The following is a 288,358-nucleotide window of genomic DNA, read 5'->3' as shown; positions in this document are numbered from 1 at the left end:
TTGGGTCTTTCGTAAGTTCTTTTTTTTTCAATCTTCTTTTTAGTCAATTTGAATTGTTTTGGGGGAATTTAAAGTTTATATCAAAAAAAAGAAACTTAAAAAAGATTTTGAAATGTAATTGCAACATTTTTATGAAGAAACTACAAAGTAAGTAAGAATAAAAAATAATTATTTCCAATTCCAATTAATTGCATTACATCGTCGAAAGAAAAGAGAGAAAACAATTAAACATTTTTATTTTGCGCTGCAATTGCAAATACAATATTCGCAATAATGTTTGAATTAATGAATTTTTTTCTCTCTCATTTTCATTTAAATTGATGTTTTAACAATTAATTCTGACATTCTATGTGAAATTTGAAATGATTTGTATCAAGTTTTGTATGAAAATTCAGTTTGAATATTAAATCGAGTTCGCTGCTCAACTCTTTTGTTTAGATTTTTTGTTTTCTTATTTTTGTTATTTTTTCGTAACAGGGCTATGGAGTGATTTGTTTATATGATGATGAGTTGGGAGGGAAGATTGATTGCTCGTTGATGTTACTAGATGACAGATATATTTGAAAAAATATTTGTCTAGCATTCAAAATAGGCTTGACTTGATATATTTCATGTTTCTGTACTTTTTTTTAGTAAAAATTGACAATGTGTCATTCTTTTAAGACAAATGTATATAGAATATACATATGAATCATTTGATTGAAATCTCGAAAGATTGCTAAACTTTTTTTCCTCTTTACTTGCAAATGTATACAAAAAAAAACCGCAACAAGGTAAATTGTATGTGACTCAATTTAGTTTAAACAGCAAAATGTGATTTTTTTACTTCTACTTTTAATGTCGTCACTTTAAGTGAACATAATGTTTACCTTGTTAAGAACTCTCTATAATAACACTTATTGAGACATTTCACAATAATGTTTTTTTTTTTTTTTTTAGCTTTAACTAAACTTTGTTTCTTTATATATCAAGGAAATAGAAATAAATGTTCTGTGTTGACTTGGAGTTAAGTATTCAGTGCATTAAGCTTTAAGTATTTTATAGATTTTTAATGTCGTAGATAGATTTCTTTGTGTCTGAAGTAATAAAATTACACTTTATAGTTGTACTTTTGTTTCTCAATTAAACATGCAAGTAAAGTATGAGTTCTCTGAAATGTAGAGTGGTAACACCTGGCTAATGGAAAAGTGATGCATTATTGTGACCAATATAGGTTTTTTTTTACAGAATAATTGGTTATAAGTTTTAATGTGGCATGTGGCAAACTCGTAAAATGTTTATTTTTGGGTAACATTTTAAGTCTTTTTTTAGTAAGACACGCTTTTAAGTACTAAAGTACTAAAAACTTTTAAGTCTTTGCAAAAACAATATTTTTTCTCTCTAAATATATTAATCAGTATAAATTTTATAACTTCTTTCAAAAGAAATACAAAGTATATGACCTAAAGTATGGCAACAACAGCAAAACTGCTAGAAAGTAGGTAATGAAAAGGACTCTCAAAAAAGAACTATAGTCATTTCTATAAAAATTTTAATACTAAAAAGGGAACTTTTTTGCCTTTTACTACACTCTCTTCCTTCGAATGATTCTTAAATTATTCTTATCATTCAATTCTAAACAAATTTATGTGACTCAAAATCGCAGATGAGCAGATTAGATAGAGATTAGATAAATTCTTTATTTCATCAACAATATTTACAAAGTTTTTTCCTAAGAATAAGGACATGGCAATCTTGCCGTCTGCCTGATTTAACATTTCGTTTGAGTTAAAGAAATAAATAGAAGGTATAAAATATAAATAAGTATAAAATTATATCAACGAAAATTATAAATAAGAATTAATTTCAAAAATGGTCTTTGTAAATTTAAAGAAGCTAAACATAATTCTAACTTAATAACAAATTTGCTAATTTGCAGTAAGAAAAAATTTAATTTTATTATTGATTTGAAAAACAAATGAAAGAGAAAAATAAAGTTTAAAATAAAATAATATGAAATTCGAAAATTTAATGACTTTAAATACCATTGTACATTTGATGTAGATTTGCAACATTTAATAAAATAATTTTAAACCACAATAACTATAGGATTTAGTGTTAAAAACTGTTACGGTACGTTAGAGCATGTTGGCAATATTTATAAAGATTAAGCCAACCAGCTTCACCATTTAAAATTTCATAAAGTTGTTGAAGCGATAAAAAACTTTCTTGGAAATATAACCGGCGTATTTCCTGTAAAATTGGACATACCGCCAAGAAGTGATTAATATCTTCTGTGTCTCTTCTATTACATAAATTACAAACCTGCGACAGATCGTTACGGTGCGGTATAAAATTTAAGTTTAAGATTTCAACTCTGGTTCTAAAAATTACACTAATAATTTCTGCAGTAAACTCACTTCTAAAATAATTGGAATCTGAAACGAGACTGTGATTTAAATGTCTGTAGATATTTCTTGCAGTAGAAGACGTGGCTCTTGATAGATTTGCTATTCTAAATCGCAGATGAGCAATGAAATGTGAAACTCAATAGGAAAACAAATTAGGAGGAGTGCCACATGGCTCTAACTCTTAGACCACTTTTGTTTTCACTTTGTCAAAATGGTCTGAAAAGTCCATAGGTACTTTCAATAATAATAGGTAATTTCAATAATTTTTGCGGAGTGATTCTTGTTTCAGGGAAGTTTGCCAAATATTGCTGAACGATCGTCAATTTTAAGTGAAATAGATTCCAAAAACGGCTACAAATATAATGCAAAGAACTTGTAGCGCACATATCAAACATCTTATAATCTCTCGATCTTGTTGTTTGCCGAAAACATCTACCAATTATTACACTGGTTAACAAAATTAAACTTTTTTTTTGTTGCCGGAACAAAAAAATACCTTTCTGAAGGTTTTCGGTGTGCTGAACTCGAATCCGTAGTCAGAAAAAATAAATCACCTCCCGTTTTTGAAATATTACCGTTTGAAAATCCTACTTCAGACTACTTCGGACATTATTCTTTAATATAAGGAAAATTGTAAGAAGATATTTAATAACGGTTTCTATAAGAACTATTTTCCTTCTTTCAAGAACTTTTTAAATCTTTCCGATATCTTTGTTATTGCCCGAGATATCTTCAGTTGTTTGGCATATTATATCTACCATAGAAATTATAACGTCATTATCTCCTTTATGATATATGCAGCCAAAGCCACTTACTTCATTTTAAGATATCTCGGCCAATAACAAAGATATCGGAAAGATTTAAAATGTTCTTGAAAGAAGGAAAAAAGTTCTTATATAATATTTCAAAAACGGGAGCTGATCAATTTTTTCTGACTTCGGATTCAATTTCAGCACACCTAAAACCTTCACAAAAGTATATTTTGGTTTCGGCAACAGAACCCTTGTTATCCAGTCTTATTAATACTGATGATATTGCTACAAAACACTTTTTTTTCGAAATCATATTTGTCCTTTTTTTAATTTTGGAAATTTGCAAACATTAGAAAAAACAAACAACAAACAAGCAACAAAAAAAAAAAAAAAAAAAAAAAAACAAACAAAACAAGCACTTATAAAAATGGAAATTTAAAAAAATATAAAATCTTAAAAATTTTTTCTGAATATCTCAAATAAATCGATTAAATGAGATATTCTAACACGTGTATGTACTATGACTGGGAACGAAGATATAAAATGATTGTTATAGAGAATCATCCTAATTTATATGCATACAAAATAAGATTAATAAAACTTAATCTTAATCAAACACGCACACATGTTTAATTTATAAAAAGTTTTGTGTTCATTTGTTTTAACTGTTTTTCGTAATTTTTTTTTTTTTTTTTGAAACATTGATTAAGTTGATACAAACGAAACCGAATTAAAGTAACATAATTCGAATTTGTTTTTCTTCATCTGCACAAAGTTATGTTTCTATAAATAAACTATTTCTAATCTGTTGTAAACTCCATTTTCTATTTAATTTATGTTGATTGGAATTTTATGAATTAGACCTCAATTGAATATGCATAAAACATAATATAAATGTTTACTCTATCACAGAGGGGAGCGTTAATGGTTTTATCTAAAAAAAAAATTAAAATCGATAAAATAGTAGGTAAAGGCATTACGTTAGTGAAACAAAGTTAAGCAAACAACATTAAAACACTACTCGTATGAGGTAAGCAAATAAATTTAAAGTTTTATAAAAGATTGTAACTGCTACTACACAATTTTTCTTTGTGTATGGTAAGTTTTTGAACAAAAAAATTAGTTTTGGATGAAAAGAATGTTGAAAAAATGGGCCCTACCATCTGACTTTATTACAGTGCTCAAAAACTTTTTTTTTCATAATTTTAACACTTTTCTGATCTAATGAGAATAACTTCGGTATTTAAAGATTTTTCCCATATACCTTTCTTTATTAAGAATTAAATAATTTTGTTTAAAATTGGTATAATCGATCTTTCCCTGCTTTGTTTAATTATAAACAATCTTTCAAACCGTTTAATACAGCTGATACATATAAGGGTGTGCCTTCAGTTCAAAATGTTCTAAAAATGATCAATGCAAAAATCAAAAGCAAACCTCAACGTTTTTGAACTTTTTTTTTACATAAGAACCCTCTAATACTCATCACTTCAATCGGAACCTAAAGGCTAAAAAGTGATTTTAAAAAAGGGGGGAAATTATGTCAATATGGCAGGTCAATTTAATTCTCTCAGTGCGAAACCGGATGAAAATAAAGGTCAACTGTTATTATCGATCTCTGAGGCAATGTTAAATTTTTTTCAATGCCGTCAAATTAAAAAAACAGCTTCTTCAGCACGTAACACAAAATTATTCGAAACTTAAGTTTTTAGGCCCCATACAATATGCGTAAACGAATTCACCAGTAACCACTCCTTAAAGTTAACAGAACCGAAAAAAAATTGCACAAATTTTTTCTTTATTACTCAGAACAGAATTTTAAGAATTGCCCCATAAAATTTTTAAAATCGTACAGAAAATCTAAAATCTTTTTTTTTTTTTTTGTGGAATGGAAACAAAATTGCCAAATTGTATTGAATTTTGAGCTTAACAAACCTCACACCCGTCCAAAGTTTTCAATAAATATGAGTTTTATTTTTCCAAAAATTCTCTATCGTACATATGAAAAAATAAAACTTATATTTTTTATAAGGCTTAAAATATTTCATAAAATATTTCATTGAAAACAATTTTTTCAAGACCATTCAACTTAGTTTCTTCCAATTTATTCATATCTTGGAACCGATCTTGCTTACTTCACCGTATTTAAGTTTATTGTCAAAAAATTGTAAGAACACTTCCATAATTTCTATCTGGAGTACAATGTAGAGCCAAAAGTAATCCGGTTTTAATCATCAAAGACCCTGAAAGAATATTTACTTATTATACTTAAAAATCTATGTTTAACGACATGAAATCCTTATCATCTGAAGATTACTCCTGCAAGCTGATCTAAATAGCTTCTTTAGATGATGAAAGAGAAATATTTCAAGAGATAAAGATTTACAAATTTTAAGCTAAACGTTATCCTAATTAAACTTTTAAACGGTTTCGAACCTTAAAGATCAAGAAATTTTAACAAAATAATAAAAAAAAACTATCCATTTATATTGTAATTCAATCTGGTATGTTTCTTGGGTAATTTTAATTCAATTTAACGCGTTTATCTTCAGATCAAATATTTTCGTTGTGAATCTGATCTCCTGACACTTTTATGCAACAATATTGTTTTGAGTTTTATTTGCTAATAGTGAAGTTGAATTAATTCCTTTTTTTCAACACGAACTATGATTTCACTGATCATGTCAATAGAAACAATGTAAGGCTCTAATAATTCACTTCCTTGTCTACAAATCTTTGCCACTTAATTTTGATTGCATTGGCTGTTTATACATTGCACCACACACACTTATTATCGATCTCACTTTAATTGATAAAATCCCCTTCTTTTACCCAAACAATATTATTGGCAACATTGTATTCACCTAATAATAGCCCTAATAGCTCAATCATGGAGAGAAAATTCCCAATAAAATGACGAAGTCGTGCTTAATGGGTGAAAATTTTGATTTAAAAATTGTTATTTTTTTTTTTCGTTTTTTTATTTTTTTATATTTACTTACAATGTGAAGATTGTGGAGTTTATTTGTTAATTTTTTTTTGTCGTTAGTTTGTTTTTTTATTTGTCTGTTTTGCACTGTCGAATTTGTGTATGATTGCAAATTCGCACGAAACCAAAAGTATTATAACCAAAACCGCTTGAATAATTGATCACGACTTTGATGTATTGTGTGAGTTTTTTTTGTTAGGTTTTTTTTTTATGTTACCATATGTGGCTTTGCAAAACAAATCTGTATATAAGAGTGAAGAAAAAAAATTTGACGAATGAACAAAACAGACAAAAAATCGACACAATAAACAAAACAAAAAACATTTTCTCACTCATCGAGACTTTGACTTTTAAAGCTTATTATTAACTTCTCTCAATTCTCAAAGCCATCATGGCCATCATCATTCTCATGTGAGTCCATTTTATTTTCTAAGAAAAAGAACACATTTGACATTTGGCCAACAGACAATAGAATCTCATTTGTTTAAACAAAAATTAAGTTCTTTGTTTGGACCAATGTGAACTATGGCATTCGTGTCATTCTAAGCTAATATCTAGGTTGTGAGTAGTGTTGCCACAAGTTTAAGTTTGCTTTTGCATCGTTTGAGTTTTTTTTTAGTTTGTTTTCAATAAGTTTTTGCTTTACTCAGCAACATAAGATGTGACTTATTCAAAATGCTTACAAAGACAAATTCATGGATCAATCAGATGATTCCAAGAAAAATAATAACAATTTCTATATATAAGAATAAAAGTTAAAATGATATGAGAGTTTCTTGCAGCACTTGATGCTAGATGAATTACAAAGCAAACTGAACTTTGTTTCACTGATCTAATTTTCAAAGTAAGATGACACTATGAAGAATGGAGTAACCTAAATGAATTTTAAAAAGAAAACAATCTGAATATTGCTGAATGATTCTAAAACCTTTTAAACTGTCACTTATAACAATTCCTTAATTGTAGTGAGGTCTTTTATGATCTTTCGGATCGTAAGTTTAACTTAAGGGGTTATATCTAGTTGTAGGTACGAAAACTCATGCTTTTTCGTGAATTTTTTTGTGAAGAGGCTTTTTATTGAATAAATACATAAAATAAATTTACATATAGCGAATTGAATGTATTTTAAGAATTCGCGATATATTTACAAAAATATTCAGTTCCGCTATTTTTGTAGAAGATTTCCTAGAGGAATTCCACACAAAATTAGAAAAACTAAAAGATTCGTTACAGGTAATGAATGAAGGAATAGCCAAAATTTTGATTTTTTACAAAATGGCGGCTTCCCAAAGAAAAAAATCGTATTTGCCATTAAAATTTTCACTTTAAAGTGGCTTACAAATCGAATTATTGTCAGAAAATTATACCTTCGTTCATGACCTGGCAAAGGTATCTAAGAAGATTGTTGAAAATTTCAAGCCGATCGGACTTGCCGTGTAGGAGAAATTTTCCTCACCGACTTTGAAAACATCATTTCGAGAAAAACGCGTTTAAACATTTTGGGAACCATGTAAACTAAGTTAAAAAGTCTACACAAAAACGCTTATTTCTCCGAAACTAATGTGAAATTTTCGGACAATTATCTTATATGTATATATGTGCATTTCAGAATATGCAAAAAAATTATTTGATTTTTTTTTTTAATTATGTACAACTGGATATAACCCCTTAAGTATGGTAGGAATAGTAGCGCTGCTTTGACGATACAAAAAAAAACTTGAAAACAGATTTTAAAACAACTCTTGAATACTAAAAAATTAAGAGGTAGGTATATGAAACACTGACCAAAAGTCGTTTTCAAATAAAAAGCTGATACCAGCGTGTAAACTAAAGAAAAGTATTCAAATTGAACTAACTCAAAAAGAACAATAAAATGCAAAACGCAATTTGGGGTTGGGAGAAAATTAAGAATCTTTTGGATTGCTCTAAAATGCTTTTTATACAAATTTGACTGATTTGTTAAGCAAAGTCTTTACAAAAGTAAACTTGCCGTGTCGATAAAAACTAATAATGCTTCAAGATTTTCATGAAATTCCTATAGATTGTATCAAAAAAAGTGGTTTAAGCACTATAGACTTTATAATACGAAGTCTGGTAAAATATAAGTTACTTGAAAGGAAATAACGTTTTTAATCATAAAGTCCATAGTCATTCATCAATCTGTTTAAAAAAAAAAAGATACAAACAAAAAATTTGGGCCAGAAAAACTAGTTTTTCCCGTTATTTGGTTAAAAATTATTTTAGAAATTCAATTTATTGTAATGCGCATTAGGGTGTGTTAAATTGCTCGACTGTGGAAATTTCAAAATAGCTTTTAAAAGTTGCATTGCTTATCAAAATAAAATTCTGCGTTTACAATTTTCATTTTTATTAATATCTTTGGCCAAGAAATTTGGATTTTTAGACATTTTTGAAATATATGTTATTTTTAAGAAATATATTAAATATTTTAAGGCTTTCAAAGCTTATATTTTTTTTTATTGAAGAATTTTTTGCCCAACATTTTTTGACTGTTTTCAACAGTTTTTTATTAATATCTTTTTTATTTTGATAGATAGATAAATTAAATTAATACAGATAAAAGGCAGGACTATATTTTTAAAATAATTTTAAATATTTTCACATTCAAAATTCAGAGATATCGGTAAAAAATGTAATTTTTTTTTTTTTTTTTGAATATTAATTTTTTTTTCAGCTTCAACTGATTTGAGCGAACCAAAGACGAACGATATTATAATATGTTTTTAAATATTCTAAAACCTTCTAATACAACTTTTGACCACCATTACATTTCCAAAATAGGGTACTTTTCTTCTGCCATACAAAAGTGACACACAAATGGTCAATACCATGAGCACTTAAACACTTAGAAAAATTCCTAAAAATAAAAATAAAACATTTAAGAAAAACCTAAAAATCTAAAAATTTATATTTTAAAACGCAGCGTAGTACGTTTTTTATTAACTTTCCATTGGTATGACACAAATTTCTATACAAAATTGACAAAAATAATGATTCACAACCTTTAAGCTTATCAATTAGAGCCAAAATTCGTCAATATTTGTCGATGTCGACATTTTTTTTATCAATAATGTTTTTAACACAAGTAGGTCAGCCAGTGGATTATTTTGCTCTTCAAAAGGTTACTATATTAAATAAGTCAGATTTTTTGAACACCATATTATACTTATTGTGTATATGGAGTCGGGTTCACAGTAGGTATTATGAACTTATTTCCTGCAAAGTTAACTACGTTACAGAGCCATTACTAAATGTTATTTTTTATTCAAATCTCAGTTTTACTTTTTTTTTGACATTGATAACTTGCATTACACTACCAATTCTGCATTTCAAAATCTTCATATGGCAATGCTGCAGTTAACTCTCATCAACAAAATTATCATTCAGCCAACTTGACCTTTCATGGCCATAAAACACCGTGAGTCTGTGAAGGCATGTGTCCTGTTACATATAAAACCACTCTAATGCACGTTGTTTTTGTTATACTCGCTCACATACAGCATGCCTCATGAATCATTAAAATATTTAAAAAAAAATCTCTGAAGAAGAAAACGAAACTAAATATACACAACACAATATTATGAGTACTTGCACTTTCGTTCGTTAGTCGTTAGTTGTTGTATAGTAGCGGGTCTTAGGTCTTAATAGTGTATCTCTCGGGGAGTCGTCTTCTTGATCTGCATGTTAAGTATTTAAATTCAAGCTTGGCGATGATGATGATCATTGCCGCATATATATACATTTCCAATTCTCAATTAAATGAAGAATGAAAAAAAAAAAACAAACCAAACCAAACAATAAAAAAAAGAACAATCAACTCTAAACTTCAAACATTAGAGATACTAAAGTAGTTTACACACGTTTTTTTTTTTAACTTTGGTTGGCAGGTTTTGGCGTGTTTTGGCTTTGGGTATTGAGTTTTTTAGTCTTTTTCTTCCTATACAACAACTACCTCTTACTGACGGTATTTGTGTTGTGATGTTTTTGTTGTGCTTACTCAAGACTGACTTCAAGAGGAGACATGACGAAGCCAACTTTGACTTTGATGATGTTTGGCTTTTATACCATTTTTTTTTCCTTCTTCTTCTTTTGTTTTATGGAGTTTTTTTTTTCTTACCTCAAACTCTCAAGTTATTTGTTATTCTTCTTCAGTATTGTGCTGCTGAGGAACGTGAAGAGCTTCACTTTTTTTTCGGTGGAATTCTGTTAAAAAAAAAACCATGGTTATGGTGCCCCCTCATGCCCAATGCCCATGGTGGTTATTGAGCACATGTTTCTATCGTTTTTTGTATTTATTTTATTTTTTTCTTTTGATGGTGTTTGTGTGAAGTAATAAAAAAAAATTCATTCCCAAGTGGCATACAGCCCCAACGAAGCGTGATTCATTTTTGTTTTAAAATTCAATGGGCTTATAGTTAGTTTGAAAAGATGCGCGGGAAAGATCTTCTTCTTCTTCGTCCTCTTTTTCTTATGTTTATGGATATTCCTTAAATTATTGGTTAAGATCTTTATAAACACACACACACTCTGTGTTCTTATGCACACAAATACTAAGGAACAAATTTATTACTTTCATTTTGGGGGCTTAATTCAATATGGGGCCCCTAAAGATAATGGCTGATAGAATGAATTTTGACGGTTGAGAAGAAAATTTATTTTTATTTCCTTGCGGCTTAAAGTGTGTCTGTGTGTTTTTGTATCTGTTTGGTAAGGACAAATACGATGATGATAATGTTTTTTTTTGGTATTTTGTCGATTATTACCACTAATGATGGTTTCTTATAAGAAGTCTATTATGGGTATAGATATTTACTGATGGGAAGGTATTGATTGGACTTTGGGCAGCTGGGATTAGAGTTAAGAGATATTGAATTGAATTGGTAATTTGATTTTATTTAAGATACTTTATTTTTAAGTGTTTGGGGCATTTTATTGCATGGAGATATGAATATTTTTTTAAAGGAAATTTTCAAGTTTGCTTATCAGCTCTTTTGTTTTATGGAAAAACATGAATAAAGAATCGTTTTCCATTTTATTATTTACTTATTCATCTTCAAATTTTGTTTCCTTGCTACGTTATTAATTTATGATGATCCACTAATGTCTTTTGTACTTATTCTGTCCAGAAATTTTGATTTAAAAATACCATGATATAAAGTTTTCTAAACCGATAGTAACAGAAATAAGTTTTCAAGTCATTTAAAAAGTTAAACTCGAAAAAAATGTGTCGAAAACTTATTAAATGTATGAAAATAGAGTCAAAAGCTTGTTTTGCATAGAATTTAACACCAACTTCGTTAAGTGAACGTGTTCACAGTTACCTTAGAAAACAATAAAAACATAGAAACTACGTTCGAACAGAGTGAATATATTTTTCACATGACAAAAATTTGGCATGGACTTATTTCCTACTCAATTAAGACCAGTCTCAGTTAAAAAAAAAAAAATCAAAGTAAAAGTTCAAACCTGCCCCGATTAACCAATTTATAATGTAAGTGCAGGCTCATTTGGTTTTGTTCAAAGAGCAATGTATTTTGACTTAAGTTTCGGAAAAAAACAAACAAATTGCATGAAATTTCCATTGGAAGGTTTTGTTCTATCTTTTACCTGACTACCCGACTAACAATTTTGCTTCTGTAAAGCTTTATACATGCTTCTTTTGCTTCTATAAAGCTTTATAGAAGCAAAATTGTTAGTTGGGAAGGGCTAAGCCAAAAGAGGGTTATGTGTTTGATTGGTATGTTTGTTCATCTGTGTCATCATAACTTCTAAACTACTTACCTATCGTAATTTGACATATAAGCCATCGTTGGAAGCGTTTTGCCTTTCCACTGGTTAAAAGCTATAAAGCGTTTTAGAAAAAATGATAATGGCACCTTCTGGAAGCAAACGTCATGAAGTACTTTTAATTTTTTTTTTATGAAAAGAAAGTACCCCAAAATAATTTAAATAAAAAAAAATAAATTCAAAAACAACAACCTGACGATCTAACTTGACCATAACAAGAAAAAGTATTAGGCGATGTTTATTAAATAGCCGTAGTTAATTTGGTAGGACATAAGTTTATGGTCAAACTGTGGGCTTCTGTTCTGTGAAACAATATTCTTTAGTTTTTTTACAAAACCAATTTATTTACTTACCACGTTTTTCTTGAATTGAGAACATTTTAAAGCCTTAAGAGCTAATATTTAATTTTATATACATATGTTTTGTCTACAGCTCAGTAGATACTAATCTTTTTTTTTTTTTGAAGAACAAAAAAATTGAAAGTAAATTTTTTTCCCTGTCAAACAAAAGTTCCAAGATTTCTTTATAGAAGTTTTCAAAAACAAGCAGAATTGTAATGTTCTCAAATATTTTTTATTTCAAATTGGTGACCAAAGCATAAGAAGGTATTTCTTACTTTCATATACATTTACATCCTGAGGTGTAAAAAGTAATATGAGTAACCTCCTTCTGAGCTCAATTTAATGGCGTATTGTTACAATAAAGTAAATACCAACATATAAATGTTCATGAATCAATACATTATTAGTGCCAATTTATTCAACTATCAATCTATTATCGTTTTATTTGTATTTATGTACGTACCATAGATATAAATATAGGTTAATGAATCAATTTTACCTCTTAAAGTAAAATAAAGTTCGAACCTCAACTCTTTTGTTTTCATACAAAATCCTAACTTTGCACAGGTAATCCACTAATCTGCTGCCTATTATCAATCTATTTCAATCTCTTATATCTAATCTCATTTATACATACATCTATACCTCCATTCCGATGTCAATCGAATGCAAAATAAAGTCAATACAAAGCCTGATATCGATCTGTGTATAATGTATATGGAATAAAATACCCATTCTTCATAAAGTGAAAGGAGTAATAAAAGAGAAAAGAAGAAGAAGAAGAAAAAAAAAAACAAAACGTAAGCCTTAAGCCTTAAAGACATAAAAGTGAATCAAAAAAACCTTATTCAAACCGCGACCACTTTCCCAGAATTCCCTGGGGGCAATAATATACCAAACCAAAGCTAAATCTCATTAACACTATACCAACCAACCATTTATTGCGCAAACAGTTATAAAAGACTCAAATCAAATATAATGAGTCATTATTATATAGCCCTACCTTCCCTCTGTCATACACTTTTTCAATGAATTTTATTCGTTGTGTGATTCAGAGAAATAAGAAAAAATACAGTTTGTCACTTAAGAAATAAAAAGTACCGTCTCTTTCTCTCTGTCTTTGATGTGGTTGCATGGCATAATCTATTAAATTTCCCATACAATTCATTATAATCGGGCAGACAATTAATAAAGATAATTTTTTTTTTTTCCAACAAAGTCCATGACATGTGGCACGACAGCCTTCGCTGATTAAGAGAAAAAACAAAGCCAATAAATGTCACTGGATCAATAAATCATATTACATCGATCGATACCGGAGCTATATTGCTTTATATTATGATTTCTCTCTCTCAGAAATGGACAAGGTCACGATTGGCTTTGAAAAAGTATCAGGCAATGGTACGAAACCGATCGGAACTCGTTAGGAGAGGTAAAGGAACCAATGACCTCACCCACAATCTCGCGCAAACTCGACTCTGATGGAGTTGGAGTAAAGGAACAAGTTTTGGTTCAAATACCAAAAATCAAGACGACATTTTTTTTTGTACTCGTTATAACCACCATGTGCTTTGAAGATGAAGACATCCAGTCTCCGGTAGTCTCATATCTTTGTGAACTGTGAGAAAGACCAGGTCAGGGTTGTTATGGATCTCAGATTTTTTCCTAATAACACGAATCACAACAAGAAGAAGCACACAAAAAAAAAATATAAACAAACCATCTCTTTGCAGCGGTAACAAGCAGCATCACAAAAATAGACACTTGCCGCCGTGTTGGGAAAAAAAATCAAACTGGATTATGAGCTTAAGCGCCACCATATAACAACAAAACAGCCTAAACAGGCTTTTTGCTGGTGCTGCTCCTCCAGAGGTAGCGCAAGCAAGGTAAGTAGGTAGAGGTACCTAACCTACACTTCCAACTTCCATTCTGGCTCACAATTCATTCATAAGGCACCAGAAGTGCTACCAAACCACCGGCACACATAACTGGATTGGTAGGTTCAGTTTTTTTTTTTTTTTTTGTTATTTATTTTGGTCTTCATCGAGTTTTGCATTTGAAGATCATGTCTTGTCGTATTGGCGCCTCTTGATCTGTTTTCAAGAAGTTTTACAAGAGCTTTGAGTTGAAAAAAAAAAAAAAATGAATCATCATTCCTGGAGTGGTGCGTGATTTCCAGAAATAAAAAAACAACAAAATACATCAGGAGACACAACCATATCAAAAAAGGTATCCCCCAGACTTTCAAAGATGGACGAAAATAAAATAACATAAAAAAAGTCTTTCCGAAGAGGAGTCAAACTTGTTGGTCAACCATGTGGCCTTTCCTTGTAGCCATGTTGCAGAGGGGTGGAGAGGTTTTTGTTATCCTGTTTCGAAGAGTTGTATACTGCGGTGACGCGATAGACGGATAGCAAAACAGATGTGGCTTTCGACAAGTTTTTTTTTTCATCTTCCACCCAAGAATGCCAGACATCAAGTGCGATATCCTTTCAGATTGTTTTGTTGTTTAAAAACGAGTTAACTCCTTTTTACTCCTTCATCTTTTGAATTGAGGTTTTTTTTTTGGAATGACGTGTATCCTCGTGAGTAGATTTTGTTTTGATTTTATTGAATCCGGTGTGACAAGGTTATCCTTGCTTGAGACAAAAACACACAGTTCAAAGACATTTAAGATAATCGTATAGGAAAAAATAAAAGAACTTGATATTCATGATTGCTTAAGTAATTCTTGTATTCTTCAGAATGTTGTGGTTGAAGTAGTTTAGTACGAATGTAGGTGGATTTTAGTGATTTCACACCACATCGTTTGGTTTGCAAACCAATTACATAATAATTGATTTATTTTAACTTAAATATTCTGAAAGTAGGTATGTGTTTTTTATAGGTATTAATTTTCTTTTAAAATTAAATTTTTTTTTTTTGTTTGAGAAAACTTGCGACTTGGATCATTTTCTTCCCATTGAAATTAAATTAATTGAATTGAAGAGAGACTGACCTATTAAAAAAAAAATCAGGTGTGAAACCTTAAAAAACATTTTTAAAAAATCGAAAAAATATAACTTTTTTTTATTCCATCACTTTTTTTATATGACAAACGACAATAAATTTTATACCATCTGAAAGCTTATTGTTTCAGATCAAAATATTTATATCGACCATGTCTACACAACATCTACAAAAAGAGCTAGAATTTTTTTTAACAAAATTAGTTTTCATAAAAAAAGCAAAACAATCACTCTATTTTGTCTTCTAACGCCATTAAATCCATTTTTTAAAAGACAACCTATAATAAATTTTATATCATTATTATTTCACCTTTTATATGACGCTTCAATCATATTTTTACCATGCCTACAAAAAAAAGTAAGAATTTTTTAAAGCCAACCATTTCGAAATTTCAAACTGAGATTACGGTACTTCCTCTAAAATCTCCACAGGTGTTTTGAGGTATTTTTCAAGTTTTTCAATAAAAGATTATACTTGTAGAACACGTACCGTTATGTGTGATATATTAAATGAAATCTTATATTATCAGCATGCGTATTAAAGTTAAATAAATTTGTTATGTGCTCTAGATCAAAAGATATAACGTGTTTAGAAAAAGAACATCTTTTCACCGTTATCTCAGAATTTTGAATATGAAATTAATTGAAATCTTGCAAAATCATAATTTATTTAATTACATATCTACTGTATAAATTTCATTCATCTATCTATCTATTAAAACAAAAAAGTTATGATCAATTGATTTTTCGTGTCGCTTTTTCGTTTCATCTTGTTTCAAATCACTAAAGAAGTTTTCACTTAAAAAAAAAAAAAAAAAAAAAAACAGTTGAAAAGGTCTCGCAATAGTCCTTATCTTTAAAAAAAAAATGCACTACTGGGTCACACGCACTTGCTCTTTTCAAAGAACCTACTAATATAATAAAAACTCATTGCATTGCTTGATTTGAAATACTTTGTAGACATTTTGGAAAAATAAATCTATCTTTCAAAATAAAAAATATAGAAATGAAAAACTGTTGAAAGCGACCAAAAAAAAGTAGGCCACAAAATATAGTTTTCCGAGTTTTTTCTGTAAAATATAATTTTAGAAATGCAATAAATCAATCTCACTTTAAAAGTCCTGAAAGTTTCGGACATTTTCAGAATTCCGATAAAGAAAAAAAAAGTCAGAAATGTCCCTAAAAAAAATAGTTGTTTTTTAAAAACTTATATTTCAAACATCAGGGCCATAGAAGAACATCCGTACATTAGTGTCATGGTATAGGAAAAGAAGGTAGTATGACGCGAAGAGTGTCTGTATCGAGAACTGTCAGATGAAAGAAAAAAGTTGGCTTCCTAAGTTTTTGACAGCTATCCTATTAAAATTGTTGTTGTTAAAAAATGTGTTTTGGAAATTGTTGTTGCTTTTGACTTTGACAAATTAAACGTCAAAAACTTATGACTCCATTTTGCGAAAAGGGCGACTAATGATATTACCTTCTTTTCTTATACCATGCTAGGTATCTACTTTGTTGAAGATCTGAAATGTTGAAATTTTCTAGATTATTCTTAAGCATGGAATACACGATACAATCATCGCACACGATTTGCGTCGTACCGATATCGTTACCAATATCGAAAGAAAGCACATAAATCATGCGATTCACTAACGATTTCATTAACTGTCAAACAATTTTTCTCATTTTTATCCATTATTTGGCTGTTTGTTAAAAAAAAAATTATATAATATCAAAAACTAAATCAATGGTGAGTTGACAGCTCACACACGGTACCACCCCAATCTAATCAATCGCATACTACCTCTTGTTTTCCATCCTCAGCATTCGACCGTGCGATATGGGTACAGCGGCTACCTCGGTGCACACATACGATGCAATTATCGAATGCGATTCAAATTTTGTACGATAATCGGTACGATAATTGCACCGTGTATTCCATGCTTTACAATATCATCGAACAGATAAAAAAAAATCAACTTTCTACGACTTAACCGTTAAGAATATAAACTTTTATAAAACGTCATTTTACCCTAGTGTACCCTACTTAATGATTGATTATTTTTTTAGCATAAGTCATGCTTCTTCGTTTTTGTAGCCGGGGTTTATCGATTACTAAGATTTTTTTTTTAGAAAAACTGACAACTAAGTTTTTTGAAAATTAAAACCATTAGGTACACCAAATTAAATACAAATCTTTAGACCATTTAAGCGAATCCATCCATCTCTTATGAACCTAGTTCGATGTACAGATGGACGCAAAAACCGACGACGCGACGGATGGCATGATGAAAACCACATTTTTTTAACTTCTCCATCATTGTAATGTTACAAGTTAATTAGTAACCTAAAAATATGAGTATTCAAAAAAGAGGTATTAAAAATTTGATTAAAAGTCGGAATCAAATCTGGTTATTTTGTAACCGAAAAACAATTTGTGCAAACAAAAAAGAGTTATTTTAAAACTTTCATCAAATTTGGGATAAATTTGGTATATTTTTAGGCAATTAATTAATTTTTAAGTATGGATGCAACCAATGAATTTAAAAAGGTGAAAAACTACCGAAATGCAGTTGGGTAGGGTAAATAAACATTCAAAATTAACCTTTAGAATTTAATTTTTTTTTTACCAATTTGTGACTAAAAAGTTGTTAGTTAAGAAAAGTTTACTCAATACCAATTTCAAATTACTTATTATTTTTGAAAAAAAAAATTAATAATTTTTAACTAAAATTGTCTATATTAAAATAAAACTTAACATATTCGGCTCACCCTAATATATATTTTGCAGAAATTATATCTTTTTATCAAAATTGTGTAACATTTCCTCAGTTACACATATTTTTTGTCTTATTTTTAGTAGATCATTTACTTTTATTCTGAAGTTTGATTGAAATATCAGAATTTTTGCATACGAATCTGGAAATCTACTATACCATTTCAGCTTATCTATAAAGTTACAAAATGAATACATTCTGTGGTGCTGTTGTTTGGCTGCTACCAGATAATTTCTCTCTGTCGCATGTTTTGATCCCAGCGATAATTTAGCCATTCAAAGAACAAAATGGAGGAAAGCCCGTATCGTATAGTCTCCAGCGCAGACAAGCGACGGAATATAGAGATGGAGTAGGTACAATTGACTAGTCGGAGTTTTTTTTGTGACCAGCGCCCAGCAAATGATGCCCGGGGATTTGCGTAGGATGACGTTTGGATGTTTTTCTGATCTCACAGTTGGTAAATCCGACATTTTTTTTTTGTGTCGGACTTTTCTATATCAGCTTTGTTGTTGTTAAAGGTTTTTTGTTTGTTTTTTATTTTTTTTTCATTGCACCTTAAATCAAGCTGTCCGTCCGCCTTGCGCGCGCGTAGTATTCAAACATCTTGCCGCTCGCTGTTGCCCTCTGTGATGCTGTGACATTTTAATCTTGACATTTCTGTGAATGGTGTACTCGCAGAGCAGACCCAGAGCTATTCATTCGTCCTCCATCTCATCTGCATCCTTTTTCGTTGTCGTCGGTCGCATCAGTCGCTGTTCGTTTGGTTGGATAACTTTTTTTTTTTTTTTTTTAATTAGATTAATTGATCGGATTACATCTCTCTTCTCTCGAGTTGAGAGAAGAACACCGAATCAGATGGATGAATGGACGAGTTGAAAGGACGGACTCGACTCTTGACAGCGAGTGATCGGTTCATTGTTATACTTACCAATTGTACTGGACCATTGGTTTTTTTTTTTCTTAACTTACTTCACTATGTGATGTAAAATAATTGGGCGATTCTTCCGGTGGACACTAATTTAAGAGGACAGTTTGAGGATTTGCGTACGCATGCCATCAGCCGAGGGAATTTATACAACTTCATTATGTGAGCCAGTAAAAATGCCAGAGAGAAATTTCGAAAGGAACTCCAAGCTCTCCAAGCTCATTAAAGTAAGATCGATGTGGAGTGCAGTGAGAGAACAATAAAAGCCGACAATGTCTGATGTATACACGAGTAAATGTATTATACCGATGGAATAAATTGATCAGGCGGAAAAGTTATTTATATAGGATTGTTGATTGAGCTGTTGTTTTTTTGGAGATGGTAATATTTTTTGGGATCAAGCTTTGATGTAATACGATACAGAGGTTGAAAAGACAATAATTCAGTGACCTCGTTTTAATGTTGACATATACGGAACTACTTTAATTGATTATGCAAACATTTTTTTGGAAAAAAGAAAAATTTTGATTTTTCGAAAGTATTCTAGGCAAATCTTTCCTTGAGATTAAGACGGTTTTCATTTCTAGTAGATGAAGATATTTCAGGAGTTATCTATCTACAGTACTTTTTCTTAAATCGGGAACACGTTTTTTGAATATCGATGTGACTTAAAGAATGAATACACAACAAATTTTTTATATAACTATGAATTGAATTTGCATTTTAAATATACATGCTATGCCTATTTGTAATTAAAAATGTTAGTTTTTTAAATTTTTGGCATTAAACGGGTAAAAAGCGATTTTTGAAAAAGTCTGAAAAAATGACTTTATTTACCAAGCTAAATCTCTAAAATTATAGTAATTAAAAATCTTAAAAATTTTCACATGATAGCTACACTTATTAAATTTGAGTCTGTAAAGTTTCAAATTTTTTGAACGAATGGTTTGGCTAAAATTTAAAATTGATGGAACAAGGTCCAAGAAACCCCATGTTATTCCCATAAGAAACTTAAACAGCTTGGCTACACAAATTAGAATTAAGTTAGAGACTTGAAACTTGGGGAATACTTTTTTTAGTTTATTTCCAACCATATAAGATCCTAGGAGCATAGAAATTCTTATTATTTTAAAATAACGAGCACCCTATTGTGCACCTTGCAATTCACATCATGAAAAGCCACATTTTCTATTTACGAAAAAATAGCATAGATTCCGCAGTTTTGGTCAAATTCAATAAAAAAATACGCCAATTTGTGCCTAAATGTATATTCTTTCAGAATATAAAGTTACTTTATTTTTTGTTTGTTTTATTTTGCGAAAAAAATTGAGTAAAGTTGAAAAAATTGGGAAAAAAATCACTTTTTCAAGATTTGTGGGATAAAAACCTACACTTAATTTGTTTCAACAATAGACTTCTATACATCAATCAAAAGGTCTGGAAATCCTCTTTCCAAAAACATATAACATATTGAGAGTTGTTAGAAAAATGACTGAAATATTGATAGATTACATCGTAAGGTCTGTAAAAATGGTTTTTTGTAAATAAAAAAAAAATGGAGGGTTCCAAAAATATAACAAAAATATTTTTATGCATTATTCGACCATACGAACAGCCTGCACTATGTTATTTCTCGGGTGTATTTTCAGTGTCGCACCGTGTTATAATAGTACAGGTAAAATAGGCATTTAAAAAAAAAAATTGTAACACGCATGAAACTTTGCAAAAAGTTTGCTTTTGGGATAAGAACCAAGTACAAAAAAAGTATATAATAAAAAGTTGGGTGGAAGGGTGTTTTTTCGCGGACAAGAGGGGGTGAAGTTCAATAATAGGTATACCTACTGAAAAAAATTGTTTGTTGAATATCATCATATGACACATGTTTTCAAGGTATTTTTTGATGCTGCATCTAATGACATAAAAATAAAGTCAATACGATTGCTCTAAGAAAAGTTATTGCGGATTAAAAACAAGGGTGCTTGTTTTTTGACTTCAACAAGTAAAATATAACCGAAACCCATGTGAAAAACATGCTACACTGATAAAATTCTGGATAAAGCAGGGACAAAGGATTCATAAAGTTCTTAAAATTATGTGAAAGGGTGTTTTTTGATGGGTTAAGTTGTGTGTGAGGAAGGTATCATAACAGCTGACTTAAATTTTATTAATTTTTAAAACTTGGTGTAAATGTTTTGGTTGGTATATAAGAATTAAGAATCTATAAAGTGTACAAAATTATCTTGATTGAAAGGGTGTTTTTTTTATGAAATGATGAAATTCGGAATTAGTACCACAAAAACTAGGAAAAAATTGGTAAAAATGTTTCATTTATAACAGAAACCAAGAACCCGAACAAATATTTTAGGTTAAAGGGTGTTTTTTTTTTTTTGTGAAATAGGGAAAAATCCGCGATAAGTCCGATAAAATCAATGGTATAAATGGTACCCTTACAAAATTCATTAAATATGTTAAATAAGTTTTCTTTTCCATAGAAATTACGAATAATGTAAGTCTATACATTTTTTTTATGTGAAAGGGTGTTTTTTTTAGAAATAAAGAAAATATGTATATATTTGATAAAGTGTGTAATAGAAGAGTAATATTATTGGTACATTATTGAAATTTAGTAATTATGTTACTTTTAACCCTAGTTTACCGCACGCAAAATAATGCAATAACCAAACTTGGGGGTTCGCGCGAACCCCAAAGCTTTTATGCACCTCTAATTGTTCATTATCAACAATTTGATGCATTGTCTCTTTCTGTTATTGATTAAGGTGACAGTTGCTGTGTCTTTTTATGATAACACGTATAAATATATAACAGGTATATTTTTGCCAAAATATACCTTATAAAAATTGTTGAAAATAGTCCATTTAAAGTCTTGGGGTTCGCATGAACCCCAAGTTTGGTTTGTGACTTTTTTTCAAAAAAAAATTCCAGAAAATTATATAAAACCGCTTTTATGGAAAAAAGACAAAAAACGTAAACAAAAATGAATTTCGTCCACTGAGTTTTCATCCCAGGTCGAAAAAACGATTTAGAAAAAAGTTAAGCATGCGTTGGGGTTCGCACGAACCCCAAGTTTGGTTTGTGACTTTTTTTCAGAAAAAAATTCCAAAAAATAATATAAAACCGCTTTTATGGAAAAAAGACAAAAAACGTAAACAAAAATGAATTTCGTTCACTGAGTTTTCATCCCAAGTCGAAAAAACGATTTAGAAAAAAGTTATAACCATTTAAACATGCGTTGGGGTTCGCACGAACCCGAATTTGTAAACTAGGGTTAAGATAAGAAACAAGAATCTAAAGTGTCTATGAAAATATCATGGTTCAAAGGGTGTTTTTTTGATTGAAAACAAAAATGATGGGTCACCCTAATGATATTTTGGTAAAAACATTGATTTTGGGATAGAAAGCAAGAATAAAGAGTTTTCATAAAAAAAAATTTGGTGAAAGGGTGTTTTTTTTTTTGAAGAGACAGTAAAATCTGCAATTGGTCCCAAAAAGCCAATGATTCGCGTAAAACGTGTAAGAACTTATTTATAAATGTTTAATTTGTCATCAAAACCATAAATAAAATCAATCATTCTGCTTCCATTTTGTACTTAACCTTGAACTAGATGAGTTACTCTAGTGCTTGTTCAAGACAAGCTTAAAAACTTAATTCATCGCCACATTCCATACTGTCATAATAAAATTTATTTTTAACTGATGGGAACGCTTTCTAAAACAGAAATTCTAAATTCATAAGATCACTATTAAAAAATTCACTTGTACGAGTACCTCCTCATAAAATAATTATTCTCCTTCGGTATTTTTTCAACCCTGAGGCAGTCTCATTATAATAGTTATTAATTTTTTTTTCAATTCTATTAATTGGCCAGTAATATGTCGTTTCCTTGCAATTAACTGATGTCATATAAACAAATTAAACTGTTTATTAAACATTTTTACCGCCTACCTTTTAACTACAATATCACCGTTCTTATAATTATCTACATAATCTCAAGGAAGTGAATCTTTTAGAAAAAAAAACTTATATTTTTCCCAGAATTATGTACAATATGTCTGTTAAATGTCAGTTCTCTGTCAGATGTGTAAATCAGTTTTTTTTCTTTGCTATATATTCGTTATATCATAAAACCCGCAAAGCATCTGTTTTATTACCCGCACTTAACATTTTCTAACAAACAAATGGGAGTGCCAACCTATCCGTCTGCCGCCATTAAAAGAAAAAAGCCTTCAAGATAAAATATAAAAGTGTCTAAGCTATTTATAACCCTACTCGCTCTCAAAATGACGAAATCCACAATCTTCCCTCGACCCACTTTACTAACCTCATTCCCACGATTTCAAAACAGGATCTGTTTGTTTTTATTATTTTCTGTTCTTCCATTTGTTTCTTAACAGGAAATACCAAAATAAACTCTTCTACTTCCACCAAACTAAAATCAAAATAAAATGAAGACGAACAGGACCTACATACAACTGCTCGGTGCTCTTCTACACTTGTTTTTCAATGTCAATTTGATCCTCTTATCCTCAACAACAACCACAACAAAAACAGGATTACCCTCCAACAACTTTGGTAAATCCTGTTTTTATTTTTTTTTTTTTATTATTTTGGCGGGATTCCCTTACTTCTTCCTCTAATCGATATGGAAGAAGAGATTCATATTTCTTCAATTCCTGTCTTCACATTGTTGTGGGGGTATATCTCTTCTATACCTGAAGGCCACCATCGCTAAAAAAAAACTTTGTTTTTATTTGAAGACGACTCGCTTCGTGTAAACAAACAAAACCAACAACTAGATTATCCACCACCACCGCCAACAACAACAACAACAAACTTCACATTCACACAGAGTAGAGTTGGTTTAGTTGATTGAACTTCTGAACCTGATTGACAACAATGTGCGTTCTACTCTGCTGCTGAGACAAGAGCATAGTATTTTTGTAGAGAGATGAAAAACCCGAACTCGACCCAACTAAACAACAACAACAACAACAATTTTTTCTGTTTGTATATATTTATCTTGCCTCTGTGTATCTTGATAGTTTTTTTTTTTTTATAATTTTTTACCGCCAATTTGACAGAAGAAGAAGCAGAAAAAAAAAACTGTGATTATTAGACGTCATAAAGATGTAAAGTCACACGAGCTACCAAGTTAGTAGTTATGCCATCCACCACCGACGATAACGACACCAAGTTGATGTGAAACCTGATCGAATGCGGGTGAGAGAACCTTTTGGCGCCTCGGTCGGTAGTCGTTGAAGGTACTTTTTGGTCTCTCAATTTGAAAAGTGACAGTTGTTGCTGGTGTGAAGGTGGCAATGATACGATATGACAGTAGGTATAGTGGTGGCGCTACTGTTGTTACGTGTGCCATCTTGAATATCAATCGTGTCGGTGTCATCGTGACAGCTGCTACTTCTACTTCCTTAATTGAATTTGACACTTTTTTTTTCATAAAACTGGGTCAACTTTCAAAATGTCAAAATATTATGTCATGTTGACAGGTGTCATCTGCCATTTTGTTTTTCACCTCAAATCCTAATTTGGTGAATTTCATATGTTCCACAGTAAATCTAGTTTGTTTGATCTAGATCAAAACTTTATCTGTCATTTCTAGGTTGATTAACACCGTTTTGACAGTTTGTATTTTTTTCGTGTGGCAGGTGCCACAACATCACACAAATCACCGTTAGTTGCGACTTTATGATGATGAAGATGTTTTAAGATGATGATTGAAGAGGTGCGAGATGGGATTTAATAGATGAAGTGGATGGTGCAAAATTCGGTACCGTACTTTTGCTGTTATTTTGTATGAAAGATCGCTCGATATATAAACAAAAATGGACGATCGACAGTAAAGACGAGAGACGTTTGGTATAGAGAGCTCTCGATATATAGAAAAAAAATAATGACAGAAGAGAAAACCTGCTTTTGTTAAATACGGGAAAAAGGTGGAAACTGGTTGTCGGTTGTCGTCCGTCGCGTCGTAGTCAGCATGTGGATGATGTTTAGTTTTACGACCGGTCCCCGGAATGTTGGCTATTTTTGTGTTATTTACCTGTAGCCTGGCTTCGCTTTTGCCAAGATGGTGCGCTGCACATCTGATTTCGCATTGAGATAGGTTATGATTTATTAGTTTTAAATACCCGTTGCTGCCATCTTCGGTTATAGGTTTGTCTACTACCAACAACAACAATGTTATCTATCTTTTGTGAGTGTGTGTGTGTTCATTGTTAGATATTGACAGCCAGCTACATCAGAGACGGACTTGCCGGGTTTTTTTTTTTTTTGTTAGATAGTTGTAGTAGCGTTCGCATGACTTTTTCTATGGGTGCAATGAACCGAAAGTTGGATAGTTTTGTCTGGGGCGGTCGTCAGTTAGTCTGTCATCATATTTTTCTATTGACGGTAGCCCTGATTGGGGCAAGACTTTTACCATCATCACGCATAGTACCACGCACCAGCTAGCTAATAAATATAATTGACAAAGAAGTTGTGTTTTGCGGTGTCAGATGTTGTGTGGTGATTCTTTGTGACCGAAAATGGTTGTTGTTGAAACACGACTTTTGCAGACTATGGCGAGTAGTTGTTGAAGATTAGTCTTTTGACATTTTGATATTGGGAGCAGTAGTTGGATGTTGTGATGTAGACATGTTGGCGAAGTTCAGATTAGGGATGAGAGAGTTATATAGTTGATTGATTTGGAAGCGACATTTTGTACAAGAGTGGTACCTACTCGGTTCTCTGTATGTGTTCAATGTGTCATTATAGATGATGAGGGTTGGCCATGTTTGGGAGTATAATGGCGGTGCAATATGGACATTTTATTTGAAGTTAATTGGGTGAAATTAGTTTGGGTATATGAGAAACAAGCTATTTGTGGGTTATTAACAAGCTACAGTTGGGGATTTGTAATTTGATATCATAACATGGAAGAATTTTTTCTTGTAGTCACAAAGGAATTGATGTGCATTTTTTTGGTCATAAAATAATGTTTTTTCTCTTCACTGTCTATTTTTGCAGAGAGAGGACCGTCAAAAAACTAGTACAAACGATTTATATTTTTGTTTGTAAAGAAGGGCGCTTTCATAAATGCATGGTTGCGCAAGTCTGACGAATGCTAAGCTTTCATTAATGCAAATGACAAATGTCAGGTGTTCATAAATGTAAAACGCAAATATTTCCAACGCAAATGTGCAAATGAAAAAATTCTAATTCAATGAATTTAAACTTAAAAAAGAATGAACATGACGTAAGAGACGATACAGCTTTTCTTTGTTTCTCAATTCTGTCAAAATATTAATTGAAAATTCAAAATTCAAGTCCAAATAACAAAAATAGCCGCGAATTTCTTGGATATAATAAATTTGTAAATATTGACAGAAATGTTTAAAAAAAAGTTTTCTTTCTTAAAGGATGGAATTAAGATAATATATTGTTAATTTTGGAGAAGAGGCTGAATTGCAACTTAAAAATTTTGACAAATGATGCAAATCAGAAAAAGTGTTCATAAATTCAAAGTAAAATACATGCGCAAATAGTTTTTCTGACATTTGTCTGATCGCAAATGACCGCATGTTAACAAAGCAACCATGCAAATATGAAAACACCCTAGTTCTTGTGTAGTTCTTGTTTTCAAAAATTGTAAATAAGTTTGTACCACCCCCAATTTTTTGGTCTCGTACGATAATGCGAACTTGGTATTCACTTCTTAGGCGCCATCATGAATATTATTTGCTTGTCAATCCTAGAAAAAACCGCAAAACAATAAATGTAGTAAATTTGGAAAAATTTATAGAACATCTGGAACAATTTATTAGAACGGACAAACGATAAAGTTGCTTGATTTCTGAAAAAAAAACTTTTTTGACGTAAAAAAGTTCAAATATATATGCTCTCTAATAAATGTTTTATACAATAATACCTATCATTATATAGAGTTTTCGAATAAGTATTATAAAAACCTATTTATCCTTTAGTTTACTTACATTCATGTTTTATCAGATTTATTTCATTTTCTTTTTGACGTGATATAACGTATTTATAAATCGATGAACCATGGCAGCCACCACAAAAAAGTGACGCCATTTTCTCCCGTTCCAAAAAATTCCATTTTTTAATAGGGTAAATGGGGGTAAAAGAAAATTGAAAAAAATTGGCTATTTTCTAAACGCGACAATGTAAAGAGTTGAATTTTTTTTTAATTGATAGATATATTTATTGCAAGACTGACGATGGTATCAAAAAAATTCTAAAAAATTTCAAAACCAATTAATAAATGGTTTTCTAAAACTAAAACATGACGTAGAGCTTTGACGAAGTAGTTATTTAGGTAGGGGACATTTTTTTGACAATTTGAAAAACGTCATTCGAAAGATAATAAAAAAAAGTTAGGGGTCTGATACCTACGGATTTTTTTTTTTAAGTCTCTGCGTTTCGAAATACGAATTTTTGAAAAACACCTACTTTATTTTGGGTGAGTTTTAATTTTTTTTAATTTTTTGTAGCGTTAAAAAAATCTCAAACTTATAGAATGAATGAAGTTTATATTGTAAATAGATAATAGACAGGACTATATCTGTGCAAAATTTTAATTAATTTTGTATTCATAATTTTGAGATAACGGTAAACTAAAATTTTATTTTTCAACAGATAATATCTTTTGATCTAGATCAGATACGAATTTGATTTAACTTTATTGAACATCCTGATGATATTATCTTTCATTTGATATATCACACATAACTAAACATTCACTACAAGCTTCACAATGTTAAATTAAAAAACTTCAGAAATACCTCAAAACACCTGTGGAGCCACCAGTGTGGGAGGTACCGTAATCTCAGTTTGGAATTTCGATATGGTTGGCTTTAAAAAATTCTTACTCTTTTTCTAGCCATCGCAGAAATAAGATTGAAACCTCATTTGAAAATTGAAATAATGGGCTTTCACAAGATATAAAATTATTTATAGGTTGTCTTTGAAAAAATTGATTCAATAGCGTGAGAAGATAAAATTATATGTTTTTTTTTTGCTTTTTTTGATGAAAATTGATCGAGTTCAAAAAATTAATTTATTTCATAAGAAACGATTGTTTTTAATAAATTATTTTAATACTTTTTGCGCATTGCAAAAATTTAAAAATGGTTTTGTTTTAAAAAAAAAATATTTGGCTTTTTAATGGTATGATGGTTATTTTAAACAAAAGCACACAACCTGTTTTCTAACTACGTTATCACGTAAAATCATCGTCCGTAAACCGGCTTTACAGACAACCTCTTTTTTTTTGCTTAAGATGGTCTTGAACCTTTGACCGGTAGTGTATACTGAGCATTTTCCTCAATTTTTTGGCAAGACAGAAAAAATGTCTATCAGTAAGATATTTTTAAATCAATAGTTTTGTAGTCCCTATTCGTTTCTGGGATTTTAAAATAAAAAAAAAATTAGTAGGTACTTAATAAAATTAGAGAAAAATAAGTTTACTTTAAATAACATCTTTAAGCGAAAGCCATGTGCTATTTATGTAAGTTTTCTTAAAAATAACAGGATTTTAGGAAAAAAAAAATTCTTATTTGAAATATAATTTTCTAATATATTTTCTTATTTTAAGTTAAAAATTAAATTATTTTGTGAGAAAACCTTCGGATAGATCGAGTTATTGCACCCTGTTTTTTTTTTTTTTCAATAATTCAATAATTTTTCTTTTAATTATCGATTTTTAAAGTTATTTCAAAAATTGCCAAGTAAACAATCAAAATTTTATTGATACAAATTTGAAACCAAACTTTAGAACTTGGTACACTTTTATATCTCAGTACTTTTTGTGCCAGCATAATTTCAACATAGGAGAACTTGGCTCTTATTTTAACAGTAATGTTTTTGTTGTGATTTCACTACTTTTTGAAAGGTATTACTGTAGAACTTAAAATCTCTAAATTTGATGAAAATTCAGCGAAAATGGGTTACCACGCCCCCTTTCTAAAATTCTTAGATTTAAATTTTTTTCTTTTGTATAAGCTACCAGCTCCACCATTCTACCAAATTTCAAGATTCTACGATAATTAGAAGTGCTCTATAATAATTGATGCTAATTCGGCAAAAATGGGCGGTTACCACGCCCCCTGAATTGAAAATCTCAAATTTTCGATTTTTTCTTTTGTATACACCACAATTTCCATCACCGTGTAAAATTTCAATTTTCTACGATAGCTGGAAGTGCTCCATAATTTTTATGATCTGTCAGTGAGTCAGTTACGGTTTTTGCGATTTTTGAAGAACTATATCTCAGAAACTACTCATAGTAAGAAGCTGAAATTTTGTGAGGAGTGTGGGTTTGACCAGTTCGACAAATGTAGCGAGTTTGAAATTTCTAACATCTTTGGTGTGGAAGTTAGAGGGGGGTCGAAAATGGCTTGAGTTGTTTCCTGTAAATAAGGGTGTAGTGCCAAAGTTGCTAGAGAACTTGGCTGGGCACTACCGTGCCTCTTGATTGATAAATCTATTCGATTGTAACGAAATTGACCTCAATATTTAAAAAACCGTGCCTAAAATTTTTAGACTAAGTTTTTGGGTTGGGGTCAAAATTCTGCCGGGGTCAAAATTCTTTTGTCAAAATTCTGCTTTCAAAATTCTGCTTTACAAAATTCTGCTTTCAAAATTCTGCTTTTCAAAATTCTGTTTTTCAAAATTCTGCAAAAAATTAAAAAAGGGTTTGGAAAATGTTAAAAAGCGCGCGCTTTTTAACATTTTCCAAACCCTTTTTTAATTTTTTGCAAAAATTTGTAAAATCATCTTCTTGAAAAATTTTCTGCTTATTTGATTACTTACCTTCATAATTTGTCATTCTTTGAAAGAAAACTAATTTTTGTTTTATAAATAAATAAATTTGAAAATATTAAGAAAAGGTTTTTAATACATTTCCGAAAATAATTAAAATTTTTTTAATTTATCAAATAAAGATGAATATTCAAAAATTTGAATAAGAAAAGGAATATTTTGTATCAAACAACATCGGTTCCAATAAGTTAAACATAGATTTTATTTGAAAGAAAGTCAGTCTATGCATTTTAAAAAATATTTGCGACACTTAAACAAAAAAATTTAGGAAAGTACTAATGTTGAATTACATTAATGAGGTGTATTTTTCTTTAGTCAGCGCATATGCTTTAAAAAAAAAAAACAGAATTGGCAGAATTTTTTTGTTCAATTATAATGCTGGCAGAATTTTGAAAAGCAGAATTTTAAAAAGCAGAATTTTGAAAAACAGAATTTTCGTTAAAAAAGCAGAATTATGAAAAGCAGAATTTTGAAGCCAGAATTTTGACCCGATCCCTAAGTTTTTATGTCGTGATATATGGCTTTTAACAATAATTAGTCTTTAAAAGTAAAAAAAAAAAATTAAAAATTTATTACCCAATGCCATATTTTTCATTTTTGGCAATGTTGCGTTCGACACTCGTGTTCCACAATATAGAATATTCGTTGGATCATAACTATAAAACAATGTGCCAAAAATAAGGAGTAAAAGATTTGACACATGGTCATTGAATCGACAATGTTAGAAGGTAAAAAAAAAACAAAAGAGCTGAGCATAAAACTTGATTAAAAAATTGTATGCAAATATTATGTAAATACACATCTGTAACTAATATTCGTATTTACACATTAATATTTTCAATGTGTTTTCTTAAGAATTATCAAATTTCGTTTCGTATTTTTAAAGATTAGGATCTTTACTTGATCTCAAAGGAAGCCTATTCTTGCTTGTTAAATTGCATAAAATCCACATTCGTTCTTATTAACCTATTACAAATTACAATTAGGGTTGAAAAACCTTAATTTTCCCTTTTTTTGTTAAGTTTCATAAGATGTTTCAGTTTATTTGCCATCTTCTTATTCAAGACGATAACAAAACAACTTTAAATAAAAATAATTATTTCTTCAAATATTTTATATAAAAATATTCTTTAACAGTGGTTGGTCTTCCTTTCCCTAACAATAACTTTTGTTCTTTATTAAACTATAAAAAAACAACTGTTAGATAATGAGACTCTAAAATACTACAAAATATGGCCCATAACCTAAATTATAGAGATCGAAACAGTTTGATTCCGTATCTCTGTATAACCAAAGCCATGAGCCTCTTTTACCATTCGCACTCCAAAGAAGGAGTCTCTCTCGCTTTATTCTCATTTACTTTCCATATCAATAAATAAACTAATTGAGTGCAGATATTATAAAAATATTAAATAAACTGCGTGCTCTCGCAAACGCTTGCAAAAACGCGCACCTCCCATCGGCACAGCATGTGCACCAAGTTGATTAAATTCGATTGCACTAGCATCGTTTAATGTTAACAACATAATCATTTTTACCTTAGCGAAAGCAATGCGAGCAATCAAAAATGAAAAGAAGAAAAAAAAAATACAACAACAACAACAACAACGAAAAAAAAAAAATACTCAAGACCGTTTGGTTGATGCTGATGTTGGTTCGATTAAACGATTATTACGGCCGCCGACATTCCTCCAAAATTACATCCTGCCATTAAAAATAGAAAGGGAGGTGGCTGTTGCTGCACCAGCTACCTACTTCTGCAGCACTTCTGTTTTGGTATGATGCAGTGCGCGGTGGTCTTATCAAAATATTGAAATCGTTACATAAATTAAGGACTTTTTTTTAACGCTCGTTGTTTCATTTAATTTCTGGAAAATAAGCGAGGTGTCTTCACTTTGTGTAAACGAAAAGAAGAAGAAGAAGGTATATTCTCTTTTTAAAGACATCTTCATTAAAAGATATCGCTCTCGCCATACATGGAATCTCTTGGGCCATCATTCTCCTATCTCAAGGAGATAAATAAATTTTATCTGAATTCGTATCGCTTGACCAATCTCTCGTATCGCTGTGCTCTGGCCGAAGATACTTCTTTAAGATACAAAGATACATAACGTGCGTGCGAGTACAGTGTTTGTACTTTTGACATTTTCATGCAGTTTTTCCAAGACACACCAACACACTAACAAAATCAAGAAAAAAAAATAAACATTAAAAGTAAGTTTTAACTATAAAAATATCTTTGCAACAACGTGCGAGGCACACAACAGCAGCCATTTTTAACTGCAGCGATGCAGCAATGCAATCCAAATTGGTTTATTGCACTTTATCTACACAATTTTGCAATTTTTATATATTTTTTGGCCTCAGTTAACAATTCTTTAGCTTTAACTGGAGGTGCTGTTGTGCGCAGTTGAATGCTATGCGCACACAAAAGTGTAGGGTCTTAAGTTCGGTTTCGAATGTTATTGTTGGGTTTTTTGTTTTTGTTTTGTATGAAGTACCTACATATTCTACTTATAAAGTTAGGCTTGATCTCTCGGCGCAGTGTGTGCGGGCAATTCCAATAAAGTCTGGTTTAAATGTGGCAATTAGTTTGAATTGACTTTATGCATGATCACTTTATATTATTGGTTACACAGGGAATAGCTTATACATACTCCTTTCTTGTAGAATTTAAAATTCTTATTATTTTTTTTTTTTTTTTGTTTGTTCGTTTTGTTTAATTTTATTGTTTGTTTCAATTTATGGAGCAACATAAATTAGAGGCAAAAAAAAAAGTTTTAGATTATTTATTAATATTTTTTTTATTTATATTTTTTTTTTGTTACAAAATTGACCATTTTGTCAAAAATTAACCTGTTTACAAAAATAAGCTTGAGGGCATAAAATATATTTGACTGTTAACCCTTTGTAGGCACACCTCTTTTTTTGCGAATTTGGTGTATACTTTTCCATGTCGCTAGAACTTTTTTCTGTCTCACTATTTTATAGAGAATCATATATGAAATTGATGTAGAATTTTTCGAGGAATTCCAATATTGTATTCAAAATTTCAAAAAAAGGTATTTTCACCCTTATAAAGACACTTTTTTGTGAACACCTTTTATTTTTGTCCTGCCAAATTCGCACCCTTCTGCCGACAAAGGGTTAAGCATTCTGTAGAGCACATTGCAGCTTTTCTTCCCCGGATCGTGTGCACTCATCTCTTTATTTTAAATTGTTACCCAAACTACAGAAAGATGAAAAGTCATACAAACATTTCCATTCGACATATAATTTCGGGAAAGAGTGAATGTGAATTGTAAAAACGAGGTGCAAATTTGTTTGTTTTACTCCTATTCCTTGTCAAAACCTATGACCAAAGCGAAAAGGGTGGCCTTAATACACGTGTGGAATACTAGTATCTAAAACAGTATAGTAGAGAAGAACAACATTTTGGTGATCAGTAACAAGCGGAAATGCTATGATACCATATGAAAAACTGGGACTGTAGAACCTCCTCCCAAAACCTATCTTCTTCTTCTTTTACCTTACGTTCTTATCAAAAAGGCCTTCGGTAGAAATAGTACCTACATATTTTCACACACTAATTTTTGATAAGTTTTGAGGACAATCATCTTTTAGGAATTAATCGTCTCCAATATTAATGTGTATTAAGATTTTAGTGCCAACTGATTTTTTTCTTTTCCGGTCATCTTTCCTTTGCGCAGTACCTGACTTATTTAATCATCAGTAAAAAAAATATTGGTACCAGTATACAACCTTGGCTGACCCCAGGATAGGTTTTCTTTAGTATACGATGAAGGTAAATGTCCCTTTCTGTGCGTTGGATTGAAAATATCAATTAATTTTGTTGAAAAAACTGGATACAGAATGTTAGTACTTACTAAATTACAACTACAATAATATTAACAGCGTATACTCAAATTCCATTGACGAGTAAGTAGACTTATAATTTGGCTAGTCCCTAGTGCTATTGCTCAATCTTGTAAACTTCGTGTTACCCTACTCAAGCAATTTTTTATTCGATCTAAACTATTCCAACCGTGAGAACTTTTTTGCTATTTTCCATTTTACGATCAACTTTGACCTTAAAAAAGTTCCCCATAGAATTTGCAATTAATGAATTAAATCGATTCAACAAACTAACTAACTCTCGATAGCCCCGCATAGTCATAAATTGAAACCTCATTTGATCTTTCAGGTCATTTGTTGTAAAAAAAAGTATTCAACAAATGTTTCGCGTTGTAAAAAAAAAACATAAACTTTTCAATGTTACAACAATGTTGACGTCCTTCGTTCTAGCTAGCTCATCAATAAATTAAGAAAAAAAGAAATAAAACTTTGCTGAATAGCTTACATCTTCATTTCATCAAGTTTGTTAATAAAAAAATATATAAAACATCTCTTTTCTGTGTTTTTATCTTGTGGCGGCTTATAAACCTAACAAACTAACAAGTAACGAGTATGTTAATACATTAATCAAATGCCGTTAGCGTTCTATGTCTGTATACGATGCAGTTAGTTGCGGCAGCAGTGGGTATCTATCTTAGTGTAGGCGGCACTTAGCTAATTTTTCTATTCGATAATTAAAATTCATTTTCGTGCAATAGACACGGTTCTCTAGAAAAGATATTGAATTCCTCCCCCACAGAAAAAATAAAAAAAAAACTGCATAATTACGATGTTTATAGAAGCCCATAAGTCGAGATACATTTAGTCTTTATACGAAAATGGTTAGGATTTAAAATTTTATTCGCAAAATTGTGGATAAAAATACCCCCAGGTAATCACGGACTAATTACATTGGCCAACTTTGTAGATATTTCTATACGTTTGCAATGTTACCGGCAAAAGACAACAACAAAAAAAAAGCAGAAGCAGCAACTACTACCTACCTACTGTGAATCAAAAGGAAACAAAGTTAAAACCAATTTTAATAAATTTTTATTCCGCAGCCAGCGTGCATTATTAAGGTAACGTTTGTTGCTTTTGAGCGCGCAATAATCGTCAAACCGAATGTTTACATCACCTACTCACTTGGAGCGCTCTGCGCAGCAAAATTCACTCACGTTCGCAAACTAATTGTTTATAGTTTATTTTTTGTTGTTGTTCGGGGTTTAAAATGGGTTTTATTTTCTGTATTTTCTGTGTGCCAAGTTAAATTCGTGTTATGGCCTATGGAGGCCTTAACTGTGCGCGGACTAACTCTTTTTCTTTTTATTTTGGTCATAAATTTTAATGTTTTTGGTCAGAGTTGCACCACGTCACGGCTACAGAAGTCTAGATTGGTTGAAAGATAGGAGGTTTATTGGTGATTGGTTTGTTTTAAAATTGGTATTGTGTCCTGCAGCGGAATTTCTATAGAGGGAGTTTTAAGCCTTTATGTGGACTTTGGAAGGAAGTTTTTTTTGTTGGAGGAGTCTCTTAGTGTTAGAAAGGGTTCAGTGATACCAACATTGTAAGAAAAATTATTTAGACGAAACTTAAATAACTTTTTGATCAAATATTGATTTTCTGTTAAAAGGCATTTCTGAACGCTCTTCCGAGCTCGATCCTTTACCCACATTGTCGTTTCTTTAAAGAAATAACCAATAGATTCTAGTTGCTGCGGTTTTTAGCTGAATTTATCCTAAATGAACTATCACTGATTTTTAATGAACTTAGTGAAAACTTAGCGAAACTTAGAAAGAAACTTATTTGGAGGATTCCGTGAGCTTTACAATTTTTAGATGGAGGCTTTTCAGAAAAGGCTTTGAACTGACGGTAAGGATTCTTAAATGTTAAAAAATTATTTCAGAAAACGTGTAAGTTAAAATATTCTTACACTAGACACCACGCGTTTGCTTATAGGTGACCTTAACAATGCCCTCCTTATAGTAGGCCAAACTATGTTCTTTGACATTGTCTACGTTTGACCTTTTTAACTAATGTTCTATGTTTTGTTATTTCGATGTTCAGGGCAGTTTCGCTGAATCCATATAAAATTAGCGAAAGATTCAAAACACAAAATTTGAAGAGGCACCCTGTAAAACTTAATATAAATAATTGGGAATAAATAAAATCAAAAAAAAATATTTTCAGAATATTTCACTAACTTTGTTTAAGCTTGGCGAAATATTCTATTTCACAAAAAAATAAAGCTATTTTAGAAAGTAAATAGGTATTTAAATCCCTCATTTTATATACCAACCAACCAGTTCTATGAGAGTAGTTCGCTAACTTCATGCGAACTTAGCGAAAAATCAAACAAATCCGCCCAAACTAAGTTTTCAGTAATCGACTTCGTTTGGCCTTGTAAACAAAAAATACTTTTAATCATGATCAGGGCTGTTTCGCTGAGTTCATATAAAATTAGCGAAACACTCAAAAATTAAAAACTGAAGAGGGACACTATCAAACTTAATGTTCATAGTAATAAATGTTACCAACAAATTAAAGCCCTCAATTTAATTACAGACGCTCCACTTCTATGAGAGTAACTTATTCGCTTACTTCATACGACCTTAGCGAAAAATCAAACAAAAAATAAGGAGAATAACGAAAAGTGGTAAAACTGATTCGCAATGTTTGGCCGTTTCTTCGTTTCGATGATCAGAGGTCAGAGCTGTTTCAGTGAAAACTTGGCGAAACACTCAAAAACCAAACATTGAAGAGCAACACTATCAAACTTGATGTAAATGATCATTAACATAATTATCAAAAAGAAAAAAAAAAAAAAAAAACAAATTGAACCGAATATTTCGTTACTTTGTTTAAACTTAGGGAAATTCCCTTACGAACATATACAAATATGATCTTGTCAACAAATTAGAATCTTTACTTCAATTTATCATCGATTCAACTTAATGTTTCTTTTTCGCTTAGTTAATATGAACTTAGCGAAAAACTAAAAAGAAAGGAGGAGCAATAACAAAATAGGCATTTTTGATTAGTATTTAATAAAAAAAAACAAAAAACAAAAATTGGAATTGCCATTCTTGGACCTTATGCAATCAACTCTTAACTAATATAATCCTCACTTGGTCACCGCATTTACTTGGAAAATTTCTCAGAACACCTTCGAGTGCGCCGTTTTAATGAAAGACTCACATCTAAAAATATATTTCCTAATACCTTATACTTAGTCACCATTTTCATTAACATCAGCAGTCTACGACCTCAACTTAAAATACATCACAGTACCTACAGTTATTTAAAATATTTCTATCAAATCAGTGAAAAGTCTTTTTTTTTCTCATTGCCAAGACACGCGAATGACATCCCTGACCTAACTCAACAATTTATTTGGTACTGACCTCCAAATGCAAATGATACCGCTGTGCGCTGTCTATAAACAAATCCGCCATACATAAGCTCTGCGCTGAACCCTCTCCTGTGATGCAGTTTAACTTAAACTTCCTTTTGGCTTATAGCCAAGCATCGCACACATGACTCTTCAATGCCATTCCTTAAGTCACAATCACAATTTACCTCTGGTGCAAGTTACAATCACATGGACCGCCGCCAACAATGACTTTGTGACGGGCATATATGTATGAATTGTGCAAGGCGCGTCTTTTAACCTTTTGACTTGAATTGTCCGCTTAGTCGTCGTCGTCATAGGCATACAGTCATCTACCCCAGGGTCGGGTCCGGATGGACTCTATCATCGGTTTTTGCGCACGAACAAAAATACATACCTACTCTCATGGCGAAAGTTGCCATTTTAGCATTTGTCTTCGACGACGACGATTCCGCCGCCACCACCGCCGAACCGTAAATTTCTGTCTCGCTCTTCCGTTTTGATACATTGCAGTTTAGCGTGGTATGATGCAGCATCACACGCCGACTTCTTCTCATTACGGACGATTAGAGAAACTTAATTAAAAACATTGCTTCCCTGTCACCGCTACCCGCCCCGTTTGTCGTCATCAATGTCGTTTAATCTCGCACACCGCGAGCAAAAGAGAGACAGGGACAGAGAGATAGAGAGACAAATTATCACAGTGTAGCCATTAGAAATGGCCAGTCCTTTGCCAATGGCAATTTCAAACTCAACATGACGTCCATTTGGCGTTCCAAAGAGTATTTTTTTGTTACTTAGTTTTTTTTTTTTGTTATTTCTTTTCCCGACTGTTGTGTTGCATATTTTGTGACAGCCAAGATGAATGCCTTCGCACACTGCGCGCAAACCCTCTCTCGCTGTCACGTGAGGTGGATTTCTCCTTGCATGCAGCCAAATAGCACTCAAATGCGCAAGTCATATGTGCAACGCATCCATAACACTAAAGTCGCTGAATTTATGCAATCGCATGGGTCCCAGCTGCGAGCTTCGCGTCACCCCGTCACCGGTCAAAGCGAACCCGCACTATGGCCTCTCTTTTTGATTCCTTTAGGAAACCAACCATAAGTAGACCCCATTGCGACCCATTGAAATATTAATTATTGCAGAATTTAATTGCCACTCTAAACAAGGAGCTGAGTGTATTAATGTCGCAAATTATTGCCGCTCGCAATAAAATGCGCGCGCGAAGCAAGGAATGTATTTTAAAGAATTGCGACTTGCGAAGAGGGTTGCCAACTAGATTTGGACAAAAAATTAGGGAGATTAGAAAACTTCTGTAGAATTTTTTTTTTGTACATGAATTTGGTAGCATTCATGTTGTGCGGTTCCTGAAAAAATATCTTTAGTTGAATGGCTTTCAACTTCAGATTCAGTGCGTGGTAACCTCTAGTAACTTTGTGTGAAATGATAATCAGAAAGTTTCATGCATACAGACAGGAATCTGCTATTATTGTTGTGGAACCTAAGTTTAAGATCAAATTTTCTCAAATTAAAGGAATGATTCCTAGCATGTTAATGAAAAATTTTGAAATGATCAAATATTGAGAAAAACCAAAAATTACAAGATGTGGAACGTATTCTATGTTCATTTATCACACATGTTCTTAGATAATAGATTTTTATGTTCCCCTTTTCAGTGGAAATTTGTATTAAGTAGACTTACCTAACAAAAAATGTTCAAATTTTTGTCATTTCTTGAATAAGTTTATTTCGTTTCAAAACAAAATTGGTCATTAAGTTACGTTCCACAACATGTAATATATTGAAATGTTCATTTTTATCAATCCTTAAAAGTTTATTTCTACGTTATAAGCTGAGCGTTAATATTTTAGATAGTACAAAGAACGATCACGTTCCAAAATCCACATTTTACAGCCCACATTCTAAGTAATTAATTTATTGGTGAAGTTTCAAATTTTCGGAATAAACTTAAGTTGTGACAAGTATTAGTTCGCGAGTTCCGTTCCACAAAAGAGTTTAGGATTATTTATTACATGTTGTGGAATGTGTTCATAACTCATTTTTCGGACGTCTGCTGTAAAACTTAAGCTCATAAATAATATCCTTAAAATAGAAGTTTATGTTTTTTAAGCAGTTGTTAAGTGGCAATGAATAGTTTTCAGCGAAATGAATCTGTGGAACGTATTCGGTAAATCACTTAGTCCAAAGTGTCAAATCTGCATGTGAATCACTCAATCAAACTACAGCTTAGATCTTCTTCACAATTCTATGCAATCAAAAAAAATTATAACGTTCCACATTTTACATTTTTATTCCAAATCTCAGATTGTTTAATGGAAACGATTGAGATTTTATGACTAACTTATCCTTTAACAAAATAGAAATCATGAAATATATGATCTGTTATTATATTGTGGAACCCATTTCAAAAGAACTTTACGGAATAATTTTATCTCAGAACTATTTTCTTTGTAATTGAAAAATATTTTATTAACTTAGACATGTTCAGATGTTCCTACTCAAAAGGTACAGTTGAACTTATTGAACATCATGATAAGTTGAATTTTTGATGTAGATTGTGTCCGTAAAGGCTATAGTTTAAACATTTTCCACGTATTATTTTCAGCACTTCTCCCCGTTCATTGAGTAAAAAATGTTTATGTTCCACATTCTGGATTTTACAATCCACAAATTTAATGTGTTTTATAAGATAATGTGATTTTTGCGATACAAAACTAAGGCCATGAAACGTAGTGCGAAATCCTTAATTCGATAAGTTACGTTCCACAAAGTGTTATAAGACCTGCCTTATGCTGTGGATTGTGTTTTTCGTGTTACTGCAGCTCAGTTCTACAGTATAAGCTAAGTTTTGTTTTTAATTGACAAATAAGCAAGTTCTACATTCTCTTATCGTCCTTTTTTTTTTAGAAAATTTTGATATTTATGTAAAAATGTGTGGAAGGTGCCTATAACACATTATTCGTGCTAATTTTCCATACTAAAATATTTCAAACATATCACTGAGCTTTTGTAAAGCAAAAAATGTGATCCACAGCATAATACGATTCATATTACATGTTGTGGAACGTAACTTATTGATTTATATCGATTACGTTTAATGAGATTATTTTAAGATAACAAGAAGTTTTCCTACATTACTGGCCTGAAATATTTGAACTAATACAACACCAAAAGTATAACGAATGTTGGCAATCTTGGTTGTGACCTAAGTCGGGTGGAATTTCAACTTCAAGTGACAAGCTTTGCTCTTAATTCCTTTTCAAAAAAACTGTGCCTCAGGTGTCAGCGTCAGCGTGTATATGCACGGAAATGCTCTAAAAAATAAACTATACCACACCATACCACTGTTGCACATGCATCGACATCACACTATCACGCCGCCAATGCGACAAATGATCTAGTCCATTTGCGAACCCGTTCAATAATAAATCCATTAAAAGCGGACTGCGGCGAATTGAGCCATTTTGCGGAAATATTTATCTACTTGGCGTGGTTTTGCAACATTTCGGCTATATGCTGATTGTGTGCGGTGCATAAACTATATACCGTTATTTATATGGGTTGGCAAATGGCGCCTATGGTAAAACTTATATTCGGAATAAGAAAGAGAGCTCCCACGTGCCTCTTGATGATGCATATAGAAAAATAGAACCCTGTGGCATAGAACAAAGGCAATTATGGACATGGAACCTCGACAACTTCAACTCTATATGAGAAAGGAGGCGCAATTTGCATAATGCAATTACGGCCAATGTATATCGATATTATTTATTTTGTAGATTTTTTTTTTTGTATTTTATTGTTTAAGCCTCTTTCACGTTGTTAACCCGCTTGCCACTTCTATACAATATTTTTGTACGTATCGCGTTCGAATTTGAATTTGATTCGTGTTGTGTAGCGCCCCGGAACACAATATTCGTTTTCAAAAGAATTTATGCTTTATTGGATTCAATTGTTTTGATCGTTGTTGGTGGTTTGCGTTTATGGTTGGTCGTGGCTATAAGAGTAGTTTGCGGCAGTGGCAATATGGCATGGCAGTTGGTAGCAGCTCGATCCGACCCGAACCCGAGTTAGAGTATGTTTGTATGGCATAAAGACAATACGACATGACGTTAACAACTTCAAGCTTCGTTGAGTGCTAGTAATTTGAATTATTTCTTACGCACATAAACTAAAGGTAGAGGGGAGAAGGAGGGGCAAGAGGGAAGAAGTTTTTGTTTGAAAGTTTTTTGTGGCAATAATACATTGTTATGAAAAAAAAAAAATACCAAAACAATGACGGACTTACACCATAATAGTTAGAAAGGTGAAACTTTGAATTTTTGTTATTTTTATCAGCAATTAGTTTCTTTTGTATAGATAAATTTATGTTAAACTGGATAAAGAGAATCTAGGATTTATAAAAAAAATTATTGAAATATTTCAGACAACATTTTTGAAACATGCTTTGTACCAGTTTTTGATTGACTTGAGTTTTCACTTTAACAGTCAGGGCTCAAAAATAAAATATATTAGTCTTTGTCTCTTAAGTTTAGGTGTTGGTGTGAAATTTATTTTTATGTCAGGTATTACTTTCGTGGGTGAAACAGAAACCAAAATACACTTCACTTTTCTTAAGATTTTTGGTGTGTTTGGTGTATCCTATATGAAAAATTTAATGTTCATTTGCGTTTCATGGCTAATCTCGGACAGTTCCTTATCGATTGCACTAATCCATTTTGACTGTCACTAGCTATAGATCTAATGTTAATCGACAAGAACATACATTAATGTATGTGTACATCACAAATTGAAACATTTTTGAAATTTTATTTTTCCTATGACCAAAATGGAAAAAAGCAGTTTTTCTCAAAAACGGTTCTAAAGATTTTCATACATTTTTAAGTGGCAAAAAAGGTTGTGCTCTTAAAATAAAAAAAAAAATTTTTGCACCGTTAGTAACGTTCCTTGTCATAGAACCGTTTTCTTGATGTCTGACGGCACAACTGATTTCATTAAAAATGTTTGAGTAACATTATTTTAAAACTAAGAAAAATTTTCAAAATTTCTTTTTTCAAAAATCATTTTTTTGAAAACAGATAAATAAATTTCACTGAAACTTTATTTTTTTTATGAAAATTTTTTGAAAATTTATAGGTATATTGTAAAAACTATTACCTAAAAAAAACCGCTCTAACGATTTTCATAAAGTTTTTAATAACAACTCAAAAAGTTTTACATCGAGTTTCTTACTGGGTTTTTTACATGTAGAAAACTCGATGTAAAAAACTTGAAAATTACATGTAAAAAAAACTACTGATATTAAAATGGTAAAAAAAAATGAAATTTCTTTAGAAAACAAACAAGAAGAACAAACTACAATAAATTTTGCATTAGATTTGAGAAGCACAGAATTCAACTCTTCGAAGTTTATTTATTGTGCAACTAGGGGCCAAATGAGATAATTTCACAAACTATCTCACTTCCAATGTCAAATATGTAAAAGAATGTTTTTTTTTTTTCCAAATGAGATAATTTGCGAAATTATTTCATTTGGGCTCTAAAGAAAACAGGCTATTAATGACTGTGGAAATATTTTTGAATTAATTATAACCGTTTATTAGAATTCTATGCCGCAAAATGAAGTTTTTTTTGGCAAATAGCAAGCTGTCAAAATTAATGCGTATTTTAAGCTTTTAATCATTTTTTAACCGTTTTATACCATTTTTACATTGTTTTACATTTTTTACACGTTATTTACCATATTTTACAGTTTTTTACACACAAAATGTAAAGCAAATAGTTTTTTACACGAAATCGCCCATCAGTTGCCAATAAGGCCGAATGTGAGAATTCGGGCTTAACTTAATTTTGTGTGCAAAAAGCATGGACTACTTGCTGTGTGTGATTTTCAAAATCATATTTTCTTTACGAAGAAGATCCCTTGGTTTATTCAACCTGCTATGGGTTCGTTCTTGTCTTCCTGAAAAATTTCTTATATTTCTTTGGTAGTCTTCTTATAAGCTTTTTTGCGCTTTAGATGATCTCTTTTATCCAGGACACTCGATTGTGTTGTGGAAATTCATGGGTCGATATTTTTCTAGGGGATTACGAAAAACCTAACTATGTCATCTTTTTACGAAAAAACTAACTATGTCATCTTTTTTAAGGGAGTATCATTCTTCTAAAATTATAGTAAAGTTAAAAAAAAAAACATTCATTCGAGCCACAGTTGGACTGGCATAAATGCTGATCGTCATTAATTGCCCTTTTTTCTCTGTCTGGCCTTTTTTTACCCTATAGACATTAACCATTCCTTAATTTTGACTTAGGGGCCAAAACCTTCCTGTTTTCCAAATCCGAGCTCAATTTTGGATATCGTCTCCCATCTACGCCATCAATTAAGTGCCCTCAATTCTTAAGTCTTCCACGTCGTATCTTCCATGTTTTTTATAAAATTTTACAGACTGGTCCCTGTATAATGGTCTACCCGAGTAAAAATAGGAATTGAATTTTTAAACAAAAAAAATCTTAACCGTTTGGCGGAAAATTTTGGTGCACCATCGCACAGTGGGGCACCTTGTATGGGAGACCGGAAAAAACTCAATTAAGACTAAACTACTGAACCAATTTTCATGAAATTTGCAGGAAAGGTAGCTCATAGCAAGACAAACCTACATCAATGACCACCCATTGCCACGTTTATTCAGAAAAAAATTATATTAAAAAATCTGAAATCACTTTTTTGCAGCTGTAAATGACTTACTTCCAATCACTTTTTTACTAGAAAAATCAAATTCTTTTGAGTTTATTTGAACATTTTATTAATAAATACCGTTTAAATTTAATTTAAACTACTTGTATTTGTATCAGTTTTCACTATTTTTCAACTTTGAGCGATAATCTCCAGGCCCACAATTTTTTTTTTTTGAAAAACAGTTTTCTGATTCTTCTACTTATTTACTGTTTGCCGCACCATGATACATAATTTTGAATAATTGATAAATACAAAAAAAAACTACCGACGAGAAGGAGATTCGATCTCTAGTATCCAGAGGACTTTCAATTAGAAGTCCAACGCTTTAACCACTCGACCACAAAATCATGCTCGTACTAACTGGCAATTTGTTACTAAAGTCAAAATAACTTTGAAGAGGACTTAAACATTTGTATAAGTACGAGAATAGAATTTTTGATTATGGTGCAGACGTGGTGCAGCGGTGGTGCGGCGGTCAAAGAGTTCTGCGGACGTGGTGCAGCGGTGGTGCGGCGACATTCATCTTAACAACTCTTGAATTGTTACAGTTTATTCGAGAAACTTTAAAGTTTTCTGAAAATTCTGACACTTATGTTTCATCATCTTGAAAAAATCGTTTTGTTCATAGTTCTATCTCAAATCACTTCGCCACATCACTTTTTCCCCCCCAGCATTGTCAAATTATATGAATAAATCGAAATAGAGAACACATCATACTCATTTAATAGTTCAATCCACCAGCATGTAGGTATCAATGTTCGACCATCATCATTCCGCAAAAAATATATCAGCATCAGTGATTACACACCTGGAAGCCATCTACTTACCACACACAACAGCAAACCGAAGCAACATCCTTTTTTTTCTATCTATAAGTGCCCCAACGTTCATTTGGTTATATTGTCTCGGAGGCGGCGGCAAAAGTCTAATATGGCTATGGCCGTACTTTTCCTATTTAATTTAACAAAATTGCCCGCTTTTCTATATCCATTGCACCGGAACATTCGTTGATAGGATTTTTGAGATGTAGCAACATACCTACACAAAGTATATATAAACTGAAACATGCGGCATGCTCGCTTCTAACTGATGCTGGCAAGGTTGATGGTATAGAAGACAAAAAGATTTGCATCCGGTCGAATGCAATGCACAGAGAATAAAAGAGAAAAATGTTGAAATTGCTTGTTAAGTGGCGCTTTGGGGCAATCAACCGCGCGTTCCTAGTAGTTGATTCAGTGATTCTACACTGGCTTTTTTCGTTCCGGCTATGTGTGTCCAATAAGGGAAAATAGCAAAAAAGTCAACTCAGGTGGATTTCAGCAAAGAAGTGTGATGGTTAGGAAAAAATAAGAAAAAAAACCTAGAACCCTTTCAACTTGATGATTTGTGACTAACGTTGCAAGCTCGTCTTCATTTTGTCAAGATCCAACATTAAACGTCCTGGAGAAATCGACCTTCTCTTCGGAACAGAAGACGACACGACGGCGACGACCGACGTAGACGATGACGACGGTGGTATGGTAATGAAAGCCTATCCATTTTCTAATTCCCAAACAGTGGCGGTGGAGCTGCCTGATGGTAGCCAGCAGTAGTTACAGCAGCTCCATCAGCTACAACATGAGCAACTCTTCATTATACCGTGCGACATTCCGAAAATGACTAAATGACAGTGCAGGCTATTTGGATTGCTGCCTCTTCTTCGTCTTCTTCTGTGACTTCGTCGCGTCGTCTTCCTCGTCGAGGCTGACACTGAATCAAAGCCAATCCTTGATTAATCAAGCTATTACGGTGTTTCAGAGTCTTCCTCTGGTTCGCTCGAACACAGTGATGGTGCCCTCATTTGGTTTTTACAGATCGCGAGTTGGAAAGATGGGGGAAAACTTTTGATATGTTTCCCAACGCGACGACTCAGAGTGCAACAGCCACAGCGCATTCCTTTTGGAAGATTTATGCCAACATTTCGTGTGCTGCTGCGGCTGCCATCGGAAGCAACACTGGAGGTCGATGGGGGATACGCTTACGCAGTTCATCATCTTGCTGGAGGGTCTGGGCTCTGACTTTGGCATTGGTTCTCTCTCTCTCTCTGTGCGCACTCTAAATCATTCCAGATGCTTTCCCGAGATAATAATGGATTGCGAATGCTGGCAATTTGCACCAATTGGTGATCGGTTGTGGGGCACACACGTTACACACCAACACCACCAGCAACAGTTACCAGGGATAAAATTGATCCCACTACTTAAAGAATGGCGGCCATGATTAAGGCCAATAAATTATGAAATTTTCTTTTTTGCGCATTTTATTTTTTGTTTTATTCGATTTTCGATTCCGAAGGAGAAGAAAAAGACGAAGTGTGTGTTCTTTTGGGTGTGAATGTGAATGGATAGTCCTTTTTTTCTCAGGATGTAAGTGCATCAGATGATGGTTGCACATTGCACACTTGGGACGTTTTTTTTTTTTTGCTGTTGTTGCAGGCACAGCGGCATAAATATTTTCAACTTTTTTTATGTGAAACGCCCCCCACATTAATAGTTAAATTGCTGTTGTTTGGGTTCTTATAATTTTTTTTTTGCCAGCACGGGCCTGGCCGGACAGTATATCATGTGAATGTGGGGGGCTGTTCAATTTTTAAGTGCATGATGGTTACATGGTTATACGTGTGATGTTATGTCCAATATATAGCTTATTGTCGTAATGATTAACGATTAAAAGAGGCCGGGAGATTAAACACAAAAGGTCTATAAGGGGTCTTTGCAATGGTTGTTTTGTCTTGAGCAAACTTTTTAATAATTTTTTTTCGACATTTCTTACTGTACATTTTCAAAAACTGAATCATACTTTATTTTGGTATGCAACTAAAAAAATTGTAACTCCAATTATATTTGTCAGCCCATACTGCAACTTTTACTCTATTGTATTGAATTTTCCATCATCAGTAATGTTTGCCCTTATAAGGAATGAATAACATGAGCTTACGACCGTCTCCCTTTTAATGATGGATTGTGTAAATATCAAACTATTCGGAATTTTTATAGGGATCAAAGAATTTAATAGGGAACAAAGAATTTAATAAACCTGTGAATTTATTTTTTTTTTGTAAATACAGAGTTATAAAATTCAAAATTTCAAAATTTCAAAATTTCAAAATACAAAATTATTAATTTGCAGAATTTTTGATTTATAAGAATTTTTGAATTTATGGATTTCAGAATTCTGGTAGTTAAATTTTTTGAACTTACAGAATAATGATCCTAATCAAACCAACTTTTGAAAAACTATAAAAGGGAACAAGTCATTTTTCTGTATTCAAAAATTCTTTACTTAAACAAACATCTGTGTGGGCATAATTCAGTATTACATTATGAATAACTTTTCCTTATTTTTTTGTTTTTGTAACTCAAAATTCTGTAAATCGCAAAATTCTGTAGTTCAAAATTCAAATCAAAATCCTTAAGAACGTTTGAATTTGAAATTAAGAATTAAAACTTTTCTCGAATTCAAAATTCGGTATTTTAAAATTCTGTAAATAAAAGAAGAAAATTGTTAAGATAGTGAAAAAATGAGCATTTTTCACATTTCTTTCAATCATCAGGGTTGTTAAGAAGAAATTAAAAAAAAATATTGCAAATAAAAAAATTGCTTTAAAAAAAATATTTATTGCAACTGAAAAATATTTGCATAAAAAAATTTTTTTTTTGCAACTGAAAAATATTTAGGTAGGTATTGCAACTTAAAATGTTCTGCATTAAGAAAAAATATAAAATTTATTGCAAATAAAAAAAAATTGCATTGAAAATAAAATTTTTGTTGCAAATAAAAATATAAATATTTTGCATTGAAAAAAAAAAATTTGGCATCGAAAAAAAAAATTCAATGCAAAATATTTTTTTTTTATTTTCGCCGAATTTCTTACAATTTTTACTATTTGACCATATATTAGATATATTAGCAGTTATAACATTAAACCTAATGTATGTTCAAATATTTAAAACTGTAGGAAATTCGACGTATATTAAAAAAAAAAACAATTAATGCAGTTGAATTGTTGAGTTTTTAAACAAGGAAATTTTGGATTGTAGAAATTTACATTTCGAATTTTGGCTCATAATTATGGCTCTAACGCCCTATAACAACTTTTATGATGTCATACTCTAAAATGGCAAACAAAGAAGTTTGAACTTATGAACAAAAATTTAAATGAATTTTGTCGGTACATGACGGTGGAAAACCATTGTCACACTGGGTCAAAATCGCCCGATTTTCTTGTTTAAAAAGTAGTGAAAAAAGTTTACATGCATAACATGGGAGACGGACAGAATCCCGAAATCCAAAATCCAGAAAACCCTAAATCCCGAAAACCCCAAATCCCGAAAACCCAAAATCCCGAAAACCCAAAATCCCGAAAACTCAAAATCCCGAAAACCCAGAATCCCGAAAACCCAAAATCCCGAAAACCCAGAATCCCGAAAAACCAAAATCCCGAAAACCCAAAATCCAGAAAGGCCAAAATCCCGAAAAAAAAAACAGAAAAAATAAAAAACTCTTCAAAACTGTGTTTCACCGAAATTTTAACTTAAACATAAAATTAAAACCAATTAAAAACAATTATTATAAGTTAAATATTAAAACTCATAATTCTTTTGATTTTAGTTCAACGATTTTCCAACTTAACTCAATCATTACAAAACACTGCTGAAATCACAATACCTAAGAACTTGAAATCATGTAAAAAAGAGATATTAACGGAATCATAAACTTATATTGTTTTTTACGTAATAACACCTTAATTTCACACTTAGTATTGTTTTGGAAACCGAAATCCCGAAAAATTATATAAAATGAAAAATTTGCGCAAATTTTTCATTTTATATCATTTTTCGGGATTTCGGGATCCCATTCGGGATTTTGGGTTTTCGGGATTCTGGGTTTTCGGGATTTTGGGTTTTCGGGATTTTGGGTTTTCGGGATTTGGGGTTTTCGGGATTTTGGGTTTTCGGGATTTGGGGTTTTCGGGATTTTGGGTTTTCGGGATTTCGGTTTTCGGGATTTTGTCCCCAATCCGCATAACATACCTTAACAAAAAGTCAATATCCTGTTAAAAATTTAATAGTTAAGGTTTCTTCTAAATATCGTCGGTTCAAAGGAAAAACTCACTAACTGCTATTGAAATTCTATGAAGTTAGTGAGTTTTTTCTTTGGACCGACGATATTTAAATTTGAAGTTTGAAACTTAGTAACGTTTTAGGTTGTAAATAATTTTTTCATCAAGATATATGCTTTGTCATTTTTTTCTAAAATTTTTTTCGGAACCTTAAATAAGCACTATACATTTTTTCGAAATAGTTATGCAGTTATTTTTTTCTTAAAAACATAATTCAGAAAACCAAAGGCCTATTGACAAGCATTGAAATCTATTTGCTTGAAGTTAGTATATTGGTAGAAATAAATGTTTTGACTATTATTAACGTCACCTGCCGACGATTTCAAATTTTTATACAAAAAACGTACAAAGTTTGTTATACAAAAATTGTAATTTTGAAAAATTAACTATTTTATGAATTTATTTTTATAGAATTATATATTTTTTCATGACATACCAATTATTTTTGTATAAAAAACAATTTTTTTTCATACTTTATTCTAAAAATTCCTTGATGTTTAAAAAATTAAATGACATTCTTTCTTTGTTTGGAGATGAAAAATATTTAAAGAGATGTTTTTGTTACTTAAAACAAATTTTTATGGTTTTACTAATTTTTTATATAATAACCTAAATTAAAAATATTCTCTTATGATTTTTTAAGCTTATCGTATTTAAAAAAATTGCTATTCTAAATGTAGAAAGAGTTTTAATTTTTTATTATAATATTATTTTAATTTTTCGATTTCACAAACTGAATATTAAAGATATGATTTTTCTTCTCTTTCCAGATAAAAACAAAACACACAACAGTAATGTGACCCACAAAGAAAACCGCGTCCATCCATATGTAAATAATATAATATTTTTTATAACTAATTCAAAAAAGGAATCAAATTTGTCCAAAATACTCGATTCCAGAGTGCCATAAATGTTTAAGCCCTAAGACAGAGCATCTAAGACCTCAAAATAAAAACAAAACAAATTCCGTCCAATATATATTCAAATTTGCTGAGATTCAAGTGCCTTCACTATAAAAAAAAAAAAAAACAAAAAAACATATATAAAAACCAACAACAAAAGCCATAATATTCCATTTTGTTGTAAACATACATAAAATAAGCTAAGAGCACCATTATAGTATTTACGCAGTAAAACAAAAATTGTTTAAGAACACAAATAAAGAAGAAAGACAAAAACCTATAAGGATACTCTCTCTCTCTCTTACTCTCTCTAAGACAACAAAAGTCGTGCAATCAAAACAAAAACAGCTTTAATCATCTAACACAGACAGATTCCAAGAATCAACAACAACAACAACAACAAAAAACATGTCATCACCACTTACATCACAAGATTTATCCATGTCGGCTGCCATTCATCAGCAACAACAACAACAACAACAGAACCAACAACGTGGTCACATCAACCAACAACAAACATCACCATCGCCACCACATGCCACCGCGGCCTCACCCAATTCCGTTCATTCCAACGGCTTGCCATTGATTTCGCCAAATGCCATACATCGATCTCCAGAATCGCCACAGCCCGAATTAGCCACCATGACAAATGTAAACGTCCTCGATCTCCACACAGATTCGTCCAAGCTCTACGACAAAGATGCAGTCTTCATCTACGAGCCGCCAAAAGTCGAAGATCAAGTGATCGACGCCCGCATGGTGGCCCAACTCCAACAACCAACCATTCCCCAACCATTAGCCAAGATCGAATTCGATGAGAATCAGATCATCCGCGTGATCGGTCCAAACGGGGAGCAACAACAGATCATCAGCCGTGAGATCATCAACGGCGAACACCACATTTTGTCCCGCAACGAAGCCGGCGAACACATTCTTACCCGAATTGTAAGTGATCCGTCGAAATTATTGCCCAATGACAGTGCCGTTGCCGCAGCCATGTTCCAAGCTCAAGCTCAGAAAATGGCCAACGATCATGGAGTCTATCAGACATCTCCAATGGACGCTTCCGTCCTGCAGCAATATGATCCCGTCAAGACCGAGGACGACTTGTACGAGGACTCGAAGAAGGGTGGCCAGATCTTGTACACCACCCATGACGATCAGAAGCCAATGTCGGGGCAAATGCCTCACAAGCTCGAAGGGGATCTGTATCAGGATGACAAGCACATCGACTTGATCTACAATGACGGAAACAAAACTGTCATTTATACAACTACGGATCAGAAGGGCCTCGAGATCTATTCTGGTGGTGACTTGAGCGGATTGGTAGCTTCGGCTGATGGTCAGGTCGTGGTTCAGGGAGGCTTGCAGTATACCACAGCTGGGACAGCTGGTGGACAGCCGGTGTATATTGTGGCTGATGGTAATTTGCCACCAGGAGTTGAAGGCCATTTGCAAAGGTAAGTGGGTTGGTTGTTGTTTATACTAAAACTTTATAAATAGAATCGCAGAAGGAGGCGAGTTGATCTAGAACCGTGATTGCGAATTTATGAACCATAACCGCCATCAAGTCCGCTTTTCTTAAGACTTTTTTTGTTTTGTTTCTGAGTTTTGAAGAGGGCGTGGGTACATTTTTAGAGTTTCTCTCATGTGATTTCCCTGTGATTGTGCGCAGCTATAGTCGATAAAGTAGGCCATGACGCTTTACGACTTTACGGAGAGTTAAGAGCTATGAAAGTGTGGTGGGTTATGTTTACGAGCTGGTCATAAAATTTGTTTGTGCTTTGGCAAAAGATTGCGTAAGACAAGTCGGTTAGTCGGTATAGTGTGGCAACGTCCTTGGGTGCTATGGGGTACCATATTGGAGATAAACAAAATTCATTGTGTTTTTATGCTTAAAGCCAGGAAGCTTGATTTTATTTTTTAGGGTTAAGTGGTTTGGGCAATTATAGGTGTTAATGCTAAATTATATTTAATTGATGTTTGTGTTGGGGATGGCGGGGAATAATGGACGTCAACTTGGGCCAAGTGGGAGGTAGAGTAAATGCACTAGGAGGAAGTTAGCAGACAATGTTTGACTTAAAAATTGGTTAGGTTTTGTTGGACTTTAAATAACAGATCGTTTTCATTTCAAAAATGATCATTCCCCTTAGGTTTTGAGGTTTGAAAATAACACCTCAAAAGGTAATTTATGGTTGAGTAAACGAACGTTGGTATTTGTAAGCGTTCCAAGTCTGTGATCTTATCAGTATAAGAGTAAGTACCTCTTGAGTTTTTTAAGACAATCTTTAATTTGAAAGCACTGGATGTACTTTGGTGCCAACCAAAATTTTCCAAATGCGAATATCCTGCACTAGCTAGCAGTCTATGGTCTTTTCACAAAAAAATTTTCAAAGTGCTGAATAGTTCTTAATCTTAAGTTACTCCAGTTTTAAGGTTAAGTATTGTTTAAGGGTTTTTAACTGCAAATAAAGTTCTTTTTTTGAATACGAACTGTACAAAAATCCACCTTACAATAAATACTGTAGACATAAATATGTATGTTGCAGAATTTCCTTAGCTTTTTGAGTAGGTACCATTTCTTTGAAAGTTTTTTTTTGGTTCCCAAGAAATTTGCATATTTCTTAAATTTTCATTAGGAAATTTACGTTTCGATCGAAAATTAATCAAGATCGAAGATTTTAGTTTTTAATAAAATTCTTTTATTTTGTGGGTTGTGATTTTATGCTTTCATTTGAACAGTAGATTGCCCCTGTTTTGTAACATGTCGAAGTATGATTCTGAAATTTTTGAGAAAAGCTTGCTGTGGTGTTGAGCTGTTGAAGCCAGGTAAAACCATTACAGAGTATCGGTATCAAACGCAACTAATACGTTTTAACAGAGCATCGAAGGAGAAATGGATACATTAACAAGTTATCCCTTGATTCATAAATAGGTTTTCATTTTTCTGAAATAAATCCCTTAACATTTTGAGAAAAAGCAGTGAAAGCTAAGTTTCGTGCCTTAAAAAATTTCTTAAGATGATCGCAAACAATCAAATGAGATTGGAAACCATTAAAAATTTACTTCGAATTTTTTAAGTTTTTTGAACACTTCTTTTTACTGAAGATTAACAGTTTCGAGTCAGTTCATTAACAGTTTCCGTCACTCTTAATAGATTCCTTTAATTGAATCCTAGTTTTGCAAAGAACGGTTCCAGGCACTGCTGAATAGTATCTTAGCTTCAACCAAAAACGTTAAGACTGCAAGTAGGCTTCAATAACTGATGTGTAGGTTGCATTTTTGCTCCAACCATTTCCTTCAAGTTCGAAATCAAGGAACAATTGTACCACCTGAACCTGAACTGTTGATTTAAAAAAAAAAATATATGGGAGTTAGGGACAATCTTCCATAGTTCAAGCGATAGATGCAATTTTCTTATTAATTGACTTCAAACACAAAAAAAAATATTTGAACACAACGGCAACACCTACAATATTCAAATATACATTTTTTCATATATGTAAAATTAAAATTAAGTTAATTGAATGAACGGCTTTTGAAAGAATGGTAATTGAACTCAGATTTTTGAAAAAAAAAAAAAATTATTGAAAAAATTTTAACATGTCGTTTTTAAACTTGGTCGTAATATAAAATGCATTTATTTTCAAATTTTTTTGGCCGCATTTATTATGATTTCAAATTATAAAAGGAAATGTCAATATGTATTACGGTTTATGAAAAAAATTAAAAAGTATTTCATTTTCGAAGAACTTTTTTTAATAAAAGTTTTGAAAAAAAATGTAACTTATTTGTTTTTTTAAAGTTCAACATCTAAACATAAAATTATTTTTTATTCATTTAATAACCCTTACTGTTGAAAGTTAAATAGCAAAAATTTAAAGTTCCTATTTACCACAGTCTTTGAGAAAATTAATTATTTCAATGCAAAAATTCAGTTTTAATTAAAAAAAACCATTGACATTGAAGTAATTTTTCATTTTTTTTTTTTTTCAAAAGTGTGATATATTTTACCTTTTTTGCTTCGAAATTCAACTGATAATATTTATGGCCAAAAATTTTTTTAAAATAAATTCATATTTTATTAGAAAAAGTTTAAAAAAAAAGTCATTTTAAATTTTTCTAATAACATTTTTTTTTTTTAATTCTGAGTTTGAGGGCCATTTTTTCAAAAAGTCTTGATTAAATTTAGTGGATTTAAATTTAAGAGATAAGAATGAGCTTCTGGCTTTTTAAAAATGTATATTAAAATATTGTAGGTGTTGCCGTTGTTTTCAAAATATTTTTTTTGTGTTTTAGGTCAGAATGTTAGAAAATTGCATTTATCGCTTAAACGATGGAAGATTGTCCCTTACTGCCTTTTATATATTTTCCTTAAATTACCTAGAGAATCTTTTGCTATTTGTTTTATGAAATTTAAGCAAAAAAAATTGGTTTTGTTAAAAACAATTTAATTTTAATTTTAAAAAACAATACGGCAACACCGGCAATTTTTAATCTATAGACTTTAAAGTATTTTTAATTACCTACGTTTGAAAAAAAAAAAATCGTCAAAATCAGAGCTGTTCGGCCGGGTTCCCTAATAATTTGCTTTAGTTACTCTACTAAATAGCAAAAAATTATTTTCCAAAATAATAAATAGCAAAACTAATGTGTTTTTCTCATGTTGCATGTAAGCAACAAGCACTGCCTATGACCACCAAAAAAAGCTGGAGAACTGAGATAATAACTTTTTATGAAACTATTATGTATGCTACTTCTTCTAATCAAAAAAACAAAACACTTTCTGCATTAACATTTTTTATATCTTTTTTTCAAAATTATGACCATATATAAAAAAATTTTTTTTTGCAAAAAAAAAATGTGAATTTTAGTCCCTTTCTCTTCTTCTTTCTTCTTCTTCTTTTTTCTCGGCGCTGTTATGATATGATCTCGATGTCGAGGGGATCATAACTATCCCACGTATCTGCTTCACACTAGTGAAGCCGGGTTCGATTTTAGTCCCTTTCTCGATAAAAAAAAATTAAAGGTATGATATTTGACTTACTTTTTGTAATTATCCAGTAACTAGGCATTATTATCTTTCGATGAAGCCATCGTAACCTAAAAAATTGTTTAATTTAATATTTTTTACGAATTTTTAAAAAAATGTTACATGAGAGTAACGCTGGGTCCGAAAGGGTTAACAGGGACCGAAAAGGGTATCTCATTAAGAAGTCGCAAAAGAACAGTTTTACGCATAGATCAACGAGAAATTACCTTAGCTGAAAAACTTTAAACTTGCACAAAAATTTCAGAATCTTTTTGAAAAGCTTAATATTTTAATACCACAATCTAGTTCATGGAGCGATCACTTCGTTGAAATAATTTCCATTCTACATTAATTTGACCTCAAGACTTCTTTCAGACACTTCAATCTTTCAAGCTGTTTGCTTTTATCTAAAATCTCTTCTTAAATAATATTGTGTGTCTTAAAAGTTTTCTCTTATCATATAAATTTATCATCAATGTTCCTTCTATCCCTCTAATTTAGTATATTCTTTCGACCAACAACGCGATCGTATAACTTAAAACATGTCACCTAATATTACCATAATTAGTCAAGATCACCTTTAACGAACGTGCTCTGCATACGAAACATGTGATACAAAAACATACACACAATCCAAACAAACAACAGCAATACCCTTTAACAAAAAAAAAATAAAGTTAAGAAGTGATGAAGAACCAATGGCGCAATGCTAAATGTCCATCTTTAACTCTCTTTTGCTATCTGCATCTCTCAGAGTATAGGTATTTCAGAGGAACACAACAGCCATTATGTTAGTCCGCGAGTCTTGGTCAAAATGCTCACGCAGCATGAAGTATAGTGACGGTAGAATGCTGAACGCGGCGGGTGGATCGTTTCGTTTAGTAATAGCCAAGTTACCCCCTCCGGTCAAACGTATTAGCCATGGGACAAATAACAATCAGATCAGTGTGGATATCCTTTTAACCACTGTGTTCGAGCTCAGAGCAAATGGTGGAAATTATTTTCCCTTGCTTTTGAGCAATCTAATAGATTGACGATAGTTTCTCGAAAGAAGGTAGGTATCTTGGGAATGGCATCGCTTGGTTTCGTTTGGTTGGTGGTCCTTCGTCTAAACGCGCCAGCCGTTACAGATGCTCGCCCATTCGAAAGCCAATTGCTCTGAGGTTGAAGTTGAATGGGATTTTCTCTTATTCATCTTTTTTAACTGACCGCGAGATCGAAGGCGTTCGAATACAATTCGAAGTTGGCCAAAGAAGAAGTTAAAGATATAGCGCAGCCATTACAAATGGCTTAGATAAAGAATTCAAGGACCTAAGGGACAATTTATCACCTGGCCACAATAGATTACTTTAACTTTTGTGATCGATTTGTTTTGGATCCTTTGGTTATAGAGTTGCATTACCATGTTCAAATCGAAGGCCTTTGGGTGCCAAATTATATCAATGATTCCAGAGCTTGAAGCTTCAAGCTTCAACCTTACAGTGTATGATGAGATGATTATTATTGAGTATAATTTTTGATTGTCCGTGTTGGTCTGGAAATGATGTTTATCTAGGTGAATGGATTTATGGCTAACGGAAGTTGAAGTTTTTTGTGTTTAAAAGGCTTAGAAGTTAGAAAGTGGGCAGTTTACTTAGGAACTTTAAAGTCAAAGGTTCAAAACATCAAAACCTTATCAGAAGTTTTAAGGTTTACCGATTTTGAACAAGAGTTATTGTTTATTGTTTTTGACGTGATAACATCTTATAAATCGATGAACCATTTAAGCATTCACGAAAAACTGACAAAATTGCAAAAAAGTGGTTATATTCTAAACGCACGTTGTAGAAAGTAGAATTTTTTTTAATCGATATATAAATTTATTGCTAGGCTAACAAAGGTAATGAAAAATTACTAAAAAATTTAAAATTTTTTTTTTTTTTAACTAAAACATAAGGTAGACCTTTGACAAAGTAGTGATTATAGGTAGGGGAAATTCAAAAGATAATAAAAAAAATTATGTGTCTGATACCGAATTTTTTTGTTAAGTCTCTGCGTTTCGAAATATAAATTTTTTAAAAACATCTACTTCTTTCGGGTGGAATTTTTCTTAGAAATTTTTGGAGCTTTCAAAAAATATAAAAGTTTTAGGACATTATAGATTATGGACATGGTGTTCTAATTTCTGATTTTTGACCGAATAATGTAAAAAAAAGTTTTTTTTGTCCCAAGTTTTTTGACCGTTTTTTATTTTCACCTTTTTTTTCAAAATATAAACAAATGAAATTTATACTGTAGATAGACTATATTTGTACTAGATTTCAATTAATTTTGTGTTGACAATTTTGAGATAACGCTAAAATAAAGTTCTATTTTTCAACACGTTCTTTCTTTTGATCTAGATCAGATAAAAACTTTAACTTTATTGAGCATGCTGATAACAGTACCTTTCATTTGATATATCACACATAACGGTATATTTACTACAATCTACACAATGTTAAATAAATAATCTTCAGAAATATCTCAAAACACCTGTGGCGATCTATTGAGATCTATTTTGTAGGCATTGTAGAAATATGATTGAAGCGTCATATGAAAGGTGAAATAATAAGCTCTCAGATGATATAAAATTAGTTATAGGCTGTCATATAAAAAAATGGAGTTAATGGTGTTAGAAGAAAAAAAGTTCGATTTTTTCATAAAACATGATTGTTTTTAATAAATTATTTTTATACCTTCTACGTATTGTATTTAAGTATGGCTTTATTCTTTAGAAGAAATATTAAACTTTTTATTGGTGTAATTTTTCTGTAAGCTTTTTATATACAATAAATTGATATTATGAGAAAGGAAAAAAATGTATTTTTTTTAGATTTTTCTTGTAAATTATGATTCAAAAAGTTATTCCTTTTTTCTACAAAACATAATTATGTCAGATTTTAATCCTTAGCTTAAGTACTTTACTATAAGAATTATTATCTTATAATTTTTATTACAAGGAAGTTGAAAAATAAATAAATTTTAGATAATTTTTTTTTTTAACAAAAGTCGTGCTTTTGTTTTCTTATGACGTTATCACGTAAAATCATCGTCCGTAAGCCGAATTTACAGACAACTTTCAGGCTTGTAGCTTTTTTCTTTACTATCCCAACCTTCAATCAAAGTCGTAAATATTCTCACGCAATTATTTCAATTGAAAAAGGGTTAAAAAGTTGACGACTTGTGAATTACTTCAATCCATTTATATCGAAACCAGAAGCCGTGATGGAATGTTAATTTTTTGAGTTTCTTGTTGAAGTTTTTCTATATTAATTCCCTTTTGATTAATTCGATTAGGACATTCTTGTCTGTATAAGTCCCCTTTCATTATTGATAGAAGGGGTACTTCTATAAACGTCGAAGAACCCTCATTTTATTAAATCAACTCAACTACTCGTCGAATGTACTCCCTCTATACCTACACAGAGAAAAATTCTGCTGCGCGTGCCTGACACCTGATGCACGTTCGTCCATTAATTTGCATATTAAGTGGCTTCTCTCTCATCAAAAGCCCTCACCCTCGCCCTATTAACAATTCATAAAAATGCAACAACTACTTACTGAGCTGACATGGACGATACGACCGACTGATTCTTGACTCGGTTCGACTCAACTTCGACTAGATACATATTACATAAAAGACGGAAGGAATTCTTTGGTGAAGTGTTTATTATTGGCAAGTTCACCACTACCACGCCTTGCAAATTGTCAGAAAGAAGAATTGCGCGCCGCACATGCACAATTGTCTGAGAAACAATTACTTGCTTGAATGCATCGTGTGAATTTTTTATTTATACGTTTGTTTTTTTTTTTTGTTTAACCTTTTTTATTACAAAACGCTTGACAAACTACGTTGTTGATTGTAATTGAGTGTGTTTTTTGGTGAATTAATTGACCACAAAAAGGGTGAATTTGTTGTGGGGAATTATGGGTTCGATTGTATGACAGGTGGAATTAAGTTCGTTTTAGGATGAAAAATGTTGCGTGACTTTGAGTCACGTAAAGTTGATAAGAATACGTAAAAGTATTTTAAGTTTGAGATTGTTAATATGACAGGTGGTAAGTGTAAATAAGCAGTTCCAAGATTATCAATGACAAGTTATGAATGAAGATGGTAAAACCGGGAATTTCAATTAATGAAGACCGCTAATGATTTGAGATTTAAATCATGTTATTTCTGCAATGTTTAATGCCGTTAAAAATTAAAAAAAAAAAGTACTGCCAATGGCCATTTAGGTATCAATAAGCTTTCAAACTCAAATACTTATTTGTAGAATTCGTTCTATTTCTCTTGGTATTTTAAAAATTTAGGTTTAAATCTGAGAAGAAGTGAGAATTTTTTAGTATTTTCCGGTACACAAAAGTACTCTAAATAACTGATTTGAAATTCCTATTCGGTAAAGTTTGTATCAAAAACACATCAATGTTTTGAAAAATCTTGAGTAGCTCTAGTAAGAAGCAAACAATTAGCTATTTTAAAATTAATAAAATTGATATTTACAGACATTTTTAAAATTCTTTGATGAAGTTAAAAGACATTATTTATTTTTGTTCGAAAACATAAACAATGTATTTTTAACTGCATGCAAAAAAAAAAAAAAAAAAAACAAAGAAATCCTTGACAAATTTAAAAATTCTCAAAATAATTCACTACGCGTAACTCGTAACATGTCAAACTGAATCGATATGTCATGTTTACACAGAACGTGTTCTAAATACAACAAAGTTGACACAAATTTACTTCGAACTCTAAATGTCACTTTGCTAATTGCTATAAAACAATGCCAACAAAGTCCCGCGTAAGACCCAAGACCCCAACCACTACCACCATTTATATAACATTACTCTGTAGTCCTACACTTTTCTGTTATAGATATAACTTTCAATGCCTCTCTCCTAACCTTAAAAAGTGTCAACTCGAGTGTTTTAATTTATCTTTTGTTTCGCCTCTGCTCTGCGGCACTTATATCTCGCTACACAAAAATGTCCTCATAGTCATTTGTAATCTTGTTAACACAAGACACAAATTATTTCTACGGAACGGAACACTTCGCCCGCATTGCACTTGCTATCTTAACAAAAATAAAAAAAAAAAAGAAATCAAAATAGATCCAAAAGCTTCATACATCAACATCGGGCGTGTGCCACTCCCTTCACCAAATGCACTTTGACAAAGAAAACCCCCCTTTTTCAATCACCTCCACCCGCCATATTGCCACTGAAGGTGGCTGTCCAGGTTTTGAATTTCGAATCCAAGTCAAAGTCTTCGTCCTCGTCGCCACTCTTAGATCAATCAAATTCTATAAAACAGTAACAAAACCTAAAAAAAAGAAAAAACTTTGCAAACACACTCGGTGTGTGCACTCAACTCACTTGCGACACTTTGTCGATAAATCACTTAGCTTAGGCTTCCCCATGGGGGACATTAATGCACGAAAAGCTTTCAATCGTTGTTGTCGTCGACCGACACACAAACCAAATTGTGTGCTTGTGCAGCATTGTGCGCCTTTGTAGTTTTTTGAACAACCTTTTTTCTGTTGCGGGAACGTTATGCGCTCTCTGTGCGAATTCCTTAAACAGACGAAAACACCTCCAGCGTTGGCCGCCCACTTGCCACAGAAAGCGTTTGCCAAGCGTCTTTGTCGCCATCAGTCATGTTGTTGGCGGTACACAAAGGAACTAGATCTGGGTCATAAATCTGCCAATCGGGCGATTTGGGGGTATCAAATTTTTTGAAAACTTCATTGGGCGCGCGGAGCGCGCGCGAGAAAGCGTTGAACGGACATTTTCATCATGAAGTTTTTAATACGCTGTGCGGGTGGTTGAGTTATATATAGGAGGCTGCTCCTGGGACAAAGTCTTCGTCAATACTGCAGACAGTTTGGCTTGCAACAAGATTTCTTAAGACCCAATGAATTTGTATTCTTGTCTATAACAATGATTTCGGAATTTGAAATATGGGGCAGCTACATGACATGCCTTGTGTCAAGTGCTTTGTTATGGTATTTGGTTAAAGGGCTTGAAATTCTTAAGTTTTGTTAGCCTTATATGAATAAGCTTCTAAAGCTCGATTTCCCAATAAAAGTTATGCAGCAATAATGTAGAAGTCAAAATTTTATAACAGTCACATAACTCTGTCAAAAATATAGAAATTTAAACAGTTTAATCAACATATTTGATCCTTATTTATTTGATCCTTACAGATGCAGCTGTTGCTTCTAAGAAGCTCAATAGAAGCAATATTTTTAGTTTGGTATGTCAATACACTGCAGTTTTCTAGATTATTGTGTGAAGGAAGATAGAGCAATAAACAATTTCAAATCCCACTTTCATTAGGTTCCTATAAATCTTAAATACTTCCTTATAGAAGTCATAACTTCGATAACTATTCATTGAAACTCATTCAAAAGAATCAAAGAGTTGCACTCCTATTTTTAAATCGTTTTTAAATGAATATTTGTTTTTGTTATAGAAGTTTTACCGAAGCTCATCCACCGAAGGTTAATGTAAGAACGAACGCCTATTTCTTATATCGTTTTCATTCTTATTTTTGTTTTAAACATCTATTAAAAAAAAATATTTCTTTACCTACGATACCTTTAAAGAAACTTTATGGAAGCTCCACTCAAATGTAATCAAAACACACTTTTCGATCAGTTAAACATCTTTTAAATCATTTATGGAAAGTTTTTAGGAAATTAATGGCACTTTTTGTAGAAATCTCACCAAAGAAGTTATCAAATTATCATTACATTAAGAGGTTTATTCTAAAATTAACGCTTCCTCCGAAAAGCCTGTGTTTTTTTTTTTTTTTAAGGAAATCAACTTTTTTTTTTAGTAAACATGCACCTATTGAGTTGATAACACCTAATAAAAGTTTTATAGCGGCTTTGTGAAAGTTTCTCGACTGTTACTCAATAAATTTTTTTTTTTAAGCAAACACTATCTTTTTTTAAAGCGCCAACTAGCAAGTTGCAATTAGCTTTGGAGTTCACATTTTCTATTAGAAGTTTTATAGAGACTTAACCGAAGTCAATTGTAAGAAAACTCTTTTGATATATAGAATAAGTGTTAACAACTTGCAAGTAGTTATCGAGTAAGTTAGAATAATGGTTTAAAAACCATGCTAACAATTATCGCGCTTATAATTCATGATAGAAGCTTTATTGAACCCTTACCGAAGTTTATCTGGTACAATACTGATATTTAGAGTCCGGAAGAAGGCTGTTTCTAAGAAAAACTCATTTCTTAAGCAAACACAATTAACATTTAAGCGATCTAGTTCAAAATTTTATCATTTTAATAGCAGTTTTATAGAAACCTTATCGAAGTCTATTCGAAAAAAATAAGAAAATCATCTTTTTTAAGACAAGCTCTTGACTTAAATCTTCATAACTTCTAATAGAAGCTTCATAGAAACCTTATTGAAAACATGATAGTTTGTGTTGGATGTATTTAAATTAGTGGAACAATTTTTTTTTATGTTTTTTCTGACTGAAAATGATTTTCATTTTATTCAAACACCAAACAACGCATAAATAAAGTATCTTTCTATTTCTTGACATCCACTCAATTACAAATCCATTAAATTTTCCAAACAATCTTACAAGAAAAGAAAAAATAGAAAAAAAAATAAAAATCTCTACAATTAAAACGACGATCAATTTCGCCTGATATACCTTTTGCATCAGCTTCAGCAGGCAACCTACTTTGTATGCAAATCCAATCTTTTATAGAAAAAAAAAAAAAAAAACAAAGTCCATTGGACAACATTCGTTTGGAATTCTTGAAATCAAGAAAGCACTTTTCTACATAAAACATAATTCAATCCCAAACGAATTGCATGTCCACAGATACAACACCCAAACACGAGATAGATACACCAATGCCATTTCTTTGTGTAGCACAAATGAAATTAAAAAAAAAAAAACTAGGATTGCCTTACACACCACAACCCAAGACCCAACTGAAAAGTGTGTCTTCCTTAACTCTCAAGACTCTTTGAAAAAAAGAAGAAAAACTTTCTGCTATGCAACTTTTTATCAAAATATCCCCCCCCCCCCCCGTTTCTCCACTGCACCCCCCTCATTTTCTTTTAGTTTGGCCAAAATGCGGAAATGCAATGCCGCCATTATTTATGGACCCCAATCCAATGGAGTCACCGCATCACCATTGCACCCAATGAGACCAAAGAGGCGCACATTTGTCCCACTCGTCGTTCGTCCACCGCTCACATACAACCAAACACTATTTAGTATTTAGCTCCGTTTTTTCGGTTAACGGTTCAGCATTAGATTAATTTCTTGAGAAATTATTAAAAGGTTCCATCTCTTAGCACCCAGAGACGTCTCGGCTGCTTCTCTTAGGACTAAAACGGTGTAGCGCGACGAGAGGTCTACCGACACTCTACACACATGGATCATGTGACACTGTTAAATAATTAACATGCAAATCCTGGAATAATTACAAAAAAGAAACGGCTTAGGTACATTGAAATTAGTTATAAGACTGGACCGAGAGGTGAAGTGAAGGGGCTCATTGGTATAAGTTACCAAATATAAAAAATAAACCCCACAGGAGACGACATAACACACGATATCTTAGTGAGGGTTGCAGAAATTGGGCAGAAAAACTGATTTATAGACTCGGAGGGTAGCTATCGCGATTCTCTTGGGGGGAAAATTAACACCATATTTGGTGTGACAAATGTGCCTGCCTTATAGCACACACACAAATTAAATGACAGGTCGTAAAGTTGATAGTTTATGAGCCAGTGTTCAGAGTTTGGTCAAGAAAAACCCACACGCTATATGCCGGTCATAAGATATCCCCTTTTTTTTTGATCCGGATCAGTGTTAATCGAATTTTTTTATAGCATGCGATCTTATCGCCATCTACAATACTCATGTTTTGTGTTGGTGGTGGTTATCTAAATGTATCGCTGATTGTATTACAACATAAACTGACAATTTTTTAGCGCCCTTTGGTGAGGGCGAATAGACACCTGATCTAGAATAATCTTGCTGATCAAACAAACAGCTTGCTTCTATCCATGAACTTTGAGGTCTCTCGAATGTTGAAAAATGTATCTTTTGTAATGGAATATTAAATACTGAAACTCAATTTAAAATTTTTATAGAATTTTATGAAAATTTCTTTCGGAAACAAAATTTTGTTTATTAGTTTGGTAAGATAGGCAAGTTGTGAAATAGAAAAGAGCTTCGACCGATTGCCAAGTGCCAAGTGCAGCTTAAAATTTGTACCCAAAGAGAGTTTATATCTGCACACTTTTAAAAAAATCATTAAACGTTAGCGAATTTTTTGTTGTTCATGGTGCAGAAACGGAGTCTGTTTGAGAGGTTCATATTTTGACGTGATAGCGTCTTATAAATCGATGAACCATGGCAGCCACCACAAAAAAGTGACGCCATTTTCTAATGTTACACTCTCGCACTTTCGCAGTGCGGCAAAAAATTTCAATTCAAAATTAAAAATAAACTATTAGAGATACAAAAATCTTCTATAGCTTATTTGAAAGATAACAACCTAAAGCTTAATCCGAATGAAGGATTTTTAAAAATTCCGTCATTTAATAGGGTAAACAGGGGTAAAACGGAAAGATGAAATTTGGGCTAAAATCCAAACGCGTAATCGTAGAGAATTGATAGATGAGATTAATATAAGAATAACTGCATTTAAGAAAAAAATTCTAAAAAATTTTGAAATTAAGCTATAACGTTTTGTTTGAACGTTGTACACGTGTTGGGGCTATGACAAATTGATGATTTTGGGTAAAGGAATTTTTTTTTTGACAATGCTAAAGATTCCAGGTGAAAGATGAGAGAAAAAAAATTAGGCGTCTGATACGGATTTTTTTCCAACACTCTGCGTTTCGAAATATGAATTTTTGAAAAACACCTTGTTTCTTAGGGGTATTTTTGGGTAATTTTTGATTTTTAGCGTTCAAAAAATCTCAAACTTATACTACATGTAGGTTTTGGCCTTATGCATACATGTGCATAGTTTGAATCGTTTAGTGAGTTTTGACTGAATAACGGAAGAAACAAGTTTTAAAAAAACACGTTTTTTGACCGTTTTTAACCGATTTTCATCGTTTTTTATTTTTATCTTTTTTTCTTTAATAGATACAGGAATAAAGTATATGGAGTAATAATAGACCATGCGCGAAGTTTCAATCATTTTCATAAACACAATTTTGAGATAATGGTAAACTAAAATTTTAGAATTCAACAGGTTATAACTTTTGACCAAGAGCAGATAGAAATTGTATTAAACTTTTAAGAGCATCCTGATACAATTACCTTTCATTTGGTATATCACACATAACAGTACACTAACTACAAGCTACACAATGTTAAATCAAGAAACTTGCGAAAAACCTCAAAACACCAGTGGAAATCTGTTGCCCCCCGAACAGTCACCAATGTGGGAAGTACCGTAATCTCAGTCTGGAAATTCGACATGATTGACTTTAAAAAATTCTAACTTCTCTTGTAGGCACCTTTGAAATGAGATTGATACGTCATATGAAAGGTGAAATAATAAGGTTTCACATGGTATATATTTTTTATAGGTTGTCAAACAAAAAAATTGATTCCATAGCCTGAGAACATAAAAATAAATGTTTTTTTTTTTGCTTTTTTTAATGAAATTTGATCGAGTTCAAAAAATTCTAGCTCTTTTTGTAGATGTCTCATAGACCTGATCGATGTTTATATTTCGAGCTGAAGCAATAAGATTTCAGGTGGTATAAAATTTATTATAGGTTGTTATATCAAATAAATTGCACGACTGGGGCTTAAAGTAACTATAATGTTAAAGCTTTTTATACAAGAAATTTAAAATTTGATATTTTGAAGAAATTTCATAAGTAGTATAAAAAAATTAAATCTGTTTTATTAATTAATAAAACTCCGTTTTAAATTATCTTAAAAAAAAAATAAATATGCCATTTTATTTCTTGTATAAAAAGGTATTTTTAGAAAAAAAATTTTCGAAAATTGTAGGAGCCGTTTTTTAAAAAAATAATTTTTTATGTATAAAAATTTTTAACATTTTTCAAAAAAAAAGTTGGTATGCCATTTTGAAGAAATAATTAATTTACACATAAAAACTAAATTTCAAAATTTTTCATTGATCCGTTTTCAAAAAATTGATTTTTCAAAAAAAAATTTTGAAATATTTTTTAAAAAACCAAAAATGCGTTTTTTGAAAATTTTCTAAAATTTTAATATTATCTTTACTTACACACTTTTGTATAAAAATTTTCATTTAAATCGGGTTAATGTTGTACGAGATATTCAGAAACGAAAAAAACCGTTCTATGACAGGTACCGTTAATAACGGTACAAAAAATATTTTTTTTATTTCAAAAGTTGGCTCTTATGTGTAGTACTACACACAAAAATTTTAATCAAAATCGTTACAGGCGTTTTTGAAAAAAATTAACTTTTCTATTTCCGTTATATGGCAGGTACCGTTAGTTTTGGTCATAAAAAAAAATTTCAATTTCCCCTCTAGGGAATCACCAAAAACTGCTAACTACCAAGTTTGAAGAAAATCACTTCACTCGTTTAGGCTGCAGCTCCAGATAGAGACAGACACACAGACAGACAGACAGACAGACAGAATTGCCGGACCCACTTTTTTGGCATTCTCTATCATCGTAATGTCATGTAAAATTGTTATCTCGAGTTCGATTTTTTTTACGAATCCTAAACTTGCCCTATAGTACCTATATCGCAAGTAAAAAATTAATTTTTGGGAGATGGAAATGATTTTTTCACTTTTTTTATAAGAAATGATTGTTTTTAATAAATTATTTTAAAACTTTTTGTGCATTGTAATAATTTAAAAATGGTTTTATTATTTAGAAGAAATATATGGCTTTTTATAATAATTTTTTTGTAAGCTTTTAAATTAAAAGAATTAATATAATGAGAAAAGAAAAAAGGTCGTTTTTTTTTAGCTTTTTCTTGTAAATTATGACTGTTTGAAATAAATAAACGCTTCAATTGACTCATTTTAAAAGCACACAATATGTTTTCTTACGACGTTATCACGTAAAATCATCGTCCGTAAACCGGCTTTACAGACAACCTCTTTTTTTTTATATAACTTCTTATTCAGCTCGCCGAATTGCATATAGATGGATGGGCCCGGTCAGAAGTAGATACAGACCACTTATTTTTTGTGGGCCAGTGTAGTTGGTAAGAAATGGCACACCAACTTAATATTAATTTTTTGTTTCTCAAAATTTGAAAACTACTCCAACGGTTCTAAAATTTTCATTTTTCGAAAAAAATGCGTCTCTTGAAGCTCAAACTTATTTAACAATTTTTTATTTTTTGACATTTACGTCTTTGTTATATGGATGTAGGGGAGTTCCCACAGTAGCCAGTAAAAGACCTGATCTCATACTTTAATTTTACTTCAATATATGCATGCATTTTGACTGTTAAAATAAATTTTCTACTAAACAAAAGAGCTGAATAGCAAACTTTATTTTGTTTATACATCATTTTAAAAACTAAAAAACAAAACATTTTTTATTTAAATGGCATATTAACTTCAATATTATATTCTCAGACAAAATTGATAAAATTGATAAAGTTCTTGGATTTTAGTTTTAGAGTTCAAAAAATTTGATATAGCCTCTAAAACTGTTGTTCGAGTTAAATCGTTTCCTTTTATCAACTCTATCGTCTGTATTGAAATAACCGCTATCAAATATAATAATAATAACTTTGTGCATTGTTTTTGTCTTCAAGGTTATTTTTAATGACTTTAGGTTAAAGACATAATTGCAATAGTCAGTAGGCGATCAAAATTTATTTCCCCAAGTCTACTGATCAAAGGCATTCTGGCGGTTTTGGTATAAGGTTCGTTTTGTTTTTCAACGAATCCCATCAGGTCCATTTCCAAAGTTAAAACACTTAATAATAATTTAATCTATAAAATTATTATCTTTACGAGCTTTCAGTGGCGCGATGGAAAAGCAAAAGAAGAAGGACTCTCTTAGCCAGTTTTGATTGCATCTCTGAATCAGAATCAGTTTTTTAGAGTTGACCATCGCATCGTCGATCGGAGGATCTCATCCCGATCCCAAAACAGAGAGCAACAGAAACTAGCAAAAAGATGCTTTAAATAAATTTTATGGTCTTTGGCGAAAGGTCAGCGATAAGAATTCCATAAATCCAATGACTTTACAGTCTCCCATGGGTCTTAGTTATGTTTTGAGCGAGGAAGGAACGAACGGAGATATCCGTTTGTCCGTGTCCAAGGATTTCTTGTGTCTCTCTATTTCATTGTAATCCATGAGAGAGTCCATGACCATGATCTTCATCAGCAGCCACGCGGCTGTCGTCATCATTTCCATGGATTAACGATGACGGACGACTGTTTTAGTCGGTTTCTTTAGTATAAGTTTGTTGATGATGTTGTGGTCGAAGGTAGAGGGCGGGTACAGAGTCGGCAGAAGGGTTGGTAGTGATTAGATTTTTTTTATTGGTTCTTGCCAATCGTTTGATAGAAATTTTATTGGCTTTTATGGTGATCATTTTTTCGCAGGTGGAAAGCTTCTGAGGAAATCTACGCGCACGCCTCCGGATAAATCTGCACTAGCGCGATAGAACCTTCTTAGCTATTTTATTGCATGCATGAAACTCACTACAATACGCGTGACGTTTTGTGCGTGAGTGTTTTTTTTTTAAAGAATAAATGGAGACGAAGGATAGGGGGAATAAGGTTGGGAGAACAGCTTGATTGTGAGGTTGTTTTAAATTTTGTAATTTAATTGGACATTTTATTGGACATGCTACTAATGTATGTATTCCAATCAATGAAGGCCAAATCGGTGTTGTACTTATCTCGACAGAAGGTCTTGATCTGCGTTCATAAATTTTACATCTTACAGACTGTTGACATTCGTGGAAGATATCCCTATGTCAATTAATTAAAGTATGAATAGGTTTTTTTTTTGCTTGCTTAGAAATATTCTTTGTTTGTGTAAAATTATTTCTTGTTCTTTGGTGTTGTTATTTGAGTTTTTTTTAAGGCAATGTCAATTACCTAGTAATATATTATGTTTTTAAGAACATTTTAAGATAATCGCGAAGAAGATGAAGTAGTTAGAACTTTTGAAACAAGCAATACAAAAGTTCCGGTAGCAATTTGGATTTGTTTTTGCAATTTTGGGGGTTTTAACTATGGCTTATCAGGTTTTGATTGATATTTGTTTATTTTTTGCTGCCATTTATTAGTTTTCGGTTACGATTTATAAAGTTTGCTGCGATTTCGGCTGCGATTTGCTATTTGAATCTGTGATTTATAAGTTAAAGCTGTGATTCCCAAAATTTTAGGCCTTAATTAGTTAACTGCTGAATCTATTAGTTTCGGCTTTAATTTTGCATTTTTCGTCTGCGATTTGTCCGGTTTCTACACCGATTTGCAAGTTCCAGCTTGGATTTGGCAGATTCGGCTGCGATTTCCTAGTTTTCGCGTAGCGATTTACATGTTTTCACTGTGATTTTCCAATTTTCGACTCCCATTTGCATGTTTCATCTCAGATTTATCAATATCGGCTGCGATTTTCTAGTTTTCGGCTGCGATTTACCTGTTTTAACAGTTTCACCCAAAAATTTATCAGTCTTTGGCTGCGATTAACCTGTTTCAATTAGAATCTATTCGTTTCGGGTTCCAGCACAGGTTTTTCCAGTTTTCGGCAGCGATTTACTTGTTTTAACTATGATTTACCACATTTAGACTGCGATTTGCTAGTTTAAGCTCAGATTTATCAATATCGGCTGCGATTTTCTAGTTTTTGGCTGCGATTTACCTGTTTGAACTGTTGTCTTTCAGTTTTTTTGCACCGATTTACTAGTTCAAACTCAGATTAATTAGTTTTGGCTCTAACTTTTCAGTTTTCGGCTGGTTTAAGATAGTTTCAGGTCTGATTTATCTATTTCGCTTGCGATTTTTCAGTTTTCAGCTGCGATTCGACTGTTTTGACTGTGTTTTGCCAATTTAAACTCTGATTTATCGTTTAAGCTTCGATTTTTCGGATTTCAGGTGCAATTTAAATGCATTTTAACGCATTGTTCCAGTTTTATTCCGTAATTTCCAAGTTTTAGTTCTGATTTGCTAGTTTCAGGTGTAATTAAACGATTTTGGCTGCGATTTATCAGTTTTCGGGTGCGCTTGATTTAATTATTTCTTTTGAGATCTTCTCTTAAGATCTTTCGGAAGAAGTAGATTATCTCCTAATATTTTTACCAAGAAGAAGCCTTAAAGAAAGTCTATAGAAGCAAAATCATGTCAGCGCAGCATTTCCTTTATTCAATCCAGCTCCATAAAGAATTTCATAAAGATTATTCAAAAAAATACAGAACACAATTCTAAATTCCTACACAATTGTAAAGATGATGGAAAATGCCTTTGGCTATACAAAAGATCGACTAAAGAACAAAACAAAAAAAAAAAAAACGCACGTCCTTGAATTAGCCTCACCTTGTTGTAACGAGAGTTACAAATGCCAATTAAATTGGTTCACAGCAATTTGACCCCTGGGACATGACAAAGATACAACCAAATAACTATATACAATTCGAAACTAACAATCACGCGAGCTCTATTAATAATAACTCCATCATAAAAGCTAAACAAAAAAATAAAAGCTTAATAGAAAAAAAAACTGCCAAGCAGCAGCAGCAAACAACAGAAACAGCAGTATAACCAGCGTGTAACCAGCTGTGTGCCGCATATTCATGCAGCTACTAGAACGCCACCTATAACTCTATTCTATATGCTCACAAAAGCACTCTTGGGCCTCGGCACGATACCATGTTGGTGCCTAATTAATCACAAAACAATGAATTTTCGAGAGCGCTTCGAGAGACATAAATAGCTTGGCTATAGACCAGGCCAGACCAGGCCATTCGCCAAATCAGGGTCATCGTCGTTCGTTGTCGCTCTGTCGTCGTTGTTGTTGTTGCCGTCATCATCCAGCATCCCATCAACATCAACATCGCACAGCAAATTCTGCCATCTGACACTTTGAGATGCCGATGATAATCATAATCGAATATATTCGCATAACGTTAGTCCCGTCGCCGTCGTCGTCGATTTTGCCGAATGAACGTGCGAACGTATCACCCACGAACTGTGTTCATTTGTAACTTATAAATGGCGGCGCTGCGCTGAGCCTATAAGCTCATATACATATCTACAATTGTTTAGATTCAAAGATACTTTATCTGCATAATACTCGACTCGTACTTCTATACGCGACTTGGAATGTTTATTGAAAAAACGTTATGACAATGACGCTGAAAACTACGCTAAAAAACTATACGCTGACGTTTGATGTTGATTGTGATTGTGATGGCGTGCAACAATTTGCGTATCTAAAAGTCTATGGAAGTCAGAAAATTCCCACGGCTTAACACGCGGTGGAATCTGATCTTGAGTTTGTTCGTGAATAGGGTGACCATTTGGCATTTTTTTTTTTTAAGAATAAACCAATATTAAAATTTTTACAATGCGTAAAATGTATACAGATAATTTATTGAAAACAATTATTTTTCATGAAAAAAGTGGAAAAAAATCAAACTTTTTTTCCTCTAACACCATTGAATCCATTTTTTATATCACAACCTTTAATAAATTTTATACCATCTGAAAGCCTGTTGTTTCAGCTCAAAATATTCATATCAACCATGTCTGTACGAAATCTACAAAAAGAGCTAGATTTTCATCAAAAAAACCACTTTGGTAAAAAAATTTGATTTAAAAATTTTATGTCCCTAAATTTCTTTGAAAATATGGTCACCCTATTTATTAATAGCACATTTAAATTTTTGCATGATGTCCATTTGCTCCATCATCGCAAAAGTTACTGCCAAGAAATAACAGCAGCATCGATTTTTGTATATACAAAGAGAGGTGGAAATAGTCATATTGTGCAACACCCACAATCTTTAGTTAGATACAAGAAGAACTTTCTAGAGGATTTAACAACAATACCTCGAACCGGGACCGCACACATCGTGCAATTTTTTTATGATGGAAGACTGCGCGGACTGTCTTCAATGTGAGTTATGTCCGAAGAATGTTTACGTTTTATATGCAAAGTGAAAAGCGTATAGAAATTCAAATGTCAAACTATCTGATGAGGTTTTTTATATTTTGAATTAAGCTTATTGCAAAAGAAAAATAAGGTGGATGGATGGGATGGATGATGGGTATAAGCAGGGGGTGTTGCCAATTGGTTTCAGTGAAACTGTGTGATGAAACTTTTTATGGTTGGCGATGCAGGTAGATTTCATCAAATTGTAAAGAGTGAAGAGCCCCCAAAGCTAAAGTGAATTAATCAGAAAAACATAAATTCTCAGGCAATGTGACGATAGATGGAATTATGGAAGAAGACTGGACATTTATTAAAAAAAAAATTGTTATGACAAAGGAATGGCCACTAAAGTTTCTCTTGCTTTTATAGCGATTTTTTTCTCTCCAAGAAAAAACAAAATTTAAGTTAGTATTAAAAACAATACATTTTAAAAATACCAAAAAATAAATCTGGGATACGGAAAAAGTCCAACTATTTTTTACAAAATATTCAACTCCTTCTAATTTTCTTACACTAGGCCGGTTCTTATTGGTTTTGTTTTGTTTTTTTTTTTTTTTTTAATGAAAGACATCCACTCAATCTAAATAAATAAGAAAAAAATTTTATAATTTTTTTCGGGTTTCTATCTATAAACCTTACTCGCCCTGTATCAAAGTGAAATTCTTGTACTTGGACTTTGCATCTGATTTTTTTATTATTCCCATTTATGTATTTCCTTAACGGCTTGATCGATTTTGCTCTAATGTTGCACAGTTATACTTAAAATTGTCCTAAGTAATATAACATTTTAAGATACTATTATATGTTCTTGAATCACAAAAAAATTGAAAAGGAAATCCATTCCCTTTAAACTTACGTTTATTAAACTTTTTTATGGATTTCTCAAAAACGGTTAACCAATGTTTTTCAAATTAAGTCAACACGTTTATATGCAATGTTTTAATAATTTTACATTCTAAATTTTGTCATAAGTGTTGAAATTTTTGTATAAGGAAATTAAAACTTTTATGAACAAAACACGTATACGCCATGGTGACCAATTTGTTAGTTTTTCTAAATCTAAATTTTCACAATCATTAAAAAGGCTACGCGGTTAAAAATATTTTTTTTAAATAATACTTTTTTTATTACATTTTTAGTATAATACAAAATTTATTGAAATCTAAGACGTTTTCCTGAATTTAAAGTTTCAATTTCTTATAATGATATTTGTTTCTTTTTCGTTTTTATTATTCTTTATTATTTTAAATATTTTCTTTCTTACTTCTTTAAAATGAAACAAAAATTTTCTGCAAGTGATTACTCATCATAAATATAATGTTATTTCCTCTGAAAATCTGTTATTTGCTCTGAAAATCTCTGTTTTTTTTTGCATTCAAATTGTAATATCTATCGTTATAATTTCAACTTTGGAAAATTTTATACATTTTTGGAAACTGCAAACGAAATGTTTTCAAAATAATAAACCAGTGTCACACCATACAAAGTTTTTCAGGGTGTTGCTATGAAATAAAAGTAAGAAATTGAGTTTTTATAAAACTTAAATAATTTGCGAAAATGGCGAATGAAATAAAAAATATTTTGATTAACTAATTATTTCTTGTTATTAGCCAATATTTTAGTGAAAGAATTGTAAATAACAAAAATCAATTATGAGCGGAGGAAGCAAAATACTTTTGAAAAGTCGGGATTTTTCGAAATTTCACAAAAACTGCATTAAATCGAAAACCGTAAGGATTTGGGATGAACAAGTTACTAAATTCTGAGAGCTCTAAAGTTGGCCTATCAGCATATTTCGTTTGATGCATTACTTTTGGGACACCCTGTATGTATTTCAATACTTTTGATTACATTTTAATTTTTTGTTGTATTTGAATTTAGTAAAATAATGGTTAAAAAACGGTGTAATAAAATCGTAATATAAAAACTAATAATTTTTTTTTGAAAAATGCCTAATTTCAAAGGTTGTATTAAAAACTACGACAGAATGTTTAACCGTGTAGCGTTACACTCGTTATCTACATCTAATTTTAAGCAATTGAGATGTTAAAAGACAGTTTAAAAAAATGTAATTTTAAAATGATATTAACAACTGAATACCTACATTAATTCTTGAAGTTACAATGGAAATACCATTTTTTAGACCTTTGTTGGTACCAGATAAAAATACACTTCATGAAAGAAGGCCAAATACTATGTCTCGTTAGAGGTAAAGGTTTAATTTTTAAAATAGGTTAAATATTTGAATACTACTTTCAAGCCTATTGTATCAAAATAAAATAAAACATGATATCACATAATAAATTAGTTATTCATTGTTTATTGTTAATATTGTTTAATTTTCAAACTGATGCCCATCTTGACCTTTAAATTAAATTTCCCATTCCAAGTTCAACAAAAAACTAAAACCACAGAAATAACGAAGCACCCCAAAACTATTCATCTTGGCTTCCTATCTTTAAGATTTATGTACTTCCCGCTGCCAAACATAAGAACACTCTGACTTAACCCAAAAAGACTTAAAAGATAGTTCGCGTTAAAAGGTAGAGATAGTTGCACCAAAAAAATATACCGCTTACCAATTGTATCCTTTACTCTGGTGGCTAACTCTGGGGACCATTCTTGTTAGGTGTCATTTTGTTGCAATGCCACAACACTTCGTTTTGATGTACAACAGCAGTCCCATGGTGACAACAACGCCGAGGACATGCCTTCTTGTTGTTGTTGTTATTTATTTGTTGAAGCAACAATGTGTGGTGAGTGCTGCTTATCTTTGCAAAAACATCAAAAAGACAGGAGGAAATTATTTTTCTGTTAACTTTTATTTCTCTTTATTTTGTTTAATTTCCTCAACATCGATATCTTTTTCTTTAAAGCTTAAGAAAGAGGAAAGAAGATCCTCTTTGAGATTTCGAAACAAGCTTGATGAACAATTAAAAAATGTACCTAATCCATTCATAAACTGACAACGACAACCATCAAGCTGTTTGTGCCTTGGCTTGCTGGCAAAGTTGACCGGCACTTTTATGTGTGAATATGTCTTGAACCCTGATTAGCATTACTACCATAAAATAAACGCCATAGTCGTAAAGGCGATTTTTTTTAGAAAGTTATATTGCCACGCAAATGCGACGTAATGATGCGCGCTGTTGTGATGCTGCATCAAGGAAAGAAGGAGAGAGGACTCGAGAAGATGCGACGGACGCATGCGGGTCGGGCATATGTACCAACCAACTTGTCTCGTATAACTTTGGGAACATTAAAGTGGTGATTGCGCACATTGAAGACGATGGTCTTATGATTGGGAAAGGATTCATAAATCTCCCCAACGAGACACTTATTATTATTTCCCTCCCCCTTTTTGGTTATATTCCCCTCTCTCTCTGATTTTTTACGACACACTCTTGTCGACGACGACGACGCACTTTGGGGAAGACATCACGCAGATATGACCATCAAGGAGTAAGAAGAGAGAAGGGAATAAATATAATATTTAAACTAACATCATCATCAAGAGGCGAGGATACCTGGTCCTGGTCCCGCTCCTCCATCATCATCATCACCACCACCTAAATTGGCCAGGCCACCACCAACAACAACCACACCACAAGTTTATGAGGTGAAATTTTACATAAACATCTTGGCCACATTCACCATAATGGGCTCGCGTTTGGCCATAAATGTAAGAGCCAGCCGCTGCGCTGTGGGGCCTTTAATCCTCTTGGTCATCAAAAAGGAGTTAATTTAGCAATTTCCGGGATCTCTAGTCTCGCATTGTAATGACACCTTCATTGGCAAATTTACACATCAAAACGATAAGCTCATCAGGGATTTGGAATATAAGATTGCGTCGACTAATGGAAGACAAGAAAAATTGAAAGGCTCAATTTAGGTTTTCTGCTGATATCCGTTCACTTTGAAAAAAATTTAGTTCTTGTAGGCTATTTATGAAGAAGTTACATATGAAAGCATTCTCTATTACGGATTCAATTCGCCAGCGATACCAATTTCAGAAGTCGGAAATGGACACATTTTAACGACATTTGACTATTGTTAACGGCAAAAGATTGGTTTCTATTAGAATGTGAGAACGTTAATTCGAAACGTCTTTCTTGTGCGCTGGTTATAGATTATGTAAAATTTTCTAATATGGTGCTATCCAATGGAAAAAGTCAGGAACATAAATACTTTATCGAAAATCCCAAAATAATTCAAGTAAAAATCAAGTATAAAAACAAAAAGCCTTATAGTTCTATATTTTTTCCTCTAGTGGGCTTTATATCATTGAACTTTACATAGCCTATAACCACCGGATAAACAAGACGGTTCTAATGATAAATCAATTGTCAAAATGTGAAATGTAGCTTAGAAGTTATGCGGAAACATACATACGAGAGAAATCTACAAATGAATGTATGTTTCCTCATAGCTCCTAAACTAATTCTCATAATTTGACAAATGAGATATCGTTAGAAGCGCTCTACTTGTCCGCTAGTTATAGGTTATTCAAAGTCTTTTTGTTATGACGCCATCTAAAGGCAAAAGTCATGAACTAATAACACTGGTCGGCAACGGAAATAGAGCTAGAACCAAACCATACTTTTCTAAAGGACTTTTTTATGCTGAGTCCGAATCCGAAGTCAAAATTTCACTGGCACGTCACGTTTTTGAAAAACTTGAATGTAAACAGGTCAAAAACGCGTTTTTTGGGTACACTTGACGTCAAATTACACCGCTGTAAAATATTTTTTTGCAAATCTTCTTTTGCAATTTCAAAACGCAATATTTTATTGTCCTAAATATATTTTACATTTTTTCAAAATTATTTTTTTTCTCAAAGATATTGCAAAAAATGTATGATATCTCAAAACCTAAGTACAAATCATAATGAATGGTTTTTTTTTTATCCAAATTCTAGTTTGCTACTTCTGATTTGGATTTTAAAAAGCAACATTTTTAGGAAAAATGTATTTTTTCGATTACACATCAAAAAGAACTTCATTGAAAATTAGTTTATGAGACTTAATAGTGAAAATAGAGATTAGTATAACTCAAAAACCAGACGTGATAGAACAAAACTGTAAACAGTTTTGAATTCAGCACACTAAAGTCAATTACAATCACCTTACAAAGTTCTCGCTCTCGACTTTTTTTTTATTTTTGCCGACCAGTGTAATTTACAATTTACAGATAATTTTTTTTACAGATAATCTGCATTTTTTAATTTACAGATAATCTACAAATACTTTTTACAAAAACTCAAAAAAAAAAAAAAATTTTAATAATGTTAAACCCAAGTTCAAAAATTTAAGCTTGCATAGCTCAGGCTTTTTGCTCCAGAGGGCGTCATATTAGAAAAAGTTACATAGCCTATAATCAGCAGACAAACATGATAAGTCTTACGACATATCACTTGTCAAACTACGAAAAGTAGTTCAGAAACAATAAGGAAACAAATATGCGTTTTTTAAACAAACCAAAAAAAAAAACATACTCTTCTTGATCATTATCACATCTTCTGGGAAAATATTCAATCTTTCCATACGCACCTTTTTTTAACCGTTTGAAAAAGTTCTAACCAAATCAATCATAACACAAAAACAATTTCCAAAAAATTAAAAGCCTTTTTACCTCTGCTATACCAAATTGAATTCACACACTTCTTCTCTCGTTGAACTCACATTTTACCTTACACTGGTCACGACCCAATCACCAAAAGACTTAACCCTCCGACAACAACATCATTTCTTCTCCGTTTCCATCAGCCAAATTCATAATCTTCCGCATTTGTTATCTGGTCTTGAAAATCTCACCTCATCAAGAGCTTATCTCTTTTTTCTTGCCATAGAAATGGTGTTTGAGTATATAAAAGACTGATACTCTGAGAATGGGAATTGCGCACACAGTTACTTTAGGAAACAACACACATCACTACTTTTTTTTGAAAGAGAGACTCTTTGACGGGATGGCAGATCAACCAACCGCGCGCAGGACCAAACCTGGACCGACCAATTAATCAAGAAATTGCAAAGCGCCCTGCTGCGTAAGATTACCCGAGTCTTTTTTAAGGCTCTCGCTCAATAATAATGCACAAATGCAAGTTCCATTTGCTTAGACAACGCAGGCAAATGGAAAAGCGCCCCGAGACACACGTGGTCCTTGAGGTCAAATTCAAAATGGATGGCAATATTCGGAGTCATCATATTGGCAGCATTTCTTCTCGAAAATGAAGAGAGTGCGAGTGAGATGAACGATACGGATAATGGGTTCGCCATTCTCCCATCGTCGCTAGAGATGATAACAATGTGCGATGACTCACTAACGCCGATCAATCAATCATTCAATTATTACCTCCACGGTCAAGCTGAGCTCTAGCACTTGACCTCTTCCGCGTCGCGTCGTCATCATCTATGTTCTACGTTCAAGTTGTTATCCATTATTATGGTGATGGCTAATGAATTCCTCGTTTTGATTTTGAGAGGAGGATGTGAGTGAGCGCGAACACCTGGCCATCATCAACTCTGCGAGTGTGTGTGTGTTCCCTGGCCGATGTCCCACATGAACTATAACACCTCTCTCTCTCTCTGGAGTGGAAAGGTGACACTGATTTATTCCGTGCGACCAACCAGCTTTGGTGTTGACAGCCCAGCTCTTAGCTGCAACACGAACAATGTGACGCTAGGAAAGCTTCTTGGTGATGAATGGTTATCCGCTCGCTCGGGACGGGACTTGTGTGTCGGTCGTCTAGAAAAATGGACTGTCGAGTGTCATTGATCTGCGTGGTCCCCGATAGAGATGTCTCCATACGCACAACCCTCTGGCAAGACTCCCGAAGCGGGACAAGCGAATTTGCAGTTGACAATGGACGGCGGAGTTCTTTCTGTGTGATGGACCCCGCATGTACAATGGGGGCACCATCACTTCCTTCTCCTGGCGGCAATAATCTGCACCTTACAACACAAGTTTGGTATATCAGCCATCAACTCTAAAGATGGAGGATGAGAGAGAGAAGGTGCGATTAAGCGGGAAAGTAAAAATTCAAAAGAAGATCATGGCCCCGAGACTGGCGGCGGAGAGTGTATTGATTTATTGTGCAGTTATTGTTCGGATTTTGTGTGTTGTAAGTGCAGAGGCCGCATGCCGCCGTCCAGGCACCTAGTTTGCAGGAGGAAAAAAAGTGGCCAAAATACAATATAAGAAGCTGCTGCAGAGGCAGCAAACTACTCCAACTGCAGGTCTGGAACCCCCATCAACACAATTCGTGACCAAGTGTTTTTTTTTTCGGTTGTTTTTTGTCTCCGTTCACATCGTCATCATCGTCGTTCTTGTCCTCATCATCGCCTTGGAAGACGATGAAGGGGTTGGTTGGTTAACCCAAGGGAGCTCCAACCAGCCAGCGTGCATTGTTGAAGATTCTTATCTCTTCCACAAGCCGCCATCAGGATGGGAGCACACCAATGGTGAAGAAATTACAATAATTTTTGTAATTTTTTTAGTCTTCTTTTTCTTTTCCAACTTTACATTGTTACCGTTGAGCTTCTAAAAAAAAAAAAAAAACAAGACTTATGCACTTAGTGCACTGCAGTCGCAGCAGAAGCGAATTCACTTCGAAATCGAGGTCAAAATTCAACCGAAAATGTCGATTCAAGTGATTTATGTTGATGGTTGGTGTAAATTAGGCCTCAATTGTTTTGTTGCAGCATCCAAAGGCTGTGGGAGTTTTTTCAACTTTTTCAGTTTTGAATCGATTTCATTTGAGGTAAAGTTGATTGAAGTGCAGGTTGTATTTTTTAAGGCATGCCCTTATAACTGATCATCAAGTGTAATTCTGAAAATCGGTTATAATTTACACTTTTTGGTGAGTTATTGCTTTTGGTGGAATTTATTATAGGTAATGGAGCAATGTAAACCCTTAGAACCTTTAAGACAAAAACAGGACTTTTTGAGAGAAAAATCCCTTTAAGGACTTGTAGTAGGTAGGTATATAAGAAACATGGTTTCAGTAAAATTTAATGAAATGTTAGTATACTAAATCGAAAGTTTGTATAAACTCAAATTGTACCAAAAACCTATGGTTAATTACTTGCAAAAATGTAACATGTATTTAAGCAGTTTTTTTCAAACTTTGACTATGTTTGTTCCCTTATAACTTCTAAACTACTGATTATAATTGTACAAATAAGGCATTGATTGAATCGCCTTGTTTGTCTGCTAGTTATAGGCTATGTACAAAATTTGTTTATATGACGCCACCTGGAGGCGAAAATCATGAACTAAAAATTTAGTTTTTAATATTTAGTCGATCTGCATAGACTTTGTCAAATTATAAATTTAAAATATTAATTTAAATAAAAAAAATATCAGTTTAAATATTAAACCAGGATAGTTTATGATTTTTCCCTCTGCCAGGGTTTCATATTATAAAACACTGCATAGCCTATAACTAGCTGACAAATAAGACGTTTCGAATGATATCTCATTTGTGAAATTGTGATAAATAGTTTAGAAGTTATAGGGGAACATATATGCTAAATAATATTAAGATACTGTAAAATTTCATAAAATAAGTCACTTCAAGAAAATATTGGAAAAAAAAAATTTTTTCGTCCTTGATTAAAATTGAAAGGACTCGAAGGAATATTTGAATGTGGATCGCGTTTATTTGACAAAGTATTTTTGTTACTAATTAGAAAAAAAAAAAAATACAACAAAAATGTATGAAAACCATCCCGTTAATACATAAATTGCCCATGCAAACCATTGATTATGATATTGCCAATCGAAGATGATTTAAAGCAAACAAGTTTCCTTCGAAATGATTAATATTTATGTTTCCACTGATTCTGATCATCCAACTGTGCGGCGTGTGTAAAATCCATTGAATAACTTCCTGCCTCGGAGGATTTTCTCTTAAAGTAGGTAACTATCTTTCTTGCTTTAATCACAATCATAGAGAAAATTGCAACATTGTTGCATCGCTGCTCTGCAATCATAATCTTTAAACATGGGTCTATTTTAATTCTTCTGATGTTTTCTGTCAATAAAACTGATAAATGCGTTACTCAAATCAACTGATATCTTCCCATTTCATTTTGATACCCTATAAATTCTATACTATTTTGCAGCTTGACTTTATACACAAATTTTTCTCTCACGAATCCAGTCAGCCTCACAGAAACATTGGCATATTTTATATATAAAAAATTAATCTCTAAGACACGTTTTTTATTGAAACAATGTCCTTATACATCTCAAAGCTGTCAACATCTTTAAGCCTCTTGACTTACACTCTCTCAACACTCTTATAAACAACAATATAACATCAACAACAACTTCTCTATAAGACAACAAACTGGCAACTTTTTGCCGATTGCAAGCAATTGCGAATTGCAAACTATTTTTTAATCACAAAAGCATGTCCCGCTCAACGCACTTAACGTCAGTTCAAAATGATGTATGTTTCACACTATCTACACCTGGCGTCGTCGTCGTCGTCGCGTTAGTCCTCGATTGTCGTTAAGTTAAAGTTGTTGTCGTCGGTTTGTCGGTCGTACGGTTCGGTAGGTTTTAGGCTAGTTGGTTGGTTTTAGTTCTGTCGTCTTTGCTGAAATATTCACTTGTTGACACATGTAACCAATTCTCTAAAAATTCAAATCAATAAGCCTTTTTTTTTTCAAAACAGCACCGCCTTTCGACCGTCCCCACCCCTCTTGATAGTGACGGATTATTTTTATACAAATTACTTTATAGTCTGGGTGATTATGTTGAATTCTGAGAAGTTTGAAAAAAAGAAAAATAGATTCATCTAAAAACTGAAAAAAAGATATTATTTTCGATGAGAAACTGAACATCTCAATCACACAAATTTTTTTTGAAAGCTCTATGGCTTATATCCAACCTCTTTCTTTACTAATCTCACTAATGTCTGATGAATTGCACTCTCAAAATCATTAAAATTGACCTGTTTTTATAGTTTGGAACGCATTTGGTTCACTTACGTTCCACACACTGTTATAGACAAGACTTTAGCCTCAAACACATCTAACCACTACAGAATACTGTTGAGAAAAAGTCAAAGATCATGATAAGTCTATAAAATTGGCTTACCACTTAACCTAACTTAGAAATAGAAGCTGTGGATTGTAAAGTTTTAAAATGAGATTTACAAAAAGTAGCTATTTCACTCAAAAAACGATTGAAAAGTTAGTCATTCTGACATAATGTTTAAAAAATGCAACTCTAACATCTTAACCATATAAATTTATTGCTTAGACTTTAGTTGCATGATGCATTGCAGATGTTTGTCTTATTGAAAGAAAAGAAGTAAAACTAAAAAATATGAACAGAATTTGTTTATTTTTTTTTTTCTATTTTGCGCAAAAAAATTGCGACATCTTATACAGATTTATCATTTACATGATTAATGAAGCAATGTTGCAAAATAATTGGAAAAACATTTTTGTGCTCACCGCTGCATGACATCGACACCAGGTTGTACATAAATCCCAAACAGATAGAGATAGATAGGCGTGCGCGTCTTTCTGATGTTAGTTTGTAAAAATAGAAGAAAAAAATACACCCCAAAGGATTCTGCAATCTTAATCAAGATTCTAAAGTTTTTTTCTATGAGCAGGCATCATGAGACATGATGCACTAGCAAAATAGAATGTTGGTTTTTTATGAGGATTCATTAGAAGGAAAGTATGATTTGAGTGGGTGTGTTTGGAGGCGTTTCGTCGATTTGATTTTTATTTTTAAAATACATTTATACATATGGAACGTAAGTGAACTTGTGCATGAAAGCCTGTAGGTGGTGGATACTTAACTTACAAAAATGGAATTCAATGAAACCACCACCGCAGCACCGCCTAACGTCATTTTTAGAGCACCATGGCCACACCATGATCAAACATTTCTATTGCGCCGTACCACCACCGCCGAACTACAGCCGCACCATGATCAAAATCTTTTTATTCCACCGCACCACAGCCGCACCATATTCAAAAATTACTATTACAAATAACTTCACCACGGCAGCACCGCCTAACGCCTCTTTGAGAGCCGAAACCACGCCGCACCACAGCCGCACCATTATCAAAAATTTCTATTCCACCGAAACACAGCCGCACCATCTTCAAAAGTTACTATTCTGCCGCACTACCTCCGTACAACAGCCGCACCATGATCAAATTTTTTTTACTTCCACCGCACCACCGCCGCCTCACTGCCGCACCATCTTCAATAATTTCTTTTCCTATATATTTCTATATAAAAAACCGATTTCTATTTTTCCTCGGGATGGCAATTGCAATGATTAATTTTACGATAGTTTGAAAAAAATATGTCACCATATCACAATCGAAACAGTAGAAGATTCATCTTCCTGATATAACCATTGCCATGGCGTCCCTGGCTCATATCCATGTTTTTTTTAAATGTCCTCCTTGAATTCACAATTGAATACCAATTCGTTACACCAAAAGAAGTACCAGCTTCTGTTAACGAAGAAGTCTCAGCCAGCTTCCAACAACAAAATCTTCATGTTGCACCACCTCATGCTGAGTTAACAATACCACCAATCTCCCCATAAAGAACCACCTTACTTACCCAAAATCTCCATCTTAATCTTATAGTAATTTTTTTTTTTTTTTAACAAAACAATGAAAGTTGGGATCCACTCTTCGAGCTCTATTCGAATCAGTACAGAAACCAAAAAAATTTAACAAAAAAAAATTGTCTTTCACCAAAAATGTTTTTTTTTTTTTTGGTCGATTGGACATTTTCACCTGACCTTCTTCCTCATCTTCCCATTGCAAGACCATGCGTTGTCTTTGTTTGATCCAAGAAAAAATAACCAACAACAACAACAACAACAAAAAAAAAAAAAGAAGCCTGGTGTAGTGATGTCCATCTCGAAAGATAGATATATTCAACGATGAATCTGCGCGCCGGCAGGCAATTGTATACAGCGCCATCATCCATTATAACTGCGCATAAAAATGGAAAACGACCGAAAGACGATTTATCCATCCGTTAAGCAATTTTTGTACCGTTGGTTGGTAGCACGGCGAAGAGATCGCTACCTCTCGCCTTCTACCTCCTCCTCCACCTGCATTATCATGCATTGCGTATGGATAAACTAACCAACATATAAGTTTAGTTCATTGATGATCGTTTGTTGCTGGCCCGTTGGCCAATAACCAATTTCACAATGAGAGAGTGAGAGAGAGAGAGAAGTGCAGGAATAGTCGGTCTCAAGATCTATAGAAGCCTCATGGCACCCGACTTCTATGTGCCTCCTCGGATTCAGAGTCGGAGTCGAAGTCGGAGAGAATGTGTGTGAAGATGGAGATTATGATGCAGATGATGACGCGCTGTGGAGGTGCATTGTAGATACATCGGATGCAGGTGTGTCTCAGGGTTTATTGAATCTATGTAGGAAGTCCTCTCATCTCACACTCGCTATAGTGCTTTTCTCTCTAACAAGCTTACAGAAGGGGCCATCATATATGTTAACTATTCTACGACCAACGACCAAGACCAAGTCCAAGATCGACCTGCTTTTTTTTTTTGTTGTTGTTCCTTCTCTATTGTGGACACAGCTCTTTATCATTCCGTTTGCAAAGTGTTCCTCTCTGCCTACTCCTGGTGTTCAAGCAAGCCGGGATCGGGTTATTATAAATTAAAATGTTGCACTAGATATGCATGCGCACCAGCAAAACCTCTCCTTCTTTCACTTCATATGCATACCTTACTTCTATCACCATGCAGCTACTCGTACCTTTAAACAAAGCTGCAGGGGAAAAAAAGCCCCCAAAATGAATATATACTATGAACTGCTGGACAGCAGCAGCTTCCAAGTGAATGAGTCTGATTTATCTTCCTAGCTGCATCCACGGAAGTTATGCGGCTGTGTAATAGAGCGTCCGCCAGAGTACCGCCTTCGAAATGAAACCATGTTGGTGGCATCACCCAGGCAAACAACCATACAGCTTATACCTCTACTCTACCATCTCTGCCATTGGGATGAGGTGTTTACTAATGAGCCTTGTTAGGTAATTTTTGCGGTCTGCTCTCTTTCCGCATGCCGTGGAGGTTTTTTTACTTTTTTTTCGTTCCACTGATGGTATTTTGGTATATCTTGGTTCATCTTGGCCTGGTTTTAAGTTCTCTCTCCCTTGTGTATACTGATCAGGAGCCGATTAGGCATGGCAACACAAAAAATTCCAAGAAGATCAGTGCTTCTTTCGCTGGCACTCTCTCCGAGAAGGTATTTGCATATTGTTTGTATGGCCTAAAGACGATTAAGGATTTATATCCCCATACGAATTACTCAAGTTATTTTTTGCGAGTTTAAATATGCAAACACTTGAAGAATTTTATGGCAATTTTGGTAAATGGATTGACTTAAATATTTTTCGGATGAAGTTTGAAAAAAAAAAAAATCGAAATCCATCATGTACGACAAAATTTCATTAATAGCGAGTTTTTTCTTTTGTGAAACTTATGTCCTTAATTTTTTTTTAGTTCTTAGAACTTAAACAAGGTTATTAAAAAAGAAACTTAAATCCACAGATATATGCCAATTTTTCTACCATTTTTCAATTTTGTTCCTTTGTGGAACGTAAATATTCAGTTCTCTAAGCTACTTGCTTGGTTCATGAGTAAAGTGAATTGCATTCCACAATTTTTATTTACCATACAATTGAAGACAAATATGAAAATATCCATAAGCGTTTAGTTTTTTATTTCATTATAAACACCAAACTTTTTTTCCTACAGTTTCCTAATTTTTTTCTTTGTGGAACGTGTTCAATAAAATCAATTTAGACTTTTTATATGATTAAAAAAATATCACTTAGTGAAACGTGGATTCCACATTTCTTTTTTCTTTTTTTTCTAATTTCTAACCATTTCCTAATTTTTTTCTTTGTGGAACGTATTCAATACAATAAATATAGATTTTTTATATGATTAGAAAAACATAAATTTTTTAATAAAAATTGGATTCCACATTTCTTAAGCGAAATGTATTTCAGATTTGTTTTCTTTTTTTTTTCACAATGCATCTGCTTTTTTCGTCTGTGGAACTTACTTTAAATTTACATTTTTTTAATCAAAAATATTTAATATTTAACCTACATTTTTGTAGAGAAGAAAAATTTAAATTCAAAAGCTTTCAAATATTGAAAATTTGCAAAAATTTTCATTTGTTTCGTTTTGTGGAACTTATTTCTAAATAAACTAAATAAAAAGGAATAGAACAAAATTCTGTTGGCCTTTCTTATGAGAAAAAAAAATTGTAGAAAAATATCAATTTGTTCATAATACGTAAGTTATTCTTTTACTTCTTTGAAAAATAAATTAATTTTCCACGATGCCGCAGTTACTTTTGGCTTGTGGATCATAAGTTTTGGTTTCCTTTTGACTATTTTCCAAACCAAAATTAAGTAATAGTTCTTGGCGTAGTATAATTATTTTTCAAAATACATATTTCTGTTTGGAAATTCTTCACTTTGTTTTAAACTTCACTAATTGCTGGGAGTCTAGTGGAGTAAAGAGAATACCTTGATAGGCACATGCCAAAAATGAAAGCATTTTTCACTCCCCTTCGACATTTCTTTGGATATTTGTGTTTTATAAAGTATTAATCGTACCACATTCATTGTGGACATCGTGAAAGCGAAATTTACAACGAAAATTTTGTTCAAAAGTGTACAGTTAATTTGCCAGTTCTCAGTGACGAGGACTTTGCTTTGCAATATTCGAAGGAAATTGTAGGCTATGATCTTTTAAAACAAATTATTTCTGTGTTTTTACACGGGGCTACACTTCTTGTTCTTTATTTTTCCAACTTGATTCCCATAATCGGGGTATCAACACTGCAAATGCCACACTGTTGTTGCATTTTGTTGAGCATCTCATTTTGGACGAGTTTGCTGAGATGAGTTACTTGGGATGGGTTGTCGGAGATGGGTTGTCGGGGAATGAGTTGTCTCATTCAATATTTCGACTTATACCTACAAAATTCAAGAATCTAAGTAATTCTTATATCGGACTCCTGCTAATTCACTACATCTATTGATTGCCGCATTATACTTCTTCAGTAATAAAAACATTTATCATTGATTTGTCACCAAAAATATAGTTTTTTTTTTGACATTCCACCTTCCGGGCAGTGTTGCCAGAGAATTTTAGAGGCAAGGAGCCGAATTTTAGAAGTCTTGGAGCCAAAAATCGCCAATTTCAAAAATTGTTCATAAAAACTCATAATAATGTATTTTGTACAATATTTTTATTTTTTTCATCATTTGGGCAGGTTCAGAAACGTTAGGGACTTAATATTTAGGTAATTTCGCGGTCTCTGATTAGTCAACTGTCAAAAAAAAATCCTTCCAATTTAGGTAATTTTATTGGAAAGCTAACTGGAAAGTCAGGCAGGCAATTTTTCCCTAAACATTTAGGAAAGTTTTTTTTTATCAACATGACAGCTGATTGTTTTTAATTATAGAACTTCGTTAACAGAATTAAATTTATTTGTGTGAAAAGCGAGTAAAATGTAAAATGTTATCGGTTATAATTAATGTTATTTATTTATTAAAATGAAGTGAAATTTGGTGTCTGCCCCATGCGATCTATAAATTGTTAAGTAGATTTCGAAATTTGACAATAGCTGCGTTCCTTTAAAATATTTATCTACTTTTTAGTACTTAAAGCTGCTTTGAACTACTTTTTCAATATAGCAAGAGTATTTCAAAGTAGTTTTAAGTACTAAAAAGTAGATAAATATTTCCAAAGGAACGCAGCTAATAACATCACATCCAAACTAATTTAGCGAATTTAGTCAAATTTACGTTCAGAAAATGACGTTGCCTAAATATCTAGTCCCTAATATTTCCTGAACGTGCATATTGTGGAAAAGTGGAAACAAAATATGAGGCGTTCAGAATAATAATGGGTCAAGTCAATTTGAAATTTGTGCATTATTCTGAACTTAGAGAAGCTTTTTCTCAGAAACTAAAGGAACTTTTGAAATAAATGTTTCACAGATAGATAGCTCCAAAATGTCTTTCTTTTATTTTATTTGACATAAAACGAAACCCTTAATTTTTAACACCTTAAAACATCCAACCTAAAGAGAAGTGGACTCGACCCATTATAATTCTGAACGCCTCATACCTATATGAATGAAAATGGAAGTAGGTTAGGTACCTTTTCATAAGTCACAATTGCGCTTTTCAGCAAGACGTCAGATTCTACTTCGCGTGATCATAATAAACAAGTTCTTTTATTATAAAAGTTTTTAATTTTGAAGGAGCCAAAAATCGCCAAATTGAAAACTTAAGGAGCCAAATTTTGATAAATCGGAAATCAGAATTTAAAGGAGCCGGAGAAAACTTGAAGGAGCCGGCTTGGCTATAAATAGCCGGTCCTGGCAACACTGCTTCCGGAATACATAAAATCAACACCATCTTTCATTAAAATATCCAGCAACATACAATAACTCATTAATAAGATTATTTTCAATTTTTCCAACACCATCAAGGCACCCAGAACCACCGTCAAAATGATATTCATCTTTTGTTCTATTGTTTTGCAAAAAAAAAAGTGTTGCTTCCCAAACCATTAGAATGGATCCCACAGTATCACATCACAACCAACTAACTCCACACATTTTTTTTTTATATCTACATAATGTCCATTGTTCTAAGCCACTTAGTGTGTAGAGTTAGGGCGTGCGCCAATTGACTTCATTTTTACTCTAATCATATGCATAAATGCGAATAAAAGTGTGCACGCGTGCGCACTCATCGAAACGTTTTGTATTTTGTGTTGCACTGTGCGCGCACATGAGAGATGTTAATCTAGTGTCTGATGTGGTTTGGTATAATACGATCTGCTCACACGCATGGGAATTGTAAATGCTATATAATAGAACTTACTACATTAGAACAAGTAGAAGAGTACTCGTACTCCTCCTCATTGAAATATATTCAACAATCAGCCCTTTTTTTCTACATCGGATAACGAATATCTTTAAGAGAGATCTATCTTTCTATGAAACAACAACAAAAAGAACAGGGATGTTATACCAAAAAATATGCTTTTTTTAATATGCTTCTGAATCTGAGTTTTCAAGTTTGGCTTTTTATTTGGAGCTCGAAAAATTAGTTGAAATACATAATTAACAAATTTACTCCTATAATCATCCCATAACAATTCTTATCGTTATAAGCCAAATTATGTATATGATTTGTATAACACTCCTTAAAGTTACAACTAACATTAAGTTTGTATTGAGTGACTGCTCCTATAAATGTTCCTTTAATTCTATTATAGAAAGCTTATAGGAGTAAACATTTATAATTCAAAAAAAAAAAAAAAAAAAATCTTTATAACATCCCTGTCTTAATCGAGTCTCGTTTACCGTCAATGAAGTTCCCCAACTATTCCCCCCCCGTATTTCTATGCTCACATCATCGTCGCACGTTCACGCGCTAACAGGAAGGCATTTAAATATCTGCGATGGGTTTGGCAGCAGCTCAGCAGCAGCGGCATGAATTCCATTGAAAGCTGGCTGCCATACTTTGAGAAGTTTGAGAGACCCGTAAGTGGGAATAAAAGGGTGATTAGGCATCACAAAATGGGTAATTGGTCAGTGAGTGCGTCTGGGCAGTTAGTATATGCTCGAATCTATAGTGTGTGTTGTCTTATGGTTTTGAATTTGACATGAGCGATGCATTAGAGACCGATGCGGTGTCGATATACAAAAAACATGGTAATCGTATAGGTTTTTTTTTTTGCTCTCCATCAGCACTATACCACCGCTGCCGAATCAAAAGAAAAAAGAGTGTGTGTTGAGAAAAATTTGAATGGCATTTTGGGATTTGTGTCGAGTCATTTGCGCCATTAACGTCGAAGTTGTTGTGCATTTGAGTTTGGGAGTAATATGGCAATAAGACGATGATGGCGATGGCGGAATTGTGGGTGCATTAAGTGATGCAGAACTTTTTATGTTGTTGTTTTTTTTTTTTTATGTTACTATGGAGCGTGCGAGAGTCTATGGTATTTTAACAATGTAACTTTGAAGGCGTAAAGAGGTTTGGAAGTTTTTTGTTTTTGGTTTTATTTGAATTTATGAGTTGGGTTCGTGTTTTTTTTTTTTTTTTGTTAAGCGTGGGAAGACTAACTGTGATCACAAATTGATGATATGCCATTATTGATGGATGTTTCTTTTTTTGACAGAGAGAGGTTAAAACGGTACAAGTTTAAATTGAAATCAATGATATTCATAGGGAAATAGTGAACGTACCTATATTTTTCGTGAATTTGCAAAAGCTGGTTTCTAGTTACTCGTTTCTTTTATGAGTTAATCCGGTTCAGAAGTCTTAGGTCTCCTTGTAGGCTATTTGTTTCAATGTTCTCTCTATCTTTGTATCATATTTTTTTTAATTTGTTAACATTTTTTTTCAAAATAAAAAAAAATTCAAAGAAATCTAAGAGGTAACTTCAAAACGAAAGATTTGAGGTTAGAACTTTATTTTTGAATTCAAGCAATTTGTTCTTGTCATAATGTAATGTATTTGACCTTTCATTAACCAATAAAAGTATTCCCAAACACTAAAAAAAATTAACATTCAATAGGCCAATAACAAAACAAAAGAGCTGAGGTTCGAACTTTTTTTTAAATTTATTTTATTTTCTTGTAAATTCTTATTAAATATTTTTTTTTTCTTGTTGTTTCTTTTCAGGTAAGTGACAATATGCTGGTAATTTTTGTTTAAAAAAATATTGAGTTCATTACACTTATTATTCTTATTTGGTAAGTCTCATTATTTTTTTTGTAAAAATTCGCCATCATGAAAATATGATTTTATGTATACGCATATGCAGACAATTATTATTAGAGATGATGCCCTCTCTCTCAGCAGTCTCTAAATTATATATCTTTATTTGCATAAATATTTTTTTTTTGTGTTCGTTATTTGTATAAACTCAAATCATACCATATAGCCAGAGAGTCTTTCAATTACAGTCACATTTCTACCCTCAGGTTGGTGAAGCCAAAACATTTTATGGACACTGATTGGTATGGTGTATAATATTCCACTATAGTATACGGTGGAATATACACAACAACATGTGAATATGAGTGCGCGCGTCATAATTGTCCAATTTAATGTTAGTATCCTGCTGCATATCGCAATATTTTGTCGGATGAAAAACAAAATTTTCAATTTCCTTATGTTTACATTGGCACTCGGCTGATGCTGATGTTGATGTGATGTTGAAATTTTTGTCTTCATAGCAATTGCATTGTAATTTGGTAGGGAGATTGTTTTTTTTTTTTTTTGTGTATTAAAATCTTACTTGAGGCTTTTTATGATTCATAAATTTAAGAAGTTTATATTATTTTTCTTGAAATTTCCTTGAATAAAGAATTTCTTAATGATGGTTTTGACATAATTTTAAAATTCAACTTGGTTATTAACAACAACTATATCAATTTGTTAAAATAAAGATTACAAATTGGATATATTGTTTACTAACAGTGGAGCTCCTAAGGGAATTGTCCTCTGACCGATATTTTTTCTTTTTTTTTTTTTGAGTCTTTACTTTAACAACGTTTTACATTAACACCAAAAGCTTTATAAAGGTTGAAGTCTAAGGCCTCGTCTTATTTATTTTATTTAATCTGTAGCCCTTAAATTAATAATTTCCTATGCTAAATATTGTAGTTGTTTAAAACAATCCAAAAATGTCAAAAAAAATGTTAAAAGCCACACAAATATATTTTTTTTCCTCATCTTTTATCTTTGAATTTATCCTTTTACAGCGAAATTGTGGCTCCAATAGTATCGAATCGAGTTGATAGTCAGATTAACTAATACGTAAAGTATCAATTTTCTTCTTCAGCAAATATTACGAAATATCAATAAATATAATCAAACATTGTCATGATGATTCATTCCACAATGACGTTAAAACTATGTCTTGTTATAACTTCCTCATCCCAGTTATGTCTATCGAATCAGATAAATACCAGTTCCAACCGGTAGTTACCACTTTGTCATATTTTTTTTTCCTAACAAAAAATTCCATAATATCTCAACTAACAATGAAACTTACCACATCACGTAAAAGTGATGTCAGTGTAAATATAAACAAAACAAAGCTTCTGACCCCGAGAGGTCATTTTATTTCACCTCCATAGGTCACCAAAACACAAACATATCTCGCCACATATCTATATAAAAAATAATCCAACCAGAGTTCTCAACTTTCTCCTCTAGCCTGCCAACTTATAATCCCGCATCAAAAAAAAAATATAAAAAAATATTAATAAACATCAGTATGATTCAGCACCGATCATTTCATAAGTCTCAGGTGTGAAGCAGCAAAGTTATGTTGATTACAAGTTGCCAACTATTTCCTCGGCGCTGGCTGCTTCTACAGAAGATTAATAAATAATAATTCCTAACAAATATAATTAACCTGCACTCGCCGGCCGCTGTGCTTCGCTCCGCATGAATATGCGAACGTGCGGGTCTTCGCATATTTTTACTTTTCAGAGGTCTTTTGTTTTATTTTTCAATTAGTATTGTAATCACGCCTTCGAGAGAGCAAAAGAAGCTCTCGATGATCTTCCCTGTGCTGTGCTCATCCTTTAACCTTTTCCATATGTGTGATGGAAACCGTTTAATTTTCCTTCCATACCAACTTTTTAATTAAATTCCTGCTGGAATTTTTTCGTTAGCCGACCGACCCAAGCCGACTTTTTAAGACACAGGGCGACTCAGCGACGGTATCATGTCGACTGATAATGAATTTTACGCGCGCAGCTGAATAACGCCCCATTTGCCACTTTGAAGGTGGCTCGGTTATAACTTGCCGCCGTCATATCGCCATCGCTCCATAGCCGCCGAACACATGTTACAGGGTTTTGTAATTATTTGATTTGGCAAGACCTCCATTAACCCGTCTTGAATAACCAAGTCCAAGCATTCGAAGAGGTCAAAAACAAAAATCAAACAATGTGCCCGCACTTTAAACAGTGAGAAGTTGGTTTTTGTAAGCCCCAGAGGGTCGGTCAGTCTCTCTTGAGACAGTGGGCAGTGGTTAGGCTAGAGCCATTGTAGTTAAATTCCGACAAGCCACATTTGTTACGATTAAAATAATTCCCTGACAATTGTCCCGTTTGTCTGTAGGTGTTAGACACACACGGTTTTTATCTAACAGCTTCGACGAACTTAAAGCGCACTCTCCAGAACCATAATGGTCTCCTAATTATTATTTATTGCTAGCCGTGCTATCGTTTTTCGTTGTTGTTCATTTGCGGCACAATCCCCATAAGTAACTTGGTATCTCTATCTCGTTGAGCCGCTGCGCCGTTCAATTGTCCGCGACCAATTTTCCCGTAATAACATGGCCGCGAAATCGATTAACAATATCTATACGCTCAGTACGAGGCGCGCATAAATCGCCACTGTGCAACGCGGTTTACTTGTAAAAATATGGCGTCTCGGTATAGGTATAGAAAAATAGTGCTGCTGGGGAGGAATGTTGCGCATGCGCGCACACCGCACATAGCGACACCTGTGTGAATATAGCGCAAAAGCGCACCTGAATATGATTTTTTCGAGGGTTGTTCAAGCTGCATATAAATGATGTCTGCATCCAAGCCGAATAAGCTACGAAAAATTGATTTATTAAGGTCGCCGCATTAAGCTATGGTTGCACTCATTTAAGTTAAGAGTTAAGACACTCCGCTATCCGTTCGTTGTCGTCGATTGCACTGATTTTAGCTGCTCTCGTTTGTATGTGTGTTTTTACGAGTAACCATAGGAGTATAAAGAGTGACTTTATCATAATCAGGATCAGTGCAGTGTGCGCACATGTGAAACAAAGCACAGCACTGAACCCACTTTTGCCCAACGTCACACTGTTCTTTCATAGCCCCATAGACACTCTCAAGAGAGACGAAATTGAGGAGGGGGCTATAAGGTTTAATTATAATTAATTTGAGCTACATATCGCGCGCTACTTTTTGTGCTCTGTGCTCGATGGCAGGCTAATTGCATGCACTGTATACGATTTGTAGCTTAGGTGTGGCCACTTTGGAGCTAAAATAGAGGTTTAACACCTTCAAAAGAGCCAACGCGAAAATGGCATAAGATTAGAAGAGATATACTATATACAACAACAGGGGCGGTTTGGAGAATATTGAGTTGGTTGAGTGTTTTATGAGCGCCTGAGACAGGTTGAGATTAGATGAGATTTTTTCTGTTATTTTTTAACACTTCCTGGGGTACAATAGAGTGGAGAGTTAGATTGTACGTATAGGTACTTTATATAGGAAAGTCAAAAAAATGCAACAGCACTTAAAGGTACAATTGAACGATATAGTTTATATTTTTGGCACTTGGATTTAGCACTATTTAATGAGATTACACAATTAACCTCTTTTGTCTTACGATTTGGTTTCTTTCTTGGAAAAAGATACAATTTCTAGATTTCTACTTTTAAACAACAAGCTCTACAAAGCATGTTTATTAAAAACCCTAAGTATTTGCATAATGCAATGTTTAATAATAGTATCGTCGAAATTGTTTACTATATTTTTATTTAATTATTTTCATTTTAAATAAATGATGGGATTAGCACCATTGATAGATAGGTCTGAATCTGCGAGATTCATAGAAAACTTAGTATAGGCTTCTGTATAGTAAAACTTTACAAGTTTCTGTTCTTCGATTATGCTTCTACGAGTATTAAACATTTGAAAACTCTTTTAAAAATTTTATATAGTTTACACAAATCCTTTTTGTAGCTAAATAAAAGCTGGAGAATCAAGCTATTTATATAGTTTAATATTTAATTTCTCAAAAACGTGAAATTCAAAAATCTATTTTCTTAGCAAAAAGTGAATTTAGTAAAGCTGCATGCTTTCATTGAGATCTACTCCTAAAATCTGGATTAATGGAAACAAAAAAAAAACGGTTTTTTAGAACTTGAGAGAGACTTAACTCACAAGTTGAATGTTTTAAACTTTATCAATTGACATATAGAAACCATAATTTGAAATGAGTTTGAAATGGAGAGGGCCTTTCGAACTTCAGATTTCATTAAAAACTCTACTTTTTTTTTGCAGATTATACATCGCACATGTAGTACAAAAGTGTCAACTCAAAAAACACATTTTTTTAGTTTTTGACCAAAAAAAAAATATTTGAAATTTTCCCGGACAAATCTATCTAGTTGCCATTGATATAATTTGAATAGTTTTTATTCCAGAAGGTAAAATGTCGTTTTAGATGTTTCATTTGAAATAAAAAGTCCTTTGACAAAAATGACATATTTTTAGTTGTGACGTGATTCTTGTTGGAAAAAGTTGTTTCATAAGTATTAAAAGTGTCTTAATTTGAATTGTGTCATTTTAGTTGTACCATTTTCAAAAAAATCGAGTGTTGCATTTTGAATTGGAACACTTTTGCTGAATTTTCTGGGGCAAAGCATTTGTTTCATTTTTAATTGTGACATTTTAGTTGATTGAGATTACCGTATCCCCTTTGTATTATTTTAAGTTACAACACTTTAGATAAATGAAAAGTTGTATTTTAGAGTTAAAACAGTTTTGTTGTTTATTTAAAAATATTGCATTTTAAAGCTCAATTAAATCCCAAATGCTTACAATTTTGTATCAATTTTTTTAAGCTAGCTAGGGCAGATATTTTACAAACACTTCAACTCAAAACAAATCCTATTTTCATACATTTTTTGATGTTTTTCGAGTTATGACACTTTAGACGAATAAACTTCTAGCTACAAAAAAAACATGCTGACTTCAAAAAAGTCTGAAATTTTTTAGCACTTCGCCTAAAAATCCAAAATTAAATTTTTTCGTTCGTTGTGTTCTAAACAATATTTTGACATGAGTTAGGTGAATAAAATATTTCAACGGCTTATAGGTTATTAAGCTAGTCTCAAAAAAAATGTTGGTTTCCTAACGTGAGTATCTCAAATCCCTGTTGTGATTCATCTCACCAAAATCTCTTATATAATGTGATTTTGTGCTTCGGTCTTATAGTTTTAGTAAACCTATGTTTTTTTTTTTACGACGGTGTTTATAATGAGATCCATGAGTATTTCAAGATAAACGGTGCTACCAAAGAGAATTTCTGAATAATTTCATATTCCAAATAAAGTTAAAGTTTTCAGTTTAAGATGAGGAAAGGCTCCAAAAGAGGTGTGATGAATAAACGACATTGTATTGAAATAATATTCAATAATTTTTTCTTAACAAAATATGAAAGCGGTAAAAAAACTTGATAATTTTTTAGAATCAAGTACAACATAACTGTCACAACTCAAAAAAAAAATTGTCTAAAGTGGCTGAACTCAAAATAATACATTATATTTTGTGTACAAAGATCACCAAAATTGTCACAACTCTAAAAACGTTGTCTGAATTTGGTTAAAAGTATATTTCCTCTTCTAAAAATTAACTAATTAATAAATATAGGGTAAATTAGGGCATTATGGCATACCTAAGCACAAACTCAAATAACTTTACTACGGACTACAATTTTTACTTCAATCATTTTTTTAAATTAAATTTCATAAATACGTAACATAAATAAATTATTTAAGAATAAAAATTCAAGCTTTTTAACAAAAAATAAATTAAATTAAAAATAGTCCAAAAAAAAACCATATTGCCCTATGTACGGGCAATATGGCGAACCCCATTTACTTCGGAACCCTTTACTTTTTTTACGTATATTCAGCATTTCTGAAATATAATTGTGAATAAGTTTCATAAAATTAACGTTAAATTGAGGTTATTTTCAAATTTAAAAAAATGCAGAGTTACTTTTGAAATTAGTTTTACATAAGGGCATTATGGTGCAGTCGGGTATAATATAGCGCCATAATGCCCTTATTACATCTGCGCCATATTGCAAAATATACACATATTCACAAAACTCCAAAAACTAAACACAATTCTTACTTCAGTTAAAATATAACAAGTGATATAACCAAACCAAAACTGTACTCTGCGTTTCACTCTTTACAACAAACACGTGCACTGTATACTTACCGAGATACACACAAACAAAAACAAAGCGCTATTATATTGGAACCCAGAACCGGTATATTTTTTTTGTTTTCTTTTTTGTTTGGCACAAAAATAATAGCACTGACCTGCGATCGTCACAAGGCTAGTGTTCGACGAAGGCCAAAGTTTCTGCATTGGTTTTATTTAAATGCGAGTATTGGAAGTACCTATGGTAGTTGAGAGGTGCACCATAATGCCCGGTGCGCCATAACGCCCGAAGTTACCCTACTCATTCTATTCTGGGTAAATTGGTTTATCGCCTCTATTGAACAATGAAGATTTTTGAGTTGTGACACTTTTGTACTACATGTGCAACATAATAGCGATTCAGATCAAAGGCTAACATTATTCTTCCAAAAAGAAATTAAGTTGCAAGTTCTTATAAGTTAGCAATTATTATCAACTAAACAAATCGACAGATCACCAGTTAAAATAATTTAATTTAAAAGTACTTCTTTAAAATTTTAAAAGCTCATTTTAGTCAGATCAGTAATTTCGTCACTAATACATTTTTTTTTTAGGCTTTAAAATCCGAAATGAAAACCTAGAAACGTTCTTTATCAAATTAACTAAAATTTTTAGGAACTAATTTCTTCAGGAGTCCTTAATAAAATACATAACCTAAACGAAAAAATAATTGAGCCTATCTCAGTGCGATTTTCCATACCTAAAAAAAAAACTATTAGTGCTTTTAACAGTGAAACCATTTAAGAACTATTCTTGGAACCACCTCCCACTCTCATAAATTAATAATAAGCATTTTGTATCGATTCCTTAACCATTTTTGGAGAGCTAACTATTAAAAAATATTTGAGGCTTTATTATATAGATTGACTTGATTTAAGCTTAGTTTCCTAAAAACAAAAAAAAAATCACCCTCATCAAAGCAACTACCTCCGTCCTTCAATATTTCACACATTAAAATTAAAACACTTAGGTACCCATAACTCCATAAAATGAGTATCAATAAAATGGAATATTCAAGAAATTTGTCCGGAAGTAGATTCCAATCGACTTCAAAACACAACAAAAATTATTTAAATCTTTGTCACCGCCTTTAAGGAGACTTTTTGTGTAACGTTAAACATTGTATTGTAAAATTTGTAGTTTTTTTTGGAAAATTTTTACCTATTTGGAAGATATTATGAAAAATAGTTAAAAAGTTTGAATTTAAAAGAACACTAACCTAAAAAAGACCGTTTTCAGTACTTACTTCGTAATTGTTAGAAATTCTCCATAAGAATCATTTTTACTTGCGATATAGGTACTATACATATGTATATCAAGTTATGCATTCGTACTAAAAAAAAGTTGAGATAACATTTTTCCATGACATTACGATGGTAGAGAATGCCAAAAAAGTGGGTCCCGGAAGTCCGTCTGTCTGTCAGTCTATCTGTCTGTATATGCAGCCACAGCCTAAACGGATTAACCGATTAATGTCAAACTTGGTATGCAGCGTTATTTGGCGACTTTCCAGAGGGGTTTTTGGAATTAATTTTTTTGGACCAAAAATAACGGTACTTGTCATATACCGGTTTTAGTAAAATTGAAATATCTCAAAAACGGCTCCAACGATTTTGCTTAAAAAATTCAAATGTTAGTTTTAAGCTAAGGTCTATCTCCTAATGAAAAACTTTTTTTTTGGAAAATCATTATTAACGGTACCTGCCATAGAACCGTTGTTTTTTTCAAATCCGATTATCTCCGGAATTGCTTATTCGATTTCACGGAAACCTTTTGTGAGGAAGCATTTATACAATTTAAATATAAACCAAAAAACAAATTTCCTAAAAAATAAGTTTTGGATTTTTAAAAAAATTTTTAAATTTTTTTTTTTTTTGAAAAATCAAATTTTCGAAAACGGGACATTGGATTTTTTTGAAATTTTGTTTTTAAATGTTGATTAGAGATTTCTACAAAATGGCATACCAATTTTATTTAAAAACATTTTTTCCAAAAAATTATTTATAAAAAATTAGTGTTTTAAAAAAACGGCACTAACGATTTTGAAAATTTTTTTTCTAAAAATGGATCTTAACATATCAATCAAATCTGCATACTTCTTTTGGAGGGCAATTTGATTTCAGATTTTATTTTATTTTTTTTTTTAAACGAATTTAATTTTTTTTCCAAATTTCTATATAAAAATTCTTAAAATTTTAAGCAACTTTAACTTTAAGAGCAAGTTCTTGCGACCCAGTCGTGCATTTTATTTTAATTCCATTTACTGTATTTCTTCAAATATCAGCGCCCTAATCAAATTTTTTAAACTTCTCAACTCCAGCCATGAATACATTTTAACAATATAGTTAAACAAAATGTTAAAGACACATGCGTACCTACCCCGGTCATCCCATCGCGGAAGAAAAATAACCTCCCAGCCATTTATTGCTGCCAATCCCCCCCCCCCCCCCATTCATCTGTTTTCGTTTAAAAAATTACAAAATGAATATACCCCGAGTTAATTACTACCTTTCGCACAATAAGGGAGTAAAAACACAGGAAGTCTCCATCGAGCGAGAGACCCCAGCATCGCTCATCTTTCAGTTCCACAAGGGAATTATGCAAATAACACAAGCTGGAACCCCACAATCCACAAATTACATAGGCAAAGCACAATGTAATGCTTTGAACTCCTAAGGGCAAAAATTAGGATGTCACCTATTAGGAATAGAGCCCATCCCCACTCTACAAAAAATGACAACAAACTACATGTGTGAGCTTCAGAGAAGACTTATAATAACCAACTCTCTGTCATGCCAGGAATTTCATATGAACCCTGAGTAAAACACAATGTGCCACTCAACTGCACTCTTTGATTTGTTCTTCCTTATAATATCTGTTATGAAGCGAGTATAGGGAAATATAAACCTGCCTCTCCTCGCCCAAAGTATCGTTTCGTATCTCTGTTATCTGCGATAGGTGATCTTTCAGAGCGACATGCATTCATCGAAGAAGGCCTTAAGATAAACTACGACAACGTACGTACACACTTACTCTCTCTGCAAATGGGCCGAACCGTTTTCTGTAAAGGCGCAATCGAGTCATTCCGAAATGACAAAAAAATGTTCACACACGCACACAAACTTGCCATTTGCATAAAAATATGGCCTGACGCTTGGCAGGAGCATTTAAAGTGCGTTTTCCACTTAAGAGCTGCTTCAAAGACGTAACCCAAAACAAAAGGAACAAAGCACAGGTTCATTTTAATGCTTGCGCGCTTCATCGCACACAGCGCAGCGCAGCGCATCGATCGCCCCAGAGGTTCCCAAGTGCGTAGCCCCCCGAATATTTTATACAATGGGAAATCTCCAATTCAAAATCAATCTCTGCGCAGGCTGCATGGCGGGACTAATGGCGGTGGTGGTGGAGGCTTTTTGGCTATATACCTTGTATTTCCATCTTTCTGGCACACATGTTGCCGACGCGACTCGAGATGAGGCGCATACATTGGTTCCGATATAGCAGTACTTTGGCTGTAAATGCAATTACCGTGATAAGCACCAATAAATGACTAATGTTGCCTTTATTGCTTTTATGTGCGCTCTTCTCACCGAGTCCGTGCGGAATGTTTATCCCCTTGGAGCGCGGAAGGCTCTAAAGCAGCTATAAGCTCTGCCATCATGTACGTAATATTACAGAAAAGTCTTCCTTTGCGGTCGGTGTTGCCCCTTGGTCCGGCAGCAGCACTCTTCTCGGCTTGTGTACGTTTTATATGTTTATATCCCCAAGAGCCGGCACGCATAATAAAGAATTACCGTGTATAATGAATCTAACAACGATTAAGTGTAATAGGTTAAGTCAGTGAGTTAACAACTGTAGTGGCGGCGTACAACTCGGTCGCGGTATAATATAATGTCGTGCATCACCAGAAAACTACTACTGTTTTCTTGGGGGAAACAAAACAACTGCAGTAGTTAATAATTAAAACTTTCCTTTTTTGGAGTGAATGCGCGAGCGCAGAAGTTGTTATCATCCCAAAGGAGTATAATCGAAGAGAGAGAGCATAGAATTTATAGATTTAATTGTTTAGATTCACATATTCTAGAGAATTTGTCGCAATAACTTTGGATTCTCAGCGTAACATTCTAAAAGTATGAGGTTTTTCTTTCTAACTTCCTTAATAATATCGGGAGCTACTACTTTTAATGTGAAAGTTGTACATTTGATAACCTTATATGGAAATGATACGAAATAGTATTGTGAATTTTTTTGTAAAGTGATCTTAATACCCTAAGGAATTGATAACAATTTTCTTCCTATTTTTCCTACATTCCAGGTTTACAATAAAAATTTAAGGAAAATTTAATTCTGTACTTATTTTTTCGTTTTTGTGCAAATATTCTTGAGAACAAATTGTACTCACTAGAGCTCTGTTTTTTCTACAACTGAATACACTAGGGGAAAATACATAATAAACATAAAGAAATAAAGCCCTACAAATAATTGTTTAAATCAATTTGGCTTTCTTTTTACATTGTTTTTTTTTTTTTTTTTTGTCGTCAGTTTTTCACTCAGGATAACCACTCATTTTTTTTTTTTAAGTTATTCACGAAACAATTACTTGTGTTAATCAATTTTCGAAAAAAAAAACTCTTCGCAGCTGAAAATAGAAAAAAGAGTGAAAGAGACAGTTATAAAATTGCAGAAAGCAAAGTGGACGAAAATGGATGGCAGAAGTGACAAAGTTGTTACTTTCATTTAATTTTTTTGGAAATTTATCTGACTCCGAAACTTCTGCCTTTTTGTGAGTTTATTCGTGATGATATGTAGTGAGCAAATTCAAAATAGCAATCAAAACCTCATTTAGAAAAAAAAAAAAATAATAAAATACAACGGCAACACCTACAATCTCATATTATAGAAACTTTAAATTATATTATTTTTTTATAATATTAATTAATATTATTTTAGTAAACATTTTTTGAAAAAATCATTTTTAAACACAAGTTTTTTTTTCTAAAACTAATTTTTTCTTCAAAATCTTACTTTACTACACAGAGAAAAATATGACCACCTAGAAACTAACAGATTGCCATATTGTTTTACTGTCCATATGTTTTATGAGGAAATCTTAAAAAGCAACGATTAGTAGAGTAACTAAAGCAAATTATTAGGGAACCCGGCCGAACAGCTCTGATTTTGACGATTTTTTTTTTCAAACGTAGGTAATTAAAAATACTTTAAAGTCTATAGATTAAAAATTGCCGGTGTTGCCGTATTGTTTTTCAAAATTAAAATAAAATTTTTTTTTTAACAAAACCATTTTTTTTTGCTTAAATTTCATAGAACAAATGATAGCAAAAGATTCTCTAGGTAATTTAAGGAAAAAAAATATAAGGGAGTATAGAGAACAATCTTCCATCATTTAAGCGATAAATGCAATTTTCTCACAATCTGACTTCAAACACATAAAAAATATTTTGAAAACAACGGCAACACCTACAATGTTTTAAAATACATTTTTAAAAAGCCAGAAGCTCATTCTTATCTCTTAAATTTAAATCCACTAAATTTAATTAAGACTTTTTGAAAAAATGGTCCTCAAACTCAGAATTAAAAAAAAAAATGTTATTAGAAAAATTTAAAATGACTTTTTTCCAGACTTTTTCTAATAAAATATGAATTTATTTAAAAAAAATTTTTGGCCATAAATATTATCAGTTGAATTTCGAAGCAAAATAGGTAAAATATATCACACTTTGAAAAAAAAAAATGAAAAATTACTTCAATTTCAATGGTTTTTTTTTTTATTAAAACTGAATTTTTGCATTGAAATAATTAATTTTCTCAAAGACTGTGGTAAATAGGAACTTTAAATTTTTGCTATTTAACTTTCAACAGTAAGGGTTATTAAATGAATAAAAAATAATTTCATGTTTAGATGTTGAACTTAAATAAAAAAATAAGTTACATTTTTTTTCAAAACTTTTATTAAAAAAAGTTCTTCGAAAATGAAATACTTTTTAATTTTTTTCATAAACCGTAATACATATTGACATTTTCATTTTATAATTTGAAATCATAATAAATGCGGCCAAAAAAATTTGAAAATAAATGCATTTTATATTACGACCAAGTTTAAAAACGACATGTTAAAATTTTTTCAATAATTTTTTTTTTCAAAAATCTGAGTTCAATTACCATTCTTTCAAAAGCCGTTCATTCAATTAACTTAATTTTAATTTTACAAATATGACTAGGCTTCTAGCTTTCCAAAAATGTATATTTGAATATTGTAGGTGTTGCCGTTGTGTTCAAATATTTTTTTTTTGTGTTTGAAGTCAATTAATAAGAAAATTGCATCTATCGCTTGAACTATGGAAGATTGTCCCTCACTCCCATATATTTTATTTCCTTGAATTTCCTAGACAATCTTTTGGCATCAATTAATTTATGAAATTTAAGAAAAATTTTTGAAAAAAATTTGTTTTTGTTCACAAAAATCTTCAATTAAATTTTAAAAAAATCAAAACGGCAACACCGGCAATTTTTAATCTATAGACTTTTTTTTTTTTTTTTTTTTTTTTTTTTTTTTTTTGACGGGAGGAAATCTTCAAAAGACACTTGGCAGTATTCGACACCAAGTAGTGTGGGACTCTTAACCACTAAAACCACCTCTTTATCAGGACCAATCTTGAGAGATCGACATCAGATTTTTCTTTCTTAACTTTGTAAAATCACTTTGGGGGAAGTTTAAACTTTTAATACTTTCCCATGTTTTTTTAGACCATAAGCTCATGAGGCTTGGTTCTTCTTAATCTCCGAACATGGTTTCTTGTATTCAAGACGGACACCATTTCAGAATTGGTATGACATTGCAGTCTCTGATTATGGGATACAGCGTATTTTTTAACAACTTCTGTAACCGTTTCTATTTGTAAGTCACGATGTAGATCGCTATTTCTTATGTACCAGGGTGCATTAACTATTCCACGAAGGACTTTGTTTTGGAATTTTTGGATGATTTCGGTATTTGTTTTCTTTGTACAGCCCCATAATTGGATACCATAGGTCCAAACAGGCTTTAGTACTTGATTATACAGCATTATTTTGTTTTGGGTTGATAAATCAGAGTTGTTACCAAGTAACCAGTACATTTTTCTATATTTCAAGTTTAGTTCTTCTCTTTTCTTTTTGATGTGCTCTTTCCACTTTAGCTTTGCATCCAAAGTCATTCCAAGGTATTTGGCCGTATTGGCGTAAGGTACAGCTTGATTATTAATGAATATTGGAATATTGTTTATCTTTTTATTTGTAAAGTTTATATGTGAAGATTTTGTTTCATTGAGTTTGATACGCCATTTTTCGGTCCAATCTCTGACTGTGTCGACGGCATATTGCAGCTTTACTGCTCCCCTAGAAACACATTTGTCGGGTACCAAAATTGCGGTATCATCTGCAAAAGTAGCCATTATGGTGTGATTCCCAACTGGGATATCCCTTGTGTATAGTAAATACAGGGTAGGACCTAGGACACTTCCTTGTGGTACACCGGCTTCTATTTTCTTCAATTCCGAATATTCTTGATCGTACCTTACTCTAAACAATCGGTCTGAGATGTACGATTTTAATATTTCATAGTACTGTCTGGGAAGATCCCTTTGCAGTTTGTACTCAAGTCCCTCATGCCAAACCTTGTCAAAGGCTTGAGCAACATCTAAGAAAATAGCTGAACAGACTTGTTTTTCTTCTAATGCTTTTTCTATTACATCCGTTATTCTATGAACTTGGTCTATCGTGGAATGTTTATTTCTAAAGCCAAACTGATGATTTGGGATTAACCTTCTTTCTTCTATAATTTTGCTAAGTCTCTTCAGAAGCAGTTTTTCAAAAACTTTTGCCATAATTGGTATAATAGTAGGAGAGCTAGTGGCACATTTGACTAAGGTAGCTCTTGTAAGGCTGAAAATTCTTACAGTTGTCATTTTTAGCACGCTAAGTAAAAATATTTTGGTCTGGCAGACCTCAGCGGTGCACATCATATATATATATATGACCTTGAAAGTGTAAAAAAAAATTTAAAAAAAAAGTTGCTCTTGTAAGGCTGAAATTTTTATAGAATTTAGTTTACCCATCGAGAAGATCAAAAAAAAAATTGCCAGACTTTTTTGAGGTGCACAAGTGCCTGCCAGACTAACTTAAAGGTGTGCAGTTTACATGCATTAAACGAAACTTTATTCTGTAAAGTCGAAATTTATATATGTGTTTGTCTAAGCGATTTTAAGAGGAACTGTGCAATTACAGTCGGTTCTGACCAGTATAAGTCCTAGTTAGGTGAGTGGAAAGATGCAACTTTCTAAAAAATGACTTAAAATCCAAAAAAAAATATTTAAAAACAACGGTAACACTTACAGTTATAAGTGATACTTTTTTTTAAAGCTTAAATTGTACACTTAATTTTAAATTTTAAATCAAAATATTTAAATTAATCGTTTTTGAAATATCCAATTTTAAAGTTAAAATTAGGAAAAAAAAATTAAAAAAAAACACATTGAATAATAATATTGCCAAGACTGTGAATTGAGAGCAAAATTGAGTGATACAAAACATTGCTCTAATAAATTTCCTATCAAACACTGAAAACTACATGTCTCTACGACTTCTAGTTTTTGAGTAAATTGTAAAATAAGAAAACCATTTTTGTATCAGATTTTTATTTTTTTATTTATATTTTTAATATTTTCTTATTTTTCAATTTACTCAAAAACTAGAAGTCGTAGAGACATGTAGTTTTCAGTGTTTGATAGGAAATTTATTAGAGCAATGTTTTGTATCACTCAATTTTGCTCTCAATTCACAGTCTTGGCAATATTATTATTCAATGTGTTTTTTTTTAATTTTTTTTTCCTAATTTTAACTTTAAAATTGGATATTTCAAAAACGATTAATTTAAATATTTTGATTTAAAATTTAAAATTAAGTGTACAATTTAAGCTTTAAAAAAAAGTATCACTTATAACTGTAAGTGTTACCGTTGTTTTTAAATATTTTTTTTTGGATTTTAAGTCATTTTTTAGAAAGTTGCATCTTTCCACTCACCTAACTAGGACTTATACTGGTCAGAACCGACTGTAATTGCACAGTTCCTCTTAAAATCGCTTAGACAAATACATATATAAATTTCGACTTTACAGAATAAAGTTTCGTTTAATGCATGTAAACTGCACACCTCTAAGTTAGTCTGGCAGGCACTTGTGCACCTCAAAAAAGTCTGGCAATTTTTTTTTTGATCTTCTCGATGGGTAAACTAAATTCTATAAAAATTTCAGCCTTACAAGAGCAACTTTTTTTTTTAATTTTTTTTTTACACTTTCAAGGTCATATATATATATGATGTGCATCGCTGAGGTCTGCCAGACCAAAATATTTTTACTTAGCGTGCTAAAAATGACCACTGTAAGAATTTTCAGCCTTACAAGAGCTACCTTAGTCAAATGTGCCACTAGCTCTTGGACTATAAGCGATATTGGTCTGTAAGACGTCACTTCTGTAGGTGGCTTACCTTGCTTGGGTTTGACAATAACTTCAGCAATTTTCCAATGGTGTGGGACATACCGTTGCTTAAGGCATGCATTTATTATATATTGGAGTTTTATGAAGGCTTTCAAAGGCATTTCTTTCATAACCTGAGCAGTAATAAGATCGTAACCTGGTGATTTTTTATTTGATAGTTGATGTAAACACATACTTTTTACTTCTTTTAATCTTACAATTGGTATTTCACTTTCATCTATCTTATCAACAAGCTGTAAGCTATTTTCAGCCGCGTTTGTTGGGTATGGCTTAAAAACATTCGCAAGATGCTCCGCGAAAAGGTTAGCTTTTTCTTTTGGGTTACCGATCCATTTCCCATCTTGAGATTTCAAGGGAGAGTTTAGTAACTGCGGTCTTTTCAGGCGCTTGGCTGCTTTCCATAGCGAAAAATCGGTTGAAGCATCAGTCGTTAAATTCTTTAGGAATGTACCGAGTGAATCATTTTTGAATTTATAAATTTGTTTTTTAAGATTGTTGCTTATACGGTTAAACGTTGTTTTATCATCTGGAAATCTAGTATTTTGCCATTTTCTTCGAGCTCTTCTTTTCTCTATTATCAACTCTCTTATCTCTAAAGGATATTTTATTTCATTTTGTCTTCTATTAGAAAATGTTGGAGTACTTTCTTCAGCGGCCTGTTGCACATCAGCAATAAATTGTTCCACTTCATGGTAAATTTGCTCGATTGTATCCATAGGAGATCTTAAATTTATAAAACTTAAAAGCCTTTCTCTAAAATCACTCCAGTTTGTTTTCTTATTTACAAGCTTTGGATTACTTTTTTCTATTACTTCCAATTCACTTAGTGATAGAATCACTGGAGTATGATCTGATGACAAGTCATAATTACCTTCGACACTAATGTGATTTCGTTTGATTCCTTTAGCTACGAAAAAGTCAATAAGGTCTGGTATTTTGTTAGTATCGGAAGGCCAGTAAGTAGGCGACCTGGAGGAATAGAATTCGCAATTGTATTTACGGCCTGCTTGGAAAAGTCTTTTGCCTTTAGTTGATATAAGTCTTGAACCCCAATGGGTGTGTTTCGCATTGAAGTCTCCACCAACAAGAAAGTTATGCCCAAGAAGATTTAATAGATCTGTATAGTCATCTTCTGTCGGGGAGCGCCTTGGTGGGCAGTATATAGCTGCTATCTTAAACTCTTTCTTTTTCATACCAATACTAATAGTTGTTACTTGCATATTTTCATTAGTAAGCTTGGTTTCTTCATAATGTTTTAAGCTTTCTTTTATAAGAATCGCCGATCCACCTCTTGCCTTGTCAGCTGGATGTGGAGCGTGGTAACATGAATAGTTTTCTATTACATTATCTAGACTTTGTCCATTGGAGAAGTGAGTTTCGGACACCAGGCAAATATCTATATGTTCTAGATCTAAAAAGATTTTTAATTCGGATAAGTGTTGTAAAAGACCGTTTGCATTCCATGTAGCGATTTTAAGTGTTCTGTCCATCATTGTTTTTTAAGAGCGACTTTTTCGCTTAACTGTTTGATATTCAAATCCTGTTTATCAATTCTTTGAAGAATGAGGTGTAGCATTTCTTTTATGGAAGTCTCTTCATTCTTCCGCACATTTTTTAGAATCTGAGAATAGGCTTTATTTTCATCGCTTTTACTTTGAACAGCTTTTTTAGGCGGTTCATTCTTAGTATTGTTTTCAGCAGTTAAATCGGTATTTACTACGTTTCTGGGTTTGTCTCTAGCAGATGTATTTTTGCTTCTGAACTCTTGGAATTTTTTGGCAACTGGGCAGCCTCTATAGCTTGCCGGGTGATTACCCTGGCAGTTCACACATTTTGCTTTCTGATCTTTGCTCATCGGACAATTTTTAGTTGCATGTTTTCCTTCGCACTTTACACAAGCAAACTCGCGGTTGCAGTATTTTTGGGTATGACCAAAAGCTTGGCAACGTTTGCACTGCGGAACAACTTTAGATTTTCGGAGCGGTTCAATTTTAACAGCTATGCCCAAGATTGATCTTACTTTATAAATCTCCTCGATACTTTGTTTACTGTCAAAAGTTAGCATGAATAAAGGTAGTAACCTCTTACTTGTCGTCGATTCTCCAGAGGAGTTTTTAATTGTCTCGTTCTTAAATAGATTGACTGCATCAAGGGCTTGAAAGCCTTTTTCTACAAGATCATCCACTACTTCCTCGGGAGAGCACGATGAATGAAGACCTCTGGCTACTACTTTTGTTGGCCTTGTAGCTTTGTTCTCGTATGAGTGCCATTGAATTTTGTGTTTGCTCAGTTCTTCAGTGACAGATCTATACTCGTCGGCTTCTTCGACTATGACTTTCCAGTTGTCTTTGTTGTACGATGTGTATTTGCAAGCTTTTTTAGTACATTTTTCTATTATTTTCTTGAGATCTCCAAAAATTGGAAATCCTGAGATCATAATTGGTGGTGGTGTAATTTTTTTGCTGCCTTTAGCGTGAGATTTTGATTTAGCATCAGCTACCGCATTATTCACTTTTTTAGTTTCTGTAATCAACTCTTTATTATTTACAGCTTCAGAGCTTTTCTGATTTCTTAAACAAATCTCGGGACTACCTGTTGCTTTACGTTTCTTTGTGATACGCTTATTTTTCTTTTTCTCAGTTTCGAAAAAGAGTTCTTCTTCATCAGTTTGATATTCAGGTTCCATATATCTTGGACTTAACTGAAGCGTGGACTCTGCATCTTTCTTGCTAATCAAGGAAACTTTCTCTTCGAGTTTTTTCACTTGCAGCTGAAGACTTTGAACTAGAACTTCAAGTTGTTTTCTTGCCGCTATTTCAATTTGCCATTCATCATAGTAGTTTTTTGATTGGTCTTTCTCTTTTTCTTCGATGGAACTCTGTTGATCTGTGATGTCGATCTCTTCATTGATCTTGGTTCCTTTTTCGCTGATGTTTTTAACATCTGTAGTATTGTTTGAGGTTGTCGATGATGTAACCCCTGAAGTTAATTTGTTTGGGGGAGTTCTTTGCATCTTTGAACTCCGTCTCTCAATATTTATAAGCAATAATTGGTCCTCCCCAGAATCCATAGGACCGACCTCTAAAGAGAGTGGATTTACCAGTTTAACTGGATTGCCACCTGGGGTATTTAATCTATTCGTTTTGTTCATTGCCATAATTTTTTTTTTTTTTTTAACTGTGTTTTCGTACCATAAATAGGTCAGTTACTTCTATCCATAGTTTATATTCAGCCGCCCCACAGGGTACAGACGCTGACCAGTGTGCCGCACAATATGTGTCAGACGCTCTTGGATTTAATTGTGAGCTGGTGCATTCAGAGCGATATTTCTGTTCTTTTGCTCCTAGTTCCTGAAAAGATAACTCAGGTGACTCAGCTCGTGGATCGAAAGGATCCAACGCTCGTCGTTAGTTGGATATCCAGCGGGCACCGCGAGGAGGTGACGATGCGATTTTGCCACGCAAATCTATAGACTTTAAAGTATTTTAAATTACCGACGTTTGAAAAAAAAGATTATCAAAATCTAAGCTGTTCGGCCGGGTTCTCTAATATTGCCAATTTTTGAGCTTTAGTTACTCCACTAATTTTAGTTTTCAGTTTTCTTTCTTCTTATATCTTTTAAACGGTTATACGAAAGGTTTTTTATAAGGATTTCTTATTATTTTTATAGAGAAAATCTTATTAAAATTTGAGTGAAAAGTTCATTTTTTTTTTTGCAACTTGGCACTAGAACAAAAATCACAATAAGGAAAACCCGATTTTTTTTAATAAGGTTTCCTTCTTGGATGAAAACCATAGAGAAATTTTATTGTTCTATTTTATGTGGTCTATGTGAGCTTTACTTCTGCTCTTTAAGATTTTTTTCTAGTATCAGTAAAAATTGTTTATTGTTGTGCTGTAAAATCTACATTTTATATTTTTTTTATTTATAAAAGTTGAGAAAAATTTGATTTGAATAATTAAGCACATGGCTGTTTTATTGGATTTTCGATTTTGGAATTTTGGGTTCTTTAGAAAACATTTTTAAAGTAAAAAAACAAAAATTAAAAAAAAAGGATATAAAAATTGGAGAAAAGGGAGAATAATTTGGAACATTGTAACATTGTTTGGAGCGCCTTTGAAAGCCCGAAACAACTTTTGAGGATTATATTTCTTTGCTGCCGGGTACAAAGGAGTTAAATCAAAAAAATCGATTTTCAGATTTTTATTGGACTTTAGTCAGTTTTTTTTTTTTTTTTCTCTTTCGTTTGGTCCTATCGCCATAGCTCTCTAGCGTATCTCCTTCCGTTAGAAATGATTCGGTACAAAGGGTTTAAGTCAAAAGTTTTTAAAATTGTGTGGTACTAAGGGCGTAAGTTGACTTAACTCTTTTGTTTTTGCATTAATTTTTAATTTTTAAATAAAAAAATTGATCATAAGGCGTTAAGTCAAGAGGAAGACAGAAAACGAAACGAAGCCATTTTTTTCTACAGTATTATATTTTTTCAAAAAGAATTCTCACTTTGTTATCAATATAAACAAAGATTTTTCTTGACTTAACACCTTTGGACGAGCAAGTTTATTTAAGAAGACTAAATGGCTTTAAAGTGTTAAGTCAACACAATTTTTTTTTTAAGAACAATCATTTTCTGGTCAATAGCATGTGAATATTAAAAAAGATCTTATAGATGATGTTTCTGCATCATTCAGATTTACAAACAAAAATTGAAACTTCAATTTCATTTTCCTCAAAATTACATTTTTTTACTTAACACCTTTGTACCCGGCGCCAAAGATTTAGAAAAAAAATGTTTTTTTTTTTACTTTCCAAACGACATTTAGAAAATTTAGAAATTTTTTTCGAATATCCTTAAAAATAGTTTTTTGCATAAAAAAATTTCAAAGAGAGAAAATACAAAATACTACACCAATAAATTAGGTATCCCTAAAATCCAAAAGTGGTTGTTATTATGTTTTAAGTTTAATTTTTATGTTGATAAAGTAAAATTTTAAAACCAAATAATTACTTTATATGGTGAAACTGACATTTTAATCAATTTACAAAAAGAAAATATAATTTCACACGCAAGCAAATTTTCATTATTTTGATTGATTTTAAATCGTTGTAATGCCATAATCCAAATTAGTTTACACTTTCCAACTTTATAATAATTTTTATAATGAAAAAATCTTCATCCCCTCCCCCTTCTCACTGATGTTGTGGTGCCAAATCAAAATCAAATTAGTCGCCATCACATTCCGCATCCGTTTCGCCTGACAATCTCCTTCACACCGTGTTCAAAATAAAAGTCCAGAAGCATGACAGGATTGCACTCTCTGTGATGGCAGCAGAGACCGTAAGCTACCATCTTCCAATCCGACATGCAACATGTGACTTGACTTTTAATGCAAAATTTCAATCTTTTTCTCTTCCCTCTCCTCCCTTCTCTGTCTTATGGTCATGGTAAATCTTCTTTTTTATAGAAAACTCAATTTTTCACAGACATGTACCGCACCAACAACTGAAATTGACGTTGTGCGAAACATAATGAATATCATTTTGCACCAAATTCTTCAACACTCTGCAAACCAAATACACCATAGGTGTCCCAGGACTGTCTACTGTCTGTTTTTGTATAATGTTCGTATGTGCGATCGCGTTCATCATCCAGTCTGTCCATTCAGTAAGAAAAAAACCCATTAAAGTTATTTGGCAATTAATTGGACTAAAAATTATGGCAGTTCAGTTAAAAAAAGAAATAAAAAAATAAAAATGAATTTAGGTTGACGGACAGCCACCGCTGCGCAACTTCAAACTCCCCAGATCCCTCTCATCTTGCTAAGAAAATGAAAAAAAAAAGAAGAAGCAAACTCGGATGACTGAATGGAAACTGATATGAAACTTAATTTAAATTTTCACCCTGAACCACTCGCTCTTCTACGGGATGCTTGCAATGGGAAATACATCACGTAAGCGATTTTTGACAGTTCTCACAAAAAAAGTCATAAAATATGATCGAAAAAAAATCCACCAAAAATGGGAACAACCACCAAAAAGTTTCACTACCAAACTGATGGACAAAACTTCGAGCAGCAACACAAAAATTAATATTTTATTTATGGTTATTGATTATGACGGCCAGAGGGACGACGGGAATTCAATATAACTCTTCCTCTTTGACAAGTGACAGTCCAGCATTTTTGACGCGAATCATAAAGTCATATATTTCGACCCGGTTCGAGTTCCTAAATTCGGAAAATTCGATTTCGAAATTTTATTAACGAGTTCGCTGGTAGCTGTCAAGACTTTTTTTTTTTGTTTGTTTGTTTTGGGTGTGTTTGTTGTTATAGTGCATGTCATGGTCTTGAGGTTTGAGGACCAATTTTTTGCTTTGGTTTTGTTTTGTTAAAAGAGTCCAACAAAGCTCAGCACCCGCAGGGTACATAAATACTCAATGTCTTGAAAGTATAGATACACATTCATGCTCGATGCTCGCTGATCGCTGATCGGTGCTCGCGTGGTGCGTTTACAATGCAGGAATGTATTGTAAAATTTAATGACTGGCGCAAGTTGACAGTTTTTAGTTGAGTCTTGTTGTTGTATTTTTGTTTTTTGTCAATTTTTGGTGCGTCTGTTGTCTTCAAAGCAACAACGACGTTGTTTTTTTTTTAGACTGAATGCGTCTGATGGCCCGCTGACCATATTGGGTGAAATAATTAATTGACATTTTTGGTTTTGATTTCCTCTCGCCATTGTTTTATTTTTTTTTGTGTGTGTTTCTCTTCGTCGTGTTGTTCGAGGATAATGGTACATGCTTGTTGAAGCTTCTTTTTGCAGATGTTGTAAGCGAAAACTCTTCTTCGAATTGAGGTCAACTTTTTGATGTTGGTGGTTGTGGTGGTGGCGGCAATGATGACAGGACTTTCTTTTATTCAATTGAATTTACTTAGCATCCACTTAGACAGAGAGACAAAATTTATAAAGACACAAAAACACAAAAAAAATCAACAATTACCATCCCGTTAATTGCAAATGTGTCTGTCTTTCAGTTCGAAGGGAAAGTTGATGCTGCCATATGTCTATCACTTTAGAAGAAAAGCAGTTAAAAAAAAAATTAAGAAAAAAAAAAATCAAGACAGCATCTAAGTGCATTTTGTAGTTCGTCGTCATCATCGTCCGTCGTCGCTTGAGACAAAAAATCCGAAAAAAAAACGAAGGAGTTGCATCCACTTTGGATCAGATTGCATGCTTTTTGCCCAATCTCATACTCAAAGGATGTAACACAACACACTCAAACACACACACACATATTGACATAAAAAATTGAGATTACGAAATGCACTATGGTGGTGCACCAACATGCAAATTGACCAAAGTGTAATAGAGTCGAAGAGAGCAACGAGACGACGAGAAAAAAAAAAGAGACTTCAATTTATTCATAATTTGCATCCCGTGATAAATTTATCGTTGCTACATATCTGACAGGAATTAATTAAACCGATATTGTTGGGCGACACATTTCACGAATCGAATCGAATCGGTGCCGGTGTGCCAAGCGCAAGAGGTCTGGAAATTTGCCAGCTAAAAAAGCTATCAAGCCACCCTATATGTCCAGGCAATGGACTTGGAGGCACACGATATTATGTATATGCATGAGCGAGTGGAGAATTCAAAAATCTCTTTATAGAAAAAAAAAAAAATAAAAAAAACATCAGCATGTGTAAGATCGCTAAACAACAACAAGTACAGAAGAAAAAACTAAAAAAAAAAAAAATTCCTCTGCCTATTGGGATACATTTCCATAAAATTTACATTTTCATTGGAAAATGTATCTTCAAACGAAATAATAAAAAAAAAGAAGAAGAAGAAGATGTATGTTGTTATTGAGAGTCTTTTGAATATCTACTTTAGTTTATTTTTATTTTCAAAGCACAAACTAGAAGAGAAACGAAAAACACACGAAACAAATAAAAAAAATAAAAAAGAGATCGAAGAAGGAAAATTATGTTATTTAGAGTAATTGATCGATTTGGTTGCTAATTTTATGACACTGCACTCTTCTTGCAATTGAATGCATTTTAAAAGTTATTCAATCAGGAATGTCAGAGATGAGATGCGCAGAGGGCAATGTGGAGATTAAGTGAATGAACGAGCAGAAGAATGCAATTAAGCAAGTTCGAACATCAGCTCTTTTGTTTAATGGCGATTTTGTGTTTTTTTGTTAAGATATTTATTTTTTTCTGTAAAGGTATACTAACAGAGGTTGTAAATTAAAAAGAAGTATGTATTTTTAAATTTTTGTGTGCGTTTTATTTTATTTTAAGTTTTAAATTAAAAATAAAAATTTAAGATTTTCGATCGACTTTCTTTTAGAAAGTTAAAAAAAAAAATGTGTAACTTAGTAATTAATTGCTTAGGGAATGCGTTAATTTTAAGTTTGCATTAATTATAAGATAAAATGATGGTGGTAGCCGTTTAATGGGTACTATTTATAAGCTCGTTTTAATTAGGAGAGTTTAATTCATAGTTATATTCCGACGTAACAATTTGTTTAACGCTAAAAATATTTATATATCTATAAACCTAATATCAGAAAAACAAATGTCTTATGTAAGTCGACGACTTAATTAACGGCGTGTAAAAGTGTTAAAAGAATTTCAACCGAATTTTTGAATAAACTTCACATACATATAAATATAACAGCTGAATTTTAATTTTTAAATAAAAAATTAATAATTTTATTTTAGTTTTGTTAATTTTGTATGTATGCACTAAATATAAATATCTTGCTAGTTGTGATTTGTGTTCTTCCTTTTCTTTGTAGATGATACTGTTTGGCTTTTGTTTTGATAGTTTTTTTTTTTTTTAACGAAATTTGAAAGGTGTTTTTTTTTTAGTTAATTCTTACCTACTTCACACTCATAAAAACCACTCACACTCTCTTCTCTTTCTTTAAAAATATGTACGTCGCGTCGTTTATTTTACCAAAGGTTACCCTTAGCTGATAATAATAATTGCCACAAAACATGCAATTAAATTTTATGTATTTTGTAATTTTATTGGAATTTCATCTTCGCAGAATGTTTTCTTGTAATTATCTAATTTTAATTTATGATATTCACAATCTATTTGTTTTTGCGCACGTCTTTATATTTATTTATACTAAAAAAAAAACACAAATAACTGCTACTAACACCAATTAACATCACACAGAAGCATCGATTAAATATTTATTCTTATGCATTTTTCATGCTCGTTCAAATTGATTTTATGGATTTTCCGCAACAATAAAAATAAAAAAAAATAACAACAACAACAACACAACAAATAAAAACAAACAAAATGTGAAATAATTAAAAAAAAAAATGAAGAAGATATAAGGTAAAAATAGCATTTCTTTATAACCTGCGAAAGGCTATAATAAAACTTCCCATTTAATTAGACGCAAAGTTGTAAATTTTTGCCATAAATTCGATTAGTCTCATCCCTGTCGTCGTTCCCCTTTCCTACACTATCGCCCAGGGAGGAACAAACAAAAATAAAATTATTGCTGATTTCTTTGAAGATTCACAATCCCCTTTGCTGTATTATAAACTTATAACGGATGTGTTATTGGTGTTTTGTTAATCCAAAGGAAGTCCAATACAATCCTCATTGCAGATGTCGCTGTGTCTTCGCATTTATACTGCACTGCGCTGCGCACTGTTGCGTAGTAAATTGCAACATTTTGTTAATTTTGCATTCAATTTACAATTGAATAAAAGCTCAATGTACACACTCGATTGGTTTATTATCGAACGTCAAGTCGTTTGTTCTTCTTTTAATTCACAGAAAAATGCGCATATCCTTAAGTTCACATTTATGGCAAAAACGAAAACGAACAAAACGAAGGTAGTAAAATTATAATTAGGCGGTATATTTTCTCTTCTTTTTGCCATCGACTATAGACTCAATACTTTGTTGTTTGGAGAAAAGTACATTTTTATTGCTGTAATTCTGAGCAATTTCATTTCATTTCCTTTCATTTATTTTTTTTTAGCTTTTAATGGAAAAAAATTGACCAACAACGATGATGATGATGATGATGATGTTTGATAACAAGACATTGGAAGAGCAATTCCAACAAACGAGGTCATTCTTCAATATAAACAACAACTTGCAAAAAATGCAAATTTATACCCTTCTCCAATTTTTTTCCAATCAGCAATTTGCCTTTGCGTTTTATTCAAATTGAATGAAAATTTTATCACACAGAGGACCAGTGCAGAAAAAATATAAACAAAAAAACAAATCCGACAAAAGGAGAGAATAATTCAAAATTGATTGGGAAAGTTCGTGCATCAGCTCTTTTGTTTACTCGAATTTATTTCCATCCATTGTTGTCACTGTGAGCCAAAGTGCATAGAAATAGAATTTTCAATCGGTAAATTCTAATCAAAAGTATTCAATTATTCTTTCGTGAGTTTCTTGTTACAACGAGTGACAGAGAGAGAGAGAGAGAGAGAGATTGGAAGAAAGAGCGAGGTGTGTCGATTGTCATTTCTTTGCTCGTTGGCTTTCAGTCACCGAAAAAGAAACTGTTTTCTTTCCATTTGAAGGAGTCTCTGTGAAATTATGCAAGTGGATATATCTAACCTGACAGATTGAGGACATATTCCCTTAATGTTGTAATGTTGACATTTAAGGGCATGCCGCTGCCACTGTCCCCATCAGAGTGTCACCTCTCTTTTCGCCGCACCTTTAAAGAAGTCAACTCGTACATTTCTCTTTGAATTTCGTCAATATCAGTGAAAGAGAGAGAGAGTGTGTGAAATGGTGGTTGTCGGGAAAAAATGACTTATCTCGTGATAGGACGACAATTCGGCGGCGTGGTGTCGTGGTGAAAGACAGAAATCAGACACCGCACTCTCGGGAACATAACTGAATCTTTTTGCAATTTTTGTGTAACCGCTCGCTGCTGCCGGGCAGACAAACAACAGACAAAAACAGTCGACGATGGTATTTTTTTTGTATTGTTTATACCTCAGCGAGAGGAGTGAGTATGAGAATGCTGGCTAGCCCAACCTGGCGCGGTGCTGATGAAGATGATGATTATAATTCGCCTAAATGAAATGCCGCGTGATCGTGGACATCGATAACAAGTAACGGTTCATAGAGTTTTTATTCATCCTGTATTTTTTTTTTTTTCATCCACACATAAGAGTGTGAGTCTACTATGTATTTGTGATGTGTGTATGGAAAATTATTATAGTTATTGATGGTCGATTGGTCTTCAGCACCATGCAGTTTGCTGCTTGCGGGTACAAATGGTATAATAGCATCTCTTCTTGTCCATCTTTCTTTCTCTTTTTATATCTGTTTCTATCTCTGTCTATAGTTATGGCTTTGGCAAGACAAAAATCTCAACATCAAAAGAATGTGCCATAACGTTAACATTATGCGTCGACCTTAAAATTAAATCCGGCAATTCTTTAGGAAGAAAAAGAAGAAAAGTATAAGGAATGGAATTTGTTTGTGTAATTTTTTGTTTTTATTATTTTAATTTTATTTTTTTCTTCAAAATAAAATGCAAAAAGATACATTTTTGAGAGATATGTATTAGGGTGGGTCAAAAAAATCGAAATTCTTTTTTTTGATTTGGTACTCCGAAAAATCGATTGCTAGACCCCTCTAGAATATACACACCAAATATGAGCTCTTTATATTAATGGGAAGGTCCTCCGCTTTGCAATTTTCCATTTTTACATCAAGCTTCTACTAAAAAAAAATAATTTTTTTATTAATTGACTTTTTAGCAAATTTCTTTTCATATTCTTGTAGGAAATTGAACGCTCTACAAAAAAGGCCTTATACACTTTTTTCGTTTATCTAACCGTTGAATAGATATTTGAGGTCCAAAAATCGAGAAAATCCTTAAAAATTCGTTTTTTGTTCTTAATTTTGTAACAAATTGAAAAATTATAATGATCAAACGCGCAAGACATATTCTTGTTGAAAATTGATTGCTCCACAAAAAAAGTCTTTTTAACTTTTTTCATTAATCTAACCATTCTAAAGATATTCGAGGTCAAAGTTAAAAAAAAAATATAAAAACATTTTATATTTTTAAAAAATTTCTAATTCACTGAAACTTCATTATTTTCAAATTAGCAAGATATATTCTTGTAGGGGCTTAAACGTTCTACAAAAAATTCCTTGGAATGAAATTGATTGCTTTAACCGTTTAGAAGATATTCGTATCCAAATCGCAATGCATACGGGTCATAAGAAAACTATTGAAATCAGTGAGCATTGGTTTGGATACGAATATCTTCTAAACGGTTAAAGCAATCAATTTCATTCCAAGGAATTTTTTGTAGAAAGTTTAAGCCCCTACAAGAATATATCTTGATAATTTGAAAATAATGAAGTTTCAGTGAATTAGAAATTTTTTAAAAATATAAAATGTTTTTGTATTTTTTTTTTAACTTTGACCTCGAATATCTTTAGAATGGTTAGATTAATGAAAAAAGTTAATAAGACTTTTTTTGTGGAGCAATCAATTTTCAACAAGAATATGTCTTGCGCGTTTGATCATTATAATTTTTCAATTTGTTACAAAATTAAGAACAAAAAACGAATTTTTAAGGATTTTCTCGATTTTTGGACCTCAAATATCTATTCAACGGTTAGATAAACGAAAAAAGTGTATTTGGCCTTTTTTGTAGAGCGTTCAATTTCCTACATGAATATGAAAAGAAATTAGCTAAAAAGTCAATTAATAAAAAAATTATTTTTTTTTAGTAGAAGCTTGATGTAAAAATGGAAAATTGCAAAGCGGAGGACCTTCCCATTAATATAAAGAGCTCATATTTGGTGTGTATATTCTAGAGGGGTCTAGCAATCGATTTTTCGGAGTACCAAATCAAAAAAAAAAATTTCGATGTTTTTGACCCACCCTAATATGTATGCGCGTATGACTATATTTTTATTGGTTTTTAATGAATTCTTTGTATACTGTTTTGGCAGAAAGGACACCATCATCGTTTGGGTATTTTATCGGATGCAGAAAATCATCATCATTGTGCGTATGATGAAGAAAAAAAAGAGGAAAATACTCATATAGAGTATGGACACCTGACACCTGACATTATTATATACGCAAGATGTGTGTGCTTGACTGTTTTTGGGCATATACTTAATTTTGTATGTATTTTTTTTTTTGTAGTTGTTTATATCTTTCTCTAAATTTCCATTGAATGATGGATATGGAAATGTGAAAAGAGTGTGTGCAAGTATAAACAAACTGTTTTTAGTGCGTTTCTTTTTTTTTTTTGTATTTTAATGGAAGTTCGAATGATTTGAGTTGATGTGTGCTTTTGGGAATTCGACAAGAGGATATAAATTCTCTTGGGACTAACTGTTTATGCAAATTTTTCTTTTTTTTTTTTTACTTTTTCAAGATGATGATGATGATAGTTATTTTGTGTTAAAAGATGGATTGGTGGAGTTTTTTTTTTTTTTCTGAAAATGTCAAAGAGTGAATGTGAGTTAGTGAATTTATGGTTATAGAGATGAACAAGTGTGATGCTGTTTTGTTGTGTCTTCAGAGTTATAGTTATAGTTTAGTAGTAAAAAAAATAAAATGTACGACTGATGTCGCACTTACTTGCCCTTATGGTTAAAGTTACCCAAATGATAAAGCTTTTTATTGAACAAAATTAGGGAAAATTTTATATTTTTAAGGAATTTCGTTAGTCGTTTTTTTAAAAAATAATTTTTTATATTTATATAGGTACCTACAAATTTTGTACCATTTAAAAAAAAAAAGTTGATATGCCATTTTGAAGAAATAATTTACTTACGTAAAAAAACGAAATTTCAAAATTTTTCACAAACCCGTTTTCAAAAAATCAATTTTTCAAAAAAAAAAAAATTTGAAATATTTTTTAAAAATCCAAAAATGTGTTTTTTGAAAAATTCCCACCCACTTTTTTGGCATTCTCCATCGAATCCATTACGAATGGAAAATTTGCCCTATAGTATCTGCAAGTAAAAAAATTTTATTTATATTCACTAAAATTAGGTCCTGCAAAAATTACTTTCTTAATTTTGTGTCTTATTTTTCTATAAAACTAAAATATTTCAAACAAAACTTTTCGATTTAAAAAAATACCTTTTGTTGCCATTTTAACAAAGTACCACTTTGAATTTTTTACTACTACAATGGGATATAAATTTTCAAAAAAATCTAGCTTACCTTAAAAAAATATAATAATTTATTGGAATTTCCATTCAATACAATCTTAATAAATTACATTATGAGTTGTATAGGTCGGTATTCTGTTCGATATTGAGCAATCAAATTTTATGTATTTATTTCTCCCCGCAGCGTCTAACATGTCATTTTGAAAATAAGTAGCATTTTACGAGCATATGTAGACTGTGTTGTGCTACCACACAATAACAATATACTCCCAGATGTATGTTATTCAAATCTTGTATCTTGTCTTGCCATCGATCGATGCTATTGTAAACCACCGACCGGAATCCAATCACATTGTAGAGCAATCCAAGATTAATTGGTATTTCCCCCCCATTTTTTGAGTTTATTTTTTTTTTAATGTTTTGGTGTTTCGGAATGCCAAATGATCGATTGGGTTAGATAATTAAATATATAGCTGACCACTAGAGTTTTATCGCTCTAATGCGTTCAGCTTCTCTCAACTCCCAGAATATAATCTCCATCTCGAATTTATGTCCTGTCTTGCATTTAACTATACACAACAAAAAAAGTTACAAGAATACAATGGAGGAAGGCCTTCTTATATGTTTGCTTCTTGGCTTGCCCCACGATGGCGATGCCTCCCAATGGTTAAATGGAACGCGGAGCAAGCGCGCGAGCTGCTATACACATCACACCGATCGCTAATTAATCAATTCCAATTATCAGCGGCTGCTACCACAGTTAAACCCATTATTACTTTAAATCGCTGTTTGCTACTGCCTTTTGTTGCAAGAGCAAAAGCAGCAAACACACACACTGTAACTATAGCAACAGCAGCAGCAGAAGAAATAACTCATGCCGCTTGGACTTGGTCCATGGTCCAATGTCCGCGCTTGCGTCTATGTGTAGATCGATAGATTTTAGGGGGCTTTTTTTGCGCAAACACAAAATTTATGATTATGAATTATGTGCACTTGGATATATTGGAGCAAAACGGTTCCATAAAGTTTACTGGACTCATGGGTAGCTCACAAAAATATGGCCAGGAGTTCTTCTCGTAATCGTTTTGAACTTTTCACGATTGTCGGTCGGTCGTTTTGGTGTTGGTCCAAAATAAATTGGCTATCATAAGACAGAAGACCTAAAAGGGGCTGAGTGGAGTTATTCAATGGCAGTAAAGTTAACACCCGTCACAAATAATCAAATAAAAAAGAAAATAATATAGACCAATATTGTTGTTGTTTTAGTTTTCTGCTGATCGAAAGAATGCTATAAGGAATTCAATTGGTATTTTTTCGTTCGTGTTGAACTGAGGAGGGCTGCCAGTGAATATGAATGGGCTTTGATTATAAGTTTGGTGTTATTTTTTTTCTAAATAATGTTGTTGTTAAATTTTGCAAAGTTGTACTTAAAAGACTATGAACACATCCGGGAAGTAGCTTATAATTGTTGGAGGTATGGGTATTGTGTATAGTGATTTCACAGAACTAATTGGGTGGTCTTAAAACTTTAATATGTTATTATTTTGCTATGGGTGTAGGATTTTTTGAATAGTATTTTAATTACTCGTAAAGATATACCGCGACCAATTTGGGTATCAAAAAACCGTGTTTAAAAGACATACTTACAAAAATATACTTGACCTGAGGTCACAAAACTGCTGTTATTTTCATGAATTAATCATGTATACTTACAAGCAGTGTTTCACAGAAGACAACAAGGTGGCTCAATATGCGTTTTGCTAATTACTTAATAACATTTAAAGCAAATTTAATGATCCAATTAAAAACCTCCAGCCTTGTTGAAAGATACTTAAGATTATATTTCAGGCCTAAGGAAGAACTTATTTTCTTCTTTCAAAATTTGTTTGAATATTTCGTATATTACTTTGATTTTGTTGATAAATAAGTAACGGTCACAAACTTTTAAAAACCCATTTAATTTAGTAAAGAACTTGTTATTCCGGAGAAATATTGGTTTTGTGTCAAAAAACTTTTCCATTTTCTCCCGTTCCGCCTGAAATTTTTAGCAGTGTGACATGAAAGGCAATTCAATATTAAAAATAAACTAGAATTTTTGGGTAAGAAATATAATATATATATTATATATAATTCATATAAAAAAATAATATAATGAGAAAAAAAAAATTGTTTAGCTTTTTCTTAATTGATTGGATCCAAAAAGTTATTCCGTTTTTTTTTTTAACATCAGATATAAATACATATGTAAGGTCTTAAACTTTAAGTTAAGCACTTTTCTATAAGATAGATTATCTTATAAATTTTTTAACAAGAAAGTAATTTTTAAATCATTTTTTTAACAAGTGCACACAACCTGTTTTCTTATGACGTTTTCACGTAAAATTATCGTATTAACACTGAAAATAATAAATTTCGTAAAATTACGAAAATCGTTTTATACACTACATTTTCGTTGGCCCAACGAAACTTTCGTTGGCTCAACGAAAATATGTAATTTTTCGTAATATGAAAACTTCATCAATTAATTAAAACGTTTCATACACTTTTTCTCCCTTTTTAGTGCCAAAAAATCCAATTCAATGAAAAGATTCATCAATTAACGAAAAATTTCATACTCATTTTAAAGAATAAAAATAAGAATTTTTTCCTTACTTTATCAAAGTTTTAATTAAGTAACGAAAAAATTCATTAACTTATGAAATTCAACATTAACTAACGAAAATCTTCATAAGCTTATGAAAATTCTTCATATACTAATAAAATATTACATTGGTTTATTAAAAAATACATCAGTTAACGAAAAAAATCGTGGCCTTAAAAAAAAAAACCTAGACTTGGGTGCATTTCTGTTTTAATGATTAAAAATTTAATCTTGCTTTGTATAGTTCACATTAGGTTTTTGTTTAAAAATTTATGTAAGTTGAGCTGAATATAAAAAAATATTTGCGTATTGACAAGGTGTCTCACGATAAGTCGGACTCATAAGTTGACTTAAGTGAGCTCAACCTTGTCGAAACGCCAATTTTTGGTTTGGACTGTAAATTAATAATTTAACAAGTCCAATAAATAAATACTTTAATCTACTAAAAAAAAAATAATTAATACAACGAAAAGTTTCGTTTGCTAACGAATATTTTTTCGTAATTTAATTAAAATATTCATAAAATTTACGAAAAATTTCGTTAGCTAACGAAAGTTCTTTCATAAATTAATCAAAAAATACATTAAATTTTACTTTAATCGATGAAAAATTTCGTAAAGTGATGTAAAAATTCATTAACTCTCGATCATAAATTTTTATGAAAAATTTCATTAAAATACTACAGTTTTCGTTGATTGATGAACGTATTTTTCATCGGCTGAAAATTAATTAAATTTTCGTTGGCTCAACGAATTTTTTCGTTGTATTTACGTAAGGATTTGGTTCAGTGAAACCGACTTTACAGACAACCAATTTTTTAATGCAGAATATATTTACTGAAAATAAAATTATTTTGTGTACTTTTTTTTTAATTTGCAATACACTTTCGTACATTTAACAAGTGAGCTTTTTATACTAATATAGAAAAATTAAAAAAAGAAATACTCAGTACCTACTAAAAAATCTTAACGTTAATTTACAACGTTAATTTGCTTATCTCTTTAACACTTGATGTAATTTACTTCTTTTTTTTTGGTAATATATACAATTTTACATAGAAAACCTGTCGAGTGCATGTCATTGCTATCTCCATCCAATATTACATTGTAAAATCAGTCATTTTAAAAGATAAGCTTTTAAACATTTAAATTTTTGCATTAAAACAGCCAAAAACAAAACAAAAAAAAACCCATGCTTAATTGGTTATTAAGTGCATCGTGACAGGTATCATTTTACATGCCAACTTCAATATTTTTCATTTTTATTAAAAAAAATTTTTTTTCTCATTTGAGTGATAGCTTGTCACGGTCACATTATTTTTTACATTATTTTGGTTGTTTTTTTAAATCAGCTTAAAGTTGGATAAAATCCAAAAAAAACACCGCCTTGGATCAATCAATCAAGAAATGTGATTTTTTTTTTTTTGTAATTTATATATTTTTTATTTTTTCGAAAGTCAAGTCGCGCTTTTCCTTTAATCAAAAAAAAAAATTTAAAATCACAAAATCTGATTGTCTAGAATTAAAAACAAGCAAAAAGACCCACAACTCTGATGTGCGATGATGTTGCTGCTCTTAGTACACCAGACAGAGTATCAGAGCCACGACCCAAGAAGAGTCTGTGATGGTGGTTACGTGATATAACTTTCGGTTTTCCTTGTTTTTTTTTTTCAATGTGTTATGCCTTCATTGATCCGGACATGTGCAGTGTGTGCACATATCGCGTATGAAGCAAACGAATAAACGGAATGGCAATGGACGAACATTTAAATTAAACGTCAATCAAGATGGCCAAAAAATCCAGGTTTCTTGTAGTTATTTTTATTTTATTTTTTTTTTGTTTTTGTTTCTGTTTTTCTGATTTCTTATTTAATTTCACTTTAGTGAATTTAAAAGATAAGAACTGAATGTGCATTCATGCAGTAGCAACATCATCAACTGCACTCTAGGTGGTGCTGGATGGTGGTCGGTCATTGGGGGCAGTCAGGTTGGTCTTTTTTGATTGCGTAACAGAAGTATCGGATCACACAACACACAACATAATTTGGGTAGTTAAAAGCCTCCAATGATCTTTGAATCTGCTGCCTTGCATAAGTGGAGGTTTAGCAAAGATCAATACATAATTATAGGGATTTTTACTGGAAGTTAAATAAACATGCCCTAAAGGGGTCTTGATTTTGGTCATGAAGGTTGTAAATGGACTTGATTTTTTCTTTTTTTTTAACTTAAACGGGGAGGTTATCCTTAATATTTAAGTCTAAAAAATAGTGTCGTCTGAAAGGCTTTTGTTAAACTTTCATAACATTCGTTTAATTTAGAAAATAGTTATGAATGTATTGCTCAGCCTTGTGGTATCCCATTTTTTGGTATAATTAGAGTCATTTTGAGCAAATAGATTTTTTTGTATGACCTTTTTGTGGGAAATTAGGACATTTAAATGGCAAAAACTTTGTCACATTTCATTTGAATTTTTTTTTTTTAAATAACTCAGTACTTAGCTCAGTTAAATTTTGCACGGTTTGCAATAAAAAAATTAGGATACGGCAAAGTTTTTTATTTGTTGGGTTACACAGAAAATTTTTTTCTAAACTTATTCATTTTGGACTTTTCATCAAAAAAGTACACTGAGGGGAAAAAAACGCAACGTAAAATGTAATATGTTCAACGTTGATTTAATGTTGAAAAAATTAACATGAAACATCTTTAAATTAAAATTGAAACAACGTAAGGCTTTTTGTTATTTTTGTCGGACTTCAGCTTTTGTTCCATTTTATCACCCTTATTTCCACTGAGATAGCACTTTGGTAAAGCATTCGCCTAGTGATCCAAGGGTTGTAGTTTCGATCCCCAGTGACTGCCAAAGTTTAAGAGTAATAAAGGCTACCTGCTTCCTTGGTTTTAAGTAAGTAAATTACATTTTGGATAGCAACCACGTTTTTTCGTTGCTCTACATACAGTATGTCACTTTTGTATGGCCGAAAAAAAGTACTCTAATTTTTTAATGTAATAGTGGTCAAAAGTTTTATTAGGGTCTACGGTTTAATAATATTTAAAAGAAAAATTATAATATCGTTCGTCTTTGGATCGCTCAAATCGGTTGAAGTTGTTAAGAAAGCTGTTTTAGTTAACAGCGTTGTTAAACTATTGGGGCCTTTAAATATATGTACATCACTTATGGAAACTTTAAATTTAAAACTACATTAAAAATATCTTCGGGATTTTTTATTTGTTTGAAAAATAAAACTGTCAAAAGCTACAATTTTGTCAAATCAAATAGATTTGAATTTGAAGATTTGAAGAATAAACAATATAAAAAACATAAAAACTATGGCCCGTAAGTATTTTACAGTCGTAAAACGCCAGGCGAAAACTCACAGACCATTTACCATCAGTGGTAACCAAAGACTGTTACAATAGAAATGTTTTAAGATAATTATATTATGCAGCATCTGATTAGTTTTACGTCGTGTTTCTTTTGATGTGAAGAAGATACTCTAGTAGATCTATTAATATATGTGTTCTTCTGCGCTCTGCGATTAGATGAAAAATGCATTATTTTTATTTTATTTTTATGTCTATTAAAAATACCTCATACCCATAAATAACAATTTCTGACGATCAGTGGCGTATTGAGGGGGGGGCTCAGGGGGCTCAAGCCCCCCCCCCCCCCCCCCCCCAAGCCTTCCAGATCATGTTATTTTTTACCTAATTTCATTGTAATATATATGCTTGACTGAAACTTGTTCTTAAATCTTATAGATTTAGAGGCAGCTCAGATGCTCGAGCCCCCTCCAAATTCTGAAACGGCTATTTGTGTTTGTTTGAGTAAGAGCCTTACCTGTAGCTGTTGGTTGGGTGGTTTTTTTTCGGATTTAAGTCCAATTCGAAATTCTTCAGATCAGTTTTTAGTATAATACGTACGTCGAATAAAATCACCGTTTAATTTTGCAAAAGTTCTTATGTAATCTCAATAAACACTTTTTTCAAAAATTATATACTTCTCAAAGCTATTGGAAATAGAAATATTTGATATCTCAAAATCTTAGTGGTCATCATATGTAACTAATGGTTTCTTTCAGCAAATGCCAGTTTGGACTTCGAATTCGGATTAAAAAAGCAACATATTACGAAAAAATATATATTTCGAATTAAACATCTAAAATAATTAAATGGAAAATTAGTTTCTAGACTTTCACTTTCTGCATTTTTCACTCATTTAGATTTTCTGATCGAATTCAATTCACATTATTTCGGTTTGTAAATTTGGTGCCTTTTTCAATGAATCTACAGGGTGTCCCACAGTCACCGCCCCAAATGAAAACCATGGATTCCTGAGGCCATTTTAGGTCGAAAAACTTAAGAGGTAATTTTCTCGTTTTCGTCCCGTTTTCGAGTTACCACAATTTTTATGATTTTTTCTCTCTTGTCCTTTAACTGGCATTATCTTTGCCGAACTACGTTTGATTTGAAAGATTTTTTTTGCAACCAATCAAGAATTTATTGCAGTTTTAGTTTGTCTCAAAATTTTTTTTTCTGCGGACAACCGTTTCTCCACAATTTTGCATCAAACACAATTTTCTTCGTTTTTTAAGTTGTTTTTTACACTTTTAAATCATTTAAGTCAAAAAAATACGTTAATGAGTATTAATTTTTTGTGCTTATTATTAAAGCCCAGTTTATTGTCATAAAAAAAATAAGTTTATTTCATAAAAAAGGCTACTGAAAGTAATTAAAAAAAAATTAACAAACTGAGTGAATGAAAAAAAAATAATTTTTAAATAAAAAATTAATTTAAATGAATTAAAAACTTTTTCTGAGCTATTGTGGCTAAGAAAAGAACAAATAGATAAAGCTCAGAAAAAGTTTTAATTCATTTAAATTAATTTTGTATTTAAACATTATTTTTTTTTTTTTCATTCACTCAGTTTGTTAATTTTTTTTTAATTACTTTCAGTAGCCTTTTTTATGAAATTAACGTATTTTTATTAACGTATTTTTTTGACTTAAATGATTTAAAAGTGTAAAAAACAACTTAAAAAACGAAGAAAATTGTGTTTGATGCAAAATTGTGGAGAAACGGTTGTCCGCAGAAAAAAAAATTTTGAGACAAACTAAAACTGCAATAAATTCTTGATTGGTTGCAAAAAAAATCTTTCAAATCAAACGTTGTTCGGCAAAGATAATGCCAGTTAAAGGACAAGAGAGAAAAAATCATAAAAATTGTGGTAACTCGAAAACGGGACGAAAACGAGAAAATTACCTCTTAAGTTTTTCGACTTAAAATGACCTCAGGAATCCATGGTTTTCATTTGGGGCGGTGTCTGTGGGACACCCTGTATAATTTTTGGAAAAAATATTATCATAACTTATTTGTGTCTCTTTATTTTTGCTTTTGAATTCTTCTTTTTTTCCATTAAAATTGCCTCCAGCATCCAGCAGTAATAATTTAACTTCAGAAACAAAATTAAAAATTATGATCCTGCAGCTATGACAGTTCGAAGCAATTTCGAAGTTTTTGAAATTGATCCAAATGAAGAATATGATATTTTATTTCACGTGAAATTTAAAAGTGATTTCAATTCACTTTCGGTCGAATTGCGGAACATGGGCGTTTATATCGAAAATGGTGTTTGTCACACAAGAACTTTGAAAACAGTACGAAGCTGTCGACGTCGATAGCAGTTAAATGCTACTATACCACTTTCAGTACCGCAGCACAGAGCTTCACTCTCGATCAAAGGTGAATATATTAGAGAGAAAAATTTTTCGTACCCCTCTAAAAAATGTTTGAAAAATTTTCTAGCCCCCTCCAAATTTTTTTCTGGATACGCCACTGCTGACAATCCGAAATCACTTTAAATTGTAACTTATTTATGGAATAAATACATACCTACATATTCCATACAAATATGATCTATTCTGGACTATAACTATAAAACCTCTATATTCTCAAAAAATCCCTCTTAAAAGGTCGAAATTGGCGTTTTATCTAAAAGGACTTTTAAATTTAATGGTCAATTAGTTAATGATGTCAAACTTCAAAAAAATCCTTAAAAGGGACTGAATTAAACAAATTTGGTTTTTTAATTTTAAAATTCCCTTTTTTAATGGCGATTTAAGTTTAATGTAGGGTCAATAAATTGGGCCTAATTTATTCACTCTTCATTCAATTTAAAGTCTCCATTAAAAATTAGAAAACTATCAAATCGCATACAAATTTTTAAATTTCACCTTTTTAATGGCGACTTTTAATTTAATGGAGAGTGAATAAATTGGGCCTAAGTGTTCAATTATAACAAATATAAGCTTAAAACATTTTTCTTGGAATTATCTTTCACGTGAAAGCCTTTAAATATTTAATATATTTGTTTTTGTATCCAAACGGAGCAATTCCTATATTGACAGATTTAGTAATATAAATTGCATTTTTAAGAACCAGTCGCTAAGCAGGTGCTTTTTTCTTCGCTTTTCAAACTAATGTTAGTTTCTTGTATCACTAATTCTAAGGTAAAAATTCTCTTTTTGAGAATAAGCCCCACTCTCGCATTTTTTTTTACCCTATCAGAGTTCAGTCACCAAGTAGAGAGACTAAGACTACCGAATTTAAGAATTTAAAAGCTATCTTTTTGGATGCAAAACAGGTATTCAAACTATCTATCAAAGTTTAAAAATATGTACTGCAAGTTGGAAGTCTCGGTATCTTACTTCAACGGTTATAAAGATTTGAAATGTGTTTCTGGCGATTAGTCCTGCACATCACTCAACTTCGTTGTTCGGTTTAACATTTGTTCAGTCGCCAAGGAGCCACCTAGCTTTATCAGTTCTTACAATTAAGGGTTCCGTATTTAGGCCATGCATTTTTTGAACGAAGACTTTTTAAGAAAACTGTTTTTCTTTGTTTGCCTAAATTGTTAATAAAAACACAAAACTTGCAGTGGAAAAAAAAAAATTTAATCCAAGGACTATTTTTTATTAATTGAAAATATCTAACCTCAACCTAACACCTTCTAGCCTGCAAGCGGAAGTGTATCTTAAATACATAGGTACACCACCACCACGAGCCATGTTTTCAACAGGTGTGCCAATAAATCTAATCTTAAACAAAAACAGCACTTTTGTTGGCAGCTTATGATAAAAAACTAACCACAATATAACAGACAAAGTGCCTTTCTGTTTACAATAAATCATAATTACAACCATCAATCATGTCAATTAAGTTCGGAATGTCAGAATATTTGATGCGGCAAAATGACAGACCTCCCAGTTCGCCCTCACCCTTTCACTTTTAAAAAAAAAAGTCAAAGACGGTAGATAAATATGGACAACCAGAGGTATAAGTCATTTGTTTCACCTACAATCTCTGGTTAACTTGAATTTTTATTGCGTCTTCGGGAACTACTGTTTTGAAGTTTTTTCTTTAATTTTTTTAATCAAAATGATTTACGATCTTTGTAATTAATTGGTGTGCTTGTGGAATTTCTAATGACATAAGCGAGCAATTAAAATCTTTATGTATTCTACCTATTGTGGGTATAAAATGCTTTTCAGTTAAAACAACGCTCTTCACAAAAGACGTTACGCAAGTTTAAATGACAAATTCCTACTCGACGAAACAATAAATCCACCATCACTATTTTCTACTGCACACTTGGGAGCACCATTTGAACTGGACATATGGATACTGGACACACCTTTTGTATAATATACTCTCCACACTTGCCACCACCACACCGTTAAAAAAAAAACCTCAACTCAAGCTCAAAGTATATTTGACAATCGTCGATTGGTTGTAAATCAAACCAAAGGCGGCTTGTAAATTTTTTCTTCCGCCCGTCACCTTCGCTCGAGACCGCGAAGTTAAAATTGAAACAACATTTCTTGGAGTTGCAATATTGTTGCAAGGCGACAGATAGAGACATTGTTGCAACTTCTAAATGTTAAAACCCAGAAGTGGTGGCAGGAGTTTTTTTAATTTTTTTATAAATTTGTATATCCACTGCAAGCAACTGGAACAAATTTAATCACTTACGCCCGAACGTGCTTAATCATAATGACGACGACCAAGTGGACATTATATGGAGGCGAAATATGGGAGCTTTGGTATGGTTTGAGGTCGTTCTCGAGCGATGAAGTAGGTATAGAGCAAGCGGATTAGCCACAGATTTACACTATGATCTTGTGGTATGCGCCCCCGCACTTGTGCTCTAGCACAGTGCGATAATTACACCAATAATGGATTGTCATTAATTATGAAATGGAAGTGCTTAATTGAAATCAGCTAGAGGCTTCAAGAGTTATGTTGAGATTGGTATGAGACTTGAATTGTGGGGTTAAATTTTGATAACCATGATGGAGGATTTCCTTGCAAAAGTGGTTTAGATAAAAAATAACTTAATTTTGTTGAAGATTTTGAACAGATGAATTGAAATACTATATCAAAATGAAACTTAAAACACAGAAGGCCATACTGGAGTTTAAAATTATTACTAAGGTTTCTCTCTTTTTCATTTTAAATCGAGCCATCTTTTGACATTATGACATGTCGATCCTCTACTTTTATATTAAACTTCAAATTTTTTATAGTAACTCAATGGCGAACAACAGTCAGATCGTTTTAATATTTATTCATTGATTAAATTAGAGAGAAATTACAGAGTCACTGTGGCGTATGTGGAACATTTTTTTTTTAATTTCTTGAGACGAGTTGACTTACTTATGGCGTTTTCGATTGGCAGTCCGGAAGCGTCCGGAATCATTCTGAAAGCGTTTTATTCGTACAAAACTCACAGTTTTGTGTGAATAAAATTTTTTCAGAATGATTCCGGACGCTTCCGGACTGCCAATCGAAAACGCCATTATATATTGACAATCTGTGACAAATCAAAGTAAAGAAGAAATAAAGTCACTTTAAAAAATTTATTTTGATTTTGAATTTCGTCCTTTCTAGGCATCATAGAAATATGGTTTAGGCGTCATATAAAAGGTGAAATAATGAACTTTCAGATAATATAAAATTTATTTTAGGTTGTCATATAATAAATGGATTTAATGGTGTTAGAAGATAAAAAATATTGAGTTTTTTTTTTTTTGTTAGCTTTTTTTGATGAAAATCGATTTTAGCTCTTTTTGTAGATGTCCTGCAGACATTGTTGATATGAATATTTTGAGCTTAAACAACAGGTTTCAGATGGTGTTATGTAGAAGAAAAAAAGTTTGATTTTTTTCAATTTTTTTTCATGAAAAATGATTCTTTTCAATAAAACTTTTGTATACCTTTTACGCATTGTAAAAATTTAAGTATCGCTTTGTTCTTTAGAAGATATATTTAACTTTTTAGTGGTGTAATTTTTTGTAAGCTTTTCATATAAAAAATTGATATACCTAATGAGAAAAGAAAAGGTATTTTTTTAGCTTTTTCTTGTGAATTGTGATTGGATTCAAAAAGTTATTCCGTTTTTCTACAAAACATACAAATATAAATATGTAAATCTTTATCCTTAGCTTAGGTAATTTACAACAAGATTTATTATTTTATAATTTTTTTTTACAAAAAGTTGACAAATAAATAATTTTTAGATAATATTTTTGAACAAAAGCAAACAACCTGTTTTCTTATGACGTTATCACGTAAAATTATCGTCCGTAGACCGACTTTACAGACAACCACTTTTTTTTTTCAAAAACTCTATTGTACCCTTACAACCACGGGATGTTTCTAATTTAGTAAGAAAATATAAGTTTTTTTAACACACATAGCATTACTTTATAAAAATTGCCATTAAAATAGATTAACTAAAGTTTTTTCTAAATCGAGTTCGAAGCTCAACTCTTTTGTTTGAATGAATTTTTTAGAAAAATGGTGTTTAATTAAAATATTTTCCATACAATTCATATTGTAGCTTCCAATATAGGAGGATAAGTATTTTGATGTTTCATAAAATTTAATTTCATAATACATTCTCTTATTTCTTATCATAATGGGATCATGTGGATTTTTAAATACATTTATTTTAATCCGAAAATTTCTTATAATTTCTGATCTAATGTTTTTTGACCATTTTTTTTTTTTAACTTTATCGCTTCTGGTATAGTTTATTTATATGAAAAACTAAGGATCTTATTTTATAATAACATCGATCGTTATTATTGTGAAAGGAGAAATTTACATTTAAAAAATTTTCTCCAAATTACTTATCTTGAAATATTAATTGCCTCATTCAAAACTAATTAAAACAATAAAAGAACCTAAAATACATTTAATTTTGATATAATTTAAGGTAAACGTTGATGTTATTTTGATTGACCTAAAGCCTTTTATGCACAAAACAAAAAAAAAAATGTTGTCATAAAGAATCCCCAAGGTTTTATGCAAAATTTTCCATTAAAACATTGAGTATACTTATTATATCCTGTGGAGCGTACGCTAATTTGGCATTTTATATCCCAAATTATAACGAGATACACTTCCTTTGACCACAACAAAAATTTTAATAAGCCTCATAATTACTTGTAAAAAAACAGATCTTTATCTGATGCGGTCATCATTAAAAGAACATTTGCCATTTAGCGATAACCCATGACCAGAATTTAATAGCTTTTACCAGGATTATGATTATAGCCATCCATATAGACAATTGCCTTACCATTGCCACTATTAGTGAGCAAGGGTCATATGGATCAAGTAAAAGAAGAAGTGTTCAAAATGCAACAATGTTTCACTTGCACCTCTGATGGATACAAAAGAAAAAAGAGAAAAAATACAAACCATCTGTAAAGTGTAATGGCATCCGGTGCTGTATCCTATCCTATTTCAATGGATTTGAATTCTCGAACAAAAAAAAAAACGAAGAATAAAAGAAAAAACCTTTGGGGTTATCATTAAACGCCTCAGCTGCATTTAAAATTTAAATTTCATTTCAATAAAAAAAAAAAAACTGAAAGAGAAGAACACTTCAACAACAAGTAGTCAACGCTGCCGCTGAGCACATGCAAAGAATGAAAGGCGCGTGTTCATATAAACTGATGGCAAATATGCATTCCTGCAAATGGCGCAAAAATGCATTGCAATTCAGATATGTTGTATATGTAATTCAGTCAGTATTAAAGGATTCGATGAGTGCAGCAAGGCGGCGGCACATCGCTGCTGCATTTTGATGGCGATGTGTGTGATGATGGTCAATCTGCCTCCCGTCCTCTAAGTGCTACGGCTAATCATGCCATTTAGATAATAAACGAATAAAATTGCATGCGGATGCTAGGTCTTTTTGTAGCTTATAGCGGATCGATGATGGTATGGTGTGCTACTACCATCAACCGTTGCTCACAAGAGAGAGCAGTGGATAAAAATGCGAGCGTCAATTTTAAATTGAGCATTAAAGAGGGTGTTGTTGGTACGTCAACACCATACATTGTATGCATCTTTCTGACACCTGGGTGTAATAAACAAAGTTAAAAGTGTTGAGATTTAATGACAGTTATCTAGCTGTTTTGTTCATAGCATATATTCTAAATTCAGGAATTGTTTTTATCTAGCTTTGTTTTATAATAGATTTCAAGGTGATCACAAAAGCAGGACTAAAATCGAACATAATTGTATTCTATTTTAGTCCTACGGGTGCTTTATGTCTCTTTTAAAACTCTAGTATAAAGGTTATGAAGATTATGTTATTTTTTATTATAAAAATTATAAATAAATATTTTTCAAATTTATTTGTTAATTTTTAAAATGCATTATCATCAACAGGATAAAAGTGTTTTTTCTACTTTGTATCTTAAACTAAACATTGAAAGAATTTAACCAAATGAAGAAATACCAAGTACCCGACAAACAATTTTAATTTTATAAAGCTTTACAAATGCAATTGATGCTTCTGTAAAGCATTATAGAAGCAAAATCATTACCATTTCTTCAGAAATTACCAGTGCCACACCTCCATTTCGGAATATTTTCACTTTCGTTTAATTTTTTCATCCCTTTTGTACAACTGTCCATTTCAATAAATAAAATAAAAAATAAAAAAAACACTACCAAGTCACTCGCTTACTAAATTCACTGTCACTCTCTTCTCTGATATTCTTTGTGTTTATTTTCAATTTCCTTAAGTTGCTATAGCTTAGTCCAACAGACAGACAAAAATATTATAATTTAATACAAAAATCTTTCAAAACCAATTATCATTAAAAAGAAATAAGATAATGCCTCGATGTCCTATTAAATGGAATCACAGTTAAATGCATCGTAAATCGAATGATCAAGAGAGAGGATTTAAGTGCTATGTGCCATGAGGATATTTGTCTTGAAATTGTTAAAGGTACTCCATTTTTAGCATCTGATATCATCAATGACAATATTAAATTAAATAAAAAGAAATCCAATGTAAAAAAAAAACAAAACAAAAATCATATAAACGAAAGAGTTGAGCTACGAACTTGGTTTTACTTTTCTTTATCAAACAATTTATATGGGTTGCTTTGAGCTTGAAAATAATAGGCACGCAGCATAAAGAGTTAAAAATACAACAAAGAATAAGGAAATAACAATAACTAAAGGAACAAACTGGACAAAAATGGCTATAAGATCGAATTTATGTCAGTCAATCGAATTGGGTGTGTATTACATCATCCACTAGAGAAGAACAAAAATCACCTAAAGGATCAAAAAGAAGGTACACCAAACATGAATTCCATCACATTGTGTATCTCTTTTACCTGGGATGCGTTACCTGGCGGCTAATAGGCATATTAATTAATTCCTTGGCATATCATTAAAATGTATTTTGTATAGTGTCTGTTGAATTTTTTTTTACTTACCTAACTGAATGTCACACTCATCTTCGTGCGTCCAAACTAAATGTATACCCGCATCACAATTACTACCAACCATCTTATACCATCGTTACTATGGGCTATAATTTCCCATTTAGCCGATGTCAACGCGACTCATTTACGAAATTCATTATCATTGAGAAATATTGTGTATTGCAGTCGGCCGATTTTATTTATGAGTCAGTTTCAAGCATTAGCGTTAAATTTTTTGTTCTTACTGAACATAAATGTGTTTGTCCATTTGGCTTAATTAAATTCTCTTTGAATCAAATGCTCATTTTAATGCAAGAGAAGTTGGTAAAAAAAAAGATAGAACGAGGAGGAGAAGCCATAAGGATTTAATTTCAAATGCAAAATTAATGTGCAATTGACTCGAAGCATTTTTCAAAAAGCAGACAAACTAAAGTGCTGCTACTTGTACCTGAGGAGAGTGTAGTTTCAAATGCTACTGTTAGAATGAAAACTATCATCATTAAGCTTCATAGGATATCAACAACGATCCAACAACAACGAAGCAGAAGACAGGGCTGTTTATTCAGAATATTCCGTGAGTCTCTGCTCGGGCGCCATTTATAGAACATTCAGTGTGCTTGGGCGCCATTTCAGTATTCATTTTTTTTTTTTTTTTTTGATACAAAAGAAAACGAAATTAAAGAAGTTTTTAAGGCGAAATATTAGAAGATTGTTCACTTAAAAATCTAATAGCTTGTTGCGTTATTGAAAAGTGATCTTTTTTGAACAACTCCAAATCCAACCCTGTTTAAACGTTACATCAACAATCACGACAACTTACTGTCTATGCTCTTAGAGTAGTAGTTGAACGCGGACCATATAATAACTTGGCATCCATCCAACAGCAGCAGCACTTCAAACGAAGATTTCAAAGAAGAAGATCTTCTTCTCTGAAGCTGATGCTTCACAATAAACGATTTTCATTAAGTCCACCTGTCTTTTGGGTTAATTTACATTTTCCTTCATGGATGTGACGTGACCATTAAGAATACACATTTGTTGCAAACAAAATAAATAAAAATAAAAACCAATAAAATGTAATTGAACTAGAAAATCCCATTCAAGAGAAGAAGATGAGTGGTTTCTGTTTATTCAATTGAACGTAACTGAGACTATACGACTATAAACCAGCAAGTAGAAAGGAGTCTTCTTTTTTACAACTTCTTAGTCACTTTGCAGACTGAATCTTCTTCTTGGGGGATTGGTACCTGTCACTAATTCATGTGAAGCGAATTGTATCATTTCTTGCGTGAACATTCGGGTGCGGTATTATATTTCATCAAGACATTTCAAGTTGCATGGTAAATTACTTTAAGTTTTATTTTTTTACTGTCTTGAATTAGATTTTGCGTACTTAAATGGATGATGGGTTTGAAAGACGACACGGAGATCGAGATGATGATGGTGATCATGAAAGAAGTTGTAGATTCATTGGGTGAGGTGATAGCTTTTGTGTTTTCTTTTTTTTGATGTATAGCAAACGTGACAAATTTTAACCTAGAAATAGAGGCAAGGCAACAAATATCATAGATTTTATACAGAACATGTGCAGTAGAAAACGGGACTTAAAAAAAGTTTGAAAAACCAAACAAATAACAACCAAATAGATATACTTAAAAAAAAACTTGATCTTGATTTTTTAAACAGTTTTTGTAAAAGTTAAGTGTTAATTTAGTCTGTTATTTGTAAGAAAACAGGATTTCTGGATAATTCAAGTTATTCAGAAAAACTTTATAATCTGTCTAGAAGCTTTACTAGCGAGCTTACTATGAATACAATCCATAAATACCTCTTGCATATAGACTCCTTCCAGAGCTGGGAAAAGCATTTCACATCCGTGTAAAGCGGCTAAAAAAGAATCTCTAAACCTAACAGTACGTCGGAAATTGAGTTCAAATATTAACTTATGAGCATTTCTTGATGCGTATGTTTGAATTATTAAAAAAAAAAAGCAAAACAATTGAATGAATTAGAAATTTTCCGACAATTGTTAAAAAGAGAGTTGGAGACAAAATGGAACCCTGTGGCACATCAGCATATATTTTGTGAGACCCAGACTAGCTGGCCATTTTTATGTGTTATCAAATGGAATGACATTTGAACAGTGTATTAATAACTTTAATGGCTTTTTTGTTTGATATTTGAAGCACATGATAAACAAAAAGCAAAGTATTCTTATTGTAAGCATAATTTCGCCATTCTGAAGAAATGATGAAGCAATCCTCATCTCCGAGTTTAACAATCGAGTTTTTTATTTGGAAATTCCTATTGGATTTTATATTTTTCGATGATGCTATGATTATGTATTATTTTTCAAGAATACAAATTTAAATATGAACAAGAATTAGAATTCAGTGTTTCCCAAAGTGTCAAAAGTTTAAATTGTGTGTCAAAAATCAACTTTACAAAATACTTCATTCAGGACTTGGGGCTTGTTGCCTATTGAAAAAAAATCATATTTTGTTTTTTAATATTACTCTCAAAGTCTGGATTTATGGGCAAAAAAAAAAGAAATAAGTCCATTGTTTTTAGCTTGGCTATTAACGCCAAATATTCGAGTTGGCATGACTTTTATTGTATAGGTATAAACTTGTCTTTGAAAAATTCAATATGTTTATTTACTTAAAGGAAAATAACAAAAATAGAAAAATAATTTCAAGTTTTGGGAAAATTAAAAATTATTTAAGAAAAAGTCATAAAAAAAGTAACTTTTCCACATTATCTTTATGCAACTCTTGAAGTTTGGAAGAAAAGTCTCGCTTTTCGATACGTTAATTTGAATGGAATTTGATAACTTTGACCAATGTAGTTTTTAAATATCCCGAATGAAATTCATTTATATTGTTTCGATCCATGAATATTATTCTTAAAACTGATTTTACATATTAACATTTGGAAATATTTTAATAAATTAATAATATGCACAACTTACTATTCTAGAACTTAATAATATGCACTGCAATAAATGTAAGATTAATCACTTTTTACTTTTCGAAATGTAAAACTATTCCATGACATTCTCACTTCACCCTAGATGCTTTGGTTTTTTTTTTCCTAAAGCCTTAAGGCGTCTTCAATTTTGTTTTAATACCACACATTGCAAGTTAATTTATAAAAATAGTATTTAAAATTCCAAAAACAAGGCTATAATACAATTATATACAACTAACGACATTGTAGGCGTGCTATGATTATGTATTTTTTTAAAAAGCGTGGTGCTTCGATTTATTATTATTTATTGCATTACAACACGATCTAGATGAAATCACATGCAAATTACAGCAATTGAGAGAACAAATTATTTCATACATCTACTTCAATCCAATTATTATTTAAAAAGAAAACACATCAATATCAAATCACATCACAAAAATGTTGAGAGAGAAAAAAAAAAAAAAAGAGCTGACACACGAACTCGATTTTAAAATAAACACTTATTTTCTCCTTTAATTTTTTTTGTTTTTCCAATAAAACTACTTAACAATCAAATAGGTATTCAATTTTATGACTTTGAAAAGAAAAATCGTGGAATAATTCCTAGAATATACGAGTATATTTTAAGTGATCCACATGTTCCTCACAAACTTCTCAATTAATTGTCTGTTTTTCAGTCAAAATAGAAAAAAAAAGAAAAAAAAAATAATCACAAATAGAAAAAACATTTTTCTGCATAATTAATTCGAATAAATTACTATGTACACTCGATATAAAAAAATGATTTTACACACCATGCTCTGAATTTTTTTGCACCTTCACAATTTTTTTTTTTTTGTATTTGTTACTTGTCGATGCTGCTGTTGTTTGTAATCAGAATTTTTGCCCGTGGCATGGTTATCACACACTAAATTCATTTCAGTCATTTTTTCTTGTGTTATGCTGAACCACTTAACTCACAAGATTGAAGTTTTTTTTTGTATATAGTAAGTGCATAGCACAAATGGAAAGCTAAGAAAAAAAAAATAACATCACTACCAAGAGCACACACTACTCAATGGTTAAAAGAAAAAAGAAGCTTGATGCTAGTGGTGGTGGTAATGTAAGCCTACCTACTTATATCCGATGTGATTATGATAACCATAATTTTGCAGCAATTTATGATTTTTTTGGAGGCAAGAGATCGCTGCTTGCATTGACCATAAAAATAAACCATTTCGCAGAATGATGATTAACTTTGGCATCTCTTGGTATATAGTGGCTAGTGGTGATGATGATGATGATGATGGTGTATGCAATGCAATAGCACAACGGAAAACCCATCAGATACATTTGTACTCGCGCGTATCTGGCATTACACTTCATTGCTTTGGCCGATGGAAATTTTTCGCTTTTCTCTTAATGGACTTGATGGTGGCGGCAGAGGCAGTGGCATCGGCATATACTCGGCGATTGCTTAATAATCATTCGATTAACCCCGCGAGGTAAGAGAGGAGAAATCTGTGGCGTTCAATGATTTCACTTATTTCTACAATTGTGCGTTTTTTGTGTTAAGATGCGAATGCGTGAAGGCCAGAAAAGCCAACACCTTTTGGACCATAAATTGATCGTTTTTTTTTTTTTTTTTGTATATTAAGATGTTAGTTGGAATTGTTGATATTTATAACAATTGTCTTCATTGTGCAGTGTGAGAATTTAATCGAAATAAAATGCAAAATTGACAGAACAATAAAGGAAAAAAAGAATTGAGAGGTTTTCCAGGTGTGACAGAGCCTTAATTTTTTCAGAATTTAAAAAAGAGTTGATAACTTAACCTAATAGAGTCAAAAAAGTCGATTTTCAACTTCCAAACAAAAAAAAAACTGATTTTATCAAAGACTCAAAGCAAAAACAAAAGAGTTGAAGTTCGAACCTTAAAATGAAGATCTTTTAATTTACGTTTTCTGAGAACCTTGGCGACTTAAAAATCAAATAAACTCTTATTCTACTAAATTAGAATTGTAGAAAAAAATCAAAAGATGTTCGAACTTCAAAACAGAAAACCTTCATATATTCCCTTTTTAAAACAGATTTTGATAGCCTTTGTTCAAATGTCAATGAATAAAATCTTGGCTGAGCATGAAAGTGCAATGAGAATTTAATCGAAAAAAAATGCGAAATTGACAGAACAGTAAAGTAGAAAAAGAACTCACAGACTTGCCAGATGTTACAGAGCCTTAATTTTTTCAGAAAATATAAAAGAATTAATCACTTAGCTTGATACAGTCTATAAAGTCGATTATTTTTTTGACATTTTAAAAATTCAGCGATGCGTAAGCTCTATACATCACAATTTTCAGCAGTTATTATATTTCTGACTCTGATTTTGTTAAATGTAGAACAATTACTTGTATAGAATTTCTTATCAATTTAAAATACACTCATTATTATTTTTTATGAATGATCTACGCCAAAAAACCAGAATTTAAATTATCATCTCCAGGCCATCTGTTTCATCTAACACACCTTTTTCCACATTCCTTTCTATTAATTCCCCCGTTATCAGAAAATTGTATTCCCTCTAATAAAAAACTTGCGGTTACCTCAGACATCTAGCAATCTTTAACAATCTCTTATAAAAAAATCCAAACTAAGCGCCTCAAAACTAATGTTTACTTTTGTGATTTTCTATAATTCACATATCATCATCAATGGCACACGAAGCAATCAGCTGAAGGATAGCTATCTTTCTCTATATATCGAAACAGCCACTTTACTTTGAACAATAGGCAAACTCCAAAAACAACAAAAAAAAAACACTATATCCTCTTTCTATGCAACTCTTTTGATCCATTTTAAATTATCAATCAATCAAAATCTCCTTCAGTACACATAACCAGAAGCCTTTTTGCCTACTAGTGTAATCCATTTCGTTGATTACCTTTGATTACACTCTGATTTGTGTCTGCCTCCTATGCTCTCGATTGGAATGAAAAACAAGAAGAAGAAGAAGGTGGTGCTCGACTTGATTGTGTAAAAATACAAAAAAAAGTATTGTAGGATACTCTACTACTAGACTTGTGGTACAAAATTATCGCAGCACTTCTTGGAAACAACCCGCGGAGGATTTGCCAGCCAGCGAGTGTAGATGAACAAATGTATAACCATTACAAGACACCACCGGGAACCAATCGATACAACAAAACTTCGCGAGTCTCGCGAAATGAGATCCATTGTGTGCCCGCACTGCTGACAGGCCAACGAGGATGTCAGAGAGGATAGACAGAAAAACGAATACAAAAAAAAAACTATCCACTCTTTTGCTTGCCACAAGCGCCCAACTTAAGTGCCCCGAAGTGATGTAGTTTTTTTTTTTTTGTTTTGTTGTATTTGGTCCTAACCACTCGAGGAGCACTCGCGTTTTAACCACATCGTTAAGCAACGAACATGGAGCACACGCGCAACATCATCCCATCCCATTTCCAGAGCTCCAGATCCCCTTATCGGAATTAGTTTTGTGGTCAAATGGAGAGATGACGTTAAAAGTTACAACAGCAGCAGCAAGGCGCACCAGGCAGGAGTATAACGAGAGGTGGTGACTAGGAAACAATAACACTATCGATGGACGCGCATTCAGGTTAAATTGGTTAACACTGGTCGACAATTTAGACCACGATTTTGTTTCAGAGGTTTTTTTTTTGTTTTTTTGGTTACATTGAATGTTTGCTCAGGATTCGAGCTGAGTAAATTGATTTTTGAACTTTTTTTTAAGGCAAAGACCTCTTCAAGGTCCGTAAGTTAGGAATTTTGTTTGACATCTGAAGAAAGGTTATCAAAAAGTTTCGCCACGCTTAAGGCTCCTTTTAAAGAGGAAATATGAAGGTTTTTCAGTTTTAAAGTTCGAACATAAACTCTTTTGATTTTTGTCTATATTTCTGATAGATTTTAAAATTTAGATTTTCTTTGATTTCAAAGTCGCCAAAGGTCTAAGAAAAAATAAAATAAGAGATTTTCATTTTCAAGTTCGAAAGTCAGCTCTTTCGTTTTTTCTCTAAATTGTTGTGAATGTTCATTTGTTTAAGTTTGAAAGTCTTAAGGGTAAAAAAAATTGACTTTTCTCGACTTTATCAAGTTAAGTGATCAATGTTTTAATACATTCTGAAAGAAATAACGTTGTTTAAGAACTTATAAGGGTTTTATTCCATTTTCTTTTTTATTGTTTTGTCCATTTCGCATTTTATTTCGATTGATTCTCACTTTCAGGCTCAGCCAAGATTTTTCATTGACATTTGAACAAAGGCTATCAGAAACTGTTCATCGGTCTTAAAAGTTTTAAAGAGGGAATATGAAGGTTTTCAGTTTTGAAGTTCGAACATCAGCTCTTTTGATTTTTTTCTACCTTTCTAATTTAGTGAAGCAAGAATTTATTTGATTTATAAGTCGCCAAGGGTCCCAGAAAACATAAATTAAAAGATTTTCATTTTAAGGTTCGAACGTCAACTCTTTTGTTTTTACTTTTACTTTGTTTTGTTAAGTCAATTTTATTTGTTTGGACGTTTTTGGAAGTTTTTATTTTATTAAAAGTCCAAACACGTAGTTTAGAATAACTACCGAAAACATTTCTTGATTAAAAAATGTTATGTTTTTTAATTGGTTTCCGAAATTTGTTCATTTAAATTTGGCTTTAATTTTTTTTTTTTTACTCCTTGCACAATTATTCCCTATGAATATATTTTCCTATGCGTCGTTGTTCAAATTTCTCTTGACTTTGTCATCCCTTAATTTTGATCGTGTTTAAGTACTCTGGTTATTTAAAGTTGTGTTATATTGCGTGACAAATTTAGTAAGTTTAAAGTGTTTAAAACTGAAATTAGTTACATAATAACTTTGAAATCAACGAGTATTTTAATAAGAGTATTTTTGTTTTGCATATAATTCAGAACAGTTAACAATGGATGGCTCCCTCGAGATTCAAAATTGGAGTTTTCATAAAAGGCAACTTCGAAACACGATACCTACAGTAAAATTGGAATTATTAAAAAACATTAGAAATTAAATCACTTAAGAACTCTTTCTCTGAACTATGCCTTTAGAAAACAAAAACCACATTAAGACGTCTTCAATGTAATTTTTACAATATTTTATGACCAGCTTTTCATTACTAATTTAAAAAAATATTTATTGCAAATAATTAAAATTTCATTAACTGAAACAAATTTTGTGTTGCCACCTAAAAAAAATTTTGTTTAAAAAAAAAAATGTTAATGGTAGGTATAGAAAATATTTGCATAAAAAAAGGATTTATTGCAAAAAAAAAAATTTTGCATTGATTTATTTTCAATACAGACATTTATTTTTATTTTCAATAATATTTGTTTAATGTTAAATATTTTCGATTGCAATAATTTTTATTTAATCAAAATTTTGAATACCTAAATACTTTTTTTCTTTAATTTCAAATGCATTATTTCAAATTGATATCTTTAAAACCCTGGCTATGACACAATCCATACACTATCATTCTCCTTCCTGCTTTGTTTCCTTTGAACAGTTTTATTTTTCATTGGAAATTAAATAAAAATACGAAAATTCAAAATTTTCAACTACATAATTGACACACAAAAAACTCACTTATTTAAATATTTCCAACATTAACCAAAATATTTTTTTTTTTCTTTCTTTCCAGGTGAGTGTCTATAAATTTAATATCCGCCCCAAACTACTACACATACGTAAGTACAATCTTCCCTTAATAAAAATTGACATACCAATAAAATACAAATACAAAAAAAAAAAAACCTCATCATCACCAAACTATTCAAAAGAGCCCATTTTACCATTTAATTCTCCATCTAAATGGACACATTAATTGCAAGTTTTAGCCTCCATCGCACACGAAACCAAACCAAACTAAACTAAACTGAAAACGAAAAAAAAAAAACTCAAAACGCCCCTAAATTTCACCTCATTCTTCAAAATCCGAATTACTACCTCCCCGAAAAAAAGATCTGTGTGTTTCCAAAACTCTTTTGTTCTACAGATTACAAATAATTAACACATTCTGCGGCAGCGTATACATCATTGTTGTGTGGACCTGGCTGATGGCCCAACCTCTGATACCCTTCATTTAATACTAGCCTATAATTAAACCCAGCTATGAAAAAAAATCCAAACTTTTGCCGCGCACAAACCAAAAATCGCAATAAAATAAAAATGAAAAAAAAAACTTTTAAAATTGTGTATAAAGTAATTATGGGTGTAGTCCCGTGTGTGAGTTAAAATTATTTATGAAAAACCATATACCGATGGCCGATTGTGTCCCAGCGCAACACAATTTGTACTCTCGTATATCTTTTTGCTGCACTGGAATCGTGCAACAACACTTGACCGATTTTTGTTGAAATTTATTGATTGCATCGATTTATCAAAGACACAAACTGATGCGCTTCATCTTCGTCTTCATCTCGTACTTTTTTTTTTGATGTTGCGTTGTCTCGTTGTCGTCGTGGTCGTTGTTGTAAAGTCGCGTCCAGCATAGGATTTTTTTTTTTTGCGCACAGAAAATTGGCCATCAATGGCGTTTTTCTTCGGTCGGGTCTCTCTCTTTTTTTTTGTTCGTCTGTCTGTCTACTCATGCGCGTTTTTGGTTATCGTCAATCTCTTAATTGGTTTTACGGTACTTTTTCTTTTGGCTAAAAGTTTAAGCCTGGGCAACAAAAAAATAAATTATATATATGAAATAATAAGCACTCTGATGAGATTGTGCAGATAGGGCGCTCTTATGACCCATATCCTTGGGAAAACAGACAGACAGATTCAAATTCATGAATTAACTGCGCCAAGATTTATCGGTCTCGGATGTTTCTGTGTGGTGGGGTGATGAGTTATTTTTTTGATTTTTTTTTTCATTTTTGAATGCTAAATTGTATTTGCAACGTTTCGAATTTCATTGCAATGCATACAGTTCACAGAGACAAGAATAAAAACAAAAAAAATAAATAACAACGCGATTTATGAGGACAAATTAGGTGGTGATGAGTTGCATTCGGGTCTTAAGTTCTCAGATTTCGTGGAATTTGTGCATCGAGAAATGTCATTAGGAGCAGCATCTAGAGATTTCTCTTCAATTCCACGAACCTATAAATTTAAATTACACAGGGTGTTCACTGGCAGTCATAAGTATTGATGGTGATTGATTTTTTTATATTCAGAATGAAGAAGAATCAAAATAAATGCTTGAAAATCAAAATCGAGTTCGTAACTCAGCTCTTTTGTTTTTAAGTATGTTCCCTTTCAATGGTGATTTTTATGAATTTTCTTCGGAACTTCTATCAGATTATAATTATTTCTAGTACTAAATTAAATACTGTAAAAGATGAGAAGAAATATTTTTGAACAAACAGACTCTGAAAAAATAAAACTCAATACGAAACACCAACTTGTTATTCGTAAACAGTTCTAGAGGAATTCAAACAATTCTTTCCCAAGGCTTCGTGGAACTTTTGCATGTCACTTTGCCCCCAATTATAATTTATTGACGTCATTTAAATCAAGTTTTTAGAAATTAAAATACAACAACAAAAAAACACCCTGTATTAACAATTTTTGTCTTGAGAAAGGTTATAAATGACTATGTGCTGTTGTGTTTGCTATACTATTTAATTTTCCAGACCCATAATTATCTATTATATTAGATTAAATTCTAAGTCACGACGCTTACAAGTCTGTTGTTTGAATTCTTTAATCGAATCCGTTATTAAATTGACAGCTTGTTGCTTCTAGAAATTGATTGCATTGTCTTTGGTGGTGGCTGTTAGCTGCTACAGCAGCCAGCAGCACCATACCGTTGTCGTACTTTGAGATCATGTTGTTTGCCTCATTGTTTGGTTATTTGTTTACACTTTGACGGCATAAAAAAAAAATTCAATGTGAAACTTTTATTAAATTTTTTTTTTTTTTTTGTATAATTTTCATTTGGATTTTCATGAGAAGACAACACTGCTTCTTCATTCAATGTTAATAGCTGCCGTTATAGTAGTTATTTTTTTTTTTTTTTTTTTCATTTTTTGTTTAATTTAATATCATTGACTTTAATGTGCACCTCGATTATTTGTAATTTTGCCCCGCGGTAATGTCAAAAATTGTGTTCCACAGCGATCACGAACATCGACACAGTAAAACAAAAACAAAAAAAAATACCACAATTTGGTTAACAAGATGCTTGAATTGCACTTCGGTGTACACTCTTATTATATTGGAATATTGAACGAAATCAATCAATATTGTGACTGCTGCACCAACTACTGTGTTGTACAATGTTGTATATAACGTCGTCTGCTCGAAATGATGGGGCAAATCGATTTTAACAGACTTACACTCTGCCATCGTCTCGTAGAGAAATAAACTATACCCATGGGGTGAAATAATTAAAAATAATCACTTTTAATTATGTACTTCATGCGCGATGGCTGTTAGTTTGATTTCAATTAAAGATATAAATTATGAAGTGCTTTTTTGTGCGAACTTCTACCATGGACAAGAGAACAAACACTTTTAATGAAAAAAAGTAGGTATAGGTATGTTTTATATTTTAGATCAAAACCGAGTTCGTAGCTCAAGTCTTTTGTTTTTTTGATTGCGAGTATTGTTTATTTGAGTAGGAATATTTGTATATATATTTGAGTGATGTAGAAGGTCATGACAGTTAATTATTAGTTCGACAAGTAGCCATTTATTTATGTTTAATCATCATTAAGATATGGGAAAAAGGGGAAAGTAATTGATGAACGATTGACTTAATAACTGATGAATTTAGAAAAGACTTAATCTAAAATAAAGATTAACTGATGGCATTTGAAAGAGATTTCAAGTATACATTTTAACACTGATTAGTGTTAAACACGCTCATTACCAACAATGTGCTTTTTATATCGCTTTTGACTCAATGCCAGGTTAATATTTTACATCCATTTAAGATAGTATAATGGAGCTCCAATCCGCTCTTAAATGCTTCGATAGGCATCGATTTTAGTTGTCGCATCAATTGCAAAAAACCCTTAGCTTTTTTTTTTTCTTTTAATTCTTTCGTAAATACGTGAAAACTGTGATCTTAAGACATGTTCAAACTTCTGTATCACAAAAAATATTAAATATTATTGAAAAAAAAAATGAATTATATTTTTATGCAGTTTTTTGAAAAAAAAAATTGATGACACTAATAAGAAAAATTAAATTGCTCAAAAACCCACTTTACGAGCTGAAGCACAGATGTACTCGTTGTACGATATTTTTAACAGTTGTTGTAGTCATCCTTAAATTAAAATACTAAGATATAAAAAACCTGTTGACTGAAATAAAATTATTTGATTTGCCCATAATGGAAATGGGTAATTAATTTCTAAAAACTGAACAAAAACTAAATTGTTTATTTTATAATTTGGTTTTGTTTTTTTTTCAGCTTATTTTAACCTTTTTAGCTCTTCTCAAAGAATATAACAACAAAATTCGGAAAATTTAGGACATAAGCGAGTGGTTTTTGAACAATATGAGATATAATTACATTTTGGCAGAAAAGGGCATGAATGTATTTTTTATAAACTACCTAAAAAAAGTTTTAGAAGTTTGATTATTTTTCTTAGAGCTTGAAGAAATTCGTTGTACATACTTTAATAAAAATGTTTATACTCAATTTATAAAAAAAAGGACAATGGTAATTTATGTATGGGAGCTGGCCCTGAGACCAATAACGATGAGTCATATGTCATTGAAAAGGTATTTTTGCGTACATCAATTAATTGTATGGCGACAAACTTCAATTCGCTGTGTGAAAAAAGTTATAGACATAAATGTAGAGCTGGGTAAGAATAGGCAATATTCGGAGAAACGGCCGTAGACTTACTAAGCTCACGAGGTTAGGGGTTCAAATTGGTGTCAAATGAAAGATAAGTTGATAGAGAAAATGAAAAAAATAGGGTTACCGCTTTTAAAATTGGAACTTCTAGGTGGCAATCCTATTTAAAAAGAAAAAATGACATGTAACATATCTTTGTAAATAAGAAAATTTTTGAAATGTCACACAAAAGCCTAAATAGTGAAAAAAATCAATAAAATAATATTTGGAATGTAGGCCTACAAATTGGCAACCTTATTTAAATTAAAAACAAAACAAAAAACACATCAAAAAATCTTTTTGATGTTATTGGTCTCAGGGCCAAAATTACCATTGTCCTTTAATAGCCAATATCAATTTTTTTTCAATTTTATCAACTTGTTTTTATCCCCCTTTAGAAATTTCACTCCTCAATTATTTCAAACCCAGAGTCATATAGTTTTTACAAGCCACTTGAAGAAAATGAAGAGATAGTTTGAGAAGAAGACATAACATCAGCAAAACCAGTAGCTTTTAATATTAAATTAAATCTTAAAATAGAAGTAAAATAAATCGTTAACAATATCGGACCATTAACAGAACCTTGAGGCACTTTATCACTTAATTTTTTAAATATGAAAATAGAATTTAAAGAGTTAGTTTAAAGGGTTAAGGTAATAATATTTTTGCAAGATTAAAAATTTTAGTGAATTCCAAATTTAGAGAACTAAGGTTAGAGATCTAAGTTTATTCAAAAATCGAGTTGTCATTCGCTAAACCTACATACATACTTGTTTTTGGGAGAGAAGAATTTCTTTAGAACCAAAAAAATAGTACGAGTTATGCTCCCATTTCAAAAAATCCTATTTTTTTTTTTCTTAAAATCCATTCTATAATTTATTTGCAAATTTGCAGTTTAAGTTTCCTTAAGCAATTTATTTTATCTTTTTTCATACGATTTTTTTTTTTTTTTTTGTGATGAACACCAAATGCACTTTTTTAGTTTTAGTTTATATTATTACATGTTTTTCACCAAACGAGATTAATTACATAGATTATTTGTTTTTCCTCAAGAATCTATTTGAAATAAAAAAAAATTATCAATTCAAAAATAGTAAATAAAAGTAGTTATTTATATACATTTTGCCTCAGGAACGAAACACCGTTACAAGCTTTAATAAGTTTTTCCACAAATTTGTTAAAAGTAGCTTCTTTTACTCTTAAAATATGTTGAAAAACAGTAGCAGCAATCAGTCTAAGGCCCCCCAAAGGATATTCGATCTGGAAAAAACACAATCTTCTCAGAGGTATAGTAGAAGAATATGTACATATTCTTATCGTTAGATCAGTGTGTAATCATAAATCTTTCCAGCAGTTTGCACTTGTACACTCCTTCCGCTTTGCAATTTCCTCTCTAAGAATATATCGTTCCTCCCTATTAGCTCCTGGAATGAACAAAAAAAATAACAAAAAAAACCTAGAACCAACGCACAGTGAGCCTGAACAAGTTTAAGGTTGACCTAAAATGACGACAAAAACTAAAGATGAGGCTTTGTTCCTGAAGGCCTCAGCAATAATAATCCGTTCTTACCAAAATCGGATTAGCTTCCTTTTTCGAGATACCCCCCGTAAACGTGTTTTTTTCGAAAAAAATTCATATCAACGCTAGGCTCGAGTACGATAACTTAGGCGCCGAGAATTGAAAACGGTTTTTAGTAGAGGTGTTTAATACAATCATTTTTTGTTATGGGAGGGAGGGTCTATGTCCCCCCCTTTAGGCGGGAGGGGCAATTTTCTAAAAAATCATACAAAAAATTATTAAAAAACAATGGCAACACTTACAGTTATCAATGATACCTTTTTCAAAAGCTAGAATTGTACACTTAATTATAGTTTTTAAATCAAATTATTTTAATAAGTTGTTTTCGAAATAATCGATTTCAAAGTCAACAATTGTGAAAAAAAAGTTTAAAAAAAAACATTGAAAACTATTTTTGTCAAGACTTTGGATTTCATTACGGGATTAATTGATAATGTAAAGTACCTCAATAAATTCCTTATCAAATACTGAAAACCATATGTTTCTATGCCTTCTAGTTTTTGAGAAAATTGAAAAATAGGAAAACTACTTTTCTTATCAGGCTCACTAATGAGCGTTCTGGTACCACACTGGTACCAAGAAATTTTATTTTTAAGATCCAATTTTTAATGGAAATAAAACCCATTCGTGGAACCGAGGTAGATTAAGCACAGTACTTTTTAATTTTTGATTTTTGATAGTGGCAAAGCAAAATAGCCAAGAAAATAAAAATCTTATAAAGAAAGTAGTTTTCCTATTTTTCAATTTTCTCAAAAACTAGAAGGCATAGAAACATATGGTTTTCAGTATTTGATAAGGAATTTATTGAGGTACTTTACATTATCAATTAATCCCGTAATGAAATCCAAAGTCTTGACAAAAATAGTTTTCAATGTTTTTTTTTCACAATTGTTGACTTTGAAATCGATTATTTCGAAAACAACTAATTAAAATAATTTGATTTAAAAACTATAATTAAGTGTACAATTCTAGCTTTTGAAAAAGGTATCATTGATAACTGTAAGTGTTGCCATTGTTTTTTAATAATTTTTTGTATGATTTTTTAGAAAATTGCCCCTCCCGCCTAAAGGGGGGGACATAGACCCTCCCTCCCATAACAAAAAATGATTGTATTAAACACCTCTACTAAAAACCGTTTTCAATTCTCGGCGCCTAAGTTATCGTACTCGAGCCTAGCGTTGATATGAATTTTTTTCGAAAAAAACACGTTTACGGGGGGTATCTCGAAAAAGGAAGCTAATCCGATTTTGGTAAGAACGGATTATTATTGCTGAGGCCTTCAGGAACAAAGCCTCATCTTTAGTTTTTGTCGTCATTTTAGGTCAACCTTAAACTTGTTCAGGCTCACTGTGAACGGCTAACTATTTTCTATACACTCAGTATGCCAAGGAGCATTTAGGATAATTATTATTCTCCTGGATATAGGCAATTAATTCTGTTCCTGGTCTCTCCATGGACCTCATCTTATTTCATCTTGATTTTTTTGCAACTAAGTTCACTTCTACCCTTTTAACAACGCGCCAGTCGTGCAACAACACAATCGTACGTACTCTCCTATGTGCGCTGTCCATGTTTTGTGTTCTTTTTTTGTTTTTTTTTTTTTTTTTTTTTTTTTTGAGTGCGCGCACCCTAGTCGCGTAATCAATCTTGTTAACAATCTCAACAAAGAACAACAAGAAAAAAGTATAGGTATCTGTATCTAGCTGAGGCTTTTGTTGCAGTCTTGTTACCCGTTGTGAGCAGCTCTGGTGCCAGCCACAGAGAATATAGTAGTGCCAGATCGATTGCTTAGATAGATAGATTTATATATCGCAAAGTGAGCAAAAGGAGTAGAATAAAGTGCAATGAGAAGGTATACGCAACAAGTGCGCCTCTGTGCGCGCGCACACTCTGCTCTGATGAATGAGAAATAGTTGGCCATCGAGAGGTATAACCTCTCTGAGAAAAATGTCCCCTTTGTAGTGCAGTTATATGGTGGCGGCGACGACGACGGCGGCGGCGGCAGTGGTGGCGCACATGTGGCTTAGATGCTATCGTTTGACTTGAGATCGCTCTGATCGATGACTATGCGGCAGCGTTATTATCTATAAGTACGGCCATGGATCGAATTATTATATTAAGTATGCACTAGGCGATCAAAATGGTAGCGATGTAGATCGCCCTATGACACCAGTGCAGTCTATACATAAATAGAGTTGGGACAATCACAGTATACGATATATACAGAAGCAGGGGGCGTAGTTGTGTATAGATTGACTACTTTGGAGGACGTAACGTCAACGACGAGACGCTGCACTACGCTGATGGAACTAGATTTAGAGCTACCATACCAATTAATTCGGGTATGCAACTTGTAATTACTCGCATAGAGATACACAAATGCACAATTATTCAAAAAGGCCTTCATTCTGCATAACAAAAAACAGTGCTGTCGTTGCTCCTTTTTGTTGAGCTGGAAATTTTATTTGTTTTCTAGCGCCATGCGTCGTCGGTTATGCCATTAAGTTTTCTTCTTTCAATCCTCAAAAAAGTGTAAGTCTCCAGCAAGTAAAACTAAATTTACAATAATTTTACTCCTATAGGTATTATATAAGCTTTCTATAACACTTGTATTGCAACTAAATGCGCGAATAACAACTTTTCTTCTTTAATGTTCTGGAGATGCTTCTGCTGCTTCTGTTAAACTTTATAGAAGCAAAAGTACCAATACGCTTTCTTGAACAATTTAAAACAAAAAATCATGTGTGCTATTCACATGTGGTAGAAGTAAAACCTTAAAACTAATTTTTCTTGCAAAAAAAATCGAAAAAATCTACCATTTTTTATTCCAACATCCTTAAATCCATTTTTTTATATCACAGGCTATAATAAATTGTATATCATCTAAAAGCTTATTATTTCACCTTTAATATGACGCTTCAATCATATTTTTACCATGCCTACAAAAAAAGTAAGAATTTTTTAAAGCCAACCATGTCGAAATTTCAAACTAAGATTGCGGCAACGGATTTCCACAGGTGTTTTGAGGTATTTTTCAAGTTTTTCAATTTAAGACTGTGTAACTTGTAGAGCACTTACCGTTATGTGTTATAATATCAAATGAAAGCCAATCTTATCAGCATGCTCAACAAAGTTCAATCAAAAGATATAACGTGTTTAGAAAAATATCATCTTTTCACCTTATCTCAGGATTTTGAATGTAAAATTAATTGAAATTTTGCACAATTATAGTTTATTTGATTACCTATTTACAGTATAATTTTCATTCATCTATCTATTAAAACCAAAAAGTTTTTAATCAATTGTTTTTTCCTGTTGCTTTTTCGTTTCATCGTGTTTTAAATCACTACGATACTAAAGAAGTTTTCACTTTACAGCCAAAAATATTTAGAAAAATCGGATATTTGCTCCTTTAATGCTGGTGTAAGGTACTACAGAGAAAAGGTATCTTAACGAAGTGTTATATAAGCATTCACTCCTATAAAAAATAAATTTTCTTTCAGAAGCGTTATAGGTCTTATATGAGCTTAAACTGATAAGAGAAGCATTAAAGGAGTGTTATAGGTGTGAAAAGCAGTTTAATTTAGATTTTACAACCTTCCATTGATCCAAAAGTATTTCAAACTCTCCAATTTACCGACAGCACTGGTTTATTTAACATTGATCATGCGCACCTCAATGTGGATGAACTTTTGGCCTCCGTTTGAGCAGTGGCCAGTTTTTGGGTGCGCATGCTCAACTCTGTAAAGCAATTTTAAAGCAAATCAAAGAGAAGTGGAGCGGAAGAGAGGTTAAAACGATTTCAGCAGATGTGCATATTTTTCCGAATGTGTGTCACGACCAATTGTTGCACACACATATTCCCACAAAACATGGAAACCGGCCAAGGTTCTGTTGTGTTCCTTCATCTAAAGACAACCTCAAAAACTCAAAAAAAAAAAAAAAAAAAGGGGCGAACGTGTAATTTCACAGAGGAAACGACGACGAAACGGTGCTTCGTTTTATCTGCCCTCGAAAGCAGGACAATTAGCAGTAAATACAAAAATTCATACCTCCAGGGGAAGATTCATTGCTGTTCATTCCCTCGCGCACATCCCCCCCCCTGCTATTTTGGATTTTTGTCTGTTTTTGTTTTGAAAAATCCTTTGTTTTACCAGAAAAGTACGCATATCCTTTCGGTAATTGCAACGCACACAGCGTTCAAAAACAACGAGTGTACAGAAGAAGACTATAGGTTTGGTTGCCTCCTCTTTGTGGTGTATTTAAAGGCAAAACAATGCGCAGCGTTATCTGCGCAGCTAAATCGGCGGCACAGAGAGGAGAGCAGCACTCGCAACTTGCTAATAATTTGTCGAATGTATGAAATAATCATCGTAATCAGAGGGCTTAATAACCAACAGCATATAACAACAACGACGACGAAGATGAAGAGTAGTATCCCTGGGAATTGGTTGCAGCAGGAGCAGCAGCAGTAGAAGAAATTACATGGTACCTTTTTTGCATCAGCTATACACCAGAAGATACCACCAAAGCTATACGCAACATTGTTCATCTTTTAGAGGTGCATTTTGGTGGGCATCTTTGCCACTCTCTTTGTCGATCGATTGATCGGTCGTGGTCGTTCGTGGTCATTTTCGTGGCAATTATGTCAATTTTTCATGTTTGGTTCGAAGGGAAAAGAGAGGAGACTGTTTCTGTTGCATATAATATGCAAATTGCATATTGGTAACATAAATTAAAGGGATCGCTGTTAAAGCTCTCTTTTGATCGCATTCTTGTCTATCTTTTTTTTCTGTTTTCCTTCTCTCGTCCTCTAGGGAAGCAATTAATCGAACAAGTGTCATTTGGTCGATAAATAATAAGAAGAAGCAAAGAGAGAAAGAGGCTTTACGAGGATGAGAGTGCGCAGTCCCAGTAATCATTAAAATTGCTGTGTAATTAACAGTGACAATATTGTGTACAGTAATGGACTTATAAGGATTGGCTGTGGTTTTCCACAACACAAACAAATACACATTCTGCTCTGCAGCTTCTTGGGCTAATATAGGAGTGGTAACAACTTACAATTGGAAACCTGCAGGCACGGCTCGTTTGGTAATAATAAGTATATTTCTTGATAATGAGCTAGCAATTAAGTTTTGTGTTGTCCCAATAAAATGAAAATTAATTGGTTAAGTTTGAGAATTTATTTTATCATCTTCTTCTGCGGTGGTGAATGAAGATGGCAAAATGCATTTTAAGTATAAGCAATGTTTTGTTTTTTTTTTTTTTTATCATGAAATGTCGGGTACAAAGAATTGATTTTTTAAAATTTCAATTACACAGGTCGACAAAAATAAAAATATTTTTTGTGCTTGGGTTTAATTTGCACTTTTCGGGTTCATGGTAAACCAAAACAATAGATAATCACCCTTTCCCCTCCTAAGATTTGCTTTTGTAGTGTTGGAAGCAAAAATACAATTTTCATACCCTGTGAGCCTAAATCCAGTTTTATTAGCTGTAGTGCAAGAACCGTGCATTGTACAAAAAAACTGTAAAGGTATAAAATGTAGATAATTTAAAGTTTTACATTTTTGCTAAAGCACTTTATTCGACTTAAATCATAAGAAAAAAGTTATGATAAATACAAGGGTTTTTTGCTCTGAAAAACCCTGTTTTGTTGAGTTCAAACTGTAATATTTTTTGATCTAACTGCAACTTTGGAAACTTTTATACTTTTTTGAAAACTGCAATGCCGGGACATATTTTAAAAATAATAAACCAGAGTCACACAATACAAATTTTGTTCGTCTTGTTGTTCTGAAATAAAAATAAGAAATTGAGTTTTTATGAAACTTGGAATTAATTTGCAGAAAAAGTGGCGTATGAAATAAAAAATATTTTTATTAATTAATTGTTTCTTATTGTAAGGCAATGTTTCAGTGAAAAAATCGTAAAAAACAAAAACCAATTATGAGCAGGGGAAGCAAAATACTGTTGAAAAGTAGGGATTTTTCGATTTTTATTTTCGTAGGCAATAATTTTTTTATAATAAAAATACCATCGGAGTGAATTACTTTTACCATAAATATTGAAAATAGAAGGTATCATATAATGCATCAAGCTCCCATCTGACAAAAATTCGAATAAAACGAAAATTTTGATTTAATTTTTCTTGTTTCTATTTAAATTTCCTGCTTTTTATTATTTTTTCTGAATACGAATATGAAAACAGCATTAAAATGAAGAAAACAAAACAAAAATCAGCCAAATCGGTTAAGACGTTCTCGAGTTTTTGCCAAAATTAAGCACGACAATTTTTGTAAAAGACAGATTTACTTGAATACTGGAAATTACTCTGCTGACTTCAAAAGCAAATAAAAAAAAAAAAAGTTTTTAAAATGAGAATCAATATATCTATCATAATTTCATAGTCACAACCCAAGCATAAATTTTGTGTTGACCTGTGTTATTCAGAGTTATCAAAATAAAGTACAACCTCAATCACTTTAAATTGTTAACTATTAGCGCGTCAGTGGCAGCGCAGATAATATTAATTTATGCATGCAGACAAACAGACAGACCAACAGAAATTTTGGTATAAATTTATGCAATATTGCAGGCAAAAATATATAAATTTATTTGGTCACTGTGGCGTATACGTATTTTTTTTTGAGAAAAAGCTTTTGTTTTCTCCATTTAAAAAGAATGACATAAGTGACCTCATTTCTATCGAAATCATGAAGTTTTCAGTAAAAGTTCTCAGTAGCTCGTTTGTAAAAATAGCATTGTTTTTGATCTGGTAGCATTTTTTTCTATTACATATTAACATAGGTATCTGAATTTATTTTCAAATATTTTCTGTATATAAAACCCAAATATCATATTCAGCAATGTTAAATTCATCTTTATTTCTCATACTCCAGTAATAAATCCTTCTATGAAAATGTAAAAATATCTTAAAGCGTTAAAAAGACTCACGAGGTCCTTAAATCTTTTCGTTTATGCGAATAAACATAAAACATTTATTTAAAATCTCATTCATCACAGTTCCCCAAAACAACCCAACAAAATGAAGATGATAAAATTCTTCTAAATTATGCCAAACAGTTTTTATGTCTTTTTTCTTCATCAGGCTTTTGTTTTTGCCAATGGAATCTCTCGAATAGAGTTTAAAAATCTAAGAATTTAAACAACTTTATACCTCCCACGTTAATTTCTATAGAAATGCAGTACAACGACTCATTTGAATAATAGTCAATTGATTTTCCAACTGAAAAAAATAGGTTGTGCCTATCAATATTTCCAATCTTCGATTACCAGAAGACCTAAATGTTCATTGTACTGCAAAGCTAAACTCAGCCGTACCGTACCAATTCTTGCGAGACAATTCACAAGCAAACTTAAAATGCAAAAACAAAAAAAAAAACAGAACAAACACAGACTTTTAGACTTCATTATCAGGTGTCAAGTGAAGTAAGTATATAACGACCGACATTGCAGAGGTGGGAGAGACCTTCAAATTATTATTTGAAGATCGATATTGGAATTTTTAGATTGAAAACAAACTTTAAAGGGTGTTCTGACTATGAACTGATTAAATATTTTTTGTAAATACAAAAATTATTGAATAGTTCCACACAAGTTAGAACTACTTCGAAACAAAAAAGCAAAAAAGTACAAAATATAAAAAAAAAATGTTTGGTCCCTACTCGGGCGCCAATTTGTGCCTTATAAAAATTAATAGAACTTTATAATTGGAAAATTGTTTAAGAAAATTTAAAAAAGTTCAAACAGCGAGATAATTTTCCTAGAAGTTAATGCCCTAATTTTTGTTTCATCTGACCCATCTTAGTTTAAATAAAAAAATGAACCTTTGAAAGGTCATGCAGTTTAGAAGAATTTTATTGATTCAATCCAAGACAATAACAAGAATCTAGTTTACAATTGCGGCTTAAATCACCTTAGAACTGAAGCTTGCAAGATTTTTGCATCTCAGCTTGAAACACCCTGTTGGTTTTGATACATTTTTAATATATCTCCCCATTTTTCGCCTTCTCCCTCGCAACAATCTAAATGCAAATGACTGCAATAAATTTCATATTTTAAGTCGACTACTTGGTCTTTCAGAGATTCGAAATCGAATAATAATTGCTGTTGTGCATATATCGACTTACGAGATTGCGGGTGCTCTCTTTCTAATACCCAAACGACTAAAACGATCATGAACTACTATCGTAGTGCGCGTTTTATCAACGTCAATAGAATCTGACGTAGCACATTACATTAAACTATCTCACATTGAAGATAGATCTCTAATGCCGCTCTAAAGTATATAAACAAGAGAGAGATGCAGTAGGAGCTTTGTTTTTTAAAGTGATGAAGTAGAGCATTAAAATGGCAACATTGAAGTCAGAGAGTATAAAGTATAAAATGGGAGACAAGTATTGCGGATCGCATTATTTCATCGTCGATCACGATTTTACTATTTTCCATCCATCGCATCGCCATCGCATTGCGATTATCTTTCGCTCTCAACAAAAAACAAAAAAAAAAACACACAAAAATTCTTATATGAAAAGCTTACCGGCATGCGGCAACCCCCAGATGCAGTCGAATGCGCAATGCGGCGATGATGATGATTGGGATCTGGAATTTGCCTTGACTGGCATCGCCAGAGTGTTGAATATAAGGTGCCAGGACCAGAGAGGACTGTGTTGTGTATAGTGGCTTGACTTCGGTCTCGGTCTCTAGGTCAAATGAATTGGTTGTGGCGGCTTTTTTCTTTCCCTAAAAGTGAGTATATGTGTGCATTTATGCAACATAATGTATCGCGCCACGAAAAACAAAAAAATGAATCCCAATCGAAGTATTTTTGGTGAGTGTTGCGACGACGCCGCAATATAAAATTGCCTTAGCCACCATGCCGCCGCACACCACCGCAGTATTGAGATATTTCCATCACGTGTGAACGATAAAAGCGTTTTGTTGTGCGCATTGTGTCCAAATGGAGAAGAAAGTATATGGACGAGCGCAAAGTGAGATGTGCGATTTGCTAAGACGATAACTCAATTTGGTTTTGAACGTCAAAGATCGCATCGAATTATTTGACCGAGATTTCGTGATGCCGCACGCTGCCGCTGCTGCAAATAATAATCTTAAGCTGTTAATCTTTGTAAGGCCTAGATATTTTTTTATTTCAAATGGAAATGATATCTTTCTTAGGGATATAGATGGAGATGGTATTTTGATAAGATTTTTTTTTCTTCTTCTTAAAGGAAATAATTGAAGACTTTTCTTTGGGTTGTTTTATACCAACTGATTTATTTCCAATTAGAATTTCGCATCCATCGATAGTTTTTCGTTTTGAACAAAAAAAAACATATTTTAAGGAAAGATGTGGCGTCTAAAAATAGGCAGCAGGCAATATCAAAACTATACATATATCTTACCTATTTCTGACTGGTATAAAAATAACATACACTACCATATTACACAAATATTGAAAAAATTTGTTCTTCTACGCACATTATTAGAAAAAAAATTATACCAGTCGATCGAACGCATTGGTATAAACTGGTATAATGAAATAACTTTGTTGTTATTTTAGGTTTTAATAACTTGATTGAGTAGTATATTTCTTTATATCGTAAAATGGAGATCCATAGATGGTATAAAGATTAGACCAACACTGAAACTAGTTTCCTGTGCATTTATTTGAGGATATTTTTTATTTTATTTGAGATGATTTTAAAGCAGAAAGAGCTGCATATTTTTGTAGAATTGACTGGAATAAAGTCGTATAATACGCACAATTAATAGAGGTCACATTTTTTTGAAGTTTTTGCTGATAGTTATTCATTTTCTCTGAACCAAGCATTATTTTGAGACAACCCTTCATTAAAACAAGACTTACAGATTAAACTGGTATAAAATTACAGTGGCATCAAAAATTCTTTTTCTAATTTTTCATGTAATTTTTTTGGAGAATATGATCGTTTTGTGAATGTTTTTTTCTGCTTTTGTATCCCTGTTTAAAAGAACTTTTGAGCTGAATGAATATTAAAATCTATTACAAAATCTTGCCCCTGATTGGTATAAATATAAATTCTTTATCTGCTTTGAACAGTTTAAAATAATTTAAGATACATTGCTAATTTGCGACAGTATTTTTTGATTATGAGTATTGAAATATTTAATATATGGCTTTGATCACATGTGATTGGTATAAAACGGGTCAATGCAGCCTTGATATAAATCATCATCTACACGAGTAGAAAATATTGAATATTTATTTACAGAAAAGACTTAACTAACTGTTATAAAAATGTAAAACATGTTTTTAAATACATTTTTTGATTATATTGTGTAATAATAAGTAAATAGGTTATACATATATGTTTTCTAAACGAATGGTATAAAGATAAAAAATATCATCTGGCTTCAATTTAATATTGTAAATGTAAACATGTAAGCATAACATTTTACTTTAAAATTCGTTTGAAAAAAAATATTAGATGTTTTTTATGTTAGCATAATATTTTACTTTAAAGTTGAATGGTATAATAATAAGAGCAACCTTTTTGTTTATTTCCATTAAAACTATTTTAAGGTTTTAAGCATCTTTTTTCATTTTCTACTCTTTTAATTAATAAAATATAGGCTGTTATAAACAAATAGCGTTCTTACTTCTAGAAGTTTTAATAAACCAAAATTATTTTTTTATTTTGAGAACTTAAACGTATTATCTACTCATTGAGCATATATTTGTGTATAACCTTACGTCTTTCTTTACTGCAAATAGTTCAAGTTAGGTTTTAAGACGTAATTGGTATAAATATATACAAATTAAATAGCTACTTATACTATTTTTTTTTTTTTCTTAAATAAGCCTTGAGCCTAATTTCACAATTGGTTTCAAAAACAGAATTTTTATTAACGTATTTTTGTAATAAACTCCGCAAACTGCTTTAAAAAAGGTTTAAATTCCTCTTCCATTTTTAGTGGCTTACTCGTTTATTGGTATAAACGAAAAATGTAGAGTCTTCCTTTAAAGTTTAAAAATTTCTTTGAATTTGTGTATTTTTTAACACTAAGCTTCGATAATTCTTTGATTAAGTTGACATATGTACATAATTGGTATAAAAAAGTTTATAGAAAGTTCTATACAAGATAAAGCTTCACATGATACTTTCCTTTTCCAACAAAAAAAGTTGGTTCATTAAATTTTTTTATTCAATAACTTTGGTTTTATTTTTTTGTATGACTGGTATACTGAAAAAACTAAGTTTGACTGGTATAAACTGATCTAAATGACGTTATGAATGAATTAAATCTATATTTTAAGGTTTTGTTATTGAAAATACTTTGTCGTTTAGGACTTGAAGGCATAAAAATTGTCAAAAAGACTCTCTTGGTAACAAAGATACAAAGTTTTTTCTTTATACCAATCAAGTGCACATACCAAAAACTCCGTTTTAATTAATTTTAATCCATTGGATATTGTTTTTAATTTTTAATAATTGCTTAACTACACATTCACATAAAACAACAAAGCTTATTAAATAAATTTTTCAAATAAAATGACATCTCGTTGTGTATTATAGGCAACAATTTTTATCTCTCCAATCAAAAAGATTAAATCGAACGATGACGACACAACACGATCGGCCATTCCGACGCGACATGACTATTAAGAAATTTTTAACGACTCAAAATAACATCCTGAATCCGATATTATTTAATTTCATATTGTTTTTTAATGATTCAAATTTAAAACGAAGATATTTTCAATCTTTATAGCTTTTGGCATCAAATTAATTTTTCAAATATCCTTATAATGGTCATAAAATTTTTTAATGATTGTGTTCTATACAATCTGATGTGATTTTTAACAAAAACGGTTACATAAAAAGATATCATAAAATTGCATCAATATCGAAAGTCATATAAATTAAATTCATAGTCTTTTTGTAATTGCAATTCTATACTACAAAAAAACCTAGGTAATCTATCAAAATGTGCTCCCTGCGCTACAGAATACAAAAAAAGGTCACCATAAACACTTTATACAACCGCCGCCACCGATCGCCATTCATGTCTTTCAATCTCAATCGAACACGATTTATCCTCGAAGAGCTGTCAAAATTTTAATGAGAATTTCTATATCAAGTCGCGCAAATCGCAAAATGGCTGACCGTTTGACATTTCATCGTGTATCGTGTATATGAGATACAATTGAACATGGATTAATTAACTTTGCATATTGCTCCTCATTCGATGTCTCTCTATCTAATAGCGCGCCATTTAAAAATTCCAATTTCAATTTCATAAAACGAACAACAAGAGTTCGATATAGAGGAATAGTGGTAGCTGAGATTATAGATCGGTGGGTGGAAGTGGTAGTAGTGACGGCAGCACAGCAATGGCGTCGTTGTTGAACGTCGACAACAACAACAACAAGATATTAATTAATCAACGCGGGGGTAAACAGTTTAAAATGCCTAAGCGATGTTTAACTACTCGCATGCATTTCAATCGACCATTTTATAGATCCATAATTACATGGTCTTGTAGCCGACACAATTAGCACATTACCCACGCTTTCTGTTGGTTGATTTATATTTATATTTTTGTGTAAGGTAGTCGCACACCTCACACACAGGTGTCGCTCCTGCTCGCTCCCCAAACCAACAACCACAAACAATACAATACTGCACTCTGCTGCTGACACGAAATGGGCGTAGATTATCAAAATGTGTTCACTTTGATGGTTATCGTTTGTTTATCTTGTTTGAAATATTTCAAATTCATTGTGGTTTCACCTTTAAGTTTTTTTTTTTTTTTCATAGTCGTGCTGCTGTTGTAAAAAATGTTTGTTGGGCGCCATTTATACTAACTAACTCGGTTGCAAACACAATAGACGATATATACCCGACCATAAAGATGTTAAGTACTTTGGTTGGGCAGCATCGTCGTCTATCTATAAGCACATTGTTTGGCACTAAAAGTTGCAATAAGTTACGAGGCATCACTCAATATTCAAGTGCACACAAAAGGATCGCAACTTTGCACAAGTATAAAACGCGCGTGTTCGTCGACTGACGATGCGACGGAGGTACTGAGCGCGCGCAGACAGCTTAAAGAGCCATTTATCAAATTTATTGACATTCATCCATCCATCCAAACTATCCATTCGGATGTTGTAAGTGAGTCAATGATTTACAGTCGGCATTTGTAAGGTCTTTACGAATTTTTTTTTTTATTTTTTTATTTTTATTGTTTATTGGAAATTTTCTGCCTTATTGTTGGTTATTTACTGTTTTGTGGCGTTTTGTTGTGAAAACATGAGGCGAGGGAGATGGTCTATAGGAGGTGATGGGAGGGAAGATGTTTTGATGTATTTTTTTTTTTTTTTTTGGTTATTGTTATAGCGTGCAGCTAAGCTTTGATTTACAGTGGTAATAAGGTACTTAATTTTCACTTTGGAAGAGGGTTTTGGGATTTTTTTTTCTTTGATTTATGAAATCGAGAGATAAATCAATTGACAAATTGATACAGTATTTTTAGATTTTTTTCTTCCTTTTTTTCTGTGGTTTTGTTTTGGATGTAATAAAAATTCAAGATAAAATAGCCTCAGGTACTACCAATGACGTAAGTTCAACGTCACAATAGCACATTACGAAGGAAGTGCTTTTAAATAGAATTGATATTTCAGATTGATTTTTATTATCAAAAACAAAATATAGAAAACTGATACTTTTCACTTTAATTCAAGAAGTTTAACAAAAAACATATTAAAGTGGACTTAGTAGCCCTCAAAGTAGCTTTAATACTGTTATAAATAGTTACTACTTTTTCAACTGCCAGAAACGATAGTTTTTTGGGCTTATGGAGATGGGAACACTCTCTTCTAACCCTTTTGTGTTAACTATCACTCTGCCACATGTTTTTTCTTAATATTTCCTGACAAAAAGAGCTAAATAGTTTAAAATATTTTTTGTAAAACCACATTGTGGCAGTTCGCTTCTCTATACCGATAAAAAATTGCATACATTTATCACTATTTTGTATAAATACAAAAAAAAGGCAATTTTTTTGTCAACATTTTTTATGAAAATTGTATAATACATGAAAACCATTTCATAGTACCTATGATATTTAAATTCAAGGAAAAAGTGGTATTTATATTTTTACTTTGTGTTAAAAAAAAATAATTTTTTTAAGGCAATTATTTTTTACAAAGAAAGAGGTTGTCTGTAAAGCCGGTTTACGGACGATGATTTTAACGTGATAACGTCGTAAGAAAACAGGTTGTGTGCTTTTAAAATGAGCCATTTGAAGGGTTTATTTATTTCAAACAATCATAATTTACAAGAAAAAGCTAAAAAAAATACCTTTTTTCTTTTCTCATTATATTAGACCATTAAAAGCCCACAAAAAAAATTAGACCATTAAAAGCCAAATATTTTTTCTGAATAATAAAACCATTTTTAAATTTTTACAATGAGCAAAAAGTATTAAAATAATTTATGTAAAACAATCATTTTCATCAAAAAAAAAAGCAAAGAAAACATGTAAATTTATCTTCTCACGCTATTAAATCCATTTTTTTTAACAATCTATAAAAATTTTTACACCATCTGAAAGCTTATTGTCTTAGCTAAAAACATATATATAGATCAAGTCTATGAGACATCTACAAAAAGAGCTAGAATTTTTTAAACTCGATGAAATTTCATCAAAAAAAGCAAAAAAAAACATTTATTTTTATGTTCTCATGCTATTAAATGAATTTTTTCCCTAACAACCTATACAAAATTTTATACCATGTCAAAGCTTATTGTTTCACTTTTCAAATGACGTATCAATCTCATTTCAAAGATGCCTACAAGAGAAGTTAGAATTTTTTAAAGTCAACCATGTGGAATTTCCAGACTGAGATTACGGTACTTCCCACACTGGTGGCTGTTCGGGGGGCAACAGATCTCCACTGGTTTTTTGTAAGGTTTTTCGCAAGTTTCTTGATTTAACATTGTGTGGCTTGTAGTTAGTCTAGCGTTATGTGTGATATACCAATTGAAAGGTAATTGTATCAGGATGCTCATAAATTTTTAATCAAATTTCTATCTGCTCTTGGTAAAAAGTTATAACCTGTTGAATTCTAAAATTTTATTTTACCGTTATCTCAAAATTGTGTGTTACGAAAATGATGGTCTATCATTACTCTATTAATAATATTCCTCTATCTATTAAAGAAAAAAAGATAAAAATAAAAAACGATGAAAATCGGTTAAAAACTGCCAAAAAACCTGTTTTTTAAAAACTTATTTTTCTCCGTATTCAGTCAAAACTCATTTATCAGCCCTACATGTCACATATAACTTGAGATTTTTTGAACCATCCAAAAAAAATTCAATTAAAAAGTTAAAGTGACCTCAACTCCATATGCGTTTCGCCCAGGTATGACAGTGGGCTCATCAGTTAGATGCTGTCATACCTTTACTAAGACGCAAAATTTTGGTCCATGAATACAGACACTTATAAAAATCACAACCTGAATAGATTGTGAATTTTAATATTTTAGGGGAACATGGTTACATTCTTGCACCTAACTTTAACTTTTTAATTGCATTCAATCACTCCGCTTAAAAATAAAAATAATTTTCATTATTTTTTCACTTTGTATGCTCCAAAAAAAACCTAAAAATCAAAAACTACCCCAAAATACCCCTAAAAATATATGTATTTTTCAAAAATTCAGAGTGTTGGAAAAAAATCCGTATGAGAGACCTATGTAATTTTTTTTCCTTCATCTTTCACCTGGCACCTTTAGAATTGTCAAAAAAAATTTCCCCTACAACACAACATTTTGTCATACCCACAACACCTGGTCAACGTTCAAACAAAACGTTATAGCGGAGTTCCAGAATTTTTTCTTAAATGCAGTTATCCTAAAATTAGGCTTTAGATTATTATCTTTCAATTAAGCCTTAGGAAATTTTTGTATCTCTAATAGTTTATTTTTAATTTTGAATTTAAATTTTTTGCCGTAGGTACTGCGAAAGTGCGAGAGTGTAACGCTAAAAAATGGCGTCACTTTTTTGTGGTGGCTGCCATGGTTCATCGATTTATAAGACGTTATCACGTCAAAAAAAAAACCTATTCAAAATTACCTTTTTCTTATTATATATAAAAGTAAAACATCCCTAAGAAAAATAGTTGTTTTAAAAAAATTTATATTTAAAAAATCAGGGCTCTAGAAAAAATATCCGTATTAGACCCCTTATAGTCTTTCTATTGTTATAACTCAAAATTCTGCAAAAAAAAAGCTCCAGAGCCTATTATAACCTCTTTGCCGAAGGTATATAATTTTTTTTAAAAACCGATCATTACTCAGTATTGTTTATCATCATAGACCATTTCTTGAGATGATTCAGTTACCAAACGTAAAAGGCTCAACAAAACGATTATTGCCAATCCTGTATGGCATGATGCTCCGTCTTGTTAAAACTCTATTTCTTCCAAATGATTTGCAGTGGCAGGAAGATCAGTGGACGCACTTCAGCAGATGATCTGTTGACAATGCTATGGATTCCTGTTGTAATCGTAAATCGGAGAACATATATTATAAAACTTTTTCGTTTCATTCTTAAATTTTATTTTAGAGTTTTTATGATTTTGGTTATAACTTTATTACAAGATACAACTATTTTAAAAATTTTTTCTATTATGTTACCAACTGTAAATAAGGATAATTTTGTGTTCAACATTCTTGTGTTCTAACGAATTATAATTTTGTTGTTCATCACTAAAATAAAGGTTCCTGGATAAATCAATGGTTAAGGTTCCCTAAAAGTTGATAACAAATCTTGGCCATTATTAATTTAAATTAGAAACAAAATCAAAAGTATCTGGTGACAAATATTTCAGCAAAATTACTTATTCTTTCAAGAATTTTTTATTTTGTTTATATTATCATGATAGCAGCAACCTTGCTGGAGGCTATTTAAAAAAAAAAAAAATTAACTAAACATTTCTCGATTTATATTTATGGATGAAATTTAAATCCACGAGCTTCTATACTCTGTGTCTGAAACGTTATTTATGAATGACTATTGATATAAAGTTAACAATTTTTTTTTTATTTTGTTTGCCAAAATTGAATAAATTAGCATAAAAACTAAATTTATTTTTTTTAATTTGATATATTCTCATATCCATAATACCCTTCCAAAATAATTAAAAAAAAAAATCTCAGACAACAAAGGTTTTTTTTGCAAACCTTTGATTCTTGTTTAATTAAACAAAAATCTAATTTAATAAATGACCTTATGACCAAACCCCCTCCAACAATAGGTTATTACCATTTAGAAACAAAAAACAAAAACAATAAAAAACCATAACTCTCCAGACTATTTTTTAAAATCAATTTTATTAAATTGATTCTTACATAATTTTTCGATAAAACTTAAATTAAACACAATCAAAGACTTTTTAGTTCCGCTTTTTTTCATCTCGACTTGACATTAAGAAATTCCTTGTCCCAGCTCTCAACACACAATCAAAATAAGCTCATAAAAATGGATATCATCAAAGTGGACAAAAAAAATTGATTAACATAATTCGATATTTATTAGAAATTTTTATAAATAAAAAAAAAAAATCAATCCGCTAATGGCCTTGGGGCGCCTTCCGTGCGTCACAAATAAGCTATTATAATGCGGATTCGATTAACATAAATTGTCAAACAAAAATTTTGATATATTTTCAAAAAAAAAAAAAAATCGAAGAAAAACACATAAAATAATCCGCCAACATATCTCAAACCCAACAAAAGACCAACTTGTGAAGACCGATAGAAGAGTCATAAATTTCCCGCATGTGCCTGGAGCTTGAAAGTTAGTCAATCTCTAGCCAGCAAAGAAAAATGCACTATACCACTATTGACGACTAAGACCATAAGCAAAACATATGAAGATAGGACTAATAGTTTCACGTGCCTCGAGAATGGCCATTTTTGGGGGACAAGGCTCATGCCAGCAACGAATATTTTCTCTATTTGCCAAAGCACGAGGATACTTCCATCATCATCATAGAAGAGTGCCATATTGTGGTGATGCGATGCGACGCACGGTGCGATCCATCTCTAAGTGCAATTTAATTGAAAGATACAAATACAGCGCGCGCTTCTTCTTCACCTTGTTTGAGTGTTGAGTGTTAGATGATGCGGTTTTCTACTGCTTGCAAATGGCTTGGACAGAATGTTTGCGCTGTTTGCTATTTGGTGTTTGTGAGTTGTGAGTTCACTCTGATGGATATTGTTGATGGCATTATAAATGGTTTTGTCTACAAACGAGACGAAGATGGTGCGATCGATTGGCCAGCATCTGGGATGTGGATAAGATGATGGTCTGGCTGACCAAATTAGTTTGCTTCATCGCACCTTATTCGGAAAGTGTCTCATTATTCAAGCATCCGACGAGCAAATTAGGCAGAAGTATGTTTAGATGGACATTCTTTGCACCAGTTGGTCGTCACGTCGTCGTTGTTGTTGTTGTAGTCGTCATTGGTTGAGGAATTGAATGAAGACGCGTTGATTGTGTGTTAGACTGGACACTGATAATGATGCTGTGATCAATGTTGATGGCATAAAGATGACCTCGGTGATCTTCCTTAGATTCGAATGGGTCATCGTCATCATCATCACACATTGACAATTGCTTTGGCGATGATGATGATGATGATGGTGCGAGAGTATTTATTAGGTCCACAAGGAAATCCAAACAAATGTCCAAAATAAGGCAATTTGTGTGAAGTGAAAATTGTTAAGAACTTTAATTGGACAGGATATGGTTTTGAGAGAATCATCTCTTCGTTCTTTCGTCACTCAAATTGGGATTTATTAGGATTCTCAATATGGAGAAGATTCTTTTCACAATAAAGTGATTTGATACATACTCGTTAATACAAAAAAACAAAAAATTGTTTAGCGTGATTGATTGACAACAGGCCTTATATGGCAATATAGATTGTTTGAAATTAAAATAATAAAAAAAAAACTCTAACGGATAGTCGGAAGACATGATTCGAATAACTAACATTCATATAAAACAATTCTTAGAGATAACCTTTCAATAAAGCTAAAACTAAAAAAATACTGATGAATGTTTGATCTCAATCAAGGACTTGAATTCAATCAGATCTCTATATTCACAATTTTTTTTTTCCGGTACCTAATAAGTACGAACTTATATAAAGTCTATATCCATTATTTTAATTGTGAAAAAAATGTCTAGGTTGATATTTCATCAAATACTTAAAATCAAGTTCTGACCTCAACTCTTTCGTTTTATACGAAATTATACATTAAATAGAAAATTAAATTAAAAATTTCTGGAATACATAGGTGATATTCAGAATATGTATAATCTAATGTTATTAAGAAGAATTTACGTTTTATTTAAACCTTGCACAGTGCAGTATTTTGACCTAAAACGTGGTCATAAATCATGTTTCTAAGCGAAAAAAAATACAACTTTTTGGTTCATGTTAATCAATTTTTACAGTTTTTTCGAAATATCTTAAAAAAAAAAAAATGTTTGTCTTATTTGCTTACACTTATCATATAGATACGGATTGACTAAAAAAGAGTTAAAGAATTTATAAATTTTGATAAAAAATAACGTGCAAAAGGGAATAACCTCTAAAAGACGTTTTCTATGGAATTCATGACCGGAGACATTCCAGACCGGTCCAATACTTTAATTTTTGTATCGAGGAATAACGTGACATTTTTAGCTATATGGAAAAAAAAAAACTCAATTATGAACAAATATAGAATTTTTGAGCCTCGAACCTATTCCGAAATCGTAAAATCAAAACGAAAACGTCTTCAAGAGCTTAATCTCTTTTGCACGTTATTTTGTATCGAAATTTTTGAACTGTCTAACTTTTTTTAATTCAATCCGTATGATCCGTACATGATAAGTGAAAATAAGGAGACAAAAAAAATTTAAATATTTCGACAACAAACTTTAAAAATTCATCAACATGATCCAAAAAATTGTATTGTTTTTTTCGCTTGGGCCTAATAATATGGCAAGGTACTGTAAATTAAAAATTAAATCCTGTCATAAGAGGTTTTGCTTTTTCTTTTTTTGTAAAAACTTAGGAAGAATTTAACTAATCAAAAAGTAACCATTTGCATTGTTTCACAAGTCGCATACACTTTTGCAGTAACTTCTCTTAAATATGTCATTTCCTTATAATTATTTGGTTTAATTTTTTCTATTTCCAATAAAGTTTCAATGAATTTCAATCTACAATCATTCGAAAAATTTTATATTTTGTTTTTAAGTAACTAAACAGCAACCATCAGAGAAAATTCTCGTCATTAAATTACAAACTCAATGGATTTTGTTCGAACTTCCTTGGTTTAATTTTTCTTCTCAAGTTAGTTCCACTCAATAGACGTCAAACGACCTTTTACTAAAAAAAAAAGTTCAAAGATCCCATCTTCATTTTTTTTTCTTTTTATAAACGTTCTAGACACATAATCATAATTGTTCAATCTAGTTCAAATGACCAGAAGGCGTATCTCATGAATTACCATATTAATCCATCTCCAACATTTTATATATTCTCAACTCGAGAGAGATCCCAAGTAAGGGCATCTATTAGAGATTTCTAATTAACCATGACAGTGATATTCCCGCGATAATTTTTACCCCATTTAAATTGATGTTGTCTTTCATCGTTTTTTTTTTCCTTAATTAAAAACAATCTTTCAACTTCACTTTTTTCATCTCTTTCTTACTCTTTGGATATTCCCCTCTTTGCCTTTGGGGTAAATTAAGGTGCATCGTCATAAATTTATTTTATTCGAGATCAAAAATTAAAAAAAAAAAAAAAAACCAAAGAAACAACATCTCCACCTCTTTAGGGTATTTGTTGTTGTTTTTGTTTTAATGTACATCCATAAGATACCTACTTTAGCCTGCCGGAGTTATGCTTTTACTGTGTCCACCTGATTTCTTATCACCATTCAAAACAATCTGAACACTGACCATGATCAAAAGGAGGTTTTTTGTTGTTATTCTCTTGCTTTTTAAAGCCTTCCAGCATCAACGGTTTTGTGTTCCAAGAGTACAATGGCGGTAAAGCCGCCTCGTACAACAGTATGTTCGACCGCTTAACCCGATTAACATATTTTCCACTTTTCGGATTTATTTTATTTTTTCTTACGAGATACCTTTTTTGTGATGTTTTTTTTTTTTTTTTTGATAGGGTGTTGTTATCTTGTTTGTAACTTTGGAACACAGAGATGGGACGAGTATTGTTAATAGTTTTTTACTCTTTCAAAATGAATTTATGTCATGTTTAGAAAAATGTTAAAGGAGCAAAGTTAAGACATTTTAAAGTATTTTCCAAGAAAATAAAAATTCATAGGGTACAACATAAATTCAACCAAATAAACTATAGTTTTTTATATATGATTACTTAGGTTGACCCGATATTCAATATCTTAAGGGTGCGGGATAAAATTTATTATAGTATACGTTCTGATCGGGCCCGCATTAAACGGATTTTCGATTGTTTGTCATTCAATAGTGGACTCAAGGCACGAAGGAGTTTTTCAAAAATCTCTTAAAAATGAAAGTGCAGCAATATATTCAAGAAAACATACAAAAAATCCTTGAGCAATCCCTGTGATGACACGGACACTTCGCACGCCCGACTGAGAAAGTGAAAGTCTAGAAATAAAAAAAAAACACATCATCCTCCTTTAGCATATTCAAAAAAAAAAAAAACCAATGGAAAAAGAAGGCTTAAGAGATACGATAAACCTACCGACAAAACTGCGACGAAGGTGATCTCCATTTAAGGTTTTATATTTTTCCATACAGAAATACAAACAAAAAAATATATATATCTTTTTATCCCTCTGTGATATTGCTTTAGTACAAGACACAAAAAAAAGAAATATCAGATTTTTTTTTCGGTTTTTATTCTTTTCAAGACTTTATCCAGCAAAACAGTCAATGCTGCTGTCGCAATTTATCACCTTCTTCTTTTTCTTCTGCGGTATACGATCAGTGATCTTGGTGGTGGTGGTAGGTTTGTATATTATTTTGATGGCACACCGCAGGAGGAGATGATGGGCACTTTGCTAATTGAGATCTTGTTAATAATGCGGTAATGATGTCGTGAATGATTACATTGTATGGTGACTTCAAGGCTGATGATGATGATGACAACAACGAAGATGGTGCATTTTATATAAATTGTGATTCGTTTGATGGAGGTTTTTTTTTCTGTTGTCTCCATTATTTTATTTATTTTATTTTGTTTACCACAAAATCATTGAGTGTAAAATATCAAATTTTTCCATCAGCTTTTCATGTATGCTGAGTTGTTGTCAGTTATTATCAATTATGACATGTTGAAGATTAAAATGAAATATCTCCTTCGAAATATTGAAAGGAATTTTGTCAAAATATATAAATTCGGAGGAGAGGTTTTAAGAGTCGATAAGAAACATTTGACAGCAGTCCTTGTTGAATTCTTGGAGTGAGCCTTCATTTGGAAAAGTAAGCTTTCGGGACTATCGAAATATGCAAATCTAAAGCAAAAATACAAATTATAACTATACCATCAAATAAAAATTTTAATAAAAGTTATCAAATTAAAACTAATCAAAAATAAAATTCTTTTTATTAAAACTTAAAAAAAAAGGAAACTTAAAGAAACATTTTTTATAATGTAACGTAAATATATCCATTCGAATGCCTTCAAAAATCTTACAGTCTTCTCGATATCCAGGGATTTTTTATTTATTTTTTTTTTGTGCTTGTCTGAAAATGTTTGATTACTTCTATGTAAAAATTCTTCTGAGCTTATAAAACAAAAGAGTTGATGTTAAAACTTGATTTTAGTTTTTTATGAAATATCAATTTGGGTATAGAAGTTTCGAAAAGCATAAAAATGGTACAATGTCAATCGGAAAATTTGTTAAGGGTTGACGGTTAATTAGCTTTTGCATTTTTGTATGTGTGCAATTTTTTAGGATTCGACGAATATTAAAATAAAATATTTAATTCACACATTTTGCATTGAATTTTTTTTTTTTTCAATAGAATAGAATATATTTGTAGTTGCAATCAAGTTTTTTTAATGCAAAATATTTTTATTTGCAATAAAAATTTTATTTTCAATGCAAATATTTTTTAGTAGCAATAACATTTTTTTTAATGCAAAGTTTTTTTACTTGCAATGAATATTTTTTTTAATGCAAATATTTTCCAATTGCAATAAAAAAAATTTTATTTAAGCAAATTTTTTTTATTCCAATAAAAATTTGTTTTAATTTACAATGGAAAACAAATGCATTGAAAAAAATGATTGTTTACAACTCTGTTAGTTAGTGCAAATAACATATAAATAGCTGTAGCAGGCAATGCATACAATAAGAAACTATTGAAAATCAGTGGGCATTGGTTTGGATACGAATTTCTTCTAAACGGTTAAAGCAATCAATATGATGCTAAGGAATTATTTGTAGAACGTTTAAGTCCCTACAAGAATATATCTTGATAATTTGAAAATAATGAATTTTTAGTGAATTGGATTAAAAAAAGTAAAAATTGTTTTTATAATTTTTTTTAACTTTGACCTCGAATATCTTTAGAATGGTTAGATTAATGAAAAAATTAATAAGACCTTATTTGTGGAACAATCTATTTCCTACAAGAATATGTCTTGCGCGTTGGATTATTATAATTTTTCATTTTGTTACAAAATTAAGAACAAAAAAAACGAATTTTTAAAGATTTTCTCGATTTTCGGACCTCAAATATCTATTAAACGGTTAGATAAACGAAAAAAAGTCAATTAATAAAAAAATCATTTTTTTTTAGTAGAAGCTTGATGTAAAAATGGAAAAACAAAATCAAAAAAAAAAAAAAAGAATTTCGATTTTTTGACCCATCCTAATGCATAGTATGTACCAACATTATTAAAATCTTTTATGACTTTTGAAAAAGCCTACAAAACAACTTTTAAACAATGTTTTTTTCCGACTTAAAAGATCAGAATCAATGACAAAAATTCTCTTGATTTGTTTCTTATTTTTTCTTATTTTTTAAATGATGGAAAATTCCTTTATCGAATAGGTATAGTTAAAAAATAAAAATAGTTTAAATTATTCGTATCTTCGCAGGATTTAAAATCTAAAAAAAAAACACCTTTAATCCTTCATTCGACAAATTGTGTCATAAGACTTTAGTCCACAAACTAAAGGCCTTAGGATTTAATGACAAATTTTTACTGTGGATGTGGATTTCGTCATATTTAAAGAATAGAAGTTATACTATTACTTTCAGAAATGAGCAATTGGACCAATTTCATGTCAACTCTGGTGTTCCACAAGGTAGCCACTTAGGTCCCCTTTTATTTATTTTGTACATAAATGGCATAACATCCATTATAAAAAACTCGTCTGTTTTAATTTACGCTGATGACACTAAAATTTTCAAAATTATAAACTCAATTAATGACTGCTCACAGCTTCAGGAAGATCTACATAGATTTAGGGAATGGTGCAATATAAACCGACTTTATTTGAATATAGACAAATGTAAAACTATGTGTTTTACACGCAAAAAAAACAATTATAACTTATAATTATATTTTAGATTCTTTTTCTCTCTGTAAGCTTTCCGAGTTCTCTGATTTTGGAGTTATTCTTGACACTAAGTTGACGTTTACTGACCATTATAACTTTATAGTTAAAAAAGCTAATAAGATTCTTGGTTTTATCAAACGATTTTCTCGTGATTTCTGTGATCCCTATGTCCTCAAGCTTCTTTATATTTCTTTTGTTAGACCTGTACTTGAATATGGCTGCGTAATATGGGCTCCTTACTATTCTGTTAATATAAATAGACTCGAAGGTATACAGAGGATAGGTATACCATACACCCACCCTATTCTCACAGACTCTTACTTATAAATCTCCCTTCACTTTTACAACATAGAAAATATATTCAGCTTTGTTTTATTGTCAAATTAATCAATGGTTCAATAATATGTCCATCAACTCTGTGTCGTCTAAATTTCAGCTATAGTCAAACTAGCATAAGAAGACAATTGCCTTTATGTCCGATTTTCAGCAGAACAAACTATGGTGTGAATAGTCCATTAAATCAATTGATTTCAGTCTTCAATAAATATTACTTTTTGCTCTCATCTGTAAACGACAATGTCAAAAGCAAAACATTTAAAGAAAACTTTTTTAACATATCATAGTTATTATTTATTTTTTAGGTAAAATTTCATTATTAAAATTGTATGTACATAAATAGTTTTAAGTTCTAACGTTAGGCAATTAACGGATTAAATAAATAAAAGTGACACAAGATCATTAGTATAATAATTATTTAATTTAAAGTGAAAAAAATTCACATCTTCTTAAAAAAAAAGTGAAAAACTTTATTGAAATAGATCTACCAAAGAAACCATTTTTGCAAATTTTATCTAAATAAAAAAAAAAATCTTTAATATTTCGCTTCACTAAAAGTTATTTTACTAAAAGCAACACAAAGTTTAAAACTAATTCAAATTTAACAAATTCCATAAATGAAGTAAAAAAAAATATTTTTATCAAAAGCTTCCACTTAATGTTTTAAAAAAGTTATATAGTTCTTATCGATGTTTTGTAGCTAATTGTCACAATAGGAAATAATTAAACTCTGAAAGTAGAAAAACTGGCTTCAATTGTGTAGTGTATAAATTGTTTATATTTCAAAAATAAAGACATTATAAAAACAGGCGTATTAGTTGGGACCACCTTTCTTCAAAATCCCCCAATTATCGTAAAACAATTAAACTTGATTAAAATATCGAATACAAATGACATTTTACAAATGCAAAACTTGACTTTTAGTACTACATGTGACGTTTTACGACTCAGAGTACATAGGTAGTTTCTATTTTTTTAATTATCATGGCTTAAACTACTTTTCCATCAACTTTAATATGTGATACTGTCACTTAAACAAAACAAAAACAAATTCATACACCTCCAGTCTATACTATTAGTACTTTCCATGTCAAAATACAAAAATAACTGTCATTATAAAAAAAATCTAATAAATTTCAACCAAAAATGACAAGATACACACCATTTGCCATCTACGCAAATGGTACTATGTAGTATATTCACCTGTTGCACTTGTCAAAACACAATAATACAACAACAACAAAAATGCATTTTACTATATGGCAGAGCAACCGCATATCAACAGCTTTCTTCTCAATCATATTTTTACTCAGCTGAACATGAAATTTCCCTCCATTTCTGTCTTCACTGTAAAAATTGAAAAAAAAACCATCTCCAGCTTCCTCCTCCAACTATGGTCCATCATCTTAACAAAAATAAAGAAAACACTTGTTTAGGTTCCAGTCAAACTCTATCCCACAAACAACATCGAACAAATCCCAATCGAACTCCAGCTTTATTTTTTCTCAAAAATACCTCAAAAAAAAAAAAATAAACAAAAATAGTAATAATAATAAAAATCCAATATCCCAATAGCGCGCTATGCATGCACTTTGCGCAGCAGCACCAACAAATCAAACCACACGTAAAGTAGTGGTTGTTGTAGAGTTGTATGTATCTCTCACCTGTAAAACCGCCATCACACCAAACCCAAACCAAGTTGAAGTCGTTCGCGCAGTCGTGCTTGGCTTTGCTTTTGCTTTGATTCCAAAAGATTCAATATATTTCTCCTCCGCGACGACCACTTCGGTCCTATAGAAATTTTAAAGTTGTTTCCAGTTGATATCGGTTACTCACAAGGCTAACAACCCATCACAGAGTGTTTTGTCTTTTGTGTAAAAGAAATCCACCTGCGTGTATCTTAAAGATATTTTTTTTTTTTTTTCATCTCAATCCACTTGTCTTGAGATACTTTTTGTATCCCTCCGCTTCACCTGTTTAACACTAAGAGGGATAGAAAAAAAATCAGTGCGTGTGCGCGAGGTGCTCAAATTTTAATTGAAAGAAGAAAAAAAAATTGTATCTATAAAATTTTTTTGAGGAGTGCCCTTAAGATACAAATTTTATAAAAAAAAAATTGATCCCGAAAAAGAATTCAATCACTTCGCAATTATCTTCTTTACCACTCAAAACCCCGCATTCTAATAAACCCAAAAAAGTATCTGTCTATCTTTTCGCAGTTAATATTTTAGATCTTTCGGGTTTTTCTTCATTTTGATGAATGAATCTAAAGAATGCGTGTTCGGGGCTTATGTTTAGAAGAATAACATAAACAAATCAACAAAACAAAAAAAAAAAATAAAAATAAAAGAAACAAGTTAATATCACACACTCTGACCGAAATCTCTCGAAAAGCCAGCTAAAAAAAAAGGGTTGACTCCGAAAACTAGTTACGACTCTTAACACACAATCAAGTTTAACAAGAATAACCCGGGAAGAGTTATTTTTTTTTTTTTTATTTGATTCGCGGTGGTGTCTTCGTCGCCTTTGCCTGTTGCGCCGGTTGAGGGTTTTAGAACTAGTTGCTGTCGACATCTACTGGATATTTTGCCCTAGTTTTTTTAGTTTTGTTTTTGTTTTGAAGTGCCGGTGTGTCATTAAAAAAAAAAAAAAAGTGTATAAGGTCAGGTGTGGAGTGTAATAGATACTTTTGTATCTTAAAACATGGAATAAACTCAATTCGTCCCGTTTTTTTCAACAAAAAAAAGGATTTAAATTGTTATTTAATTGTTAGAAAAAATTTGTGAGTCTGAGAAAAGGATACAGCTTCAAACTGGATACAGGGGGAACATTTTCGATAGCCTATTCGGATTGGCTTACCGAACCATCACGGTAAATATTTTTTTTTTGTTTTTTTCTTCGAAATACAAAAAAAAACACGCACAAATTTTCTATTTAATTTTTGGCCAAATTTGATGTTGTAATACTCAATGCCGTCGCCGCACCTTTAAAGCTTCGCCTAAAAAAAATTTATTCAAACGAATCATTTTCCTTCGTCACCAGCTATTAGCAAGCATCTTTCAAAGTTTCTCGGGAAGATCTTGTGTCTATTTTTAATCTCGATGTGTAAATTAGTTTTTTTTTTTTGTTATTTGATGGTTTTTTGGAGAAATCTCACTTTTTTACTGTCATCAAAAAAACTTTGATTAGCACTGTGTCGCCCAGGTAGAAGAAGTGAGAAGAAGCTTTCGTAACCGCCGATACCGAAGATGATCACAGTTTTAACACTTTCTGCAAAAATTAAAAAAAATTCAACAGTTTTTTTTTCTTTATCATTTTGGTGTTTTCTCCTTCTGCCACAAAAAAAAAATGATGATAAATTGTATTTTTGAGATTTTGACACCCTTCTGTGTTATTGTTGAATATATTTTTGTTCTCATAACATTAAAAATAAGACTGTGACACTCTCCGGACTACGGTCAGTTAAATTTGCATAATTTTTCAACCCTTTTCTTTGTCCTTCGTTATGAAAAAAAAAAGAATCCTTGCATTGTTGAAATAAATCAGAGCACAAAACTCACAACGGACGTGATGATGATCTCAACCAAAAAAAAAAAAACAACAACAACAACAAAAACATAGAATCCACTGATGTGAAATTGATGTGGTTTTTGTTCTACCTACCTGTGTCCGTTCAGGTAAGGATTGTGAAAGGATTCTTCTTCACTTTTCATATTACGCAGACCTTCATGAAGATCGTTTGAAAGGATGGGTCATTATCGTCCTTAAGGGATACTCTACTCTGTGCGCTCACGGACGATGCATTAATGCGTAATGAGGCTAGACTATTTTGATGATGGTATATTCTTTCTTTCAATTTTTGTTGTTGTACTTTTTCTTCCATTAACCATCAACTTCTTTTGTAAGGAGGAATATATCTGTGTTGTATGTCCTTTGGACATTGCCATATCATTAATACAATTTACGTGCACATCATGCAAATGATTTTTTAAATGTCAGCTGTATTATTAAATATATTGGTCGGACAGACGGACGGACATTAGGCGCGAAATTATATTTTATCCTTTTTTCGTGGTTCGAAAATTAAGCAACAGAAAAAAAAATAAAGTGTCTTTAAATGAAGGTCAAATGGATGGATAGATGGATGGTTGTTTGGATGGATGGACGGATTAAAGACCGTTAGTGTGGATAATTAGGAGACGGTTCGTTTTTTGGAAAAAAAAGGATTGTGTAATTTTGACGTGGAAGAGGCGTTAATGGTTTTTTTCTTTGCTTGAAAGTACAGAAATATTTGAGGATATTTTTAGTTCCCATGAATTTTGGAACTTTTTTTTGTGATATTTTTGAATTTAGTCCCAGATGTCGTATGATTTATTTTTGAATGTAAATTATTCAAAATAAACAATTTATTTTGATGAAAATAAACTCAAAATTAATAAAGTGGTGACCAATTAGTAAGAAGGAAATGATACAAAAAAAAATATCAAAAAGCCGTCGGTACTTCTGTTGACAATCTTTGTTATTATAGAAATTTTCAAAAAAATTTGTTTTGTTTAAAAAAAAAAATAAAAAAAAATGTGAATTCATTTTAAAAGATTATTATTTGTCTTTAGAAATAAAGGATAAGAAAATTCCTGAATAGTTTCTTCTATTGTAGATATAAAAAAATATTACTAAGCAATTGTTTTAAATAATATTACCAAGTTAAAAGGTTTCAGTGTAAAGTGTATTTAAGACCACTTCCATAAAGATTTTATCACCTTTTTCTTACTTAACCTTATCTTTGCGTTTATACCTTATTTGAGTCTACCTTTTCGGATTTCTGGAGATTTTGTTTTTGAAACTCAATACTTTTGCAAAATTGAGTAATTTGATATAATTTTGTAATGGATTGGTTTTGCTATTGAGTTCTTTTTTTAAGTTGAACCGCAAATAGATACCTGTGCTAAATAGGTATTTATATGAAATGCGATTTTTTTCAAATTTATATATTTTAATCTTAAAAAGTCGGATTTCATTTTCATAATGAAAATTTAAATATTTTTGGAAGAAAAAGAACAGTAACGAAATAAGTAGAACTAAGTAGATTTGACTCATAAAATACTTTTTGATTATACGGACAGTTTTAAGTTTTTGTTGTTTACACTTAAAAAATCCTCAAAAGCAGGTAATTTTTATTTTTTTTTTTTGTTCATTATTTTTTAAATTTAAAATTGTAAAAAAAAGGTGATCTGTAGTAATTGAATTAAGTTACCTTAAATAATCTATTTTTCACTTGTATAGAAAAAAAAATGGCTAATGCCAATTCTGCAAATATTGTTTTTCGAGTTTGTAAGTTTGGCTTGTAAAATAAAAAAACTTTAGATAATTCATAACAAGCTTCAAAAGCATAGAATTATTAGACAATAGGTAAAATTCATGTTTATTTTTCTTAAGTTAAAATATTTAATTATTACATTGCAGACATCTATTTGTTTTCTTAAAAATGAGAATCTTTTATTATCATAGGAACTCATTCAAAACTGAAATATAACACTTTTGAAAACCTTCTGTTTTATTATAAGTTTTCATTTATTCATAAAAATCTTAAAATCGAGGATTGAAGCCAAAATCAATTAAATTCGAGAAAATCAACTGATTTAAAGATTTATCCCTTATTAGAATTTGATAACCAAATTATTCCAATTAATTATAAGTAGTTTTGGTTTGGTTGTAAAATTTTAAAAGCATATAAACGCAAAAATTCTTTTTGTCTGCGAGGAAGTACGATTAGCTTATTCAATTCTAAACATTTAAAAAAATAAATAAAATTATATTGATCAATGCTATTTTCTTATTTTTTCTTAGTTGAAGGGCAGTGTTTTATGATTTTTTGAAAAAAGAATTAAATATTATAAAACTTTTAAGTATTGAGCCTTTCGCTATTTTATAAGAAATTTATTCTTGCCTTCAAACAATCGTTATCCAAAAATGATATAGATAAATAATTTCAATTAAAATTTCTCAAAATGCTCAATATTCCATTAAAAAAAAGAAATTCGTTATAACAAAAATTGTTAATTTATAAAATCTCATTTGACAAACAGATGTCATCTATTTGCAAAATGCCTAACACTCTTCCAAACGTGTCATAAAAATAATTTATTGTTTTATAACCTGTCCTATGAACTTCTTTGTGATTTAGGATATATTCTCAGGTATACGAATTAAGCCAAAAACTTGTGTTGGCGCCATGTTTTGATTATTATTTATGGATTTCTGTATTGTTGCAAGATTAACTTATTTTTAAACAAAAAGATTAGTACTAATTCCTTGAAACTCACAATCTTACCCATAAATAAATAATGTAAACTACACAAATAATGCTGAAAATTACTTGAACAATTTCGAATGAATTTCGAACACCATCGAACTGAATATTAATAATTTTCGTGTCATAGAAAGTACCTTTTCAAAATTTCAAAATCTTTTATATGTTTTATATCTTTCTTAACATTAATCTGAACATAAATATATAAAAAATCGTGAAGTAAAGTAGTTTAAACTTGCATCTTGTGCTCAATGGAAATTCTGAAATATGATTAATATCTTCAAAAAATCCAAATTCAATCATTTTCATGGACAATTATTGAAATACAAAAATATTCTGTCAAAAATGTATCCCAAATGTCATGAATCATTTTAAATTTTTAATATTTTTTTTTTTTTTTTCGTAAGACACCACCTGGCCCACATATCGTATTTGGTATATCTTCATTTAATAAACAAACTGACACAAATTCAGCGTTACAAATCCAAATCCAAATTTGTGAATAATAATTTGTCATTTTAAGCAGAAGCACTTTTGAATATAAAACCTAAAAAAAAAACAACATTTTCTTATCTATTAATCTTAAAAGAAAAATCCCAAAATAGGTTTATCTCTTCACTCTGCATATTGAAAACCATGACCGCCAAAAAAAAAACAGACGATGTTAAAAATATTTAAGTAGGCGTTAGATTATAGGTTTTCTCTTTAAAACTTTTTTTTTTTTATATTTCATCCAAAAGAAGGTTGACATTTTTGTTGACTATAAATTTTGTTAAATTTATTTAAATTCGATTAAGCAATCTCTTTGATTACCGAATTTTTACATGGATCATTTATTATAAATAAAAAAAGAAGACAAAAAAATACTTTCTCAATCTTCAACGCTAACGTGAGAAAAAAAAATAGAAAGAAGAAAATTGTGCATCTTATCTTTTTTTATTTTTTCTTATTTGCATCTGCATCTTTTCGACCGTTAAATCTCAATGACAAGACACATACAAAATCTATCATCATCTTAAAGAAATAAAAAAAATAATACATCTCTGACTATCCTGCGGGCATTTCGCTTCAATAACACACATACAACATTTATTCAAATTTTTGAAGACGGACTTAAGGAACGACAAACAAACGATGTATACAAAAAAAATAATAATAAAATTTTAGTCCTAGAACACCCCTGTTTGCGTCAACCCATTCAGCTCATTTGAATAATGATCCTTTCCAAAGCTGCGTTCCTATTGTGTCGCGCCACTCAGATATGAACGTTAGAAGACCATTCAATTGTTCCCATCTATTGTGCAGCGAGGTTGGACATCTCGCCTATTCCGCTGTCCAAATTAATGCGGTCATAATAGGGATACCCCTTTTCAAATCACAGAACGCACTCAGACACACACAAAAAAAAGTGATAGAAATACGATTGCGCAACGATAAAAAAGGGATTTAATTTGTTTTTCAAACTCCTTTACCTGTCCAATGATCACGATGATGGCCGATCGGACTATTCTACATACAACAACACTTCTATGTGATGATATTATAAAGGGTAGTATAGTGGATGATGTCCGATGGTACATTGTGCGGCGCGCAGGCAGGAAGAACAAAGCCCTACAACACAGCAGAGGGTTAGAAATACTATTTACCCTCTTGTCCGAAAGGATATTTATTTGGCTCTTCTCTGTTTTTTGTTGTTCTTCATCGTCGTCATCATCATCTTCATCTCGAACGAACCCTTACAAATGTACATTTATCCTTTCAAAAGTGCCTTCTTTATCTTCAATGTCCATTTGAAGACACTATACGAACGACGAAGACATGATGATGAATAAAAAAAACAAAAACGTAAAAAAAAACAATATAAGGTCCTACAGGAGATATCCATGTGGAAAAATAAATAAATATTCAGCCAAAGGGTATATTCCACCTTGGATAAGGATTATAATATCTCTCTTCACGACATGGCCAGATGATGGACACGAAACACACATTCACCGTCGGATCTTTGTTTTCTTAGTTTTGATTATTTTTTTTTTTTTGAAATTTATTTCTTCGTCCATCAATATCATAGTGTGAGTGTGCGTTTGTGTTAGATTCGTTTAAAGTGTGAGAAAAGGATTTCTTTTTTAATCAAATGAGTAGGTAGATACTATATTTAGACCTTCAATCTGCCTTAACCATTTGGATTGGGGTCATAAAACTGATGCATTTTTGGTGTTAAAAAAAAATTCCGAAACACTTTGATTAGAGAGAAGTGATGTTGCGTAGTTTGGTTTGGTGGTGGTATCAATAAATAAGCAAACATAAAGAAAAAGAAACGAAAACGAAAACAAAAATACACACGAAAGAGCCCTTATAACAATGCACCTTGCAGCTGAATGTTTGAAAAGACCAAGATGACGATGATGACAACAACGTCTTTTTTTTTTTTTATTTAGTATTGGAGAAGGTAATAAATTTCCGTGACCCTATCATTCGTTAATTAAGAAAATTTGTTGCTTTTTTTATTGAAGTGGAAAGTATAATCTTCCATCGAAGTTGAAAATAAAATGCCAGTAAAAATGTTCAAATCGGCACACTTAACGTGATTAGTATGGAATGTGGGCGAGAACAGACAAGCAGTAATATAATTTGATGCGCTTTTATGTCAAATTTATTTTGATATCACTTCAGAAGCTAAGAGAAAATTTAATTTACAAGAATATTAGATTTGTCTCAGATACTTCGAAAACAAAGAAAATTCAAAATGATTTGAAAGATGTTATTGATTGTTTCGAAAACATTGCTTTAAAAAAAAAATAAGAATGTGTGAGATGAAAGCCTAAAAAAAGCCAATATTTCATGAACACTTTTGGAAACTTAAATTTTTTCAATCAAATTTCATACAGTTTTATATCAAATATTTTTTTCCAATAATTGATGAATTTTATCATGATGCTCTGCCCAATGATGAGATGTCCCATGATGATTTGTGCTATAAACTGTTATATGTTGCGTAATTGTTTTAATTTACTGCAAAACTCAAAATTAATCTTGGCCCTATTCTACAAACTTGACTTTGTGAAACACAATATCTACCTTTTTGGGCAAAAAATTATGCATGATAATTGAATAACAAAACGTCAATTAAAAGTAAATTATTCAGCGCCTCTTAAAACAAAAAATTAAACAAAATCGTCTAGAATATTCCAATTTTATGATCCATCTAACTGTTTTGACATTTTTCATTATCTCTTGTTTTTTTTTTTTTCAAATGCAATATCATTTGCATTTTATTTAATTAAATATTCTTACTCGTGTTTAACTTAAAAACACTTAAAAATAACAATTTTATCACTACGAAAAAAAACCATAAATTAAAAATTAACATCATCACCAATATGCATGTGTTTTTTTCTTCGGTCGTAATAAAACAAAAAGAAAAAAATTAAGTCCTTGCTAATGAAATAAATTTCTTTGGTTATTTATGTTAATTTGTTTCATAAATTTGTTAAAATGTATTATGATAACTTTAATTCAAATATTTGTTTTGGTCCATCATCTATGTCATCATTAAAAGTGACCAAAAAAAAATTCCATAACAGTGTCTGGAATAAAACAATAATGTTTTAATTTTGTTTTTTTTTTTTTTTTCATTTTTTAACAAAATACATTTAAATTAAGAAGAGTATTTTTCAACAAATGAATCATAAATCACTATCAAATGACCTTGAATAAAAAATGATTTTGTTCTCGTCTCTTTGCCTTTTTAACATGTTTTTTTTTTCTGATCTGTCTGTCTACCTTGCAGTTATTTTTGGAAATTTCATCTTGTTTCTTCTTTTGAAATTGATTTGGTGGAAAGAATGCGTTAAAATTTGCCAATGACTAAGCTTGATTAGTCATAATTAATTGAACAGTCACAAGAAATTACAATAACAAACATAAAAAAACAACAAAAAGTTGATAGTACAGAGAATGAGAAATAAAAACAAAAGAGCTGACGTGCAAACTTGATTTTGCGTTTTTTTCCGATTTTTCATTGTTTGCGTGCTCGTATTTTGTTTCTCGTGATTAGTATGACGCACATTCTAACTAGTTAGTGATTATTTATAAACAATATCTGAATTGAAGTATACGTTGCGTAGTTGGAATGATATGACGTTTCAAATTCATAAAAAAAAAAAAACAACAACATCTGTCGACTATTTACTTGATTCTTTTCTTGCATTTTCTTGGTAATTTACATACAACATTGTTGATTACCATTGGACAGTGAACAAAAACAATGTTTTAAAAGGTTAATTTTCTTCTTGCGCACGGAGAAAGAAAAAATTGCGAAATTAATAGAAAAAAAAACAATCTACCAGAAACGTTTAACAATCAATAATACGATCGTGCGACCATGTTTTTTAATGCACCTTCCAGGAGCAACTTCATTTTCAATTCTCCACCAAGCTAGAAAGATGCAGAAAGAGACTTTACCACAGAATAGAGTTATGGTGTACCTAAAGAGTCTGTGTGTGTTGTTGTCAGTCGGTAGTCCGTAGCTGACGGCATGACAAATGTCAAATATTTAACTTCAAACGTGAGGTGCTAAGAATGTAAGCAAATATTGAAAGTGAAAGAGTCGAGATTGTGTGGATTGTATGGAATTGTGTGAGCACAAGCGACAGCTAAGAAGTAGATGGTACAAGTCATCGCCATCGTTGTTGTTGTTGTTAGGCTACCGAAGAGCATTTTGTGTGGTGTCGCTGTCAGGCGTAGGAAGTCAAGTCAAAAGAAGAAGAAGCATTATGCACAGAGCACATTATGGCAGCAGCATCAGTCACATGTGTTTACATAAGCCAGAGTTTTTGTTTGTTTGGTAAATTGTTTGATTAGAGTCATTAAAAAAGCTTTTGCCACCGTATTTTTTAACAAATTGTTTTACATATTTTTTTCTCTCTCGTTTTTTCTCTAATTTTAGTTTATTTAAATAAATATTGAAAAAAATTTATTTGTTATTGTTGAGTTGGTGAAAAATTTCACACTTCAACCCAAATTGCTAATTAAAATTTTCCCATCGATTAGCTGAGAAATATTTATCCGAGTCAAAGCCATGCAAAGATAATTATAGGTTACGCATGCGCAACAAAACTATTTCAATTGAAAAATTCCTTGCAACTAATACAGAAAGCCCACCAATAGTTTTTGGCATTGTTGATGGAAATTGGAAATCGTAATTTTTTGGTTCTTGACCCCTATGATTATTTTATGGTTACACTTCCGTCAACACCCTTATTCAATTCTTATTTTTTTTTTTTTTTTTTTTTTTTTTTGTTTTGTTCTTCCTGATTCTGTTGTTAAATTTTTTGGCACAATACCCTCAATTATTCTTATATGGGACTGTGACTGGAATTGGGATTACTTCTTTGCAACAAGTAGGATAATATTATGCTACTGTATATCGTTGGCACTCATCAAGGGGTTGGAAATTGGTTTTGGTTGGTTAATGCGAAAATTAGTTCGAGTACACTTGAGTGAGTGGCTTTTTTGCTCACGTTCACGTAGAGTGTCAGAAGGATTTTGTTTTGAGGAGAACTGCTTCCGGCTATTACATTTCTTGATCACATGTCGAGTGTGTGTGTGTCATGTGGTGCAGGTTTAGTTCGGTTCGGTTGTTATGAAAGAGTCACACACACTCACTACAGGTCGCTGTGGGATGTTATACATATATTTTTTTAATCTTTTTTCATTGACAGGAAAATAAATGAGTAAAGGAATTTTTTAACGCAGATGCAAAATAAAAAAAAAAAAAAACTAAAATAAAGAAATTTCATGATAAACTTCCATTAATTTTATTTTTTTTTTTATATTTAACACAAATTTATTTATTCATTCAACAGAAAAAAAAAACTTCTCCCGACAACACACAAAACCACAAACACAAAAATATGTTACAAAACTTTCGATTTCTAATTTTTTTTTGTGTGTCGTGTATCTTTTCGCTTTATAGTGTCAACAAATTTTAATAATAAAATAATTCGCTTTTATGATGCAAATTTATAGTGTGTGTTTATATGTGTATATGCTTCACAATATCTATGCTAATTTTATTATTATTATTATTTTTTTTTTCTTTTAAATTTAGTGTTTTTTTTTTTATTTTTTTATTTGATGAGATAACTTGATATACCCGCATAAGAAATAGTAGGTATTCGTATAGGCCTAATTTAATTAGTTGCAAATGACAAACCAAATTGTGATGCTAATCCGTTGTTAGTTGTGACTGTTTTTCTAAAACAAAAAATCATATAGCTAGTATGTTATTGATTTTTAATGAAATTATTTTATTTTAAGCTAAATTTGGAATAGGCAATTATTACTTAAAAAATATATAAAAATTTTCGTTGACATTTTTATCGATTGACGGAAATCAAATATCTTACTCATAACATGAAGTTTGAAGGTTCGAAAATTATTTTTGGTTTTACTTTAATTTATGTTTAAATAATTCTTTGATTTTATTTTTTTTTCTCCTATTGTATTATCTTTCGTAAAATTGTATAACGATATTTAGTATTTCGAAAAGATGGTTCGAACATGCAATTATTGTGAAAAAAATTCAGAAATTTTTACTAAGTCTTGGACAGTTATTTTTTAATTTATTTAATAATTAACATCCTTATGGTTTTAATATTCATGAGGGCTTAGCATGTTAACTTATTGACTAATGCTTTCTGTGGTTTCAATTTAATCCAAATGCCTATTAAAAAAGCATTAAATTTTTTTTTTTTTGTTAAAATCTTGACACTTGTCACAAACCAAAACATTTTAATAATTCTTTGAAAAACCACAATGATGACGACCATTTTTTCCAGAAATAGACACACAAATCAAAAATGGTAAATTAATGCTAAACAACGCCTTTAACCACATTAAAAAAAATTTAAACTAAAATTTTGTCAACCTCAAGTTATTACTAAATTACTTCCATAAATCATCAATCCATTAATGAACCATTTTTGGTATTTTTTTATTTCAAAACAGTCAAAATAAAACCAAAGCAAAATGATTATTTATGGTTATTTTACCGTAAAAAAAGTAAGAAATCATATAAATAAAAGTTACGTACAGGGTGTTTCTGTGATCAAGAGCATTCGAATGCAGTCTTATATACAGGGTGTCCCGGGATGAAATAAGAAGACCTTGAGGGATGATTTTTGGGTATATTCTAAGAAAAAAATTGTTCTACAGTAACTCTCTATCTGCAAAATGGATACCCTTCAGCGATGATTTAAGAAAACGCTTACTTTGGTATGTTTTAAATCATGTTAATGTTAATAACTCCGTTAATACTAATGATCAAAACTTCATTAATGTCTTGATTTTTAGAAGAAATACTATTCTTTGTACCTGCATTTAAAAAACATTAAAATCTTTTTTAGTTACTCAGATATTAATTTTTAAATGGAATTATTTTTTCTTACCCATTATAATTTTTGACTTTGGGGCCGATTTTCTTCAATAAATGTGTTATAAACATAGTGTTTTATAATTTTATTTTTATGAAGAAAACAATAATGAACAAAAATGTTGTTGACAAGTTTACCAGAAAACTCATAGATTTTATGATATTTAGGAAAACCTGCACTAGGTAAAATCCCTAAAAAGGGTATCAACTTTGCAGATAGAGAGTTACTGTAGAACAATTTTTTTCTTAGAATATACCCAAAAATCACACCTCAAAGTCTTCTTATCTCATTCCGGGATACCCTGTATAATAAACTTAATGAAATTTTGTATCAACCAGGATATTTTTGAAATATTTAGAGTGTGTGCCTCACTCCAAACAAGTATGTTGTAAAACACCTTTACTTGACACATCTTGATTAATTTTGTTTTTTGTTTTATTTTTTTTATTATTCACTGTATAGTTTGCACTTGTCTTATCTTCAATAAAAACAATTTTTCTGTTTTGTTATTAATAATGCAAATAATTAAGCCGCTTGTGTTTATAATATTTTTCAAAGTGTCTATATAAAAACAGTCTCGATTAAGATTAAAGCAAAATTAAACAATAATCATAAACCACGAAATAATTGCATTTCACAAAAAAAAAATTACACAAAATGTATAAAATTAAATTCCATTTTAATCGATGACACACTGAATTTTTGTTATTTTAAATTTTATGATTTCTTGAAATTTTGAAATCATTTGAATTTTAAAACATTTTGAGTCATAGTTAGAATTAAATTAAATCAAAATTTCTTATTCAATATAACAATACATATACGCTGATCATAAAAAAGTTTATCTAAGAAATTTGCATTCTTAATCAAAACTCCAATGAAAGGGAAACCACTTAACAAATTATAATTTAAATTTAAAACAAAAAAAAATATTGTCTAAACTATTTTATGCTAAAAAGAATACTTAAAGATTTTAAATCAAAAGAAAAAAACAGAAGAAAAATCTAAAACAATTTTATTTCAGTTGTTGTAGTCATCATTACAGTTTTTTTTTTTTTTTTTTGTTCTTTTTTTGTTATATCTTAACGACTACGATTAATTTGTGAACCACATCAGAGTTGAAGAGACAAGATCTCGGTTAGCATTTAATTTATGCAAATTCTTAAAAAAACACATTCATACGAACAAATAAATTCAAACAAAAAATAAGAAACAAAAAAGAAGACTAGAAAAGGTCAAAGTGAATTTCTGTCACATATTGTCATCATTTTTCTGCTTATAGTAGCAACACGGGACAGTTATAATTATTTTCTTATGAAAACAAAATTAAAAAAAAAAAAAACGACAAGAATAAAAAAAAAATTTATAAGATAAACACGAGACTAAATTATAATAAAAATTGTGTTGATTTAGTCGAAGGACGTGCATTGACTTCGTAAAAATGAATGTGAAGTAGCCAGTGAGAATAGCAGCTGCAGCATCAACATCAGAGCCACATACAGAACTCTACTGAACCCATTCAAACTGTCGATGACTTTTGATATTGAAATTATGTTTACTTCTTTATGTCCCAGTACAGGTACTTAAAATGCGCAATTTTCACGCTTATTGCTGCTTGTTTTTTTAATTTTTTTTTTTATTTTTGTTCACAAAATTAAATCTCATTTTATTGCATTTACATGGATGTTGTTAATAATCGCTATGAAATTGTGTGCTTCCACTTTGATTTTATTACACTTTGACGCGTACAACAAAAAATGAATAAAACTAAATTAAAAAGAAATGCAATCAAAAAGCTATAAAAAATGGCACAAGAACAGTCATATCAACACATCCTCCCGCTCCATCCTCCTTCACCTACCACTTTGACTGTTTCTGACAACGTATGACGCAGTTGTCAAGTGTGAAATACCCTTGAAAATTACTCCTTGTTTATGTATAAACCTATTTCAGGGTCAAATATGATGCCCCAAAGTAATGTTAATTATATTGTGAGAGGATATCATCACTTCTCAAAAATGTCCTTGAATAAGCATATAGTGAATAATTGTTTTGGCATGGAAAATTTCATGACATGATTTTTTTTTTCACTCCCATTATATCTACTTAAAGAAGTTAAAAAATCTCTTCAATGTTAATGTGGTAAACTTACGACAGATTTCTTAAAAAATTGTGATATAATTAATACAATGTGATAGCATTCTTTAATGTATATATTAATTGATGTTGACAGGGATAAGCGTGAAAAAGTGAGAGGATATAATAACATCAACACAGAAAAATTACCTCTACGAACTTTAAAATCAAAACAATATAATTAATTACATTCAAAACAAAACTTTAAAAAAAAATGCACTGATTGCACTTAAAACGAAAGAGCTGAGTAGCAAACTTTAATTTGTCTCTGTTGGCATTTCTTGTGAGCATTATAGTGTGAAAATAAACTTAAAAAACAGATATGAATGAGGTGTCAAAAGGTAAATGTTTGAGTGGCAGTTCAAGGGAGTACCGCTAAAAGTAAAAAACAAAGTTTTAATGTAAGGGATTTCATTTTAGTAGCTTCATTATCTCTATATAGATGCAAGTTATTAATCAAGTGCTGATTGAGAAGTATAAGGAAGTAAATAAATAAATTAAAGTTCACAAGCTAAATGCATGTAACTAGAGTTGAATAGGGATTTTTGTCCATAGCACCAAAATATTGTATAGAAGTTGTTATTGATTAATTTGTCGAGAAAGTTTGATGTTGTTTTCCTTAACATTCTTAAAAACATTTTTTTTTTGTTTATGGAGTTGAAACTTCAAGCGAAAACCTCCATAATAATTTAACAAAATGCGCTTTTGCAAATAAATTTTGTTTTATTTATACAATTTATTCATAGCTGGGATCTGGGAATTCTTGTGAAATATTAAAAAAAAAATTAAACTTTTTTGGTTTTTTGGCTAGTTAAAGATTCCAAAAATCGAAAACTATATTAAATTCAAGAAATTCTTGCAACATTAAATAAGACCAACCCAAACTGATATCGGGTGTTTATTAATTTATAACTTTCTCACTAAATTTTAATAAACAGTCAAACCATTCAAAAAGTTCAACAATAAGAACAAAAATTTAATAATCGTTAGTCTCAAACTCGGAAAATAAAAAATAAAAAAACACCTTTATGAAAAAATGTTTGAAACTCCTAAATTTGTGGGCTTATCCCGTAAATTTTTATACAACATTGAACTAAAGCATGTTAAAGTCGAGTCTTTCATACTCATTTGCCTTGAATTATTGAACTTAGTTTCACATAACACTCACTCTCTTCCGAAAGAAAACACATTTTATTCATTGATATTTTTGTGGATTTTTTTGATTCTTAATTTTCTTCGCAAATGAACAATCATGCCAAATTTTATCTCTGTGACATTATTTTTTAAAAACTTTACAATAAAATTTTCCTTGTTGTTTCAAAAACATTCAGATTATACCTAAAACGTTTATAAATATTTTCATAAAAGTCAATTAAAAAGACTAAGATATGTGTTCTCTATTAAAAAGTAAAGATTGAAATAAGATTTAAATCAAACACGTTGATGATTCCTAAATGACACTATTATCAATAAATTTCGATACAATTTTTAATGTTCATTCGAATAAAACACATAACTTTCCATCAGTTCTATTAAACTAATAATAATAAACGCTAATTACCGAATTTTAAACCATTAAAACTTATTAATTCTTAATTTGTAAGTTCGCTGCTCAGCTCTTTTGTATTTTTTTACTCCTAATCACTGCATCTATTCTATAAAATACCTCAAATCTATTATATTAACTTCTAATAATGTTTATCTCTCCATATGTTCATCTCATAAACTATATCTGCCTTTATTAATCCTCATTTAAAAAAAAAATAGACAATCCCATTCAAGATACATATAACCAAAAAAAAATTAGACCTCCTTTTAAAATTTATGTGAAATTTATGAAAATATTCAAAAGTCAGAGTCAATTATTATAATTTTCTTCACTCTCTTCCGAAGTCTATAATATAATTTATTTCTTTGGCTTCATCGTTTCTGTGGTCTGTTTTTATTCTACTACGTTCAATATTCTCTTCCTTATTTTTTTACTTTCTTTTGAGTTGAAATTATCTTCAGGTGATTAAACAGGAGCCAAAATATTGTAACATGTGCGTTATGTTTCTTTTCTGTTATGTTTTTTTGTATATTCTGTTGACGATAGATGCAACTGAAAAAAAAAAGAATTTCTGCCTGCTGCTGTTGCTATTTTACTCTTCAGATCGGATTTCACCCTTTTTTTTCTGTAGGACTGCATTAGGGGAAGCAAAAGTCTACCTTTTTTTGTTATGTTGGAAGGATACTTCCTCTTCAAAGATATTTTGCATAATATCCAAGACAAAAAGTGCACTTCCCTTTCCTTATTACCTACTCAAATACTTAAAGAAACTATAGTACCTTGAAACATATTCAAGATATATATTTTTATGACACTTTTTTTTTTGATATTCAAATTTGTTGCAAACACACTGGCACATATTCCGAAGCGTGTGAAATAAATATTTCTATACAAAGTCTCTGTTTGAAACTTGAGTGTTGATTGGGATAACAACAACAACGAAAAAAACGGAAGGAAGTTGACACATTTTTTAAATGAAAAACAACATCAGGTGGCAAAAAATTAAAATAGGAAATTTTGTGTGTTTTTAGTTTATAAGAACTTTTTTCTGATTTATTCCTTTTTTTCCCAATAAAAAAAAAATAAAAAGGAGACGAACGGTATTAACAAGCCAAGCTGATTCACCACCACCATCATTGCCATCAGCACCGCAGGCACTGCCAATGTCGCTGGCGACATCTAGCAGTCCTGATCAAGTGATTATTCAAAATCATAGTTACCTTCCCACATCTTCTGCTGCAAGGTACTTTGAGCACCCGCTGAATATATCGCCTGGTCAAACAGTGCCAAATGACGATGATCATCATCAGCAGCAGCAACAACAACAGCATCACCAACAACATCACCAGCAACAACAACAACAACATCAGCAGCAACAACAACAGCATCATCATCATTTAGTTCCATCACCGACTTCGGTGAATTTGGGCGCCCTGTCCAATTCGCACCAGGTTCATCAGGTGCAGAATGCGAATGGCAGCACGTCGTTTGTTTATGAATACTATAAAGTATCAGACAAGGACAATGACGAATTGCATTGGAGGTAAGTTTTCAAAAAAAAAAAACAGAATACAAAAAATTAGTGGGATCCAAAGAATTGCAGTTGTTTTGTTTGGAAACGACCCCCAGGTGGTACTTATAATGGGAAAAAATTTATTTGTTTCCAATTAAGTCTAGCAGCCAGCACCCGTATCGTCCGTCGGCTTCAGTCGTCCGTGTCGGAGGAGAATATTGTTGAGTTATGAAATCCATAGTGACAGGTTTTTTTAATGAACAAGTGCTGTACCGGCGCTGCGTTACGATACAGTGGGAGTCTCTACAGATGGGATGATAAATGTGGTCAAATCTTATGTGGTATGCCAGTGTGCATGCGCAGCATAAGTTTATTGTCTTTTTTTTTTTGTTTCGTATGCAAATATACCGATTGGCATGCAAGTCACATTCATTTGAGAGTGGTGATTGTGTAAGATGACAAGATTTTTAGCTTAAGGGTACAAAAAATTATAATGGAGAACATAGACTGAGAGGGAGGGGGTACCTGTGTAAATGAGTAAAACCACTCAAGATGGAAGCGTGATCATCAAATAACTCAAAGAAAAATTCTTAGGAATTAATGAGAAACATCAATCGAAGATACATTTTTGTACCACGTTCACTTTTGAAACCTTGTACAAATAGCAGTAAAAAAAAATAATTTTTGATGCTTATTGGAATAAAAACACTGATTTTCATAAGTTTTATAAAACTAATAACAATAATAGTTAATTATTAAAATTTCAACCATTTAACTTGGTAATTCTTAATTTATAAGTTCGATACTCAGCTCTTTTGTTTTATTTCTCTTATTCACTGCATCTATTCTCTATAATTTTTTAGTTACGCAAAAAGTACTAATTGGTGAACAAATGTTTCGTATCTTTTGACAACTACTTAAAATTATTTACTTTTCAAGAACTAACAAAAAAGAATCATTAATAAGAAATAAGATATGGAAATTTTTCAAAATTAAAAAAATATTTTTTAAATATTTTTTAGTCACTAACTCAAACCGAGACAGTTTATATCTTAAATAACAAAAAAAAAAACACTGAAATAGACTTTATCTCTAGCCTCATAAGTATGAAATAATTTGTTAATTAAAATTGTTATTTCTATTTTACATGAACAAAATACATGTCCCTTAGAATAATTTAATGGGTGTGGCAAGATCTAGATCAATAAATTTGTAACAAGATCAATTGAATTGAGATCAAACTATGAGATTGTATTTATGGTTGTCATATAGGAATAAAAACTAAGACCACCTACAGGAAACAGAAAAGATCAACACTGGCATTGACACTGAGAGCTAATATAGTTACACATTAGATTAAGGTTGAGGGTGAACTTTGGCACGTGTTTCTATTTACCACCACTTATCTAACAAATCGTTGAATTTATTTTTGAACACATAAAAATACAAAAAAAAAAAATTGTTTCAGTTCGAGGAATTCAACACCTAATGATGCCATAATGCCATGTAAATTCTATGATACACCTTCGCGCATAAATAATGCCACAGATCCATATATATATACACAATGAAGAGCGATCCAATCGATTTGAATTTGAAATTCAAATTCGGACTTCCTACTATGATGTGAGGTGGAGCTATATAGGTTTTTTTTGTGTTTTAGATTCCGATTGTGCCATACTTTTTTCAAGCATGTTCAATATTCGGTATAAATGTATTTTTTATGTATACAGAGAGAGAGCACTATGGTTTAAATATCTTTAAATCGTAATCATTTATGTTTATGAGATCCATTAATTGAAGGTGTATTATAAATAAACGGTTATTTCATTAAAATTTTTTGAAAACCAAAAAAAAAAATAAAAGAAACTAAAACAATACATAAGAGATGTAAATAAGGAAACTAATGCATATTTAGAGTAGATACATAATATTGATTTTTGATATTTTTTGAATTCGGGTAATAGAGAGAATTTTTATAGAAAATGATAATAGTTTTATCTATAGCCTTCAGATTGAACTGAAATTTGCACCATCTGAAATTTTTTTGTTGATATTTTTAACCCTATTTGAATCTAAATATCATAAAACGAATGCTTTCCTTATTTTTAAAAATAAATCCAACTTCTTCATCTTCGATTAATTTTTTTTTTTTTTTTTCTAAAATAAAGATTTTCCTTTAAATCGATTTTCTTATAAATTGATAATCTTCTTAAAATTAACATTAAAACTGTTTATTTTTATCTTGATTTTAATTTAAGAAAAAGGTTTTAAAACTTAATAAAATAAAAAAGAGTCAAAAATTTACCTTGTGACACTAAGCGTTTCATGCTTCCAAGAAATATATTTCTTTGAGTTTCCGAAAATTTATTATCATGGCTATAGCACTTTACCTTTACCCTAAACATCAATTTACATTGCGGAAGTGAAGAATAGTTATACCATTGCCTTCATATACCTTTAATGCATGTGTGTCAAAAGTAATTAAATCTCTTGATGATATTTTGTTTAGGTTTTAAATGTCCACATTTATGACATTAAAAACTGAGTCCGAAAATTTACCTACGTGCTTCTTGTAACAGTGTTATAGTATAATACAATGCGATCGTATAACTTGGAGTGTGAACTTGAAAAAATATACTCTTTACTGTACAGTAACGGATCTATGGCTTCATAGGCCTAGATATATTTAGATTCTCTTTTAGAGAAATGCTTTGTGTAAAAAAGTTGTATAGGGTTTCGAAACGTTGAAAATCAATTGTGTCAATTATTGAAATTTTCCACCAAAAAGGTAGGGGGGATTTTGGTTTACTAGACAACTCTTGTTCAGTAACTTTGTCGGTTCCTCAGAGGCAGATAAGTTCAATGAGCATCCGAACTCGAGTGTTGAAAAATTGTCTAAAATGCAAATTTGCCTTTATCATATAAAATATCGCATAATTTCATAATAAAATTCTTTTTTTGTGAACGCAATAGTCTCCACGATATTTCACTTCAAATACAGACAATTTCTTCAGAGTCGAATAATTTTTTTTTGCAATATAGGTACTTTGGGACAAAATTTAGGATTCGTTAAAAAAATCCTAATCGAGATATCAATCAGACATGATATAGCAATTTTGACAAAGAATGCAAAAGATGTGGGTCCGATCTCTATACTTTTTATATGAAAAATATATATTTTTTCATCCGTCATTAAGCTCTCATTAAATTTTCCTCATTTTTCATTAACTTGCAAATAAATTTAAAAAATATCAATTTATTTCGAAAAATCTTTTTTTTTTTGAAAACCCGTAAGTGAATTTATATGAAGCTTTGTTTTTTAATGTCGATTAATTATTTTATCTGAATGGCATAATATTTTTTTTTTTTAATATACGAATATTTTGTATACAAAAAAAATAAATGGCTCCAACAATTTGAAATGTTTTTTTTTTTTTTTTGTTGTATAGTAAAAATAATGGCGTGATTCACTCAGAGATTAAAACCATTAAAAACAAATTTTATTTTTACATTTCTTATAACATTAAATTAACATTATTTTTCTGTCATTTTTACAAGAAAATCTTTTAGATTCTAAGCAACTTTAACCTTTTAACTTTATTTAAAAGTGTATTTTAAATTTTAAAACAGAATATAATTTAGAAATTTAGTTTAATTTTATTTAGGTATTTAGGTTCGTAGTCAATGAAATCAAAACTTTTGAAAACAAGACTCAAAAAGTACCAAATTAGTTAAACATACTTTCAGAACTTTTGTTATGATACCTATTTCTTTAATTTTTTTTTTTTTGACAACTTAAATATTTAATAGCTATATCGCTGAACCAAAATCTACATTTTTAATTGATTTTAATGTTCCAAATTCGAAACCGGAGTCAAAGACATTTATGACGTCACGTTTTTTGAAACGCAAGCACTTCAAGATGATCTCTTACTTTTGAAACTTGACGACATAGATTTTTAAATTGAGGTTTCATCGCTATGATTCTTTTTACTATTTTCCTTGTTTGTATTCAATATTGGCTTTTTATCAAAAAGTTAAGGGCCTCGAAAACAATTTTCTGTGACTTATAATATTAATCCGACTCTGCTTAAGTGGTAATGAATTTTTATCTTAAAAAAACCTTAATCTACCGTCCAAGAACACATAACAATTATTCTTCTCATCTTATTTATATGAGATGAGACACGAGCATCAACCAATAATATGCGACACAAGAGATACAAAATATAAAAGAATAAAACTTACAAAAAATAAACAAACAATCAAAAAAAAATTTTATATATTACGTAACCTTGAAGTTTTTTTTTTTTCTTCTTCTTGGTATATTTTATTTAACTTCCCGTGGAGGTAATAAAAGTTTTGTTCGTAGAAATTTATATATTTGTCTGCGGATTTAGTGATTTTTTTTTTTTTTTTTTTATTGAATTTTTTTTTGCCACCAAACAAATTGTGATTTTGAGTGCTTTTTCTGAGTGCAGATTGAATATTTTTTTTTACTTCCATTTTATGATGATCATTTTGAGAATTGCCTGAGTGAATCATCGTCATCATAATTTTTTTTTTTTTTTTTACAGTTCAGGGTGAATCGAAATTCAATTCAACCAATCGAAGTCCAATCAAAAGGTGTCGATTCCATTAAAAATAAAAAAAATAACAAAATCTTTGTAAAGAAAAAAGAAGAAGAAGATGTGAAAATCAACTCCAAGAGATTTAACAAAAGGCAATTGGATTGAAAGAAGTGCGAGTGTTTGTATCTTTTCGTATATCTCTCTCGGAGATGAAGCGAGTGTATCTGGGGATTGAAGATCATGTCAATAAATTAAAGACTTACGCATGGATTGGAATTAATACCAATTTTGTGTGTAGTTTTTTTTCTTCGTCTTCTTCGTTGTAATAGAGAGTCTGGCCTTTACCTGTGACCCCCTGTTAAGAAGATCCTTTTTTTTTCGATATCAATGTCACAGGGTTAACTTTAACAACAAAAAAAAGAGATGAACAAAAAAATAGTGGAAAACGAAAATAATAGGATGATAGTTTATACATAATCGAAATTTGAAACGAGTGTCATAATTTGAAAATTTATTGCAATCAAACAAATCGAATTATTGTCCTTAGATTAGAGTGTGGAATATGAAGAAGTTATGATTCTTTTGTATAGGTGTTTTTTTTTTTTTTTTGTCATAAGTGACTGGGAATTTGTTTGGTTTTGTACCTTTTGATTACAACAAATATAAAAATGATAATGGGAAAAAGGTTCATCCGTAATGCAGGTGCAGTTTGAGGTCTAAAAAAATTATTTATTTAATTAAAACTATAGAAAAAAGGAAAAATAACAATTTTAATAATTTCTAAGAAAAAAAAAAGAAAAAAACTAGTTTATTTATAAATAACTTAAATTACAGAAATTTCTTGCAGATGCAAATACAAATCATTTAACTATATGTTTAAATGAATAAAATCAATCTAACGTCAATTTTACTGTTACAAAATCAGCAATCTTTAATAATTAAGCGTATCTAATGATAATAATAAATGAACGTCTATTTACACATATTGAATCTGCACCTGCAGAAGTTTAAACAACAATAAAAACCCTGTGGGCATGTTTAACTCAATTTACAATAAATTACAGAAAATCTATCCGTAATAAATCGATTCGAATGCAAATAACATTTAATTGAAGCTAAGCGCCCATGATGGTTGTTAAAAATTTTTAATAGGAAACAACATTTTGTTATTTATAGTAACTAGTTTGTTGTTGTTTTAAATTTAAGATCTTGCAAGTATTAAAAATCTAATTTTATTGGGAAAAAAACCATCTTAAGTCTTAAATTCGTATATAAATTTGTGCTTAACCTCAGTTTAGTAAAAAATAAGTTCCAACACTAAAATCCGGACAGAACATGAATTTTTCCTCATATTAGAAAATTTTATATAACCTATAACAGGTGGATAAACAAAACGCTTTTAAAGAGTGATCATTTATCAAATTATAATAAGTAACTTAGAAGTTATGAGGGAACATACACACAGTTTGGTAAAAAAAAAAAAGTTTTAAAACTAAGATCCGGACAATTCTTGATTACTGCCGCTAAAATTCTTCATATAACAAAACTTTATGGAACTTATAACAAGCGGACAATTAAAGCGCTTTTAGCGATGCCTCATTCATCAAATTATGATAAGTAGTTTAGAAGTTATGAGGGAACATACATATGTTTGTACATGTTTATGTTTTGTAATTCAACCTAAAAGCACCTGCTTTTAATCAAAAAAAATAAAAATATTTTTTTTAACAACTCCATACAGATTTTTCTACTGTTTAGAGCAAATCGAAAAATATGTCACACCCGAAACAATTTTATATTTCTTGTTTTGTACGAAAAGAAGAAATAGACATAATTCAACAAATCTTAAGCAGATACATTTATGTGAATCAATTTAGTCACATAAATTCATTAAATTTTGAGTGTAACACCCGAAACGATCGTTTTTTGTCAGAAAAAGATTGGTGTCAACAAAAATGTTTAAAAACTATTTTGTCTTAAAATTTAAATTATTCTATAAACAATTTTTTCAAAACTTAGGAAAAAATTCAGTTAAATTTGTGACCTTTTTATGCGCTACAGAAATTTGAACCTCCAAGACATTCATTCAAAAAAATATATTCGTTTATTTGTTATCACACAATAAACACATCCCACTTCATTTTGCTCTCACTATAATAATTCTTCTTCTCACAAACGATATATGCAAAAAAGGTAACAAATTTTCGTATAGATTGCTATCTTAAGGATTCATGTTGACACACAGTATCATCGTTTGCTCAAAAAAAAAAATCCAAAAATAAAAAAAAATAACCTTCTTTATCTGATCTGATCAAGAGGCACAATCTTTTCTTTCTTCTTCTTCTTATTCGGTTCTTTAGCTTTTTTCGATGTTTATCTTGTGACAAATTTGTGTAAGATCCGCAGTAGGTAAGAAATTTGGATCTTTTAATATCATTTTACCTTCTTCTGGTGAGGGTATTTTGCATATAAAATTCTGTAAATTTTCATGTGAAGATTGGTTTTGTGTTAAAGAGAAGAAAAACTTAAGTCGACTCTCTGACGATGTAAGAGGAAAAATCAGAACAAAACAAACAAAATACAAAATTCCAACTCAGAGTCCCGCTTTTTAATCCAAACTGACAGATTTATAATTTATTTCCGAATGGAAGGGGTTGACACCATCATCATATCATTGCTTTTAACACAAATACATACACAAACAATCGAGTATTTTAATGAATCAAGGATCATTTTCAAAGGCAAAAGGCAAGGAAACTCTCAGAGTATTTTTAATTTTTATTTTCAAAATACTATCAACATCATGTCTATGTCATCATGATGATCGGATTTTTATAGTTTTCTCCGCCAGAGAGAAGGCTAGAATCAATTTCATTAATCCGGGATTATTAAAAGGAATGAATGTATACGCACTGATGCAATACTACAGTTGTATTGATACGGTGAATGTTGTTGATTTCTTTTTCTCTTTCTTTTCTTTGAATTTGAAACTTTTGGTTGGCAACAAAGTTGATGACATTCCGTGGGCTTAATGCAACAATGTCTTCACCGTCGTCATCATCAACATCATCATTGCAAATCGCCATCATCGTCGTCGTCTTTGGTCGTCTTGATTATCTTTTTGAAATGAAAATATGTTTGCATGGTGATTGCAATCAAATTGATTTTTAAGTGTAACGTAATGAAGAGAATTCATTACTGCATGAAGACCATTGAAAAGGCGGTGGCGGTGGTAACGGATTTGCAACCTGTGACGACCAACCGACGGCGGCGCTTGGGTGAAAATGAATCACTTGTCTTAATGGCTATGACAGTCGACAAAATGTCTTGTCTCTTATACCAACTTAAAGTATTTGACTTTTGGAATGAAGAAGAACTAATTGAAGTTTCATTTTTAATTTTTTTGAATGGAATGACATTTTATCGGGGATGTTGTTGTTGTTGTTGTTTAAAGGTGGTTTAGACAAAGATGAGGTTTTTAAAATGCCTTATACATAGATTCCGGTTTATAATTGAACGGAAATATTCACAAATTAAAATTTATGAGAATTCCAATGAAATTGGTTTATTTTTAGTCTATTAATAGAAGTGTTGCTCAAGTTAAGTTGTTTAAGCTGACGTTTTTTGTATATTGAAATCTATATACGCAAGCAAATATCAGATTTTCTGATTTTGTGCAACATTATCATTTAGCCTAAAATCCTCAAATTATTTGTCCTCAATACCTATTATAAATATTGTAGATAAAAACGAAGATCCATTTACTGAATACAAATTTAAGTCCAACAGTCTACATACAAAATTTGCTTACTTTACAAGAACAAAAATCTGATATTGCCTTTTGAACTGGGGTGTCCTTTGTAAATGACCATACCAGATTAAATTATTTATTGATCTTACTGTATTTTATCCAAGACGGTATTTTTGACTGAATGCTTCCTCGGATTTTACGATTAAATTTTGTGTATGACAAATAAGCCTATTAAAATTATTCTTTCAGCTTGTTCAAATCTTAGACTCAATGTATTTAAACTTTTTAGCATTTGGTCTCGAAAGTGTAAATCCAGAAAATGGGAAAGTGTAATTTTCCTTCTATTTGTGGTGTTGTCAATTTTTAAAATAAAGAAAAATGAAAAAATTAATTTTATAAAATAAATTTAAATTTTTATTGAATATTTTTATCACAACATTTAATTTAATATTTTTGTATAAAAGCAACGCGTTTCAAAAACTTATTCCATCTAGCAAAAGAAAAAATTTGGACACCAAGTCCTGTTATACTTTTCGTAAAGATTTTAACCCAGGAAACTCAAAAATTAGGTACATTTTAAAAATAGGTTTTTGAGGTATGATTTTTTATAGTTTTTGTCTTTGTTTTTCCAACTAAGAACAGAAGAACCAAACACCTCAGTGAATGAAAACATTTTTAAAAAAATCGATTTTTTTAAGAAAATTTCTGACAAAAAAATTCTTCGGTACTCAAAGAAAAATTAAAAATGTTTCCGTTACTCGATGTTTTAAGTATTTTATGTGTATTCCAATTAATTTATGTATAAATAAGTTAAAAAGATATGAATATTCTCGTAAAATTATAAAATTTTGGCTCTTTTTGTTACTTTTCGAGTTTTTGTCTACTTGAAAAGCAAGCTGAATTTGAAGGAACTTTTTGTAGAAAATTAAATCCTTTACAAAATGTTTTTACTTGCGATAAAGGTACTATTATATCAAGTTATGCATTCGTAAAAAAAAATAGTTGAGATAAAATTTTTCCATGACATTACAATGGTAGAGAATACCAAAAAAGTGGGACCCGGAAGTCCGTCTGTCTGTCTGTCTGTCTGTCTGTATAAGGAGCTAAAGCCTAAACGGATGGACCGATTGACTTCAAACTTGGTAAGTAGCATTTTTTGGAGTCTCTCCAGAGGGGTTTTTGGAATTAATTTTTTTGGACCAAAAATAACGGTATACTATACTTAACATATACCGATTTTGTAAAGTTGAAATTGCTCAAAAATGGCTCCAACGATTTTATTTAAAAAATTCAAATGTAAGTTTTAAAACAAGGTCTATCTTTTAATTAAAATTTTTTTTTGAAAATCATTATTAACGGTACCTGCCATAGAACCGTTTTTTTTTTTTAATCCGATTATTTCTGATACTGCTTATTCGATTTCAACGAAACTTTTTGTGAAGAAGCATTTATGTATATATAATTTTAATATAAGCCAAAAATAAAATTAAAAAAAAAAAAAATTTTGAAAATTTTTTTTTTTGAAAAATCAAATTTTCGAAAACGGGACATTGAATTTTTTTTTTAATTTTGGTTTTAGATGTTGATTAGTGATTTCTACAAAATGACATACCAATTTTATTTTAAAACTTTTTTTCCAAAAAATTATTTATAAAAAATTAGTTTTTTTTTTTAAAAACGGCTCTAAAGACTTTGAATTTTTTTTTCTAAAAATGCATCTTGATATATCAATCAAAAATGCATACTTGTTTTAGAGGGTAATTTGATTTCAGATATTATTTTTTAAACGAATTTAATATTTTTTTTTTTTGTACCTATATAGATAGTATGTACCTACATTTTCCAAATTTCTATATAAAAGTCTTAAAATTTAAGCAACTTTAACTCTAAGAGCAAGTTCGTGCGACCCAGTCGTGCATTTAATTTAACTAAAATTTTATAATAAATTCAAAAAAAACTTTGAAAAATCATACGTCAAAAACGTATCCATTCTAATTTTTTTTTAACGTGATTTCGAAGGCAATATACTCGTACATTAGAAAAAAACCAATGTTATTGAAAATTTATCCTAAAAAAGTGCTCATTTATATGCCTTTTCCTTCACAATATTATCGCCGCTATCCGAAAGAAGTTGTCAAAAAAGGATTATTTGTGTATTTTAAGAATATTGACATTTTGCAAAATATTAAAACTTGGTGGATATTAAGACTTAAAATCGGTTTTTTGCATATTCTTTTAAGTAACGTAGTAATTTTTGTAACTTTAATAAATGTTGGCATCGTTTGTCAAAAAATAAAAGAAAAGCATTTGTATTTTTTGACTGAATAGTTTTACATATGTACTTTTCTCTGTAAAATAAGTTACAATTCTTCTAGCCCTTAGCTATTTAACACCTTAATTAATCTAGTCCATTCGACCTGTTGGCTTACATTATTTCCATTATCTCTATTCAAACAAATCACTTTTCGATGTCAAATGATTTGTCATGGCAAAGTGTAGAGTTAACATAAACCACGTGTGGCACGGCTATATCGCACTATCGTGATCAAAATTAGATTAAAAACTTAATTGAAATTAAAAACCACCTCCTTGCTTTACCGACCTTGATTGGGTTGAGGTTGAGACTGGGAGCTTATGTTCAATTAATCTCAATCAGTATAAATCTAAATAAAATATTTCCCAATGAAAATCCATAATATTATTATATCTATCGAACGAATAAGAAGGTACTTCGATTATGATGTTTATCGCCAAAACCAATTTAAAAATATAAAACAATATAATAGACAGTAGGGCACAACAGGGGGCCAATATAAATACAGTTAAAATACTCAAGTGTACTTCTATAAGACTTTTACATAAACGACAATCGCAGAGGTCTTATTGATACTAGAGCTTATATTTAATTAAATATAAATTCTGCATGCAAAAATGCCAATTTGGTGAATTTAATTCAAACATGCACTATAGCAAGTCTTGAGATAGATAAACCGTTGAATAATAATAAGAAAAAAAACGGTAGTTAGTCGATAAGCAGTTAGTACCTATAGCACCAGCATCCAGTAGCAGCTAATAGTAACAACCACGGTGGTCTTATGTTAATGGCCCAAAAATTCATAAAATAAAAATAGAAATAATAATTTCGCGTGAGATACTGGTCTACGAGATCAGGTGGTGGTGATTTTTTTTTTTTTGTTTCTTCTGTAAATTGAATAACTTCCTGGGGCACTAACCTCCTAACTAAACAATAAACCTAATTTAATACCTTCTACTTTAGGACTTTTGCGCGCCAACCAACAAACTGATAAAAAACTCAAAAAAAAACAATAATAAAAAAAATAGCACAAACTATATGCACAATTGAAAGGTGCTGCCTGCAATATGTTTTATTTCACTTTGGTAAATAATTTTAATTAGCTTTTAGATATTTTGGCTGATATTTTTATTTGGGTATTATAAGCATTTTTGTTTGTTGTTGTTGTTGTTTAGTTTCGATTTGGATTATAAGAGTCAGTGTGTGGTCGATTTAATTGCGAGAGAATAAAGACAGTAACTTTTTGTTATGACTGGTTATGGTTTTTTTTCTGCAAAAAGTTGTTTAGTAAATATTTTTTTTTTAGGGATAATGCAATATAAGTGAATTGTTTTATCTAGATGGAGTTGTAAACCAGTGGGTTTGTGCCAAATGTTTTTTTATTTTTATTTTTTTTTTTTTGAAAAAGATTAAGATAAGTTTGACTTCATTAAAGCCGCCACCTGAGTTGTCATGCAAATTTTGAATGGCTTAGATTTATGTGTGCATTTAGTTGAAGTTAATGGATATGATGCAAACGAAATGGCTTATGGAGGAAGATTATCCGATATACATGAAAATTTTTAAATAAAGAACTAAGTTTTTCTTCTATTAAATTCTTAAAGAATTTGATACAAAGAACTTGATTGTATTTTTCGGTTTCTAAAAAAAATTCTTTGTACCTTCAAGCTTATAAACTTTTGTTTCTTGTAAGAGATTAAGTTAAAAATATGTCATAATCGGATAATAACAAGACAATTCCAGTTATGCACCCAAAGTTCTGGTTATTATTGTAAGACACCTGCATTTAATAAAAAAGGTTTGTAATAAAATTGCTTAACTTATTTCGGGGGACAACTTTCAAAAAAGTTAAATTTTTTATCTATGTGGTGATATAAAATTCCAAAGATTTGCTTGTTCAATAAAATATTTTTAGGTTTGGTAATTTGTTCATTAATATAACATATGACAAAGAGTTTTCTTTTTATTTTGTGTTATATTTTTTTTAAGTATTTTTTAAATGGAAGTCTTGAACTTTTACAACTACTCATTTAGAACTTTAGTAGATTTTTAGTATACCAAGGGTCTGCATGAAATATGTACATTAGGGCGTTCGTAATTTTTGAATCAAGTTTCTAAGTGGAAAAACTGTTTCTAAATAATAAAAAAAAAATTCCTCTAATTTTTTCAGATTTTTATTTTGACACTAGATGGCTCCCCAAGAGGGTTAAAGTTTTTTCTCATTTAAAATAGGTATGTGTTGACCAATGAGGCCATTTTTTTAGATAAAGACTTAAGTCAGTTTTGATGAGTTTCTTGTCTACGCATTAAACAACGTTTTCAAAAAGGTATAAATCATTTTTCTAGAACCAGGGGTTTAGTCAGGGCATGCATGTTTTTTTCAGTTTTTCGAAAAAAAAAACTAGGTAAATAACGAACTCCCTAATGTACATGGATCTATTGATTCTGCTACTATTTTGGTGTCTTATTGAACACTTGTCCTAAAAACCTTCCACATTTGGATTCACAAAACGAAATTTAGGAACTATGAGCTTTAACAATATTTTTGAAAAATATGTATAAAAAAAAGTATGAATTCTTTCCTTCAATTTATAGAGAAACTAGCTTTTCTACGTGGGCGCACCTTGGGTGCATCGTATATCTCAATTTTTCAGACATATTTCTTCTAATTTTAATTAAATTTTAATGAAGTACAGTATTACAATTGTTTAAGATTGGCTATATTGATTTCATTGTGTACTGCTTGAGTTTCAAAAAGTTTGTAAAATGAGTAACTATGTGAGCTTGATTGATAAATTTTGTCAACGTAATTCACTTGAATGGTTGCATTTCAATGCAAGAGATCCTTGTTCTTTCAACCAATTGCTTTTTATAGTTACATAAAGTGTTGGAAAAAACTTATCAAAAGAACTCTTCTTTCGATTCCACAAACTGGAAAAAATTATATAGACATATTAAATCAGTTAACAGTTGAGATTTGTCTAACACCTGTTTCCAACAATTGCTCTGTAAACACATCTACAAATAAAAATGCCCTAAACGAACTTGTATCAAAATTTGATCACTTTGCTAAAAGGCAACTTACCAAAAACAGTTTAATTAACTGGAATTTAATTTTAATATTAATTTTAATAGAACTGGGCCTAAATCATTAAAATTTTGCTTTGCTTTTTTCCGTTTTGTTTTTAAAGGAATGAGGAACTGATAAGGGACAGGGAATTTCGATTTGACTGAGATTTATTTTCTTTTTTTGATAATTTAAATTAACCAGCACTTCTATCTAGAAGCGAAAGCTCAAAAAGTTTTTCAATACAGTCCAACTTTGTTTTTCAAATTTTTTTAAGCTTCATAAAAAAAATTGATTACATGAACCATAAGTTAAAATTTCACTTTAAAATAAACATACCGAAGAAAATCCCATATTTATTAAAGAGTTATGTGTTAACTTTAAATGTCTAAATTTTAATAAAAATGGGTAAAAGTCCACTTGAAACTTTGACAAAATATAAACACTTGAAAATATCTAGTGTTTTATAATAATTATTGGTTGCGTTGGATCGATATAAGAAAAGTGACCAATTACTGAAAACGATCCGATAAGTGTTAACATTTTTTTGATGGACATAATTCCATAGTTTTATTGTGATTTCAATTTCAATCATAAAGATGCCCAAAATTGCATTTCGTTGGAAAACGTGATAGTATAGTTATTTTCAAAAGAAGAATGAAAATAAAACGATAACTTAAAGAAAACTCAATCAAGTAACTTTTTATAATTGTTGTAATAAAAATTTATTTACAATCTAGAGAATATGAAAATCTTCAATTTAACTCACTTGTGTTGGAATTTATTCAATATATGAACTAAAAAAAATTTCTACACTCATTGAACTCTTCCAATGATAATGTTTGTCACTCTGCGTTAGAATGGTAGGGCTCCTACATACAACCCTCCCCTTTATGTCCTACTTCTACACCATTTTAAGAAAAAAATTTGTTTCTATTGGAAAAAATTATAAAACGTTTAAAATTTATGTTTATGTTTTATTAGAAAATTATGTATGTAGTGGCCTGAAAAAATTAAAAAAAAATATCCTTAGGCTGCATTGGAATTCCACAAAATCTAAAATACAATGAATCAATAAAAACTTATTTTAGAATCATAATAATACTTGATTTTCGTTGGTACAAAAAAAAAAACAGAACTCCATCTTTCTTACATTTGTTGCCTCATAAATCATAAATTGACTCAGTATACCGACTGCAAAAAGGCCCATATACAAACTCAAAGCAGCACCCACCGAAGATAATCACTGTGGTTAACCACAAAATCACATCAACACTCAATAACTTCATCTTAATGTCTTACATTTTGTCTTATTTTTTTTTTCGAATTTGAATAGTTTGTTTAACAAAACCAAAACAATTACACCAGAACAATAACAAAATATCAACATGAAAGAGAACAAAAAAATCAATCATCCTAAAGAAAATTGTAAGCACGCGTCAACAATTTAATGCCAGATCTACCTACTACCTTCCTTCTATCACAATTATACTCTCAACATGGTTTCTGTGGTCTATTAACTGTTCCTCCAATTCTCTGCTCGCTGACTTGTGATGTTACTTCTTTTAATATGAATCCTCACATTGTAACCTGTATTATTTTTATTCAAGATTCAATACAATTATTCTCTCCCCATCTGTTACTATATTGGGAGTAAAAATAAACAAAAGAGCTGACATGCAAACTTGAACTTTATTCATTCTTCAATAATTCACTAGAATCGTTTGACTTTTCAAATCAAAAAGTGCATTTCGTGATGTTTTCTCTCTCAATATTATACACCACAAGATAACAAAACAAAAAAAAAGTCAAATTGATTCATTCCACACAGTCGGAATACAAACAACAACAAAAACACCAAAAAAAAAAACAACAACGTCGACGACGACGATCGACCACGACCGTTCCATCCATGTTTGGTGCTACTTGCTAATATAATCATGAAACATAATTGAATTGCCAATTGAATATTTCTATTTTCGATGTGCACAAGTGCACCAAACCATAATAACACAAAACAACAACAACAACAAAAATACCCCCTGACAGTTTTCTATTTACAAAACATTAATAACAATTTTGTTTTTTTTTTTTACTCATTTTGTATTTTTTTTTTTTCATTCACAGTGCCCCCACTACATCAAACAAATTAAACGGACAGACCACACCTCTAGATGTATCTGGCCTATCGCAAAATGAAATACAAGGCCTATTGCTAGGTTCACACCCATCATCAACATCATCGGCGTCAACTACGACAACATCACAATCATCGGTAGCTGGCGCTGCAACAGCTGTTGTTGTAACCACCGATCAACATCGCCAACAACAACAGCAACAACAACAACAACAGCAGCAGCATCAAGCAATTAGCATTAAACGTGAACCCGAAGATCTGCGAAAGGATCCAAAATGTGGTGGCAATAACGGTGCTGGCAATAATAATAACAACAACAACAACAACAGTAGCAATGGCAACAACGGCGCTGGTGGACACAGTCAAAAGGTGAGTTCGATTGATAAAAATTTTTCATTTCAACTTTGCTTGGGAGATGCTTTTACCTTACCTTACCACCTCCTTATTTATGAAGAAATGACATTACACACACACTTGCACACTTTGAAAGAGAGAAAGAGCATTGCCGCAACAACAAAAAAGAAAAAAAATTATCAACAACAACCAACAGCAGCAGCAGAAAAAAATTAAACAAAAATGAACAAAAATATTAATTGTCATATCCGGAGGGTTGTGGCATGTGTTGTCTTTTTTTTCTTCCATCACAAACTGTCTTTTTGTTTCCCTCTAATTAACCACTATCATAAGACTCTCCTAAGACCAGTCCAGTCGTCTTGTCGTCGCTCTTTTGCACAAAAGATAGAAAACTGCATAGAAAGTTAGATGGTATTGCGCTTCCAATATTGCTAATGTGTGAGTTGCACTGTGCTCTTTCTATTGGCTGGCTGGGAAACCATCAAGTGGTTTTAACTGTTATACCAAAGTTATATATGTATTGGCATGCGCAAGCAACTCGGAAATTATATATTTTACCTCATTACTAGAAGCAGCTCTCTGTCTCACTCGCAGGTAATGAGGGTCTCATTACTCGTGTCGTTGTTGGTTGGTGGTGGCTATACACAATGATTGTATCATTATTTTTCTTAACCTTCCCTTGTTACAATATCTGTTTTATGAGTGTATTGGTGGAAGTTTTTGGTTGAGTTCGAGTTGGAAGTTACAATCAAACATGTTGCAAATCGAACTAAAAAACTTGAATGTTCGATTGGTGAATCGAATTGGGTTTCCCCAAGATTTTTGGGTATTTTTGCATTTTCGAAGGAAAGACCATTCTTTTCTTCCCTTAACAGTTAGCTGGTTTGATTGAGAAACTGCGCACTCTCAGTCCACTTAAAGTCTCTTTATTCACCCCAATTTCAAACAGATACAACCACAAAAGTTACCCTCATATCGTTGTCGTGTTGTTGTCGATCTTAAAAGTGGTTGTTGTTGTGCGCTCCCAAAGTGCGCAATCAAGTTCGTTTCGATTATAAGAAAAAAACGACGACAAGACAATAAGAAGAAGTGGTATACACCTCAAGATATAAACATTTCCATACCTGATTTTAGTCTGTCACAAAACGCTGACGGAACAAGGTCGGTCGACTGAATAAGAAAATATCTCAGAAGAACAAGAAAATTAAATTACGAATTACGATCTTGTCAGATTTTCAGAGATTTTATTTTTTTTTTGTAATTTTTTATCGAACTCGATGAGGAAACGTTAAAATTCATGAAAAGCTTTTGATCATTTTTTTTAAATGTGCGGTTAGATTGTTTTAGTTTTATTTTTTTCCTGTCTAACCTTATCAGTCGAATGTGATTTTGGATTACCACAGAGAACACACAAACGACAGAAAATTATTTATTTTTGTTCCAAAGATTTCGTATACTTAGCGCCTATTTACCAAAAAAAGTAAAACAACAAATAATTCAGACCAACACGTGTGTAGATATTTATTTTTATTTTTTCAAATTTAATTTATTTAACAATCCGGTGATCGGTAATTTTTTTTTATATAATTTAAATTGATATTTTGGCGCGTGAATTATTTTTCCAAAAAATAATATCTCGGTTTTTAGTGCAAAGTTCATAGTGATATTAAAATTTATTAATTTATTTAAACAACAACAAAAAAGTTATAAATAACATACCAAGTGTTCAACAATCAACCAATAAAATAAAAAGTGTTATAAAAAAATTTACAACCCAAAATCTCCTGGATTACCTACCATTTTAACACAAAAAATCAAAACCATTCAAAATTAATAGGATATATATGAAAGGTTTGTGAAAAAAAACTTAACATTAGGATTATAAAAAGGTTTGCCGGATCCAAACAAATCTTTTTAAACATCAAAAAAAAAAATATATTAACTCGCGTTTGTGGTGGGTGTGTTTTGCCTCTCATGCTGCCAAGTTCGTTGCTCAACTCTTTTGTTTTCTACAGGAAATTGCCTTTTTTTTTGTTAGTTGTATTTTTTTTCTGTTCTATTGTCGGTTAAATTTTTGATTGATTGATTGTATATATACATATAGACACTATACAACATATAAGCTTACATTGTGATTAAGGAACTGTTTATAGGTAATTGTTAGGTCATTTTGGGATAGAAACATTAAATCAACACAAAAAGAAAAAAAAATATTATGAATGGAATCAGACAAATTATTTTGACTGCTTAACAGATAAATATATACTTGTATGTATATTTAACGGAGAATGAAATATTAACCTTGTGAAGTTCAAATCAATTTTCTTGTTTGAGAGAATTTTAGTCAGAAACTTGTTAAAAATGGGAAAATAAATTATTTTTAAATTCTTCAGTTATTTTCATACTTTTTTTGCAAATATATTGCATATTAATAAATTCTTGAATAAATATTGTGAATTTTTATTAATAAATCAATTTACATTTTCAATCAGTTAATAATAATTATTTGATTAGTAATTTCTTTATAAATGTTGCAGATTTCTAACAATAGAATTTTACAGTTATTTCTTTTTTTTTTACGAATACAAAAAATAACAATAGGATTTTTGAGATTATAAATGACATTTATCATACAGTTTTAAATGTCAAGGAGAGTCAATAACTTGGTTTGGTGACAAACTTTTTTGAAAGGTGTCTGTATAAATGAGTCATTTAAAGTATCTATTAGTCATTAATGGCTCAAATTTTTATTCACCATTAACCAAATATAAAAAATGGTTTTGATGAAATGCCTTGCCTACACAATCATGACATGAAGAAAATGTTAAAACGAACTCTACAATATTTTTTGATAACTTTTTTATCAAAGAATGTTATGTTAATGCCAAGTTGAAATGGCTTTTTTTGTTCATGAGCCTGAAAAAGCTTTTAGAATTTTTTTCTAAGCTTCCTGTAGGTACATTATGATTGCAATGATACATTGTATTGACTTTAATATTATTTAATTTTTATTGTCGTTACCTACTTTAAAAATGTTTTTACTTTACAAATTTTGTTCTTGTTTTTTTTTTTCTTGAAATGTAACTCTCAAACTTTACATTTTAAATTCATTGAAATAACGTTTTTTATCTCAGAATAAAATAATTAAGAAAATTAAAATTCTAAAAGATTTACTTTGTAATGGGCTAGTTACTTTGTAATTGTTTCGTTAGTTAACAAACTCATTTACATTTCGCACTTTAATAACTTGAATAAAAAATTAAAGTTCAAAGTTGTACAAATAAAATGTATTAAACTATGTAGCAAGTATTTATTATTGACACTTGAATATATTCCATTTTTTGTGAATGCCTGTAAAACAATAATAATAACAAAAAATATTTTATTATGCAAAACACAAAGTTCGTTGATGAGATGATTTAATTTGTGACTAGTTTAATACGTATTAGATAATTCTTATTAGAAATTTAGTCATGCACTATAAAGTTAACATCTGTAAATGAATATTTAAAAAAAATTATTTTATGTGTTTTTTTTAATTCATATTTATAAAATAATTTTTGAAATAAAATTAGGTTTTGCTTTATTTCTTTTTATATGAAAAATTGGAACAGAACAAAAATTTAAATTAATTAAATAAATCTATCTTTAAATAAAATCTTAAACACCAGTCATTTTAAACATCCTTTTAGAGAACATTTTAATGTTTGCCAAAGGCCAAGAAAAAGAAATAACAATTCGAGAAAGTTGGCCACAAAAATTGGACATAGAACAACTTCTGTTAGTTCGGCTTGATTTCAATTGCCTGGGTTATACTTTTATCAAAACAAATTTTCTTAAAATATTTCTTTCTTTTTTTAAACTTATTTTATTTTAAAAATCACATAGGTACCCACAAAATGTAAAATTCGTTCCAAAAAATAGTTGATAACCCAACGATTTTTGTTTTATTTTTGTATCCACGCAGAAGAGTTTTTTAATAGGTTTTTTAAGAGTTTAAGATTTAATTGTCACTAAACTTAAAAAAGAATTAAAAAATTTATTTTCAAAATATCTATGATATTATTAAATCTTTTTTGTTGTTGTGGACAAAATTAATGCAAATATGTTGTTAACATCCAGATACGACTAATTCATTCTTTCAATTTTTTGCATAGAAATAAGTATTGGCCTAGGTCAGACAAATAAATAGAAAACGATAAAAAAACACTTGCCTTCAAATTTTATTATTTCAAATAATATATTGTTTAAATTAAAAACTCCATTAAAATCATTTAATTAATTTTCGTTTAAGTCCTTAATTGTTGGGTCTTGATTTTTGAAAAGAATCAGCATTTTGAAAATAACAAACAAATTTTTGCACTTTTTAAGAAATATGTAACTGATAAATTATGTATAAATGATTTTCATTTAATATTTTTGTTATTATTAGGAAAATACAAAATTTAAGTAAACCACCAAACTTAACACTTTATTTGGGTTACCTCCATTTAAAACGTTAAACCAACTTGAAAATACATATTTTCCGACTTTTTATCATGTTTGGTAACTCTGTAAAAAATCAACTCTCAAAAAGGTAGACTACAACTCTCAGCAGATATACATATAGATATAGGTACCCAGATATATGATTTTAACTTTGTAGACTTTTAACTGTTAACTCCAATTTTCGATTATTATGACTTTTGATTGTACTCACATTATAGATTCTGACTTAGTATAACTTGCATTTTTTGTTGAATATAATTATTGTTTATATCTTTATTCGGATTGAACTAAACGAAAGAGCTGATATGCAAACTTAAATTTTATTTAATCTAAAATAATTCATTAGAATTGTTCGACTTTTCAAATCCAAGACTGCATATCATGAAAATTGTTCTTTAATATACACCACAAATCAAACAAAACTTCTTAACCAAATTCAAAACCTTCAATATTAAAATTAAGGAAAAAATCAGAAGTATTGTCATCTTCTTTCCTTTTTAATGTTAAACCCTTATTTCATTTTTCCCGTTGTATAAATTTGAAAATCGCAAATCATTAAATGTTTTGGAAACACTTTTGGTTAAATGCACTTCTGAGCTTTTAAATGCACAAATTCTAGAAACTACGTCGATATATTATTCTTTTTTTTTATAATAAGAGTAAAAAAAAAAAAATTTATGCATGCGAATCATAAAATGTATACACTTTAAATTTCCTTTCATATAATTCATTTTGCATTTTTAGATAAATAAACTAAAAATAATATTTGCGTCATTGCTGACGTCTAAAAACTTAAGGTGTGGTGTGACATTAACTTATTCTACAAATTTTTAATTTATAATCCCATTAATTAGTCACTGTTAAGAAAAAAAAATTATTATAACTTGGCCATAACTGTCAATTATCTCAACTTAAGTAAAATTAATTAAACAAAAATAAAAATGTGTTACTAAGTCACAAACCAAAGAAACCTCAAAAATCCCAATCCAATAAAAAAAAATTCAAAACAAAAATAATTTAAGTATTAAACAATTCTAAATAATTCTTAATAACAACAACAAAAGCAACAAAAAATCAAGTGGGCGAGAGTAAATAATTTAATTTGCATTTATCTTTCAAAAAAAAATTATAAGAAAAAAAAAACAACAAAATAAAGGCAGATCATTAACATTTTAAATATTGAATATGAGGATATTGGAATTGATTTTTGCTTTTTTGCTAAAATAAATGTTTTTGATTTTTTTTGTATAATTATTGATTTAATTTAAAATGTCTCCAAAATTGAATTAATTTGTTTTCAATATAAATGGCAAAAAAAGATTTTAATATAGATTTGTGGTTGCCTCTGTTCGTCGTCGTCGAAGTTAGTGAATATTAATTTATTTAATTTTTTTTTGTGTTTTTCTACGAACTAAGTATAGAAGAAAAATTTAACTTGGAATAAGATAAATTGAAACTTGTGATGACCATTTAAAGACAATGAACATAGATTTTTGCGTAGAAATAAAATATAAATTCATTGCGTAAGGGGAATTCTGAAACAAAAATGCGTTTTACATATTAATTATTTCCTGGTTATATTTATGTTTTTTCTCTTTTATGTTCTTACACATTTTTTGATTCATAAAAATTGTTTATTAATTTATTTAATTATTTATTAAAAAACCGTGAGTCTAAAATGGTGTTAATAAATTTATTCAAATGACCATGTCTACGTAAGATAAAGTTGTTTATTGTTTTTGTTTTTTTTTGTTCTTTTCCTAGAATATGAATTTGAATTTATTAATTAGCGCGTAGAGGGAAATAGTTAACTATTCACAACTAAATCATAAATAATAGAATTTTTGATAATCTTTGAAGGATTAAAATAACAAGGAAGAAAAATGTCATCGATAAGTTCAAGCAACAACATTAGAGTGCCCTCTTCTGCCCTGAGAAATTATATGATTTAAAAAAAAATGGGGACTTCTAACAAATGATACTAAAGTGGAACAACCCACTAACCTCATAAACTAGTTTTCATTTCTATTTTTATACAAACCAGTATTAAGATATATCAAGTAGCCTAAAGTGCCACAAATTACTAACAATTAGATTTTAATGAGTATTCTTCAAATGGTCTGTGTCACATAGAAACAAAAAACCTTCAATTTCAATTATACTCTGATAACTTCGTCAAAAAACTTAAAGAAATCACGCATTTTCACACTTTTGTGTCGTGCTTGTCTCAATGTCTGCACACATTTGAATTATATTTATGCCTCTAAGGCAATCTAAATATAAAATCTATCAACCTGCCGCTGTATACAGGTGAACTTTATTATTTTAAATTTTTTAACAAAAAAATCAAGGTTCTGAAGGTTTTTTTAAAAAAATAAAAATTAAATAAAAACCTGAAAAGAGAGATAGTCAAAATAGTTCAGAAAAATTAACCTCCAATTGTTTCGATTACTAACTATAAAGATATTTACTTTCGATTTCTATATATTTTGTAGTCATTAATGATTTAAACCGGATTTGAATAAAAACCATAATTGATTTGGTGCTATATTTGTATTTAATTTCCTCCTTATTGGGCTAATGTTTCAATAGTCAAAATGTTAATTGAACTTTAATGTTTTTTTTTCTTAAAGAATGTATTCTTTTATCTTCTCACAAAAACAAAAATGTAATAAATATAAAATAACATAAAACATTAGATGAGTCTTAACAAACGCACACGAAATTCCAAGAAACATCAAAAAAACACCAAGGACATTTAAAATCTCCAACATATCTTCTAAATTCAACAGCAAAATCTCTGAATCTGCAAAATTTCCGTAAATTTAGTTAATTAATTTTTAGCCAAAAAAACCATATCTCTCCTCTACGTTGTTGTTCTTCATTGTATTTTATATTTTGTATACAAAAAAAAAATCCCCACTCAAAATAATAAAAAAAATAAAGCTAATTTACACTTTTTGACCATTTTTCGATATATTGATGGTTCGCTGTTGTTTTTAACCAAATAATGAAGAAAACAACAAAAATAGAGACAAGAATAAAATAAATGTTAAACAATAAAACGGCGATGATGGGTTTTTGTGATTTCACTCTCTGTTTCTTGAGAGCCAATAAAAAAATAAAAAACAAAAATCCATATACCTTAAGATGTTATGCACATACACTCAAACAGATGTGGTATAATATAATATGAGAGAGTATGAACATCTTTATTGCACCCACTTGAAGTTTTTATAACATTTTTTTTTTTTTAATATATTTTTTTAATGGTCAGTAAGTTCCAAAATGTCTGACACACAAAATTAGCTGATAATAGTTATTTTTTTTACTATCTGTTTCTACTTGGGTTTTTGTTCTTTTATTCTTTTAAAAACGCCTTTTGACATTTTGAATTTATTATTATTTGCTTTGCTTAGTGGTGAAATGCATTAAGTTTATATTAACCGTTGATGCATTTTTATTCAAATTTGTTTTATAATTTGTCACATTATTATTATTATTGTTGCTACCCTAAAAAAAGAATTTAACATTTGTAGATCATAAAATATCTGCCCACTTTTGGATACAAAATACTGTTTGTTATAATGTTGAAAGCTTATATGATTGCTTAAAATTATACTAATATTAGACCAAAATTAGCATTATTTTGTGTAAATTTTTGTGTAGGCATGTCAATCATCGTACATTTTATGCGCAATATTGTACTTTTTTATAATAAATTTTTAAATTTTAAAACATAGTATTTTTTTTTTTTGAATATGTCTATGGTAATTTTTTTATTATTGTTATTTTTTTTTTCTAAAGGTCAAATTGATTTTGTTTATTCGATTTATTTAGTTTGGAAATTTTATTTAGACGTGATACAAATTTGCATAGTTTTTTTTTTTTTTTTGTGTTGATATTCTTATTTATCACTAATAGAGACGAAATTATGAGCATTTCCTGCATTTGAGAACAAAAAAAAAAAAACACAAAAACAAAAAATATTTTATTTATTAAGTGTTTATACCAAGATTGTGGCTTTAATATGGGTTCAAAAAACGATTAAAAGTTTAAGGTTAAATTTTTGTTAATTTTTATAATTCCTCATATCAGAATATATATTTTTAGTTAAGCTTCTTCGTAGCTGAAAATGTTTTAAAAATGATAATACGTCATGCAACCCGTTAGTAGAACATTTGAAAATAAAGCCTGTTATCGAACAGGGCACTTTTTTATTCGTTGCATGCATTTTTTGATATTGTACTACATATAGATTTCTTATTTTCTGTTCTCTATTAAATAAAGTATTGCAAATATGTCTTTAAAGTGAGCTTATAAAATTAGAAAAATTTATTTCACTGTAAAAAAAGTCAATCATAAAGTTCGGACTTCAGCTCTTTTGTTTTCAGAAATATTTGTCTTATTGTTTACTACATTCCAATAAATTTTTATCTTAAATAAAATTCTTCAATTAGACTTTATTGTTTAACAAACAATCATTGTATGGAGTTTTATTTTTGTCTCCTTAATGAAGTCTGAGTAGGTATTAAAGGTTTATATTTACAACAATTTGTCGATTTTTATTCCTTATCCAAGGCTATACACCTGCAAGTTATAATCTTACCACATATCAAATAAAAAAAAAGAAATAAATAAAATAAATTTTAAACCGCAAAGCTGTATTATGCCAAAAATAATATCAATCAAGTTCGGAGTTCAGTTCTTTTGTTTATTTTTTTTTTGTCATTTTTTTTTTCTTCTCTTTTTTTGAATTTCCAATCACTTGAAATAAAAATGTATGTACATTAAATACCAATTTGTAATAAAAATTTCAACATTCTCTCTAATTTTGGGAGAAACCTCCTATCAATAGTGAAAAAAAGAAAACAAAAAAAATACCAAACAAAGGTCAATTATCGAAATAATGTCTACAATTTGGCACGTGATAATGTATTTGTCCGATCACAATCTAATTGACCCTCGATAACATTAAAACTTTATGACTTTTTTTTTTATTTGGTGGGTAGCTAAGTTATTTCTTCTTTGTTATTTATTTTAATTCAATTAGCTACCTGAATTAACATTCACTCTTGTGGTAAGGTAAGGCGAGGCAAAACCAAAATTATAAAAAAAGAAAACAAACATTTTTGATTGTATACAATTAGTTTAAGAAAATAAATCAAATTGACCATAAATTTTCAACAAAAAATTGTTATTTTATTTTAGGTACTTGTTGTACAATCACCTACGCCATCAATACAAATTAAAGATCCACCACCCAGTCCTGGAAGCCCAACAAACGAAACAATGTACGCTGCCAGCGGCGGCACTCAAATTTACCTACAGGTAAGTCATACAACACATAATACACCATTTTTTTAAATTTAAAAGTCAGCTTAATTGCTCGCAAAAAATTTGCACATACAAAAATTAAGAAGAATTCCAATTTGATGGAACAAAAAACAATAAAATAAATTAAAAAAAAAACCCATTTATATGCGAACAAATAAACATGTAAACAAAAAAAAAAAATTGTGATGATGGTGGTGGAATTTTGTTGACCAATATTTCTCAAAAAAAAAAAAATTTGGTTACCAAAAATTCTCTCAAACATCTCATTAGTAAATCATTTCACTTTTCATATAATAACCAGATTTTTATTTTACTGTCTCTCTTTTTTTTACTTTATTCTTATTTTGTATGTGTTTTTTGTTTTATTTATAATTTTTCTTCAAATTCCTTCCTTTTTTCCACCTCTTCAATAAAAAAAAAAAACAAAAAAAATTCTTCAGGGTCCACATCAGACAGGTTCTTCTGTAACAGGTGGATCAAATGTTAACACACACAGCCCCAGCCCTGGACCATATATCTCACCAGATAGCTATGGAATGTACACAACACGACTTGCCACCGGACCCAATTCCACATTCATCTCAGAGCCATATTATCGTGAATATTTTGCTGCCGATGGACAAGGTGGCTATGCGCCCGCAACACGCACCGTTTATGGTGATAGTGATGGACCACAACCGGGTACAACCTATGAGGGTCGTTTCACAACATCATCACATACTAAAAATGGTACACCTGTCTATGCAAAAACTGTTACAGCAGCCGGCCTCACAGTGGATTTACCAAGTCCTGATTCGGGTATTGGTGCTGATGCTATAACGCCGAGGGATCAAAATAATTTACAACAGGTGCGTTGTTGTCTATAATAGTGAGAAAAAGTAGTATAGTAGATTTTGTTGTCTCCTCTTAGAATTTGTAAATGTAGTTAAAAATTAACCAAAAGTATAAACTAACAAAAAAAAATAAATATTCATTCTAATTGATTTCGTGTTTGAATGTTTAAATAAAAAACTAAAAGAAAAAAAACTCGAAACAAAATTTCACCACTTTGATCGCAATTGAAATAAGAAAATTGTAGTTTGTGTGTGCTTATTTATGTTTTTGCTGAGTAAATTAGAGATTTAAATCATCTAAAACGATCGAAAGACGAAGACCATAACAGCTAACGACGACAGTACAACGAAAGAAAGACAAACGATGACGATGACTATACAACAACCACACCCTCTTCTTTAGAGTAGTTAGCCAATTAGTTAACCTTTCTCCTCTATTTTTTAATACCTTTTAGATTTTGTTTTTTAATTGATTTTCTTTTTTCTATTTTATTATTTATTTGATCAATCTTCTATTAAAACTTCAATTGAATTTTTTTTATTTTACTCCTTTTAACAGTCATTCGATTACACGGAACTATGTCAGCCTGGTACATTATTAGACAGCAGCGGTGCAATACCAGTTTCAGTTAGTAGCATGCAACGTGCTGTTAGCATTCATGGTGGTCAAAATAGTCCAACAACATCGTTGAGTGGTGGTACACCAGGGACACCAGGAACGACACGATCAAGGCCATGGCATGATTTTGGTCGGCAAAGTGATGCCGATAAAATTCAAATACCAAAAATGTAAGTAATTTTTTTCTTTTTGCAATTTCTTTTATTTCTTTTTGAAGAGTTTATAGGTATTAAACATTTATTCATTAATTAATTTTTAAGGAAGAAAAATGTAGTAATTAGTTTATGCAAAAAAAATTGAAAAAAATCAAACGGAAGCAATGAAATTTTCTGTTAGAGCTAAATCGAGTTCGTGCAACAGCTCTTTTGTATTTGTTGAATTATTTAAAAAAATAGGCTAAAATGACAGTTTTTGAATGAGGTGTGAAGTAAAATGACCCTAATTATTTAAAAAAAAAAAATCTTTAAAAATATTTTGTGAGGTTTTAGCATCAACTCTTTTGTTTTAAAGTGTTTTTTCCGTACGTCTTTTCAGAAACTTCTTAAAACTTCATTTTGGTTAGTTTTTAAAGGATGACATTATTGAACCCGGTAATCTAAAATGAAAAAATGTTGAAAAATGTATTATTTAAAGCAACTTATTGCAAGTTCATAAATCAATTAAAAATACTTTATCTGTAGGAGTTGAGACAAATCAACAATTTTTTCAAAGTCACACTCAAATTCCTTATTTAAAAAAACTTTTTCCGGAAGCAACAATTAGCTCGTGCACCAAAGTGTAGGCCTGATTTAACTACAATAAAATGTCGGCAACATTAACATAAATTATTTCATTAGATTTTTACTCTCCAAGGAACATGTACGCAAATTGCTCTTATACATATATCAAAATCCAAACAATATTATATGACTTGTGACACGAAATAATATTGCAAATGCATGCTTCATAGAATTCTACGCACTGTTTATATCGAAAATCTCAAGTAGTTAACCTCGTGTATAGACTACACATAAAGCTAATATACGGTCCCATACATCACACTTCGATTGAAGTTTCATGTTTCAATTCGAATAAAATACACTTTTGAAGCACATACATAAGGTTTTGTGTGTGCCCCCCCTCACGAATCTCCCTTTCCAAATCTACTCAATTCAATATAGTTTTGTCTCGATAAAAATTGATTGACTCTTATATGTAGCAGCACAACTCTGCTGGTGTATTATGCCACAAAAGTGTGTTTTTCATTTTGTTTTGTGTGTCGTGTCGCGCGTGTGCACACCACATCACTCCCATATACAATTTCACAAAAATAAAGAAAAAAATAAAAAAATATAGTTTTTTTTTTGTTGTGTTTGATCGAACTTTTGCTTATAGCCAACACCGTCATCGTTGTTAACGCGTGTCTCTCTCCTCTATCGTTGTCGTGGTTCACATATAGACAGATAGACGAACAGGCAGACATTTTTAGACAAGCAGCGCACATTTCAATTGGTGGGGGAATTTTTTTGTTAAAAAACGCGCATGCGCTTTAGTCTCAAAATGTTATTGGTAATTTATATATCGAGTTTACTATATCGATACAACACACATATACTCGGCTTTGGAATGAGCGCCACACGTGATTAAGTACGACAGTGCAAAATTTCAAGTGGTTAAATGTTTTCTATTTGGAGCCGAAAAAAACACCCTCTTTACAAATCCATTCAACTCTTAGAGTCAAAAGACATTCTTTGGAATTAACTTCGAGACTTCTGTGTAGTATTGGTTATAGCTTGTTTGTTTGAGACCAAAAGAATGTAGATTCCTAGCAAATTGGCCAAAAAAATAACTCACTTGAACAAGATCCGTTTAAATCAAGACCAAGGTTGTAATTGGGGATTTATTACTTTAATCGGTCCGAAAGTCTAAAAAAAATTCCAATGAAAACAAAAGAATTGCATTCTTGAAAATGTCATTTCTTATTTTCAATCTCAAAAGAGAGACTCTTATAACAAAAAAAAAAAACCAATAACTTTAGTGTTAGATTAAATTCCATTACAAGGTGTGGTGTGGCCACCGATTCTTCATTTTTGCTGACAAGTATCAGAGCACACCGCACATTTATATACCACCTCTATGCAAGAGACGATCGACGACCGACCGACGACGACGACGCAAGCCAAAAGCACCTTTCAAAAGAGTTATGAATAAGAAAAACCAGAAATATGCTGGTTTAAAGTTGATTTGGTTTGGGTGGTTGGTTGGTTTGGTTAGTAGTTTGGGATGACGCGCATTATTATTAGAAGGAAATCGAATCATATACATTATTAATATAATGCATGTCACATGTCGTATGGTCGATTTTTATTTTTTTTTATTTTATTTTCGTTGTTATTTTGTTCGACGAACAGAAAAAGAGAGATAACATTTGGCAAAAGGTAGACAGTATACAGTGCATCCAAACCAGCAAGTTGGGATGAAAAGAAGAAGAAAAATTCAATTTATGTGACATGAGTAGGTAGAGAGATGGGAGCACCGACCAGCACTATAATATGTATGTCCCATAACAAGTAGGATGAACGTTATCTACTCAGCCTCAACTTGGCTGTCATTTGTGTCCAGGAAATCAGTTTCAAATTGCAAAAAAAAATACACTCTTTCTGGTGTATAAAAGTCTGATAGATGGAGAGACAAACGTTGTGTTTGCTCTGTATATGTGCAATAACGATTGGAGATCAACAATTCTACCGTTGTGCGCATCTCAGAGTTGAAATAGATTTGTTCAAAAAAAGGGGAATATAGAGATGTGTATTTGCATTCTTAGATCACCGATTGGACTATGGTGTTTTTTTTTTATTTTGATTAACAATCAGTTTGGATAGAAGATCTTTGTCTTTTATTATACACAGGATGTTGGATTTTCTAAATAAATGAGAAATTTCCGGAAGTTTTGTATCACTATTTGTCACTTTTTTACGATTTTATTTAAAACGAAAGAGTTGAGGTGCAAACTTTATTCCAATAAAAACTTTAGTTACTGATTTTTAGCGAGTTTCAGGAACTTATTTTATTTTCGATAAATTTAGAAAAGCTGGGCTGCAAATTAATTTCAAAATTATGATATTTTTCAAAGTTTACTTTTAACGAAGTACCTAACAGTTTGGATGATATGTATATTTCTTTTTCACGCAAAATATTGTGTTTTCAAATAAATTTGTAATGTCGGAATGTTCTGTATCACTATTTGTCACTTTTTTGTGATTTAATTTAAAACGAAAGAGCTGAGGTACGAACTTGATAGAAATAAAAACATTTATTTAATTAATAGCTTACTGGTTTTTGGCAAGTTTTAGCAACTTATTTTTTTTTCGGTAGATTTTCCCATAGATTTATATATTCCTTAAAGTTATCAAACAGAAAAAACAGGGCTGAGGGCTTGATTTCCAAATTATGATATTTTTCAAAGTACCTACTTTTTAAACGATGTGCCAGTTTGGATAGAAAATGTCTTTCTTTTTTACACAAAAAACTATTTTTTTCTAATAAATGAGTAAATTTTCGTAAGTTCTGTATCACTATTTGTTGTTTTTTTTGTGATTTTGGGTAAAATGAAAGAGCTGAGATTCGAACTTTATTTAAAAAGAAACATTTGTTTTATTAATATTTTACTAGTTTTTGGCAGATTTCTGAACTAAATTTACTTTGCGTAGTTTTTCCGTTAAATACGTTATATAATTCGAGTTCCTTAATCAAGACTTAGCACAAACATAATTTTTTGATGAGGACCAGTCTGAAAAGAGATTTTCAGTGAATAATTAGACAGGATAAATTGTATTGTTTTCTATTAAATGATAAATCTGTTTTTATGTGATTTTATAGAAAACGAAAGAGTTGAGGTCCAAAGTAACTTCAATAGTTTATAATGCACAAGAAGCTAAGATCACTTGACATTTAGAGAATGGCAATTTTTTTTTTAGAAAACTTACAGCAATTAATTTTGATACAAAGTGTTTAAGATTTTCCTTGTTCTTAGCAAAATAATTATAGTCTCAGGAAATAACTCCACATCTAGAGGTCTTCTCATAACTTTTTTGTAAGAACACCTGTCTATTGAAGTATGTCCTCTTTTCTAGTCTTCTGGCTTTAAAAACCAAATTATATGTATTTAATTTAGACTGACTGACGTCCAGTAGCATTCAATTAAATATAATTGCATATTTAAATATGAAAATTATTAGTTAGGTTTCAATCTTTATATATTTTTATATATTCAGGATTACAAGTACAAAACACAAGGCTTTATCAAATTAGAAAATCTTGAAATGAACGGATTTATGACACTTAATTCTATAGCAATATGATATGAGTATTAAAAAATAACATTTAAAAATTTAAACTCAAAGCTTAAACTTTAAATTTTAATCCAATCCAATCCTATGGTTAGTAGACTGGTTTTTTGTGTTTTATTTTTATTTAAAACCCACTCATAATAAAATTATGCCACTTTAATTGCAAGATGCAATAACCTCGCCATTTAATTTAATGCAAACTATGTGTCTGTTTATGACTTAAATGATATTAAACACAATTTTATTTATATTTTTTTTAAATTTTTAATTGACTAATAATAAAATTTTATTTTGTAATTTTTATTTTTAGATTCGTAAATGTAGGATTTAGATATCATCTAGAAAGTCCGATTAGTTCGTCACAAAGACGAGAAGACGATCGAATAACATACATTAATAAAGGACAATTTTATGGCATCACATTGGAATATATTCCCGATCAAGATAAACCAATCAAAAATACAACAGTTAAGGTAAGTCTATCTCTAAAAAAATTAAAATCAAAAAGAAATTTGTCATAGGACTCCTTTTCATTCTTTATCCATTTTTTTTTTGTTTGCATTTTCAAATAACTAACTCAACACGAATAAGAAAAAAAAATAAAGAAAAATCTACAAACAATTTGTTACGTACATTCAAATCCTTAAAACTCATCAATCACCTCGTTTCGAGTAAAAATTTGCATACGACCATACGTTACACGAGAGAAATATCTGCTCAAAGATTTTTGCTTCTTCTCCTGCTGTTTTGCCGATCATGATGATGATGATGATGACGATCCTTTTGCGCGCAGATGCTCTAAAACAAACAAAGATTTCGGCCCGAGTATGTAACACGTAACCCTTTTCGCGCAGAAAAAAAAAGGAACTCACTCAAATATACCTTCCTTTTTTTCTTCAAGCCTTTTGCCTATAATCATTCATCATTATTATATTTCGAAAAGATCGCCGAAACAGAAAATATCTGGGAGTTAAGAAAAAAATTGAAAAAAATGTTGAATCATTTTCTTATGGATTTGATGAATCGTTTGCATAATCAAAAAAGACAAAACGCACTTATCATCGTCACAAGATCATCAACGTCATTCTTTTATTTTTTTCTGAATTCAGACGAACGGCGACGAAGATGATCATGATGATGTTGATGATGATTGTCATTGTGTGGTAAGAAGAATGTCTTGTGTGTGTTGTATGGCCCCTCAGGACACTCTTCTTCTTCCTTCCTTCCGGGTATAATACTACCTCTTTTTCTAAACTACAATAAGGACTTAAAGTTGCTCCCGTATATTCTTGTTGTGTGTTCAGTTCCTGTCATGTAATTCGACTCACCCTCAATTTACCATTAGGCAGAGAAAATGACAGTCGTACGTTGTGTTGTTGGATGCAAAAAAAAAAATAAATACGAAGGAATTCAAATAGGATTTATTTTATTTGATTGTTTCTGGATTTGTAGTGCTCCCATTTCAAGAACGAGAACGGGAAACAAGATGAGTGATGATAGATAAGAATGACGAACAAAAAAATAGATGAATGAAAGATCTCTTGTATCAATTTTTTTATTTTTGTTCTTGATGGTTGTTTGGATAACAATCTGTTTCAGTGAGATATTCAAAAGGGGGCTTTTTCTTCTTTTTTTTGTATTGTGTATGAGTTCTGAAAGGCGCCTCAAGGAAAATGTTTGCTTTTATTACTATGCAAATGAATTTCCGATTTTATAATCATTTCAACAAATATGTAACGCGGAATTGTTTACTTTTGCCATTTTCACATGCAATTCTAATGAATAAATTTATTTTTTTGTTTGAAAGATCTTGAAAGATGGATGGGAAATTTTTTTAAAGAGCAAATAATGAATATATGTATACTCAGGAATTTTCTTAAGGCTGTTGAAGAATTCAATTTGTAAGTGTTTACTTTAAACTTCGTCTTGCTTAAAAAAGTTTTTTGTTTTATTCAGCCTTTGTCGAGTAAAATGTCAAGATAGAAATGTTTGAGAAGCTTAAATTCAATATCAAATGAAAAAATTAAAAAATATCAGTCGAAATGCATCAAACAGTTCCTTTGAAATGCATGTGGCTCCTTGCATCGACTTTTTTCCAACTCTAAAATGTGTAATTTTTGATTCTCTATAAGTTGCATTTAGAAAAATACTATAAACTTAAATGGAAATGCTAAAAAAGTGAATTTTGTAAAATCAAGTTCGTAGATCAGCTCTTTTGTTTTCTTGCTTTTTACATGAAATTATTATTTTAAAAAATTGTTCATGAAGTAAAATTGCAAAAAACTAATAAACTTTCTGAAGAAAGAGATATGTGCTGTCCAAAAATAATTTTTAACTGCGAATTTGGTCATAAGAAGCTAAAAAAAAATCGAAATCGTCAAAAAACAATAATACAAAGTAAAACGTGACACACTTGGAATTTATACTACAGGAGGTCTCACATCCAAAATGTTAGTTGATGATGCAAAGAATTCAACTAACAGTATAAATTCAATTAAAAATTCAAAATCCCAATGGAATTGTGTTGTTTGCACAAAATTGTATCATTTTTCTGTCAAATTGACTCTTGTTTTGTCCAAATTCATACTATTTAATGTCTAATTACTAAAAATATTTTGGTGTAAAGTTGTATCAATTACAAAATACCATAAATATCAAAAATACTTAACAAAATCCAAATTAGTCAGTTTAATCAAGCAACATTGTAAAATTTCAAAAGTTTTGCCGCCTTTAATTTTTTTTCCTGTTTTGTTTTTAATATTCATTCCGTCAATTTCAATGACCAAACTTTATACACACAAATCTTCTTCTTCCATCTTACCCCTCTTGTGTTTCTTATACAAATACCATATTTTGTTCCTTTCATACTGAGAGCACATTCCTTAAACCTATATCAAAGTTATTTGTTTTATTATTTTCTCCATGATTGGATTTTGTAGCAGAATGAAAAATATAAAAAAAAAAAATAAACAGCTTCTGTTAGTAATAACCTTTAACGGTAAAGTGTTTGCCATTTTAAGGCGCGAGACATTCAAGCACATAGCCATGATTATTTTTTTCATTTTTTTTTTGTAAGAAGAGAAAAAGACAAAAAAAAATAATAAAAACAAAAGGAATGCTATGCATTTATAATTTCACTGCTTACATAGCTCCCTCTCTGTCTCACTCTTTTTTTTCTATTTATCTTTGCAAACTCTAAAGTAATAGATCAGGTCTACATATATAAAACTCTTTGATCTACCACTCTATAAATATAAATATAGCTTCTGCTATAGGTTGTTGTGCTGAGAGCTGTGTTACGCTTGGCAATTTTAATTAAGATTTATATCGGCATCGGAACACCTTGTTAACATGTTAAACTTTATTTTTCTTGCGTTTTGGTACACATCTTTTCGCATCACTTTTCTTTCGTGTTTGGAAGACGACAAATACAACACAAAAAAAAAATAAAAGATACTCAATAGAAACCAGCTCCAAGTGGTGCTGGCTGCTGCTACTAAGCAAAAGGAACGAAGTCTCAGAGGAGCTCATTTGGTAGTACGCGCAATGGTATCACACTGAGCTTCATATATGAAAAGGAATAACAAAAAAAAAAAAAAAATGATATAAAACTAAGTGTAGCATACGCCTTAAAACAATTCTCTCTCTCTCGGCTCTATGAAATTCCTTTAAAAAAATATAAAATAACTTCAAAGTAGACTTTCTTTTTAGTTTTCTTTGACTTTCAAGATCAGTCTATGCTGCATCCTCTCTCTTCTTTTTTCCCCAGACGACAACGATATAATATTGTTGGTGGTGGATATATATATATTTGTTGCAGCAAAAAAAACCTTGTTAACATAAAAATCTAATTAATTACTCTATGGTCCCGAAACTGTGTCAAGATTAATTTATATTTGTTTTCGAATGCGCCTTCTACACTGCATCGAACAAAAGGATCATCAACCTTGGATATGATCCTTTTTTTTTCCTTCTTCTTTCTTGTATCTCTTATCCTTTCAATGGTTGTGATTTAACGTAGAAGAAGTCATCGTAGAGACCCCTTTTTTCACGGAGACTTTGCATAAATCATTAAATGGTGTATAGAATGTTACAAAAAAAAAAAATGAAGAAGAGTATTTTTATGCAAAAAAAAAAGGACGATGAACGATGATGTACTTAAACAGAAAAAAAAGGATACATCGAAAGATGCTGCGAATCTGTCGTGCTGCAGTTGGCTTTTCTTATATGTCTTCAAGAAAAAAAAAACTATTTTTTATTTTCTTCTCAAAGTCAAGCAAAAGGGCGTTGGACCATAAAACAGTCAAATGCTAAAAGTTATAGTAGGGGAATTGCTACCGTTTTATATTTCATACAAAAAATGGAACAAAAAAAGGATTTAATTTTTTTTTACTCATTTTTCAAGCTCTTTTGTACGTTTTTAATGTTAAAGTAAAAGACCGTACTTTATAGTTTTTGGTAATTAAAACTATTTTTATTGTTAATCACAAAAAAAAATAAGAAAAATGTGTGAAAAAAATATATAGGTACTTCCAAGTCTTCACGGTTTTAGTTTGTTAATTGCTATTCATATGTACATGGCGTAGAGTTTATTATACTGTGTCTTATGATTATAAGTCTGTCATACGTTTTGATGGTTTGTTATAAGTCATCTTCATGAGAACTAGCTGCTGCTGCTGCTTGATGTTGTAATAATTGTAATGCGTTTTGCTGTTTTAATAGTTTATTACGTTTTGGGTTTCTTAATCCATACACACGTTAGGAGGTTTCGAAATGTATGTTTTTTTTTTTGGAGCTTTTATGATTAAAGTGTTCACTACGGTATTTGCGCAGTTGATATAAAAATTTTCTTTTGAGGCATATTTTTGTCATGTAATTAAAGTCTCATTTTGACTTATGATTAGAGTGGTTTAAAATGGAAAATTTGTAAGTTATTTGTTGTGAGAGAAAAACATTTGGATTTCAACTCAGGAAGTGCTTTTGCTTGTAAGTCGTTTAAACTTTTACTTCCGATTCCATATTTTTTATGATATAGTTTTCCTGTAAAAACTTGTTAATGCTTAAAAAAGATGAAATACTATCATTTTCAATTAAAAAATATGAGTTTTTACAGATTTTATATATTTTTTCCCTCAAGGCTTTTCTTTATTCAAGGGAAATTTTTCTTCTCATTCTTTTTCGTGTAAGACTGCATTAAAACGCAAAACAAAACGTTGAAAAATCAACTTTTTATTAAAAAATTTAAATCCATCATTCCCAAGATGCTTTTTTCGAGTCTTTGAGACCTTTAATCTAACCTTTTATCTTTTTATAATATGAATAAATCTGTTATATAACATATTACCTACATCAAAATTTCTATAAACCAATTAATATTTTCTCAACTTAGATGCCCTAGTTGCTCATTATAGAATTAAATAAAAGAGTTGAGGTACAAACTTTATTTAATCATTTTATATATTTTACATAAAAAAAACTATTTTTTCTTAAAGTTCAATCTAGTTATTACAAAATATTGATAATTTGCAAATTATACATCATTAAAATTAAAAGCTCTCTCAATTTAAGCAAGAATTCTACTTTGGCGTACTTCTCTTCATCATGAAGGAAATTGCCATAAAAAAGTACTAAATGTATGTTTATATCGTATTCCTAATCTTTTATTAAGTAGAAGATAATAACATCTGTGTGTGTGTGTACACTACCCACTTTTAAAAATTTCCTCACACTTCAATTAGTTATAACTTAACTGCGACTTCCTGTTCAACTATTCCAATTAAGATGGTCTTTCGTTTCTATGATTATTAGTTTATTTTTTTTTTTCTTTCTTATTTTCTTACTTTACTTTACTTTTTTTCTAACGCCGCCGGTTGCTCTATTACCACAAAGTGGTAATTATTATTAAGATTGTGACCAATAGTTAACAAGTCGGAAAATCGCATCACTTTCCAACTAGGTATGTTTTTTTTTTTTTCTTCTGTTTCTTTCCACTTTATTCGAAATTCTCTGGGCACTTATCCATTTTTTTTTTTCACACACACATTAACTTACACACTAACTATAATACTAATGTGTTATGAATGACTGCTGGACTGCATCAATTGCGGTGCGGATCGTTTGGCGTTACCACACCACTTGCAAAGAGTTCGAAGTAATTTTCTCTCTAAATGACCCTTATCACATGTTTGCAAAATAAAGAAAAAAAAAAGATTTTTTTTTTAAGTGGATGCTATGGATCAAAAAATGATTGGCGTTAGGATGGAACCATCATCAAATAACAGATCGCAAAACTCCAGTAGCTGCACCTGCTTGGTGTTGTAGCTTATATTTTTTTTTATAATTATACCTCTACTTGGATGTGTTGTGCTATTTAAAGTCCAATAATATTACAGAGATATATAGATAAGAATTGCAAAAATATAATCCAAACTACCTACTCAATTTTGTAATGAATATAAGAAATCAAATTAATAACAAAGTGATTGAAATGTAATTTTTTTGTTTTTTACTAATTTACAGAGTGTAATCATGTTAATGTTCCGAGAGGAGAAAAGTCCCGAAGATGAAATTAAAGCCTGGCAATTTTGGCATAGTAGACAACATTCTGTTAAACAGAGAATACTTGATGCTGGTAAGTAAATTATTAATTTTCTTTTATTTAACACACAAATCTTGAAATCTTTCATCCAAAAAAAAAAAACAAATCTCTTTTTAAAATATATTTTTAGACTTTTTATGTATTAAAATTGAATTTTAAGAAAGCCATTGAGCTGTATACCAAATTTAAATTTGCTTTTTTGCCAAATTTCAATTTTTTTAAGCTTACACATTTCTTAAAAATTGATTATTATGATCCATTAGGAGTTGTAGAACACATCTATTTTTGTTTTCATTAAAAATAACTACCTGTCTAAGGGTTGCAAGCATTGAAGTAAATTTAAACTATTCATATCATCGATTAAGCAATCAAACTGATTTAAACAAAAGAGTTGAGTAAAAAACTTGATTTTGTTAAATTTATAAATCTGGATCTTTTAGGGCAACCCTAAAATGTTTTGTCAAGTACAGCGATATATTGCACACTCACCGTGACACTTGATAAGGAAGGTTGACGTATGACACGACCTAAGATGATATAAACAAAAGAGTTGAGATGAAAACTTGTTATTTTGTATACTATCATTTTAAATGATTTTAATTTTTCATTACATAAAACTTTGATACAAAAAGAAAGAATATTTAAGCTTATTTAATTGCAGCTGAGTTGTACAACATTAGACTAAATGTCGTTGATCTTTTCCCTTCGATGTTTGAGTCAACGAAAATCCTTCTTTATTTTGTAAGAAAGATGCTTTTGGAAATAAGATTATCCTATCTTGTTCCGATAATTTTAGTCTATTACACGAATGATTTTTTTGCAAGTGTGTTTTCCTGTTTTTCTATAATATTTAGAAATTTTATCTGCGGAAGTGTCTTCATTGTATGCATTTCTGATAGATTTTGATAAAAAAAAACTTAAAAACACTTTTCATCTAGCTAATGAGACTCTAATGTCAAAGATTTAAATCAATATCTTTTAACAAAGTTTCTTCCTAATTTGTTTAATAAATCGCATCACCTTATCAGTCTCTTTCAATTTTTTAACAACATGCTACTAAATCAAACACCATATCATCGGTTAATTTAATTTCCATTCATTTTCTTTAAGACCGTTGTTTAGAGAATGTTTAAGAATATTTTCTGTCTATTTCTTTTTTTTTTATTGTTATTATTGTTAAAAGAAAAACTCTTCAATGGCTTATTTACATATCGAAAATATCAATGCAATTAAGATTTGATTTTGATTTTCTTTCTTCATCTTCATCTTATTGAACACTTGTTCATTAAGAACTTTAAAAAAAAAAAAACTGTCAAACAACACAACGACACACGATGCACACCTCTCACTCTATCTATTCATTCATTAAAAATAGAAAATATATATAAACTTCTTTCATTATAATCACGCTTTCAAACTTAATGACTAAGCATCGAAATAGTATCATAATTTGAATCTTTTGCCCCATTATCGTGTGGCTATTATACAAAAAAGAGTTAGTTTATCTACCATTTCAATCCAAAAGAAAAACCCTTTTCTAAATAACAAAAGATACACATCTCAATTTTTTAGACACAAATAAAAACGAATAAAAAGACATTTTCACAGGTGAATTGACAGAGTGAATGGAATTTAGGAAAACAAAACAACACAACCACACATAAAATAGAGTCCAGAGAATGACCAAAGCTGTTGTGCAATATTTTAATCGAATGAAAGTCATAATTTTAACAAATAAATTGTTGACAGTTTTTTGTTTTTTTTGAAAGAACAGAAAAAATGGTTTTGATCGTTTTGAAGCAGTAATAACATAAAAGTGTGTTTCTTATTTTATTGTGGTGCTCTTCAACAACACACAACGAAATATGAAACTGTTAGTTTTTGTTACAATATTATTTCTTCAATGACTATTTTTTATGTAATTCTATATTTTCCTCCATCTGTTTTGAATGCATAATAGTAATAAAAACTCACACTGTGTGTAGGTTCAAGGAAACTAGAGCAATTTCCGACTTTGACAAAACCGATGGCGCATAGCACCGTCTGTTGTTTTTGTCTCCTCTCTCTCTCTGTCCGAAGAGTTTGAATTTATCCAACAAAAGTATAATGTGACAGAATGTTGCAAATTGTCCGATAACCATCGTTACATGCACTAGCATTTGCTATTTGCAACTATGCGACAATTTTATCTTTAAAGAAAGAAAAAAATAAACAGCAACTTCACGAAATTGATTTCACCTGTTTAAATTAATGCCTTTGGGTGCACACACTCCTTGGTGATGGCGGTCGGTGGTGGTGGTGGTGATGGTCATCGTTTGGTGTATCTTCCTTTTTTCATGTTGTTTTAGTTTGTATTCTAAACCTCTGAGAGAAGGAAGGAAAAAAATCACCTCGCCAAAGGACATTTAATGTTCAATCTACAGACGAGATACATTCGAAGCGATAAGTAATTAGTTGGATGTCGTGTTTAACGGCAAACGGCACAAAAAGATACACAAGAACCACTATTAACAAAAAACCTAAAAAAAAAAAAAAACCACGCGTTGTTAAGTAGATTTATATATATAAAAATATATATATGCAAATAAACCTTGAGGGGGAGAGAATTCTTTATAGATACAGATAGGACTTGTTTATTTTTTATTTTCAAGTTTATATCAAAAGACAATTTATCTTGTAATTATTGAACGAAATATGCAGGTACCTCTGAAAACATACATAGCATTGCTATGTGCATTGAAAGTAATAAATTTTCTGTTTTTTTTTTATTTTATTCGGTTATATGATACTTTACATATATATTTTTGTATGTAGTTTGCAAGAGTTCAAGATTTATTTTTTTTTTTGTGTTTGAAATCTCAAAATTTATTGGTAGTATTAATTTTCTGATTTATTTATTTTTGATTTATTAATTAAAATATTTGTTATTTTATTTCTGTCAATTTTTTTTTTTTTAGATACGAAAAATTCCGTTGGTCTTGTAGGATGTATTGAAGAAGTTTCACATAATGCTATTGCAGTTTATTGGAATCCATTGGAAAGTTCTGCCAAGGTAAGTTTTTTGCTATTTTTAATTAATTAAATTGTATGAAATTTGAAGAAAACGAAAGAGCTGATAAGAAAACTTGATTTTCTTCTATTTTGAAGAGTATTTGGTAATACATTGATTCCAAATTTGTTTTTTTAGATTTGTTATCTTCAAGGTAACCTCGGCTCTAAGCAGGGGTCAAGAGATCAGTTCAATACAAAAGGCATAAATAGAGAATTGATAACCAAATTTTCTGAGTGGTGACTGAACATATCCTTAATAGAAAATCAAAGTCAAAGAATCGGATGTTGTTCCAAGAAAGAAGTTTATTTTCGATTGTCTGAAAAATTTTTTTTTAAATCAAGTCCGTTCTTTTCTCATCGTTTCTCAAGTAAAAGTGTGCCAAGTAGGTACTTTTGTAAACAGTTTTGATTATGAAAAAAAGCCTCCTTCGTGGTTAGTAAAAATATTTTAATTCGACAAAAAACAAGATTTTTTGATCAAAAAATGTCTTACGTCTGGTTGGCGACTGAACATATTCTATAAGTTGTATTAAAAAATTGTATACGAAAATGATTCAAATGAATTAATCTAAATGCTTTTATGGTGTGAAATAGGGATGCTAATGTACTCCAATCATAAAGAATATTGTTGACCTAAATGTCTGTATGGCGACCAAACATACCCTTTCAAAAAATAGTTCATTTTTGAAATAAGTACATGCCTGAAACAAAATGAAGCAAGATGATTCATTTGATCTAAAAACTATTCAACTTTCGATGATTGGAAAAAATCTCAATTAATCATAACTTCTGTCGTTTGGTGTACGCCTATTTCTCATTAAAAAAAAATCTTGATAAATGTATAAGAAATGCAAAAAATGGTTATGACAAATTGCAAGTCGTGTAAATCATACACCATACTAATTAATGAAAACACCACAGAAAAAACTACTCTTTTGATAAAAAAAAATCAAGTAAAACATTAAAAAAAATTTCCATTATATGCCGAATAGAAATCATTTTAAATGATTTAGTTGTTTATTTGCTATAATAAATGGGATGAAACAAAATTTATATATCGCCTTTAAACAACCAATCAATATGTAAATTACTACATCATACAATATTCTGTGTGTGCATAAGTTAAATTGATTAAAGAAAAAAAAAACATATAAAAAACACCGAACAAATCAATAATAACAAAATAAAAACAAAATAAATAAGTCATTAAGTCCAATCAAAGATAATGAAAATGAAGAAAAAAAAAAAATTAAATGAAAACAGAGAAAAAAAAAACACAAATTAAATTTATATATCTCACAAACAAACACAAGACATTGGATATTTGCATTAAATATTTAAATTGTATAAGAATTTATTTTATTTCAATATGAAAAAAATATATAAATACAAACACTACAAGTCTTGACCACTGTGTAAAGTACTTCGAGGAGAGGTAGTACAGTCATAGTCTGTGGGAAATATAGAGATACACTTTGGCATATGAATGAGGAAAAAAAAGTGTATTTCTCTAAGTAAAATGATTTACAAACTGTTCAAGTTGCTATATCACAGAGAAGTGATTAATAATTTATGCAACACAATTTAATTTTTTTTTTTTTTCATTTTAACTCATATAAATTTAGTGTGCGCCTTTGAGAGTCACACTATAAGCCAGCCAACCAACCAAACTAACCAAACAAAAATATATACAACGAGACGACGAACAACGACGATGATGACGACAACCAAACGACAGAGAGCAACGATGAAATGCAATTATTGACATGAGGTAGCAATTACACAGCTATTCGCGATTAATTTCTGTCCACAATTTATTAATTAATTCACAGACAACAGACATTCATACAAAACACTTCATATGCTAGTGGCAGCGATATGTATATATGCATGTATCAATGTTGTTTATTTTTTTTTTTTATTTAATTTTTTTGCTCAAAGTCTGTGTCTTTGAATATGTCTCTCAGCCTCATTGAACAACCAACTAATGGGTTAATAAGCTAAAATCTGTTCACAGTGTATTTACTTATATATATTTCCGGGCACCGATCATAAAAAAAAACAACAAAACAACCTTAGACTGACACAATCTTTTTATGGATTAAAAAAGCAGAAAAAAAAATTGAAATGGTAATACAAATATAAGCTATAAATGGGTAGCTAACCAATTACCTTCAGGGGTTCAACGTCCTACGAAGTTTGTGGTTTCAATTTTTTTTTATTATTATTTTTAAAACATAAATCTTGACAAAAAAAAAAGAAACATAAATTTTAAATTGATACTTAGCACGAGAGAACAATACAAACTTAATCCCGATCATTTGGTTCGATAATAATAATAGCACAGCACATAAACCATTCTCTATCGTGTAACGCCTCCATCACACCTGGAAGCAGTCTTTATAAAAAATTTCTGAGATACCTACTTTTTGAAAAAAAAAGTAGATACATTTTTTTCAAATGCAAAAATGTTAAATGAGTTTGGTAATTGTAGTAGGACGTAAATGAATACACATAAACTTCCTTAGCTTCAAGCCTATAGAATGGCTAATTATTCATCTAAAAAAGTCTTTTTGGTCCACAAAACTTAAGAACAAAAAAGAATGAAAAAAATTACCCTAAAACGACACAAAACAAAATTGTATATCCTTTTGCCCACCGAAAAAAAATGTTCTACATAAAAATGAAAAATGTGTTTTATAGTCTTTAGGTGCACCACATTGTAGAGCAAAAAAAAAAAAAAAAACAACGATATATACCTTCCAGTTAAAGAGTTATATATTATAAGAGGCTCCCCAGAGTATCTTATATAGAAAACTGTAATTTTTTGTTTTTGTTGGTCGATCTACGTAATTCCAGAAACGGAAATTGAGATATTTTTCATAACTCTTAGGCGCACACACATGTGGGTATGAATAATAAATTTCCATCCAAAACAATTTTTTGTTGTTGTTTTTTTTTTTTTAAGTTACTACTATAGTGCTACCGCCTTGGGGAGGTGTATTCTCTTGAAGTAAACTAAGCGAGAAAGATATATTATACACTATACATTGTACTACTACTGTGCATGTAAAATAGTTGTTGTGTTGCAGTTTTATACGTTATCGTTTTGTGTCCTAGCCAATCGGTTTTTTTTGCAAATTGCAATTAAGCTTGATTAGGTTTAATCGGTTTTTGATATTTATGAGTTTTCATTATCATTAAATTCATTGACTGCAAACTATATACAAGGGGAATACAAAATTAATCTAGTCCAGTGTAAGCGAGCGGCACTGTTTTTATTGAGAAGGTAATTTTTGATGAATGGGGTAAGTTAGTTATTAACTTTTATACAAAAGACAGTGACAGATTTGCATTTGTTTTGTTTTTTTTTTTTTAATGAATACATTTTTTTTATTGGGAGGATTTTTGCAAGATATTTTAATAACACAACAGGATGTAATTAATTAATTAAGCAAATATAAGCTCTTTAAGACATAGAGGTATTACTTTATGAAAAATATTATCAAAATATATCAAAACAAAAGTTTTTACAAAATCGAGTTCGAACTTCAACTCTTTCGTTTTAGTGAATTGTGTGGAGAAATGTCCTTCTATTAACATTTTTTGATGCAGAAATGTTAAATTAAAGGAAAGTTATTTCCTTAACTTCCAAAATAGGTACTTTCCTTTATGAAAAACTAAACTTATTCGGCTGGTTTACCTAAAACGAATAGAATTTTTTACCAAACTTCAGAAATTATTTGTTTTTTTTTTTTTTTCCTTTATTCCTTTTAAATGGTAAAAAGCTGTAATATATTGTCAATGTATCCAAAAACTTTTTCAAAATAAGAAAAAAAGCAGGGCAATTTTGAACCAGTGAATACAAAACAGACCTATTTTGGGAATCTCCAGCTAATTTTTCTTCTCTGTCATCTTGTAGAATACTTTTGCAGCGCCATCCACCTTGCAATGTTTTTTAGTGAATTACTCCCAAATAATGTCAATGACATATTAAGCAATCGATAATGCCAGTTGTAAATCTCTAAAAAAAAGATAATTATCATTTCATAAAAAAATATGAAAGAGCTGAGGTTAAAACTTGATTTTGTAAAAATCATTTTTTTTTTTAATTAATTTAAAGCAAAAATTCACAGAGACGCCATGAGCGGCTTTTAGATACGGTGAATAAAATGATCAAAATACATATATCACCTGACTTAAATGTTACCTTAGCAAGAAACCGTGATTGAAAAAAATCATATCCAATCAAAATTGATGAAATCAAAGATATGATAGATCGATATGCAAATAAGCCAAATAAAAAAAACCTTGCTACAACTATATTTATTGATTTAATCAAATCAAAATCATAACAACGTTAAAAAAAATACATTCATGATGTAAAAACTGATATAAATCATAGATCAAGATATGAAAAATTCCAAAACAAGACCAAACAAAAAAAAATCAATTCTTAAACCCACATGGTTTTTTTGCTGTTTGTTTCAAATCTTATCAAATTACATTCACCTATAATATTTATCACAAAAGTGTATTGCAATAAATAACAAACATTGATTCCATTTCGAGAGCGCGCGCGTTACAAACCAAAATGCAAACAGATGTAAATTGCTATAATAATGTAACACAACCACACCACCTACCAAACACCATCTATAACATCTACCAACCTCTCTTTGCAACCATTAGATGTAATAAAGTATCGATTTTAAATTCACAAATCCACGTGCATTCATTTATTTATTCAATTTTTTTTTTTTTTTAAATACAACAAAAAAAATCTTAAGAAAAGAAAATATTTCAGAAAAAAATAAAAAAAAAAAACAAGAGTGTTGGTGTTAAGATATTTAATTTACCATATCCACCACTCTTAAGCAAAGATAGAAAAAAAATACGAAAAAAAAACCTCTCAGATAGTATCAACATATTTCAACAATCGAATGCGATAAATCTCGAATTATAAGAAAAACTGCTTAACCCCAACGAACAGCAGCCAATATAGAGACCATTATCTAATCTTTAAAGGAGAATATAGTATTATAGTGGTGTATGGTTATTTATATATAATTTTTTGTATTTTTTTTTTTTTTTAATTTTATTAAAGAGAGACCTCAAAAAGTTACGCGCATTTCGACGACCAATATTTCGAAATTTTACAAACACACACAAAATTCCATTAAATGCCAATAAATTTCATATCAAAATATTCAAATATAATCGAACACATGGATATATTTTTTTTTTTGTATCAAAAAAATATACATATATATACACCTGGTAAATGTCATACATTAGCAACAACAAGATGTATTCAAATTAGACACTCAATTCCATGGCGATTTCAATAAATTTATTTTTTGTATTTTTTTTTTTTTTTAGTTTTTTTGTTTGACAAAGAGAAAATGAAACTTCTCAAAAGGGCTAGATAGATAGTTAGATAGATAGATAGACTAACCATACGGTGCGCACCTGAGCATCATCATCAACTTCATCGAAGAGGAGGAAGTGATTTTTATTCAAAAAAAAAATTAAAAAAAAAAAAACTACCTCATCTTTGATTCAGAATTCGGAATCAATATAAATACGAAATAGATGCCAAGAGAGTATCTCTATCTATCTTTTCTCGAATGTGTATCTTTTTTTTTTGTATCTATTGTGGGTTTCTGCGTTAATAGCTACGCACGCACTATGACTATAAGCAATCCCCGATGGTAAACCATCTCAAACGCACAGAGCATCTCAGCCAGCATCTCACTTTTGATAAAAATCTCTTTCTTGGATCTGAAAATTTATACAGCAAGTATGTTTTTTTTTTCTTACTACGTTTGGGTGCTGCTTCCATTTCCATCGATAGTCTGCTAGAATATATTTGCCTAAATACCTACCAAAGGCAACGTTTTGAGAATTGAAAAATCTCTCAATAGATAGAAATCAATTGGCCATTTTCAATGATGCCTGGTATATACCAATAGAAGAGATATCTTTTGCCTTTTGCTCGCTCGACAAAGAAGAAAAAGAATAAAATATTTATCCATACGCAATTGATTACCACAGTGCAACAGCGCGCGATGGTAGCATCATCGATCAGTTGAGTTTTGCAGTACAGTGAGCTTATAGAACACAGCAGGCTGTATATGTTTGTGGTATTTTTGTGTGCAGAAATTGCGCACAAAATGCCTTAAACATTATTCCCATTTGGCGCTGTAAGAGCTCCTGAGGAGAATACAGCAGCAGCAAACGTCCATAGTCTTCGTTTTTGAAATTCCTTTGAGAGTTTTCTTTTATTTTTTTTTTTCTATTTTTTTTTTTTTTTGTATTTTGTCGTTTTTTGTTTGATTTCTTTGTAATCGAATGCAGTTGTAACTGCTGCTTGATGCAATAGCAGCAGCAGCAGAAGTAGCATCAACAATGGCTAGCTACCACCATTAGACATATGTTTCGCATTATTTAAAACAAAAGACTTTTGCCCATCTACAGGTGTGGTATGTTGTGGTTACCGCTGCTGCTGCTTGAGGATTTCCTTCATTGCGAAAGCGGCGCGATGCGTGATTATCATCATCATCCACATGGACTCATTGTCGTCGTCGTCTTCGTCGTCGTCACAATCCACATGACAACGAAGACAATTGTTGAACAACCCAAAGAAACTCCTCCTTGCTTATTCACTATATCACCATCATCTCACTGTTTTGATGATGGTGGAAGAGTGTTCTTCTTGGAATCAACAATTTTTGCGATATGTGTTTCCCTGTTTATTTTGTTTTTTTTTTTTTTTTTTTCAATTTAGTCTTCATTTCACAATTTTCATTGTTGGTCACATGGAATGTAATCGATTGTGAGAAGAATAAAAGATTTGATTTCGTGTTAATTACAGAGATTGCTATTTTATTTACTCTTTTTTTTTTTCTTATTAATTTTATTGTTTAAGGGTAAAATTAAAAGCAAACATTCTTTTATTGGTAAATCATCAAAATGCATTCCACATGTGTTACTGTGGAATAAAATTTTCTATACTAACTTAGTATGTGTATCATGTTTGTAGAGTGCGAAAATTGATGCAAGGAATTTGTGAGATAGGCAACATTTTTATATATCTTTGTAAGGTATTGACAGTGCGATGCCTTTTTTGTTAAGTTTTTATCAATTTTTCAGAATCAACTTTCTGTGTGTGTGTAGATGATAGATTTTAGTAGATTCTTTGTGAGATGGAGGGAAAATATTTGAAATTCTTGTAATTTTCTTTCCTTATATTTCGTATTGTGGATTCCAAGGAAGTTCAGTTTTGAAGTCTAACTGTGTGATATTGTTTTATGCAATTGGCTGCCACTTGTTGGTTGATTTGCAAGTTTTTCGAATTCAAATTCGTCTTTTTTTTAATAAAAAAAATATTTTTTTTTATTAAAAAAAATATTTTTTTTATTAAAAAAATTATTTTATTTTTTTTTTTTTTTTTTTCAAATCAAGTGAAATGTTCTTCTGTTTTCTTTTGTCACCAATCTTAATTGAAAATACAACATCATAAATTAATAAAAAAAAAAATATTTTTTTTATTAAAAAAAATATTTTTTTTATTAAAAAAATTATTTTATTTTTTTTTTTTTTTCAAATCAAGTGAAATGTTCTTCTGTTTTCTTTTGTCTCCAATCTTAATTGAAAATACAACATCAAAAAAAAAAATATTATTTAATTAAAATTTTTTTTATTAAAAAATTATTTTTTTTTTTTCAAATCAAGGAATTTTCTTCTGTTTTCGTTTGTCTCCAATCTTACTTTAAAATAAAACAAAACTAATCGATTACTATTTCTATCTCTTTTTTTTTAGATCAATATTGCCGTTCAGTGCCTGAGTACGGATTTCAGTAGCCAGAAAGGTGTAAAGGTAAGTCAAACAAATAAACAAAAAAAAACTTCTCTCAATTCTTTTGGTGTTTTTTTTTTTTTATAAAAACCAAAAACGCATTACAAATCCAATGCTCAAAAAAAGAAAATTCTATACAATTGGCTATAACCTAGAAGAAAAGAATCAAATTTAATTGTCACTTTTCTATAATTCTCTATTCAATCTATCCACCATATGATTGTATAAAATTTAAAACCTAACAGATAACATAAAGAAAAAAGAATACAAAAAAAGAAGTAACATCCTTCCATTATCCTTTTTTTAAATCAAAAGAATCCACCGTCCTATCTTATTCTACCATATTGTAGATAACTAAGTATCTATGCCTCATATTTAGTGCTATTTGGTGTTTCAATCACCTTTGCGTGTAGATAAAATATCCCCACACGGATCAAATACACAATAAAAAAATAAATACAAAATAACGTAGGTATCTTAATGTGGGAAGAATGAAAATAATAAAAAAAAAAAAAATTCAAACAAACACCCTACTGCACGCATTTATAACTCCTTAGATTGAGATTGAATAAGAAAACAAAACAACAACAAAATGCGCACAGCACCTAAAACACCTGTGTGTGATCTCTACTCACATGGACCATATATACCCAAAGTTGTTTTATATTCTCCCAAATGCAGTTTTACTTTAAATAAGATTTATTACCACACAACAGAATATGTGTGGTAATAAATAAAAAAAGAATTCACGCGGCAGGTCATGATTGAGGTGCCTTGTAGAGAATGCGTGTTTTTTTTTTTATATTTATATATATTTTGGCTATATATGAGCTAAAAGAGGCTGCTAAAAATTCTTGACTTTTGTTTAATTTTTTTTTATCAGTTTTTGTTTAAAATTTCTAACCTTAACTTGCATTAAAGAATGTGGGGTTCTTAAACCTTGCAAACAATATGTCAAAACTAAACCCATAAAGTTATATCTTTTAGAATCTTTGGAGTTAAGCATTAATCTTGAGACCCCTATATTGAGTTAAAATATTAAAAGCCAAACAAACCTCAATAGATCTAATGACAGTTAATCTTAAATTTGTCTATATTAGATTTATTTTTAGTTGAAACAATTGGAACGCAAACTAAAAATTAATTCAGACCCTTATATAGCCAAGTCTTATTGGTTTTTTTTCAACTTAGTCCAAGATTTTTAAACAGTAGATTGTATTAAATTTTTTGAAATTTTTTTTTCCAAAAAATATCTATATCCTATTGGACCTGGTGAAAATCCACATTTTCTTTTTAGGGTCTCAAGGTACTTACAAATTTTTTTCGGTTGTTGTTTTGTTGAAATTATTTTTTTTCATTTGATATTCTGGATCTTAGATAAAAATTATAAATAGATCAGAATTGTGAAGTTATGTTGCAAAATCTAGAGGTCCTAATCTATTTCAAATTGGGTCTTTATTTTGTATTACATTTTATTACAAATACAAATAACGCATATACAAAAAAAAAATCTGTAACTCTTATGAATATTAAAATTTGCATTTTGTTACTTAGGGCCCCAAAACAACAAATACCGATAACTCTATTTTAATTTTTATTCAAATTCTTGCAGGCTATCTTCTTATCTAAACTTGAAATTTTTTAATCAATCAATTAATAGAAGTTGAATTGATTTTAATTTTGTGTAAAGTTCTAGAGGTCCTAAATTATTTATCCATTCTGCATATTAATGCGACTATTTGATTTTATATTTTTTTAAACTTATAGAAACAACATCATAACGCTGCGTTCATTTAATGCTAATTTTGAACCACGGGTCCTAAATTTTCATATAACAAACGGTAACCTTTAAAGAAACAAAGATTTAACTTAAAAAAAACTCATAGTTGCATTCTGTTAATGACCTGATAGTAAAAATAATTTTCAAGTTCATTTATGACCCCTTCTCAACCTTGGGGTCTTAAAACTACTTATCCAATACAACGATATAAAACGATTTCTTTAAGTTTTTGGTTCACAAACTAATATTTTTACTATATACATATTTCCTTAGAATGTTGAAATTTTGACCCTTAGAAGGTCTTAAGTAGTTTAAATATTTGGAGCTTAATTGATTAATGTGCCAAATTGTTTCTTTAGCAAAACTACTAAAGAAAATAATATTAGTGATAGTATTTACCCTTAAAAGACCCGATTTTTACTTTTAACGCTTACAGTGACTTTGTTCTATGCAATTTGTGAAATTTACTCTTTCGCGTGTAAAATTTGATCGTGAAAATTCGGAATGACCAAAACGATCATCCAATTTTAAAACCACACAAAAACCTAATCAACCTTCTGAAACCATGTTTCATCACCACGAAATTGTCACAAAGATACATGATATTATTGCGTTAAATTTAAGGCCATTTATTTTCTTATCTAAATTTCGAATTAAGTGAATTAGTTTTTTTCGAAAAACAAAAATGTATATCACGGTTACGTAAATTTGTATTATAAAAATCATTCATTTCCATTAAATTGCGTCATACTTGAAAACAATAATAGTAAAAAAAATATTCCAAATTCTTGATAAAAAAAATTCAATAAAATAACAAACTCATCACCCATATAGCAATGATGGAACTAATCGTCCATCACACCTGTATCAATTTTTTTTTGTTTTCTGTCTTTTTCATTTTAAACAAAAAGTTAACCATGAAATCGATTCCGCTACTTTCAATTTACATTTCATAGCAATAAAAAAAAAAAAACGTACATATTACTAAAAGCCTTTCAACAGAGATTTTATTTTGATTTTTAATTAGACGATACCATTAATTCCCACCCAAAAAAAAAAAGACCTATTATAATCGAGTGGGTCTGTTACATAGAAGACAAGACAAAGTGACAAAAAGCGAGACACTTTTGTTTCAAACGTTTGTTACCTTTATTTTATAATTAACATATACATGATATGCCTATAGCACCATCGCCACTATCAGAAATACATTAGCTTTGAAGCTGTGGTGCTTCAGCGCCCACATGGAAAAAAGACTTCTGTGTTGTGATGGTTTGTTGCTTATAATCATCTGTACAACACCGACCAACCAACCAACCAAAGTGTCGCCTTCGATACCCACTAGCTATTAATAATAATGAGGGTTTTTTATATTTATTTATTTTTATATTTTTTATTGCGACATGCGAAATTGAATAGGCTTGTAATATATTTTTGTATTCTTATTTGAAACAAAAAAAAAAATAGGAAAAAAACCTCGTCGATAACCTACGAACATCGATCGATTTATACACAACAAAAAAAATATCTATAGACAGTTTAAAGATAGATACTTGGAGACTTAAGAAGAATTTGTTGTCCATTTCCTAGACCACATTATTCATCATAATTTTCTTTTTTTTTTTTTTTGTTTTTCTTTGTACACTTTACGCACACCAATTCTACAATCATACAAAACAGACAAATAAGAAAAAAAAATTAAAAATAAATATAAATCTCAAGATTAATGCACGCAATAGAGTTGACATCTTGTCATGTTATTTTGCGAATAAATTAATTTTCATTTTCGTTTTGCACGCACCTCTTCATCATCATGGTGCTGGTGCACAAAAACCCCAAGATCAACCAACGCAACATATAATACAGATACGATAGCAAAGAGAGATAGAGTCCTGCCAACGCATTAAATTTTGAGAGACACCCGTATCTATGATTGATGGATAGTGATTTAATTAAAAATCTATAATTGTCCACTACCACGGATACAAATACATATATAAACTAATATCTGGCGATGGTCAAATAAATAATTTTCACATCTTATCGATAAAACTAGTAAAATAAATAAAAGATAAAAAAAACTTGTGTATAATATTTAAATTGGCTTAAAAAAAACAAGACAGAAAATTAAAAATAAAAAAAAAAAAACTGTCTCAAGTATGACCGTCTGTCTGCTTGAGTGTTCAATTAATGTTAAATACGCCTAATTTTCAATATAAGAAATTAAAAAAAAAAAATTAAAATAAAAAAATTTACATATAATTGATTTGCATTGATCATGCTGTGTCGAGATTTCTTTGAGAATATTTTTATTTTTATTTTTTTTTATTTTTGTATAATTTTGATTTACGAGTGCAGTTAATTGCTGTGCAATGGCACAGCAGCCCCGCCATACAACAACTTGCGAAATTAATTTCAATCGAATAACGAACGATTTGCGTATTTAGATTGCGCACACTACATTGCTCTTATTTTTTTTTCTGTTTGTTGTATTATATTAGTTGGTGTGTAATTGGTGTTGAGCTTTTAATCTATTAATTGGATTTGTAAGGTTATTTTTTTTTTTTTTTCAGTTTGTCTTTTGAATAAATATATTTATATGATTTTTTTATTTCAGGGTCTACCACTGCATGTACAAATTGACACATTTGAGGATCCACGGGATACACAAGTTTTCCATCGAGGCTACTGCCAAATAAAAGTCTTCTGCGATAAGGTAAGTGGATTTTGTAAAAAAAAAAAAATATTTAAATACACTCCGCGAAATAATTATAAGGACAAATTTATTTGATTCGTCTTAAGATATGTAAAGGATATTATTTTTTATTTCTTTTATGAATAAGGAGACATGTATATGGGGGATTGTTTCCCACCATTTGTTTTTATTTAATTCAGCAGAATACAATAATACAGTTATTTTTTTCGGGTCTGGAGCGAAATAATTATAAGGACACATCTGATTTTTGCACTAAAAGTGAGATTTAGCGAGATGAAATGTAAACAAAAGTAAGCAAAACAGTTAGAAAATGAATTTAAACCTATTATAACCATTTCAAAAGTAAAATTTTTCGGTTATTTTAAAATAAGGCGTGAAAAACCCCTGATCCAGGCAGAAATGGGCAAAATCGAGGCCTACCATGAATAGGGCTTGTGTAAATGGGAAAAACTGGAGGATTAGAAACGTCCGATTGTGTAATTGATAATTTAATTTACAAAGGTGACATGTATAGTTAACTAAAACGATCAGGGAGGAAGCCTTTGGTCGAAGAGAGAGCCAAAAGTCACAAAAAATGAAGTATTTTACGTGAGAATTTGACAGCAAGAGAAATTTTCGAGAAAATGAAATTGGAAGTGAGAGTATGTTGAGTGCACTAAATAATGGAGGTCAACTAAGCCCATTCCTACGAAGGTAAATGGTGAAAACCGGTGGTCTTGCCGAGACATAAACTTGCCCGCCTTCGCACCGGCAAAAAGTATAGGTTCTGGGATGAAAAATGGAAAAACCGTTATGTACACCATCTAGGCTATCCAAATTATACTTTCTCTCATTGATGAACTTAAAAGTTTTTCCATTTTTCATCCCAGAACCTATGATTTTTGCCGAGGCGAAGGCGGGCAAGTTTATGTCTCGGCAAGACCACCGGTTTTCACCATTTACCTTCGTAGGAATGGGCTTAGTTGACCTCCATTATTTAGTGCACTCAACATACTCTCACTTCCAATTTCATTTTCTCGAAAATTTCTCTTGCTGTCAAATTCTCACGTAAAATACTTCATTTTTTGTGACTTTTGGCTCTCTCTTCGACCAAAGGCTTCCTCCCTGATCGTTTTAGTTAACTATACATGTCACCTTTGTAAATTAAATTATCAATTACACAATCGGACGTTTCTAATCCTCCAGTTTTTCCCATTTACACAAGCCCTATTCATGGTAGGCCTCGATTTTGCCCATTTCTGCCTGGATCAGGGGTTTTTCACGCCTTATTTTAAAATAACCGAAAAATTTTACTTTTGAAATGGTTATAATAGGTTTAAATTCATTTTCTAACTGTTTTGCTTACTTTTGTTTACATTTCATCTCGCTAAATCTCACTTTTAGTGCAAAAATCAGATGTGTCCTCATAATTATTTCGCTCCAGACCCGAAAAAAATAACTGTATTATTGTATTCTGCTGAATTAAATAAAAACAAATGGTGGGAAACAATCCCCCATATACATGTCTCCTTATTCATAAAAGAAATTAAAAATAATATCCTTTACATATCTTAAGACGAATCAAATAAATTTGTCCTTATAATTATTTCGCGGAGTGTATAATTTCAATGCAATTAAAAAAAATCATGATTATTACCACTCAAAAAGATAGAGGTAGGCGTCAATCAAATGACAGCCTACTTTAAGAAAGACTCCATCAAACATCACATATATAAGCCAGGTGTATTTTTATTTTCTTCAATTTTTTTCTTTATTTTTTATAATTCGAAAATGTTAGCGAATCCTTAATTAGTAACACCACAAATCGTTGTACTTGTGTGTACAGAAGAAAAAATATGGCAAAGAGAGAGAAAATATATAAATTAAATTGGTTTTAAGCATTGCATTAAAAGTAATACAAAAAAGAAAAAAAAAACATCCAAAAACAGAAATACCAACTTCAATCTTCAAACTGTCAGCTTATAGGGGGGATTACACTCGAGTCGTGTTGAGTATATTCCAATATAAATTCCTTCTCTGTCAGAGACTTTATTTTTTTTTTTTTACTTCTAAATGCAATGGCAATTTGCTTTTAATTTTTCAATTAAAATTTCTGAATATTATATTTGATTTGATTTGATATTTAGTTGCTATTTTTTTTTTTTTTTATTCAAACTTAATCTGAAAATAAAAATCCATAAGTGGTTTTCTTTATATTTTTTTTTTTTTTACCTGACAAATCTATCACTCTTTCTCATTCTTCTTTGTTTTCATAGTGATTTTTTGTATTTATCAAGAAATTTATGAGTAGTTGGCTATTTTTTTTTTTAATTTAAGTAATATTATGGCGCATTCATTGTGACAACCGTTATACAGACTAATTACAAATCTATATTTATGTATTTATTTATTTTTTGTAATTACTTCAATCAGAAGTGTAAACAATTTGTGATGTAATTCCTTGAAATAGGTAGTCAATTTACTAAAAAATAAAAAAAAAAATATATACACATTGAAGCTATGATTGCACTGAAATGAAATTCAATGAGTCAGAATAATAAGTTGGAGAGAGACATTTTTGTTTTTATTTAAACATTTAATCGTGATCTGGGAAAAATAACTTTGTTTATTGCGTGTGAAATGATTTTTAGTTTAGACTTGCACACATAATTTTTAAAATGAAACAAAAGAGTTGAGGTAGGAACTTGTATTTTATTTCTCATACAAAAATTTAATAAATATTACTTAGCTCAGATTTAGGATAGATTAATACATATTTATTGTATAAACTACTTTTTTTAATTTTCTGAGCACAAAATTAACTCAAATAAAATAAAATTTAAATGAGAACTTTTGTTAAAATTGCATCAACAGAACAATCTTGTATATAAATATCCTAAGTAAGAGCAAATTTTGAGTTAATTGATAAAAAGTCTAACAAAAACCCTACAAACTTAGGCAATACGAAAGAGCTGATGTCGAACTCGAATTAATTTCAAATAATCACGGCAATCATAGGACATTTCATCATGCAAATCCAATCACAGTCAATATTTCATCAAAAAAAAAAACAAATTTTTAAAAAAAAGTCTACAAAAATTCATTCTTGAGAATGCCTCCTAAGAAGAGGTTATCCTATAATTTAAATTTATAGCGGGGTTATGACACCCCCTTTCACCCTCTCCCTTCTTTTTTCTATATTACTTCAAAAGAAAACAACTTTTTTTACAGTTTAAAAGTGCATTTTCTTCAGTTTTTGCTCCCTTTTTCATAATTCCCCATATAAACGAAAGAGTTGATCTACGAACTTTTTTTTCATATTACAATCAAATTAATCATTTTCCATGTTTAAAGCACAGATTTTTTTTCCACTCGATCAGCTGCAAACATTTTGTGGACACTTTTAAAATTAATTGTCTATCCTGTGTCTATGTCAAGGATTAACATAACAATCTCTTAAAAACAAAAAAAAAGCAAAAAAAACTTCAAAAGCCACCACGCACTCTCTCTATATCCCAATATGTTCATGTTAAGTTCATGTAGATATTTTTTTTTTTTTTTGTACTTGTTGATTTTGTTTGTCTTTTTTTTTAATGCCGCTAGCACGCTTCAAAATAGATCCAACAACGATCATTCTTTTTTTCCTAAAAAAAAATCTACAACAACAAAACTAAAAAGGCTATACAAAAACAAGCAAAGAAGTTGTAGCCGGCATGTAGCAACATCGTTTCCGATAGTTCCTCTATAGTGTGTCTACACTTTACTTTTTTGTGTACACCCTAGTAAATGTAGTATGGGGCTTACAAGACTTTTCCGTTTAAGATTGTTGTTACTGTTGGTGTTGTTTTTATTTCTTATTTTGTTGTTTTAATGTCGTTGTTGTTGTGTTTTTTTTTTTGTCTAAGTCAATGTTAATCCTTTTTGTTTAATCGCAAATTTATGTGCGACTAGGTCATTGAGCGAACGAGCGCGAATATATACAAAACACCTTCCTCACTGCATTACCTACATATCCAAACATCGTGAAACTTAAAAAAAAAAACAAGAGATAAAGATGACTCTACACCGACACCTCTTAGTTTTGGCGCTAAAGGAATATGAATAATACGACAAAACTTCCTTTTAGAAAGTTTTTCATCATCGCATTTGAAATATATATAATAAATCCATTAGCGACACGAAAAAGAGGTTATATTTTTTCACCGCCGCCGCTGTAACCATCTGGGTCTGTAAGATGGGGTGGACTTAACAGGAGAGTGTGCGACATGAACAAAAAAAAAAACACTATGAATCGAGCGCGATATTGAAAGATCGATAAAGGTCAGAGTGGGTGGCTGGATGATGGTTGTAATGGGTGATGGTAAAAAAAAACAACTAAATGCATCATATTTCGTTTGTTGCATGAAGTGAATTAGATGCAAGCGCAGACACTAAAAACCGTAGCGAGAGTTTAAAAGAAGGATTTTTTTGTGTGTTGTTAGAGATTTACCCTCTATGCTCTCTATGTTTGACTTTGATCTTTGCGCGCGATTAAAGTTGAAATTCTGTTTTGTGGCAATCGTGTTACGTATATAGTTGAAGTTAAATTGAGTATAATATTACTTTCAACACTCACTAAGACTCTGGAGTCATGATGTGTTAAAGTTCAAAGCGAAGAAAATTGCATTAGTTTTGAAGATATACCTCTTTGGTTCCTAAGGATTATTTTAATCATGAAGTGTTTATGACCTTAGACTACTCAAAACTTTATGTTCAAGCAAAAGATTGGCAAAAAAAAAATTAAGTAGATTTTCAACTCAAGCGTAGGGGTCCTAAAAGTACGATGGAAATCATTAAGTTCGTTTTTTTAGACCTTTATGAAGTGATTCTTTTTTCAGAGTCACTAAGCTCACAGAAAATAGTTATGTAATCTGCTCTGTTAAGCTTTATTTTGGGTGAAAAATAAAATAAAATTTAAAAATCTAAAAAAAAAAGTTCGTACCTCAACTCTTTCGTTTCAAAAATCAAAAAAAAATTTCTTATCCATTTTCTCTATTTTTTCTCTTATGTTCACTAAAAAAAACCGACTTTCTAATTAAATTGATAAAAATCTTTTGATCTCATAAAAAAAATCCTCAACATGACACACCACACACACATCTGATAAAAAAAAAACTTTTGACTGGTCCCGCTCGCGCAATCGTAATTCGATGCGCTCCAAAAAATTCATCTCGATAAATTTCTCTTGATTGGATTCATTGCACTCAAAAAGAAAAAAAAAATTAATGAAACAAGACAAGAGATTGCTAACGATACAGATCTGAAAAACATTTAAAATAAAAAAAAAAAAATTGACCAAAAGCTCGGGTATCGCGCTCGGGCAAAGAACAAATTTGTGATTAAGATCAAAAACTTGTACACAACACTCGAATATATATTTTTTTTTTCCTTGGTGTATCTGTTTAAATTTTAACATTCGCATCACTTTACTGATCGATTTATCAACAGAAACCAAAAAAAAAAATGTATAATCAAAGATAGGAAGAGGACAAGGTTGATGGAAAACCAACAGTTTTATACTTAAAATTCTCAAACTTCTACCAAAAAATTAAGTTGGCAAGAAAAAAATCCTTAATGATATAAAATGCCCACAAAATAATTTATTAAACACGGTTTTAAATTTTCTCAAAAAACTAAAATAAAAAAAAATCCCTTCGATAAGGAACGACAAACGGGCACCGGAGTAAAATCAAAAAAAAAAAAAAAAAAAAAAAAACAAGGCGATCCATTGAGAATGAAAAAGTGAGTGTAAAAGTGAAGGGCAGTGATGCATGTGATGCCAATTTACAAAATAACAAGGGCATAAGGGTGTAGGCTTTTATTTTGCACAAACACACACACACACAAAAACAGTGCGTAAAATAAAATTATGACCAAAACACAAATATCGCTATCATTTTACATAAGATCAATGAGGTTCTGAATTTTTATTTTTTTATTTGTATCTTGTCGTTGTAATGCAACTTATACAATGCACAAGAGTAAGACATCGTGTAGTGGTTGAAGAATATGGTCACTTTGGGAATTGAAAAAGGGCGGCAGCAAAGGAAGGTACAACAAAAAAAAAAAAAAAACACAACCCAACAAGTGCGCATGGCTTTTTGATGCAATCGAAACTTTTTCGCAAAGTAATATGTCTTAAATTATGCTACGGTGGATTGGTTTTCTTATTTCCAAGAGTAGGCATCAACATGAATATACAACAGCAGCTACAACCAACAACAACAACAACAAGTACTACTGATGCCTACTCTTTATCTTGACAGTTTTTATTATTATTTTTTATTTTTTCGATTCATGCTGTTTTTTGTCCCTTAAAGAGAAGATCATGATGACGAAGAAGAAATGATAGTGTGTATTACCACAGGGGACACAACTCCTACCGCTTCATGTTTTGTTTCCCTCTTTCATAATATACAAAACACAACCAACACAAAAAAAAAATAAAAATTAAAAAAAAAAAAAAACTGAAAGAATAGGAAAAAGATATTGGATGCAGATGGGATAAATATTATGCGACACAAACCCTTTTTTACACCTCCGGATTAAAAAGAAGTTGCTAAAGAGTATATAAAAAAAAAATTTAAAAAAAAAAAAAAAAAAACATTAACAAGATACCTGTTGACAGTGTTCGATCATCATACAACAAAAAACTGGCACAGAAAAAAAAATAAAGCAAAGTGCACAAGGGTGTTTTGCATAATGACGATGCGGCATACACACGCTTACGCATTTTTATAAAATAATACCACCTATATAAATGTATATATAGTTTTTGTGATTGGGGGTATAAGATGACGGTATTATAGCATCAATGAAATGCAGTCAATCGTATCGATTTCATAATAATACCATCGTCATTCGGTATTCGTATATTTTATTTTTTTTTTTTTGTTTTCTGTTTGTGCAAGATATTGGATTATAATGACTTTATATGGTCTATCTTAATCTTCCGAAGGCGATTTTGAGTTATGTGCGGTTGAAGATCAAATGGACTGTAAGAAAATAAAAAAATTGAAAGTAAAGAAGTCACAATTGATTTATTTTCTAGGAAAATTTTTTTTTTGCAAAGTGAACAATGGTGACTGTTGGAAGAGGAAATAGTGTTCGCATATGAAAGATCTGAGTTACGAACTTTTTTATCGTGATCAAATCTTATCTTTGATCATAATTCAATCTCAAACAAAAGAGCTGAGTTGCAAACATTTTTATAAAGCCAAAAGCTATAGACAAAAGCATTGGTCAATACGATGAATATCACGCCAAAGATCTGAGTTCAAATCCAGCCTAAACATTTTATTAAAACGTAACCTCTTGCGACGAATTAACAAAGCCTCCAAGACTCTTATTGTTATGAAAAAGTGAAATTGTACGTCACTTCCCTTCTTTAAAATAAAAATTCATTACACGCACACAAAAATGCCTAAGAGTAGCCAATAAAAAAAATAAATTTTGTAGGGGCAGATAAAAGTAACCTTCAAACAAAAGAGCTGAGCTGCAAACTTTATTTGATTTTAATTTTGGTTCTTGTTTATCTCTCAACCTTAGGCAAAATCCATTTTCCTAGAGTTATTTCCACAAATTTTGGTTAAATTTGTTTTTGGCAATTAAATAAAACCTAAAATAAAAGAGCTGAGGTAGAAACCATTTTCTGGCAATACTTCTATTTTGTTTGGATCTATTTTTCTTTCAAGCTCATTAATTGAATAGATCTATTTGTTCATAAATCTTCTAAGAATTTTAACTGACTAAAGTGCCTGTTGTGAAAAAAACTTCCAATCGAATTGATTAACTTCAATGTCTTTTCAAAGCAAAGTACATACAACATGCCTTGAAATCAACTATAATTCTTCGATCTTCAGCTTAATCCATCACTTATGTAAAGTTTTTTTTTTTTTATTTTTGAAAATCATAAATTTTTATGTTCCTTTATCTGAAAAAAAAAAAAAAAAAAATAAAACAGCCTACGCAATCTACACCTCCACTATTCTTAACACCATCGACGTTCACTTTTATTTATTTTTTTGTCAAACTCGTAGATCATATCAATAGAAATTAAAAAAAGACCACTCCATCATTGAGTCCATGGGTGCTTGTGCTTCGGCTTATTTGTTAAAGAATGGACATTTTCATAATGAGGCATTGAATTATTATTGTCACAGAGTTAAGAAAAAAAAAATAATAATAAAATTTAAACCGCAACACAGAAGCTATTGATCATTTCCGAATGATTGATTTTAAGTACCTTTTATATCAAGGTGTTTTTTTTTTGTATTCGTTCGAAAATTCAAGGTCATGATTATATAAGATCAAAAGTAAAAATAATGTATTTTGCCCTAGATTGGAAAACATTTTTTTTATAAATAAATTCATCAAACAAGCCGAGAAAATATGACGAAAGACCATTCAACGCGTCATCATTAACCAAACAAAATGGCAAACAACACATCATCATCATCAAACACACGCATAAACAAACAAACAGAAAATGTTACTTGTGTGTTTGATTGCGTGCGTAAACAATTCATCAAATCTAATTACTTGCTACTTTTTTTTCTTATATTTTCCTGTAAACCAACAACAATAATGTAATTTTTTTTTTATTAATCAAATAATTCTTCTTTTTTTATACATCTTTTCCTTCTATCATTCTTAATTGATTGATTGGACAAAGTATTCATTAATTAATAATAAACTTTAAAGGGTATACAACATAGGCTCGCTGGCTGGTGTGTATGTAAGTTAGCATGTCATTTTCAAAAGACTTGGACACTTTATACTTGGAATTAATCGAAAAATAAAAAATATTTGAAATTATGAAAAACGAACATGTTTTTTTTTTTTTAATGGGAAGTTAAGCGCTTCTTGTCTCTTGAGAAAAAAAATAAGAGTTTATTGGGTGGTTATCTGATTTTAATCAAGTAGTCACTTCCGTAATTAACTGATCATTTAATGTATGGTTTAAAATGTTATTTTGTTTGAAGATGATAGTGATGGATGGATGGTTGCAAAGTGGATACAAAAAAAAAATCTTTAATATGTAGTTAATACAAAATTATTATGCGGGATTGACAAGCTTAAAGTTTTTTCGTCGTTAAGTTACTATTGTAATATAAAATGATCTTTTACTTATTAGAATTGTTACAAGACCTATACCATGTGTGGGCACTTGAAAAGTGTTTATAGAAAAAATAACATTAAGCGAGTGTTAATTTAATAATATTTATTGTTTTAAAAATCATAATTTGTAGACTTTATCCAACTTACTTCTAAAAACAAAAGAGTTGACATACGAACTTTTTTTTTCAAAGTGAGAAGAAATCATGCCATTTAACACAAAAAAAAAACTTATATAACTCAAAGTCCTAAAATTAATAATTTATTTCAAAATTTTCTTCAAAACAAAGTTCGAACTTCAACTCTTTTGTTTCTAAGATTTATTTACTAATTAATTGAATCGAACCCTAGATCTGTGTGTTTTTTAGCTAAATACAAATTAATTCATATTTTTTTCATAGTTCATCATGTACTTAACACCACATTTATTCCATAACAAGATAGAAAATATGAATATTTATTTACAAAAACAACAAAAACTCTACCTGTCAGTGTAATTAAAATTTACAGATACTCACAATTTCTCCTAGAGTTTATCTCCTATATATAATTATCTTTGCAAGTCTCGTTTCCAACAAAAAACAAATAAAATCACCTTAATGAAAGGCTTAATAGGTGTGCGTGAAAAAAAAGAACTCCTTGTCTTAAACAAGATTGTCATTACAAAAAGGTTTTTATCCATAAAAAAAAACCAAAGAGATTAAGTTAAAAACTCATTAAGAAGAAAATTGATGCGATAAAATTAATAATAAATAATTTAAAAAGAAGCAAAAACAAAAAATTGTTAAGATGAAAGTGTGTGGAATTAAGTGGTGGCGAGTAAAAAAAAAATAAAATAAATCTAGGATTCGTATCGATTCAATAATAAAAAAAAAATCCCACCATCTCCGGGGGGACAGTCAGTGAGAGGATGTTTTGAAATTGTATTAAAAAAAATACAGACAAAGTAAGGTGTCAGAAATATACCGAAGAGGTGTTGTTTTAGAAACGATGTAACAACACTATAGAGAGAAGGTAGTTATAGTTTGTGGAAAGTATAAAAATCAAAACATATAGAAAGGAGTTGAAGAAAATAAATTTAAAAAAAAAGAACCATGAATTGTTAAGACACAGACACGCCGATAATGTTAATGTGCCCACGTAAAACATGATAAACGACAGGTTGCCACATTATATATCCCACCATAGAGAGCCAGTGTGTATTATATATCCTCGCGCACCGCCGCATAAGTTGCATGATACTCCTCGTTAATAGACAATTTTATTACCATTCGATGAACTTCTTTCTTCAATTTGATTTCTGTTTTTTTTTTTTCAACTTTTACTGGCTAACACACACTTACATCGAAAAGAGAAGAACTGAGCTCAAATGCTTTTTGAAGTATTAAATACCATGTTCGACATGTTATATTCTCCTCGACGTCATTGGGATGGTGTGTGCAGCACTTAATACCGTGGCTATAGAAAGAAAATTCCATTTATGCACATTTTAACTGTAACATAGCAAAAGATACAAACAAAAAAACACTATAGATGATTCATATCCTGTTCTAAATACACACTCACTTCAGAGTTATATCTTCAGGGAGAGTCGCGTTGTCGCAGAATTGCAAAAAAAAACTAAAAGGCGTTCGTATTTCAAATTACCAGCAACAAAAAAAAAAGAAAACAAACACATTTATCTTAGAAAGAAGACGAGGAAGGAAAAAAAAAAGCACAAAATATACAGCCAATAAATTAATTGGTATAATATTATCGAAGCAATTGAATATTCATATTTTATAGTTTATTACTCAGTAAACTGAGTGTGGAAACTTTTTTTTTTTTATTTTTTTAGTATTTTTATACAACAGTCTCAAGCTGAGTTTAGTCACAGTTACAACGAAATTTGCATAGGAATTTCAATCAATCAAAAAATGTCTTCCTTTATTTTGTTGTATTACACGTGGCTGTTGTGTGTTTGGCAACTTATTGGATGTCCCCAGTCCCTCACTTGTTGTTGGATATATTAGAAAATTATGAAAATATATAATCGAAAGAGGAGGTTGTAACGAATGTCATGGGGTCAATTTATTATTACTACTACGCGCCACTCACTTCCAACTAAAGTTCAAATGCCAATTTAGTCATACATAGTTGCATCTTATACAAAAAATATTTAACAAGAAAAAAAATAGATATAAATTTCTATTGCACACACAACTTGCATTCCATAATCAAACATGTAATTTTTTTTTTTACATAAACGAAAATTAGTAGATCGCGTGCCAACTGATTGACAATAGTTTGTAATTACCATTAAGATATGTAGAGTAGATGCAACTTCCTAGAACTTAAAACTACTATATAAAACAGATACAGGCAGCGATACAGAGATGTTGTATAGTTGATGGTTTCGAAGAGTGCAAATTATACTGTCACTGACTGTTATAGCGTTGGCTTCTGCTTCATTTTAAGTCGACTCCTCTATGAAGAGGAGTAAAATTGTATCTCTTTGGTATCTATGTCTATATCATGTGGCGATTAAGATAGATCCTTGTAATTAGATGCCAAGATACCGATGGCTAAGACGGAAGTCCATCTAACGTTAAAAATAAAATAGAAAAAAAAAAAAAAACGAAGATTACATCTCATCATCAATCCGTTTCAAACAATTGTTGTGTGTGTGTTTTTTTTTTGCATATCGTATGTCTGCTCAATTAAATGCAATTAGAGCAGACAATCCGAACACATCACATCTACATTTATATATGCATAACGAATCTGGTAGAGATACTCTTTGCCATCATATGGATGATAAATCTAATTTTGAATTATTTACTATCTTCGCCAATAAAAAGCGGAAAAATATCATCTATCTTCTTTTCTGATGAAGAAATTGAAGAAGAAAAAGAAGGTGGTAGAGATACACAACTTTTTATGTTACTATTTTTATATGGATGAATCGCTATTATTATTTTATTTTTATTTTTTTATATAGTTTTTTTTTTTCCTATTGGTTAACAGTGTGTGGAGGATATCCATCACATGTCAGATTACCATTAACAATTTTATCCGGCATATTACAGTAGAGTAGAAAATATAAAAAAATGTGTATATACGTGTGGAGAACATGTCAATTTAGCGATAAAGACATGATAAAAAAAAATTGTATAAAAAGGATGCATTACTGTGGAGCCTTTCTGCAAAAATTATCTGACCACATCATCTTTAAGCAACGGTAAGTGGCAGTGTTGCTAACTGTTTAAGTGAATGAAAATTCACCAATTCACAACACACAGATGTTGTTCCATATAGAATATGTATGCAGAGTTGTAAAAAGAGAAGATATTTTGCACAGGGTTAAATAAATCACGTAAAAGTATCTAATTGCCCTAAAGGAGAGTTGTTTTTTTTATTTTTTTTTTTTCTTTAACAGCAGAACAAAAAGATATCGATGAAGATGCAGTTTTTGCTTTGAGGTTGGTGTATTTTCTACGGAAAAAAAAGAGATATTCATTTGATTGGCAGGACAAATTGATTTTTTATAGTTTGAGTGGGTTTGGTAATATACGGACATTAATGTGGGTATTTTGAGAAGTTATGAGAGCTTTAGGGATCATATTGGGAAGACATGCATTGTAACTTATGTTGCATAACACTTACAACTCGAAAGGTTTCGATTTAGGGAGTCCAAAGAGAATCATTTCATAGAAACAAAAGAGCTGAGGTTCGAACTCGATTATAGAAATTTATTAATTTTTCATCACATGAAGCCATTAACTTCGAAAAAAAAATACACATAGAAGATGTTTAAAACTCTCAAATTTATTTGACACATTAAACTATATCAATTGCATTGAAAATATATTTTTTTTATTAATTTTTATTTCTTTTATTAAATTTTTTTTTGTATTTTTCTAGGGTGCTGAGCGCAAAACACGTGATGAAGAAAGAAGAGCGGCCAAACGTAAAATGACAGCAACAGGTAGGAAAAAGCTCGACGAACTCTATCATCCTGTAACAGATCGTTCAGAATTTTATGCAATGCAAGACATAAGCAAACCGCCTGTACTATTTACCCCCGCCGATGACATGGAAAAGGTAAATCAACACAAATTTTTAATTTTTTATTTGTAGATATTAATATTTAAAAAAAAAAATTCTAGCAGACCTTCTATGGCCATGAGACTGATTCATTATCTGGTACACCAGATCTTAAAGGTGCATCACCGTTTCTACTGCATGGACAAAAAGTCGGTACCCCAACATTAAAATTCCATAATCATTTTCCGCCCGATGTGCAGACGTGAGTATAGTAAAAATCGATATTCCAAAATTATTTAATTAATTTTGTATTTTTTTTTTTAACCAACATAAGTTAGAATAATTTTAAATATAATTTTATTTTATAATTTTTTAAATAGTGATAAAAAAGATCATATTCTTGAACAAAGTTTAATATCTGGTTCAATATCTGAATTTGGTGGTCCACCAATTAAACGTGGTCGTATGTCACCGCCAATAAGTGAACGTGTGATGTTATATGTGCGACAAGAAAACGAAGATGTTTATACGCCATTGCATGTTGTGCCACCGACGACAATCGGACTTTTAAATGCGGTAAGTTAAAAAAAAACAACTATTTATAATAAAAAAAAAATATCAACCAAAATCCTTTCCTAAAAATCCCAGCATTCCCCCAATCTATTCCTCTAATAATAATAATAATAATAATAATAAAACAAATTCATTATACATTATTTTCATCTATTTAACTTTTTTTGTTGTTCATTTTGGTAAAGATTTTATTAAATATATTAATTTGGTGGTAAAATACCAAAATGGAAAAATTCATGATTTTTAATTTAATATAAAAAATAAATTATACACAAAAAAAACAATTAATATATAATTTTTTTGTAAGAAAAAAAAAAACTTATGCGCCAATAACAAACATCTAAATTATTTTTATTATTTTAAAAATTTAAGATTTAATTTTTGTTTAGAATAAATAATTTATATATTTTAATGAAGCATGAAAAGAGGTTTTTTTTAAATATTTATGTGTGTGATTAATGCAGTAAAGTGCTTATTATAATAATTTAAAAAAATTAAAAAAATATCATACAGTTTTACAGTGCTTCAAACAATTAAAAAATTCAAATTCATTATCTCAGACAAAATAAATCCACTCATTTGTTAATTTCACAATTTATTCAACTAATTTATAAACAATTTAATAATTTTTTTAAATAATTTTTGGATTGGTTATGTTTTTTTTATTGTTAATCTGCGGACTTTGTTAAGAAATTTTAGTTGTTTTTTTTTTAGTAAATTCACATTCTATATAAATATCACCATCTTCGGGGTAGGTAAATAAGGTAAATAATAATCTATCGAATTCCTGGCTTCCCAAAAATGAGCCCAAAGAGAATTTTTTTTAGTTTTCTGTTGTTACAGAGTAATTTTTAAAAAACTTAATGAATCAATTTATAATTCAAAACCAGTTTCTTTAAAATAACTGTTTTATTATTTGTTTTTTGTTTAATTATAAACCCATAATTTTGTATTGACATTTAAAACTGAAGTGACAAGCTATTAAAACTGCATAATCATAAAAAAAAAATTTATTTGACTAAGTATCTTATCTAATACAAACACCCGCATCATCAATTTTTTTTTATTATTAACATAATCCATCCAAATTAGTCCAAGTTTAATCACGCCCCCATAGAGCACAATCGATTTTTTTTTTATTTTATTTTGTATGTATTTCTTTCATCGCTTGAGCTTATTAAAAAAAAATGATTCAATAAGTTCACCGAAACAAAAAAAAATATTTATATGATTATTTAACTCTTATCTCATTAAGTTTTGAAAAGAAAAAAAGCAAAAATCTAATTTAATTCAAATTGCATTTCATTATTTTGTGTTCCTTCAATGTCATTCGAATAATCATACAAAATCAACACACAAAAACACACACACTTATACACCCTCTTTTACCACCAACACACAATATAAAATTGAATAGAAGAGAAATTAACCAAATTAAAAAAATATATATATTAAATTAATAAACAATTCAAATAACACAATCAATGGAGGGATAATAAATTAATGGTTTTTGTCGAATAAAAAAAGAATGGTGACAACGAAAAGCAACAAAGACAGACAAAATGTTAACAAAATGAAAGAAGAAAAAAAATTAATTCAATCAAAGAATTAAGTTTTATACAATTTTGTTTGTTTTTTTTTTTTATTTTATTATTATTGGCACAAAAGTTTTTTTTTTATTTATTTTAAAATTTTGTAAAAAAAATAATGAACAAAAAGAAAAAAGATAAATTAGATGAAATTTTATTAAAAATTTGAAAAAGGGAAACAAAAAACAACAACATTTTGTATGTTTATCTTAATTGCAGATCGAAAATAAATACAAAATCTCCACATCAAGTATAAATAATATTTATCGTACAAATAAAAAGGGGTAAGTACTAACACACACTTATATAAATTTATTTAAATTTTAGCTATAGAAAAAAAAATGTTAGTTATCACACAACAAAAAACACAAAACACCGCATTTGCATCTGCACGATATTCAATTTTAACCCCTCAAATCCTTGCATTTATTTTTTTTTTTTTTATTTAGGTTTTAACTTAAATCAAAACTAATGCATTGAAGTGCTTTTTATGTTTTTTTTTTTAATTAATTAACAATAACTTTTAACAAATTTATATTTTTAAAATGTAAGGTTTTTTTAGGCAATCGGTATTTTTAAAATTGTTAATATGATGACTATATACATTTTCAAAAAATCTTCTTTTGGAAAAGAGAAAAATTTTGTTCTTAAGAGTTATTTTTGCATCATTTTTCTTCAAATTAGGGAGCTAGTTTAACTCATACAAAAAATTTGCATATGATAGCGAAAAACTTTAAAAGATTTATTAGGTAATTATTATGATACAAAATTTTGAAGTCCAGTCCACACATTTTACAATTTTGTTCAGTTTTTTTTCTATCAATTTGCGCAACATCAATACTTCTTTTGCATTTGCGAATTTTGCATTTATTTTTACTTGGGAATATTATTTCTTTTGTAATTCACAATTTTGAGACAATTATCTTCAAATAAGAAAGCTTAAAGCTATTTAACGTAAAATTCGCATTCGCAGATAGAAAGCCTTCGCAAATACTTTTAATAACGTGAGCATGAAACAATGGAACTTTCAAATTCATTTCTTTGTATTAAACTACGCGTTTTACAATTTCCATAAATTTTTTTTAACACAGCTTGTGCAACATCTTCGCATTTGCTTATTTTGCCCATACAAATCTTTTGCATTCGCAAACTTTTGTGATAATAATGTAAATTTAAAAATAATTCTCTTCGCATAATAGAACAAACTCCATTTTCATATAAAAAATATGATTTAAAGCCTGCGCAACATCGTCGCATTTGCTAATTTCACTCACGAAAATATTTCGCATTCGCAAAAAGTTGTGACAATTATCTAAATTTTGAGGTAGTAAATAATTCTCTTCATTTTCGTATATACAAATTTGCATTCCCGACATGTGCAACATTATCGCATTTGCGAGTTTTGCTCACGCAAACCTTTCGCATTTTCAAATTTTTGTGAAAATGATCAAAATATTGGGATAATGGGTAGTTTCAGAAGCGCATTTGTTGAAGACCGTCAATCATTGCTCCCGATTGTTTATTTTCTCAAATTTATATCCATCATTTGATGCATAAGGATTTAAAAAACCTATTATAGTTGCGAAGTTTGCAAACTCATCGAATTGTTTTGCGTTTTCCCAATTATTTTTTAGTTCTATTTAACCAAATAAAAATTAGGATTTTGTTTTCGCATATTTTGCCAAATTAATTTTTTCAAATTTTTTAAAATAACTAGTTTCTGGTAAATTGGCTTTGAATAAAAATTAATGTCAAGCAAAACTTTGCTTATGTGTTGCTAAAAGATCGATACCTTCACAGAATTATATTTCTGGCAAGTTGCAAGCTACAGTTAAAAAAAAAACTATTTGCATAAATAATTACCTTTGCCATTACCATTTTCAATAATAAAAAAAAAATGTTCTTTAAATCTTATTATTGTTTTTATTAAACAATTTCAAATGCATTTTATTATTATTTCTATTTTATGCAATGCATAACATCATTTTTCTGTCTGAATGAATTAAATTTAAAATAAATAAAAAAAAAAAAAAAAGCTATTCTCTGTCTATATGAGTTAATTATGCAAATTTTTCTTAATCGAAAATATGCATTAGATTTTAAATTTAGTAATAAATATTTTAACAATTTTTTTTTTCGTTTTTTTTTTTTTTGTTTTTAGAAAACAAGTTTAATTTTTTTTTTATTGTTTTTATTATAAATCTAAATTTAATTGATTTTATTTATTTTTATTTTTTTATAATTTCAGGATTACTGCGAAAATTGATGACGATATGTTATCATATTATTGCAATGAAGACATATTCCTGCTAGAAGTGCAACAAGTTGAAGATGACCTTTATGATATAACCTTGACCGAGCTTCCAAATCATTGATGCAAAGCCATGACTATTTTTTAAAAATTTTGATTATTTTTTTTTTACACCAAGACGTATCACAAGATTTATTTAAACAAATGAGAAAAAAAATAAGAACAAATCCAACAAGAACAAGAGAACAAATCATTTACAACAACAACAAAATATAACATAAGTGTTATTATTTAAGACCACACAAATAAGAATCTTTTTTTTATATAATTATAAATAAATTTATATATTTCTATTTTTATTTTATTTAAATACAAGAAAAAACAATACTTAATAATTTTATAAACAACAAAAAAACCTAATAATAATATATTTTGCGCTAAAAGTGGACGTTTAAAATTGAAAATAATAAACAAAAACATAAATATACTCTTAAAGATAAAAATTTTTGCTAAAAATTCTTTTTCTTATATAAACTTTTTTTTAATATGTTTCAAATATGTAATATTATTATTTTTGTGTAAGCAAGAGAAGAAGAAAAAATAGTAAAACAATATTTATATATTGTTTTACGAGAGATTACATTCTTTATATAAATAAATAAAAAAAAAAAAAAAACAATTTTAAGTGCCTAGTTTTAAGTGTATAAAATTAAAAAACAAAAAAAAACAAATTTTTTAAACATAATGAAATTATAAATTTAAAAAAAATTACAAATTAGCTATTTAAGAATTCAAAACATAAAAAAAAATAATTAAATTGTTAATCGTTAAATATTATGTATGCTCCACTTTAAGGCTCTTTTTTTCTGTATAATTTAATTTTCGAAAAAAAAAACAAAAACATTTAATTTACAAATTTTAATTTTGTAATTAATATTAAATAATATAAATTTTTATATAGAAAAAAAAACTAAATGTTATGTTTGGCTTGTAATTTTGTTTAAATAAAAAGAAAATCTTTTTAAATTCCAAAAAAGAAAAAAAATTCAAAATTTACTTTTTTTTATTAATTTTATTTTTGCAAATAGAGAGATCTCAACAAAATTCTCTTTTTCACAAACACAAGACAACAAAAACAACAAAAAATAAATTAATATTATATGAACATAATTGTCATAAAATGAAGCTTATTAATTGTTTTATATATTTTTTTTATTTAATTTTTTTTTTATTTTATTTTTATTTTTTTTTATATATATATAAAGTTGACACAAAAAGCAATAACAATTCTAAATACTTAGATTTAAAAAATGATGATAAATGATGACGTGATGATGAAGATGAATTAATTAAATGGATTTGCTGTCAAACACAACGATCAACAATGCCTGTTGATGAAAAATTTTTAAATTAAATTGGAAACATTTAACAAAACATCATGTGATTTAAACAAAAAAATAAAAAAAATCTTAAAATAACTTATTTTTTTTAGTAAAGTTGTAAATACAAATAAAAAAAAAATCCGCTTCGAGAGCATTCCAACTGCAAAAACATTTAAATAATTTAAGTTAAAATTAAAAATAAAATGCATCTTCCGTAATTTTAAATTACAAAACAAAAATTAAGTTTATTTTTTTTTTTTTTTTAATTTTATTTTCTTAGAACTTAGTGCTGATTTAATTAATTTAAATACAATAAAAAAGATCTTCTTTCTGTTCTTAAAGATCGATCTAAAGTTCGAACGATTGCTGCTAATTTTTATTTCTTTTTTTGCAACTTTTTACTACAAAAAGGAAAACAAACGCACATTTTTTGTTCTATTGTTAGTTTAAAACTTTATTAAAAATTTTGTATGTTTACTTCTAAAATATTAAATTAAATTTAAATACAAAAAAAAATTATTATTGCTAATGTTAAAATTTTGTTTTGTTAGATTTAATCGGAAATTGATGTTTTTCTTTTTAGTAAGATTTTATTATATAATTAATATTATTATTATATTATTATTATTATTTTTTTATAGTTTTTTTTAAAGAACAATAACGTTTTTATCTTGCCGAACAATTTTTATATATATACTTATATACAATCGAATACATTTACATTGATTGAAAATTTATTTTACAATTAGATAAATGTTGTAAGAGAGATATAGAGAGAGACAGATAATAAGGAGTTATGATTAAAAATGAAAAAAGAAAAAAAAACAAAAACAATTAAATTAAAACAAAAACAAACAAAAAAAAATTAAATGGAAAGTTTATTTTTAAACGTACCTATTTTGTAATGAAAAACGAACAAAATATTTTTATATATTATATATTTTATTATTATTTTATTATGATAGTAAAATAAATGTTTTATTCAAAAGAATTTTATTGTTTCTTTATTATATATATTAATTAATTAGTCGGAGAGCTGCTGAATGTTTGTATAAAAAGGATTTTTACTTTTTTCTAGGGTTTTTTTTATTATAAGACTGCTTTAGTTCATTCGATAAAAAAAATGTCTGGAAATAATGTGTGTATGTGGCCAAATTGTGTCAACATATAATTTTTTAGATTGATAACCATTATACCTCCCTTTTTCCCCTTCCCAATCGTTAAATATAATTTAAAAAAAAAAAAAAAAAAAAAAAACAGCGCAATTTTGGTTAAATTCGTCATCGATAAAGCAGTTCCGAGCTAAATTTTAGATCCCACACAAATTATCGATAATATGCTCAAATAAATTTTAGCTCGGCTAAATTTTTTCGATAATTTGTATGGGAGCTAAAATTTATCATCTGCGTACCAGATTCAAGTCATACAAATTTATGATTTTCAGATTTCTGATACTAAATTTCTTATCTTTTCGGAATAATAAATCGTTAAAACCAGTCTAATTCTGCTATCCGATACTTAGATTCTTCTGGATAATATTTTTTTGCTTTGGTCTTGAAAGTGTTCTTTTCTTTTCTTTTCTTTCGAGTGCAATGCGGAACCGTTACCTTTTCTTGAAATTATGAATTAAATATTATGTTTGTTAAAATTTTTTTTTAACGGTTTTAAACGGTCCCTTAAGCACCCCTTATAACTACGTAATTGTCCTCAACCATGCACCCAAATATTAAAAAGCTAGAAAGCGAGACCACGTATTGGGAAGATTTTCTTCCTGACGGCTATACTCGTTCAAATTGAGTTGTTTGGAGTGATGGTAGTCGTCTCAGTCTCAGAGCATCAGTAATATGTGAATCAAAAAAAGCCTGCTTTTTTGACGAAAGTTACATTTTACAAACGAAACCAAAATCTTTGATTTGGCCTCCCAGCACTTAATAAACAAACCTTTCACTGTCAATCAATAGGAAATATTGAGCCACCTTGCCCGGATCCTAAAATGAAGTAGAAGCTAAACGCTTTAGGAAGACCTTCGTAGCCTTTTACGGCTGCAGCAAAGCTTTTAATAAAAAAAAAATTGGGGTCTCCAATTGAAGATAATTCTGTAGACTTACACATCGGCTTTGCAATTGTGACCAATCTTTTACTTATCGATTCTATTAGTTTGCAGGCCAGCACTCAATAAAACTTCCTTAACCGAAAATGACTTAAATTCTAATTGATACAAAATTTGTCATCGCAGAAGCCTAGTTGTTAGCTTCGAATCTTTTGCCTCTTCTATATAAGACGGCCACTGTCCCCCATCGAAAAGTACTGTCACCCAAAAGCAGTTGCAATCCCTTGAAACCCGCTAAAATGTCCCCTATAGCAATATTATCTAAGTTTTTACGTTACGAGGTTTGATCATGAGAGCGGCTTATAAACATTTCTTCCTTCAAATATGACTTTCCTACTCCCACTGACTGCGGGACTTTACCTCTGAAGGTGAGTAAAGTTTATTCTTTTATCTGTGGGACACAAAATGACATTGAGATTAGGTAATGATGATTTTCCGATGTTGAACAAATTCATGATGAGAAAAAATTCAGTACGAAAACTTTGATAGGATTGCAGTTGTTGCAGCAAAGAATTTTTTGAAAAGAAATGGTGATATAATAATTTCTCTTTTATCTTCTTTTTATAAAATGTTAATCGAACATAAACACAAGTTTAAAAAAAAAATCACAAAATAATTTTACTAAACGAAGAATTTTTAACATTTTTTTGTAAAAAAAAAAGCAAAAAATCAACGACGACGTCTTGATCTTGATGATCGCCTTCGACTGTTTCTACGGGAACTTGAACGCGAACGAGCAGTACCACGGCGTCCTCCTCTTGATCTTCGACTTCCACGTCGGACTACATCCTGAGGTGGTTCTTCCGCTTCTGTTGGCTGTTAAAAAAAAATGTACAAGAAATTAATTATAAATTTGCATTAAACAAAAATAATTTCAATTAAACCTTACCTCAGTTTTGGCTGTATTTTTTGTTACTGATGTTGGTTTTTTTGAAGCTCTTACAGGCGATTCATCCGACTCATCTTCGTAATAAGAGCTATCACGTTCGTCTTCAGATTCATCTTTCTTGCTTTTTTTTAATTTCATTTCACTATTCTTAATTTGGGACATGATTTCCTTTTTTTCTTTTAAAAATTAAAAAAAAAATAATAACGTTCCTACGTCGAATTCAAAAATATACTAAAATATTTTATGAATTTTCAAAACTTATTTTTTAGTTTTTATTTGAAAGATATTGTGATGATTTTATAATTTAAATATCAAAGTGGGAAACAGCAAAGTATGTTTTTATACAAATTTACGTGAAATTGAGTAAAATTACAGTTTTCCAGAGCTTGAGCTCATAATGTTAATGCAGTCGGAACCCTTCAAGACACGTGCAAGACCCACATTTCTCTTTTTTAACCCTCGAATCCATCTCAACAAATACAAACATCTTCCATGAACATATAAATTATAATTTTAATTTATTTTATCTACCAACAAAGTCATTATCACATTAATTTCATGTCAATTGAGTTGCCAAATCATATCTGACAAACTTATTCATTTGGAATGACTCATCGTCATGATAATCCGAATCGACAACGAAAACATGCACCACATCATCATATTCGTAGGTTCGTTTCAGGACGACATTTGTAAGAATCAAATTTGTGACTTTTATCAGACCCAATTTAGCCGGACACACAGTCAAGGGAAACTCTTTCCCTTGTCCAGGGTCAAGATTGCCCAAATTAAATTCAGCCGAGCCAGTATAATCGCAACCAAAACTAGTTTTTGTATCTAATTTGGCCATCAGCTCCATTGGTCGATCAGAAGTGTTTGTCACACGGCAGATGAAGGTGAAAGGTTCACCGATTTTCACGATATTCTTGGCTTCCACAACGTCCATTCGGACATCGGTGTATTCGAAGGGCTGTGAATGAGAAAATGAAATAGTGATAGGAACAAGTAATCTGATATGGAACTTACTATTCTCTGGAGTTGACTGGTTTGCAAACGACCTTTCTCCCCCAGATTTGATCTCCAGACAATGTCTAACTTTCCGATTGTATTGGCAGCACGAAGGGCTTTGATGTCCTTGGCTATTTCAGGAATTGGCTTTAAAAGTAAAACGTTAATCATCAAATTAAATACAAAATGTTCAAAATTACCTTAATGCAGTATAGAAACTGGCAGCTGTTGTTTGGTTGAAGCATGTTTTTCGAAGAGAACACTGACTCACCATTTGGAAGGGTGTTCAATGGAGTCACAGTATATTGCTCTGAGCTGTCTAGCTCAACCTTTTCCAAACAAAATGGTCCAGTGGTGATATTTTGAATCTACAACAGAAGAACTCATTATTGGGGCCTTTTTCATAAAACTATTAGTGTTGTACTTGTTGACTTGTAGTTAGTTACAAGCATAAATAAAGTATGGAGTAGTTTTCTGTTTCATAAAAATATACATTCATTTGTAGCCCGAAAATTCAAATTATTTTGCTTCGAAAAAACTACAAGAGTGTAACTATGACTTACGAAAATACACAAATATTCGAGCTTTCTTCAGCAGCAGCAAGAGACGAAATATTATGATGAAATTTTGTGAAATAAATAAGCATTATTGGTTTTAAAAGCAAATGGCTTGAGTTTTTAGAAATTGGTTCTTCAAGATAAGAGTCTTAGTTATTATTTTATATTTAGGCTAAATAGTTTATATATCAGGCTATAGAAAACTAAGACACAAACATGTGAAATGAAATTGAGTTGAAATGAGAAATGAGTCATTGTAGTTTTGTTTGTTTTTTAAACCTTAAAAACGTAATGAAATTTTTTTAACTCCGAAACTTAATGCACTAAATATTGTTTGGCAAAAGCAATTTCATTAAAAAAAAGCTCTTCAATTTACCAAATATTTATCTATACTTAATTTTTAGGAAAAATATAACTATTTTTAAAAAGCTTAATTTAGTTTTTCTGCAATCCGGTTTTTCCTTGATTTTTTTCGTATTTCTTTTTAATTTGGAAAAAAAATTGCTTATAATTACCAAAGTCAAATTAGCTATGATAATAATTTATTTGAAACAATTGAAAACAAATTTTGTTTGCCGTTTGCTTTCAAATTAAAATGTACGAATGGGACACACGTGTTACTACGCAAAGAAGATTGATTTTTGTGCCAACCATTATACAAAATTAAAAAGGCTTCATTGTCATTGCACTTTAACTACCTTATACTTCCAAAATGCCCCTAATTAAGTGACAACAAAACTAGTACATACATTTTTTCTATCACTCTCAACTTAAAATTGCTTAGGACTCTTGATTTTAATGCTCCAATGATTATTTTAGTTCCATTTAAGTGATATAACATTATCCATTTAATACATTCAAAACGCAAATGACCCAATATTAGACACCATATTTTTGTATTAAACTTTTTAATTTTGTAAAAATTTCGGCTTTAGTTACAAGTCTATCAATAACTTATGAGTTAATGCTTTTATGAAACAGAAATATTTGGCGCACTAATAATTTTAATTATGAAATTAGTAAGTATCGAAAAAAATTTAGACTGAAAATAAATTAATATAAACAAAATACCTATACAAGGGTCAAAATTATAGAGGTGCAAAATTTCGATGACCAAGTTCTTAAAAATCGACTTTGTTTGATGATAAATATTTTATGCTCAATTGTCACTTTAGCTATAATTTGTCGGTTCATGAACGGGCAGAGCACAAAAATGTATATTTTTCAATTTTGCGGTAACAAAACTCGGAATTTAGTATTAGGAAAACGTTCCTCGAAATGGTGGTGATCTCTTCCAAACAACTTTAGGAGACTAGAAATAGTATCAATATGAAAGATGTATCATTGTATTAAGGTTGTAGGTCTTAAACAGTGGCGTAGCTACCACTGTATCAGCTGTATCCATGTAACAGGGCCCCCGAGATATAGGGGCCCCCAAAAAATTGAGTATTAAACATTTTTTGATTATGATAACCATTTTTTGTACATGTGCCTTTGGGATAGTTTTTTTTCCTTTGCATCTAGATCAACGAAACGAATGTAAAAATGTTAGTATCGATTTTTGTGTTTGAAAATATAGATCCTGTTTCCAAAGTCCTTCAACAAAATGACTTAGACACTTAGGGCCAGTTATACAAATATTAATTCCGTGGTTCAGCAACTTTTATCTTCTGAAATCGGTGGTAAAGTTGCGGATTAGCACTGTTTAGCAAGGTTTTCAAAAATAAAAGCAGGAAAATAACGAAACGCTTTTTTGATGAGTCGGCAGAAGTAATTAAGTATAAGAATTTCAAATCCGGAATCGTGCTTTGAAGTCAACGTTTACAATTGCCGCCTGGGAAATTTCGATGAGTTAAATTAAACAAGGATTTTAGAGCCTTCATGCTTCATGGTCTGAATAGTATGGACCTTAGAACCAGATAAACTGTTTCCGTTTTCAAATGATGTAATAAAACAAGGATCAACAAAACTGGTAGAAAAGTAGAATAAATACTCTCCAGTTGTTTCTACGAGGAACAAGTTGCTTTAAAAATGTGCTTAAAATTATTCCATAAAAGAACTAGCTAAATTATTATGTCCCTTAATTTGGTGGATCCCTGTGAGTGGATCAAAGAAAAACTAATCTCGGATATTGAAGCTTGCTAATTGCTAATTTCTTGTCCAAAAATCAATTTCGTAGATCCTATGGTTAATTTCATATTTCAATTTTAAGTTTAAAAAATGCACTTCCAGTTTGCTCGGCCAGTGGAAAATTTTATTGAAATACCTGCTGTTTTTAATTTTGTTGTTGTTAATAATAGCTTTCATGGTGCAAATCCACATTTTGTAGGTAGCTCAACTCTTTTTGAAATATTTAAGGTTTTATAAATAAAAGTAAGTTTTCAAAATACCAAAAAACGCAAAATTCTACAATTCTTTTTGCTGATTTTGAAGTAACTTAGACAGAGATGAATCGCTTACATTCCAGATTTTGTAGAAAAATAATCATGCTTCAAAATCGAGACCCAAATGGAATGCTTAAACAATTTGGGTCTGGGTAACTTTAAATTTCTGCAAAACAGCCCGGACAACTATACATAAATGCGTTTGAAAATTTTCCCTTTTTGAGCCAATGTTAAGGCTTAAGGCTGTGTTCAAGAAGATGGAGAGGGCCCCCAAAAAAATTTGGATACAGGGCCCCCAAAGGGCTAGCTACGCCACTGGTCTTAAATAAATCAAATATAACTTTATTTCTTTGTTCAGAGACCAATTTCTAATAAAAAATGTTTTTTTATGCATGTCCGAAATATTAAGGCCATAAGTAATGTTTTCTTTTGGTTACTTTTTTGATAAAAGTGTATTATTACAGCCATACTTAGATAGGATACTGATTAAAAATACCCAAAAAATGCAGAATTATTTGTGTTAGACCAAATTATTGATTCAGATTCTAAGAGCGTTCCCGGAAATTACGTTTTACCTTAATTTATTTTTATTTTATGTAACAAAGTAAAACGAAATATTTTTGAGATTATAATTGTAGTGGAATCGATTTTAATCTAAATGTTGAATTGAAATACCCTACTTATAAATTAAACTAAAACTAACTTTATAACGTACATTATATATATTTATCCATAAAAATATGTGTGGAATGATAAATCTATATAACATCAACTTTAAAAACTGCTTGCAGCACCATTTTGTACGTTAGATGATTAAAATATTGACACTTTAAGAAATGTTGGTAGATACGATGCGTCATTTTTCTTGACACAACTTTTAGGGCGGAATTCAGAGTCGTTGATTGATTGATTGATTGATATTTGGGATGTAAGATGTACTGCGACCTGTAAGATCTATTGTACCCCCCCTTTTAAGCTATATGAGTTAGTACCTCATTTTATAGCTCCTCCTCTAACCTAATTCCTTTCATGAAATTGATTATTTGGGGTATTTTCAAAGAGTGCAATTTATCCTCTTCGACTTGGTAGCGACCCATGTGTTTAAATCTTTGGTGCATTAGTGCATTGCAACTACAAAGTATGTGATCTGGTGTTTCTTCTTTTCCGTTACAGAATCTACATGTTGCACTATTTACTAAGCCCAAAATATGTAGGTGCCTTCTTAACTTACAATGGCCCAGTGAGGAGCCCAGTGATTAACCTGAGATTGTTCCTACTAAGACTGATACATGATTTGAAACGCTCTCGGTTGTAGTTCCCGAGAAACATTTTCGATTGTCTCAGTTTTCGTAGTTCTGCCCAGTTTTTTGCTCTCCTGGACTCCTCGTCTAGTTTTATTTTATTTTTAATTACATTTTCTCCTATTCCGCAATACGGTTCGGGTCCCATTAAAGGGGAATTTACTCCCGTTTTTGCTAAGGAGTCCGCCTCCTCGTTACCCTGGACACCAACGTGCCCAGGTACCCAGTGGAGAGTGACTTTGTTTATTTTGACAAGTTCGTTAAGTTTTCCTTTACACTCCAATACTAGCTTGGAGTTGATTTCGTAGGATTTAAGTGCTTTTAGGGCAGCTTGACTATCAGACATAATGGCAATGTTTTTATTCCGGTGATTTAATTCGAGGTTTATTTCTGCACATTTTACAATGGCATTTACCTCAGCTTGAAAGATACTTGGGGATTGACCCATAAAAACGGAGAGTTTGAGTGACGACTCTCACCGCTCTTTCAGAGTCGTCACTCAAGTTAAAATTTTTCTCAAGTGAACATTTGCTTTTAAGTTTGGCCCCTTAAGCTACTGGTTATGGAAAGACAACGTAACCGTTTCTTTAATTTGAGCTCATGAATAGAAACTGAGAAAATCTTGACCTAAATGCTTGACCAAAGACTCGGGAAATTCTTGACAGATTTTAGCTTGAGAAATTTTTTTACTTAAGTAACGACTCGGAATTCCGCCCTTAATGTATAAAAAATAACAAATTTTGTTTTTTGTAAGATGTACAAATTTATAAAGAATATTGTGTATAAGTACTTACTTACTAACTTACTTAGGGTGACCAGCGCCTTAAGGCGGCTACAATCCGCTGTGGATTTGGGCCTCAACCAACAAGCTTCGCCAGCTAGCTCTATCCTTAGCTCGCTGCTTCCAGTTGCGCACGCCAAGTTGATTGAGGTCCCCTTCCACTTGGTTGAGCCACCTCAGACGAGGTCTTCCTCTACTGCGCCGTCCCTCTGGGTGTATAAGTGGTGTTAAGAAAAGAAATACTTAAAAATAATTAACTTAATGTGTTTTTAAGCCATTTGAATATCAGTTTTTGAGTTATGGACATTTCCGGGAACGCTTTTTATGAGTAAATTAGATGCAATAAAAAAGAAATGGAAACTCTTCTAACCGAAACATGTATATTCCTAGATGCGTGCCTATTATTTTAATGGGTAAATGAGGTAAATGTTATCACAACAAAAACATTACTGTTAAAAAAGAGCCAAGTTCTCCTATGTTGAAGTTATGCTGGCACAAAAAGTACTGAAATGTAAAAGTGTACCAAGTTCTAAAGCTTGTCTTTAAATTTGTATACATAAAATGTTGATTGTGCTCTTGACAATTTTTCTTAAAATTACCGATTTTTAAAGCTAATTGAAAAATTGCCAAGCAAACAATAAACATTTCACTACTTTTTGCAAGGTATTGCTATAGAACTTAAAATCTCTTTAATTGATGAAATTGATGAGAAAATGGGCGGTTACCACGCCCCTTGTCTAAAATTCTAAAATTCTCAAATTTAAATTTTTTTTTTCTTTAAACTACCAGGTCTACCATTCTACCAAATTTTAAGGTTCTACGACAGTTAGAAATGCTCTATAATATTTGATGAAAATTCAGCAGAAATGGGCGGTTGCCACGCCCCCTATCCAAAATTCTCAAATTGTAAATTTTTATTTGGTATAACTTACTAGCTTTACCATTCTACCAAGTTTCAAGATTCTACGATAATCAGAAGTGCTCTAAGAAATTTGATAAAATTTAGTGAAAATGGGCGGCTACCACGCCCCCTGGCTAAAGTTCCCAAATATAAAATTATTTCCTTTATATAAACCACCAGCTCAACCATTCTACCAAATTTCAAGAATCTACGATAATCAGCGGAAATGGGCGGATGCCACGCCCCCTAAATTGAAAATCTCAAATTTTCGATTTTTTCCTTTGTATACACCACAAGTCCTATCACCGTGTAAAATTTCAAGTTTCTACGATAGCGGGAAGTTCTCCATAATTTTGATGATCTGTCAGTGAGTCAGTTACGGTTTTCGCGATTTTTGAAGTCCTATATCTCAGAAACTACTCATCGTAGGAAGCTAAAATTTTGTGAGGAATTTGGGTTTGGCCAGCTCAACAAATGTAGTGAGTTTGAATATTCTGGCGTCTTTGGTGTGGAAGTTAGAGGGGGGTCGAAAATGGCCTGAGTTGTTTCCTGTAAATAAGGGTGTAGTGCCAAAGTTGCTAGAGAACTTGGCTGGGCACTACCGTGCCCCTTGATTTTGGTTTAAAAAAGTGCCTGGACATCAAGTTTTGCACCTCCATGATTTTGACCCATATAACTACACATATTTATTTAGAGTGGAAATCTGATGTAGCTAATTTGCAATTTTATGTTAATAAGAATAATAATAAAAATAATCTTTAATTAACGAACCTGGGCTTCCAAATAGATCTCGTCCATTTCAACATTATAGAATTTCGTCTTTACATCCAGAGGCTTCAAGACTTGAAATTTAAAATACTTTCGAAAATATTGCTGAAATCCAGCAGGAGTTGAGTAGTTTACTTCACAAACCAATCTAAGTACAGACAAATCAATAAAGCACAATTGATGCAACAAACCAAACTACTCACATATGAGCACCAATCTCCTTAACCTCATAATGAATCACATCATCAAGAGTATCATCGACATTCAAAGTCGTCGGTTTATCATGCATTGGCAAATTGATTCTTGTCGTAATCGACTGTAAATCAGCCTTGACTGTTACCCCTTCGACTGGATGCGTTGTACAATTATGCACACAAATATAACTCGAGAATGTCTCGCCCAAATAAATGTTACCAAAACTCTGAGGCAACAACATAAACTGGCCAGCAGTTAATGTTTCGGCGCCAGCAACAGCTGCACCATCATTTTCTAATACTTTTTGGAAACTATTTTGAGGGAGATCTCGAGATTCACTGGTTATTATTTGGGGACTGACCAAAGTGGGTCGAGTGAGGCGCATTACTAGAGTGAAGAAAGTTATGATGTTTGTTTTTCGATTTGATTGGCTTGAGATTTTTACCTTTTAGAGCAAGAAGATGCTCAGTGGGTTCGGGGACATTCATTTTTAAAAATACGTTTGAAGCAATTTTGGAATTGTTTAAGTTTTTTGGGCGTAATTTTTACAAAAACAAGGGGTTTTTTTTTATGTTTTTTGTTGGCAAAAATATTTTTACAGAATTCTGACAGCTGAGGTAAGAAATGACAGCTGTTTTTTTTTTTTTTTTTTTTGAAATAAAGTGACGTTTTAAGGCTCGGCCTACACTAATGTCGTTTTCCTTCACTCTATTAGTGCCTGGCTACACAGTGATTTTTCAATCGATTGAAAAATCACATGTGGTGGCTACACACTGTTGTGCCCAATCACGTTCCACTTTTACATTTTCTAGGAACAAACGTCAAAAAGAGGACAAATTTAGTAATGGAACTGTACTGCCCTCAGAAAATTCAGTTCCCTTCGTGAGCATCTTCCCCCTTCAATCCTCATCCCTCTTGCCTACAAACTCACTGGTTAGGCGATTGAAAAGTCACCGTGTAGCCAGGCACTTAGGGAGTACTCTAAATTTTTACTCCTTTTTCTGGAGTGAAAGAACATAATGAGAGTAATTTTTTTTATGTAATTGTGTGTGTGACAAGGCAAAAATGGATAATTTCCTTGAAAAAAATAGTGATAACAGGCCTAGGGAAAACATCTTATGAATTGAAAAGAAAAATTAATATTAATAACATATGAAGCACAATACACGAAGACGGAATTCGTCTCGTCTCGGTGAGTCACGCGCTTCTACACGTATTATTTTGTTGAAGACGCAAATTTGACAGTTATTTTCTTTGGTTTTATTTTGTTCTTGTTTTCGTATGACGATTTCTACAGGAAGACGTAGACGCACGAGATGCACATAAGAACAAGAGACAGAGAGAGAGGAAGATCGATTTCTCCTTTGCTCTTATGTGCATCTTGTGCGTCTACGTCTTCGTGTAGCAGCAGACTATGTATTTTAATTCCAAAAAAAACAACAACAAAATATAGAAAAAAAAACAACAACAATAAATTAAAAACGTTACTATACACGCAAATAATACACAACTGACGAAGCAGATTCCGCAACCGACGAAATAAAATAAAGGAGAACAGCTAAAAAAGAAGAAGATCAAAGAGAAACGTCAAAAAGAGTCACAAAATTTTTTACCGGAGACTCACGGTAGAAAATCTTCCTTCGTTTTTTTTAGAACTTTGTTTCTCCTTTGCTCTTATGTGCGTCTTGCGCTTTGCGTCTTCGTGTAGAAGCGGACGGCTCCGCGAAATTAGGCCCCAGGAAATAAGGCCCCAAAAGAAAAAATGAAATAAGGCCCCAAATTGGGGTATTTTTTCATAATGAAAATATGACCCAATGAAACAAGGCCCCATCGAAATGAAAAAAAGCCTTAAAGGCTTGGCCACACCGGAGGGTATGCGGTAGCGGTATGGGTAGAGGTAACGGTACTTGTATGAACAAAATTTCAAACTGACATATCAACGTTCAGATGTGGAATTTTTTTCATACAAATATCGTTACCGCTACCCATACCGCTACCGCATACCCTCCGGTGTGGCCAACCTTAAAATAAAAATATCCCATCAACGCAGAAAAAAATGGGATTTTTTTGTTATATGGCACAGGATTTTTTTTTATTGATGAAGAACACTGGCGGAATATTTTTTTTATTCGGTTTTCAATTTCATTTTGGAAAAAGTGAAGAATTAACGAAAAAATGGAAGAAATATATCTGGCGGAATATAATACAGTAGAAAATTTATTCATAATGGTTGTTTTCTGTTAATAACAAAAGAGTTTGAAAGAAAAACTTTTCGCATTTTTCACTTTTCAAACAAAATTTTAAAATGTCAAACTTCCAATTCATAAGTGTGTGTGCAACTGCGTGTGCAAATCGGTGTAAATCTGACTAAAAATGTGGAGAAAATCCGGGGTACTAAAATACTCCGGACTCCGGAGTAATTTTTTTTTTACACTTTTGTGGCGTCAAAGAACACAAAACCTTCAAAAGTGCAAAAACAAGTACTAAAAGGGTACTCTCATTGGAGTGAAAGAAAACGACATAACTTGAATTTTATTTTCTTAGCCTAGGCTTACATTTCTTTTGGATAAAGCTCTAGTGGCCTCATAGAAAAGGTATAATTTAAAGATCGGGAAAAAATTCTCTACAAAACATTTTTTTATCCCACGCAAATTTTGAATTTGGAAAAATTAAGTAAATTCTATCATATTAAAGACAGAAGGGTAAACTTCTTATACTCATACAAAGTATAAGAAGTGTACCTTTCTGTCTTTAATATTGAAACTCATACAGTTCCTGAACGTATTTTATACGTGTAATTAATTTTTAAATTCTATCAATTTACACACTATTTTTCTTCTTTCAAATTAAATTGAATTCCTTTGTTTTGATTTGAATCTGTTTTATTCATTTCGTCTTCACTTTCCAAATCCACCTAATTTTTTTTTTTCAATTTTGTTTTATTTTTTTCCTTTTCACAATTTACAGATCGGGAAAAATTTTATTTCTGATACAAATTTTTTCTTGGGACAATTTTGTCTTGAATATTTTCCAAGCATTACGTAGTTCAAGTATTTTCTGTTGATTTTTCTTGATTTTAAATTAATTCTAGAGAAAAATTGGAGAGTTTCCACTCATTTGTCATTTACTTTTTGCTGTCCTGTGCATTTTTCTTGACTCCAGGAGCAGTGTTGACAGTTTTTTCAATTTTAATTCATTTATTTCTTGCTTTAAAAATTATTTTCTGTTGGTTTTTCTTGATTTTAAATTAATTTGGAATTTTTTTATTTTGACTTTGACAGAATACTCGATGATATTTTTTCGTTAGCATTTTCGTTGTCGGCTTTGGAGACTTGAACATTTTTCGTTTCGCATCAGCAGCGTAATAGGCTTAAAAACAAAACAAATTTAATTTCGTTCAAGTTCGTTAATTTTTTAATTTAATAAATTTTTGTATGGAAAATTTCGTTTTGCTTCAGCTGCGTACTACACTTTAACTAATGTCGTTTTCCTTCACTCCAATGAGAGTACCCTTTTTTTGCACTTTTAAAGGTTTTTTGTTCCTTCACAAAAACGTAAAAAATAAAATGCACGACTGGGTCGCACGTACTTGCTCTTGTAGTTCACAGTATCTTTATCTTAAATATCTATTGGAAATTTAAGATTTTGTTTAGTGTCGAGAAAAAAAAAATCAAAAAAAAAAAATCGAAAGTTTAAAAATTAAATTCAAAATTTTTTTTTTCAAAAATGTTTTTTTTAATATTTTTTTTTAATATTTTATACTTCAAAATGATGTCTGTAAATTTTTAATAAACTTGACTTATGCTTTGATGAAATATATGAACTTAAAAAATATGTCAATTTTTGAAAAACGGCAACGCCATATTTCCGTTTTCCGCATTTTTTGAGAAAAACTAAAAACGCAGTTTTGTTAGAATCAATAAGAGTATTGCGCACACCAAATTTAATCGAAATCGTTAGAGCCGTTTTCGATAAATTTGCAATACCTCGAAAACTTTATATGGGAGATATGCGTTAAAATGGAGATATTAAAAAAATAAAAAAAAAGGTTTAGGGAATTATGTAAAAATCATCTGTACCAAGTTTCAAGCAAATTCATCCATCCGTTTAGGCCCTAGCTCGATGTACAGATGGACGCACAGACGCACAGACCGACGGACGGCACGACGAAAACCACACGGAGAAAACATAACGCCAGGGATAACTTTACTTCTAGTATATTTAATCAGAATAAAGTTGAATATACTAGAAATAAAGTTAAATATACCAGAAGCATAGTCATCCCTGCCTTATTTTTTCTCTGTGCACTTTTTTGATCTTCTCCATAATCGTAATGTTGGTTTTGATTAAAACCTCGATTTTTTTTTCTACACGAAACCAATACTTACTCCAGAGTAATTTTATGTCGTTTTCCAAAATTCAAGGAGTGACACTCCTAGCTATATAATCACTCCAAAAGGAGTGATTTCAAATTCCAAAATTGAAAAAGGAGTGAATTCTTCACTCCCAAAAGTTTGAAGGAGTGACGGAGTGATTACCAATACTTCTACATTTGACTTCATGGACTGCTTGTCAAATTGTTGGGTGGTTGTTTTAACTTTTTTTTGTGACGGAAATTATAGGTGTGTTTTTTTGTTTATCTATATAGATTTTGTGCAAAAAAACGACATCGAGATTTTTGAAATCAAAACAATTTACGTGTTAAAAACAACAAAAACTTTATCTGTATAGATTTTTGAAAAATCCAGATAATTATCCAGATTTTACTTTCTCTCGATAAAAACAGTAGTGCCAAGGTAGTTTAATTGTTGTGTTCATACAGAAATATCTGAAAATATTAACAAAAAAAAAAGCTGAGAAAACGAGGTTTGAAAAAAACTCTCATAGAAAAAAATAATCAAAAATTTGTTTGACATGGTTGCATTGAAATGTTAATATCTCGAGATATACGCAATGCACTTTTCAGATAAAAGTCTTAAATGGATCCTGATAAGATTGTTGAACAGATATGTATATAAAATTACCAAAGTTTTTTCGAAAAATTAGAAATAAAAATAAAAAAGTTTTTACATTTGATTTTTAAAAAATCGAAAAAAAATTCAATATGGCTACCTTCAAACGCTTATAACACAAGAACGACGCAACTAATGTTAATGGTCATGGTCTTAAAATGTACCTAAGAATATACAGATAATTTTTGGTTTTTTGTGAAAAAAAAATTTTTTGAATCCAACATGGATGCCATGGCCATATGAAAATTTTTGTTTGCATCCAACATGGATGTAATGGCCTTCCCACTTCGGAGTTAAAATAAAAAAAAACAAAAGCAACATTTTTGACAGACAGCTGCCAAAGTATATGTACAGTGGTGCCAAATGTTTGCATTAATTTCAAAAATCCCGATGTCGTTTTTTTGCACAAAATCTATATAGATAAACAAAAAAACACACCTTATATTTATTTAAAAAAAATTCAATAAAGTATTGTAAAAAATCACTAAAAGTGAATTTAAAAGATTGTATTATTTTATTCATTATTTCGTATTACAAACACATGCAAAGCAAACGTCAAACCACTCCACTTGTCAAATTCTTCGTGAACAAATTCCAAAATTGCACGAAAAAGGAGTGATTCACTCCCATAATTTTGGAAAACGACATTAGTACTCACGTAGTACTCCGGATTTACTCCACATTTTTAGTCAGATTTACACCGATTTGCACACGGGCTCGTACACACACTAATATGAATTTCGAATTTGACATTTTAAAATTTTGTTTGAAAAGTGAAAAATGCGAAAAGTGCTTCTTTCAAATTCTTTTATTATTCACAAAAACAACAATTATGAATATATTTTCTATAATATAATATTCCGCCAGATATATTTCTTCCATTATTTTCGTTAATTCTTCATTTTTTTAAAAATAAAATTGAAAACCGTATAAGCCAGTGGTCTTCATCAATGAAAATAAATCCTGTGCCAGATTAAAAAAAATCCCAATTTTTTTTCTGCGCTGATGGGATCTTTTTATTTTACAATTATAGCCCTTTTCCATTGGAGGTGGTAGTTTACTCGTGAGTAGAAATCTAGTACAACAACTACACATTCCTATCTCCTCGAGTAGAAGATCATGTATTAATTCTAGTACTAGATCTACTCATGAATAAACTACCACCTCCAATGGAACGGGGCTTATAAAATCAAACTAAGGGTGTGTGTCAATTAGGCTGAAAAAAAAACCAATCAGAAGCATATTGAAAAATTTAGCAAAAGTAAATGTAAGGATAAAATTTAGTCAAATTAAAAAAGTTTTTAAGATATAAAAATTATGTCTTTATTTTCTTCATTCTCCGTTCTTCTTCACTTATTTTTCGTACACTAAATTATTGTAGATGAAAAATGTATAGTTGTAAACGAATGTGTGGTTTTCTAACCGAATATGCGCACAACTAGGCTTAAATATATCGGCAATATTTTTATGATAGTTTTGTATGGGAGGAATTTCATGAATACCCCTAATATTCGAAATCAAAATATACCATAAAGCATTTGCATGAAATAATAGCCCCTTTACAAGTAAAATTTAATATTAACTATACTGCGAATTTTTTTTTTCAGTTCATACAAATTTTTCCCTACGCCTGTAATTACTATTTTCTTCAAGGAAATGACCAATTTTTGTATCGTCAAACACAATAACAAAAAAAAAAAAAAAAAATTACTCTCATGATGTTCCATTACTCCAGAAAAAGGAGTAATATTTTATAGTAGGTACTCCTAAATAGAGTGAAGGAAAACGACATAACATAAAAGAGCTTTAAACTACAAGAACAAGTTTGTGCGACCCCGTTGTGCATTTTATTATAAAAAAGCTTGAATAAAGCTCCGAATATACTATTTTGTAGAATTGTTTTTTTAAATTGTTAGCCCTGAAGATGAGTGGAAAGTGGAAGAAACACCCACGAAACATATGTCGAAGTAAAAGGTAAAAATAATAAAAACAAGGCCTCAACCCCACTTACACTGACTGAGGGAAAAGCCACCATAAAACAATGTAAAAAAAACACATTACTTAACTATTATTCGGAATGATTTTGCGTTGAAGATGAACATTTTAAAATCAACGTGGTAAAATGGTTAATTTTGTTGTGGTTTCGTATCTTAAAGCAACATAATTCAAAGTAGTTTTTCTTTGAAACAAAGATGTTTAAACTTCAATTAATTTTTTTCCCTCAGTATAGAATTGAATTTATTAAAAAAAAAAAACTTAAGTAACTTGGAGTTCAAACCCGTTCAAAAATGCACTTCATATAATTTTTAAGTTTATTTTTGTTTTTCATTCTAAAGAATTTTTATCATAATTGCAGGCAATACAGAAATGTATACGTATTTAAGCCTTAGTTCAGATTTTTCATTTCGCATCAACAGCATTCTAGTCTTAACACTTATCCTTATTAATTTAAACACTAGAAATCTATACAAAATGCAAATATTTTCAAATTACCTGCATTCAAGCATTTATTCAGTGTTAAAGTATAACTACAACGGCCACTTTGTGCAAAAAGTCAAAAAGTGAAAATTTTCAAACTCATTTTGTGACAATTTTTCCGACCACAAAATTAAAAATAATGATGCAAAAAGCTTATTTTTTGGTTTAGAAAACTATTTTTATAGTTTTTTCCAAAATCAAATAGAGCTGGAAAGAAAGAAAATTTTTTTACTTTTGTAAATTTCCCACTTTTTAGAACATTGTAGTTATGGCTTTATCCTTATACATTTTTTGAGTTTAAGAAACTTTATCTATTACTAGCTGACCCGGCAAACACTAATTTTTCATACCTCTAAACAATTAAGGTGGTCCAAACAATTTCAAATTTTTTTTTTTTTATGATTTTTATGAAACTTTGTGTGTAACTACAACGGCCACTTTTTGCAAAAGTCAAAAAGTGAAAATTTTCAAACTCATTTTTTGACAAATTTCCGACCATAAAATTAAAAATAATGATGCGAAAAGCTTATTTTTTGGTTTAAAAAACAATTTTTGTAGTTTGTTCCAAAACCAAATAGCGCTAGAAAGAAATAAAAAATTTTTACTTTTGTAAATTTCCCACTTTTTCACTTTTTATGTAATTGTAGTTATGCCTTAATGCTTGAAAAATTAAGCTGCCTGAGTCCTGCTATACCCTTCAAAATAGATGTTGGCCGATTCTCAGACCCACCCGATATGCGTACAAAATTTCATAAAAATCGGTCCAGCCGTTTCGGAGGATAGTTTGGTAACAAACACTGCGATAGGAGAATTTTATATATTAGATATTTTATTTTAAATAATAATTTTCAATTGACTTTGATTTTATCTCTAAAACTTATTTCAACCAAATGCGGACGTGTATGACAACATCCCTGAATAGAATTTATATCCTTTATAAATTGAAACAAACCCGGTTTTAATTTGACCACCAATTTTACATCGCCCCAGTGGCCTAATGGATAAGGCATCGGCCTCCTAAGCCGGGGATTGTGGGTTCGAGTCCCATCTGGGGTAAAGATGTTTTTTTTTTTTTTTTATTTTTAGATAGTTTATATAATGTAGGTACATTACATACATGTGAAGGTGTAATGAATTATTGTTAATTATACATTGCGGATCATTTGAATAACATCATATGGATTAGTTTTAGCGTGTAATTTTCGTAATGTTCGTAATTTTCAGAGGTTCTGGTTTAAATGGCGAAATCAACAGAAACTAAAAAATATGTTAATTGCCTTTAAAACAAATAATAATAAATCGTAACATAAAAACAAAACAAATTTTTAAACAAAAATTATTCGTTCCCTTATCAGAAATTGTTCTTTTTCCACAAAATCGAAAAATTATTTTTTTAGTAGTGTTTACGAGAAAATCAGATGAAAAAACGTGAAGCATTTTCTCCCGTAGGGTAAATTGGTACAACATGAGGTACGGTAAATCGTAGAGAGTTGATTTTTTTTATTCAGATAAATTTATTAAAAGAATAGTTGAAAAAACACTAAAAAATTTCAATACTGATATATGAACGTATTTTTTTTTTTTTTTCAAACAACCCTACTAACAATTTTGCTTCTATAATGCTTTACAGAAGCAATAATTGCATCTGTTAAGCTTTATAAAATGAAAATTGTTTGTCGGGAGTGCAATGTGGTTATTATTGATTTTTCAATCGCCTAAGCAGTGAGTTTGTAGGCAAGAGGGATGAGGAGTGAAGGGGGAAGATGCTCACGAAGGGAATTGAATTTTCTGAGGGTAGTACAGTTCCATTGATAAATTTTTCATCTTTCTGACGTTTGTTCCTACAAAGGTATGAACCACCTTATTTCTGGTAAATTTAACTTTAACGTAAAGTTTAAATAGGGATTACTCCCCAATAAAATGGAATTTACCTTACTTTTCTAGTAAATTTATAGCTTATGATTAACTTTACAGTAAAGCCTTTTTTTGTATGAATTTCTAATAGAAATTACTAGAAAGTTAGGTACATATTTTACCTTACTATAAGGCTAAAAATACTGATTTTTAAAGTAAATTGAACTTCTCTATGGAAGGTATATAATTTAGTTACAGATTGGATCAAATAAAGTCAATTTCATTTTTATTAATGACATTTTTCTAAATAAAATTGTATGTATTTATCTTACAAAAATTAAAATAAAAAAGGTAATTTTTGTAATTATTGAAAAACATAACTAGGTAACACGAACTTAATCCTCAAAGCTATTTAGAAGTAAGTAACGTATGACCCTGTTATGTTTTTTAATAATTACATAAATTACCTAGTTCATTGACCTACTATATATGGACTGCTAGTCGTTTGACTTTTCCATACAAAAATTGAAAAAAAATGATTCCACATCTTTCTAGCTCTACTAGCGGTATAATCTTAGACGGCGAAAAGAGGAAACTTT

At 30.7% G+C, this 288,358-nt stretch overlaps 3 protein-coding genes, 1 long non-coding RNA gene and 1 other non-coding gene across 7 annotated transcripts; 2 read left to right on the top strand and 3 right to left on the bottom strand.

Moving 5' to 3' along the window:
- Positions 1-49,854: 49,854 nt before the first annotated feature.
- LOC129907718 (protein grainyhead) lies at positions 49,855-266,879 on the top strand. 3 transcript variants are annotated; one of them, XM_055984058.1, is made up of 15 exons: positions 49,855-51,410; positions 210,591-210,969; positions 220,654-220,773; positions 221,220-221,627; positions 222,172-222,401; positions 226,870-227,032; positions 233,079-233,190; positions 236,115-236,209; positions 244,034-244,090; positions 248,467-248,565; positions 261,604-261,783; positions 261,852-261,988; positions 262,107-262,302; positions 264,108-264,172; positions 266,137-266,879. In XM_055984058.1, exons 1-15 carry the CDS (start codon positions 50,359-50,361, stop codon positions 266,261-266,263), a joined length of 3,420 nt encoding a protein of 1,139 aa, XP_055840033.1. In that variant the 5' UTR covers positions 49,855-50,358; the 3' UTR covers positions 266,264-266,879. The 3 variants fall into 3 exon arrangements, with proteins under 3 accessions (XP_055840033.1, XP_055840032.1, XP_055840034.1); XM_055984057.1 differs by having other exon boundaries at positions 261,849-261,988; XM_055984059.1 differs by lacking the exon at positions 264,108-264,172 and having other exon boundaries at positions 261,849-261,988.
- On the bottom strand, positions 248,451-250,674 carry LOC129907719 (uncharacterized). The gene is made up of 3 exons (XR_008771137.1): positions 250,504-250,674; positions 250,202-250,377; positions 248,451-248,555 (listed from the first exon to the last, which is right to left on the bottom strand). It is a non-coding gene; the product is annotated as an uncharacterized LOC129907719 (long non-coding RNA).
- A 3,344-nt stretch (positions 266,880-270,223) lies between the features above and the next one.
- LOC129907164 (uncharacterized) lies at positions 270,224-270,741 on the bottom strand. The gene is made up of 2 exons (XM_055983250.1): positions 270,521-270,741; positions 270,224-270,447 (listed from the first exon to the last, which is right to left on the bottom strand). The coding sequence occupies exons 1-2, from the start codon at positions 270,680-270,682 to the stop codon at positions 270,301-270,303; spliced, it is 309 nt and encodes a 102-aa protein (XP_055839225.1). The 5' UTR covers positions 270,683-270,741; the 3' UTR covers positions 270,224-270,300.
- Positions 270,742-271,013: 272 nt separating this feature from the next.
- Positions 271,014-279,037, bottom strand: LOC129906194 (probable trafficking protein particle complex subunit 13 homolog). The gene is made up of 6 exons (XM_055981869.1): positions 278,861-279,037; positions 278,424-278,802; positions 278,224-278,368; positions 271,729-271,896; positions 271,547-271,675; positions 271,014-271,490 (listed from the first exon to the last, which is right to left on the bottom strand). The coding sequence occupies exons 1-6, from the start codon at positions 278,901-278,903 to the stop codon at positions 271,077-271,079; spliced, it is 1,278 nt and encodes a 425-aa protein (XP_055837844.1). The 5' UTR covers positions 278,904-279,037; the 3' UTR covers positions 271,014-271,076.
- A 7,851-nt stretch (positions 279,038-286,888) lies between these two features.
- Positions 286,889-286,961, top strand: Trnar-ccu (transfer RNA arginine (anticodon CCU)). Its single transcript has one exon. It is a non-coding gene; the product is annotated as a tRNA-Arg (tRNA).
- The last annotated feature ends 1,397 nt before the right edge of the window (positions 286,962-288,358 follow it).

The sequence above is a fragment of the Episyrphus balteatus genome, chromosome 1 (genome assembly GCF_945859705.1).
Source record: "Episyrphus balteatus chromosome 1, idEpiBalt1.1, whole genome shotgun sequence".
Classification (NCBI taxonomy): Eukaryota; Metazoa; Arthropoda; class Insecta; order Diptera; family Syrphidae; genus Episyrphus; species Episyrphus balteatus.
Note: the sequence above shows the minus strand (reverse complement) of the source record. Positions and strands in the feature narration are given on the sequence as shown.

Coding starts and splice junctions, on each gene's coding strand:
- LOC129907718 (XM_055984057.1), top strand. CDS start 50,359: ATGTCATCACCACTTACATCACAAGATTTATCCATGTCGGCTGCCATT. Junction 236,210..244,033: donor CATTGGAAAGTTCTGCCAAG/GTAAGTTTTTTG, acceptor CTTTTTTTTTAG/ATCAATATTGCCGTTCAGTG. Junction 248,566..261,603: donor TAAAAGTCTTCTGCGATAAG/GTAAGTGGATTT, acceptor GTATTTTTCTAG/GGTGCTGAGCGCAAAACACG.
- LOC129907164 (XM_055983250.1), bottom strand. CDS start 270,682: ATGTCCCAAATTAAGAATAGTGAAATGAAATTAAAAAAAAGCAAGAAA. Junction 270,448..270,520: donor AAAATACAGCCAAAACTGAG/GTAAGGTTTAAT, acceptor TTTTTTTAACAG/CCAACAGAAGCGGAAGAACC.
- LOC129906194 (XM_055981869.1), bottom strand. CDS start 278,903: ATGAATGTCCCCGAACCCACTGAGCATCTTCTTGCTCTAAAAG. Junction 278,803..278,860: donor GCATCTTCTTGCTCTAAAAG/GTAAAAATCTCA, acceptor TCTTCACTCTAG/TAATGCGCCTCACTCGACCC. Junction 278,369..278,423: donor AAGGAGATTGGTGCTCATAT/GTGAGTAGTTTG, acceptor GTCTGTACTTAG/ATTGGTTTGTGAAGTAAACT.